General features: G+C 32.0%; 8 protein-coding genes and 1 long non-coding RNA gene across 18 annotated transcripts; 5 read left to right on the top strand and 4 right to left on the bottom strand.

The window, feature by feature from the left end:
• The first annotated feature begins 27,685 nt into the window (after positions 1-27,685).
• LOC143066272 (beclin 1-associated autophagy-related key regulator-like) lies at positions 27,686-39,346 on the top strand. Its single transcript, XM_076239265.1, has 9 exons — positions 27,686-27,894; positions 29,827-29,889; positions 30,484-30,526; positions 31,443-31,524; positions 34,429-34,663; positions 35,146-35,318; positions 36,168-36,318; positions 36,618-36,791; positions 38,076-39,346. The coding sequence occupies exons 1-9, from the start codon at positions 27,698-27,700 to the stop codon at positions 38,359-38,361; spliced, it is 1,404 nt and encodes a 467-aa protein (XP_076095380.1). The 5' UTR covers positions 27,686-27,697; the 3' UTR covers positions 38,362-39,346.
• Positions 39,347-40,032: 686 nt separating this feature from the next.
• Positions 40,033-49,703, bottom strand: LOC143066459 (uncharacterized). Its single transcript, XR_012975627.1, has 5 exons — positions 49,583-49,703; positions 47,436-47,611; positions 44,805-44,918; positions 41,692-41,850; positions 40,033-40,455 (listed from the first exon to the last, which is right to left on the bottom strand). It is a non-coding gene; the product is annotated as an uncharacterized LOC143066459 (long non-coding RNA).
• Positions 49,704-64,434: 14,731 nt separating this feature from the next.
• Positions 64,435-72,707, top strand: LOC143068213 (thioredoxin-related transmembrane protein 1-like). The gene is made up of 8 exons (XM_076242097.1): positions 64,435-64,604; positions 68,443-68,558; positions 69,056-69,101; positions 69,449-69,577; positions 69,866-69,911; positions 70,961-71,062; positions 71,358-71,450; positions 72,417-72,707. The coding sequence occupies exons 1-8, from the start codon at positions 64,477-64,479 to the stop codon at positions 72,588-72,590; spliced, it is 834 nt and encodes a 277-aa protein (XP_076098212.1). The 5' UTR covers positions 64,435-64,476; the 3' UTR covers positions 72,591-72,707.
• Positions 72,708-96,767: 24,060 nt separating this feature from the next.
• On the bottom strand, positions 96,768-121,359 carry LOC143068212 (beta-hexosaminidase-like). Its single transcript, XM_076242096.1, has 8 exons — positions 121,224-121,359; positions 110,010-110,714; positions 107,520-107,929; positions 104,754-105,488; positions 103,744-103,984; positions 103,214-103,466; positions 99,109-99,237; positions 96,768-96,907 (listed from the first exon to the last, which is right to left on the bottom strand). Exons 1-8 carry the CDS (start codon positions 121,270-121,272, stop codon positions 96,829-96,831), a joined length of 2,601 nt encoding a protein of 866 aa, XP_076098211.1. The 5' UTR covers positions 121,273-121,359; the 3' UTR covers positions 96,768-96,828.
• Positions 121,360-134,921: 13,562 nt separating this feature from the next.
• LOC143068211 (ataxin-3-like) lies at positions 134,922-142,696 on the bottom strand. Its single transcript, XM_076242095.1, has 7 exons — positions 142,615-142,696; positions 141,977-142,141; positions 141,136-141,272; positions 139,698-139,852; positions 138,877-139,101; positions 137,525-137,767; positions 134,922-136,799 (listed from the first exon to the last, which is right to left on the bottom strand). The coding sequence occupies exons 1-7, from the start codon at positions 142,636-142,638 to the stop codon at positions 136,735-136,737; spliced, it is 1,014 nt and encodes a 337-aa protein (XP_076098210.1). The 5' UTR covers positions 142,639-142,696; the 3' UTR covers positions 134,922-136,734.
• A 16,944-nt stretch (positions 142,697-159,640) lies between these two features.
• LOC143068210 (ral GTPase-activating protein subunit alpha-1-like) lies at positions 159,641-238,475 on the bottom strand. Of its 10 annotated transcripts, none has more exons than XM_076242089.1 (51): positions 238,267-238,475; positions 228,586-228,696; positions 226,253-226,302; positions 225,243-225,300; positions 224,530-224,573; positions 223,819-223,972; positions 223,531-223,652; positions 222,994-223,132; positions 222,254-222,386; positions 221,677-221,932; positions 220,887-220,958; positions 220,223-220,348; positions 213,493-213,726; positions 213,101-213,174; positions 212,429-212,540; positions 211,529-211,651; positions 210,210-210,330; positions 209,364-209,498; positions 207,966-208,142; positions 205,871-205,927; positions 204,950-205,033; positions 199,621-199,689; positions 198,387-198,497; positions 197,575-197,739; positions 196,873-197,063; positions 196,198-196,296; positions 195,615-195,770; positions 193,672-193,803; positions 192,869-192,994; positions 191,245-191,303; positions 190,471-190,579; positions 189,530-189,640; positions 188,858-188,926; positions 188,273-188,383; positions 187,541-187,753; positions 186,850-186,999; positions 186,331-186,384; positions 185,831-185,981; positions 185,425-185,591; positions 184,438-184,619; positions 181,552-181,569; positions 178,927-179,034; positions 178,681-178,752; positions 178,269-178,392; positions 177,779-177,934; positions 177,017-177,175; positions 176,502-176,629; positions 175,973-176,088; positions 175,239-175,346; positions 173,060-173,079; positions 163,583-163,719 (listed from the first exon to the last, which is right to left on the bottom strand). In XM_076242089.1, exons 1-50 carry the CDS (start codon positions 238,391-238,393, stop codon positions 173,069-173,071), a joined length of 5,934 nt encoding a protein of 1,977 aa, XP_076098204.1. In that variant the 5' UTR covers positions 238,394-238,475; the 3' UTR covers positions 163,583-163,719; positions 173,060-173,068. The 10 variants fall into 10 exon arrangements, with proteins under 10 accessions (XP_076098199.1, XP_076098200.1, XP_076098201.1 ...); XM_076242087.1 differs by lacking the exon at positions 173,060-173,079 and adding an exon at positions 174,440-174,513 and having other exon boundaries at positions 163,596-163,719; XM_076242084.1 differs by lacking the exon at positions 173,060-173,079 and having other exon boundaries at positions 159,641-163,719.
• Positions 238,476-242,789: 4,314 nt separating this feature from the next.
• On the top strand, positions 242,790-251,073 carry LOC143068209 (transmembrane protein 179B-like). The gene is made up of 5 exons (XM_076242083.1): positions 242,790-242,969; positions 246,219-246,406; positions 247,217-247,354; positions 248,279-248,372; positions 250,651-251,073. The coding sequence occupies exons 1-5, from the start codon at positions 242,871-242,873 to the stop codon at positions 250,780-250,782; spliced, it is 651 nt and encodes a 216-aa protein (XP_076098198.1). The 5' UTR covers positions 242,790-242,870; the 3' UTR covers positions 250,783-251,073.
• A 1,936-nt stretch (positions 251,074-253,009) lies between these two features.
• LOC143068208 (transmembrane protein 179B-like) lies at positions 253,010-267,561 on the top strand. Its single transcript, XM_076242081.1, has 5 exons — positions 253,010-253,312; positions 256,859-257,061; positions 261,477-261,611; positions 263,499-263,592; positions 267,316-267,561. Exons 1-5 carry the CDS (start codon positions 253,214-253,216, stop codon positions 267,448-267,450), a joined length of 666 nt encoding a protein of 221 aa, XP_076098196.1. The 5' UTR covers positions 253,010-253,213; the 3' UTR covers positions 267,451-267,561.
• A 5,347-nt stretch (positions 267,562-272,908) lies between these two features.
• LOC143068207 (transmembrane protein 179B-like) lies at positions 272,909-284,043 on the top strand. Its single transcript, XM_076242080.1, has 5 exons — positions 272,909-273,038; positions 279,698-279,900; positions 281,030-281,164; positions 281,898-281,991; positions 283,756-284,043. The coding sequence occupies exons 1-5, from the start codon at positions 272,940-272,942 to the stop codon at positions 283,888-283,890; spliced, it is 666 nt and encodes a 221-aa protein (XP_076098195.1). The 5' UTR covers positions 272,909-272,939; the 3' UTR covers positions 283,891-284,043.
• Positions 284,044-288,358: the final 4,315 nt, after the last annotated feature.

Here is a 288,358-nt window from a genome sequence, read left to right as displayed (position 1 = left end):
TTGATTATGTAATAATGCGGTATTTTGATTGGATAAGAGAAATTGTATTTTTATACAAATTTTCTTAACATTGAGATTGGGTTTTCTCTGCCATTTGTCATAAGGGATTCCAATGTGCTATGGTATTTGCTATCAACATGTTACCTTTTCTAAATGCATGCATGCATGATTAAAGGCATGCTCGTCAATTTATTAATATATATTTTTTTTTATATTGGCAAATAATCACACCTACATAAAATGTGTTAAATGAAAACTATAACTTGCTGTATACCATGACAAGAAGCTTGATGACTGTTCAATTATGTTATATTCATAGTGGTGAACGAATGTGATGGACAAGTTTGTCTTCACCACGGTACATGCCAAGATTCAGTTGGATTGTCAACATGGCGTTGTAATTGTCTTTCTGGATTTACTGGTTTACTCTGTGAAACAGGTAATTTGCGTTTTAACAGATTTATCTTCCCTTGATTTTGCGGACTAAAAGTATATATAAAGATAAAGTGCAAATATTACAATGTATTTTGAAGCATATTTTTAAAATCGATTCAATAGAATATAATGACCATTTTTTAATGGCTGACTCTTAAACTAGATAGTTGATATGACTTTTTCAACATCTGACAGAAATTCATATACTAAATATATTAGATGATATCGGCAGTTAAACCAACTAAAACTACACATGTAACTTAAGATTTGACTGCTTGAAGCTCACGGAAACATGTGGTCGTTATCTATTTTCATCTTGTATTAAGAGAAGGGTTGTTTGAAAATCTGCATCCGTGTCACTGTTCATTGAATGTACACGTCCTCTCGCATGTATATGTAGCAGTCAGGTTTGTGTCACGCGACGAAGACAACTGACTGCTAAATTATAACATATCAGCTGTGAAACAGTTATAAAAAAAAGCCAACAAAATCATAACGGCATCGTAAATGTTCCGATGGCATAACATGACCGTTACAAACATTTGAGTCGATAGCTTCCTCGTTCCTCGCAATTAACTTTAAAGACGTCAAAATAACAGAATTATAACCGTGTTCATTTGATTACATTGTGTCATTATTTCAGATGTTAATAAATGTCGTAGCTCTCCCTGTCAGCACCATGGAATTTGTTTGAATTTACCGAATGACTATCAATGTCACTGCATGGCCGGATTTACTGGACATGACTGTCAGGCCGGTCAGTATCAAACAAAAAATTCTTCATTATATAAATAAATTGAAAAGTTAATATGAAAAAAAAACATCTTATTTTTATCAGAAATTTCTTTCGCTTAGAAATGACATGTAGTTCTTGTCAATATCTTTAAATGATTTACCACCCTTTAACTTATTAGATAAGAATGCCGCGAAATGTATGAAACTGTTTTTTGGAACAGCTAGTGTAAATATATATATCGGGTAATACGACAATGACAAAAAAAAAGTATACTTTTCTATAATTTGGAAAATTAATACAATTATTCGTTTAATATACTATAATTGATATAAAACTGCTATTTTAGATTTCGATGAATGTCTGAGTGGCCCATGCAAGAATGGAGCGACGTGTAGAGACATGAATAGTTCGTATGCATGTGATTGTCAACAAGGATATGCTGGAAATAATTGTCAGATAGGTGAGTAATTTTTTTTTTTTTATAAAAAAAAGTTAGAAACAAACTTTAACATAAGATCTCAAAATAATAAGAAAACCTCGAACCCCACAACGTATAACATGTATCATGGAGCGTATCATTTTTAAATAGTAAAAAAGAACTTACGGTTATTCAAATTCTACAATTTCCCCCTCTTCCTACACATAATGATAAGGAGACGACAAGAAAAAGGCTTGTTTAAACGGTACATTTTTTTCTGCAACAAATAATATGGCTACTATTAATTTTAGTCTGAAGATAAGGCGTAAAGGATCAAAGCTGTACTTGAGAAAGATTTATGTCTTAATCTAAAAATTTTAAAATATTATGTATGCAATATTTTCTTACTGAATAGAAGTATTGGCAAAAGGACTTGTATTACCCCCTTCAGGACTTTCAGTTCTCTAGCAAAGGGGTAATAGCAGAGGTTGTAATAACTAAGACAAAAGAAGTATACCGCTATTCAAAATTCATAAAGCGAAACAGGAAAAACAAATCCGGGTTACAAACTAAATCTGATGGAAACGTATCAAATATAAGAGAACTACGAGAAAACAGAGACACACCACTTAAATGTAACACACACAGAAACGAACTATAATGTAACAATGGCCATTTTCCTAACTTAATACAGGGCATTCTATGAAAAAATGGTGGGTTGAACCTGGTTTTGTAACATGCCAAACCTCTCGCTTTAATGACAGTGTTAAATATAACATTACAATGACAACATTACACGACAGGGCTACAATAAATAAACAGAGAAATGGGACAGAGAAACAAACGAACAAATTTCTAATAATGCTTAAGTTATTATTTTTCCTGAATTTTGGCAATCAATGCCCATAAAAAGGTAAGGTCATATTCATATATGACAGCCAAGTTCGATTGTTTTTAAGATTGTCATATGGTATGTTGTAATAACGCATACTCTTGCTGTGATATTGCAGGTAGAAAAGTACTCAAAATAAAGATTATTGAAGTAAGATACTTTTGAGCTTATCCTAGAGAGAAGAATCTACCTTTTATCAGAAACTCTCAAATCTGAATATTTACACGCCAAGGATGCACAAGGACCGAAACAGTTGAGTTGGTTGACCGTTATGGAATAACCGTTTTTCAAATGATATTGGATATGTTCCTTTCGTCGTAACTACAATCCCCTTCCCTTTCATAAATGTGACCTACCGAATCAAACTATTTACCGGATTTGTTATCTCATAAGCAACACGACGGGTTCCACATGTTGATCATGATCTGCTTACCCTTCCGGAGCACCTGAAATCACCCCTAGTTTTTGGTGGAGTTCGTGTTGTTTATTCGTTGGTTTTCTATGTTATGTCATATGTACTATTGTTTGTCTGTTTGTGTTTTTAACTTTTAGTCAGTGATTTTATGAATTATTTTAAAAGTTGAGCTATTAAATGCATTGCCGTTCTACCGTTGTCGTCGTCGCACGCTCGTATAGTTGATGTATTTCCTTCGGTTTTATAGTGGAAGATATTAGCAAGCAAAATCGAGGGAATTGTGCAAATGATGATACAAGCATGAAAATTACCACAAAGCATCATTATTATATACTTGGTAAGAAATAACTGCTGGCCATTAAAAAAAATATTTTTTTCAAGATGGCCACGGCCATTTTCTAAAATGGCTGTTTTCTTTAGTTTGAAAATATTGATTTTTCTGGAAAACTTTTCTTTGAACTTCATTTAGTAAAAACCAATTACCAGGTTTGGTGGCTACCTTCCTTACATCACATATTTATTAAAAATGAATATTTGACATATCCAGTATTTGCGCATGCGCGAAAATGTAACAAAATTCTTTCAAAAACATTTGAACTATTTACTATATATTTAGTGTTTTTGGATTTCTAATGATATTATGAATTGGTTTAACAACATTTTTCAAGGTTATGATACACATGTGTTTCACACTTTTGCGCATGTGCAAACTATTTATAGACATCAAGAGCGACTTTTATGCACTACCAGGCAATTCTCAGGTATTCGATCGTTAAGGCGAAAATGTAGTTAATCTGGAGAAACATCAAATGTAACTGCAGATCAGCCACTTTTGGAAATGCCTAAGCAAATTCAGTGGGAATGGCCTGATTTGTAAGGAAAATATAAGTGTATCGTCATGTTGGGTGGATTGCACATTGGAATGGCTTGTTATAAAACTCTGAGTGATATATTGCGTGATAGGGGATAGACATGTTGTCTTACTGAAGCCAATATTGCAACACCAAGAACGGCAGATACTTTTTATGTATGTTCAAATGTACCTTGGACTAGACAGGCGCATCAGACAACTGCATGTATTTTGCTTAAAAATTGTTAATTTCAGATTATAAAAGCTAAACTCAGGATATATAATTATGTCATGACTCTATGACGTTCAATGATTTAAAAGACTGGTGTAAGGGAATAGAGTCATATCGACCACAGTTTAATTCCTTGCGTTCAATTATAAATTAAGAACTTCTTCTGATTTTGGTATTATGCTCATTTCATGAGTTAGACAGTCCATATAAAGCATGATAGCGTATTGTTTTAGGTCTTGATCGTGTAAATTATGCTCGATCGTTACCGACTCATCTCCGAGATATGACTTCCCTTCCCGAACACCACCGACAGGTGGCAATGGAATTTGAAAATGATAATTTCACTGTACGTAAGACCAGTAAATTTCTTTCTTGTAACACAATTGATCAGGCACAAAAACAGAATAATGCAATTGTGAAAGGCGATATTGGTACCATAGGATTAACCGAAGATCCCATTTAGACAAATGGATGGTAGCTAGACCAGGAGTCAGTAAACTAGAAGATTAATTTGAAAGATCTAGTGGTTTGGGTCATTCTAAAACAGACGAACGACATAATGAAGACTCTACGAAAACACAAAAAGATTTCTTTAAACATCTTTAAATGCTTTGCAAGTATGGACGAGTTTGGAAATTCATTTCTAGAAGAGTCGTCAGATTTGTAAAAAAAAATACTTCATTTAGGAAATTGTTAATTCGGAAACAGGTAAGATATGTAAATAAATTCCAAGATATTGGTCCAAACAATACGAAGATCTTTTGAAGCAAATGCTAAATGAAGGAAAACCTGCTTTTCATAACCAAATAAAAAAGAACAACTTCCTTTTTTGGCCGCAAAATGAAACTGGAAACGTCTTTGTCAAAAACAAAGCTAGAGAACCTTAAAAGTGATTGCGATATCTTTTCTAGACTTTTCAGTTCTTGTCACAGTAGACAGTTTTACTTGGAATATTTCTTTATCCATAGAAACCAAACTGCTCCTCCGTCTTTATCTCAGGATGTCACTTGAAATAGTGGTATTAAATCGCTGCAAATGGGTTTACTTGAAACATTCTGCGATTTGCTGATCCGAATTCGGACGCATTTATCGTTGGTGGGGCGGCAATGGTTAATTCCAGGTCACAAAGTTGGGCAAAAATATTTGATGATTATGCTAATGATGTCATACTGCCTTTTGTAAAATCTTGCATCGATAAGAATTCAAAAGTAGACATTGTATTTGATGTTTACTAAATGATTAATTTAAAGGCTGTGACAAGACAAAAGCAAGGTTCTTGTGTCAGATGGAAAGGTGTTGGTTCTGGTAGAACATCAAGGGTATGGAGTAGTTTTCTCTGTGAAGATGACAACAAAACGAAATTGTTCAAGTTTCTTGCTGACAAAATTGCTTCTTAAGAGACTAATACAAATGTGTATGTCACTCATGATGAAAATATTATTTGCAATTTCAATAAAGATACTTGCTATCTATCCCCTTGTAATCATGAAGAAGCAGATACACGCATGTTTGTCCATGTTCGGCATGATTATGAAAAGTGTTGTAAAATGTAATTTTAGGTAGTACTGCCACAGATGTAATAGTATCAATAATTGCAGCAATCGCAAAATTAGGTAGAACAAATTGCGGATAGGTTATGGAAGGAACAACGACTTTTGATGGCTTCCTGCACGTGACATATCAAATGCGTTTGGTCTTTGTGTGGCTGCTTTTCCTTTCGTCCATGCATTTAGTGGATGTGGCACTTTGTCGAATTGTCATGAGAAAGGCAAAAGGTCAGCTAGAAGGTTTTCCAGATGTAAAGAATGTTTTTAGGCTTAAGTATGGAGCGAGGTACGATGTGAATTGTTTGCCAGGAAGCAGCGGCTTTGTGATGCAATTCCGCCTACAAGAGGTTCTTTTCCAGAGCACATCAAAAGAGAAGTATATCAAGGAGGAGTTGCTTGGGCTCAGCCTGATTCATGTATTCGACAGGTACGTGTTCCAAGTCATGAACACTGTGGTTGGATGAAAGAAAGAATCAATGACAATTGGAAACCAAAATGGACTTCTTTGACTGCCATTGCATCCTCGTGTCAAAAAATTTTGAAAGGATTATCGCCCCTGATACCAAGGTCTCTCGTGGTGAGAACTCTCATATAAATATTGAACTTTTATGCTAAAAAAAACCAACAAAATGTCTAAAGACTGGGAAAATGAATGGGAAAGTGACATATGCAGCAGACAATCAATGCAAACCAACCCATATTACGATGATAAACACTTAAAACCGAGTCGAAATGTATCTGACTCGACAGAAAACGTAAACAATATGGCGCCAACATATGCAAAAGTAACTGCTGGTAACCTTACAATCAATACAGATACAAACGGAACAAAAACAAATGATACAAACGGTGTCAAACCTATATTTATCAAAGAAACAGACGTTTTTGGAGCCTCAAACCCACCCAAAGAACTTTGGCTCACCCACTTAGAAATATTCAGAGGAATGTCAATGTCAATAAAAAGAGAACATATAAAAGGAATTCAGAGAATAGGAAGAATGTGGAGGTTATACTTAGACGCAGAAGAAGACAGGCTTAAACTCCTAAGTGAAGGAGTAGTCCTCAGAGGAAAGACCATCCCCCTCCTTCCACATAACCCAAACAACCCCAACTATAAAAGCAATTTAAAAAAAGTTAGAGTAAAGAATGTGCCATTATCTGCAGATGATGGACAGATACAAAGAGAATTAGAGAAGAGAAATATCAAAGTTATATCCATAAACAGAGACAGATTAAGAGTAGATAATCAAATGACAGATTGTGAAACAGGAGACAGAGTGGTTTTCTGTGAGAAATTTGAGGAACAACTGCCAAAAACTATGCAATTTGGAAAATATCTTGCTAGAGTCTCACACTTTGGTCAAATAGACATAAACACTCATTTCATCTGCAGTAAATGCCTCCAACATGGCCACTTTACAAGTGACTGTCCCAATGAATGGATGTGTAGAGGCTGCAACAAGTCAGGTCACAAATTAATAAACTGTCCAACATTTTTTGAAAATATGAGACAAAAAGAAACAAAAGACCAACAAGAGAAGGAAAATCAAATAACAGAACCTGACAACATAATGCAAGAAACAACACAAAAAGAACACATAGAAGATATTACACATCAACACAATCAAGAAGTGGACAAAACAGATGGATGTACAGATCTTTCAATTCAATTAAGTGCTAATTTGGAACAGAACATAACAGTTACCACAGATGACAAACAAAATCTAACCCCAGAGAAGAAAAAAGAAAAAAAAAAGAAAAACATACCAGAAAAAAATGAAAGCCTTTCGCATAGTGCAGTCTCAAAAACCAACAATTCAGGTAAACAAACAAGTCAGAAACAATTGGACAGATTCAGATTCAATAGTTTATTAAAGTCTCACCACTTGAATAACATTATACATTCCAATATACATATAAAACATTGCGTATAACATGAAATATTGGATAACATATATAAAACATATTGTATATTAAAACTAACAGTAAAATATTATTAGCTTCAAATACATGTACTAAAACATATACAAGTGCCATTCTATTAAGAATTATGAGAGACTAATATTAAAGGATTAATTATATACAATATTTCACACAATTTTAAAACTATATATATCTAAGATTTAAAATACATCATTAGCTATATACAAATAAAAAATTTGTTCTTCTACATAAAATATTAAAGCAGGTTTTAGCAACTACCTGACATAGTTCTTCATTACTGAATAAAAATATAAATTTTTCGTCAATAGACAAGTTATAAAATTGATCGTTATGTTTCTCTGCTTCATTATATAATATATTTCGAAGGTCTGCATATAAAGGACATAACGTAATTACATGTTTCTCATCTTCAATTTCGTTATTACACATAAAACAACATCTTTCATTTATTGGCTTTTTCTCATATCGTCCTGTTTCTATTTTAAGTGGCGCAACGCCACATCTAAATTTTGCATAAGCACTTCTAAATTTAATAGACATTTTTTGTTTTAAATATAACTCTGTACAATATTGTGACTTATATAGCTTATAAGTACGAAGCTTGTTACCATTACTCTGTGACAAAATTTTCGTTTGCCATTCTACAATATATTTATTAAATAAAACATTTTCAATTTGAAGAACAATATTCTTATGCAGCACATTATCAATTGTAGTATACAAATCAAAGTTACAATCTTTAAATTTTTTCATGACTCTATTACACCAGTTTTTCTTATTATTTACAGCATTTTTATGTGACCATTTGAAAACTTTATAATTCATTCTATCATTAGTCATAGAACTACATCTTGCCCAATGCCTGAAGACACATGTCCATTGTTTTACACTAGGAGGTCTCCAGCCCATGTCCCCGTTAATTGCATCATTTGGCGTATACTTGCCAACACCCATAAAAAACCTGATAGCTCTGTTCTGGACAGCGTTGACACAAGAAAAAGAACGAGTGCCCCAAATGGATGCACCGTAGCTTATTACTGGCCAGACCAGAGTATCAAATAATGTTGTAAAGGTACTGTGCTGGAAACCACCATGTGCTTTACATTTAACAATCAATAAACTTAGAGCTCGACTTGCAGACCTTGCTACAGCTTTAGCCATCTCGTTATAATCGAGATATTCTGTCAACAGTAGACCCAAATATTGGTAACAAGATACTATTTGTACTGTATTATTATTTAACAAAAAACATTTAGATGTTTGTTGAACCGAAGGGTTCCTAAAATGGACACCTTTAGTTTTATCTAAGTTCACATTCATACAATTGGTAACACACCAATAACTTAATACATCTAATAGAGTTTGTAAATTATTTTCATTTTCAGCAATAAATACAATGTCATCAGCATATAAAAGTATACCAACTTTTTCACCATCAATGTCTACACCAATGTCTAGTGCTTTTATTACATCAATTAAACTATTAATAAAAATGTTGAACATAATAGGCGATAATACACATCCTTGTTTTAAACCTGAATTAACGCTAAACCAGTCTGTCATATTGCCATTAAGTTTAATACAACATTCTACATGTGAATATATAGCTTTCAATGTACATAAAAAATGTGTACTAATTCCTAAATCATCTAATTTTGTAAACAATAATTTTCTACTAACAGTATCATATGCTTTTTTAAAATCTATGAAAGCTGTAAATGTTGATAATTTTTTCAATTTTCTAGTTTCAATAATTGAAGTTAATGTATTAAGATGGTCAATGGTACTTCTACCTTTACGGAAGCCATTTTGCTCGTCATGAATAATATCTCTATCATCTAACCAATACACTAATCTATCATTCAGTATACTGCAATATAATTTATATGCACAAGGAGCTAAAGTTATGCCCCTATATGACAAAGGATCTCGTGGATCTGAAGTTGAAGACTTAGGAATTGGGGTTATAATACTTTTACCCCATACAGAAGGAATTTTTCCATACTTGAAACATATATTAAATAATTTATGCAAAATTAACATCAACGCATTATTTTTAAATAATTCTACTGACAATTGATCAATACCTGGCGACTTGCCATTTTTACTTTTAGCAATTGCATTTACTACTTCTTCAAACAGTATTTCCCTATCTAAAAAATCATCAGAAATATCAATATTGCCATTAGTTTCAATAGTCTGATTATTACAATTTAATAATTTATCAAAACAGTTTTTCCATTTATTTAACACAGTGTTTGTATCTGTACTAGTTGTCCCATCGTCTAGTGTCACTTCCATCGGTATAGATTTCTGTCGTTCGTTTCCAACTCCAACTTTACCAATCTTCTTCCAGAACTCTCGCGGATCCCGTTTTTGGTCATCTAGAAGCTGTTCCTGACTGTTGTACCAAAACTGACGTTTAGCTTTCTGACTGCTTTTGTCAAACAATTTCCGTTTTTCCACAAATATATGGCGCAAATCCTTCTTGCATCCGTTATGACACTTGTGCCACGCACGCTCGGCTTTACATACATCGTTCCAAAGTAGTGTTAAGTTTTCGTTCCACCAAGATTTTTTCATACGCCTCCTTTTGTTACTTTTGCCATCATATATACTAGTTTTACGTTTATTTAGCTTTAAATCCATTTCAGTTTGTACAATTTTAATAAAAACTTCATATTTGTTGTCTAAATTTAACTGGTTTAGTTCGGATTCCTCTAATTCAGTAATAAATTTGTTAAGTTTGGACATAAACAGATTTACCACTCCAAATAGAAGACAAGAAAATCTAAAAGGAAGAACACCACCAACTCCACCAAGCCAAGACAAAGAAAACAAGGCTGCAAAGACTTAATCGAAAACTTTAATTATATCTTTTATCTTAATACAAAAAAAATTTTAAAAAAATGATGTCATTGTATATAATGTATATAATCTTTTCCATACTTAGTTATCCTTTATTACAAAAGAGTGATAACACAAATGAAATCTATATGTCATACATTCAGTATCAACATAAAATCAAATGCTATCTGAAGTATTCAACAGTGATGATGATACTAGTATATTTGTATTTTATCAACAAACTTACTTGTAAGAAATGTATAAAATCAAATACATTTTCAAAAATGGGCTTTCCCATGTCTATTTTTAGTAACAATTCAAACTTTATTAACAACAGATATAATGCAACAAGATCGCAACAAAAAATATTAAAAGAAAAGAAAACAACAGTAATACTTACATTATCTGTTCTGACAAGTACCGACTGTCAAATCTTATCTAATAAACCTAAAAATAAATCAATAAAATTAAATAAAGTAATACATATTTACATAAATAAAATTTCATATTATTCGTACATGATGATACTGTTTGTAAAAAGATGTTTTCAGATGCACAAACACAAGCTACGTAATACAGCAAGGAAATCATGTAGTAAACGAATGACTTTGTGTTATAGAACTTGTTATATTACAATAACTCAATGTAAAGACTTACAGCTATATATACATTGGTTAATATGTAATTTGTTGTATACTATTTGTTACGAGAACACAACAGAGATACCAAAAGACTGTCTAACAACGTATAGGTATTCTCTGTTTTTATCATACATGTGTTACAGTTGTATGTTACCATCATTGTACGCGCATGGTTTGCATGCTTGCGCTACTGTCATGTACTCGTATTTCTTTATTGTATACATTGTATAATATGTAAACACCTTATAACATGCATAAGATCAGAAAACATCATAAAGCTTATATTTAAAGTTAGAACAAACATGCCAAACGATCACATACGGCTAGCGGAAACTTTAACTAAACTAGGCACTTTTGGGGAAAAAGCTAATATAATAAAAAATAAAAAATTGAAAGTCCCAGAAAAATATATTTATATAAACAACAACTGTTTATGTGTGAAGACAAAACAATGCCTATTTTTGTCTTCACTTTCTAAAATTAAAAGTGCACTTAAAAAAGAAAGAATGCACAAACCACCTATGATTAGAATCAAAATAATAAACAACTTTGAAATTTTAATGAATGGTACTAAAAGTAACCCAACAGTTTTAAACAACTTTACCACCAGGCTGTCACGTGTTACACCTTTAGAATTTATCAACAAAGAAAGTAGTTACGAGTCAGTCAAGCGTACTTTAAATAAAATAAATAACAAATTTAAAATCAATCAATATGATAAAAGACATCCATATATGTACGCTAAATGTTAAAGGACTCAGAGATAAAGAGAAAAGAACAAGATTTTATCAATGGATAAAAAATCAAAAAAGTCTTATAACTTTTATACAAGAGAGTCACTTTGATGAAAATCTTGAAAAAAAATTATATTCTGAAACTAGTAACGTTATCTATTTTAGTCATGGTACAACCCAAAGTAGAGGGGTAGCCATTATAATTGATAATAAGTTAGAATGTAAAGTAATTAATGAAAACAAAGACAAAGACGGTAGAATACTAATGTTAAATATAGAAATAGAAAACATAATTTATTCGCTCATTAACATATATGCACCAAACATAGAAACGGAAAGAAACAAGTTCTTTAAAAATCTCTCTGATTTCATAAGTAATTATGCAATTGGAACAGTAATACTAGGCGGCGACATGAACGATGCATTGTCAAACTTAGATAGAAAACTTACTAATGGAAAACGAAAAAATATAAAACCAGTAAACAGCTTAAAATCTTTAATTAAAACACACAATCTAATCGATATATGGAGATATTTAAATCCGAAAAAAGTACAGTTTACCTGGAAAAGACAAAACTTCAGTCAAGCAAGTCGAATTGATTACTTTTTAATTAATAAAGATTTTGTGCTCAATACAAAATCAAGCGATATAAGACCCGCATTAATAAAAAGCACAGACCACCAAGGCGTATCTCTTAAATTACAAAGCGTAACGGCCGAAAGTAAAGGTCCAGGATACTGGAAATTAAATAATTCTATTTTAGAAGAAAATGAATATTGTAAAGAAATAGAAACAATAATTGCAAAATATAAAACTATCATGCAAGACACAACTACGGATGTGCATCTTCTTTGGGACGCGATTAAACTTGATATTAAACTATTTACAATAAATTATTGCAAAAGTAGAGCTTACAATAAAAATAACGAAATAAAGCAAATGGAAAAAAAATTAACACTCTTAACTGAAAAATACCAAAAAAATGAAAATAATGATATTTTGCAAAAAATAAATCAAATTGAAAATCAGCTAGAAACACATTATGAATATAAAGCTAAGGGCGCCCAATTAAGGTCTAAACAAGATTGGGTAGAAAAAGGCGAAAAAAATACAGCTTAATTTTTAGGCCTAGAAAAAAATAAACAAACAAAAAAAACAATAATAAAACTAAAAGACGACCAAGGAAATATTGTTACAGATCAAAGTGAAATACTTCAAATTGAAAAGAAATTTTACGAAAACTATATTCAAAAGAAAACGAAAACATAGCCCAATCATGGGAATATATTAACAGTACTGAAGTAAAAAATAAATTATCAAAAAATGAAAGTCAGACGTGCGATGGATATGTTACAATAGATGAACTAACACTAGCAGTAAACAATTTAAAACCCAATAAAATCCCAGGTAAAGATGGTATCTCAACAAATTTCTATAAAAAGTTTTGGCAATCATTAGGTCCAATCCTTGTTAACATCTTTAATACAAGCTACGACAGGCAAAAGCTACCATTTTCTCAAAGACAAAGTATTCTTAATCTTATATACAAAAAGAATGATCCACTAGATCTTTCAAATTATAGGCCAATCTCCTTATTAAACTCGGACTATAAAATACTATCTTACACATTAGCTCAAAGAATAAAAAATGTACTAAATTTAATAATAAATGCAGACCAAACAGGATATATAAAAAAACGATATATTGGCTTCAATCTCAGACAAATACAAGACATCATAGATTACGCCGACAAATTTAATGTTGAAGGTGCAATTTTGTTTCTAGACTTTTCAAAAGCATTTGATACCTTAAAATGGATCTTTATGTACCAAACTCTCGAACATTTCGGCTTTAATAGTTCATTTATTAACTGGATCAAGACGTTATATTCTGATATAAATAGCTCAGTGTTCAATAATGGATGGATTTCTGCACCAATTAGTCTAAAAAGGGGGGTGCGACAAGGATGCCCCTGCTCTTCCATGATCTTCGTGATCGCAGTTGAAATTATGGCATGTAAATTAAGGAATGATTATAACATTAAAGGTTTTGAAATCAAACTTGACCATTCAAAACATAATTTGAAAATTTCCCAGTTAGCAGATGATACCACTCTTTTTCTTAAATCAAAAAATGAAATTATAGCAGCATTAAACGTTATTGAAATATTTGGCACATTTTCTGGTCTTAAATTAAATAAAAACAAAACGGAAGGCATTTGGATAGGAAAACTAAAAAATTGTAAAGATAAGGTAGATAATATAAAATTCACAGATAAACCCGTTAAAGTGTTGGGATTGTATTTCGGCACAAATAAAGCAGAATGCGCAAAACTAAATTGGGAAAATAAGTTTGAAAAAGCAAAAAAACTCATGAAATCTTGGGAAAAAAGACATCTTACGATCATCGGTAAAATTCTTATTATCAAATCACTTATCATCCCACAATTTACATACTTAGCAAGTATGACAGTCATAAATAAAATGTATAGCGACAACCTAGAAAAAGAAATTTTTAATTTCATCTGGAACGGTAAACAAGATAAATTAAAAAGGTCAACTCTCATAGCAGATTACAGTACGGGAGGACTTAATATGATAGATATCGACAGCTACTTCAACACACTTAAAATTAAATGGGTATCAAGACTAATGGAGTCAAAACATGAAAATTGGTCAATTATTCCGAGATTCTTTTTTGATAAATACGGGAAAAACTTCCTTATCTTCAAAATGAATTTAGAACTTAAAAATTTAAAACCACTTAAAATAACAACTGAACTACCAGAATTTTATCTGGATATTGTAAAATGTTGGATACGGAAAGGTGGAGGTCAAACTAAATCACCCACTAACTTTAGAGAAATACGCAAAGAAATTATATGGGGTAATAAAAACATAAAAATAAAAAATAAACCATTATTGATGCTCAATTGGATCGGAAGCAATATAATCTATATAAATGAAATAATTGACGAAAACGGTCAAATCAACGAAAAGACAATACTGCGTAAGTTAGAAATAAAACGCAACTGGATAGCCGAACTATCAATGTTAAAAGCTATTCCAAAATGTTGGATAGATCTCCTGAAAACAAATAAATCTGTTAAAACCCGCGTTAATATTAACGAAAAAATAATCAGAATGAATGAAACAGAAATAAATTTAGCAGATCTAGATAACAAAACCGTATATCAATATTTTTTAAAAAACAAAATAACTCCAAACATTGGATTAATAAAATGGCAAAAATTATTAGGCGTAAAACCATTACAAATTAAACACTCCTTATCATTTACAAACAAAGAAATATACACAAACAAACTTAAAGTATATCAATGGAAACTATTTAGCTATATATTGCCGAACACAGAAAATCTTTTTAAATGGAAAATATATAATACGTCAGAGTGTACTTTATGCAAATGCACAGACAATTATCAACATTTTTTTATCGACTGTAAATTTTTAAAAGATTTGTGGAATAAAATAACAGAAAAAATGAATATCATAAACTTCTGTAAGAAAATAAACTTAAAAGATATAGTCTTTGGATATAAAATAGGAGACCGACATTATAATGACATAAATCTTATTATAACGTTGATAGGTTTCTCAATTTACAAATCATTTTACACGTCGGAGCAAAGAACAAAATCCGCCGACATATACAATATCTTTAAAAAAGAATTTGAATTATATTTTGAAGTTAACAGATGTGTAAAAAAAAAGTAAAAGTAATTTAATTCGCAAATTTCAAAAAAATCTTTAAACTGTTAGATTATAAAATATAAAAATCGACACCTCAGCGGCCGTAAAGAAAAACCCTTAAATTACACCTATTCTTAAACTTAAATCAAAACACAATAAGGTACAGATTATGTACAAAGATAATAAATTCATATTTCTATAATAATAAACATAAAATATCTCACCTTTTGATAATAATCCAAAAGCGAAAAGATTAACACGTGAAGTATATTATCCCTCAATCACGTCAAGTTACGATTATCTGATCACATTAAGACATCTGCACGATTTTTCTAAACGAGCAATATGTGTCAGGTAGATTGATTCAATAATGAGGATGTTAAAGTAAGGGTCAAATACGGTACAAAATTACGTAATTATAAATGTGAATGATTTGCAATTATATATGCTTATATTGTATTTTTTTTTTCTATTTGTAATTGACTAACAATAAGTCAGATTATATTGTAATTAAAAAAAAAAAAAAATTTTGAAATGCGGAGCCGAAAACCGAGCTGTGTTGGTAACTGTAGATGCTACCGTTCTGGCCTTCCTTGTACGGGTTGTTGTATAGGCAACTATCAGATAATTATAAAATAAGCAACCTGTCTTTCTAACCAAACTAGGCATTTAAACTTAACAAAGAGTGTTAACACTTGTTAAGTTGATGGAAATTATAAAAATGTTTTGTACGTGTTTGCCACCATTTTGGAACCGGAAGTCACTATTTTTCTTCATTTATGTGTTGTTTCGTCGTACTTATGAACTTTTTTTAACGTTTTATCATAATTTACATTGGATTATACATCCCTTGTGAAGTTGCTTTAAAGTATAAAAATTGAAATTTTTGACTTTTTTGCCAGCATTTTGAAACCAGAAGTCACCTTTAGTTTCATTAATGTATAATTGTCTAGTCGTAATTTAGGAACTGGCATTTACTTTTTCTCAAATCTAACATTGGATTTAACATATAACACACCTTTTAAAGGATTAACGAATTATTGTCAATTTGTAATGACACCATTTCCGAAATGTGTGGTGGCCATCTTGAAAAAATGATTTTTTTTTCTGGCCAGCAGCGTATTTTTTTTTAAATATCATTTAGTCAACCTTTATACCAAATTTCATGCTTGTATCACGATTTGCACAATTATGTCCATAATATCTCCCACTATTAGTTTGTAACCCGGATTTGTTTTCTCTCATTCGATGTATGACAATTTAACAGCGGTATACTGTTGTTGCCTCTATATTGTAGTCGACAAACCAAAACCACCTACCTAGTTTTATTCAAATTTTAAATAGATGATCATTTGAATATCTTATATGAGTTTTTAAATGCGAACATTGATAGTAAAAAAATAATATCAGAATAGTAAATAGAAATAGTAAATAATGCCCCCGAGGTCATATGTTATAGGATTAGTAGTTTTACCAATACATTTGTCTTTACCAAGACGACCATTTGCAATACAAATCGAACATCGTTTACATAGTTCCACAAGTTTTTTTACCATATTTATTGACACGTGTATTGTCTAAACTAAATCTTTCAGTGGGAATTCCCTCCGCTCCCATTTCGATGTAATAAAACAAAAACTCAACACATAAGTAATGATAATCATATTTTGGCATAAATAACAATTTACAATCATACATATGTCATAAATAAATTTCTCATTTAAAGTCCATATTCTTGATAAATATTAATTTCCAAAATATATAAATGCACCAGTCACTTCCCAAACAGACATCAAATTCATCAATCTGCATTATCTGAAAAAGACTAACTTCTTCTATTTAATAAGGTATAACACATGTACAAAAATATCAAATAATACAAAAATAAAATGGGCGGGAGGGTGGGTAAATTTAACGTGTTGAACTGACCAGTAAACTTTTCGAAATGACTAGGAAATATTTATGAAAATTTACCTGAAGTGAACAGGTATTTCTGTTAACCAATCAAATGCGTATAAATTACGAACGATAAATTTTGTACAAACAGGTAACGAGTAATGTCGAAAGGTAACGAGTAATGTCGAAAGCATCCGAGATGGAATTAAGTATTTTTAATTAATTAAAAATTTACCAATTCCCTCCGCTCCCATTTCGATGTAATAAAACAAAAACTCAACACATAAGTAATGATAATCATATTTTGGCATAAATAACAATTTACAATCATACATATGTCATAAATAAATTTCTCATTTAAAGTCCATATTCTTGATAAATATTAATTTCCAAAATATATAAATGCACCAAACCAACGGCCACTATAAAGTGTACAGTATTAAAGAAAAAATTACATTATAATATAAACATACCTGATAATACATACAACAACAGTTACTTCTGGAATCCTGCAAACTAATATAGGTTTACAGGTAAACCAGATGTAGAAGTAATGGTCTAGCCCAGCTTTCTTGACCATCATCTTCTGAAAAATAAAATTAAAAACCACAAAGTATCTTGAAAAAAAATACATTTAAATACAACATTGTATAATTACAAATGATTAACTACACCTATAAAAAAGTTTCTTAAAACTGAAACACCAAAATAACTTAAGTGTAATCTATCTTTACAAAAACATTTACTTTTATAAATAGATCCTGGTTGCTGAACAAATTGCTTATAAGTTTTGACAAATAAAATATTTCTCTTTAAAGTAAGCTTAGCCAAAGCTTTATTACATTCTATTACAGTTTGTTTTGTGTCATCAAAATCTATAGGTCTTGGCAAAATTGCTGAAACTATTATCTTTAAAGAAGGAAAAACATTGCAAATAAAATCAATTAAATTATTATAATATTGAATAATCAATTTACTGGATAAACCATTCCCAACATCATTTGTGCCTACATGCAATAACAAATGTGTGTATTTTCTTAAAAGTGATTTGTTGTCTTTTACAAATTGATGAAGAGTGTATATATTAGCACCAGATATAGCATTGCATTCCAGCCAGTTAATGTTATTTACATATTTACAAGTAGAATCTGACAGCAACAAAACCTTATTTTTTGACACAATGTCTACAAAAAAATAAAATAAGATAAGATAAACAAACAATATTAATTCAGAATCTCATCAGCCATAGCTCGTGAAATAGACAATTTGTCATGTAAATCAAATTCTAAATAAACTTTATATGCGTCACTACGCCAATCCCCGTGAAATTGTATCAACTCGGAAGGAACTTTACTGTGAAAAGCCCATGTAGCCCCTCCTCTCCGAAAAGAATGAGAGGAAAATTTAGAAGAATTTAAACCACACTTTTCTAAAATGTCCCGTAGTCTTTTCTGAAAATAAGAATAACATAAAATTTTAAATCCTTTAGATTGTGGAATTAAAAAGGCGGGTTTTTCACCATCGGCTGGTATAAGAGTGCACATACGATTGTACGCGTTGTACGGACAAAGTGGAGACCCTTTTATCTTAACCAATGGTAACTCCAGTTTCCTATTACCAAATTGAATGGTTTTTGACCATTCCATTTTAACCAACAAATAATCACTAAAAACAATAACGTTATTTCTGCATAATTGTTTGTGTGGATCAAAATTCTTTGCCGAAGTTGGAACTAAATTAGACTTTCTAACCATAAGAAAAAAGGCAAACAAAAAACAGCACCAGATAGTGACATCTGACGGATTAGACAAATTTAACGTGTTGAACTGACCAGTAAACTTTTCGAAATGACTAGGAAATATTTATGAAAATTTACCTGAAGTGAACAGGTATTTCTGTTAACCAATCAAATGCGTATAAATTACGAACGATAAATTTTGTACAAACAGGTAACGAGTAATGTCGAAAGGTAACGAGTAATGTCGAAAGCATCCGAGATGGAATTAAGTATTTTTAATTAATTAAAAATTTACCAATACCTTTTCCTGTCATAAGATTGTATAACATAAAATTTTGATCGTTCGTCACTTCATTATCAATGTCTAGAATCTCCAATAAGTGTTCATCTATTTCAACAATGTCACTTAATTTTATGGTTCTTGAATTAAAATCGCCGACCAAAGCAACTTTTTCAGTATCTTTTTAAAATTTTAACAGTTCTTCTTCCACTTCGGTGAAGGCTTCATCTGATGAATATTTAGAAAATTCAGGTGGAATATATAAACAACCAAGCACAACAGAAGAGTTCAAATTATAAAGTTGTATAGGGTCTTTAAAAATTTCAACCCATAGAACAAATTCTGACTCTGATTTTCAAAAATGTTGACAATTTTTTTTTATTAATAATTATTATACCACCAGACTTTTTGTTACATTTTTTCTGTGTTTAGCTACAAAAGTATAATCGTCTGGTTAATTCAAATGGTCAAGTTCATCAGTTTTAGACTCTACAAAAATTGAGATATCATATTGTTTGATAAGCAGTTCAAAATCAGGGTTCAACAATTTCGACTTAATTCCACATACATTTAGAAAAAGTAACATTGAGTTGATTACAATTGTCAGTAGAATGACCGTTATTTTTGTCTGATGTGTTGTACTAACTTTCATTATTCGAGCGCACCGGTTGTCCAGGTATTGTGTAATTCTCTTGATGAGGATGAAATTCGTTATAGAGCTGGCCGTCGACATATAGCTTATCATAAATAAGTTTGACTTTCTTCTTCTGACGTTGAAATTCTTTAAGCTTCGGTATGAGTTGCTTACGTCGCTCGTAAATTTCTCTTGGGTACTGTTGTGATAGACTGAAAATTCATGTTTATTTTTCAATTTATCGACTGCAGCTTTTCTTACTCTTTCGTTGTCATTATAGGATGTGAAACGCGCAATCATACTTCTATGTTTTCCATCCTGTCGTCGGTTCACCGAGTCTGTGTACATTTTGAAAGGAGACATTATTTGAATCAGCAATACCCAGCTCGTAATTAAGAAAATCACGTAGTACATTTTCGGTGTTTTCTTCATACCCATGAACATTTGGAATGCCAGCAAAAATTAAATTGTATTTCATTGAGTGGGTTTTGAGTTCTAGAAGTCTTTCAGGAATTTCGTAGTTTTCCCTTTCAAGACCCATATTATTTTGTTCTAGCTGTCTGACCCTTTCTTCAATATTATGATGATTCTGTTCTTCATTTTGTAGTATTTTGGATTGTTTTTGTTGAACTGTTTTTAATGTTTTCGATTTCTGTTTTCATTGAAGAGATATTTCTTTCGAAATTTCCAATCCTGGCATCTAACACATCTAACATATCTAACTTTGCTAACCTTTGATTTAATGTCATTTCAAGTCGTTGGAAACGTTGGTTAGTGTCATTGATATTATTGAATATCATTTGTTGTGAAAGATGTGCTGGGATGTCTGATGGTAAAGGTGGAGGTAAAAAGTTTGGCACCAATGTTGGCTGTGGTGGACCGTTTGGTAAACCCGGGAGGGGGGTGCTGTGTAACATCGGCCGGCTCGGACATTGTAATGGAATATTTGGACTACATGTAAACGTTTGGACTTTAGAACTCATTTGAATATTGTTTGTGTTTTCTAGTTGATCAATATATGATCCGTGAAGTGATTCGTGTGCTTGAGTGAGAACATCTGAAATGTTTTGATTGTGTGTCGCCATTTTGGACGCGGCTTTGTTTGGTGTGGTCTAACCAGGGTTGAGTTCAATGTCGTAGCAGCTACGTAGCTGCTATCAATATTTATGTAACAACTAATATAGCTTCACGTTCAATAGTGAAAATCTAAGTAGCACTACGTAGCTGCTACGATATTGAACGCAGTCTTGTTTTCGATGAATTTTTTCCTAGTCTTGCGTTTGTTTCCCATCAAAATGACTAAATTTCAGGGCCGTAACTAGCCTCTTTAAATAATGAGGCAAAATATATTCGCCGAGCGTAGCGAGTCGAACAAATTTTGGCGAAGTGTCTGGGGCCGCTCAAGGCCCCCAGAAGCTTTGAGTAAAATAACGCAAAATCGTGCATCCTGAGCGTTCCACGGACTCTTTCTTACATTGAAACGCAAATAATCTTTAGCTATTTTTTCGACAATATTCTGGTCTCAATGCAAAAACATAGACTCATTGTAATTTAAGACTTTTAGGTTTAAGGGGCAATATTAAAAGACCGATATGTAGGATTAAGTAAAATTCGTATTTCTCATAATCATTAATACCGGGTCTGTATATCTGCTCTTGTCTTGTATTGTGCTGACTTTGATGATTTTTTTTTATGACTAGATTTTAATATATATAGTGACAGTGCAGTATTATACTTTAAGTACTAGTACTGCTTAATTCGACACTAGGGACCGTGGCATCTTGACCTTCTTTTACAGTATTAATGATTCTTTTATTATTGAGTACCCTCCAGCAACTATATAAAGATGAAGAACAGGAATAAAAATTTTGACCATTGATCAATTGTATTTTTTCTATGCATTGACTTTGTGTGCGATTAGGTCCCGTGTATGTTTACCCCATATTCCTTAATTTTCTGTCTGAACACGACTTAATGCAAGTTTAACCCTTCAATGTAAAAGGTCATATGGCAATACATTGTTGTTGTTTTTTACAAATGATTTGATACCGGGAAATCGGTGCTCTTACTTAATTTAAACCATGTCAGCTATGTATTTTGTCCACAGGCGCTTGGGTATATGATACATATATTTTTTTATTTTTTGTTGTTGTTGATCAAAATAGTCAATTTTCTATATTTATAATACATATGTATCACTTTTGTGCATGTCTCAGAGAAAATACCCAATTTTACAATCTATACTAAGAAAAATTGGGTATTTTCTCTGAGTCGTTTAAATCACTCGAAACTAGGTGAGACATGCACAATAGTGATATATATGCATTATTAATATAGAAAATTGAATATCTTAATCAACAACAAAAATATATCTGTATCATATGCCCAAGGCCTATGGTTTTATATACAAAAAAGGCAGTTTTGTATTCTTTGATATCAAGTTCAATTATCGATGCAGAAACTACAATTTTTTTCTGTGTCCAGTAGCATCGTAGAGCATATTCTTAAAATATTTCCCGCACAATATCTGGACATCGGTGGACATGCAACATTGCGCACGTTTAGAAATGAAAATCAACACTCAGACTATAGTCATAAAGTAGGAAAATAAAAGAACAAAAGACCGTGAAACCCGAGACACAGAAGTACAAACAATAGACTATCAACTCCGAAAACCAAAAGTAAAATAGAAACATGGATCACGAAAAAAATGCAGGGGCGACATCAGGGAGTGAAGAGAACTTGCTTCTTGCAAGACACTTTCCGTGAAAACAATTTGATATGAAGACAATCTTTTTTTTCCATTTTTTTTTTTTTTGCCTCATTTGCCTCAATGTAGTTACGGCACTGTAAATGTCCATTATCTGATCATATCTCTGATCGATTTGCACAACTATTATGTCAAGAACCACATTTAAATACACTAATACTACTTTTGTGTCGGAGCAAATTTTCTTACGTCGTGTTCATTCCGTCGGGTTTTTTTAACAGAAATCTTATCACGGAGTTTATTTAATGATGTAGACCCAGTGGCGGATTCAGGGGGGGGCGTAGAGGGCGTACGCCCCCCCTTTGCTCGGACTTTTTTTTTTTTTTTTTGTAAAATTATTTTATCAGACTAGACTTCGTGAACTTTGCCATTTCCCGAGTATTTAATTTTTATACGACAATTCTTTACTTAATATAAAGATATTTTTCGGTGGTATTTACTGATTGTCAAAGTCATGTGATTTGCTATGGTGGAGTTGACCAGTGCGTTGAAAAAACGGCACACGACGGTCATTTTGAAATTAAAATTACAGTAATAAACATTGCTTAGGCTGAGGATGTCATGACAATCAGGAAACCTTCAAAGCAACACAGGATTGAGCAAGAACGTATTGACTTCTATTTCACTATTCCACCAAACAGAAAGTAATAGTAAATACTCTATAGACTATTGCACCCTCAAGAAAAAGAAATTCCACAATATTATTTACCTACGAAAACATGTTTAACCCCAAATGCACCAGCTTATTTTATAAATAACAAATTGAATAAAGAACCTCTGTCACCCCGCCTCATTTTTGCGCTTGTTCCAAGTCAGGAGCCTCTAGACTTTGTAAGTCTTGTATTATTTTATTTTTAGTTTCTTGTGTACAATTTGGAAATTAGTATGGCGTTCATTATCACTGAACTATATTTGTTAAGGGAGCTACCATTTAATTTTTATGGGGGGACTAGGATGAAAAATTTCATCCTAGCCCCCCCCCCCCCCCCCCCCATAAAAATCAAATGGTAGCTCCCTAAGGGACCAGCTGAAGGACGCCTCCAGGTGCGGAAATTTCTCGCTACATTGAACACCTGTTCGTGACCTTCTGCTGTTGTTTTTTTGTGGTCGGGTTGTTGTCTCTTTGACACATTCCCCATTTCCATTCTCAATTTTAGTATAAGCTCTATAAGAATTTCAAGTCTCAGGTACGAACCATTTGATTTGAGGAGACAGTCTTAGATATTTGAGAGAGAAAAATTGACTCTGATTCTTGCCTTAAACAAAAATTCTGAACCGTATCTGGATTAAAAACAATAGTCTTGTCCAGTTTTTTGCTATTAAAAACGAAAATTTCCAACAAAATTATTTAGCATGAAATGAACATGATGAAAAAAACGGGCGTAGTTTTTTTGGGGCCGGGGTTTGCGTGTCTGACTTGAATGTCTGTTTCGCCGGACTTATATATATTGAATACTTTGTAACCTGCCTACTGGGTGTGACCTTTATGTCTCCATTTGTCGACCATCAGTCTAAATTCGTTGTCATTTCAGACACTTTCGTAATCTTTGGGGGATTTGGAACCCCTCACTTCCGTTCTCTAAGTTATGTTGGGTGAAACATATATCAATCAAACATTTTGATAAAAACTGCTTGTTTGTCTTTTTTAACTCGTGTTGGTCGTATTGTAAATTTCATCGAATGTCCATGTCCATAAAAAAATGTCCAACCCTTACACTTTTAATACAGCAACTATAAAATATACATGCCCCAAGCCAGGAACCGTTTAAATTGTGCATATTACACTTATTTTATGTTTTTAGCCGAAAAAAGGTCCCAAAAATTTTTCGCTTGTTTGTCTTTTTTAACTCGTGTTGGTCGTATTGTAAATTTCATCGAATGTCCATGTCCATAAAAAAATGTCCAACCCTTACACTTTTAATACAGCAACTATAAAATATACATGCCCCAAGCCAGGAACCGTTTAAATTGTGCATATTACACTTATTTTATGTTTTTAGCCGAAAAAAGGTCCCAAAAATTTTTCGCTTGTTTGTCTTTTTTAACTCGTGTTGGTCGTATTGTAAATTTCATCGAATGTCCATGTCCATAAAAAAATGTCCAACCCTTACACTTTTAATACAGCAACTATAAAATATACATGCCCCAAGCCAGGAACCGTTTAAATTGTGCATATTACACTTATTTTATGTTTTTAGCCGAAAAAAGGTCCCAAAAATTTTTCGCCTCGCTTCGCTCGGCGACATTTATAATCTTCGCCCCCCCTTTACAAAATCCTGGATCCGCCCCTGTAGACCTCAAAACTTTTCTGAGTCGATTTTTCGTTCATTTAGACTACTAACGTACTTCAAAGCCCATTTTACAAAAATTACACCGTACGATTTTTTGATGACAATTAAAGTCCTTAAATAAGCGACTTTTCCTTACTCGGTCACCGTACTATACCGTGTGTGTACAAACATGATCGAGACACATAATGGTTGGCACATTTAAAGCAGGATCTGATTACCCGTCCGGAGCACATGAGATCACCCGATTTTATTTTATTTTTTTTTTGGGGGGGGGGGGGAGGGGGTCGTCTTGCTCAGTCTTTAGTTTTTGTTCTGTGTACTGTTTGCTTGTCAAATGGTCTTTTTTCTTTTTTTCTTTTTTCGACTAGTCATGGCGTTTTCAGTTTATTTTCGACTTATGAGTTTGAATGTCCCTTTTGGTAACCAGAGCGTATTTTGGAAACACATCCCTAATGTTCAGTCATGTGCCTAAGGTGTCTGTCTTTTTGTAGCCACAACAGTTTTTGTTGATGTATATAAAAAATATCTCGGTACAAATGTTCAAATGAAGTTCTAGTGGTGGCGTGCAAGATTTTATAATCATCCAAAGGGAATTATAGTAACAGAAAAACACTGTTCTAACAAAACTGAATTCATAATTATTTATCTACGAGGACCCTATGGTAATAACAAAATAGACAAGTACACCAACAAAAGTTGCTTAAACATCGGTTACAATGCTCTACGAAAATTATAAAACTAGTCAGTTCCATCGGCCCAAAAATCTTTTCCAAGAGAACACTAAAATATTTCTGCCCCCGTTCCAATCTAATTAAAATCAAATATCCGCACTCGCTCATTTTTTAATGTTTCGTCGCTGCGTGGCTCCCGAACATCGACCAAGCATAAAAATATGAGCGAGTGCGGAGATTTAATTTTAATTAGATTGACTCCCGTTCTCTCACACAAATAACCAAATCAGTAACCGCAATGGATAGTAAAGTTAGAATTGATAGTAAATAGTCCATACAAGTTATGTGTATAGTATATCTATAGATATAAGAGACTGTGAAATGAGTGCAAATGAGACAACTCTCCATCCAAGTTACAATTAGTAAAAGGAAAACCATTATAGGTCAAATTACGGTCTTCAACATGGAGCCTTGGCTCACGGTGAACAGCAAGCTATAACGGACCCCATAAATGGCTAGTGTAAATGCATTCAAACGGGAAAACCAACGGTCTTATCTATATAAAAACGAGAAACACTAATGAACCACATAAAAAAAAACGACAACTACTGAACATCAGGTTCCTGGCTAAGGACAGGTACAAACAAATGTAGCGATTTTAAACGTTTTAATAGGTACCAACCTTCGCCCTTACCCGAAACAATACTGTAACATGTTCATATATATGAAATAATTGAAATTAATAGAATTCAGAAGAATAAAGGATTTGGGGAAAAGGGAGGGCTATAAAAAAAAAATAAGAAAACAGCTAGGCAGCAGATCGGAATTACATGTTTTCAAGTCTGGAGTACTTTATATTTGAAAAAAATGAATATAGTAATGTGAATTTAATCTTTTATCTCTACATGTTTAAAGGGGTACTAGCTACGAGATATATAACAAATCTAAAGTAAGATTTTTTTTGTTAAATCAATAATGAAAGTGAAATAGTGAAATAATAATTCGCTTTTAGCAGCCAAAATAGTTCAATTTTGTCAAATTAAGCAAAGAAACATTGATATTTGCTAATTCACTTGCAAGTGAATCAGTCGACCTCATTAAATCCGTATTCATGTGAACTTCAGTTTAACCCCTAGCTAGAGATTGACAACGCATGCATTGTACGTGTAGTGGTTATTTTTAAAGAAAAAGAATGTCAACAATGAAAGTGAAACTACGGTAAACCATTTGATCACTTATTCGATCCATATGAAATCATTCTTATACGGTTGAAAACAACGAGAAACATATATGTTGAATCTATAAAATTAAATCAAACAGACCTATAAAAATCCAATTGCACGTGTTGGTTTAATCTTTTCATATCTTTATTTATGTTTACATCGCTTATATGGTCATCTGAGGTCAAATCGATAGTTAATTAGATGGCGTCTGTACTAAAATTCACACGAAACGAACCTACATATTATCTACCCCATGCGCTATAAACTGTCTCTTTTGGACTTTTAATAGTTTGGATAAATGTTTTACATTGTTATAAATCAAAAATGAGAATTTGAGTCAAATCGGTGACCATGGATTTGACAGCTAGTGCCCCTTTAAAAAAAATATTTGATTATGTACAGGTTGCATGTGGCTTCTTATGATTGTCCAAATATCGAAGCTTAGAAGTATTCGAATGAAGTTGGTGACCGTGTATTTAACCCGTGACATGAATATAGGTGTACTCGAATACTTGGTTGTTGTTTTTATACGTCGGGGGGGAGGGGGAACGACCAATACTATGACTAACTGGAAAAAGCAATAAAAACATTAAAAAATATGAATGTAGAGCAAAATTTTAAATAACTTAGTTAAACATTTGATCTAAAACAACTCATGTATCATGTTCATTTTTATTCACAAGAGAACAACCAAGTGCGTACCTGTCGCTATAAATTAGCACCACCCAACTTCGGAAGGTATCGGATCACAACATACATTTATAACTAAAAAGTGAAGAAGAGCCGAATGTGATGGAATCGTCGGGCACTGAAAGTGAAAATCTGGCACCTACTGAATTTTTATGTACTTCATCAATAGAAAGTTCCACTGGACTAACTGTAGCAGTAGAACGCTGTCCTTTATGTGATGGTACAAGACGAAAATATTATTGTCAATCATGTGTGAAGCAAGGACTCTTTATTCACTCAAAAGCCACTGTGTGTCAGAGGTATAAATTTGACTATAGTGTACTTGTTGACATGTACATTTTGTATATATGTTTTCCTTTATATTAATGTACAAGATCATTACACATTCGGGTTGAAGCAAAATAGTCAAATATTTTGTTAATGTGTATGAAATATTGAATCCATTGCCATTGGTAATATCAAAGGGCAGCCCTTTATATATTCCTAAACATCAGGAAGTTACATATCACTATCAGATCGGAAGGGGTTGTGAAACAGCTTAAACTCCTAGACCCAACAAAAGCAAACGGTCCAGATGAAAAATCAACTAGAATCTTGAAAGTAATCTTCAGTATCCTGAAGTTTTGTTGTATAACTGAAGAAGAAGAAGAGGCACTAGAATCGTTGAACAGTCCTATAACATTGGAGAAGTTCCGAAAGATTGGTGACAAGCCATCTACAAAAAGGAGGACAGAAGTCAAGCAGTAAACTACCGCCCTGTATTGTTAACCACAATATGTTGTAAAGTCATGTCAAATGCTCAATATTCATAACAACATGTATTAATTTAATAATGATTCTGGTGTTTCTGTCAACCTGTTCTTCCAAAGTCAATATTTGTCTGTTTTTATGCCCCCACAACTAAAACATGGTTGGCATATTGTTTTACCCCTGTCCATCCTCCCTTTCATTCCGTTATGGATATATATATAGTTATTCCACATAACTCCTCCTAAAGTTTGGATGCTTGGAAGTTTTCACTTTGCTATCTGTTTGTACATGTACATATAACAGGCTATTATTTGAACTTGGAATTATTTTTTATTATGGAATTTGCTTGATTTCTTGTTATTGAAATTTTCAATAAATTCCACGTTTATTCTGTACTGAAATGTTCTGTGCTGCGCACAACACTTTCTATTACAAAGAAAATAGTATTTTTCAATAGAATGTACTGTGCCGCGCACAACACTATCTAACCAAAATACATTGTATGGAAAGTGTTATTAACTGCTCAAAAGATGATAATACCAAATATTACATGGAATTTATCAAAAATTTTAAACACAAGAAATTATGCAAATTCCATAATTAAAAATAATTCCAAGTTCAAATAATAGCCTGTTATATATTGAAGGTGTGCATGCGGTCATCCAGGGTTTTGATTTTTATTAATATTTGCTCTTTTGGGAGATAGTTGAACCTTTGTCATTTTTTGGAGTATTTACTTGCATAAGAGGAGCGTTTCCAGATAAATCCTCCTATAGTTTAAATGCTAGGAAGTTTTCCCTCTGCTGACTGTTTGTACATTTGTACATACAATGTATATGTAGTCAATTTTTTTTTTATTTATTGTCATTTTTTATTTATGCATAATGTAACACTTTCTTAAACACAGCCATTTCAGCCTTTATTTAAGAGAGAATATTGTCTTAAACCCTTTGGTCATATTTTAATTTTATTGAAATACAAATTATGATTTTTGGCTACAATGTTGCAGCCTTCATGGATTATTATAAAGTGTCTTCCCTTCTGCAAAATTTGATCACTATTTCAGGTGATGCTAAGGACATGCTATAGATGGCAAGTGTTACAATTTTAGAGAAAACTATGAATGAATAGGACTTTTTTTTTACTTTTGACATCCATAAGTTATAAGATTGATGTGGACCTACATGTATGCATCTTGATATAGTCCTGGAGGTAATTTTTGGAAAAGAAGCAAACCTTAGATCTGGACAAATCTGAAAATATAATACAACCATAAAATTACAATAAGGCAGCTATTTATGGATATGCTTGCATATTATCTTGTAAAGGTCTATTACAAGATGTAACAAATGGCCTTTGCGCTTTAATGTTTTCACAGGAATTATGTTTATCAGCTGACATAAACTTGATAAATTTTTATTTTCAATTAGCTTTGATTTTTAATATCTCATTATATATTAATTATTATGTATTTTTTTCAGATACACTGAATTACTATATAAACTTGATTTTACAAAGATTGAGAGAGATAAAACCCTTGAAAAGTAAGTGTTTACAACAACTTTACCTTCACCAATGGCAATACCACTGATGATACATGTATCTTTATAGTTTATACATGTTAAAAGTCTTTCTTCATTCTATTTAGAGATGTTTTCTTCATTCTATTTAGAGATGTTTAGTTATTGACAGCTGGGTTCACGCTCACTCATGTGACAGCACACTCTATTGTTGATATGAAGAATAGCAATAAAGAAGAAATCTATCTATCTTTGGGTCATCACTGTTACCATGGTTACTAAAAATGGTAACATTTGGAAAAAGTAAATTTCCTCAAATGTTACACTAAATATATACAAAACAGAACATATGAAAGTATGGCATTTATTTTTATTTTCTATCAAAAATGATGTGTGAGTTAGCAGAGCATCTGTCATACACATGATTCTGGCAGGAGTCAAAATCTCCTGCTTTCCAGACCCTCTGTTGTCCCGCCAGTTAGAAATCGAAATCTTCCGCTTTTTGAAAATTTCAACCTCGAAACTTCTAATGATGATGATGATGATCTGTAGGCATTGTCAACTTTACACATGTTTAACTAATGAATTTGTCTTTATGTGTGGATTTTCTTGTTTTAGATGTCAGGAAAAAGTAGAACCTATTCTTCAAACAGATATAAGGGTAAGTAATATATTCTAATGGATATAATGTCCACTCCTGTGTAATTATTTGCTGTATTAGCCAATGTTAATCGTAAGAACAGTTTTTTTATCCAGTGAAATGTACTCTTGAAAGATAAATAAAATAACAAATAATATAGCTATGGCACAAGCCCCTTTACAGCAGCTCTAACATCATTTTAATTGTTTGTAAATTATTCTTCTGTCTATAGGTACCAATATATTAGATATTTAATAGATTTTTAAAATCTTTTGTTTTTTGTTTATTTTTTATGAGCCTGTTTTACTGAATGCATTATGTTATACCATTGGCATTGTCTGTCCGTCCATTTTCTACAAGTTTGACAATATCTCAAAAAGTCGTTAACCAATTTGCATGAAACTTTGATGAATTGTTTATTTCTATTTTAGTGAGCTCCCTTTTGATTTTTGATAAATACTAGATTTTACATATCCGAGTTATGAGATTTTATTCATAAAAAACATTGAAAAGGGGGGTTTTCCAGTATTCTGTCAATAATTCGGAAATGCTTTGAGCAGTTTATAAAATTTTTTGAAAGTGGTGACTTATTTATATCTAACAGAAATAACATCCCTTTAGTTATGATATGGATGAAGGAGTTATTGAACTTCATTCTTATTCTAAAACATACTAGTAAATGCCAAAGAGCATGAAGAAAAAGAAAAAAAATTACACCAAACTACAAAAAGATTAAATATTTTTTACACAAAACAGCAGAAATTAAAAAATTGCAATTCCATCATCCATGTAACACTCACATTCATAAACTATGTTTAAGATGCATGTTCAATGTATGTCAGAGACTCAGAGCATCCTGTTAATTTAGATGCTCCTATAGTTTTCACATTTGCATTGTACTGGAGCATGTTAAATGTAATTTTTGCTATTCCTTCAGCTTCAAGAAATAAATGAATGTCATAGAAAGATAGACTTGCTAAAAATAGCTTTACAAACTGCCAAAGAAAAGATTGTCAAAGGTAAGATACATTACGGGTGGTAGTAATGCCTTATACCATCAGGCTTCAAATGGTACTTTTTCGGCTACCGTTAGCTTCAAATTAGTTAAAATTTTACTGTGATTCGTCAAAATATTCCTTTCCTTATTCGTCAGAGGTCTCAAATTATTACCCTACGATTCCAGAGGCGGATAAGGGTAATTCCTGCTTTTGGCGATCAACTACAAAAAAAATCCATGCAGGTGACAAAACAATCTAATTAAAAACCGATCTCTCATCGCTCCCGTTTTCTGATATGTCGCATGGGAGATCTAACGAAACCCGCTTTTAGGTCACATGTGAGTGACCTCGTAGGTGTGTCTTTTTGGACCAATGAAATTGAGTCTTCCACGATCTTGAAAGTTTATTGTAAGGTTAAGGGATGTAACTCATTTTATTTACAACGAAATCGTCAGTCAAAATAATTCATAAACTTTTTTGATTGGCTTATTAATAGGTCGTCAACTCATTTGCATATCATTATAAATACAACCTTCTGGTTCACTCACATGTGACCTCAAAGCGGGTTTCGTTAGATCTCCCACGTGACATATCAGAAAATGGGAGCGGTGAGAGATCGGTTTTTAATTAGATTGGTGACAAAATACATCTATGCATGGTAAATGCATATAAACACTAAAATTAAAAACCACATGATATATGTAAAAGAAACAAAAAGCAGAAAATATTTTATACAGAAACTCAAAAATACTTTTTGACAAATTTTAATGTCAAAATCCAATACAATGTGACAGCTGAGAACAGTATATCTAACAATATATATGTTCCTGGTCACAGTATAAATTTTCTTTATCAGTGATAAATGTTGATAATACATGTAAGATGCTTTTAAAGTGTAAACATATTACTGCAATTTTGAAGGGGTATTTTTTTCTCTATATTATATAATACCTATATCATGTGATATATAGGTGGCGTTCTTTGGGCCACTCTACCCCCTCCTGTTTGATAACTTTGAAACGGATGAGATCCCCACATCTCAACCATATAGATTCAATTATGGGACTATATAACAAATCAAATGAAAAATAGGGGAGTTCCTGGGGTCACCCCACCCCTCCTGTTTGGGAACTTTGAAACAGTCAGGATCCCCACCCCTAAACCATATCTATTCAAGTATGGGACAATATAACTAATCAAATGAAACATAGGGGGAGTCCCTGGGGTTAACCTACCCCCTCCTGTTTGGGAACTTTGAAACAGTCAAGATCCCCACCCCTATACCATACATTCAAGTATGGGACAATATAATAAATCAAATAAAATATAGGGGAAGTCCCTGTGGTCACTGTTCACCCTCCTTTTTGGTATTGATGAACATATTATTCATTTTGCACCATTCTACAACTTTGCATAAATCTTCTTGAACATCATCATGTTAATTTTCTTATTTTCCCGGATTTATGAACAGTAGTATCCTCAGCATACAAGTCTGTTTTACAATTTTTAATGCAAAGTATTTAAGTATGGGACAATATAAAAAATCAAATAAATATAAGGGGAGTCCCTAGAGTCACCCACCCCTCCTGTTTTAGAATTTGAAAACGGTTGAGATCTCAACCCCTAAACCATATATATTCATGTATGGGACAATATAACAAATCATTTACATTAACTATGGGCAGGTCAGTCAGACCTCACCATTAATCCCTGTAGTAGTGAACATTTGTCTGATTTGCGTCTCATAACAGAACACAAACTCAGTTTTCTTTCAGGGATACCAGTTTATTCATACTATTACATGTTTGTACTTAGTCAACTTGTACTACTAACAGTCAACTCAAACCAACTTTAACTACCAACTAGAACAACTGCAATCATTACGAACTTGTACCACTGCAGACTCACCATAAAAAATATACATTGATATATGCATTGCTTTTGAAACCTTGATAACATATAAATTATTTGCCTTAATAATTAATTCATTAGATAAACAATAATGTAAAATATATGAATGTTTAATGTTGAAGCAACATTGCCACAATTTTCATAATTACGTTTGCCTTGGTGTTTGGTTAACTGCCTTCAGCGCTTACAGTGCTTTGATTACTATTATTTGTCATGAAGGTACTTCCATTACAACCCTCATTAAGTATTAGTATTTTACTAATCAGAATTTTTTTTTCATACATTTGATTAATCTTGACGTAGCTATATCAGTGTAGCTTTTTGATAATAATTGAAAATGTAACTTATCCAATTCAAGATAATGTAAATTCAGAAATTATTACGTTGTTTAAATAATTGCGAAAAAATGCAACAGGGTTATCATCCGATAATTAAAACTCACATCTTGAAATTTTTTATATGAATCAAACAGGATTCTTCTGAATAAATCAAAATTTAATTCGCATTATAGTCTAAAATGACAAAATCGCAATAATTTACATTCATGGAAAATTACATGGAAATAAAAAAAAAAAAAAAAATTTTTTTTTTGATTTGTTCTGATAGTAATATGTTGATTTAGGCTTGTAAAAACATTTTCTGTTGATTCTAATGCACCTATATGCTGTGATTATACATCAGTTCATAAGGGATGTCAAATTGTCACTAGTATTGCATGTTTGAAGAGTATGGAAAAATGTCATCTATAAAATTACATTGTCATAGCTTTAGTACACTGTTATAACAACATTAAAGGCAATTAACTTCGTTGTTGTGTTAATGGACTACAGATTCAAAACAATGTTGATTTCTACAAAGTGCCTTGTAACCAGAACAAGAAAAAATGTATTTAGTATAATATGTAAGGTTATGATTAAAAATGTACAAAAAACAAATCACCAAGAACAGCATGAACATCTTCAAAGTTATATTTTTTCTAATTCCTAATTTATACATTTTTTTTTTCATTTTCAGATAAACAGCAGTTAGAAAACATGAGAAGAATCAATTCAAATAAAAGTGTCAAATCAAAAACTCATAAAGAAAAGAAAATTCTTATTCAGAAATTTATAAAACAAAAATATCAGGATATAAGTGATAAGAATGAAAATATAAAGTTCCAAGTAAATACATTGGCAGACATCCGACTGTTTCATATAGCTGTTTTACAGAAATATATTTTTTCTGTTGAAGAAGTTACCCTACCAAGGTAAGTACAAACATAGTACATGTGTACTGAATAATGGCAGTGATGACAGTAATGTTACATAGGAATTTATCATTTCAAATTAAATGTCAAATATAAATTCAAAAACATGTCAATAACATGAATTCCAAATGAGGAAATCATTTGAGTCATTAAGGTCAATAATCTATTTCTATGCACACATTGTCACTTGTAAATATGGGATAATTGACTGGAAGCACATGTAAGTGAAGAATGGAATTAAGTTAAAAATAAAGAAACAAGAAAAACACATGAATAAATTAGATGTAACCGTAACAGATTAAAGGAATGAAATAAAGAACTTGAAGAACTAGTTATAGGTACAATCACCAAACATGAATTGTAAAAACACAGAAAGGTTGATATCTATCCCACACAGCTCATGTATCTTTGATGATTGTTTGTAATCTAATTCCATAATGTTGATTATTTACAATTTCAGTCCTATTTTGTTTTCATTTCAGTGCTTTGGAAGCCAACATGGCAGTTAGTACAGTGAGTGCTATTAGAGATGCAAGTCATATGACATACATAAGTGGAAAATGGGCATATACAAATAGTCTGGAAGATGGCAATTACCGTATAATTGTACCAACTTTACCTAGTAGTGGAGATTATTCATCTTATAATTTATGGGGTAGGTTCCATACTGTTTTTCTATATCATTTAAGCTTCATGATATAGTAAACATGATAATTATGTTTCCCTTTGACAAAGGAAGACATAAAGTTTTATAGTTGTGTTTCTTCTTTTTATTCTTCTGGATTTTTTTTAAACAAAACCTTGTTTGGAAAAAGATCTGTTATTTATTTGGAGATGTACTGCAGGCTGGCGGCTTCTTAACAGTGTCTGTGTAATTACTCATGAACCTTTTAACCAAAGCTTTTCAAGTTGTAATATGTTGTTACTGATGACAAAAATTAAGGTCTAGATCAATTTTAATGATTTTCACTTTTACCGTTCAGGACTTATGGTTCTTGAAAGATTAAAAAATAGTGTTTCTAGTTGTGTCCATGCTTTAACTTGTGAACCATTCAACTAAACCTTTAAAATTTTAATATGTTGTTACTAATTACAAAATAGAGGTCAAGTTTAACATTAATGATTGTCACTTTTAGGGTTCAGGAGTTATGGTCCTAGTGATATTGAAAAATGCCAGGACACTGTCACTCAGACTTCTTTAATCAAACAAAATGATTCTCTATTATAAACATTAGAAATGTATAAAACAAATTTGAATATTCCTATTAGATTGTCAAGTGCCTTGTGTTATGAAATATCATTCTATAGATACATCTATTGGTTTCCTAATTGGTTCATTGTATTTGTAGCTATTGATACAATTTTATAATTTAGTTTTTAATGCAGTATGAAGGCCAATCAAAGTGATGTTCCACAATAATTATCCCTTTTCTACCCTTATTAGGTCACAACAAGCTTTATACATATTTTGTTTCGTAGTTCCATTTTGTCTTTTTTATTTAAGTTGCTACTAGCAGAGAAAATGGTGGAAATCCAGACAACAGTTTACAGAATCCAGGTCACACTATAAGTGGAGGTTTATCATTAACAAGTCAACTCCTAGCTGTATTATCTTACATTCTTGATGTGAATTTACCATGGAAACAAAATTACAGGCAAGTTTTGAGTCATGTTGCTTGCAGCATTTACTGATGGATTATGGTTTTCCAGATAAGTCCCTTCAAAGTTAAAGTTGGTTTTCTTTTATTATTAACCTTTTAAAGTCTTTAACCGATAAATGGTCTTTGTTTTTTCTCAGTGAATATAACATTGAAATAACTTTTAGACAACAGCAATGGCATTCAAGACACAAGGTTCCCTTACTTATTTTAAACAAATATATGTTTGGATGCATTAAAAAAAAGCATACTTTTAAAATACACACATTGTTATTTGTTATTTCTTTCATTTACAGTGTGTTTTGTGGTGGTGAAATGACAGAAAAGCATTTTAAGAATGATGTGGCAAGATTAAACCAGAATATTTTATACCTGTGTTTTTCACAAGGTGTTCAGGAATATCATCAGTTAGATACAAAGAATACTTTACAAAATATACTCTACTTATTACAGTGTCCTACCTTTGGCAGGTAAGAATAATTGAAGAGCTTAGAAAAATTATTCATTCAAACAACTTTGTCTTGTAAAACATAAAAATAAAGTAAAAGATGTAAGATTTTTTTTAGTACCTTGATGTAAAAAATCCTGACATTCGTCTATCATTTATAAGCAGGATTCCCCCTGGTGTTTTCAATTCTTTGCTTTTTGACAACAGAATAAACTTGTGGTAAAAAATGATAACTTTTTTGGAAAAACATTGGCAAAAGATTTATATTGGTTTGAATTTTTATTGCCCACCTAGGGGCATTATGTTTTTCGTTCCGTGCATCCATATGTTCATCTGTCTATCCATTTTCAGGTTAAAGTTTTTGGTCAAGGTAGTTTTGATGAAGTTGAAGTCCTCTCAACTTGAAACTTAGAACACATGTTCCCTATGATATGATCTTTCAAATTTTAATATCAAACTAGAGTTTTGATCCCAATTTCAAGGTCCACTGAACATAAAAAATGATAAGGCAAGTGAGGCATCCGTGTACTATGGATACAGTCTTGTTTAATATCTGTTAAAATTCATTCACAACTTGTTTCATTATGTGCTATTAAGTGGTGTAGGTTGACATATGTATGGTTAAGAACTTGAGACATTTTACTATTGAAGACCTAGTGTTGATTTCTTGTTGTCTGTTTTGTGTTGTTTGGGTTGCTGTCTCATTTACTTATACCCAAGATGTCCTTTATTTGTTAAGAATGGATTTAAGCAAAACAACCGTACTATATAGTGTAGTACCGTAAGCCTTTCATTACTAAGTCTCTTAATTTGAGTATTTTTGATACAATTTAATAGGCTGGCAGCAATTTTTGGGACACCTGTATATAGTTGAATCTTTTTTTACCTGTATCTCCACTGAGATCACTTAAATTATTGTTGTCAAATTTTCACAGCAAAATTTTTTTTTACCAAGATTTGATTTCCTTATTTTTAGTGCCAAACTTGTTCCAACTGTGGTCTCTGATTCTGATCCACCATTGAAATCAAGGAGATCAATATTTTCCCCTTATCTTATAAATGAACCACACTGCTGACCTTTTAGTTTTAGTGCATTTTTTAACATGCACATTAACCTTGTATTTCACTGTCAATCAAAAGAACAAATAACAGCTGCAGTTCTAGTTGTGATATCAAGTATGTCATGTTGTTGGTTAAGTTGCAAATCCTACAAATGGACATGCATTAAAGTGATTATATAAAATTACACACATCAAACTGTTTTCTATTAACCTAATTCACTTAGATAATGTTTTCTCTCTTGTAGAAGTATACCAGTATTAATAAATGAAGAACTCTTACATTCGTTTGAGGAGGTAACTGTTACAGAGGAATGTAAATCTTTAGCGAACCATGACAATGATCAGGATGGAGAATGGGAACAGGTCAACGAAGATCTAGCGGATATGGAAATACCTTCACGAGCATTTTATAGTATGACATCAGATGTTCCGTCAATGATGTACACAGGAAGACAATCAGAATCGGCCATTGGCATTGTTTCTTCTGCAGCTGCTTCAGTTTTTTCTATATTTAAGTCCAATAAGAGATAATATTTATTTGTTTTAAACAAGTCTTTTATAATGCAATGGAAAGTGTGCATGCATCCAGACCTCATCATTTTAATTTCTAATTTTCCCCCAAAAAAATTATCAGTATATATTATGAGGTGTCTGTCTTGTGTCCTTTCTTGTCTCTTTGTTTCTTGATTCCCTTGAAAAATTTGAATTATTCACAAAATCTTACTTACACAATGTATATTTGAACATCCTATTACATTTCTTCATTGGAATCATTTTTGTCTCCCCTTTATGGAATCACAGAAGCAAGACTACATTATGCTGTTTCTGGCGGCTTAAGTGTCAACAATTTATTAAATAGTTATTATGGTCGGATTATAAAGAACCACTAGTGGTAGATCAATGATATATGGTATGCAGTTGTATTAGCATTGGCACATCCAATTGCCCTGCAGATATGTTTTGCCCCCACCCCCTCCCCCAGCTTTCTCAGTCATTAATTGTTTACTTTGAACAGTTTGAATGTTAAAATTTATGATTAAATCAATTTAAGAAAAACCACTTATGAATAGTACTTGTGTTCGCAAGTCTTCTTTTCAATGGAGATCATTTTGCCCCTCCCCTGATCATTGTTCATTGTCTTTGAAACTTTTACATTGTTTAAAAGTTAAAGTGTGGGTTAAGGTCAATTGAAAAAAAGACCAAACACTTCTATTCAACATATAGACCATGTTTATATTAATATAAAGTTTAGTGTAGATGCATTACTTTAAAGCAATGTGGCATGTACTGTGAAAATATTTGTAGTTGATGGCACCAATTTTTCTTGGTTTAAACAAAAGTTGCATGTTTATGGATTTGTAATAACATGGATTTCTGGTGCCTTTTTTTTTTGTGTATCACAACCATGAGGGACAAAAAATGTTGAATAATTCATTTGTGTATCATGATTAGTGCATGTGTATTTATGACCTTGTGATTAGTGAGTCATTGCAAAATAAATGTTAATTTTCTCTAACTTACTTGTCTTTTATTACTTGCAATATTTGTCAGATTCTTAGCTCACCAGACATGTAGGGACAATTGAGCTATTACCATCACTTATATTTTAGCCTCCAATCATCAATGTCTATTAACGTATGAAAAGTATTTAGTTTGAATATTTGAGTGGAAAAAAATAATGACTGGTTTTATCCATAATGGATTATGCCCTGCTGTTTAAAATAGGTACTGTGTTCATTTGTTATGCTCTCCAAGTATGTTTAAATGGCATTATATTTTCAAATTTTCAAGCTTTTGTAGTTCCTAATTTTAAATGTATTGGTCTAAAAATAATATCCAGTAAAAAGTGCCTGAGGGTCTAAACCATTCAAGATCATGATACATGATAGGACAGATGAAACTGCAACCACTTTAATTGAACTCAACACAAGGCCCAGTTAACTAATACTGTGGATTTATAATTATTTGTTTAATTTCAATTTCCATGGATATCAATGGTAGAGGTGAACCACTATGATATGTGTTCCTGTTAGGATATATCTGTTCCTGGATATATGCAGACTTTGGCAAAACCCTGAAATCACATATCCATGAAAATGCAAGTGTTTCTCTATTCATGAAAATTGATACCCATGAAAATAAATGAATCCACAGTATATGGTTAGTAGATTAAGAATCTAATAATTGATAATAACACTCAAGAAAAACACAACTTTTATTGATGTTAATTTGCAGGTTTTATTTTTCATAAGATTGTGTTGTCTTTACTTCAAATTCAAACAAAAACCTATAGCTAAGTAAAGAAGGTTAAATGACCTGAGCTATTTACTGTTAGAAAGTAGGAAAATCACAAAAAAATAAATTTATTGAATGTGTAATCATTAAATTTCATTTGATTTAATGTAAGTTTATCTCTTCTTTGTTATGCATTTGAGTTTCAAGCATCCACAGGTGTCTGCCACTTCAACTTTAATAGCATCAATCTTCCTTTTAAGTGTACTGATGGCATCTGGAGTACTTTGAACTGGACATAAAGCATACAAGTGGTATACCTTGTAAGTTTTCACTCCCCAGACACTTCTTAGTCCAGCTTCTACTCCTGTACATGCTTTATCTCCGGTGTCACTGAAAAAAAAATTAGGATGCATGTTTGGTTTGGAGAGTAGACAACCTTGCTTTGGAATTATGTACTAGTATGTATCCATGAAAAATTAGTAGCAAATACATGTACTCCATTTTCTAAGTTAGAGTTAAACAAATGGTTTAACTATCAAATCTCTCATTTGTCACCTAATACATTCTTTTTCTATAACAGATCAATTTAGCAATGCTTTTACAAGAAAGGTTGCATTTTTAATGTGAATTTTATTTTCCCCTAATTTACCGAATGATTTTCATAGTAGTAGTAGTGTATATAAAAAATAATTTATAACCAAACAATTAGATATTCGTTTATATGTCAAACATATAACAAACTATTGGTGTCAAAAGCTGTCAGTGTGTACTGTTTTGTGTCTTCTTAATAATCAGAAAAATGAGAATTCCAATTAAACCTCAACCTCGTCTTTCTTTTGGTGATTATCACACTGATATTGTATGGTCGGTGGGGAGGGGGTTCTGGTGTTGCTTTTGAATGGGGACATATGGTTGGAAACCTCTTAAAAAATGGCTAGATCCGCCACTGATATTACGCTTACTGAATGGCAATGACCAAACCGGCACCAAACTGACAAAACAAATGATATGACAAACTTGAGTATAACTGTTCTACTAAAGATATCATTTTAACACTTTTTTTCTACATGTGTATTCCATACCTTCAATATGACAAACATCTTTAAGTTCATGTATATTTGGATGCCAACACGACAGCATCATGCATGGCTGATACAGTGATGTCTTAAAAAGACTTGAAACAATAGTTCCAATCTTTACAAAAATGAATCTAAAAATCCTGAACTATTCCGATTTTCTGACCACAAAATGCATATATTTTGTATATGAAAGTAGGTCCAAATATCGTTCGTCGCCTTTGAAACTTTACACGGTACTCACGTTGGTTACATTTAAATTGAATGTTGAGGTGGAAACCACAGAAACAAGTGCCTGTGGTGGAAACCCGGCCAATATTTCCTAAAGGTCTTGTCGAATCGTAACCGGGTTTCCAGTAAAGAGTACTCGATCCAATGAGTAATAAAATCAGAGTTAGTATGGCTCGGTAAACTCGTATAATTGCTAACTTCTACGTCGTTAGTTCTCTCAGAGACATATAATACAAATAATGAATTACATGTACATGCGAACCTGTAGTGTTCTTCGACTTAGCCTGTTTTTTTTAATAAGACTACATGTAATACTTACGGATGACATTTTTTATGTGGTATGTGTACGTGATGGAGTCCATGTAAGAGTTGACACACATCAGTACGATTGTGATGACGTTGCCACCTTACACCTTCTAAAGTCCTTAAATAGGCTTCTGCTTTCTCAGCTGATGTCCCGTTCTTCGACAAGTGATACCTGAATACACAAGTTAACATTTTAAATGTAGGAGTATTTAATTTGCATACAAAAAACATAAAGACACTTTTTGGTATAGTGCTTATTTACATAATAAAAATGATTTTTTAAGATACACTACACGGTAGCCTATCGTTAATCGAGACATTAGATAAAATTGCATATTTTTTTCTCTGTAAAACCAAGGACGTATAACTAATATACGTCCTTGGTAAAACCAAGGATTTGTACTTACTATACAAATCCTTGGTAAAACATACAGTAAAATTCAATAAAATTAACTTTTAAAAATTCAGAAACAACGGCAACATGTAGTGTAGACTTTTCCGAGTATAATTGTATTTACTCAATTCCAATAAGAATACAAGTTACAAACAAATCTAGTACTAAACGGTGAAACTGACTCAGTGTAACCGAATAATTAATTTACAACAGGACTGACATATATATTGACTTGTTAGATATACTGTCCTCATGCAGGTTACACAAAAAAATGTAACAGAGCATAGTGAAAGTATAAAATGAATTGCAAACAAATCTAACAGCCGAGAGAGAAGTGAAACTTCAAAGAGTACTATGAATTTACAAACAAATTTTACGTAGATAAATGAAAGTGCACCATGATTGACAAACAAATGTAATGTAGAAAAATGGAAGTGCACCATGAATGACAAACAAATCTAACGTAGAAACTGAAAGTGCACCATGAATGACAAACACATTTAATGTAGAAAAATGAAAGTGCACCATGAATGACAAACAAATCTAACATAGAAAAATGGAAGTGCACAATGAATGAACTGAAAGTGCACCATGAATGACAAACAAATCTAAAGTAGGAACTGAAAGTGCGCCATGAATGACAAACAAATCTAGCGTAGAAAAATGAAAGTGCGCCATGAATGACAAACAAATCAAGCGTAGAAAAATGAAAGTGCGCCATGAATGACAAACAAATCTAGCGTAGAAAAATGAAAGTGCGCCATGAATGACAAACAAATCAAGCGTAGAAAAATGAAAGTGCGCCATGAATGACAAACAAATCTAACATAGAAAAATGGAAGTGCACAATGAATGAACTGAAAGTGCACCATGAATGACAAACAAATCTAAAGTAGGAACTGAAAGTGCGCCATGAATGACAAACAAATCAAGCGTAGAAAAATGAAAGTGCGCCATGAATGACAAACAAATCTAACATAGAAAAATGAAAGTGCACAATGAATGAACTGAAAGTGCACCATGAATGACAAACAAATCTAAAGTAGGAACTGAAAGTGCGCCATGAATGACAAACAAATCTAGCGTAGAAAAATGAAAGTGCGCCATGAATGACAAACAAATCAAGCGTAGAAAAATGAAAGTGCGCCATGAATGACAAACAAATCTAGCGTAGAAAAATGAAAGTGCGCCATGAATGACAAACAAATCAAGCGTAGAAAAATGAAAGTGCGCCATGAATGACAAACAAATCTAGCGTAGAAAAATGAAAGTGCGCCATGAATGACAAACAAATCTAGGACCTTTATGGATGTAAAACTTGGGGTCAGCTACCCTACCGTGAAACTGAAATGTTGGAAATAACTCAAAGATATTTCGTCAGATTTATACTAATGATGGATAAACGTAGTCCGACTGACTCTTGTATTAGTAATGTTGGCTTGTGGTCTGTCGAAGAATATACTGATAAAATGAAACTTTTGTTTTTTGGGAGATTGTGTCGTGCAAAATCGACAACAATACATAAACGGATGTTTAATTTTCGTATGGACAAATATTAACCGGTGAGTCCAGTCAAATATCATTGACCTACGATTATATCAAAATTTTGATGAAATATGAATTTGATGTTTTTGTTGAAAACTTTGTGGTTGAAAACTTTTTTCCAGACAAGCTACTGTGGAGCAAAATTGTAAAACAGACTTAAGACATATACGAAGAAAACAAATGGAAACACTCAGTTGAACGGCGACCAGAACTTAAGCGGTACCATAAAATACATACATGTTTGACGGAGCATCGTTTGTTACGACTAGCGGTAACTTATTCATCTCTTAATTCAAAATTTATGACGCTTGTGAAATTAGGAGCCATAGCTATTCAAACAGGCAAATGCTCCTTGTGTAACTTATATAATACGGATACTTATGCATTATATACTTTGCTGTACATCTCTTTTACAAATTCGGACAGAAATGTTCTACAAAATTGTCGATATTCTTGACGTAGAAGATTCCGTTCGTTTGATGATGACGAAACTGTCGAGTCGTTACTTGGAAGTATGAATCATACCATGCAAACTTTAAATGCTGATGTATGGAGCCTCTTGATGTGCCACATAGCAGATTATATGTATAAACTATATCAGGTCTTCAATTATGATCTTTATAGTCACATATTTGATCTTAACTAATATTGTTCTTGTATTAAATTGGTGAATTATAGACGTTTTGTTTTCGACTCTATTTCATATAATTATGTAACTACCTATGGACTTTTTGTTATTTCTGTTTATATACTTTGATGTTGTTTAGAATATGTAAATATGTTAGTGTTATGTTCTTGAATCTGTTCTTATAATATAAATTGAAAAATCTTCATATATATATGGAGGAAATAAAGATAATCAATCAATCATGAATGAATGAATGAATGAACTGAAGGTGCACCATGAATGACAAAGAAATTTTAACAAAGAAAATCGAAAGTTAAGCATGAATTTTATCGGTTTGCGTATTTTTATTTTATTGATTGCTAAAATAGGATAAATTGGAAACGTTTAACACCACACATGGTCCACATTTAACAATGTCAATCAACATTCTCCCCAGAAAAAAATATGCTCCACCTGTAAATCAGTTTCCGCCGACGATATAAAAAAGCAATTTGTTTGTTCTTTCCATTACCTTGTGATGGTGAATTTTATATAAAGCTCTGTACCATTATTTGCTTACTTATGTTTAAGGTCTTTTGCAACTGTGCGTGCTTGCTCTATGTCCTTCTTAAGATGTCTCTTGAGTGGTTCTTTTAGGCTTTTTATGTACAGCTTTTCGTCTACTTCTAGATTCCTAAAGTAAGAATCAAATACTGTAATGTCACAAAGATTTTAGTTACAGTGAGTTACATCTTCGCGTATATCGAAAGAATAGGAATGTCAACAAAGTCTACTAGTATATTATTTCATCGAGTTTAGTAGTATTTTCATGAAATTTGAGAAGTTTTGGGTTGCTAAACGGTATATCTAAATTACTGATTTTCTAAAATATAAAATCGCAAACAAAAAACGAAAATACCAGTTTTTGTTATTCGTAATTATTACGAATTGAATTTGATATTACATTTTTTTTGTAATCCTTGATAACGAATTCAAGTGGTAATAACGAATTTCTAAAATCATGATAACGAATTTCCGGAACTAAGTATGACAATTTTTTTTGGTCGTATATTGGTATCACGTTATCGTCGTCGTCTTCGTCAGCGTCGTCCGAAAACAGATGGTTTCCGGATAATAACTTGAGTATAAGTAAAAAGAAATGAATAACATTTTAACACAAGGTTTATAAGCACTAAAGGAAGGTTGGGATTGATTTGAGAGGTTATGGTCCTAACTGTTAAGGAATTAGGGGCCAAAAAGGGCCCCAAATAAGCATTTTTCTAGTTCCCAGACAATAACTTGTGTGTAAATGTATGGATCTTTCTGAAATTGTACCATAAGGTTTCATACCAAAAAAGGAAGGTTGGGATATATTTTGGGAGTCATGGCCATCATTGTTTAGGAATTAGGGGCCAAAAAAGGGGCCAAAACAATACTTTTCTAAATTGCTTATTTCTTGACCAATTTCAATGGGGTTTTATTCTTGAATTCTTAGGATTCCTTAATATGCAGAATCTAAGTGTATTAGGTTTTTGGATTTAGGCCCCCGTTTTTAAATTGGTCCACATTGAGGTCCAAAGGGTCCAAAATTAAACTTTGTTTGATTTCATAAAAAAATGAATTTTAGGGGTTCTTTGATATGCCGAATCTAACCGTGTATTTAGATTTGTTATTTTTGGTCCCGTTTTCAAATTGGTCTACAATAGGGTCCATAAGGTCTAAACTGAATTAAACTTAGTTTTATTTTAACAAAAAAATAATTATTGGGGTTCTTTGATATGCTGAATATTAAAATGTATTTAGATTTTTAATTATGGGCCCAGTTTTCAAGTTAGTCCGAATCAGGGTCCAAAATTAAACTTTGTTTGATTTCAACAAAAAAATGAATGTATGGGGTTCTTTGATATGCTGAATCAAACCATGTATTCATTTTTTTTTATTTTTGGGCCCGTTATCAAATGGGTCAACATTGAGGTCACAAGGGTCCAAAATTAAACATTTATGTTTCATCAAAAATTGAATTCTTGGGGTTCTTTGATATGCTGAATCAATCCATGGCCATGTATTTAGATTTTGGATATTGAACCAAAATAGGTAATTTTTTTATTTTATTTTTTTTAAGTTCATTAGACCACATTCATTCTGTGGCAGAAACCTATGCTGTGTCAACTATTTAATCACAATACAAATTCAGAGCTGAATGTTGTATTCATACTTGCCCCAACTGTTCAGGGTTCGACCTCTGCGGTCGTATAAAGTTGCGCCCTGCGGAGCATCTGGTTAAAGTTTTCTTATCATTTTCTGATTGAACAGCTTGAATGCAAAACTGTTTGAAATATTAAGTAATATATCATATTTTGTGGTAATAATTCACTTGATGATTTATTGTTCTTTCAAATAATGAAGAAGATAAAAAAACAGTTTAGTTTAACTCTACAAATAAGTATGTAGTCTAGTCGTTATAGTTTTATGGAATGATACTCATTCTAACATTGACATTTTACTTTTAGATGTTGAATTATGCTGTTTCTGGTCATACAGAGGAAACCCTGAATCAAGCAAAGCAGTCACTGATTGGTATGATACAAGATGCAGATTTTGACAACTTACGAGATCTGACATCTAATTATACCAGGAGGCCTAGTCCAGAAAAAAAAATGAATTCTTGGGGTTCTTTGATATGCTGAATCTAACCATGTATTTAGCTTTTGGATATTGGACCATAATAGGTAAATGTTCAATTAATTTTTTTAAAGTTCTTAGACCACATTCATTCTGTGTCAGAAACCTATGCTGTGTCAAATATTTAATCACAATCCAAATTCAGAGCTGTATCAAGCTTGAATGTTGTGTCCATACTTGACCCAACTGTTCATTATTCTACCTGTGCGGTCGTATCAAGCCTCCCTGCGGAACATTTTATTGGAATACGTGGTAACTAATTAAAAATGCAATAACAAATTTTATGAATCGAAATAACGTAGAGTCCAAATTTTATTTTTGGGAGGTCCTAAATAGGCTTCCGTACTTTTGGAATACGTCATAGTCTATATCAGATAGATATTAAAAAAATAAATGCTATTACTTTTTTTCAATTTGTGTTCATTTTAAATTCCAAAACTGAAATAACATTACGTGTCACCACTGTCTGACAGTAGATAATTGTACTGAAAACGAAAATAATTTATAGATCAAAAATAAATAAACCTACTTTTTATCAGGTAATGCATATGTGGTATAATGCTGTTTGATTCTGTGTTTCACTGGATGAGGTATGTGAACAACACACACGTCTGCTGGAGCAGGTGCTGCTGCTGCCGCCGCTGCTGTTTCATTAGCCGCATCGCACCTTATCACCACAAATGCAACAAAACACAGGGAGAAGAACTGCAAAATGATAAGTCAAATTAAATTGCACCGATAGATATAGTTTGAAGAGAAGAAATGTACAGATTGATAACAAAAGAGTTAACATCTTATTAGTTATTTGAGTTGATTTGTCTAATGTAAGGGTTACTTACCTACTTAACAAAATGAGGAAAAAAATCCATGAAAATATTCCTCTTGATACTATCTTTTGATTGTAAGAAGCTTCTGTCCAAGTTTGGTAAAAATCCAGGATAGTTTATGAATCTAATAAATGTTTTAAAAATTTTAACTGCAGACTGTGTGTAATGATAACTGGAAGAAAAACTAAGCCCATTTATAGGTAAAATACGATTAAACAAGTACAAAATTTTGACAAAATTTCCTTTTAGATACTAGCTTTTGATCATTAACAAACTTCTGTCCAAGTTTGGTACAAATCTAGGAAAGTTTCGAAAGTGATTAAAATTTTAAAAACTTTAACCTCAGAGTGAATGTATTGTTTCCCGGCTGAAAAATAAAGTCCATTTATAAGTAAAATACGGGAAAAATGGATTTTTTTCTCTCACAAATTTACTTCTGGATACTATTTTATGATAATAAACAAGCTTCTGTCCAAGTTTGGTACAAGTCCAGGATAGTTTAAGAGAGTGATTAAAATTTTTAAAACTTTGACCACAGAGTGAATAAAATGTTTCCCAGCAGAAAACAACTAATAGATATAGGTAGATGTGGTGTGAGTGCATGTCAATGAGACAACTCTCCATCCAAATAACAATTTATTAAAAGTAAACCATTATAGGTCAATGTACGGCCTTCAACACGGAGCCTTGGCTTACACCGAACAATAAGCTATAAAGGGGCCCGAAATTACTAGTGTAAAACCATTCAAACGGGAAAACCAACGGTCTAATCTATATATAAAATGAGAAACGAGAAACACGTATAAATTACATAAACAAACGACAACTACTGTACATAAGATTCTTGTTGTTCGGTGTGAGCCAAGGCTCCGTGTTGAAGGCCATACATTGACCTATAATGGTTTACTTTTTTTTCATATTGTTAATTGGATGGAGAGTTGTCTCATTGGCACTCACACCACATCTTCCTATATCTATTGACTTAGGACAGATACAAACATTTGCAGCGGGATTAAACGTTTTAATGGTACCAAACCTTATCCCTTTTTCTGAAACAATAGTATAACATCACAACATAGAAAAACACACGATAAAATATCAATTGGAAGGCTTAACTCAATCAAAATACGTAAATTAACACACTATGAACAATTCACAAGTAAAATACGGAAAACAGGAATTTTATTTTTTACAAAATTTACTTCTGGATACTATCTTATGATCATAAACAAGCTTCTTTCCAAGTTTGGTAGAAATCCAGGATAGTTTAAGAAAGTTATTAAAATTTCAAAAACTTTAACCACAAAGTGAATATTTGTGGACGCCGCCGCCGACGGAATGTAGGATCGCCTTTTCGAATAAGGTCGAAGGCTCGACAAAAAGGAATCTGAGATTTCGAAATTTTACAATTGATATTACTTAGATAATGCACAACTATGTTCGTGAACCCCTGGGACATCATAGTAACGAATAAAAAAAAATGTTTTACCTGATTTTGATAAAGGCGTTATATCGCTCTTTTTTTCCCTCACTATTTTTTTTTTAAATTACTAATGCCGGTGATCATTACAAAAATGTGTAATCCAATGTTATATATAATCCGAGCGGTTCCTTTCCTCGAAACAATGAACCCATTTGTCAAACTGCGATGTTACATGTTATCTTCGGTAGCGAAGAATACAAACTGGCCCCCTCCTCTCCGCGTCCTAAATCAGTCTTGGCCAAAGAGAAGACGAAAGGATGGCAACATATTTTTTCTATAAAGGCTTATGATGCTATCCATTTTAATTTACATTATTATCCTGCTAAATTAATAAAAATAACTATAATAGTATACATTTGTACTTACAAAAATCTTCATGGTGATTTGAGAATTGTGTTGTTTTACCTACAGATTAATGCCTATTTATACAAAATACGACCACCCTTATGCAGGTTATCAGAACAGAACTGGTAAAAACTTGTCTATATCTATCATTTATTATGTTGGAAAGCTAAAGATGACTTTTATGATATGTTAGGGAGAGGTTTCTATAAACAACACAATGGTTTACTCATTAGCTAACCTGTTATTTAATGGAGCGGTATAAGCTCATTTCGCTAAGAATGATTTAGTTAAAATAAAGTCATTTTTTATTGACCTCAATTCAGAGGTTTCTCTATAGTTGCTTGATATTTTTCACGGTAGCAGCTTGAGAAGCTTTTGAGATCATAAGACGTAATGATATATTCAATATTATAATGTACATCTTGTACCTCTTGACCAGGTTCACATTACCATATATGGAAAGCTCAAATAATATTTTTATTTAATCAAATCAAGCTTTAAGAATTTTTCTCTTTTTCCGATTTATGCGTTTTATCAACGACATGTTTGTGTCAATAAGTCATAACTCAACTCTCATATTTGTATTATAATGATTTGCATACCTCATATTTACTTTGGCACCTCTCATTTCATTTGTTAATTTAGTGGGATTCGTGTTGCCCAGTCTTTAATTTTCTGTGTTGTGATTTTTATACTGTTGTTTGTTATTTCTCGGGATTTTTTTCCTTGACGTAGTCAGTTTGTTTCTAATTATAAGTTTGAATGTCCCTTAGGTATAATTCACAAAAAAAGCGCTTCGGACGCATGAAATTATTAAACGTGTTGTTTTCAATTTTTCACATCACTGGGTCGATAACTTTGCTGGTGGACTATCAGTCCCCGAGGGTGTCATCAGCTCAGTAGTCAGTACTTCAGTACTGACATGATTTAACAAACCTTTCTAAAATTGTCCGTTTATAAATTTTTAAATTATGAGGAAACTAAGGTTTCAACTATCACAGGCAAAGTTGACTTTAGATGAATTTGGCTATTTATTTTAAATATTTTTGACATATAGCTCTTCAACGGTTTCGGAACTTATACATCTTTGGATTTTAAATGTTTGGCTTTGAGCGTTCCTGATGAAGGTAAATCCAGAAAAGCGCTTCAGACGCATGAAAGTTACCTTTAGATGAATTTGGCTATTTATTTTAGGTATTATTGACATATAGCTCTTAAACGGTTTCGGAACTTATACATCTTTGGATTTTAAATGTTTGGCTTTGAGCGTTCCTGATGAAGGTAAATCCAGAAAAGCGGACGCATGAAATTATTAAACGTGTTGTTTTCAATTTTTCACCTCTCTTTAAGAATTGTTTAACAAAAAATACTCTTACTGAAATTTTCAATGATATTCAAAGACCTGGCTAGAGATATCTCTAAGAATTCTATCCCAGCGGTGATAACTGAGGTTTAATCAGAGGATTGTTTGACGTTTGCTGAACGTCCAGTGGCAAATATTTGAAGCGTGTTCAGAACGAGATTCACAATAAGTATTCAACAGTTATGTCATGTAGTTTGGGATCAATTGGAAAGATTGGCAGAACATTTCGAATGTCACTGGACAATGATGATATACATTAAGGTTGGCAGAATTAAGGACTTACAATAGGCAGCCTACGGACCACTCAGAGGTTTTTTTCAGCGTGCATCGGATTTAACGTCCCCATGCCGACCAGACGTGGCTGAGAATTGATACATTTCGCATTTTGGCAACTGTTTACTGTCGGTCGAAGAAGAACAAGGGATTATATATATTTTCAACCCTTAGGGACATAAATAAGAAGAGAAAAGTACTGAAATAACAATATGTTTTCAGGAGAGAACTTTAAATGTTATGCGTGGAAGAAAGAAAAATCGGTCTAAGTTTCTTGCGTACATACAATCGTTATTATCATGTAGTTAGTCTTCGTTCCGGCTTTAAAATAAAATGTCTCGATAAAAAATCTACAAAACAAATCTCAGCAATGGCAGCAGTAACATTAAAACAAGGTAAGACGGGGAAGTTCCATAGCATACACTAAGACCATCATTATACCCAAAGATGTGTCAAACAAAAAGGCTAATGTTACAATTTTTACATTGCTTTTTAACATTATATACTATTGACAAGTTGTTTAGTCTCATTTACTGCATACATTATCTTGTAGCTAAAAACAGACTTACCGGGAACTATTATGTTATAGCAAGTAAGGTGTACATCTGTTTTTTAGCTCACCTGATCCGTCGTAGTTGTCGTCGTCCGTCGCCCGATAACTTTTACAAAAATCTTCTCCTCTAAAACTACTTGGCAAAATTTAACCAAACTTAGCCACAATCAGTATTGGGGTATCTAGTTTAAAATATGTGTCTGACGATCCAACAAGCCAACCAACATGGTCGCCATGGCTAAAAATAGAATAAAGGGGTAAAATGCAAATTTTGCTAATATCTCTGAAACTATCATGCATTTAGAAAAAAACAGCCTCGGGGTAAAATGTTTGCAGACGAACCAAACAACCCGTTGTTGGGTTGCTGCCCCTAAATTGGTAATTTTAAGGAAATTTTGAAGTTTTTTTGTTAGTTTTCTTAAATATTATTATGTTTAGAATGGACGATCTACAAATAAGTCAACAAGACCAAAATTGTCAATTGATCCCTTAAGGAGTTATTAGCCTTTATAGTCAATTTTTTTAACCATTTTTCGGAAAGTTTTGTAATCTTTTACAAAAAAAATCTCCTCTGAAACCACTCAGACAAATTTGACCAATCTTGGCCACAACTATCATAAGGGTATTTTGTTTTAAAAAATGTGTCCGCTGACCCAGCCTGCCAACCAACATAGCCGACATGGCTAAAAATATAACGTAGGGGTAAAATGCAGTTTTTGGTTTAAATCTCTGAAACTAAAGCAAAAGTATAAGGATTGCATTATTCCATGCATCAATGTAAACAAAAATATCAGGTGAGCGACTTTTGCACCCAATCAAATCTTCATAAAACTATTATTATTAATTTTATTTAGGTGTTCTGACTGTTTAGTACTAATCCTATTAAATAGAAATTCCGAGATATGCTTTCAGGTCTACTTAAAGTATAACCTTCATTTGGTTTTAAGAAATTAACATAATCTAGTAGCCTTTTGATTAAACCTATTTATTATTTATCCCCATGGAAATATTGCTTTAGTTTTCATTGTCATTCCCTTCGAAAACATATACTAAGATATGCATTGCTTTTTCTATCTAAGTAATTAATGTTTTTCGTTGCATTTAACAGCCACCTATAACTTACAATAATGATCCCATAGACCAAAGATTGTTGACCTATAACTTGCAGAAATCGAGAAACTTTACAATTCAGAAACGTTTTAAAAAGGAACAAAAAAAAATAAACTGATTCAGTGAATAATAATTAACCTTTACAGCTGTCATCCCAATGCTAACAAGTTAAAGGTTTGGTTGGCTTGCTCGCTTTATTTGTATTATTGTTTGCTCATGCATTGTCATTTAAATTGACATTTGAAAACAATATAAAAAGGCGGCGTTCAACTTGTATGCATTATATTTAAATTTTATTGGACATTATCAAATAACCAAAACCTATATATACAGCTTTAACTCCGCCTACTTATATTATTTGCAGATGTCAATCTTACTGATTACTTTTTAACTTAATTTTTATTCGAGCGTCACTGGGCCTGATGAGTCTTTTGTAGACGAAACGCGCGTCTGACGCAAATACAAAGTTTCAATCCTGGTATCTATGATCAGTTGATTTACAATGCTTGAACAAACATTAATACAAACAAAGCAAGCAAGCCATCCAAACCTTTAACTTGCTAGCAGTAGGATAACAGCTTTAACACAAAACTACTTATGAATCAACTTCCGTTGAAGCCGGACTATGGGATATTCGTTCCGTAAACATGACTAAATAACCGGATCTTTTGTATGGGCTTATCGCCTTATGGTTGATCTCAGATGCTTTATTTCACGCGGTGATCTAATAATAAATCAACACAATGCCTAAACGAATAAACCTTCAAATAAAAAATATTTATAAATTGGATATTCTGAGAAAAGTATTTTTTTTGGTTTTTGTAGACTGAAATACAAAAAATAAACTGAAAGTTTCAGTAGATGAGGCATAATGAAAAGTATTGGTTGAAATTTTTATTCTGCTAAGTTTCTGCCTACAGTACTTCATTACTAATATTGGTTAACAAATTGTTATTTACTAAAGTTTTGGTAGAAATAGACTTTCTTGGTTTATTTGCCGATGTGAGATTTTCTCTATCTACTTCTACATTAGATTACTATGGTATTTTTGTTAAATAATATATTTTGTCCCTGTGTCAGTTTATTTAACTATACGTCTATAGGGACCATATTGATTTGTATAGAAATTCTTGGTGTCTTGGTGTAAGTTGTTCCAGTGGTTTAGAGTTAGAAGATAATTTCTAATGAGAAAAATTGATGATTTGTTGAAATTGACTTTGAATTAGCCTTATAATACAGTAATTGTGAGTACGCTCAGATCAGTACTTTGTGTCGTCTTTCTGGTAGTTTGAATGAAGTCCAGCCCTTTCAAACTGAATTTTACAGTTTTTCTTCCTACAGTGTGTTGTTACACCACTGTACCAGGCAAGTGGAGGATGGTCGCTCACAAATCATATGAAAATCTAATCGAGAAATCAAGAAAACGCCTTTTTGAATGACTACAAAGTGAAAACAACCGTTACCAGCATCTATACAAATATGTGCAATATAGCCACATTCTTCGGGTGCCTGTTTTTCACTTGTTTAGTTTGTTGATATCTGACATACGGCTAGTAGTTTGTTTTTCGGTAAACAAATTACCATAAGTCGTTGTTTTTCTCTTTTGAATAGTTCAACATTTTGTCATGCACTTACAATACAACATGGATTTTGCTTATTGTTAAAGGCCGACTGATAGTTGAGGCAATAGCTTACATGAGTCTTTTAGCGACAATTGATATGAAAAGTGACTTTTAAAATTGTACAATTTTACAATAATTCTAAAGACTACATTTCATCTATTACTTATAGAATCTAAGAAATTAACCTCATTGCGAAAACAGAACCATGAAATATTGTCAAAGTAAAGTAAGTTACATTTGACAGACTTCTTTAACACATGCTAGTCTCAGTGAAAACCAATTATACCTGCCCTATTCAAAACATTTTGAGAGGTGTTAGTTATTTCGTTAATGAACGCAATATGTCCAAGTTCTTTTTAGTATTTTACATTTTACGCAAACAACCTGTTGCTCTTCTTTATACCGGATTATCTTTTACTGTTGTTTTTTTACAAAAACAATGTCATAATCCCATTTTGTCAGATTAAATGGTAGTTTCCTAATTGAAAAGATAGGAACTCCAAAGGATATATAGTATTTAGCTGAAGGCCAGTGATTTTGAGTTTGTTGGTTTACATGTGCCGCATGTTACCTAAACCTTTTTTTTCTCTTGTTCCTCATCTTTGGGGTACGGAATATGAATTTGCTCTTTGCATATCAAATTAGCAAGGATTTCAAAGATTAAAGCTATAATAAACTATTATTAAGGTTGCTAAGACGGCATCATTGGAAACATAACTCATTATGAATATCCTATCAACTTGTGCATAAGCCATGTGAAAAATTGCTGCTGTTTGCTTAAAAGTCCAATGTAGAACTATTCATCGATATAAAGGATGAAGGACGAGCAAGAATAAATATAAAAATAAATCAAATAGTTAGATTCTGTGAAGCTTGTGGTCGATCGGGTAGAAATTTCGACACCCATTAGAAAATTGGGATATGTCCCTAGTTTATAAAGACATTCTAATAATCAACTGCCAAATTGGCTTGCAACTGCTTAATCAAACTGGATCATGGGTACAGGATTTAAATTGTGTTTTTTCATTTTTTTGCACTGAACATTTCTCATACGCAACACAAATAAGATAGTATTACTCTAGTTGTTTTGGGTTAATTTGTTCATTCTGATACAAACCCTTATTCAACTACACATAATTGAAAATCATTCATATCATCATGACCGAGTTGACTTATGAAAAAAAAATCGGCAAAAGAGGAATCATTCGATTCCCAAATATGGATAGATAGATTGGTGTTTTCCCCAATGACAATGGACGTGGGAAAACACCTATCCGATAGCCTTTAACAATATTCAGTGCAAACAATGAGACAAACAATTCAAATTTAATTTAAACAAAAAAAAGATAAATGTCCAGTGGGATATATAACACGCATATCAAAACAATATCTTGTTGATGCCCGATATGAACATCAGTATTGTCAATATGTATGCATTTGTTGGTTTTAAGAACTGAAAGAGCTTATTTTATTGTTTTGTCAACTTTAAATAAAGCTTTTGGTTTGATGAATATGAACGACTGTTACCTAACAATACCAGGTCAAGGCCTGAGTGCAAGCCGTTGTTTCGATCTGATATTTGCCATTGAGTACTTAGGGCGTAGTCTGGTTGGCTAAAGTTTAAGATAATTTTCCCTAGTAAGGGTATCTGTCTTCCTATTGAACTGGTCTACAGTTATAGTAACCTGTTGTGCAACCACTATAAAGACAAATGTTGAGGCCCAAAATTTTAACTGAACACTCTAACCTAAAAGAATGCAACGTTAGCCAACCTTTTACTATCTACATTACACCAAAGCTAAATGTTTTAAAATGATAAGGGAGCTACCATTTGATTTTTACGGGGGGGGGCTAGGATGAAAAATTTTGTCCTGCATTTTTTTTAGCTGTAATCTCTGTCCTGCCTTTTTATTTTTCACTCTAATCGGTCCTGCCTTTTTATTTTTCACTCTAATCGGTCCTGCCTTTTTTTTTTTTTTTTAGTTTATCCTGACTTTTTTTTTTTGCAAGTGTCATATCCTGCCTTTTTTTTACTCAAAACTCCTGTCCTGCCTATTTTTTTCAAATTTCATCCTAGCCCCCCCCCCCCCCCCCCCCCCCATAAAAATCAAATGGTAGCTCCCTAAGCTATCATAGTTAATGTACATTTGAAATAAAAACAAGAGTGCACACACTGAAATGTCTCGCCTTCTTTACTAATCATTGATTTTATGTTGATAGTCCTAAATGTAAAGCTTTATTACAACTGTCACATAAACTTAACATTAACCAAGAAAACCAAACATTGATCAATGAACCATGAAAATGATGTCAAGGTCAGATAAACATGATAAACCATGCCAGGCAGACATGTACAGCTAAAAATTCTTCCATACAACAAATATAGTTGACCTATAGCTTATAGTTTAAGAAAAACAGACCAAAACACAAAAACTTAACACTAAGCAATGAACTGTGAGAATGAGGTCAAGGTCAAATCAAATCTGTGCGACTGACATATGATCATAAAATGTTAACATACACCAAATATAGTTGGCCTATTGCTTATTGTATTAGAAAAATAGACCAAACTCAAAAACTTAACTTCGACCACTGACCCATGAAAATGAGGTCAAGGTCAGATGACACCTACCAGCTAGACATGTACACCTTCCAATCATTCCATACACCAAATATAATAGACCAATTGCATACAGTATAAGCAAAACAGACCAAAACACAAAAACTTAACTATAACCACTGAACCATGAAAATGAGGTCAAGGTCAGATGACACCTGCCAGTTGGACATGTACACCTTTCAGTCCTTCCATACACCGAATATACTAGACCTATTGCTTATAGTATCTGAGATATGGACTTGACCACCAAAACTTAACCTTGTTCACTGATCCATGAAATGAGGTCAAAGTCAAGTGAAAACTGTCTGACAGGCATGAGGACCTTGCAAGGTATGCACATACCAAATATAGTTATCCTACTACTTAAAATAAGAGAGAACTTAACATTACAAAAAATTTTAACTTTTTTTCAAGTAGTCACTGAACCATGAAAATGAGGTCATGGACATTGGACATGTGACTGACGGAAACTTCGTATCATGAGGCCTCCATATACAAAGTATGAAGCATCCAGGTCTTCTACCTTCTAAAATATAAAGCTTTTAAGAAGTTAGCTAACACCGCCGCCACCGTAGCCGCCGCTGCCGGATCACTATCCCTAGGTGGAGTGACAAAAATCTCAACTTGTACTCTGGAGCGTAAAAACAAGGTCAAGGTCAAAAGACAACAGTCCTTTAGAATGCTACATAAAACATCACCTACATACCAAATCATATAACTGCAAATTCAGCAAGTTTTGCAAAGGTTTTGCAACTGGTTGGTTATTGCAATAATAAGATATTTTCTGATAACTGAAACATAGATCCTTATGATGATTTTTTTTAAATCACATTTAAGTAAACTTATTTGGTTGTTCATTCTTGGTTGTAGTTGATTCAACCACAATAATGGGCAAAGGAAGATAACTCCAATTTTAACAATTACTTCTAACAATTATATCTTGATATTTTTAGAACAGATACATTATTAGAATTTGAAAAAAATTCCATTTATAAAGGGGATATCTCAAGAACGGCAAAAGTGACGCCACACAAATTCAAACTTTATCTGTGTTTTGTGGTAGGTAATTACCATTGTGTATAAGTTTCAAAACATTTGGTTGAGGCAAACTAAAGTTAGAGAATGAAAACCAATTTTGGAACGTACGGACGGATAGATGGACAAGGGTAAAACTTAAGGCCCCCTCCGCTACAGCGGGAGCATAATTATATAATTTATCATATTATTTTCATGATCAGCAATTGTATTCATGATCACTGATTTTGCTCATCAACCCGCAACTTTAAGCAAGGGAAGCCTTTCCTTCACTAGGTTTGAGAATAGACATTTATAGCTGACTAGGCGGTATGAGTTTTGCTCATTGTTGAAGGCCTTAACCAATAGTTGTTAATTTTTATGTTATTTTGGTCTCTTGTGGAGAGTTGTCTCATTGGCAATCATACCACATCTTTTTTTTATATTGTTTCATTTTGTTTGGTAATTTGTGGATACATTTTAGAAGCTTCAAGATTCTAGTGTTTACAATTATCTGAAAACAGCTGACACAATGTGAAGTATAAGTAGATGTGCATGATTTCAGTATATGTATGTTTGCAATGAAAGTTGAAGATTATGATGAGTGCAATAAATACAGGCCCAAGTTTGTACTAGACAAGAAATAAAACACCAAAACATTTTATATCATGTTGTAACAAATAATTTTCTTAATACTGTTTAAAACATCGTTTCCAATCAACTGCCATCATTTCAAATTCTTTTCTTTGTGCTCTAGTCCACTGTCCCTGTTTGTTGGCTAATTTAGCCTGATTTAAGATTTCCAAAGCTCTTCCATTAGAAAGTGTTTTTTCTCTAGGTAGCAAAGTTAATACCTGCTCTGATTTTGTAATATAAGTAATGATAACACCATCGTTTTGCAGTTTATCATGTTTTTCATGGGCAACTGCATGGCTGAGAGCCGAGGAGAACGAATCAAAATATCGATTGCATGCACTACAAGAAAACTGTGCTATTTGATTGGGTGACGGTAAATCATACGGAAAATGATTGTGGGTTTCCCAGTGTTCTTGAATATTATTTTTTTTGAGTCCACATTTCTTACACACATTAATTTTTCTTGGAATAGGAATATTGACCACATTTTCTATTTTTCCGAGACAATATTTGTCTTTATCATAATTGCTATTTTCACCATGTTTGTATTTAGCATGCAACTGTACAGTCCAGATAGAGGGCATAACAGTACAACATGTAGGGCAATACGGTAAAATGGTAGCTTTTTCTAAAGACAGTAGTATTGCATGTTCCTTTTTAACAAAGACTGGCCTCAATTCACCATCTGAAATGCTGATTTTAACAATACTTGCAGCATTGTGCTTAGTACTTTCTAAATGTTCCTCCATCAATTGATAACTTTGTTCCTTTTTCTTACTGACCATGAAATCGCAAAAATCACATTTTAAATATTCCCATAATTGATCGTTTTCATGTGATGATGACCAAGATTCCTCACCCTTAACATGTTGACTGCTTGACTTTTCTTGTTTTAAATCGGTGTTATTGTTTAAACTGTCTAACTTACGACTAACAGTTTGGTTTGTGGTGTTCTGTTGTTTATCAGAATCCGAATCATTAATCAGGATCAACGATGTCTGTAGAGAACTTTCTTTTTTAATCTTTTTATCCTTTGATTTGGATTCAGATTTATCTATCTGGTTTGTTTTAGACTTATTCATGTACTCTTCGGTTTTATCGTCAGAATGAACACAACTATTAGGTGAGTAATGAATTTCCTTGTCAAAATCAGCAGCTCCTTTAAACGAGTCTTTAACTTTAGTTTCTTCATTGTGATGTAATAACTTTGTGTATTTCGCAAGTGGAATGTCCTCATCTGCAGGACATACAATCTTTCTTTTAGGATATTCTTTTTGTTTTGATATTGATGCAGAAGGTTCCTCATGCACACTTTCTTCTTCTAAATCTTTTTCCTTTCTTTGTGATCTAGTAGAATATCTACTCTTTGATTTTGTTTTCTGTTTGTTCAGTTTGAGAGTATTTGTAGCAGTTGTCCTTTCAGTTTTATTTCTAACTTTCTTTTCTTCTTCTTTCTTTGTTCTTTTCTTTTCCACATTATGAACCTTTTTACACTTTATTGAACTTCGAGTACTCCTAATTGTTTTGTCAACATCACTATCTTTTTTTGAGTTTGGAGATTTCACTTTTTTTGTCTTTTTACGCTTACCACAAATTTTATCTGAATTTTGTATTTTCTCTGATTTAGACGATTCACTATCACTAACTAGTTTTGAAACTGACCTTACAAAATCTTTGTATGTTATAGATTTTTCTTTGCAATTCTTTGTCTTTGTACCACTTTCAGACTTTTTATCTAAGCTTGAGTCAATTTCATCATATTTTGTTTGAGAAATCTCTTGATAATCAAAGGGATTTTCTTTTGTGACACAGTCCTCAACTTCTTTTGTATACATAGTTTGTTCAGTCTCAAAACTTTCTTCAGATTTGATTTCTATGTTTAAATTTGCAATCGGCAACAGATTTGATTCTTCTGTCTGGCATTCAATTTGATCTGATTGATTCTTTTCCAAATTTCCTGGGAAGTTAATATCCAACTGACTGTACTCTGTATTAATATCAAATTGTTCAGGTGAAGGTTCTTCTTTAATGATAAATTCAGTATTTGTTGGTTTTAATGTAGAGGTTTCATTTTCATTTTCTGAAGATATGTCAATATTTGGATCATCATTAAAGTAACCAGATGAATCTTCTGGTTCCCTTCTTTCTTGTGATTTGTCTTCCAATACTTTGTCTTCGGGGTCTTTACTAACTGTGCACGTAGCTGATCTTTTCCAATTTGATCTTTTGTTTCTTTTTTCAAAAACAAAATCAGAACATTTTCTTTCAATAGATGTTAAATACTTATTTAGAGTTAAGTTTCTTCTTAAATCATTCATTAAAGACTGTCTGGTATTCCACATTTCATTGATTGGGTATCTACCACTATATCTCATCTGTTCACCTCTATCAATCCAGTTTCTAGACATTCCTTTAAAATAAATATACATAAAAGTAATCATAATTTTAAGTACACAAAATGACAACATCATAACAAAGCACAAGTTTAAAGTTTAAAAAATAATCTAAATTTTATATCATTTCCTTGCTCTATTTTTGCATGAGGGCTGATACAATAAATAAATAGGAAAAACAATCATCTTCTCAATGTTGGACTTGCCATGGCAAAAAATGACCATTACTTACATGTAAAAATCCTTTGTGAGAATTCGGAGAGGGGTTATAATAACCTATTTAGGGTATTGTAAATATGGCCAAAATTTGATATGAATTCATTGTTAAACAAGAATGTGTCCATACAATGTAGTACATGGATGCCTCACTCGCACTATCATTTTGTATGTTCAGTGGACCGTGAAATTGGGGTAAAACTTTAATTTGGCATTGATATTAGAAATATTTTATCACAGGGAACATGTATACTAAGTTTCAAGTTAATTGGACTTCAACTTCATCAAAAACAACCTTAACCAAAAACTGTAAACTGAAGGCAGAGGGACAGGCAAACAAACAAACTGCCAAAATAACAGACGAATAGACCCACAGACCAGAAAACATAATGCCCTTCTACTATGGTAAATGTACAATGTAGGAGGGGCATAAAAAAAACATTTGTTGTTTAATTTAGCAAACAATTTTGAAAAGTACATTTGTTTATTACATGTTGTATAAAAGTAAATTTGTACTTTTGATTATATCAGCAACTTTCCAAGAAAAAGAATAGCTGCACTATTCATTCCTCTTAAAAAGCATTTTCCAACAATATCCAAGGGTTAATTAAAATCCTAAATATTCAGCTGGTATTCAGAATTTTTTTTAACAATAGGTTGTAAAATTATAACCCATTTGGTGATTGGGTTCAACCTACAGTACTTTATCATTGTTTATTCTAATATATTTAGCGTAAGCTTAACAGGTCATTTACGACTCATTGTTGTCCTTGGAACCAAAAGAAAGTGACCTTATCAAATGTACCGACATTTATTTCTTTTTTTGTGTATTCAGTATGTGACATGTGTGGGTGAGGCATCATCAACTAACCGAAAAATTCCTAACAAACAATTGCAGAATAATTCACCTAATGACTTTTTCTAAGATTAGGAGTTAAACCTGGGTACCCTTATTTACTTTTATGACAACAAGGATAATTTTCATAAACATAAAGCGTTCACACTGTGACAGGATAAATTCTTATAGTACCAAGGAAAACAGTGGCCTGTTCAGCTTATCTACAAGGTAAATACACCTTATTGCTATTTGTCTGTCATTACTGGAAATCACAATTTTACAAAGGCTCCTGTCAAATTCAGAGCTCCAGATAAGAATTCACAAATTGGGGTTTTTACCCACCATTTTCTTATGTAATTGGGTGATAAAGTTTTTGAATTGCATTATCAATTTTAATTCACCCCTCAAGCAAATATCAAATTGGGTTTTTCACCACCAAGCTCCTTAATTAATGTATTGGGTTTTTTCATCAACACAATATTGAATATTTTTCCATCTTAAAATATATATGTTTCTTTCTTTGTATATGTGCTACATCACATGTAGCTGTTTAATTCACTGACGAGCAATTGTACGTTTAATTTGTGTCCCGTTTCAAACGTTCTGCCGGGCAGTTTTGTATTTTCTCACAACTTATATAAACTGTAAAAAAACGGATATGCGTATTCACTCAACTAAAATGAAAAAAAAATAGTATATAAACTAAAATTATACTTGAATGTTTTTGTTTAATTCAATTTACATAAATCTGGGTTAAGTTGTCCCTTATTAGAAATGTTTCCCAACTACATATCATGTCATAATGAGTTGGCTTCTCAATTTTTCCAACTGATTTCGTTTTTGACGAAACCCCATTATTATTATTAGTCCAAATAATTATGACGTCTGGCAAGGCTATTTTATTTTTTCTGGGACGTTATTAGCAATGTTCTCATTAAGGTACGCAAACATGTATGCCCGTGAATTCGATGGACCCTTCCTAAAAACACTAGCTGAGTCTTTTTATCATCATAGCTTTTATAAACATGTGTACCTTGTGAGCAACAGAAATTCCAACGGGGACCCATTTCAGCTACTTGAGGCAGGGCTCTATTTTTAGAAAGCGAAAGGACATTTCCAATTATAAGTATTATAAAAATAGAATTACGCGAAGACAATAAACTGATAAGGGTTAATAACGCAAACGATAGAGAATTAATAACTCATGGTTTTGGCATATAATTGGGTTTTCCTTTGAATTAATTGGGTTATTGAACCCTGCAATGGGCAATTGCATTGGGTTTTTAATTATTTGTATTGCGTGATCACGCAAATACGCAGCTTATCTGGAGCTCTGCAAATTATGAATTCACAATAGAAAATATTGGATGCCACAATAGAAAAGTAATTTGTGTATGACTTCAATACACCTTATCGCTATGTGTCCGCCATTACAGGACATCTCAGGCCAGTTCCCGTAAAATTTTGATGTCATAATACAAAATATCTGACTCCACAATAGAAAAGTGATTGTTGTAAGACATCAATAGTTCAAGCGGGACAGATTCTAGCATAAGCCAGGAATAGCGATATGGTGTATGGTTCAAGTGGCACAGATTTCCAAATAATGATAAGGTCTATACAACTCATTATTACAAGGATTTGTCTTACTATACAAATACTTAGTCAATACAATTACAAACGTGACTTATTATTTTTAAAGTGGTAATCTTGTGATATTTAGCACTGAAAATAGATACGGTTTAATATTACCTGAATTAATTTATTATATATTACCTATTAGTGTGGATAATACCCATTTATGAGGATATCCCTGAATCAGTGATAGTCATGATATCTGGTTCAGTGGTTGTCAAAATGTGACTGTGCAACATGATGGCAGTCTTTTTATTAAATGTATCTGTCTTAATCTGTTTATGAAGTATAAATGTGTCACTTTGATCCAAAAAGACTCTTTTTATAACTATTTACCTCAAATAAACTAATTAACAATAAACCTTGCAAGGGATGCAACTCAGTAATCGACAAAATAAGTCCGTTTGATCCGTATTTGCCTATTAGTATATGCAACATCCTGTAATTCACTATTCCAAATTACACCTTATTATTTTTATAAAACTCTACCAAATAGATAAATTATTGTAATTATTATTTTGAAATGATACTTTCATTTATTGGGTGAATAATATTATATGGTTCTGAGGAAGGGTCGTAGATGTCATTTTAGGCTTAGGACTTCCTGAATTTACTTCCTGTTTGAGAATTTCAATACGCACCATGAGAGCAACTGCATGTTTAAGCATTTTATTTGTGCTCCCTGTTTGTCTTGGACTTGGAAAGTCCGTAATGACAATTACTGATGAAAATTGGCAAACGGTATTAGAAGGGGAATGGATGCTGGAATTGTAAGTATGACGTACAAACAATATTATTCCTAAAACGTGTTACAGTTTCACCGGTTTGGACCACTTACTTACACTTTGCATCTGTATGTTACGTATACACACAAATGACATACGGAAGACATGAAAAGTGATTTTTTTAAGGAATAATTTTTAAGTTTTTCAAGTTGCCTATTTTTCTTTTTAATAATTATCCCTTTCAATGGTCATGTTGGTTGTTTCAATGTAAACGTGAAACATATGGAAATTTTATAAACTCAGTAGCTTTTCCCATTGGAATTGTACTCACATATTGAGTAACTGACAATTCAGTACTTTATAGATAAAGGATAATAATTTGCATGCAGTGCCAGGCCTCTACAATAACTTTTTTTTTCAAGTACATACCAAAACTTACTTGTCCGAATGAAATTGTAACTTGTCCTAAACAATCTTAAGAATAACCTTTTTTGCATTATAAGTAAATTCAAGGAACAAAATAAACTAAAACAATAGAACAGAAGTTGATTCCACAGTGTTTGATTCATACATAATGTATCTTTTGAAATACTTTAAAAAAATATGAGTCGGAACAACTGAATCTAGTTTTGTCACAGGTTCTAGTTTTCATAAATGCCAAAGTCTTATAAGACTAGGCAGATGATCAGGAACCGTCTGATAGGCCTGTCATTGTTTTTTTTAACTTGAAAAGTTTATTCAAATGCAATCAATAAACAAGAATGTGTCCATAGTACATGGATGCCCCACTCGCACTATCATTATTATGTTCAGTGGACCGTGAAATTAGGGTCAAAACTCTAATTTGACATTAAAATTGAAAGATTTTCGTACTATCGTAGGTGAGGCATACAAAAATGAAGATGAGTTATGATTGCAAATGAATGAGACAACTCTCTGCAAGAAATTTACAACTATAGCCAGTATACATTGTAGGTCACCGTATTGCAAGTATTGTGTTTTACTACATAGGATCAAATATGATTTAGTGAATTTTATTGTAAATAATTTCTTCATTCTTATTTAAAATGTATTTTTGTTGAAAAAAATACGGGTATAATTTATTTTAAAGCAACAGAATAAGGTAGAAAAATGATGTACAGATTTGTCTTGGTCCGATATGTCTGCGTTACCAAACTGTCTATTAATCATGTCTATTAAATATGTCTCGTACGGTGCCAAACTGTCTATTAAAGTTGGAGCCGAATCGTTTCGAGCTAGTGATGAACTGTCTTGTAAAGTTACATTATCTGCAAAGCCCACTGATTCGAATCAGTAAGACTGGTTTACCAGAATAGTATGTCTTTTACCTGTTAAAAAGTACCTGACAAAGAACCAGTTTTAAATATTCGATTGCAAGTAAACATGTAAAATTAAAACTTTATTTTTCTCTTCTCTTCTTGTTTTATTGATTATAATTACTTTGTTCATCAAATTTATTTTCTGCAGAATAATTTTACTTGTCCCATCGGACAAGCTTGATATAGCTTTTACTTGTCCGACCTTTTTTTGCTCTGGTACCGGACAATCGGACAAGTGTTACTGTCGAGGCCTGAGTGCTAGCAATGACAAGTATATGAAATAATAAATATTCAACATGTTCAAGTACACCTTTTATGATGGATCTACTTTAGCATCTCAACAGGAGGTTTATCATATGGATTTGAAAGTTGTTTAATGTAGACAATAAATGCTAGCACATCATGGACCAAACAAGTGTCAGCAATGGTTTGAGGAATTTATGTTTAGAATTTGTAACAAAATCTGTGATGATATCTGGGTTTTTGCAACAATTTTTTTTTTTATCAATCTTGAATTATTTCCAAAACATTTTTTTTAAATTGGATAACTCAGTTATACATGTTTAAGGTACCAATTATATCTTACAAGCCATTAGGTTACCTTTGAATATTTGTTAATTGTAGTTAGTAGAACTTAGTTATTTTGGTGGAAAGTTGTCTCATTTGAATTTAGTTTTATATGATATTTAATAGTATACAATTTGTAAATATAAATGTCTTTCCCTTTGGAAAATGAATGGTAACTTACTAGGTAAATTGTGCTCTGTTTTTGTGTGTGTGCAGAAAAGTAAACTGGAGGTAAACAGAATGTTATAAACCCTATACATGTACATTGTATATATCTAAACACAAATACATTTTTATTTACAGTAAAAGTACAAATGTAAGGGAAAATGTTGTATGAATTAAAGTATTTTCATTATTTTGTTGAATATATTCATTGATTTAAAAGCAAAAGATCTAGTAATTATTTATAATGTACTTGTAATTGATTAGAAATTAATTAAACATATACACAATATGTACATGTACGTAATTACATTATTGAATAATTGATAAAAGTAGATTATTTATTTATTTTATTTGCGTCATCATATTTCTGTTTTCAAGTTAAAACATTTGTTGGATGATTTGTATGACCAGTCAACACTTACAAATTATCTATACCTTAAATTAACAGGTCCATTGGATGACATACATGAATATACATGTAGTGTACATAAATGTACTGTCAGATTAGAAGATACATTTATTTTCATCAGATATGATCTTCTCAATCTTATAATATTTTAAGTAGACTGCATTACAATTTGCACAAACAATTTATGGAAAATAAAAATAATAAGGAACATTCTCATCTTCCCCCCAATCAGATGAAACTTGTACAAATGTCTGCTAGATGCAGTTTCTGATTCTGATCACCCAATTTTCAGATTTTTTAAAGTGAAATGTACCAAATCTTTTTATATTTTTTGACCTCAATGAAATATTTTAAGAAGGTTCAATACCACAAAAGGAACTTCGAAGGTTGAGATTGATTTTGGAGATGATGATCCCAACTTAGGAATTAGGGGCCCAAAAGAAGCATTTTTTTCTAGTTTCAGGATAATACATTTGTAACTTGTGTATAAGTATTTTAATGGCTCTGAAAAATTACCACAATATTTAATACCACATGTAGAAGGTTAAGATTCATTTTGGGGGTTATGATGCCAACAGTTTAGGTATAAAGGACCAAAAAGAGGCCAAAAACAAGCATTTTTGGAGTTTCCGGACAATAACTTGTGCTTGAGTGTATGGATCTCTCTGACATTGTACCACAAGGTTCCATATCACAAAAGGAAGACTGAGATTTAGTGTAGGAGTAATTCTTCCAAACATGCAGGAATAAGGGGCCAAAAAAGGGCCATAAAACAATCTTTTTTCTAGTTTTCAGACCATAATTTGTGTTTAAGTGAATGGATCTCTTGAAAATTGTACTACAAGTTTCCTTACTACAAAGGCTTGGATTGAGTTTGGGTGTTATTGCTCCAAGGAAGGGTTCTAAAAGTATTTTTACTGAACTAGTACACAATTTTTTTAGGGAGTTCATATTTTTTTTTCAAAATTATTCAAAGTTAAAAATTTTTAAAGAAGAAAGAAGAAACCTTCAATTGCACAGTATTGTGCAATACATTTATAAGATCTTTGACCACATTTTTTTTGTGACAGAAAAGTATATTATGTCAAAAATTTGATCACAATCCAAGTTCAGACAGTATCAAGCTAGAATATTGTGTCCAAATTTGCTCCAACTGTTCAGGGTTTGACCTCTGCTGTCAAATCAGGCTGCGCTCAGCGAAGCAATTTATTAAATTTTTCAGCAATGATTATATATTTCATGCATTGCATCTTCATGTTTACATTTAACTTGAATTAGAATACATGTACCTTTATGCTCCCCCCTAAAAAAGTAACCCCATTCAGATGTTCACTTCTTTCAAGTTCTTTGTCTGGTATTAATTACATGTATGAATATACTTTCTGTTTTTTTATTGATGCAGTATGGCTCCATGGTGTCCTGCTTGTAGACAGTTTTCTGAGACTTGGAGTAAATTAGCTGACTGGAGTCGTGATCTGGACATTAGTGTTGGAGTTGTAGATGTAACAGAAAATCCAGGTTAGATGTTAATACATTTATATGAGTTAAAGCGCCACAGCTGCTACATATGGATTTTGGAGTTATTTGGTAGGGATTAATTATAAGTGATGCAGTGTATGTATCTAATAGTCAAGTTATGCATATGTTATATAATTATGTCATAAAATTGCGAAATGAAACAGGGAATGTGTCAAAAATGGTTGTCAGTATATTTATCTTTCTTTGAAAACTACTGAGACAAAACAATTCCATGAATTGAAACCCACTTTGAATAAAATCTATCAACCAAAAGGTGCCTGCAAGTGTTAGTACATTAATCAAGACAACCTACCTTTAAGTAGCATATTTTACTTTTTTCATGAATTTATGCTTTAAATTTACTGACATTTTAACTTCTATTTTATTTGAAAAAGTGATGATAGAATTCCAGGCTGTAACCGTCATCAGTTTCCAACAGTATTTTACTATTGCAGCTAAGAACATTCTTTTATTAAACTATTATGTTTTTTTTTCAGGTTTGAGTGGCAGATTCCTTGTAGCTGCATTACCTACTATTTATCAGTAAGTGACTTTGTACATCGGGTAATTCCTGCATCTCTGTTCAGATTTTGTGAATGATAGTTACAAAGCAGTTTGCTATAGAACTTGAGTTTTAAGTTGGCTGAATTATATAAATATTTTAAAAAGGCATTTGTACAATTTTAAATCAGCTAAATGCTTGTTGAAGGATATTAAACAGTAAACACATTTTAAAATGTAAGAAAAATTTTTATAGTGAACTAAGATTAATAATTTTGAAAATGCTGTTATTTTTTTTCACATTTTTTGACATTCTCATTATGCAACACATTTTTTTGTGAACTGATTACTTTGAGAATAACTTATTGTTTTTACACTTTGAACTTCAGTATAAAAGATGGAGAATTTCGACAGTACAAAAGTGGAAGAAAAGAAGACGAACTGATGAGTTTTGTGGATGACAAAAAATGGCAAGAAGTAGAACCAGTGTCATGGTATCTGTCACCAGGGTCCTATCAGTAAGTATGGTAACAAAAACCATAGTGAAATTGTCTTCAAGGTCATGTTAGTAAATATCGAAACAGTGAGAACTTGTTGACAGCCCTAGTAGCAGTGAGAAAGTATTAAAACTATAGGTTATCATGGTAAAAGCTATTTGGTCATACTAGTCAAATCCTGGATTTAAGTCAAATCTTAGCAGTCCCTGCTATAACACTGCAAACAATTTTTTCCCCCGGTTTATTAGAGCAAAAGATGTTGTACGCGATATCTTTATTGTAAATTAAATGACTTTATATCTTTTACAGGATGGGAGCTGTTGGATTCTTTTTCAAGTTGGCTATGAAAATAAGGGTAAATATTGGTACAGATTAATGATATCTTTTTTATAACTGTTGGATATATCCTTTGTATAGAAAAATTATTTAAAAATTGTAGTGTTACTATTGCTGTTGCTTCATAGAAATGGAAAGTAACAATAGAAAAATGGAAGTTATCTTTTTTACTTTTGTTAACTTGCACTCACTATCAATTTCTTGATGAAAGTCTTAATTGAAGTATACATCTCCTAATCTGTGGCATCCTTTAGTTCAATATTAATGGGATACATGTAGTTGTCATTCACACACTTTGGGTTGTTCAGTGTGACAGTTTGACCCATGTAGTAGAATGTTATGTTCAGGTAAAATGCTATCTTGGAAGAAAATCCTTTATGAAGCAAAGTCATATAAGATAAGAAATTCTATGAGAAATGTTCTCACAATGATAATTTGCTACCTGCCCTTTACAAAATTCATGGTTTGGATGAAACATCAAAATAAATTGTACACTATTGTTACCATGTCATTATATGGTGAATGACCAGAGAAAAATATAATAAATTCTGATTTTAAGGGTTCAAGGGAGAGTTGTCATTACAAAATTTGTACCCCAAGATAATGCAAAGTTGAATTTTTGCTATGGTAACCTTCTGCCTTAAAAATCAGACCAAAAACGAAAAACATGTAGGAGGTGCATAATATGGTAAAAAATATTTATAACTTTTATTAATATCTGATTAGAGGTTTTAGAGGAAAAGCATATACAAATCATGTGTATTGTTGTGTGCAAAAACGACCATTTCAAACTAAAGTTAGACCCCAAAAAATTGATCTGAAAATATAAAATAGGAGGTGCAAAAGTACATCTGAGTCTGTCAAGCTTTTGAGAAGCATTGTGAATACAAGATCAAGAGTTGACAGCAGGACAAACAAAATACAGACCCCTCCATCACTTTATAAAGCCCCAGACAAAAAGCATGTTATATAAAATGCTTGTTATAAATTAGTGGAAATACTTCCAATTACGATCAATAATGAAAGCAAATTTTGGTTTTATAATGATGATATTGAATTTTATTTTAGTCCCTGTACACTATGATGACAGAAGAATATGGTATACCTGAGTGGGGATGTTATGTTATTTTTGCTATTGCAACCATAATGACAGGATTAATACTTGGACTAGTAAGTTATGATATATTTTAAGCTGGAAAAATACCCAGCAAATTATTTTAACAAGAATGAGCCAATGTTGGCATTTTTATTTTAAGAGGCTTATATCACGGCACAAGTGTTAAATAATTGTATAAATTTTAACATTTCAAAACGTAAAAGAGTTTCAAAGAATCTAACAAACTAAGCAGTTTAATTAATAACAACGATAGGCCTTAATCATTTGTTAATAGCATAATTGATTAAGAAACATTTCAAAATATATTTACATGTTATAATTTAATCTGTGTTTCATACTTATTTGCAGGTGATAGTATTTTTGTGTGATTTTGTATTCCCATCCAGACCGTCACCTCCATCAAATTACATGTATGACAAACGAAAGGGAGAAACTAACAAGGTATTTTATGACATTAAATAATTGACTGAACCTACAATAGTAGAGTCCGTCTGTTTGTTCGTCTGTTTTTTCGTTTCGCTTCAGGTTGAAGTTTTTGGTCAAGGTAGTTTTTGATAAAGTTGGAGTCCAATCAACTTGAAACTAAGTATACATGTTCCCTATGATATGATCTTTCTAATTTTAATGCCAAATTTGAGTTTTTACCCCGATTTCACGGTTCACTAAACATAGCAAATGATAGTGCATGTGGGGCATCCGTGTACTATGGACACATTCTTGTTTTCATCTTTTTTAAAGGCCAAACGACAAATAGATAAAAAATAAAAGAAGGAACGTTTTTTTAGTACTTTTATATATTAATTTAGCAAGGACAGAAATCAGATGAAATAAAAAATGCTATATTGCTATGTTTGAGTTATGAATAAGAAATTAATATTCTGTCACTTTTTTTTAGAGTGGTGTGAGAAACGGGGATTAATTTATTTGAGTATTAATAGGACTTCTAAGATTTGACTTAAATCCAGGATTTGACTAGTATGACCAAATAGCTTCTATTGAAAGTTAAAAAAAGGGTCATGTTGAATCTATAAAAAGGACACAAGCCAATGAAGCTACAAATCCTGGATCTATAGATTAACTAGGCTCTGATTTTATTTTAAATACTTATAACATTTTGAATGCACTTTTTTAACAACCAATAGGTGGGTGAGATATTTTCTGTTGCATTTTGAAATTTTTACAATTTATACAAGAAAATTAATCATGTTAATTTTTATAGCAAAAATGTGTAGGTTTCTGTATTAGCCCGCTTCTAGATTTTAAGTTAGATGTGATGTACAGAGACTGTCCTGACATGGATGGCACTGTCTAATTCAGATAGATAGAAATGAATTCGGCATAGGGGTTTTAAAACTATTATTTCAAGTTTTGATTTTTTTTGTTTGAATTTTTCAACTTTGATTTCAGGCTGATGATGATGATCAAGACATAATAGATGATACTAAAGATTCTCATCAAAACAATATACCTCCCAAAGAAGTGTCAGAGGAAAGTAAAAAAAGTAAAGAAGAAGATATTCCAAAAGTGGTAGACAGTCCAAAGTCACAAACTCGTAAACGAAATGTTAGAAAAGCAGATTGATTAGTGTTTTTACTGTAAATTTGTATTATTTTTATCAAGTTCTTTTAAAATGAGAGTTTTACAGCCAATGGTATATATTTATTATGTGTAATATCTTACTGTATAAGCACAACCAAATAAGTGAGTATGCTCAACATACTTATACATGACACCCTTCTGTACAACTCTTTCTCAGGAAATCACACAAAACATGTAAAAGAACAACTTTTTCACATGAATTTTTTTCAAAATTTATGTTCAAAGAGTTTTTGTTGCTTAACTTATTTATAGAACATTGCATCCAGATAGGAATGTTAATGTCTGATAAGAAATACTTCAAATCTGTTTTCAGTTAAGGACAGGTGTTATTTTTAGCAGATAAGTGTTTTAGAAGTATTGTTTTATTTTTTAATCCTTAAATGAATGCAATTTGCAATGCGATTATATTCATGTAAAAAATATTGATTTTTTTTTAACAATCAAAAAGATTTCAACATGACAACTGTTATGCAGTGTGTATTTTAGACCTCTGTTTTTAGGATTGTACAGAATGTGATGAATCAAGTATTTTATTTGTATAACTTTACTGTTCATTTTTATCCCCTGTTTAATAGGTTGATTTACTAGATAAACATGTTTTATGGTTTCATGATTGACTTTATAAAGCTATTTGTACTTAATTTGTGCTAAGTACCATTCTTTAAAGTTCTTCGCATTTCAATTAGAAAAATTAAATCCATGAAATTATGTAAGAGGATTTCAATGATTAATGTCTGATATTTTAAACCCAAGAAAGGGATAATCAATAAAAATAGGTATGAAAGAGAGGCTTTAATATTAATGACAGCTATTATTATATCAATTGATTTAAAATAATACTTAGCAGAAAAAATATCATGAACTTCTAATGTACTTCTCACTATAATTTCTATTTTTTTCAGTAAGTTATATCTATGATTTTTTGTGGAGGGGGCATTAAGTGTTACCCTTGTCCGTCCATTTATCCCAAAATTAGTTTTCATTCTCTTAACTTTAGTTTGTCTCAACCAATGTTATGAAACATATTATACACACTGTTTATTACCATTAAACACAGGTCAAGTACAAATTTGTGTGGTGTCAATTTTATTATTTTCTAGTTATGTTTCATTATAATGTTATATGCAAACAGTGGCATCATCTACGTCCTATGGACATATTCTCCATTTTAATTGTTGTTATTTTAGAATTATCTGTTTGTACAGTTAAGCATTACATCAGAGATAATTTATTTTTGTAATAAAAAAACCAAAGGTGATGTAAATAGTAAGTGTTTTCTTTAAATTATGCATTTGTGTGATTGTATGTTGTAAGGTGCTAATGTAGTATCGTAGTCAATCTAAAATTCAGCACTCAGGCAGAATATGTATTTGTTTTTTTTAATTTTTTTATTATTGCTTGATGAAGTGAATTAACCAAACTTTTATCCTTTTGAATTTTATGGCATAACATAATATGCTGTCTTGTTTTCTGAAAAAATATCTTTAAATTTGTTGAAAGTTTCAGTATTTTAATGTTTTTATCTGACATGTCCATCCACTATTCCAGTATATTTAACTTTGAGAAAGTTTCATGTGTATAAATTAGCATTTTTCAGTATCACTAGAACATAATTATTAGATATATAAGTATAAAGAGAAATAAGCATAAAGATTTGACACCTTGAGTGTCTCTGTACAAAACTACATGAATATTATAACAGCAACAAAGGCTAAGTCATATTTTGTTTCCCAAAACTGCTGGATTATGGCTGTTAGTGAGATGTACAAGTGTTATGTGAAAGAATGGATGATTTATGTAAATCATTTGTTGATATGATTCAGAAACTTTTTTATAGCATAAAAATGCATTATTGGTCTTATAAATGTTATTTTTGTTTGTGTCATAATAGGGCACTTATTAGGGCTCGTCTATAAGTTATTGTTTTTGGAATGGGAAAGCACAAATTTAAATTAAATGGCTGATGTATGTTTCTGAATGTTTTTCAATTTTTAGATGGATAATTTTTAACCTGAGCTCTTGATTGTGGTAGAAACAGTCTTTTATTTTAAGTTTATGATCACAGAACTTGTATGTATGTGTCTTTACATTTTAGTTTTATCATTAATGTTTGGAAAAAAAACTGAATAAAGATATGCTTGTTTTATAATAGTATTTTTGGAAAGATTAGAACTTGTTCTGATCTTTACTTAGACACCGGCCTCCCTAACAACAGGACAGGTTAGCTACTGTTACTAAATGTATTCACACTGAAATATAGTTCCCTATGGTTATCATGTATGTGCACATAATACACATATAAACTGAAAAAATGAGTATATTATTGGAGCAGTTCATTCAAGAATGTATGTCATTAAGGTGTGTTGATGCGCAGGCTTTTTTAAAAAACATTTTGATTAGGTAAGTGGGTATTGATTCAATACTAGTATGATTGACAACTGTCATTATCACTAAACAATCAGAGACAAGGTGGACCTTTAATTACAATGCCCCACCTCCTAAACTGCCAATCAAATTGACCACATTACATATCAACCTCAGTCTTACATAATTATACAAGTATTTGACCTCATAATTACACAAATGTGTATATTAGATGTTTGATATTTATAAGGATGATAGATTTATTTATTGCCAATTACTTTTAATCTACATTACGTAAAGTGATTCTGTAAATTATATCTGAAAGATCAATGATTAATGGATTAACAATATCTTAAAAAAATGAAATATGAATATAAATATGAACATATAAAAGGTATTCAAGTAAGGCCTATAATTTACTTGATAAATTTCCAATAATCATCTGTAATTAATCAACAATTTAGATTAGTTCACTTTTTTTTATCAGGAATTGGCTTGAAACAGTTTTAAAATTTTAAAACTCTTAATTATAACAAAACTTTGTTTATTAGTTTGTTTCCCATCTATCATTATGTCTATTTCAGTCATTTGAATTTTTATTAGACTATATATTTTTGCAATCAAGAAAGAATCCACATTTCAATAAAATAAGTTTTTTAATTGGTTTACGTTGAAAAAGTTCATTTTCAATGCCCTGTGTTGAAAAATACTTTAAAAATTGATCAAAAGGCACTCTAAAACTTTAATTTTCAATGTCATATAACCTCTTTTTTAACTTACAAAATGCCCCAAAACAACATTTTTAGATTTTTTTTGTTGACACTTTAAAGTTTTTAGCTGTTGGTGTAGATTTATGTCTTACAAATATAGTTGGTAACATTTACTAGAAGAATTTTTGATTTGCATTCTTCTGTTTTTTTGAAACATGTTCAGAACAGGCAACATAATTTCGATAAGTTATATAAACTGTAGTTTAAATAAAATTGTGCAAATTAAGAGACCCATATTATTTAATTTGAGCTCATTTTATCCTTATACTGGAAAAGCAAGTTTCCTTCTAAAGACCTGCTGTTTATGCAATTTTCAGCAATAGTACTTTAAAAATGTTTATTTTCCCCCACTATACCTTAAAATGAAATAATTCAAACTTCTCTTCTAATCTTTCCATGAGTGATTTCCATGACTTTGATTTTTACACAACTGGCTGAAGGCAAGTGTGAGCATTATCATTCTGGGCAATTATAGTTCCTAACTCTTGAGAAAATCTTCTGGTTTTCCTTTTATTAATATTCTAAAAAAATCTTTTTACCTGGCTGTTGATCATCAATATGGCTACTCTATACCATAAATATATCTTTATTGTAAAAAACAAATCATAATCATTTTCTACAAATAACAAAATATGGTTCCAATTGTTGATAAAATGGTCCTCTTATGATTTGTTGGCTGTATGTCAGCAAAAGAGCAATACATTAAAATTGTAACCAAAAATAAACATGTTCAGAAGAATAATAACTTTTAAAGGGTGTTTTTAAGTAGGGATAAGGTCAAGATTTAATGCTTCCTATCCACTTTTTCCATATTAACTAGTTTTTTTTTGGAAAATCACATCATTTGTCTCTTGTGTATCTTGAGTGTTGGAGGTTGTGGGTTTGAACCACAACCACATCAAACTAAGGACTTTAAAATTGGTATTTGCTGCTTCTCAGCTAAGCACACAGCATTAAGGAAAAAGAGCAAAGAATTACCAACTTGCGGCCAGAGTAATGTGTCTAAGTAGGGTGACATATCTTTTTGTGGAGTGTTACCTTGTGAACTAGCAAACTAAACATCTGATTCGGTATATTTGTTAAGTACAAAGCAGGGTTAATTACTATATTACATTGACATGTTCTTCATCTTGAATGTGCATTTTATTTTCTACTAAACATTAAGCATCTGTCCATCACGATCCAAATCAACATTGTTGGTCTAATAAAAAGCAGGATCCATGTTGATATCAGATTTTTAAGTATGTTTACAACCTGACATGTATATTATCTTTGCATCTAATCTTAAAAACAATGCACTGTCATTCAATAAAAACTTTTGAGTACTGGGTATGTAAAAATTTCTGTCTTCTCTAAATTCTTTATTATTTGTTGGATATTAAACTTCACTGGTTAAGTTAACAATGATTTTAAATGTTCAAGGTAGTACACAATTTCTTTAGGCTTGAAACAATGTGGAATTTGTGAAAAAAAGTATCCATGAAATTACTATTGCTCCTCAATCAAAACTAATGGTACCCAAATAAATAATTGAATCAACAGTCTGTGAAAATAGATAAACAATATGTACTTAAATCAATCACAACCTTCCTTTTGTGGTCATAAACCTTGTGTTTAAATTTCATAGATTTCTATTTACTTAAACTTCGAAAACCAATGTGTCTTTGGACGAAGACGACACATTGGTTTTTGCACTATAACTTTAGTTTAAGTATATAGAATCTATGAAATTTAAACACAAGGTTTATGACCACAAAAGGAAGGTTGGGATTGATTTTGGGAGTTTTGGTCCCAGCAGTGTAGGAATTAGGGGCCAAAAAGGGCCCAAATAAGCATTTTTCTTGGTTTTTTCTCGCAATAACTGCAGTATATCGGCCTAGCCACAATCAGATGTGCATTTTGTGTTTCACATGAAGTCAAAAATGAGTATCACCTCAGGGAAAAACTCTCTTGATATTTTGGTTCAAAAATGGTTTAAATTATGAAAAATTGCCATCGTTAGGCTAACACTGGAAGCATTTATATAATTACATGCAGTTTTTGGAAGAAATATTTAATATTTTTATTAAATAAATGGTGTTTAAAAACTGTATAATTTTCTTTAATGGTTGCCTTCAAGACATGGTCACCAGTGTCAGATTTTTGGTCAATGACAAAGACAACAAAATATGTTTAGAATTATTGAATATCAACTATTTTGATTGAAAAAAAATTGACAAGAACATGTTTAACTCACAGTTATTTCAAACAACAGTAGCTTTCTTTGATTATTAATCTTATCTGATAAAACTGTATCTAAACTTATCTATAAATAACAAAACTTCCAAAAAAACCCTTTCTTTTGGTGTATAGAACATTAAAATAACTTGATGCATATTCTTACAATAAGCAATCAAACTTAGCAATACAATTTATATGTTTTGTCTACGGACAAGACATTGAATTCATATTTAATGAAATGTATTATTAAAACCTTATTTTGATATAGCTGAAAGTGTTCTCTTGGAAAAAAAAACATACATTTTATCAGGTTTATCTATCAAATGATGCTCAACTTCGAAGAAAATGAAAACAAATACATTTTGATAATGTCTACGGACAAGACATCTTATTGATATTCAATAAAATGCTTTCAAAGATGATTGTTAAAGTTAAGATTAAAAGTTACCAATTAAATTTTAAGCTGTGTTTTTTAAATTTTAGAAAATATAAAAATGTACCCATAATTCTTTACATATCTCAATAATTTATTGATTAAGCCAAAATGAAGACACATATTTTTAACTGAAATCCATTCATCTGACTGTTTAAAACAATCAAACTATTATTAAAACTCAATTTTGACATAGTTAAATGTGTTCTCTTGAAAAAATAACATACATTTTACCTATCAAATTAGGCTGAACTCTAGGAAATTGTATACAAATATATTGTGGTAATGTCTACGGACAAGACAATTTCAGTTAAAAAAAAAAAATTGTTAGAATTAATTGTGACTATATTTATGTTGAAAATACTGAGTTTTAATTTGAATAGATAACTTTCATCACCTATAAATAAGGTTTAAGTTCCATAGCAGACAAATAATTGAATTTAATACTTGTTATGTACAAGTGTCTTGTCCGTAGACACTTCCTCATCTGCTGTTAATACTAAAAATCAAAAAATAAAGTTAGAGAGAGAGAAATACTTTTTCTTCAATTGATTGAGTTAATCTTTTAAGGTATGCAGCAACTGGAATAAACAATATTGAAGTAAAATAAGGTATGCTTTTTATGACTGATAATCTGCCACTTTTTAAAATCCACTCCTGTAAAGTAATTTTACAAAAATTGAGAACACTTAAATTACTATTTATTTATTAAAATAAGATATTTCTAAGTTTAAACAACACATAGGCCTAATTTAGACCCATACAGCCAAGTAATATTGATAAAAAGACATGTCTACGGACAAGACATGTGTCTACTGACAAGACATTCTGACATATTTTTGAAATTTTTCCTCTATTAATAGATGGTAGAAAAAAATGTAAGTAGTGTTTTCATATCTACAAAAGAACAGGAACTTAGCAATGCAACATTAATGTAATTATGCTTCCAGTTTACTAGGGAATGCATGTCTACGGACAAGACATTTTTTCACTATATTTGTATATCCAACTTTGATGGCATATATCTCCAGCTAGGGTACTGCAATTTTGATAAATGAGGTAGTTTTTGATAATGTATATACTAGAAGGGAAAACAAAACACATAATAGCATAAATTTGATTCATTTTTCTGTTTTATCACTACACTGAGCAAGCTAAAAACAAAAGTACAAAATTTCATAACGAACGCATAGTATTCAACTTTTTATCATAACTTTGTAACCACTGAAGATTTTTTGTTGCAACAACCAGTAAAAGAAAGATGAATAAATTGTCTATAACAGTGAACCAATAATGTAGTTCAAATTAAGTTCACTTATTAACTATCAATTGATAAAAACAGCGAAATTTTAAATGAAACAACATAATGTGAAATTTTGCCCATTTTCAACGTGTATTTTAGTGTTTTTTTCAAAACGGTAACACCTATACATGATATTTGATATTCATTGTGAAACCCTACATTCTGTTCTTCAGTTCAAAGATGTATTACTTATGTAAAGTTTATCTTCTTGTCTTTAGAAGCCTATAACATAGACCCAATATGAAATGCACATCTGATCTTGGCTAGGCCCTAAGTAAATAGAAATCTATGAAATTTAAACACAAGGTTTATGAACACAAAAAGAAGGTTGGGATTGATTTTTGGAGTTTTGGTCCCAACAGTTTAGGAATTAGGGGCCAAAAAGGGGCCCAAATAAGCATTTTTCTTGGTTTTCACACCATAACTTTAGTATAAGTAAATAGAAATCTATGAAATTTAAACAAAAGGTTTACAGCAATAAAAGGAAGGTTGGGATTGATTTTGGGAGTTTTGGTCCCAACAGTTTAGGAATTAGGGGCCCAAGGGTCCAAAATTAAACTTTATTTGATTTCATCAAAAATTGAATAATTGGGGTTGTTTGATATGCCGAATCTAAATATGTATGTAGATTCTTAATTTTTGGTCCAGTTTTCAAATTGGTCTATATTAAGGTCCAAAGGGTCCAAAATTAAACTTAGTTTGATTTTAACAAAAATGGAATTCTTGGGGTGCTTTGATATGCTGAATCTAAACATGTATTTCGATTTTTTATTATGGGCCCAGTTTTCAAGTTGGTCCAAATCAGGGTCCAAAATTAAACTTTGTTTGATTTCAACAAAAATTGAATTCTTGGGGTTCTTTGATATGCTGAATCGAAACATGTACTTAGATTTTTGATTATGGACCCAGTTTTCAAGTTGGTCCAAATCGGGGTCTAAAATTAAACTTTGTTTGATTTAAAAATAATTTTAACTCTGCAGTCGTATAAAGCTGCACCCTGTGGAGCATCTGGTTTTTCTTGCTAAGAAGATTTTGTACATTTGTTTATACAAAGTATAGCTCCAACTGTAATAGGTTAACAAAAAAATAACAAGAGGGCTCATGCTGAAATGTCTCACCTACTTTACTAACCATTGATATTATGTTGAAAGTCCTAAATATAAAGCTTTACTACAACTATCACATAAACTTAACATGATCCAAGAAAATGAGGTCAAGGTTATATAAACCAAATGAGAAATCCATGTACACCTTACAATCATTGAATATACTAAATATAGTTGACCTATTGCTTATAGTTTCTAAGAAACAGACTTAACCAAAAAAACTAGATATTGGCCAATGAACCATGAAAAAGAGGTCAAGGTCCGATGAACAATGTCAGGCAGACATGTACAGCTTACAATCCTTCTATACAACAACTATAGTTGACCCACTGCTTATAGTTTTAAATAAAAACAGACGAAAACACAAAAAACCTACATGACTTACATGTACATCATAAAATATTTCCATACACCAAATATAGTTGACCTATTGCATATATATGTTATTCAAGAAGAAAAAAAAACTACTCAAAAACTTAACTTTGACCACTGAACAATGCAAATGGTGTCATGCTCAGATGACACCTGCCTGTTGGACATATACACCTTACAGTCCTTCCATCCACCAAATAAACTAGTCTTTTTGCCTGTAGTATCCGAGATATGGACCACCAAAACTTAACCTTGTTCACTGATCCATTAAAGAGGTCAAGGTCAAGTGAAAACTGTCCGAAGCATGAGTACTTTGTGAGGTAGGCACATACCAAATTTAGTTATACTATTACTCATAAGAAACAAGAATGTGTCCACAGTACACTGATGCCTCAATCACGCTATCATTTTCTATGTTCAGTGAACCGTGAGATTGGGGTAAATACTCTTATTTGGCATTAAAATTAGAAAGATCATATAATAGGGAACATGTTTGCCAAGTTTCAAGTTGATCAGACTTCAACTTCATTAAAAACTTCCTTGACCAAAAACTTTAATCTGAAGCAGGACAGACGGACGAACAGACGCACAGATCAGAAAACATGATACCCCTCTACTATCGTAGGTGGGGCATACAAAAATTAATATTACAAAAAATCTGAACTTTTTTCAAGTGGTCTTTGAACCAAGAAAATGAGGTTAAGGACAATGGATATATGACGGACGGAAACTTTGTAACATAAGGCATCTATGTACAAAGTATGAAGCATCAAAGTCTTCACCATCTAAAATATAAAGCTTTAAAGAAGTTAGTTGACTCATGTAGACCTTACAATTTTGCAGTATAAGAAAATGAGTTGGATAACTATCCCTATGTTGAGGTTTCTGCGAAAAAGTTGCAGGATCAACAAAAACAAAATGTCAGTGTGTATCATTAGATCCTATAAGACTATAAGAAATTATTAGATATTACAGCAAATGACTTGAGTGTGTAGGTAAAGGAAATATCTTTGGTAAGCTTGTTTCCTAGCTGAACCATGAAATCATTTTTGTCTAGCCTGCAAATTTTGTCGCAAAAGCAAGACATAGGGATCCTACATTCCGTCATCATCATCGGCTTCCACAAATAAATAAGAATTCTGTGGTTAACGTTTTTGAAATTTTTATAACTTTCTTTAATTGTCCTGGATCTGTACCAGGCCTGAAGCTTGTTTTATGACGAAAAGCTAGTAACTAGAAGGTAACTTTTTGTAAACATTTATTTTCCTATTTCCAGTTCCAGAGTATGTGCCATCTCTTATTCCTTGTTCATTTTTCTAGTCATTTTTGTTTTGTTTTGTTATGTTTTGTACTTTGTTTTATTTTAATGACATATGTTCTAGAAAGGTAAATGGATAGGAGAGCTTGTGCCCACATACATGTAAAATTGGTTAAAACCACAAGATTTTGAGCCTGTTTCAAGTCATGCTATCTGAACCGGGAAAAAATGGATAAATTCTGAGATAATTTTATTCTTAAAAAGTATTAACGTCATCCCTCAAATTTCCTTGAAGTCTCCCTGTTGGGTCATCACTTCTCCCAATAATTTTGAAGAGTGGTGACCCCTGAGACCATGTGTGTTTATAGTTTTTTTTTCTTTGTCTGGTATTGATTTGCTGTATTGTACACACGTTTTGGTAAATCCTGTTGTTCTTTTTATGTATTCATAAAATTTAATTGTAGGTCATGTGTTGCTGGTAAATTTTTCTGTTCACCCATCTAATCTAAACACAAAAGTTATCATCGAATGACAACTACTCTTCTATAAAGAAATCAAACGATTTTGATCATGTCCTAAGTAAAGTTTTCTTTTTTTCTTATGTATTCCTTATGATATCCTGGTTTTTCAATAATTTCTTAGAACAGCATTCGTAAGAAAGCTTAAGTAAAGATTTTTATTAAATTAAAAAAAAATGCAAACATATATACATTTCAGACATTGAGAATTATAACATGAGGTACTCTTTTACCATAATAAAACACATGCCATGTATTTTTGGCAACATAGACCTGGGAAACACTCAGCTAGAAATGCCCATCATCTGTATGCATGTATTAAAGATCACTGACATGATCGTATAGCAAACACAACTATTTGAGAATTTAGGAATGAGATTCAGTTAATTATGTGAATCATGGAGGTATAAGTACTTATCATGTACAAAGCTAACAGACCAACCAAGCAGATGTGTGGAAAATAGAAAGCCTTGACTTCAGTATTTAATATAAGCAATCCATTCAACTTTTTTACGGTAACAAATGATATATTGAGAAAATGTATGTAATATCATTTTCCAGATAGTATTGTTAGTGTATTCAGTATGTAATTGTTTTAAGCAATGAAATTGTATTGAAGGTTACTATCTTTTTTAGAAGCACGTTATAACAAGAAAACTTAGACTTAAGTAAGCTACATCAACAATTACACTTTTCATGTTTTATTACCTTTTTTGAATTGTAATACATGTACTTAAACAATATATAACAAAGTATATCATTTCTTTCATAATTTGAAAGTCCTTCTAACTTTCAATATTCATATTTTGTCTTCTTGTTTTTTAAGTAGTTTATAAATGGTATGCTAAAGCATAAGTTTAACTTTCGGACCAGATGAGCTAAATATTTACATATGATATTTTTAACTTTTCATAAACAGTAATTACCAAAATAATTTCTTCAAATAAGTCAGCATTCCTTATCCACAAATGTTTCTACTGCAATGTAATGATTTCACTTGAACTAGCTATCATATTTGGCCATTTTATCAATCCTTATTCAAATATACTTACTTATTATTGTTAATTATCCCGTCTAAGAAAATCAATATTCGGCTGCTTGATTTCAACTGATATTATCAAGATGCTTGATTTCTTGATTGACAACATATTTGTTACGTTCGGAGGACATGTTTTTCAACAAACTGTCGGCATTCCAATGGGAACAAACTGTGCCCCTCTACTTGCCGACTTGTTTCTTTATTATTATGAGGCTGACTTCATGCAGGAACTTCTTAGGAAGAAAGATAAGAAGTTAGCAATATCCTTTAACTCTACTTTCCACTATATAGATGATGTTCTTTCACTAGATAATTCAAAATTTGGTGACTATGTGGAACGCATCTATCCCATCGAGCTAGAGATAAAGGATCCTACAGATACAGTTAAGTCGGCCTCATATCTTGACTTACATCTAGAAATTGACAATGAGGGTCGGTTGAAAACAAAACTTTACGACAAAAGAAATGATTTCAGCTTTCCAATTGTGAACTTTCCATTTCTAAGTAGCAACATTCCAGCAGCACCTGCACACGGGGTATATATCTCCCAATTGATACGATATTCCCGTGCTTGCATTGCCTATCATGATTTTCTTGATAGAGGGTTGCTGCTCACAAGGAAGCTATTAAACCAAGAGTTCCAAATGGTGAAATTGAAATCATCCCTTCGTAAATTTAACGGGAGCCATCAGGAGTCGGTTGACCGTTATGGAATAACCGTTTCACAAATGATATCGGATATGTTCCTTACGTCGTAACTACAATCCCCTTCCCTTTCATGAATGTGACCTACCGAATTAGACTATTTACCGGATTTGTTATCACACATGTGGAGCAGGATCTGCTTACTCTTCCGGAGCACCTGATATCACCCCTAGTTTTTTGGTGGGGTTCGTGTTGTTTATTCTTTAGTTTTCTATGTTGTGTCATGTGTGCTGTTGTTTGTTTGTCTTTTTTCATTTTTAGCCATGGCGTTGTCAATTTGTTTTAGATTTATGAGTTTGACTGTCCCTTTGGTATCTTTCGTCCCTCTTTTAAGGGAGATAACCCTTTTCAATGTCCTTGGATTGGATATGATGATCTTGTGAAGCACCAAACCATGCATTGCCCAAATCTTATCGTTCTAAAGCTTTTTATTTAGCTCATTTCAATAATTTTAAAAGCTTTAAAAAAGTATTGAATATCACAATATGTCCGTTCAAAATTGTGTTTGCAGATATGCCACAAACTATATAAAGTGAACGCAATATGTTATTTGTTGCTTATTCAATTTTTTTAATAAGGCTTTTGAAATGTATGCCAATTCAAAATTATATTTGCAGATATGAAAATACATGTATACTGTAGTGATCTCAAACTATAGATCTTTATTACAGAAAAAGTGAAAAAATATCAAACTATTCCAACGGTTATACCGTTAAGGGCATACGATACAGTTTTGATCCCGTATTTACAGTTTGATGAAAATTTCTATATAGGCTAATTTTTGCCTGATTAAATCAAATATGTAATAAAAAATATACATTCATGTGCTACTTTTTGAGTTAAATGAGGTCGAAATTTTGTATATTTGCTAAAAATTCGGATTTCTGGCCGCATTTTCCCTTTCGAAAGAAATCCATAACTTTTTTGTTTAAAAAGATAAACACAAATTGTTTTTTGTTAAATAATTTGTAATTTCTGTATTTTATAAGTATCCTAAAAATTTATGTCTTTTTTACTCAAAAATAAGTCATATTTATCAAATTGTCATGAATTGAGAAACAAACGTAATTTTTTGCCGTATATTTATCAAAATTAAAAAAAATGCACTATTTACAGTTTTATAAAATTTGGTCCACATAATCTCCCTGCAAAATGAAACAAAATGTCTTTTTAAAAAAGAGGGGTCCATGAACTCGTTTTCAAGTAAAATCAGTTTGAATGATAAAAATCAGTCGAAAACTGCATCTTTTCCCGATAAGTCACCGTTTGACGTCCCGAAAATAACATTTTACGTTAGCAACGTCATTACCTCCCCTGTAACTGTATCGTATGCCCTTAAGGTTTGCAAATGGTTGAGTTCAATTTTCACATTCACAGATCAATAAAAAAAAGTTAAGATCTGTGGTTCTATGAGAAGTGATATCTATATCCGCCCATCCATCCAATATGTCATCGAAATCTCCATTCTAGTATTTCAAATATTTTAAAACGTTTATGTTAGTAAGCGAAATGAAAATATAATTTGCATTTGTGTATGTAATCGTTCATCCTCTGTTCAATTTGTTTTAACTAATAATTGTTTTTATGTTTTATCTATTTTATGAAAAATATCAAAAAGAACTGGTATCTCAATTGTTTGTAAAACAATTGAAAGGTCTTTCCTGTAAAAGTGATGTTTTCGTAATGTACTTTGTACGACCTTTCGGTTGATATACGACAAGCATACCTTCTGAAACTTTTCGCTTTTAACACTTAATGACCTCATCCGCCTACATTTTTTAGATCGGAAGTATGATATATGTAACATAGACTAGATGAGCTTTCATTTGATATGCTACAACGCCATGTTCTAGAAAGTTTGATTTTTGCACTTAATAACCCTATCCAACTAATTTTTGGAGGTCGGGAATTTGATATTTCAAATGTACACATCGTAACCTTTCATTTGATATACAACAACCCTATCTTAAAAGAAAATTTATTTTTTGCACTCAATCCAAGCCATTTTTGGGAGACGTCAATTTGAAATTTGTAATGTACGCTTTATGTTCTTTCATTTGATATGCGACAACCTTACCATCTAAGAAATTTGAATGTTTGCACTAAATGACCATACCCGTCCCCCTGGGATGAAAAGGGGGTTTAAAATTTTCATTTTTAAGTAGAGTTTATTAAGACCTTCAATTTGATATATCAGATGACCCCATTTGACAAAGTGCCAAAAATGATGCAATATCAAATATATAAATAGAAGTTATGAAACTTACAAAGTCATTGCAAAAAAGGAAAATTTTAAATTGATTTTTTGATGGTTTTTTTTTCCATGGAATGTTTTTGGTATTTGGTCAAATATATAACTGCATTATCTCTAAAACGACAATAGATATCTCAAATCTGTTAAATGATAAATGATCTGAAGCACATCATTGTAGAAAAAAAAATTGGGACAATTCCAATGTTCATCAATGTCACAATGAATCATCAAATATATGATGCAATACCAAACTTGAGAAGCGGAAGTTGTGGAGACATGGGACTACCACCATTCAACTCCGGACCACCTGACCTTTCAAATATCACAAGGTCAAGGTCATTGTATACTGTGAAGATCAAGGTGAAATTCACCTTAAATTGAAAGTCTTGAATTACTGATCATCTTTGCAGTTTATAGTAGGTTGATATCTGTTACCTTTAAAACGATATACACACAATACTATACTTTTAAGAATCATCCCGTTGTATTTTTTGAACAGACGGTCGGACATTTTTGGGCTTATTGTAAAAGATGTAGAGCTCGTCGAGAGAAACAATTTATACGCTGTATGTATGCAGCAAAGTCTTATCGTTTTCCTAATATGTAAGCTTGAAATTGCAGCGTAATTTTTTTTTTGCACTCGGTGACCTTTGACCTTGGGTGCATATTAAGAGTCACATGAATTAAAGATTATTGGTAAAGGTTCCAAGTCTCCTTGACTTCTGGTTCTCGAAATAGAATTTTTCATAAATTATTGATAATTTCTAAAGGGAAATAACTCCTTATAAGGCTTAGTAACAATTTAATTGTTTATGTTTATAAACATTGCCATCTGTTCTTGTACATGCTACCATTTTCAAATCGATTCTATCTCTAATACTTTTAAAGAAAAATGCAAATAAAAGAAATTGCTTCCATGGGACATAACTCTCAGAGGGGATGATGAAATCTTACGCAGCCTCATATGGTAATACATCATGATGAGATCTACCTATTGTCCAGTTAGGTCATGATATCTTTAAAAACACCGAGGGGGGGAGGGGCGTGTCGAAAAGACATTAAATATCACTACAAGGAGCACTTTTGGATTTTGAAAGACTTGAGGTTTAATACTAAATGTATAAAGCAGCTTTTAATGCCTGTGTAGTTTCACAGAATGATAGCACATTATGTATACCAGTTTCTATAAATAAACAGTGATCACTTATTCGAAATTTACAAATTAGTTGTCTATATTCAAAATTTTGAGAAAGTAGGTATGGTTCAAAGTTATAGCTTTTCTTTATTTTTTTAAAAAGTTGGTGTTTGCTATTCTCTTGAAAATTTAATATTTTATCATTATATAAATTTTGATAGGAGTTTTCTAAATTTTGTTTGTATATTAGCCTATTATATTTATCCTTATTTTGGTTAACAATTTCTAAATCATTTTGACTTCTGACATGATTTACATATGAGTACCAAGAATAAATACCTGTATTATGTAAAGTTTTTGCCAAATTTAGTGTCTCTTTTAGTAAGGGGCTAGTTTCTTCCCTTAATAGTCTATCATGAAAAAGAAGAGTTTGTCTTTTTATAAAGCAATCAATAGGGTAGCTGCCAAATTTAGATCGAGCAGCTATATTACAAGAGCATTTTTTTACTCCTAAAGTTAACTTATTAAATTTATTTAGTACTTTATCAGGTGGACTTATGTCAATGAAATTAAGAGTATCTACTTTTTTATTATTTTTATCCGCTTTAATTGAAGCTTTATAAAAGGATGAGTATGCATCCATATACCATATTTCACTGTTATAAGTTAATATTGGTCTAACGAGTGAGTTAAATAAATGGTTTGACAAATTTACAGGAGTCTGTTGAATCGAATTACAATATGTTTTTATAGAATACATTACTTTCATAGATTTTTTGGCTAATTCTTGTGCTGAATGAATAAGATTTCCATTGTGACTTATGATATTACCAAGAAATTTAAACTTTTGCATTTGCTCTAATTTGTGACCATTATAATTAAAAGAATGGTTAAGATTTTTTCTATTGTTACTTGTGCTTAAAATCACAGTTTTAGTTTTTTTACAATTTACATTTAACTGCCATTTATGACAGTATTGAGACAAATGGTTTAAACTTAACTGAAGACCCTCTTCAGTTTCAGACATTATGAAAATATCATCAGCAAATAGGAGGCTTCCAATATTTGTCTGTTCTATTTTAAAGGGATCACAGTCATCTTGTTTGAAAATTTGAGGTAGATCATTTATGAAAATATTGAATAGGGTGGAACTTAAAGAATCCCCTTATCGTACCCCTCTAGTTACTTCAAACCAGTTAGTGAGTTTATCATTAATCTTAATTGAAGATTTTGTGGTTGAATACATATTTTTTATTACTTGATACATTTTACTGCCAATACCCTGAGACAAAATTTTATATAATAAAGCTGTTCTCCAAATGGAGTCAAATGCTTTACGTAAGTCAACAAAACAAATATATAATGGTTTCTGTTTTAAATTTAAATATTTATTATATGAACAATAAGCAACCCATAGATAAATAAATAAGACAGCCCTACTTTTACATATATTTGCTGTTTTTTTTTTCATTGGTATATATTTCATTGTATTGCATGAAATGGCTGATGCTTACTTTCACTTTTCTTAAAATCATTATTGAGAATGAAGAAAAAAATATGTTAGGTATATGTCACCAAGACAGCAAGAAATGTGTCTTCTGGTCAAATGTGACTCAATAAAACAAGTGTATTTTACTCTACAAACTTTGAAAAGTATTTGTTTATTTTTTTTTTCAGAGAAAAAACGCACCATCTATCTGAAGTTCAAATTGACGTTGTTGATTCAAATAATTGCAGAAATCTCTTTCCCAAATTTAACTTATCGTTAACATATTACCTTATTAAATCTTGATAAAACCTTATAAATATCTCCTTTTTAAGCAATCTTTAAATTCATTCAATTATTTTTTATTATGAAAGAACAGCAACATAATTAATGTTACTTAAATTCCTGTCAAAATTTATAGACAATGCATTTCAGTCTTCTTAATAACAAACCTCTTTTGATTATACCCTTGTTTATTGCAATCATGATTTGAAGAAAAGTGAAAGAAGCTGCACCCATTTTATGCAATACCTCAGTATCAGAATCTATGACAAACGAGACGGTTTTAATTTCGAAAATATTTATCCCCCCACCTTAGTAGCAATATACCAACTTCACCTGCATATGGGATATACATTTTCCAACTTATTTGATATTCAAGAGCTTGCAACACCTACTCAGACTTTGCGGTGAAAGGTCACCAGTATCTGAGCAGAGAGTTGATGAATGGTACTAGTATTGTTTTTTTCAAAGTTCATCGGAGGTACCAATACCTTGTTGATAAATAGTCCGTCTTAACTTCACAAATAATAAACGATGGTCTTGAAGTATAGATTCAGCGTACTGACGGTGTTTATCATCTAATCATGTGTCTGTCACGGTACGGATTCGGTCCTAGTACATTAAAATCTTTCAATCCTTTATGGGTGGACTTTACATGGAAAAAAAATCGTAAAAAAAAAAAAGAAGCAAAATGAGGTTGTTAAAGGATAAAGTTTGGTAAGGGCCATATTTGGCCCCGATTATAAAGTTCAATTTAACAAGATGAAAAATGTTTAAGTTGACTTTCAGACATGTGAGAAAGTTCAATAGAAATATTGTTGTCAAAGTTCTATTCTATAGTTGATTTTTACATACCATCATAGTTCAAGTTAAGAGATTTTGGCAAAATTTTACAAAGTCGACCAAATTTCAACCAAATATAGGACCAGGAAGCGGAAACACGGAGCACAGGCGTCGACAAACTAAATATTCATGGTAGACATGTAAAATGTCTTTATAAACATTATTTTAACAGATCTTTGTTGTCGACGTATGCGCTCTATGTTTCCTTCCAATAATCGATGGAAATTTACACATTTTCATTGACTTTATTGTGGAAAATCTAAGATATTATAAAGTACTATTTGTTAAAAAACAAGTATTTAAAAGAATATCAAGTATGTCCAAATGACTTAAAGAGAGAAAACGGACCAGTTTTGCCCTCAGTGTTAAAGGTTTTTTTTTTAAATCTCAGAAAGGTTCAAAAATATGTATAATATTTTGAATGGTAAAAAGTCAAATCCTAAACAAAAATGTGAACAAAAATGGTCATTAATTCTCAATGCAAATTTCAATTGGAAAAATATCCATGAATTGCCCTTTATATAACAAAAAATTCAAAATTGCAGTGGTTTCAATAAAGAATAATACATCGAATCTTAGGCACGAATAAACTTCTCCTTAAAATAAAAATTAAAGATACAAATATTTGTAGTTTTGGGTGCGGCGGGGTTGAAACAATAGAACATATATTCTGGACGTGTCCATATATATTTAAACTATGGGAAGACCTTAACTCCTGGATATTTGAGAAGACAGAAATAGAACTAACTTTAAATATTGATTTGGTTTTATTTGGTATTATAACAAAAACAGATAAAAATGATATAAGAAACTTAATACTTCTGTTAACACAATTCTACATTTATAGAGGCAAACTATCTATGGAACAAACCAATATAATAGCACTAAAAAATTATGTAAAAGAAAACTTATTAATAGAAAAAAATATATTCTATAAAAATAAATTACTCAGTAGGGCAGAAACTGCTGGAACCCCTGGACTCCTTTACTTTCATAAAAACAAAAAAACAAAAAAAACAAATAGACTCCACATATAATGTATATGTTGTGTACAAGTTGTAATGTTGTACAAATTATAATTTGTACAAAATTTTTGTACAAGTTATCAGTGTTTTATGACCTGCTGAACATAAATTGATGATGCAAGCACACAGTCTTTTGCTACGCATATTTCTGTCAATTTTTCACAACTTCATGATACAGTCTAATACTGAGCATTGATACAAAAACATTATGAGATCTCACAAAGATTTTGTATAGATATGAATATGGTATAAGGAACAAAATAAAATTAGAATTTAAACCATTCCGGGGCCCTCATTTCCAGTTTGAAGGCAAGGAGAATAGCACTAAATGTTAGGTTGACGTATATTTTTTTGAATTTAAAACATTACACTGGTACATTTCATAGGTTAAACCTGTATCACCTGTTGAAAGAAGGTAGGTGTCAAAATCTTATAACTTGTACAAAAACCCTGTACAAATTATAATTTGTACAAACTTACATCTTGTACACAACATATATATATTTCATATCCAAACAACCTATGTCTTAAACTCATTTTTCTGCAATGTATCAAACAGCTGTGTCTATCAAATATATTATATATCTTCTGTTTAGTGTATATAACTATTATGCATACAAGTGTATATAACTCATTATGTTCATGTGCAAATAAGAAAAAAATGAAATTTAATATAAAAAACTTTATATATATATCTTTTCAAAACCTGTGCATTTGTTATACTTGATTATTATTGTAGGTATAATACTAACAAAAACTAACAACTGTATGAATATGTTTTCTTACTAATATTAACGAGGCCGGGATAAGGTACCGGTACTTGATGTTTTAAACTAACATATGTACAGATTTCAATAAAATATGATAAATTTAAAAAAAAAAAAAAATTTAAAAAAAAAAAAGTACTATTTGTGACGTCATAAATAAAACGCAGGAACGTAAATTTTCAACAAAAGGACTTATTTCCTATCTAGTAACTGTATTAGCTATGATTCATTGTGATATTGGTCAATAAATCTTAATCTGAAATTTAAGATAAAAAAGGGGCCATTTTAGGACCTTACCGAACCTACTCCTTTGATGTATGCCTTTTTGTGCTTCTTTGTTACATTTGTTTGTTTTTATAGTGATTAAGATGATAACGCAATGTTGACTGCTATACCCCTACTTTTGACATTTTTACCGATTGTGTCTGTTTGTTTTGTCCACGAATCGTTGTCAATATGATGGAATTTGATGCGACTGTCATACAAGTGAGAGGTTTAGCTAGCTATAAAACCAGGTTCAATCTACCATTTTCTACAGAAGAAAATGCCTGTTCCAAGTTAGGAATATGACAGTTTTAATCCATTCGTTTGATGTGTTTGAGGTTTTGATTTTGTCATTTGATTAGGACTTTCCTATTTGAATTTTCCTTGGAGTTCAGTATTTTTGTGATTATACTTTTTGATAATTATCTGTAAAACAATGTACAAGTTAGAGCAATAATAATGCAATTTTCCAAATAATCAATATTTCTAAATTTCAATTGAAGGTACAAAAATACGATATGTAAATCTTACACTCAACGGAGAAGTAAAGTATGCATGAATGCAATATAAAACTAGTATCTCAATTGTTTGTAAAACAATTGAAAGGTCTTTCCTGTAAAAGTGATGTTTTCGTAATGTTCTTTGTACGACCTTTCGTTTGATATACGACAAGCATACCTTCTGAAACTTTTCGCTTTTTACACTTAATGACCTCATCCGCCTACATTTTTGAGATCGGAAGGGTGATATATGTAACACAGGGTAGATGAGCTTTCATTTGATATGCGACAACGACATGTTCTAAAAAGTTTGATTTTTGCACTTAATTACCCCATCCAACCAATTTTTGGTGGTTGGAAATTTGATATTTCAAATGTATACATCATGACCTTTCATTTGATATACAACAACCCTATCGTAAAAGAAAATTTATTTTTTGCACTCAATGACCCCATCCAACCAATTTTTTGGGGACGTCAATTTGAAATTCGAAATGTACGCTTTATGTTCTTTCATTTGATATGAGACAACCTTACCATCTGAGAAATTTGAATTTTTGCACTAAATGACCCCACCCTTCCACCTGGGATGAAAAAGAGGTTTAAAATTTTCATTTTTAAGTAGAGTTTATTAAGACCTTCAATTTGATATATCAGATGACCCCATTTGACAAAGTGCCAAAAATGATGCAATATCAACGATATAAATAGAAGTTATGAAACTTACAAAGTCAATGCAAAACATGAAAATTTCAAAATGATTTTTTGGTGTTTTTTTCAATGGAATGTTTTTGGTATTTGGTCAAACATATAACTATGTTAACCTCTTCAATTTCCTAAACATTTTAAGTGGTTAGCTGTTGTTGATTCAGAAATACATGTCGCCGCTCGCAAAATTTCAAACTGCATTATCTCTAAAACAACAATAGATATCTCAAATCTGTTCAAAGGTAAATGATCTACAGTTAAAGGACAACATTATAGAAAAAGAACTGGGACAATTTCAAAGTTCACCAAGGTCACAATTAATCATCAAATATATGATGCAATACCAAACTTGAGAACCGGAAGTCGTAGAGACATGGGACTACCACCATTCAACTCAGGACCACTTGACCTTTCAAAAATCACAAGGTCAAGGTCATAGTATAACTGTGAAGGTCAAGGTGAAATTTCATCATGACCTGACATTGACCTCAAATTGACGGTCTTGAATTACTGATCATATTTGCGGTTTATAGTAGGTTGATATCTGTTACCTTTAAAAAGATATACAAACAATACTATACTTTTAAGAATCATTCCGTTGTAACTTTTGAACAGACAGTCGGACATTTTTGGACTTATCATATAAAATGTAGAGCTCGTCGAGAGGAACATTTTATACGCTGTATGTATGCAGCAAAGTCTTATCGTTTTCCTAATATGTAAGCTTGAAATCGCAGCGTAAATTTTTTTTGCACTCAGTGACCTTTGACCTTGACTGCATATTAAAGGTCACATGAATTAAAGATTATTGGTGAAGGTCCCAAGTCTCTACGACTTCTGGTTCTCAAAATACAATTTTTCTAAAATTATGTACAATTTTTCAAGGGGAATAATCCTTATAAGGGTTAATAACAAAATGATTGTACATGTTCATTAACATTGCCATCTGTTCCTGTACATGTTGCCGTTTTCAAATCGATTCTATCTTTTATACTTTTTGAGAAAAATGCAAAGAAAATAAATTGTTTCAAGGGGATATAACTCTCATAGGGGACGATAAAATCCTATTCAGCCTCACATGGTAATACATCATGATGAGATCTACATTATGTCCAATTAAGGTCATGATATCTTTAAAACCAACGAGGGGGAGGGGGCCATGTTGAAAATACTCAATAAAAGAGAGATAACTCCTAAAGGGGATGATGAAATCCTTAACAGGGTCATTTGGTAATACATCTTGGTGAGGTCTAGCGATGGTCCATATTTGGTCTTAATAACTTCAACAGAAACAAGAGGCGGGCATGTCAAAAAAATGTTGGAAGAAAAAAAAGAAAAAGAAAAAGAAAAAAAAAAACATTAGAAAAACAATAAGGTCTTTCCTCACGTAGGGGAAAGACCTTAATTATACAAATACAGGTGAACTCAACAAAGCTAGATTGATTTATGTCTCATCATTTACAATATTGGATTCAGCCATAACCGCTTATCTAATATCTAATGTATTGTCATATTTTCCTCGAATGTGACAAACTGAATATAACTCATTACCATGTTTGCTCTTACATGAGTAACACGTTGAGTGTAATATGTGGAACCGGACTTGCTTATCATTCCAGTGTACATGGGATCAACCAATGTTTTTTGTGGGGTTCGTGTTGCACACCATGTAATTTTGTATGTTGTGTTTTGAAAACAGTTGTCTGTGTATTAATAGAGTGTGCATGACACTATCCATTTTAAATGTACATCAACCGAACAAGAATAACAAACAGTCAAATAGGACAAATACCGAACTTATGTAAAGTTCAACTCTGATCTGATAATAGAAATTCGCAATTAAGGGTTCAAACATTGGACCATGTCCATCTTTATCTATGAAAGTACGCATAATCGAGGAAATTTATCACCACGCCAATGGCCCTTTACTAAGTACTCCTTAGAAATGATAGAGAAATCCTCTTGATAAGGGAACTATGTATTGCAATTCTATGAATGTATCAAAGGAGTAGGAAAGATGTCAAGTCCAATGTCTAAATACTACATTAAGACACACGCGTACAATTTTATATTAAACAATATCGCTATTTCATATAAAAAACGTTTTTATCGATTCGCTTCTTCCAGAGACTGTAGATAATACAATTAATTATCTAATTACTAACACAATTCCATATTTAATAGTCTTGTAATTGTTAAAAATAAATCTAATACCATAATTACAAACCTGATCTTGAACTAACCAATGTTTAGAAACTTACTTGTGACGTCGCTTTTGTGGCGTTGATCCAGTCGTGTGACAGACAATGCGTGGTTCTGTTGGGCTGTTTTTATGTGCTGTTCTAGATTGTTTTACGTGTTCGTTTTTATTCTGTGGTTAGTCAGCACTTCGGTGTTGACATGAATATCAATTATATGGTCATTTTTATAAATTTCCTATTACAAAACTTTGAATTGTTCGAAAAACCAAGGATTTTCTTATCCCAAGAATATATTACCTTAGCCGTATTTGGCACAACTTTTTGCAATTTGGGTCCTCAAAGTTCTTCAACTTTTTACTTGTTTGGCTTAATAACTATTTTGATCTGAGCGTCACTGATGAGTCTTATGTAGACGAAACGCGCATCTGGCGTATTAAATTATAATCCTGGTACATTTGATAGCTATTATGTAGACGAAACGCGCGTCTGGCGTATTGAGATATAATCCTGGTACCTTTGATTCACTATTCACAGAAACAAATAGATTTATGTATACTGTTGGGACCTTCCTGTCTGTAACTTAAGAGATATATTACAATAAATGAATCCATCAAAAATTATTTATACAAGAAATTAACAAAACATAGCCGTTGTTAATGACACTGTATCAGCCGAACGGATGAAGTGCCGACGATTTTATTGGAGAAAACTGAACAATTCGACTGGTTCTCTTGCCATCAGCAGATCTGTAAATTAAAACAAATTGAAGTAAAATTGCTTGTTATCAAAATACGGAGATATAGTATGAATGACAATACGACAACCATCCACCTAAACAAAACGTGATTTAAAGCAACTAGGCTTATTATATGAGCAAACTCCATACCCAGTAATTGGTATGTTATAAAAACCCTGACATTACAAAATGCGTTGAAGCAGCATACCTTGATGCACTCTTGCTATAATGCAAGTGTGTAATGTCATAAATTCGACAAACACTTAAAAAACTGAAACTGAAAATGTTAAACTAAAAATATATTATCAAATTGTTTAAATCATTATTTCTTTGGTAAGAATTTACAGTTTGGAATAATTTCATGAGTTGTATTTATTCAGTGGTATCAATCAGATGTGTATTTCTTAAACTTAAAGTTAAGATATCAATTTTCAAACCTTCAACCACAATCTTTATGACTATGCAGTGATATAATGATGTATCTAGGCTGTACAATTCTATTATTCAGGTGGATTACACCTTCAAATTAACAGTGCCTTTTCTACGCAAAATAGACATCGTGGCTACATATGTCATTTTTATGTAAAGAAAACATCACTATGCAGAGAAACACGCTGATTCTAACAACAAATATCAAAACATGGATTGATTAAAATACTGGACTTTTTGATTGACGACACATTTACTGATGAGTCACTGATGAGTCTTATGTTGACGAAACGCGCGTCTTGCGTATTAAATTATAATCCTGGTACCTTTGATAACTATTTACTGAGTTGTTCTAATGACATTAAAAAAGAAATCAAAATACACGAATGTGTTCTAATTTCAATTTAAAAAAAAATGATGATGACTTGTAACTATATGAACAACATCTGTTTCAGATATTGATTGTTTAGTTTATATTGACACATAGCGACGACTTCCAACGAAAATCTATATGACAAGAGCGAGGATTTGAACTTTCAATTTGTCAATTTTTAATTTCTCACCATTTACTATCGTCTGCTGTTTGTACATTTGAATGAATATGTTATTTGGTGCATTTTTACACTATACAAATGGTCGAACTATAATATTGTAACGTCATTTATACGAATACAAACAAACATATACTTTGTTAATTTGGCGAAAAAGTAACAACGTTTATCAAACAGAGACACTAACCAAGTTCAAAATGTAATCAAAGGATACTGAGGCACATGCGATTCCACGTAACGACTGTAACTAATTTGCAAGGTTGCTCTAAATATTTTTGATGGGTTTAAAGGCTTTTCCAGCACTATACAGGCCCCGGGTGAAATAAATTTTGAAGAGGATGAGTATTCAATTGGTGTTCGTTTTTGAGACTTATGACAGTATCCTTTTTCAATGATATCTCGTTTTAAGGAACTCTTGCAGTTTTTGTTAATTGTCTTGAATGTTATTAAAGATTGAGATATATTGAAAACCACAAAAATGTCAAGTATTAAAAGAAAGATCTACAAATAACAGAACCAAAATTGTTTTTGTTATTTTACTTTCAGCTTATGACTAAGCTAACACTCTTTGAGACCATAGATTTATTTTTGCAACTTTAAAGTTTAACATTGTGTACTTTACGACTATCAAACAAAGAAATAATGGTATGTGTTATCTGCATTTAACACAGAGTTAACGCGGCGTTTACAGGATATGCTCGCGAGTAAATGCCGCGTTAACCTTTTCCGGACGTCATTTAATGCTAAGTCTGGTATGGTATTGTCTATTAGTTTGTGATCGAGACATTATTTGTCGAAATGCGCATCTGATGCAGAAAAATTGGTACCGTTAATGCTATTACTACCACTGGGTCGATGCCTCTGCTGGTGGACTGTTAGTCACCGAGGGTATCACCAGCCCAGTAGCCAGTAGTCCGGTACTGGCATGAAAAATACGGATTTTTTGTGTTATTAAATTTGCTGTTACAAAATGTTTAAAATGATTATAAATTAAGGAATGTATCTCCCTCATGCAAAGCTCTGATTCCTTTCACGGATTTGGCAATACTTTTTGGAACTTTTGAATTATAGCTCTACATACTTTATATAAGCTTTGGATTTTACATATTTTGACCGCGAGCATCACTGAAGAGACATTATTTGTCGAAATGCGCATCTGGTGCAGAAAAATTGGTACCGTTAATGTTATTAATAATGTAAGAATAACGATAACAGATACAGTTATACGTACTTTGTCCTTAGGAACACAGGTGATCCTGTATATGGTATCGTTCTATTATTCCACGTCTGAGAGTTGGAACTATACTCGACACTCAATCCTGGAAAAGCCGTGTTGAATTTTATCTCACCGCCGTCTAGACTGCGAACAATTACGTAGACTTAGTATACATGCAATTTATATATATATATATATATATATATATATATATATATATATATATATATATATATATATATATATATATATATATATATATATATATATATATATATATATATATATATATATATATATATATATATATATATATATAAGACAATACTTAGTTATGCACTGCCATTTAGTAGAGAACATTGTTTATTGATTCTATTGTAGTAACATTTGTAACCTGACCTTTTACAAGTTGACCGTTTTGTGTTATCTTATTTTATATTAGTTATCAACTTCTGTTCTTTTGCTAAATAGCATAATGTGTTCCAGTTCCAATTATTATAATCAAGGACGTATAACTAACATATACGTCCTTGTTATAATTAAGATGTGTTTTCAAAAAAATGAAACGTAGCTCTATTTCAGGTTTAATCCACCATTTTCTCAATATGGAAATGCCTGTTCCAAGACAGGAATATGACAGTTGTTTTCTATTCGTGTGAAATATTTTAGCTTTTAATTTTTCCATTTTCTAAGGGACTAATCGATTTGAATTCGGTATTCTTGATATTTTACTTTTTTCTTGGATTACTTTACCAAAGAGTTATGAACACTTATAGCAATACATGCATATATAATGCTGATATAGACTACTATTGCACAAAGCATTAAGTATTTTATTCTGTTATATATGAGTGTGCTACACACCTTTCACATAGAGGAGCTATCCAATCGGTTAAACTCCTTCTTGCAAAATGTTGCTGCAAAATTATACCAATCATTGTTCAAATCCCTGTTTCGTTGCACTTTATTCTATAGTATCTATGTTCCGGACCATATGAGTATTTGGACCATACGCGTATGGTCATGACCATACGCGTATGGTCATGACCATATGCGTATACTCATATGGTCCGACCGTACGCGTATGGTCGGACCATATGAGTATAATACTCGTCTGGTTATCAACGGGCCGGACCATATAGGTATTTTTTTTTTAAATTACATTATAAAAGTTTCAATAATACAAAAACTGTTTCTAATAAAACAATAATAGTTACGTGACAATGTATTATTTTTATAATTCAAATACTACGTAAAGATTAAATATTGATGCCATATTATTTTTGTTATGTTTGCGAGCGAAAAGCTGGTCTTTTTGTAGTGCGTACAGTGATACCGATGTCTCGGATCATTCCGATTTGTCTACGGTGTTTTTAAGAAGCTCTATAGATCTCTAATATCGTAACATGATTGCAATATACCAAATTCACAAGACAACTTAAATAAACTATGTTACTTTCAAGTGATTTCTTGTGTAACAGTTCATTCAGAAATTTTTGGAATTTATTATTTTAAGTCGACATATTGCCATTCACTCGTTATAACAAATCGGTAATGACCATCGGTAATGACCATCGGTAATGACCATCGGTATGCCCGCGTCACACTGTCCCGATTTTTATATACGATGGACACCCGAATGCGAAAATTGTAAGTTCGTACGAAGTTGGTCCCGATCTCGTTAAAATACAAAAAAAATGACCGAAGCAAGTACGATGAATAACGAAGTCTATACGATGGTGCCGAAATTATATACGATAGCAAAAGATGGACATACGAAGGTTAACCGAAGACGGGTATTTAACCTTCATATCTCAGCCGAAGGCTACACGATGGATTACGAAGGCTACACGATAGTTTACGATGATGGCGCGATGGCCATACGATGTCTAAAAGACGTCTTGTACAGCTTACGATGCATTTGTATTATGTTTAATTCTTATAAAACTTAGTTTATCATCCCCTCGCCTACTGCATGTAAGTTGCGTGTAGATAAAATTGTTATGGACACTCAAGAACCAAAAGCTCACAACTTGGTATGGTTTTACTCGTTAAGAATATCTTAAGCGCTATTGACTTTAAAGTTCAAAAGTCAAGGTCACAGTGGCAGTTGTAATTTCAAGGTAATATCACCCTTGTGGACACTCTAAAACCAATATGCTTCAAAAGATTTTAACCACATTTGGTATATCGTTCCTCCTTGTAATGATCTGACATTTTTTACGTTCAAGGCCAAATGTCAAGGTCATGCAGATGGACCTGTTTGTTCTCCTTGAAATAGCATAATACACAGGAAATTGGTTGCTCATTTTTTTACCTGCTGATTCTAAAGACAATATTAAAGGTATTTCCAGTTACTGATTGTTTTGTTTAATTTCTAAAAAAATAGTTTATATATCAAATATGCATATTCAATTTACCATTTTCTGCATGTGTCATATACAAATATAGTGTCCATATTTGTCCCCAATATGTTACATACGAGGGGGTGCCACGCTCGGCATTGCCTTGTTTGAACTGTAAAATGTATGCACTAGTCTGAATAATCGCCCATAATTATTCCCATGTTTACTTATCTATCTTAAAGGTAAGGTAATGGGTTCGTTGATCCCTTTTATTCAAAAAGAGCTCTTTCCAGGAGAATATCATAATAATATAGGCAAAGGAAGGATGTGGGGAAAGCAACAAATGCGGCAAAACATGACATATAGAAAACAAAATGTTTATGTAGTAAACATTCGTGGGACAACAACTCAGACGATACATAAAAAATCAGAATAATGAAGAAAAAGTTAGTTTCCTGCAGTGTTGGTGTACGAGGCGCGTTTATGATTTTCATTATGTTACTTGATATGAAAAATTGACAAAAAATAATATTTTACTTGTAAAAGTAAATCCTGAGCCTGTAATAGCTGCTCTTCTTGTTCCATTTCAATTAATAGAAACAACGCTGTCGCCTTTCTTGTTCTCATAGAAGCATATTATATAAGCTCCATATTTTGTGAACGTCTTTCTTAACTGTCGTATTAGACTGACCAGTGAATATCGCGCATGGCACTTTAAATGTATTTTAGCGCGAAAATTAACTTACATTTAGCTGGATTTATTGCCGTCGTAGTTCCATCTTGTCGCCTTCGTACTTTTATTCGATGGCAACACGACGGGATTACGAGGTCTTCAAGAAGTCGTGTTGCCATCGTAAGACCTTCGGGTAACTTCGTGATTCATTCGTGTAGACATCGTAATGTCAAAACTGCCCGATGGAAACGATGGAAACACGAATGCAATACGATGTTCAAAGATGCATTCCCGGTGACATTACGATGGTGAGGATGGTAATACGAACTCAATACGAACCCTCAACATCGGACGCACCTTCGGGGATTTTTTAACATGTTAAAAAATTTAAAACCCTTCCCGAAGATGTCCCCGAAGACTAGAAAAAGTGGCCGATGGTTCTACGATGGTTAAAGATGGCACTACGAATAGCCCGATCTGGATACGATCAGTCCCGATTTTGAACATTTCCACAATCGTGTTGCCATCGGCGTAAAAATCGGGACAGTGTGACGCGGGCAGTATAAAATGTGTTTATTATAGTTTTGACAAGTAAGTAAAATTAACTATGTGAAACTTCAAATTTCTATTTAGCTAATCTTTTTATTATAATATAATAATAAAATTACCTATATGATAGCGTCTTTTTAATGAACGGTCATACCATATGAAGAGTTTAGAAGTATTAAAAGTAAAACTGTAACGTACAGAGTGTTAATTACCCCGACCATATGAGTGTGGTCCAAATACTCATTTGGTCCGGAACATCTACAAAGGCTACATAACATTCAAGGGAGCGAAAGGGCTTTCTGCATTTTATTCTATAGTTATTCAGTAGGCTATACACTTTCCTCCTTGGGAGATATTTTGTACTTCACTTTATTATATACATGTGTGTATAGGTAAACTAGGGAGACCGATTTATATAAGAGCACTGGTCTTGATTCCTAATCCCAATGATTGAATCTTTTGTATATTTCGTAGTTTTTATGTCTTTATCCGTGTAGCTATACATATAAAGATTTCTTTAATAAAATATGTTTGCAGTAAGTAAACTACATACTTTCCTCCTGGAGGAGGGATTCTGTACTTAATTCCTATGCTATCCAATCGGTTTAACTCCTTTTTTCCTAATGTTTCAGCAAAATTATCCCAATCATTGTTCATATCCCTGTTTCGTTTTATGTTTTCAGCCACACTCTCCCATGGTGCTTTATGCCAGGCACGTTCTGCCAAGGCCAGTAATCTTGGAAAAACCATATAATAAACGTTATCCTCACTTAATATCGTTTCCGACCAAAGATGACCTTGCACTCCTATTAAAAGTGAAATAACAAGTAATCTTAAACAAATTTTGCTGGTCTACTTAATAACTTGTTTTGTTTTGTTTTGTGTTCCTAATTGATAGATTTTTTAGCTTAAATAGCAAGACACGAACCAATGATCCCTCTCCGTTAAAAATTGAATTTAGCGAGATTTTTCATAAGTTTTTTTGTTTAAATCTATGGACAAATTACAAGGATTTCGTAACATATTCAAAAATTGTTGAATATGTCGATTAGAGTATCATTGCAATATAAAAGAGATACATACCTGCTATGTTTTCTGGTTTTAGTAACGGAGGACATTTGTTGTTATTTACACCGCAGACATCAGATTTACTTAGTGGAACTCCCATTCGAGTTACATCAATGTTTTCATATAAGTTATCGGGAAGGAATCCAAATGTTTTGTAAGAGTCCGTAAATCTCGGGGCCCAATACAATCCCCTCTCCTCTGGATCAGGTTCATATGGATGGTCGAAATAAAGGTGAGTTGCATGTGACATTATAACCTACAACATACAAAAATATTGTTGTTGTTATACCTCTTTCAAAACTGAAAAAAAAAAGACAGAGGATCTGCCTGCATGATCGTAGTCATGAAAGGGTCTGGGTGAGATTTAAAGAATAGAAAAGAATAAGCAACATATGCAGAATAAAGGATTAACAATTGTTTTATGATAACAATGGACCAAATATAAAATAGAGAATATTTGGGGTGTGACATTTAAAGATTAGAAAGTAATAGACCAAAAACATAAAGCAGTTGCATGTGACATTATAACCTACAAAAATACCCTGTCACAGACTTTATGCAATTACTAAAAATGAGAGGATTTGTTATAACTCTATGAAAAGCGAAAAAGACAAGTGGGTGTTCATGTTCGTATATAAGGGTGTGAATGGGTTTACAGAATAATGGGAACAATAGGCCAAAAAAACAAAAACAAAAATGGCCCCAAATAATCTTTCAGAGAATAATAGAGCAAAAAGTATATAAAATAGCGAATAAGGAGGTGGTTAGATATAATAAAAGTAGGTTGCATTTTAATAATTTTCTAATGTTTGAATGTCGAATTTCGAATTACTATCTCAGTTCCGAAGTACGGATTGAAACTAGTAATTTGGACAGAGTCAATTTCGCAGTTTTGTAATATCGATATGATTTTTATTTGATGCAATATTTCAAGGAACGATATGGTTATAAAGTTATTTAGGAAAGCGGTAATTTAGTATCTCACTAGGTAGTCAAGATTTATGATACCTAAACTTATACATTACCTTGTAACCAGAATTGGCATAATTATACGCACGCCTGGCTTCTCCCCATTCCCAAACATTATCCCAGGCATTACTGTAAACTTGATGGTTCTGATACATGCCTCTATTAAAAGGCATGCCATTTCCCGCATTAAACCCATCCTCCCATCCAGCTATGTTTAGTCCGTGATTAAAAGTTATATTAGCAACACGTTGTGTGAACAACATTTTTAATTCGTTTCTGATTGATTCAGCATCGCCGAAAAGATGAAGTTGGTGGCATTTTGTTGAATTAACCCATGCAGTATGTGCAACCTCATCGCCCCCAAAATGATATACATTCAAGGGATGGCCAGCAGCGGAATGCATTGCTTTTAATTCAGAAACAATTTTGTCAATAAAATCGTAAGTTGACTCGATGCAAGGATTTACTGCATTGTCTTTGAAATTTTGTACCGATAAAAAATGTGATTTATTATCCGGATCTATCAATCTGTACTTCTGTGCTTGGTTAATACTTGTTGTGTTGTATTTTCGATATCTTGCCTCCATAGAAATAATAGCTGCACGTGCATGCCCTGGCATGTCTATTTCTGGAATTACTTCAATGTGGCGTTTTTTAGCGTAGCTTAAGATATCTTTGTAATCTTGAATGGAATAAAAACCTGAACCGGAAGTAGTGTTGTAAGGACCAGAACCTAACTGTGGTATCAAACAAACACCCTTCTTTTCAGCGTGACATCGTTTAGAGCCAACCTAAAAAGATAGAATACAAGATAGAATGAATATATTTAAGGCCTTTTGCTATTTTTGTGATAGAAGATACGACAGTAAATACGTAAAAGAAATTATTATCTTCTCTGATTCACCAATACATCAGATAATTCTCCATCAATTCATAATCAAACAGTTTATCATTATAGATCGAAATGGACCAAAGACCTATATGTCATTTTTAAGTCCACGAAAAAAGAGACTTTTTAGTAATTTTAGCTGCTCCTAAGATTCTCATTTTTATCAGATTGAGTAAGCATAACATTTTTTTCAGTATTGTCATATACATATAGGGGAAAATGACTCGGAAATTCTAGAAAATAGTAAGATATTTTGTTTCTGTCTTATTTTCCATAATTGTCTCTGTTGTGAATTCAATTCTTCATATAAACTTTACGGAAGCCCAGTTAGGACCTCCGAAAAATATAATTTTAACTCGAAATCACGAATTGTATACTTCGTTATAGCAGATTAAATTTGTGATAACGAATTGGTGGAAATCGTTATAACATATTTTGTAATTCGTTATCACATTTTTTTTGTAATTTGTGATAACGAATTTTAATCGTTTTAACGAAATGAATAATTGGTTATAACAGATTAGATTCGTGATAACGAATTTGTAGAATTTGTTATTACAGTTTTTTTTGTAATTTGTGATTTCGGATTAAAATTCATTATCACAGTTTTTTTTTAGGTCATCTGAACCACACGGTTAAGTGAGCTTTTCATCTCACTTTGCACCCGTCGCTGTTCATTACTTTTACAATAAATTGTCATCACGGAAACCTTTTGTCAAAAGGGAAACAAACTTGACCACAATCAATTTAGTTTTAACGCGTTTTATTTGACTCAGGACCATAACACTGCAAAACATTGTAAGCCCACAATAAAAGAGAGACGAAAGATACCAGAGGGACAGTCAAACTCATAGATTGAAAATAAACTGACAACGCCAAGGCTAAAATGAAAAGACAAACAGACAAGTAAAAGTACAGAAGACACAACACAGAAAACTAAAGACTAAGCAACACGAAACCCACCAAAAACTGGGGTCGATCTCAGGTGCTCCGGAAGGGTAACACAATTCGAACTTGATCTGAAACTTGTCATGATAAAACAATGTTCCAAATATCAAACCGATATCTTGAATATTTTAGGGAATTTTTCCAAGGACCATAACTCTGCACAAAATTGTCAGACAATAACAAAATTTGAATTTAATCTGGAACTGTTCATATTAAAACAATATACCAAATATTAATCAATATCTTCAAGCACGAAGAAATAATTGTGGAAAACGGATTTGCCGGTCTGACGGATGGACGGTAAGACAGACAGACAGACAGACAGACAGACAGACGTGGACACTTCATCGGTAAGGTACTAATAAATACAGTAGGTAGGTCGTATAACAGAGTAAGGAGAATTGCCACTGGGAAATAATAGTATATGGGAAAGGGACAAAATATTTGCCTGGAAAAAGGCCAGGTATATATCCATTAAATAGAAGTAAGACGATGTGGTATGAGTGCCAATGAGACAACTCTTCAAAAGACGTGTTGAAATGGTGCATTGGATTTAAGTCACCATTCTTACCAAACGTATGACTGCGAAGTTTCACACTCCACACAGCCAACTGGAACCCCACTTTGGCAACGATTTTACTGCTGGTGTGAAGGGGGGATGGAAGACCTTAGTGACTCTATTTCAATTCGGGGAGGGGAAGGTGGATGGATTGTCGTTTAATGAGGACCCGCTGTAGTTTCATTTTCGTAAGTAAGTCTAGTGGAATTCAGATATCAATTCAGTGAAAAACACTAAATAAATCAATGTATTTACGTTGACGTTGTCAGTTTGTTTTCGTTTTATGAGTTTGACTGTACCTTTGATATCTTTTGCCCATCTTTGATTTACTTGTATTTGAAATCGGGAATGAATCTTCACTTTATTTTATCACAGTCAATTCTGATACCATTGGTAAAGATGCAATTTGTTACGTTTATACATTACCTCAATTAACTCTGGTAGATCATTGATTTCAATTCTCCAACCTTCGTCGTCGGCCAGGTGGAGATGCAATTTGTTAAGTTTATACATTGTCATTGCGTCCATTAATTTTTCCAGAACTGTCTTTGGAATAAAATTCCTTGCAACATCAATAAACATCCCTCTGTATTGAAAACGAGGTTCGTCTCGGATCTCCATCTGCGATATACTGCGTCCATGTGACAAAAGACTCAATAGAGACTGAACACCATATAACACTCCCGCATTTGTCTTCCCATTTATGATGACGGATTTTTCTGACGGATTCACAGTTAAAGTATAGCCCTCAATTGATGGTATGGTGTTGTTAACAGACAAATATATGTTGACTCCATTTGTTGATGCTGTATTACTAATATCAAAGTTATAAACATCTGCAAAGTGACTGTGCGTTAGTAAAGCATTATTTAGATATAAAAACAAGTAAACATAGTGAACAAGTAAACCGTACAGTGACCTATAGTTGTTAATTTCTGTGTCATTTGGTGTCTTGTGGAGAGTTGTCTCATTGGCAATCATACCACATCTTCTTTTTTATATATCATATAAATTGTTCTAAATTATATACATAAGTACACAGTGATTCAGTTTCAAATTTGTATACTAGTAACAATTCGAGAGTGAATTGAGAGAAACGACCATTTAAAATAAACCACCATTTAAAATAGACAGTCAAAAGGAAAACAAAACACAAATATCTCTATATATGAAGGTACATAACAAGAAAATATAACACGCTGTTGTAATCATTGTATCATACTATTCGATTTTGTACACATTGTGTGACTGTCAATGTAATACTTTTTTCATACATTATATCAAATATAAAAATAAGGAGTTGTGGTATGATTGCCAATGAGAAACCTCTCCACAAGAGACCAAAATGACACCGAAATTAACAACTATAGGTCACTAGATGACTTCAACGGTGAGCAAAGCCCATACCGCATATAGTCACCTATGAAAGGCCTCAAAATGTCAAATATAAAACAATAAAACGAAAAACTAACGGACTAATTTTAGCATAAAATAATGAATAAAAAAAAAATTTTATACAGCAAAAAACGACAACCATTGAATAACAGGCTTCCGACTTTGGACAGTCACATACAGTGATGTAACAATACACCATAAGACCAACTATAATCAAAAGAAATCAAAGTACTAAAGAACTGAAAATCGGATAACCGCAAGTTATGTTGGATGATAAATAAATGACAGGCGAGATGTAAAAATCAGTTGAAAAGGCTTAACTCGTCACTTATCAGATAGATACAAGTTGAAATACATCTAACAAAAACACAAAGTGAACGTGGACAGACCGTACATTATATCCACTGAACAGAAAGACATATCCGAGAGTATCCGCAGTTACTGACAGCTAGTTCAAAAACAATAATAAGCATTGGAACAGAAAATCATACATCTAAGACTAAAATATAAATCAGTATACATCCAATGGATTTAGTGTAAAGACGTCATACACAATAAGAGAAATACCTGACCTTGTGCAATGCCAAGATAGAGGTATCGACAGATTGTAGCGCAATGAATGCAAAATGTAAAAATAATATTTAGTTTGACTTTCATTGACTGATACAAAATCAATATTAATATCAATAAATAAATATTCAAAGACCTTTTTTTCAGAGTTGGCTTTAGATGAATATATTTTTTTTTATGTATTTTTGACATATAGCTCTTCAACGATTTTCGGTACTTATACATCTTCGGATTTCAAATGTTTGGCTTTGACCGTTCCTGATGAAGGTAAATCCAGAAAAGCGCATCGGACGCAATAAATTATTAAACGTGTTGTTTTCCATTTTTTGAATCGTAACCTTTTAAAAAAATATTTTTTGAAGGATCGATAAGGTTACCTGGATCGTTTCTAAAATTTCGGGATCGTAAAAATCTCAGTAAAAGATGTCGATGTACTATTATAGTTGAAATAAGTACAACCAAATCTTTATATCGAATGAAGAATTAATAAAAGATTTTAAGTAATATGTAGTAACAAAATGATTTTAAAAGCCTTTTTTGATCATACAGTAACGGAATAGGATTTCATGATATTTACACATTGGGTCAGAGTATGAAATTTTGACGCGTTATATCAGTTCTTCTGGTGTTTGTCATTTTGTGGCAGGACATGATTTTGAACATATTAAATCAAGGCATGAACACGAACGCATTGTGTTTCAGTATGATGTGTTAGATATCCTGTGAAAGACAATGCTATAGTCATTGTTTCAGGGCATTATGTGTAACTGTGTTGGAGCAAGATTTAATACACATTGTGTAAGGGTATGATTTAAAACACATTGTGTAAGGGTATGATTGTGTACATCTTGTGTGAGTGCCCGAATTAAATGTTATGAACAGAAAGGAATAGTAATTGCATCAAGTCAATGATTTGACGATTGTTTTTCACATTGCCAACAAGCATCCTACCTGTTAGGAACGAAGCTTCATTGTCCAGTCCACTGTGGACTATTGTCACCTTTCCACTTATATCGAGTAGTTTGGTAGTGTCATGGTTAGACATTTCTTTTGGAGTTGGTATGACCATTTTCATCTGGACATTAGGATTTGTTACTTTATAACGTTGATAACGTGCCATAGGAGAATAAGGGTCGTATTTATCTGCTTTCATTCGCTTCCACTGTTTGGCGTTAATAAACTCCCTAACAAATCCTTCCTTAGTACTATCAATAAGACGTGCGTTTAACCCATCAGCCGTAATGTACCAGTTTGGTGCAATATCTGTTTTAGATACAGCCCAATTGGCTGCATAAAAGGTAATTTCCCTCTCTCCATTCGGTGGTAAATCGATGAATCCGGTGGTAGGTGACATTGAGAAGAGACCGCCGTTTTCATGTCTCAATTTAAGATTGACATTTGGAAGAGTATATCCCTCTGGTTTAGCATACAGACCATCCTCCGAAAGAATGTGCTTAGATTCTACAATGAAAAAACTATAGAAAAATATTTTCCAGTTAAGTCCTGACAGAGACGTCAACGCCTTATTGCTGAAAGTCACTTTGAAGAGATGCTGACTTCCATCATCAAGATTCTCGACAACATCAACTTTTATGTCCAACCCAGAAGCGATTTTATCTAAATCCAGTTGTGTTACTATCTGTGAATTTACATAACCTGCAATAGAAAACAAACAATATCAATTTATTGTGAGGAACGACTATACCTAGAGCCGTCATGTCAGCAGTTATCATTGTACTTTCATCAAAGTCAAATATGTTGTCCTGTTCTTTATAGTTCTAGGACAGCTTAGCTGAATTATGGCTGTTTGGGTGAAAGACCGACATAGTTAGTTGCACAATTTCTAACACAATTCGATATTAAGATTCTTGTAATTGTCATGAAATACATCAAATAACATAATTAGAAACCTGTGTGGTTCTATTGTGCTGTTTTTATTTGCTGTCCTAGGTTGTTTTACGTGTTCGTTTTTATTCTGTGGTTAGTCAGCACTTCGGTGATGACAAGAATATCAATCATATTGTCATTTTTATAAATTTCCAGTTAACAAAAGCATGAATTATTCTTAATACTAAGGATTTATTATCCCAGGCATGGTTCGTTATCTATTAAGCTGTTTGTGTAGTGTCCTAAATTAATTATAGTTTTTCGTTGTTATTGAATTTTTCGTTGTTATTTGAACTTTTCGAAAAGCTAAAGGATTTTCTTATCCCAGGCATAGATTACCTTAAGCTAAGTTCACACTGCCGATCAGATCAACTCGATCAAACCCGATCAAGACAAATTAAGTGATCGGGAGACTAGTCTGACTCAATCGACTGGACTGGTTGGGCTGGTCTACCTTGGTCGTCATCGATCTGACTTTCTACCCGAAAAATTTTGACATGTCAAAAATATTTGAGTAAGGATCGAGAAGCCAGTCACTCGAAAAGAGATCGAGAACACGTAGAATAGCGGTCGAATTCATCGGGAAGGGATCGTGTAGGAATCGAGTTTGGTCGGAATACAAAAATTTTACAAATCAGTACTCGATAATTTCGACCTCTACTCGACTAATGACCGATCATTTTCAGATTAACTCGACCAATGCCCGATCGCTTTCATATCATTGCGACTTCTATATTTTATTTGATTACAGACCAACTCGACCAATACCCGATCCCTTCGCGACCGCCTTCGACTTCTCTTCGATCTCCACTCGGCCATACACGAGAACAAATTGCTGCTACACAATTTTCTCAAGTGTGTGCAGATCTGATTAACTCTCATAAATTTACTTCTGCAAAAAGATATTGGCAACATTATTTTCAATTTTACAAAAATTCCTCCATGTACAGTACTAATCCGTACTTTTGCAAGGAGAGGTAAAATTTCAAAAGAGAGACAAAATATCCCAAAGGAACAATCAAATTCAAAGGTCGAAAACAAATCGACACAGCCATGGCGAAAAACAAAAACCAACGAGAGAACAAACAGCAGTCCACATAACACAACATTATAGAAAACTAAAAACATAGCAACACGTAACCCAACAAAACCTTGGATGATCTCAGTATTTCCGGGAGGGAAGAAAATCCTACATTTTTGCCCCGGTGAATTTTTCAAATATGAATGTAACTGTGCAATAAAATTCATTATTAGACTGCTGATCTTTCAAAGTGGGTTTATAAGAACATCAAGATTATATTTTACCTGTTTTATGGGCTATTTTCTGTTTGACTGCCCGTAGTTTCCGTATGTCCAAAATTGTTTTTAGGATAAAAAAAGAAAAATTGCCAATGACACAGAAATTATTAAATTCAACTATAGGTCATCTTACGGCTTAAATTTTCGTTCAAACCTTTTGACACAATTTCTCACAAAAATGACACGAAAGACAAATATTTTTGATTTGATCGCTTGATAAATATAAGTTACCAGTTTCAGAAAAGGTATCACTCCAGGGTATTGAAATTCTACTCTGGGCCAAATTTTGGGGAATCATGTGACATCTTTGCCCTCATTTTGCAATATATTTTAGCAAAAACATGCATGTTGTTGTCATACACCAAAAAGAATTATCTTTCACCATTCAACTATTGGATATCTATGAAAAAACACTGATTACATACATATGTACATATATGACACAAACAGTACGCTTTATGTATAAGAAAGAAAGGAAAAGGGGATGGTAAAATTTATGTATATTGCTATTCAACGTAAGTACTAATCCAGTGACAAATCTCAGTTTGTGGTGTCATTTTCAAGAAAAGAGCAATATAACTCCCATCATATATTAGCGTCTACTATGAGGATTTTTTCATAAACATTTGGTTCCTCTTCGTTGTAAGTGCAAGTCTTTCATACTGCCAATACAATGGTCGTCGTGTCAGCAAATGCCTCGCCTAGATTTCTCGGCGCCCGTTGCTGTCTACCGTGACATCCTAATGTGTCTTCTATTCTCTCTTCAAGCTCCGTCACAGCTATTAACCAGTCTCTCTGAGCTCTTACCACCTTGCCCACAAATGAAATTGCTTTATTTTATGTAGATATTTTGAATGTATGATTTTACTCAGGCCTTCTACTGAATTTAATCAAATAAACAGATATGTGTCCATGGGACACAGATAATGTCCAATCTGACATTAAACAAATTCGCACTTAAACTGTGTAATTGTTCTAACCATTGTGTATACGTTTCATAAAATTTGGTTTAGCCAAAATAAAATTAGAAAAACCGAAAACTGATATTTTTGGGACGTACGGACGGACAAGGGTAACACAATGCCCATCCAAAAGCGGCGGGAAATAAAACATTCGAACGTTTTTAGGTAGCAATACACAGTTAGGAAAAAAACTTAAAATTGACACTCATAATTTTTGAACACCCTCTTTCTCCTCCTGTCTAACAAAAGAAGGCTTTATATGTGTGTTATGCATGTATATACTTATAGAAAGAGAATCTTCCATAGATTTGATTTCTAATGGTCATAAGGGTGAAATATAATCCCTTTTGGGTGTAACCATGGCAACAATCTGCATTTCTTAGATACAAAAAAGGGGGGTGAACATGTCACAAAAGTCTCCAAAATTTGGTCTAAAGGAAAATTTCAATCAATTAAAGTGATACCTTTCCTGAATCCATAGGTTTATATCTATCACGTGGTCCAAAAAAAATCATATGTATTTCTGCTCGTTTTTCCATAAAGTTGAATTGAAAAGATCGAGCGCAAAATCTTTGTTGATATACTGAAATTGTGTATAACTGACCAATTCCCGACTATCCTTATGGCCCATTTACGATCCGGTCGATCTGGTCTGGTCCAGATCAGGCTGAGATTGAGTATAGTTGATTTGGTCAAGCTAGTCGAGTAAAAATCGTGTAGAGGTCGTGAATCGATCGGAATTATCGAATGTCGTTTGTTTTTGGTGCACTTCAGTGTTCTGTTGTTTCGTTGTTTCCCTCTTATAGTTGATGTGTTTCCCTCGGTTTTAGTTTGTAACCTGTTTTCTCTCAATCGATAAATGACTTTTGAACATCGGTACACTATTGTTGCCTTTACTTGCCAATATATTTATCTGCAACGAGCTATGACTTATCATCTTGTTAACAAGTCATTAGTTTTCTTCTTTTGTATTACAAAGGTAAACAAAAGCATAACACATTTATAGTGATTGTCTATTACACAGCTATCTTATAAACAAACGAAGATATGGAGTAATCGTCAATGACACAGATAATGTATGAACAAAGGGTTATTTGGAGTAATCAATAATGACACAGCAATTTTCGTATGAAAAAAGTGGGATTTGGAGTATTTCTAAAACAAAACAAAACATGACGAATGCGAACAAACGGAGACTTTGAGTCATCGTCAATGACACATCGATCTTATGAACAAAGTTAGATGTGGAATTTTTCTCAACAAACGGAAATTTATGATTGATGAGCAAAGGGGTATGTGTAGTTATCGTCAAAGTCATTGTTTACATGTAAATATCAGTGAAACCTTATTTACCAACGAAGTTAAGCAGGATTAAGATTTTCGAACTTAATGCATATGGCATTTCATTATATTGATAAGAGTTTCTAAAATTAAGTTCTATCAGTAGATTCAGTCATAACTTCAGTGATGATAGGAATCGAAACCGTATTTGGAAGGCCATATTATTTACCTCAATTTGGGATAGACTCTTCAATTTTAAAGGGACTAAAGAGGATGAACGGATCATATCAACCCCAAAAACAAATATAATACAAACCAAAACGAAAAAATATAAACAAATATGAATTGAAAACAACGTTCAAACCTACGATTGCGTTGGATACAAACCGCAATTTTATACGTAGTCATGCCAAACAAATTTCTTGGTAGAGGGGTCTTATTGCAAAACAAACAACATTTCCCAAAAGACCAAAAACAGTGAAAACGGTATATTTGAACACAACGATTTTGACTAGCAGGTCGAACAACGGTTGTTCTTAATCCATGCTGTCTGTCATTGACGATTGCCAAATGAAGGGATGACTAGATGTAACAAAATGGATCTGAATTATCACTTAAATGCCAAACAAAAAACAATAAACGTGCGGAATAGATTGTATACCGTGGACAAAAGGTGCAAAAATTAGTACACCATATCCGGATTTCGACAATTAATGTCTCTTTAGTGATTTTTGGAATCGAAACGGTATTTTGAAGGAGATGCAGTTAACATCAATTTAGAATAGAGTCTTGAATTTTGAAGAGTTGAAATAGGATGAACCAATTACTAGTATATCAAGCCGAACGCAAAAATAATGCAAGCCCAAAGGAAAAAAATATAAATAAGTCTGAAATTGAAAACAACGTTTAAACCTATGATTCCGTAGGATAAAAAACGCAATTTGTATGTGTGTGTATGTGTTCGTGGAAAAGGGGTATAAAAACAGCAAAAGCAACACTTTCCAAAGACCGAATAAGTGAAAAAGTATATTTTAACAAAATGCATGTGACTAACATATAACACATATAAATGTTGAGACATATATTTAACTGTCTTTTGATATAGTGTCAACTCTATTTTAGCTCTGATTCTGACTGAGGCTTATTTTGATATAATGACATGTATTTCATGATGTAATGTCTTACTGTTGACTTGATTGCTTCAATCATTGTACTTGATTTATATGCTCTTTATTCGCCCTTTAGTTTGGAAAATAAAATATTCTATTCTATTTTCTATTCTAAAGTATAATGATTTTGGTACAACAATAGAGATGTTCCTTTCAAATTTGGCCTATGAATGATTCAATGGGTCAGTAAATTGGTATCATTAATAATGCCAGACAGACGATCAAGACAACGGTATACCATAATCTGTTCCGTCTTAAAACACAGGCGTATAAAAATGTATACAACTGAAATATTCAATCAATTAACTCAATAATAGTTTGATAATGATGTTTGGTTGAGAGTTAAAATTACTACTATCGATAAAATTGTTAAATTAGGGTAAAGAAATTGTGAGAAAACCTAAACAAAAAATAGAATTCGTCAATTAGTTTAGTAACTTAATTCTTCAATTAATTAAGTGACTTAATACACTGACCCCTGTAATTGAGGAAGTGAACTCGAGATGATTCCAATTTCTCTCTCCCTTACATTTTTTTTTGTCAGTGATGCATAGATTATCCCTTGTTTCCTACCCTCTTCATATGGTTACTTCCCTGAAATTGAGGGGTGAACATTTCTCACTTCTATCCTTGTTTATTTTTTTTGTGAAGCAAAGAATTTTTCTATGTTACTACCCTCGTCACCTGGTTTTCTCTAAACTCCCAATTCCCTCCATCTCACTACAACTCATAACCAAGCCTCTAATTAAGAATCATGTCCACCTCAGGGGCTGATTAGTAAGGGGAAGGTACGAGGGTTGGAACCCTTTTTCTCCTGGGTTGGGAACCCCTTTAAAAATTGGCTGGATATACCCGCTCATAAATTTCATAAATTTGTATCTTTACAATACACTAAGGATCCTCTTCGTCTGGTTCCCGTCCCTGTAATTGAGAGGTGAACATTGGGCAGTTCCAACTTCCATCACCTTTACATTTTTGTGAAGCATGGAATTTCCCTCCTCACCTGGTTCCCGCCCGACTCCCAATTCCCTCTAACCTTACTCCCTCTAATTCCCAAGTCTCGATTCAAGAATCATGTCCACACAGTGGCGTATTAGGGAGGGGAAGGTCCGAGGGTTGGACCCCCACCTTCTCCCTAGTTATGAACCCCTTTTAAAAATGGCCGGATCCACCCGCACGTATATTTGTTATCATAATTGATATATATATATATATATATATGTCGCTGATCTGTAACAATAACATCTCCATGCCTTATATATATATATATATATCATGTACTGTATTACGACGCTAGATTAAAACTGACGAGGAAAGGTAACACACGGCCACCGAAAGCTTTTTTATTTTGAAGCCAAGGTGGTCGTGTGGTCTAACGCACCGGAGACAGTCCAGGCGATTTGGTGTCACGATATCTCAGTAGCATGGGTTCGAATTCCGGCGAGGGAAGAACAAAAAATTTGCGAAAGCAAATTTACAGATCTTACATTGTTGGGTTGATGTTTAGACGAGTTGTATATGTTTGTGGCATAACATCGTGGCCACAAGTTAATTGTTTTCTGTTTAGTATTAAATTTATATTAAGATCCATTTTGTTATATCTTGTGATCAATTTTATTTGGCAATCGCCAATGGCAGTCAGCAGGGTTAAAGAACATCAGTTGTTCGACCTGTTAGTCAAATGCGTCTTGTTTAAATATACTTTTTCACTTTTTTGGTCTTTTGGAAAATGTTGTTTGTGCTGTATTTAGACCCTTCTACAACGAAATTTGTTTTACATGCACACGTATAAAAATTGCGGTTTTTATCCAACGCAATCATAGGTTTGAACGTAGTTTTCAATTTAGACTCGTATATATATATATATATATAAAGTGACTGAATAAATAGTCAACGATCAATCTTACAGGGCGATGGATCATGTAATATGATTCTGTACACTACAAAATATAATATATAACAAGTCAAAAAGGATACAACATCACCATTAAATAACTATAAAATGAACAAATATTAGATATTTCGGATAACGGATATCCTTCTTCAATAATAGCACGATGTCATATGAATCATGTCAAAATATTCAAACTGAGAAACTTTTTCTAAATCTCGAAATTTATACAATTTAAGCGAACACCACAGACGCTGATACAATTTTAAAATTTCCAAACACGGCGCAAAGATTACAAAGATATGCCAAATGAAAATAGTTATTTTCGATGTGAACTGGCACAACTCCAAATTTCCAAAGGTTGTGACAGTTTAGATGTTATAACTGCATTGAGCGAAGTCCTCAAACAAAAAAAATCAAAAATGTCCTAACCGATCCAAGTTTGTATAATATTTCAAATTTGACAACGGTAGGGCAATTGCAACAGAAACTACATATTTAAGCCTTCCAAACGAATAGCAGTCTAATAATGATTAGAAAAATAAGTTTGATCTAATGAGGTAAAATAATTGAACGTGGCTACGTACTTATACATCCATCCCGAATAAGTGAAGCCCTGTAATTTAAACTGGTATTTTAAAAAGAATTTCGAACTGTAAAGCCAGTACTAAAGCCGGAGTTACTGGAAATAAGTGATGACAGGAAAATGAGGGACTCATTCTATGTTTTTTCATTTATGCCCTCTGGGGAAACTGTCCGTAACTTTAGTATCCAAAATCTTTCCCGAGCGACTCTGTCGACCTTCGACCAACCCTCGTTGTGGTCTATGATTGTGATGGTAAGGTTTCTGAGATCAGCTTGTGTGTGCCCAGGTGATCTCAAATGACGACTTATGGGTAGGTCGGGCTTGCAAGTGGAGTCACTTCGATGACCATTCATGCGTTTGTTGAATGGCTGCTCTGTCTCGACAACATACTGCATGCCACATATATATATAGATAGATAGATGCAATACTCTAAGGAGCAAATTTGAGAAAATATTAAATATTTGAATCAAATAGGAACAACAACTAAACATGCTAAAGGAAATCTTCAGTATCAAAGACAATGTCATCCGCAGCAAAGCCGTATGATGACCATGATTTAATAATTACCACTATTACAGCTAACAGTAACAGTTATCTAGACTATTGAACATAAATAAACAAATATATAAAAAGAAAGGATTATGTATGAACCCACACCTTGTTCGGGAATTACCCAGTCCCATTGGTGCATGCATTTCGTAATGCTTTACACAGTGTGACCTCCCTAACACTTTCAATTGGCCAGAATACATAATATGCAGACGAGGCAAATCGATGGTGAAGGGGTATTCAGAAAAAATACATATATCATATAATAAATCAAATGATACATTCACGGAAGTGAAGAGAAACCCTGTTTTTTTAAAGCATGCTTTTTTAATATAAATTCACTGATGGAAATTTCCTTAATGATTAAGTATCCATCGAGCTTAATCGATTCTTAAATTGAGGGTTGGTAAACTGCAATGGAAAAAATTGAGTCGTCTGCAACGGTCAAATGTTCTCCCTGGATGGAAAATTTCGAAAATTTTGGTCAAACAAATATTTCTTTTGTTTATATTGTTGTTAATTAAATATATATAAAATAATATATAAAGCAACTTAATAAATTTAAAACAAGACACCTCTGTTATATTAAAACCAAGAATCTGATATAACCTAATAATAGAACTTCCATAACAATCTTTGATAACCTTTTAAAAAAGGAAATGTGTTCCAAAATTGCAGTAAAAAAAAAATCTATTTATTTCAATCAAATTCAAATAACTTTTGTCAAAATTAAAGACATCATATATACACGCACTTTAATCAGGTTAAATAACCTCAGTGCTAGTGTGTTTTACAGGTATGAAGAAAGTTTTATTTTTCTTAAACTCGTGTATTACCTATCTAGTGAATTCAAAAGGCCTAAAGTTTAACAGGATGTTGCAATTTAGAATTTAATACTCTTTGACCCGGTGTGATCTGTTTTACATGTTTAATGAGTTTGCTCTAAGCAGGAGGTATTAATTTATGTTTCATCACTAATCATAAGAACAATTTTATTAATTTCTTTAAATTTTTATTCTTCTTTCAATTTTATATTTATCATATAAACAATATCCCAAACTATAATAATATAATATATATATTCCTAATATAAGGTTAAACAATTTAAGTGATTTTGTTGGCTGTTGTTGTCTCCTTAAAATATATAACTAGTGTATGTAACCATGAAACCTACGTTGTTTTTATTAAGAATTTTAGAAAATGTAAATTATCTTAAAAAAACCACACACATGTCAAATAAGAAGCAACTTAATAAGGTTTTATCACCCTCAGTGTTGGTGAAAAATATAGGTCAAGTACAGGTTGAGAACGGGTCAAGACTGTTTCAGACTGGTCGAGTAATAGTTCAGACTATTTGCAATGGCAAATATCAGGTCAAGTACAAATCAGTACAGTCGAGTATGGTTTAGACTGGGGTCGATTAATGTCGAGTAAAATTCAGACCAATTCAGCTTAGTCGAGTAAAAATCAGTAGAGTCGAGTACAGATATAGGCCATTTCAGACTTTTAATTGTTTGTAGTGATAGTTGGCTAACTACAGGATAAAAAAATGTTATCGCATTTAATATACTAGTAGTAAGATGTTACAGTCAAAACACATTTAAATACCTTCACGTTAATTTGTATCAGTATCTACAGAAAATAAAATGGGTATTTTGTCTATGGTACAATTCAATATATATCAAAAAATTGCATTGTAACGCTCAGGCGAGCTGATATCAAAAACAGAATTTGGAATTTATCTATCTCACGAATTAAGAAAAAAAAACTAAATGAAAGGACTTTCTGATTTGAATTTTCCTCGGAGTTCAGTATTTTTCTGATTCTAATTCTTATATGTAACTTGCATATTTCTGATCAATTACAACCGATTATATATACACATGTTTAACAAGCTTCAAACACAAAGAGCAAATATAAGGGACAATAGCGCTAACAATCCTTTACAGTTTGATATGTATGAGTTGTGGTATAATTGCTAATAAGACAACTATCCCCAAAAGTTCAAATGAAGTGAATGTAGGTTATCATAGGCACCCGTACGGCTTATAACAAGTTAAATACATACTGTATAGTCGGCTATTAAAAGCCCCGACAAAAGAAATATGATACAACATATTCAATTAAGAAAAAAAACGGCCTTTTTTATAACAGAACGATTCCGCGAATAACAAATATGACACACATGAACTAACGGCAGACACTGAACTCCTGACATGGGATATACACATTAAGAATGTGGTGGGGTTATACATGCTTGAAGGCACAAACTCTGTCATTACCTAGATAGTGGTGTAGCATCACAACTTAAGAAAAAAACTAATACTAATCTTTAGAAGTATACTACATAATAACAATTGTAACATGTAATTCAGAATTTTCATATCATGTAAACTGAGTCTTGAGGGCTTCGATTGTAATTGTAATTCCCTTTTACATATCTTTTTTTAATGAACAGAATAACAATTACTTTCCATGTTACAACATTCAACACTGTAAATAGATCCTTTATACAAAATTTGAATATACATATAACGTACCTGCCACCAAAAATATACAAACATGTACCATAAATATTTTAACTTCCATTTTTCGGTTCGTACATTAATTGAGTTTGTTTACATAAAGTAACACCGTAATTTTATAGAAAGACGAGTCCCTACAGTCCCAGACAGATAATAGTTTTACGTGATTGTGGCAAACCTTAAGCCTGACCCTAGTCTCGGTTAAACACGTATCAGTAAATATTTTTGCACTGCAGTTGACTTCTTGACAAAAAAGCAAGATATAAATCTATTTTGATTTTAACCTTCCATTGCATGATTGTAACTTCGCATTTTTTTTTAATACTTCAAGGGAGAAATATTTATAATAAATTCAAATTTACAAATATTTCTTGTTCAAAATCATGACTGGTAAATAGATTGCACCATGTAACGGACAAATTTTCCGTTGATAAAATTTATATTTCCGTTAAATTGAAAGAATACGTCTAAACCCAACTGATTAGCGTATTCCACCCGATGCAACAAGTATCATCCTTTTGATATGTAGATCTTATGTTACTGTAGTACGTTGTTCAAGAGACGATATGGTATACCATGTTCAGATAGAAACAAAGAATTAAGAAAATAATAGTACATGGGGTTATTCTATTCAAGTCAGGTAACATAGTAATGATAGAAATTTAGTATAGGGTAAAGAAGTATTTTATTCAAGAAAGTTAAAATAGCAATTTTGCATGTTAAGCATCTAATATAGACTTATCCCATTCGTATAGATTTACCTACAATGTTAGCATTCCTTGCAGGTAAGGTCACATATCAATTAGTTACCCAGTTTAAGTAAGGTTAGATTTCAATGATAAGAATTTAAAATATGGTATAGAGTTATCCTGTTGAAGTAAGGTTGGATTTCAATGAAAAGCATTTAACATATGGTATAGAGATATCTTGTTGATGTAAGGTTAGATTTCAATGATAAGCATTTAACATATGGTATAGAGATATCTTGTTGAAGTAAGGTTAGATTTCAATGATAAGCATTTAACATATGGTATAGAGTTATCTTGTGAAAGTAAGGTTACATATCAAATATAAGAATTTAACATATTGTATAGAGTTATTCTCTTAAAGTAAGGTTTCATATCAAAGATAATGATTTAAATAAAGGCAACAGTAGTATACCGCTGTTCGAAACTCATAAATCGATAGCAAAAAAACTAATCCGGGCAACAAACCAAAACCGAGGGAAACGCACCAAATTTAAGAGGAGAACAACGACACAACATTAAAATGTAACACACACAGAAACGAACTAAGCATAAGACAAAATCCGATGAGAATAACAAATATAATATCAAAACTAAAATGAATTTGGGATAGAAAAGTACCGTGACACATCTTATAGTAATGTGAATTCACACTCAAATATAAAAGAGCACAAACGACACAACGTTAAAATGTAAGACTCTCAGAAATGAACTAAAATATAACAATGACTATATTCCTGACTTGGTACAGGTCATTTTTAAAGAAAAAAATGGTGAGTTGAACCTGGTTTTGTGGCATGCCAAACCTCCCGCTTTAATGCCAATGTTAAATAAAACATTAAAATGACAACAGTACATGACAGGATTACAATACAAATAAATGGGAAAAAAATGGACAGACAAAAACACGAATAATAGCTAACAAAAGGTAGTAGGGTTAAAATTAAATACACCCGATGTGAGTTTCGTCCACACAGAACTAACCAGTAACATATGATATAGAGTTATCCTGGTAAAGGAAGGTTAGATTTCAATGATAAACATTTAACATATGGTATAGAGTTATCTTGTTGGAGCAAATTAGATTTCAATGATAAACATTAAAATTTGAACCAACCGTTTTATCAGAAAATAATACACTGGTTATATAGCAGTTTGACAAACACTAAATTTGATCATTGAGAAGCTTAATATTCCCTTAACAACACAACGTAATTAAAACGTTTAGCTGATTTTAAAGAGTTATCTCCCTGTAGTGTTAGGTACCACCTTAACATATGGTATAGAGTTATCTTGTTGAAGTAAGGTTAGATTTCAATGATAAGCCTATGACATATGGTATAGAGTTATCCTCTTAAAGTAAAGTTACATATCAAAGATAATGATTTAACATATAGTAAAGAGTTATCTTGTTTAAGTTAGGCTACATATCAAAGATAAGAATTTAACATATGGTATAGATGTATCCTGTTGATGTAAGCTTATATTTCAATGATAAGCATTTAACAATATTGTATAGAGTTATCCTCTTGAAGTAAGGTTACATATCAAGGTTAAGAACTTAACAAAAGGTTTAGATAAACTCATCATAGATACCAGGATTGACATTTTATATTAAGGCCAGACTCGCGTTTCATCTACAAAAGACTCATCAGTGACGCTAAAATGTTAAAAAGGCCAAATAAAGTACGAAGTTAAAGAGAATTGAGGACCAAAAATTCCGAAAAGTTTACCCAAATACAGCTAAGGTAATCTATTCCTGAGGTAGAAAGCCTCAGTATTTCAAAATTCAAAGTTTTGTTAACATTTATAATTGAACATATCAATAATAACTCAAGTCAACATAGAAGTGATGATTACAGGGCTAGTGATACCCTTTGAGAAATAAATCTCCACCAGCAGTGGCATCGACCCAGTGGTTGTAAATAAACTCATCATAGATACCAGGATTGAAATTCTATATTTACGCCAGACGTGTGTTTCGTCTACAAAAGACTCATCAGTGATGCTCGAATAAAAAAATGTTAAAAAGGTCAAATAAGTAAGAAGTTGAAGAGCATTGAGGACCAAAAATTCCTAAAAGTTTTGCCACATACAGCTAAGTTAACAGTTAATTTATAATTATGAACATATAAATAAAAACTCAAATCAACACAGAATTGCTGACTACTTGGCTAGTGATAGAGTTATCTTGTTGAAGTAAGGTTAGATAACAAATATAATAATTAAACATATGGTATAGATTTATCCTCTTGAAGTAAGGTTACATTTCAAAGATTAGAGTTGAACATACCGTTATGGTATAGAGTTATCCTATTGATTTTATGTTAGATTTCAATGATCTGAATTTAACATAAGGTATAGATATAAAAAAAGAACATGTGGTTTGATTGCCAATGAGACAACTCTCCACAAGACACCATATACCACAGAAATAACAACTATTCGTCACCGTAAGGCCTTCCACAATGGCCAAAGCCCACACCGCATAGTCACCTATAAAAGGCCCCGAAAGGACAATGTAAAACAATTCAAACGAGAAAACTAACGGCCTAATTTATTTATAGAAAATGAACGAAAAACCAATTTGTAACACATAAACAAACGACAACCACTGAATTATAGAGTTATTCTTTTAAAGTAAGGTTACATTTCAAAGATAAGAAATTAACATATTGTATAGAGTAATCTTGTTGAAGTAAGGTTAGATTTCAATGAAAAGAATTTAACATATGGTTTAGAGTTATCCTCTTGAAGTAAGGTTAGATATCAAAGAGAAGAATTTAACATATGGTATAGAGTAATCTTGTTGACGTAAATTAATTTAAATGATTAGAATTTAACATATGATACAGAGATGTTTCATCAGAGTAAGGTAACATTGAAATAGTACCAGGTCAGCATTTTGAGGTTATCTTATCCAATATTTTGGGGGGTTTTGACACATAGGCTAAATTTTTGACAATCATTGTCTTTGATGTACATGTATATCTTAAAAAAGAAAGAGAGGAGACACACTCTGGAAAAGTCCTCATTGTAGAAAATATCATTATTTCAGTCGGTGGTTATGTGTCAGATCCCTTAATTACATAAAATATTTGAATAAAAAATAAGGGATTATTTTTTGGGATGGTAAAGTGAAATAAGTAGACAATCAAGTTTGTTGTTAAGGTGTTAAAAGAGGGCATTGGGATGGTAAACTTAAATAGTTCATGAGTTGGACAGAAAGTTGGTATATCGAATCGTTGTATTCAATATTTCACAAGTCATTATCTATTTGAAACGCAAAAGGTAAATTTTCATTAAAAAATGTGATACGCAATTTGACGATAAACGTTTTCTTCTGATATTTTATAAACATACATAATATGTGAAATTACTACTAGTACTTAGACAAAAGATGAGTTGAACAATTAGAATACCTCTAAGCTCCTCTCCTAAAGAGTACCCCCATTCAGATGTTCACTTCTTGTCTGGTATTAATTACATGTATGTATATACTTGCTGTTTTTCTATTGATGCAGTATGGCTCCATGGTGTCCTGCTTGTAGACAGTTTTCTGAGACTTGGAGTAAATTAGCTGACTGGAGTAGTCGTGATGTGCACATTAGTGTGGGAGTGGTAGATGTAACAGAAAATCCAGGTAAGACGTTAATACATTACCTTGATATTTGTAAATATGGATTGTAACACAATGCTGGCTGCTGTTATCCAATTTTTGACTTTTTAATCTATTGTGTCTGCTTTTTTCGTTCACACATCGTTGTCAATATAATGGAATTTTATGCGACTGTCATACAAGTGAGAGGTTTAACTAGCTATCAAACCAGGTTAAATCCACAATTTTCTACATAAGATAATGGATGTACCAAGTCAGGAATATGACGGTTGTGATCCATTCGTTTGATGTGTTTGAGCTTTTGATTTTGCTGTTTGAATCGAGACTTTCCGTAGGGAAATTTCCTCGGAGTTCGGTATTTATGTGATTTTACCTTTTTCAATTAATCTAGAAAAAAAAATTAATAAGTGATACAATGTATGTTTTTAATAGTCAAATTGTGGTATGTTGTATCAGTTAATGTGTCTACCATTGAACTATTGAGAGAAAACCCAATTTGAAGATCTATAGACCAAAAGGTGTCTATCAAAGATATTTCATGAATCAACACATTTTAAACATTCTTTTAGTAAGCATATTTCTAAATTTAAAAAAAAGCTTTACTGACGTTTAAGTTCTATTCTGTCTCAAAATAACGGTAGAATTACCGGCTGTGACAGACATCTGTTGTCAACAGTATTGCTTTTGCAGCGAAAAACATTCTTTAACTAAACATTTATATTATTTTCAGGTTTGAGTGGCAAAGTCATTGCAGCTGCTGCATTACCTACCATTAATGATTAAGTGACCTTTTACTCTATCCTGTATGACCTTATACATGTGATATGGTTTTTAGTTACTTCACTACTAAGTTTTGTAATTTAATAGATTACCTTAGCTGTATTTGGCAAAACTTTTAGGAATTTTTGGTCCTCAATGCTCTAGATCTTCAACTTCGTATTTCTTTTGACCGTTTTGACATTTTTTTTATTCACTGATGAGTCTTTTGTAGACGAAACGCGCGTCTGGCGTATACATGAAATTTCTATCCTGGTATCTATGATGATTTTATTTATAAGATGCTTTAGAAAAGACAGTTTTTCTATGAAGACAAGTATAAGAATTTTTGAAAATCATCTCATTTGCGTATCTGGAGTGTTGGAGGTTGTGAGTTTGAACCACAACCACATCAAACTAAGGACTGAAAAATTGGTATTTGCTGCTTCTCAGCTAAGCACACAGCATTAAAGAAAAGATCAAAAACTTGCCAGCTTGCAGTCAGAATAATGTGTGTAAGTAGGGTGACATATCTTTTTGTGGAGTTTTACCTTGTGAACTAGCAAACTAAACATCTGACTCAGTATGTTGGTTTAGTACAAAACAGGGTTAATATTTATATTACATTAACAAGTTCTCGTCTTGTTGTGGATTTTATTTCCTGCTGAACATTGAGCAGCTGTCCATCATGATCAAAATCAACATTGTTGGTTTAAGATTTATAAGTATGTTTACTACCCGACATGTATGTTACCTTTGCATCTAGTCTTTAAAACAATCCACCATCATTCAATAAAAACTTTTGAGTAGGTAACAATTTCTGTCTTCTCTAAATTCATTATTATTTGTTGGATATTAAACTTCACTGGTTAAGTTAACAATGATTTTAAATGTTCAAGGTAGTACACAATTTCTTTAGGCTTGAAACAATGTGGAATTTGTGAAAAAAAGAAATCAAGTATCCATGAAATTACTATTGCTCCTCAATCAAAAATGGTACTCAAAAAATAATTGAATCCACAGTCTGTGAAAATAGATAAAAATATGTACTTATTTGTTTCTTTAAAGATTTGTACATTTGTTTATACAAAGTATAGCACCATCTGTAATAGATAAATGTTAAAAAAAACATGAACAAGAGGTTTCACGCTGAAATGTCTCGCCGTCTTTTCTAACCATTGATATTATTATGTTGATAGTCCTAAATATATAGACAATAATAGTGCATTGACTTGACATATCAACGATATAAGGATGAGGCTTAGAAACGGGGAAATGCGAGGTTCTGTCGAGCTTTTTCCCCGTTTCGGGCCGAATCCTTATGTATCGTTGATATGTCAAGTCAATGCACTATTATTGTCTTTATACTGCAATCTAATAAAAACTTTTCAATTGTTGTTTAATGTGTTAATGTTATCATTTGATTTAAACATTGGGAAACTTTCCCCTTTTATGAAAAGGCCTCATATCATGCAGGCGGAGAAATATACAACACGATGAAATGTTCATCGATGGTGAACGAATTTGTTTAAGAATGAGCTAAAATATCAACAATAAGCATAAAACATAATGATTTATAGTTTGCAGACCAAAAATATCAAGTGAAATATGTTTTTTTTTAATAAAAATTGCAAAAGAAATAAGTTTGAGTCGTTGTATACATTGAAAACAGGTTGAATAGGTCGTATACATAATTAATTACAATTTCGGCAATTTCTATTTAAATATTCATGAGGAAAAGTGATATCATGTCAGTGACTGTATATGACATAGAAATATACGGTCAACGCATTTTGCCTGCTCAAATAGAACGAGTGCAGTATAAAAAGCTTTACTACAAAGGGACGAAAGATACCAGAGGGACAGTCAAACTCATAAATCGAAAATAAACTGACAACGCCATGGATAAAAATGAAAAAGACAAACAGACAAACAAAAGTACACATGACATAACATAGAAAACTAAAGAACAAACAACACGAACCCCACCAAAACTAGGGGTGATCTCAGGTGTTACGGAAGGGTAAGCAAATCCTGCTCCACATGCGGCTCCCGTTGTGTTGCTAATAGACCTTTTCAAAATCTCTCGACACCGACTAATGACACCTACAGTTTACAGGTAAAATGGATGGGTCGTCTCAAAGACAAAAACCATCATGATTATCAATACGTAACATATTGGATTGGCGTTTATATACTGTCTTGACTATATAGCTTCAGAATATATATCAATCAAATAAATAAATAAATATATGTCTCTGTCATATAATATTCTTATTTTGTATGTACTTACACGACATTTCATGTTGAATTGATTAAAACAAATACAGCAACCACTCTGCATCCGGGTCCGCTTTCTCTTCAATTTTATGATTATATCGGAGTCCTTTTATACCAAATTTATTTGCTGCATGTAAATAACGATTAATTTGTTGGTGTAAAAGCTTTTATGAAATTTTCCAAAATTAATGAAAAATAATTACTGGACTGTCCGTACGTCCGTATCACACTTGTGAACACGACCAAATTGGTATTTTTAAACCGATCTTCACCTCGGTTGATGTGCATATTCAATTTCTGGAGGGATAATCACATATTGATTTTGAAGGTCTAAGTAAAATATCACCTCTATTTTTTTATTATCATCGCGGACTTTTCCGCTTCAAGATATTTTGTTCAATTTGATGTTTTTTATGATGAATTTTGAAAAAAAATATATAATTGACTTCTCGTTTAAATGTTACATCTAAGCAGTGCATTTTGTTTACATACCTGTGTATGGAATTTATAATTCAAGTTGTTAGTTAATACTACAGAGCTTGTTGACATTGCAAAATCAATATGGACAGTGCTAAGCAAGGGTTTGGAGACCGACGGCTGATGTCCCGAAAACAACATACCTTGTACCTTCGCCATAGTGTCCTTCTCCCGTTCCTGAAAATGACCTTTGGGTTTGTTACAAAAAGTTGATCAAATTTCGTTGATTTTGTTTATACACTGTCATTGCTATATTTTGTTTTGTTTTCATTGGGTAAGAATTTGTTTCTCTATATCCAATTTCCGGAACAAAGTTTTGTACCTTTTTCAAGTTTTTTCGTACTTAAGATTTTTTTTATCTCATCTATGACCACACAGAAGGGAGGTTTTGAATCAAAATAGGGAGAAATAATCCGCTGCATTTTCCGGGGGACTGTGTTCTCCTTAGAGACAAAGTTTATCCAAATCTTTTAGTTACACCATTTACAACACCTCAAATTAATCGTAAGCCATAACATTTGAGAGAAAGAGCAGAAAATTTAATCGCGTGATTGGTGAATACAGAATTCAAGTGGAATTGAACATATACAAAGTATTGAGTACATTATGGAGGCACACAAGGCCAAAACTAACAGACATTGTGGAAACATATGCCGCCCTTGTCAACAAACATAAAACATTGCTTAATTAAATATCAACTACAATTAAACAGGCTTTGTTCTTTTCATTTTTCAAATTCCACAAGGACAGCTAGAAGCTCAACGTTTAAAAAGATAAAATGTGACTTAAAGCCCATCATTTTCTGCATAATAAATTTTAAAAATCCATGTTATTTGGGCTCTGTAGGAAAGTTTTATCATTGTCAATGAAAGCAATAAAATCAATAATGATTTCATTTTTTTTTTTTAGTTTTTTGAGACGACCCCTCACATTTAACCTGTCGTAGTCGTTTTAAACTAGGTGTCGAGAGATGTTGAAAAGGTCTAAGGTTTAATTTCTAAAACTATTCCCATTATCTTATTTAAAATCATAATATTACCTTCAAAGAGAACAAATTGTACAATTTTTAGGTATTTGAAAGCACTTATAGGTCAATTTTGCTGTAAATAGCATACCTAACCTTGGTTTAGAAGCTCTCAAGCAGGGTATAAATTTCTAGCAGTACAGGCATCATTAAATTTAATTAATGCCAAATTATAATATAAAATCCTGCTAAAAATGTTTATTCGACTTATTCGCATTCAAAAATATAAAGCGATACATTCTGAGGATATCATTTAAAGCGAAATCTTTGGTTATAATGGTGAAGCTAATGGAGTACAAATTTGAGACCGCAACATGTCTAAGTGTCAAAATGTGTACATTTGGTTGCTAAGGACAGTAAACAATAAAATAAACATAAATTGCATTCCTAGCAGGTTTTTTACCTTCAGAACTAAAACAAGAACATAAAAGACTAAAGATTTGTGGTAAATTTTATCTTAAAAAGTGCTTTTCTGTGCTTTCTGATGCCATAAGGTAGCACTCCACAGTTAGAAAATAAAATTAAAAATGAGCCACAAAATGTTTTATCATCTCCTATTCCTGGATTTCTAATACATTAACCTAACTGTTTGTGTTGTACATGTGCATATGTATGTAATCAGTATATTCCATAGATTTGATTTTCAAAAGTTAAAAGAGTGAAAAATAATTCCTTTTATGTGTATCCATGGCAACATTCTGCAATTATTTACCATAAAATATTGCAAAAAGGGGGGTTGACATGTCACATATCCCCCCAAAATTTGGATCAAACTAGAATTACAATGCCTTTGAGTGATACCTTTTTAGAAACTGTTTTCATAAATCTTCCTAATGATCAAATAAAAAATGGGTGTCTTTCGCCTCATTTTTTCGTAAAATCCAATCACAAAGTTCGTGCGATAAAAAGTTGGAAAAAAACATTACAATAATTGCCGGACCAATGTATGGTAGGGACATGCAAATACGGACTGTCATACAGAAAACAGCCTATATTACATACATTACATAATCTTGATGTTCATATAAACCCAATACAAAGGCTATTTTAATACTCAGCTATCCAAAAATGAATTTTATTGCACACTAGCTCTCATTTTTGAAAAATCCACAGGGGCCAAAATGCGAAACTACACATCTAACTGTGGAGTGCTACCTTAAGGTGAAATTTTTCCCCTCCTGCCTCAATTTTTATTATATTTTCTGTGTTCTACTAGCTGTTACGATGAAAATGGTACCTTAGTTTATAAAATTGGTTCAGTAATAAAGATTTTATGAAGGTTAGCAGTTGATGTTGAAACGCGACAAAAAGTGATTTAAAAATAAATGCTGGATCATAGTGAAAAACTTCAAGTCTGTCTCATTTTTGGGGTAAATTTCTAAAACTTTTCCCATTATCTTATTTAAAATCATAAAATTACCTTCAAAGAGGACAAATTGTACAATTTTTAGGTATTTGAAAGCACTTATAGGTCAATTTTGCTGTAAATAGCATACCTAACCTTGGTTTAGAAGCTCTCAAGCAGGGTATAAATTTCTAGCAGTACAGGCATCATTAAATTTAATTAATGCCAAATTATAATATAAAATCCTGCTAAAAATGTTTATTCGACTTATTCGCATTCAAAAATATAAAGCGATACATTCTGAGGATATCATATAAAGCGAAATCTTTGGTTACAATGGCGAAGCTAATGGAGTACAAATTTGAGACCGCAACATGTCTAAGTGTCAAAATGTGTACATTTGGTTGCTAAGGACAGTAAACAATAAAATAAACATAAATTGCATTCCTAGCAGGTTTTTTACCTTCAGAACTAAAACAAGAACATAAAAGACTAAAGATTTGTGGTAAATTTTATCTTAAAAAGTGCTTTTCTGTGCTTTCTGATGTGCCATAAGGTAGCACTCCACAGTTAGAAAATAAAATTAAAAATGAGCCACAAAATGTTTTATCATCTCCTATTCCTGGATTTCTAATACATTAACCTAACTGTTTGTGTTGTACATGTGCATATGTATGTAATCAGTATATTCCATAGATTTGATTTTCAAAAGTTAAGAGTGAAAAATAATTTCTTTTATGTGTATCCATGGCAACATTCTGCAATTATTTACCATAAAATATTGCAAAAAGGGGGGTTGACATGTCACATATCCCCCCAAAATTTGGATCAAACTAGAATTTCAATGCCTTTGAGTGATACCTTTTTAGAAACTGTTTTCATAAATCTTCCTAATGATCAAATAAAAAATGGGTGTCTTTCGCCTCTTTTTTTCGTGAAATCCAATCACAAAGTTCGTGCGATAAAAAGTTGGAAAAAAACATTACAATAATTGCCGGACCAATGTATGGTAGGGACATGCAAATACGGACTGTCATACAGAAAACAGCCTATATTACATACATTACATAATCTTGATGTTCATATAAACCCAATACAAAGGCTATTTTAATACTCAGCTATCCAAAAATGAATTTTATTGCACACTAGCTCTCATTTTTGAAAAATCCACAGGGGCCAAAATGCGAAACTACACATCTAACTGTGGAGTGCTACCTAATGTGATTCCAAACCCGGTAAATAGTCTAATTCGGTAGATCATATTCATGAAAGGGAAAAGGATTGTAGTTACGACGTAAGGAACATATCCGATATCATTTGTGAAACGGTTATTCCATAACGGTCAACCAACTCGTGATGGCGTCCGTAAAATTTACGAAGTGATGATTTCAACTTCACCATTTGGAACTCTTGGTTTAATAGCTTCCTTGTGAGCAGCAACCCTTTATCAAGAAAATCATGATATGAAATGCAATCACGGGAATATTGCATCAATTGTATCAGTTGTATCCTTTATCTCTAGCTCGATGGGATAGATGCGTTAAACATAGTCACCAAATTCTGAATAATTTAGTGAAAGAACATCATCTATATAGCGGAAAGAAGAGTTAAAGGATATTGCTAACTTCTTATCTTTCTTCCTAAGAAGTTTCTGTATGAAGTCAGCCTCATAATAATAAAGAAACAAGTCGGCAAGAAAAGGGGCACAATTTATTCCCATTGGAATGCCGACAGTCTGTTGAAAAACACGTCCTCCGACGTAACAAATATGTTGTCAATCAAGAAATCAAGCATCTTGATAATATCAGTTTCAGAGAATTTTTTGTTTGAATCAGAGTGATCCTTTACAAAGTAGGATTTATCCCTCCCTAAGACAAGATACTTGTATCTACGTTGGCCATTCTTTTTTGTGAAGCAAAGCAATACCAACTCTTTCAATTTGTCTCTTAGTTTGGAATGTGGAATACTTGTGTAAAGAGTAGAAAAGTCATATGTTTTTTTAAATACTATTACAAGATGAAAGAGAGTTAGATTGTATGTACTCTAAAAGATCTTTGGAATTTTTAAGTATCCACATCTGATTCACGCCACCTCTATGATTGCTGATAAAATGGATGTTAATAATTTAGAAAGAGGTTTCGTGGAGCACTTGGAAGACCCAGCAATATACCGTTGTTTGTAAGGACACTTATGTAGTTTAGGTATCCAATACAGTGATGGAAGATCCAGTTCTTCATCTATTGTTGAAATTCCAAAGGAACATATAACAGACCTATGATTATCCAGGATTTCCTCTTTGGTAAATGTCGTGAGGGTATATGTTCAGTTTGCAAGTGAATTGTCAATATCTAATTCGTTTATCAAGCAGTTAATGTAATGAGTTTTACACACAAAAACGATGTTGTTTGGGGCTTTATCTGCGGGGACAACAACATATTTATGATGAAGGTAGGATAAGTGTTTTACAACATTTGGGTCTTTAAAGATTGACGTAGCATGGGCATTGATAGACCCATTCAGTTTCTTAATTCTGATTTGTATCAACGACCTCACTGCCTTAATCCATTTGAAGAGTGTTTACGTCTTCCTTCTCGCGCTTAGCCCATTGCCTGGCATAATCCTGGACTGAGTCCATCAAAATTGTATTTCCAATTGATGGAATTAGGCTCACGATATTTTACAACTATCACATAAACTTAACATGATCCAAGAAAATGAGGTCATGGTCATGTAAACCAAATGAGAAATACATGTACACCTTACAATCATTCAATACACTATATATAGTTGACCTATTGCTTCAATACACTATATATAGTAGACCTATTGCTTATAGTTTCTAAGAAACGGACTTAACCCAAGAAAACTAAACATTTACCAATGAACCATGAAAAAGTGGTCAGGGTCAGATGAACCATGTCAGGCAGACATATACAGCTTACAATCCTTCCATACAACAAATATACTTGATCTATTGCTTATTGATCATAGTTTTAAGAAAAACTGACAAAACACAAAAACTTCACATTGAGCAATGAAATGTGAAAATGAGGTCAAGGTCAGATGACAACTGCCAGTTGGACATGTACATCTTACAATCCTTCAATCCACCAAATATACTAGTCATTTTGCCTATAGTATCTGAGTTATGGACTTGATCACCAAAACTTAACCTTGTTCACTGATCCATGAAATGAGGTTGAGGTCAAGGGAAAACTGTCCGTACTGACATATTACAGACAGATCAATGTTGTGCTGTATGATTTAACCGCCAAATCAGATAAAAACACATAACCTAGAAACTCCACCTATTGGCAGACAATTCAGAAGAAAATAATTTCATTCTTAATTCTTAAATTCAACTGATTGAAATTATATATCCTATTAGACTATAAGACAGATCAAGTACAACATCTATGATATATTGACATCTAGATTAGATGGACTGAACAGAAAAACACAAAGCTAAAGTTAAGATTTTTATTAAATTAAAAAAAAAATATGCAAACATATATACATTTCAGACATTGAGAATTATAACATGAGGTACTCTTTTACCATTGTAAAACATATATGCCATGTATGTTTGGCAACATAGAACCAGTTGTTACGCTCAGCTTAGAATGCCCTTCATCTGTATGCATGTATCAAAGATTGCTATAGAGATATTAAAGCAAAAACAAAAATAATTTGAGAATTAAGAAATGAGATTCAGTTAATTATGTGAATCATGGAGGTATACGGTAAGTTTCTTTTGTGTATGAAGCTAACAGACCAACCAAGTAAACGTGAAAAATAGAAAATCTTACCTTTCTTAACATTTAATCTAAGCAATAAGCAACACATGAAATATTGAGAAAATTGTATATCATCTTCCAGAAAATGTTGTTAATTTATTCATCATGTAGTTGTTATAATCAATGAAATTGTTATGACAGTTACTTTCAAGAAAAACTTAATACTGAAAGAAAGATACCTCAACACTTGTACAATTCATGTTTTATTATCTTTGTTTGAACTGTAATACTAAAACAAAATATAACAAATCCAAGCATATCATTTCCTTCATAACTGTTTTCAAACCTCAATGCCCATCAATGCATTCATATGTAAATTCCTTTCAAGTAATTGAATTCTATTTTTTCAAATGTTATGGAAAGTCCTTCAAACTAACCATTCTGATTTGTCATTTCCATTTTAGATACAGGAGTCAATTTAATCCTTTACATGTATAAATGATAAATTAAAGAATAAGTTTAACTTTCAGACCAGATAAGCTAACAATTTACATAATATCATTTTAGCTTTTCATATATGATACGTTTACCAAAGTAATATCTTTAGAATTCACTATCCTCAAATATTTCTTTTGCATTGTTATGACTTTTTAACATTTCCTAATGCCTTGAAATAGTTTCCATCAGATCTGGCCATTTTGTAAAAATGATTTAGTCATCCTTAGTCAAATGATCTTACTGTAATATTATTGTTGAGCACCAAAGAAATTCAAACTATTTGGGATGCTGGATTTCAATAACAAAGCTTAAGGGAGGTAACTCTTTAAGTACAATTTCGCATATTGGAAATTATGATCTTGAAATTAATGAAGCATGCAAAATCACATTGTTCTAAAAATCTAAGAATTGGTAAAAAGCTACTTATTTCGCTCATTTGCATTTTTATTAAATATTTAAAAAAAAAAAATTTTAGTATTACAGTATGTCATTCAAAATCATGTTTGCAGATATGACAAAAAATATATAGAGTGATCTCCAACCTTATTCCTTTTTTTGAGGAACAAATTTTGATAAATTATCTGACTATACCAACAGTTAAGGTTTGAAAATGGCAGAGTTCAATTACACATTCAAAGTTCAATAAAGAATTTAAAATATATGGTTCAATGAGAAGTAATATGTCCATCCCTCCATCAATCCAGCATATTATCACAATTTCAAACCAGAAACTCAATGATTTATATAAATGTTGACATAAGTAAGCAAAATGAAAATATAATTTGCTTTAGTGTATGAAATCTTTCATCCTCTGTTTACCATCAACTAGCTACATACATTACTATCAACTAATATTTGTTTCAATATTTTAACTATTTTGTTTTTATGACAAATATCGAAAAGAAATATCACTACAAGGAGCACTTTTGGATTTTGAAAGACTTGAGGTTTAATACTAAATGTATAAAGCAGCTTTTAATGCCTGTGTAGTTTCACAGAATGATGGCACAGTAGATCTTTTTCTGCTAAACACATCTGTGTGTGTCATCCAAGTCCTTCCATAGACATTGCAATAGCTTGTTTTAACATATCCTCATCATTTCCCTCATCTGAAAAATAGATTTGTATAACTCTTAATTCATAACTATTATTCCTGTTGTAGTTTTCTTCTTACTCATTTAAAGTTTACTTACAAATCATAGGTTTATTCAAATGATTGAAATGATACATGTTTATCTGCTACACAATAAACATCAATCCACACGTGCATTAAATGAAACAGCACTGATTTTATAACTATACTGTTTTTTCATTGATAATTATTCCATTGTATTGTATGAAATAGCTACAGCTTACATTGACATTTCTTCAAATCATTATTGAGTATAAACAAATAGAGATGAAAGGTATATGTCAATAAGACAGCAACACATGTGTATGTTGTGTTGTACAAACGTTATTCAATATAATGAGGGTATTTTGCTTTACAAAGTTTTAAAAGTGTTTGTTTGATCTATTTTTGAGAGAAAACCAGAACATCAATCTTAAGTTCAAATTTAAGTTTTGGCTTCAAACACAATCAGCAGTTCCTGTGTCATCATTCCAAAATTTATCTTTTCTTTTACATTTTTCCTCAAAAAATATTCATAATACCTTACAACTGTCTGTATCTTGCAGTCATCATAAAAATAAATGTTGAACTGACAGTACTTATAAAATTTTAAATGATTTATTGAAAAATCTCCAGTGTTTTGTTTCAGTTCAACCTATCATGTACCGGTATTCCTTTGAACCTTTTTTAATACTAGTATATAATCATATAATCCCTGCTTACCACTAGTTTCTGGACCATTAACTTTTTGTTCCTTTTGAAGTACATCACATCCATTGCATTTTTCACTGTCAGTCTGATTGGCATCAGGTTTATCTGAAGATGAGCTTTCAAGCTTTGATAAAAAAGCAAGTCTCTTTGATCTTATTTCTTCATGAGATGGAGTAACTATGGGTTTATCTTCTGTTTCTTTGGCACCAGTACTATTTGAACTACTATTTGGCAATGTTTCATCATAAAAATATCCTAAAATGCAAAAAAAAATTATTTTTATTATATAAACACAAATTTTTCTAAAACAAACATAAGCACATTTGATTTTTCACTAAGATGAAGAAAGTGATGTAATACATTCTATAGATTTGGAATTGAATTTCATTATTCTGTTACACGTGTTGGCACTCAACCCAACAATAAATCAAAGCAATAAAGCAACTCATTAATATCTAGATAAAATTGAGAATAGAAATGGGGAATGTGTCAAAGGAGACAACAACCCGACCATAGAACAGACAACAGCAGAAGGTCACTAACAGGTCACCAACAGGTCTTCAATGCAGAGAGAAATTCCCGCACCCGGAGGCGTCCTTCAGCTGGCCCCTAAACAAATATGTATACTAGTTCAGTGATAATGAACGCCATACTAAACTCCAAATTGTACACAAGAAACTAAAATTAAAAATAATACAAGACTAACAAAGGCCAGAGGCTCCTGACATGGGACAGGCGCAAAAATGCGGCAGGGTTAAACATGTTTATGAGATCTCAACCCTCCTCCTTTACCTCTAGCCAATGTAGAAAAGTAAACGCATAACAATACGAACATTAAAATTCAGTTCAAGAGTAGTCCTAGTCTGATGTCAGAAGATGTAACCAAAGAAAATAAACAAAATGACAATAATACATAAATAACAACAAACTACTAGCAGTTAACTAACATGCCAGCTCCAGACTTCAATTAAACTGATTTAAAGAATATGTATTCTATTTTTTCCTAACAATATTTAATGTTCACTTTTTCTATTCTTTGTTTGATAAGTTCCTCTGTGTGTTAATGGGGGATTTGCTTCTTGAAATCAACATTAATTAATAAAGCCACTGCAATTATGACATAACTATTTGATAAAAAATATGTTCTGTCACTTTAATTAGGGTATTTAGTTACAATAGAAAAATATATGACTATACAGTATAGGGTTTGCTCATTGTTGAAAGTTCTACAGTTACCTTAAGTTTTAAATCAATGTTATTTGGTCTTATGGAGAGTTGTCTCATTGGCAATCATACAACATCTTCATATTTTTATATAGTATGAAAATACAGAAAATTATAAAAAAAAAAGAACTTTATTTTACCTTCCATGCTTTTTTTCAGCGTTTCCTGTAAAATTTTATCATCTGCATCAATATCTTGCTTGCTAGCCTCAAGGGCTTGTTTAACATCAGAATCTGTAACTTTCTTTTTAATGTTTTTCTCATTAATAAGTTTGGGTTTTATTGGTTGGTTTGCTGGAATAACTTTTAATAAAGAATCAGCTTCACATTCAGGTAAATTTCCAGTTATTATAAATATTGAATAACCTGTAATCAAAGGTTAAAAAAGATTTTTATTCAACAAAATTCAATTCATATTACATAAAAACAAAACTCATATATGCCCTCTCGCGCTATCATACCTCCATGTTCTGTGAACCATAAAATTGCAGTCAAAACATAATTTTGCATAAATTTTAAAAGCTACAATTTTTACACTGCTCTCTTTGCTCACTGAAGTTTTAATTAGAATGATACAAAATCAATATATTTTCAGGTTAAAGTTTTTTGGTAAAGGTATTTCACCATGATTGATCATTAGTAGTTTAACGTCTATATAAAAAAGAAGATGTGGTATGATTGCCAATGAGACAACTGTCCTCAAGAGACCAAAATGACACAGACATTAACAACTATAGGTCACCATACGGCCTTTAACAATGAGCAAGGCCCAGTGTACCATGAAGTTGTGACCACATTTCCTTGAAACTTAGTACACATGTTCCTTTAAATGAGACTTTTGAAATACATTGTCAATGAATTGATATATGTTATTACAATAATAAAAAAAAAATTGTACCAAAGAATTATAAATCATTCTTTATATTTTTAAATCTTTGCCTTCACTTTAAAAAGCTACTTACCTTCTTGTTGTAGTTGTGTTAAGAATAATGATAAATAAGTATCTGATATAAGTTCTGGGCCTGTAAGTAGTGAGTTTAAATTAAACCATTGATAACCAAGTTTTCTTATTGCTAACCAGTGTTCTCGAAAATTGCATATGTAAGCATTCATTTCTCTGCAAAAAAAAAATAAATATAAAAATATTATTAGTATCAATCTGTCTGATGATGAAAGCTTATTTTATCCTATTCACAATTTATCATGATTTATAGAAAAAAATTATTACAAATAGTGTAGGACACCACAGCAAACTGTTTCAATAATTTACTAGTCTACACATATAAAGAATAAGACAACAATATGCTAGCAACATTAGCTGAATTAATACTAGTACAATATGTACTAAGACATAATCTTTCAATCAGTTTAATTGAGGTCTGGAGCTGGCATGTCAGTTAACTGCTAGTAGTCTGTTGTTATTTTTGTATTATTGTCATTTTATTTATTTTCTTTTGTTACATCTTCTGACATCGGACTGGGACTTCTCTTGAACTGAATTTTAATGTGCGTATTGTTATGCATTTACTTTTCTACATTGGCTAGAGGTATAGGGGGAGGGTTGAGATCTCATAAACATGTTTAACCCTGCCGCAATTTTGCGCCTGTCCCAAGTCAGGAGCCTCTGGCCTTTGTTAGTCTTGTATGGTTTTTAATTTTAGTTTCTTGTGTATAATTCAGAGTTTAGTATGACGTCCATTATCACTGTACTAGTATACATATTTTTTATGGGGCCAGCTGAAGGACGCCTATGGGTGCGGGAGTTTCTCGCTACATTGAAGACCAATTGGTGGCCTTTGGTTGTTGTCACTTTGACAGATTCCCCATTTCCTTTCTCAATTTTATGATCAGACTTGTACATTATTCTTCAAAAATATCAATAAAATGTTTTCTTTACGACCTGACTGGAGATTAGTTAGCATCGTTGAAAATGTAGTTTTTCCTTGTCATTTACTAAAAAATGTCAATATAATTTCATTCATTTGCATTTAAGTCTGTTTATATTTATAATTAAGGTGATGGTATTTCAAGTGTTTTATCATAACTTTTAGTGGGACTCATGTTGCTCAGTCTCTAGTTTCTATGGTGAGTTTTATGTTCTGTTGTTTGTCTGTTTGCCTTTTTATTTTCTAGTGAAAGTTTTTATCTTTTTATGTGCATGTTGTAATTTTATGTAATGAATTGATACACCAAATATCAAATTGCTTTGCTTGACCTTTGACATTGAAATCAACAAGATTCTCCCTTTCCAATTTGGATAATATACAAAATGTATACATATTTCATAAATGTTACTCAGATTAATATGTAGATATATGCAATACATACTATATTGTATCCTTCTTTTCTGAAAGCTATCTGCCAACCTTAGATTCTTAACATCATATTATAATTACTCACACAGGGTTAGTCCTAGCTGTTGCAGCAATAGGATCTTGTGAATTATAGGGTAACAGATGTAAACCCCATACTGACAGTCCTTTTTCTATTACTTGTATTGAAAAAAATCCACTGTCATCAAAATTATTGGATGGTTGCTGAAAATTAGATTTAAAACTTTATCTTGAGTACCGGTATACTTCATGTACATGTACATGTATTTTGTATAATTAATCATCATACATGTACATGTACATGTAGTATTATAATACATGTACATGTTATAACATTTCTTATCAATTTTCCAGAAATAACAAATTATTTAAGATTTATACAACTCCTTGTTTATAGAAATGAAATAATACATGACACAAGGCTTGCTAAATGTATATATATATCCAAATTGTTCACGTTGATGGTAAACAGGGAGTGACATACATTTGTACATGTACCATACATGTAGATGATGTTTTATTTATTTCCAGACATTTTAAGGTATCTGCACAGTTATGCAATATCACAAATAACATGACATTCTCTCTAACTATGATCACACTCTCAGTCTGTCTCATTCTGCAAACACATCTATATCCTTGGCCTATTCAAATTTTACAAGTTATAACAAAATCTCCATAATTCCCCATTTTTATTAAGCTATATGATTCTTAAGAACATTTCCGCACTTTCTAGACTTCCAGTAAAGTCAATGAGAATAAACATGGTGAAGTACATGTACATGTATATCATGTACAGTATATTAAACAAAGCGAAAAATGTGTAAGCATATTCTTCAAATAAACTTGATGCACAGAAACAAAAAGAATGAATTTAGTGTGGTAAATACAATATATCATTATTTTACCTCCATAAATCTTTTATATTCTTCAGTTTGTATGCCACCTACTGCCATTTGTTCTCTTTCTGATTCATCTAACTGCTGAGCAATTTCTGCTAAATCTACTGGACTGAAGTACTGTCCTTGTATTAAGGCATTTAGACAGTGTTGTGCACACAGGGAACCCTCTTGCTAAAATTAAAGCATAGGTAACCTATGATTGATCATTACATAATATCGTATACTTACAATTGCAATTTAAGTTTCTGATTGTAATACATTGTATCAAATTTAATAGAAACCCAACAAAAGAGTTACCCCTCTTTGATGATGAAAATTTCATTTAAGTTCTAACACACTTTAAGATTTTCCTAAAATTGTGACAGTCAAGCGTCAACGAAATAAAAGTACACTGACCAAATATAATTGCTTAAGGTCACTTGAAGATACAGTTAAACTGTAGTATGGCATCAAATCGGGTTTAAATATGTTATTGATGGTGATTTTGTCAGTGATGCTGATAGTGATAGACAAAAATGTCACGACTGCGGTCAAAGGACGGTTTAGTTGACCACTCAGACTACCGAATCCTGATGCAAGCAAGTCTGTTTTATGAAATATATCGAGAAAATGTATAAAGTTGTCACTGTAAAGACAACTTTTACCTGTTCATGAAAAATTGTGTCCATTTCAGTGCAGGTGATGAATTTTATTAGGGGAGGTAACTGTTGTCAAATGGTACATCTAACTACCTACCATTTTTTAAAATAGTTAGAAGAATGCAACGGTCTCCTTTCTTATTATATGAAATCAGTTTGATTTCCAATGAAAATTAAGGGGAAAGATATGATTTATATAAGGCACTGGCTATGGTTACATGGAAATGTAACAATAATAAAAATATTATTGTTACATTGGAGACTAATTGCCGGAATGCAAAGTTGGGTGAGGAACCGATTAATTACAAATGTAACAATAATTACTGAGGCTACGGTTACATAACGTTATTGTTACATGAAAAACAGCAATGTACGCTAGATTGATTAAACTTAAATCTTCTATAGTTGTATTGCTTCATTCTTTTATATGTACTAAACAATACTTGTAATTTAATACTGATAAATAATAAAATATTATTATTCAACAAATGGTGTACAACTTGAATATTTTTACTACGTATTAATGGTTTTGATGTTCTTAAAGATACTACTCAAGATTAGGAGTGTGACTGTCAAAGGCGAAAAATATAGTTCAATGGTTTCACTTTTTTAAAGTATTTAACTGCACACCTACTCTTATTACTGTCATTATACTTTAGACCAATTTTGTTTATGGTGAAAAAAGTAAAACTTGGGATGCGTTTTAAACGAAACTGAAACAATATCAAGACATACATTTCATACAGCTTTATAACTTGACGCAAATTGATAATCAAAAGCAAAGTTTGCTAACTGTAACTTAAATACTAAGAAATGTTGTATGTACACGTATCCGTGGAGGACGTATACATTTCGTTCATCAAAAATGTGTCGGACTTTAAAAACAACTTACTGGATTTGTAGAAATTGCCATTGTAAATAAAAAATCAAATAAATTGTATGTTATAAATGTATGTAATAAATGTCCTCAACTTTTATTATTTAGTACATATTACTAATTCCATCGTACATTGCTTTTTTCATGTAACAATAACGCAATGTAACCGTAGCCTCACTAATTATTGTTTCATTCGTAATTAAACAGGTCCTTACCCAACCATGCATTCCGGCATTTAGTCTCCAATGTAACAATAATATTTTTATTATTGTTACATTTCCATGTAACCGTAGCCAGTGCCTTTATATAATGATAAACATTTCGTTAGAGTAGAGCCAGTTAGATGTTGAAGGTTCAAATATGGCGTCAGTGTCCGGTTTTAGACCCAAATGGGCTAATACTCCGCTTTAATGCGCCTCCGATTGAGGAACACAAAAAACTGTGTGTAAACAAAAAATCTCTTTGTAGTGATATTGAACATATTTCTATGTTAACACATGACTGAGCTTAACCATTTGTGTTGATTTGGAAAGAAGAGGACCATAGAATAAATGTGTGAAAAATATAGAGTTATTTAATGTATTCTTCAAAGTACTTGTATTACATTTTCAAAGAACTTATTGTGTGAAGAAGGGGATATTTTTACCACGATGAGTCGCATCGCGATAGGATTTTTGGGGTATGCTTATTTACGGGAAAAATGAATCACACTTCTTACCCCTTCAAGGGGAGGGTAGGAGGGGTCCTGATCCCGAAATCCCGGGCTTAAATACTAGAAATCCCGAGGTCCCGATATCATTAAATAAATTTAAATCCCGACATCACGAAATTCGAGAAAAGAATTCCCTGATCCCGAAAAGGTCAATCCCGAAATCCCGAGCTTATAAACATCCGAACCCGGAGTCCCGATAAAGGTCCTATCCCCCTCCTTCAACCACACATGTGAAAATGTCTCAGCTTCGAAACGAGCCATCATACATATCCAAGTTTGCGATACGGAATGAGCTACAGAAGAAAACGTTACCATTACCGCCTATAGAGAAACAATTGCGCATATTGCCCCAAATATGGTTTCGGCGCTCGCGTCGGCAGGCCCAGCTTTGGCGTCGGCGTCCAACGCTAAAGATAAATTCTAATTGTAGCTTGCTCGGTATGCCGTCTGGACGATATTTTGAAAGTGACAGTGTTTGCTACAAGTTGAACCTTTTACGGATGTTTCAACACTGAACTTTTTGGTTCATGAATATACTACGAGGTTTATATCCATTTGCTAGTAGATTTTTTTTTTTGTTAAATTTTTGTTGTTGATTTAACTTTACATAAAATTTGTATAGTCACCTATCTGTAATCGCTGTTAACGTTAACTTGAACTTTACATGCATGCAACTGATGTGTGAAAAGGTAACCTAGTTCTCGTGAATGCAAAGTTACTCGACTTCAGAACCGGGTCTTAGTATCCAAAGAGGTTGACTATAGGATGAACTTTCAATATAAGTTAATAACACGTAAAATTTAGATTAGAGTGGTGTGTGATCGGCTGCCAGATATGATCTGATATGATCCCATTAGGTCATGCGAATATTTAGACAATAATTTAAGGTAGCTAATGCATGTCATGTATCCTTGAACTTGTTTTTATGTTATCTTTAACACAACTTTGCTTAAAGCATGCGAACATGATAGAACATATGAACGTCGACCAGTTTCTGGTCACCTTGCATTCCTTTCACTTGTTCTGATATATATCCCAGGGGCGGATCCAGAGTTTTGGAAAGGGGGCGGAAGTGTCAAAGCTCGCAGAATGGAGCGAGGCGAAAAAATTTTGGGACCTTTTTGGGCTAAAAAAACATAAAATAAGTGTCAGTATATGTACTATTTAAACGGTTTGCTGGCGTGGGACATGTATTTTTTTTTATAGTTGCTGTAAAGTGTAAGGGTTGGAAATTTTTGATGATGTATTCTCCCTATTAATTGTCTATCATATAATGATAAGCATGGATCCAAAGCTATGTACTGATATATTTGATGTGGGATTTGTCAGTAAAAAATAGACATGGAAATTCTCGCCTGTTTGTTGTAAGTTAAGTTGTCATAACCTCACAGATTTCTTCTTGTAAACAAGATATACGCCGGGCTATTCGATGAAATTTACAATACGGCCGACACGAGTTAAAAGGACAAACATGCAGTTTTTATCCAAATGTTTGGTTGATATGTTTCACTCAACAAAACTAAGGAAAGTGAGAGGTTCCAAATCAACCAAAGGCTACGAAAGAGTCTGAAATGACAACGAATTTATGAATAACGGTCGACAAATGGAGACATAAAGGCCACACCCAGCAGGCAGGTTACAGTCTGGTCTTGAAAAAAGTATTCAATATATAAGTCCGGCGAAACAGACATTCAGGTCAGACGTGCAAACCTCGGCCACAAAAAAAATACGCCCGTTTTTATTCATCATGTTCATTTAATGTTAAATAATTTTGTTGGCTAATAGCAAAAAAAGTGGACAAGACTGTTGTTTCAATCCAGATACGGCCAGAACTGAGTTTTGCTTAAGGCAAGAATCAGAGTCAAATTTTTTTTCTCTCAAATATCTCTGACTGACACCTCAAATTAAATGGTTTGTACCTGAGACTTAATTGAAAGCTCTCTAGAGCTTATAAATACTGACTGGGGATCATTATTCAATTTGTTATTTATAAAATAGGTTGGGGCATTTGGGGTTAAACATGTTTTCGTAGGTAAATAATATGGTGGAACATTTTCTCATGAGAGTGTAGTAGTCTATAGAGTATTTACTATTACTTTCTGTTTGGTGGAATAGTGAAATAGAGGTAAATACGTTCTTGCTCAATCCTGTGTCGCTATGAAGGTTTCATGATTTTCATGACATCCTCAGCCTAAGCAATGTGTTACTGTAATTTGAATTTCAAAATGACCGAGTGACATTTTTTCAATGCACTGGTCACCTCCACCATAGCAAATCACATGACTTTGACAATCAGTTAATATCAGCTAAAATATCTTTATAAGTAAAGAATTGTCGTATTTATAAAAATTAAATACACGGGAAATGGCAAAGTTCACGAAGTCTAGTCTGATTAATCATTTTACAAAAAAAAAAAAAAAAAAAAAAAAGTCCGAGCAAAAGGGGGGGGCGTACTCCCTCTACTCCCCCCTCTGAATCCGCCACTGTATCCTTAATTGTTGCTGTCATGAAATTATGACAACCCATGTGTATCTATTTTTTTTTGCTCTCGACACAACACATTAATTCTTTATAAAATGAACAATATATATATGCCTGTCCCAAGTCAGGAGCCTGTAATTCAGTGGTTGTCGTTTGTTTATGTGTTACATATTTGTTTTTCGTTCATTTTTTTTTATATAGAGGCTGTTAGTTTTCTCGTTTGCATTGTTTTACATTGTCATTTCGGGGTCTTTTATAGCTGACTATGCGGTATGGGCTATGCTCATTGTTGAAGGCCGTACGGTGACCTATAGTTGTTAATTTCTGTGTCATTTTGATCTCTTGTGGAGAGTTGTCTCATTGGCAATCATACCACATCTCCTTTCTTATTAATAAAAAAAGAAAAAAAAAACTATTGCAGCAAATATGAATAAAGATGGATGAAGGGTATACGTCAATACAACAGCAACTAACACCACTGACAGAAATAACAAGACATAATATTTCAAACTCTGAGTCTATCGATTTGTGAATAAATCTGTAATTAGGGAGCCTGCATTCTTTGCGGCCTACACTGGCTGGGACGGATCGAAGATTTTTGAAAGGGGTACTTGATTCAAGAGCACTGAAGATATACTACTGAGCGGAGCTTGTCGAAAAATTCTTTGGACGACTTTATGCTAAAAAATATATGTTTTCCGGTCATAGGGGGGAGGGAGGGTGTCAGCCCTCTACTTGAAGACACAGGGGCTTACAGCACAAATATAGATTACTCCTACAACTGAAAACTTCATAACGGAATATATTTACGGCAACTGAAGAACAAATGTCGAGTATAAAGTATGAAACAACTGTCATGACAGGGTTTAAGAAGAAAAGCAATGAAAGGAATGCATGACAATATTCTACCTACGCATGCAGGATCTATGTATATATATGGAGCTCTTTTCTTAAGAAGTTCCGGTAAACATAGATTACGTACTAAGAAGAACATTAAAATCAGGTAAAATGTTTTATTCTAAAAATAAACTGGGGTTTTAACATTATTATATGAAAACTTTTATATTGATAACAATTGTATGATAAAATCATATAAACAGCCAATAAAAAAATTTAAGTACACATTGAATACAATAACGAGAAAGATATAATAACATGGATTAACTCAAACAAAAATAAAAATAAGTAAGGATTTATACTAAGGTTTCTGCACAGTTTTATAACATCACACTTATTACTTTGAGTATTGAATATAATTTCAGCCTGTAAAATTGGTTCATTCTACCGACCACAAAAAAATGAAATCATGGCTCGAAACTGTTAAAATCATGTAACAAACGTAAAATCACAAGTGAAAACTCTTTAAAGTTAATATAAAATGTATTTTAAAATTACCGTTTTTCGTGTAGATATATAGTTTGTAAACGTATACAGTCTATTGTATAATTTGAACTACTCCTACAGTTTTTACCACGATGAAAGAATAAGGAGATGTGATGTGTTGATTTAAACAACTATAATGTCCGTCACAGTATGGTCTTCAATAATGAGCGAAACCAATATCGGATTGTAAGCTATAAAAGGATGATCACTTGACATATCTTTTTTTCTCCCCTTTGAACAGCAGCATAGCAAGCCAATCCTTTAAAAGGACGATTATTTGGCATATTCTTTGTTTTTCCACCGTGAACGACAGCATAACGTAATCTTCTCTATATCAAAATACGTTAGGTGTGCTGCTCTGTAATTCTTTCCACAAAGAAGTATTAGTTGGTATTGCGTCGAAAGCATTAATAATATCATCTCCCTTTCCTGTTTTGCTCATCACAAAAATCTTAGTGTCCTTGTACGTTCTTTGGTCTGTTGCAGAAAATCTTTTTTCTAAATGTTTTTCTTTGTGACTTTCCATTCTCTTGCGACGAACTATCACCAGTATTAAAATACAAATACATGCTAACACCGATCCACATGCAACACCCGCATACAGCACAATATCACGAGCAACTTTTTCATCCATGATAGTAACTGTTAACTTTTTCGCGTTAGTATTACGCACTGAGTTAGCCTGGGTACTTGAGATATCTGGTTTCATTTTGGAGTCCGTACTTAACAGTAAAGATGACAGACTATCAAATTCTTTCCTCGAAGAAGTTTTTATTTCTTCACTTTGTCTGGTAACTTTTGACCCGTGTTCTGTTGTTGGTTGCGCGCTAAAATATTCCGCTTGTGAATTGTCATGAACTGTAGTTGACTCAGTTGTAACTTTATTGTCAAAGTCCAGAGACGTTGAATATGGCAGTGTTGATTCTTGTGGCACCGTTGTAGATGGAACTTCTGCTACCGTATCGTTTTGGTTATGAGATCTTTGTTGTAAAATTTTCCGATTCATCTCGTCAAGCTGTTTCATCGCATCCCAAAAGTTGAGTCCATCACTTGCGCTGGTTGACAATACAAACTGAAATTTAAAATTAAAGTAAATATAGTAATTTTTACAAAACGACAAACACATCCACACATATAGTATATTAGGTCACTTAAAAAGTAAAAACACAAAAATACCGAACTCCGAGGAAATTTCAAAAAGGAAAGTCCCAAATCAAATGGCAAAATCAAAAGTTCAAACACATCAAACGAATGGATAACAACTGTCATATTCCTTACTTGGTACAGTCATTTTCTTATGTATAAAATGGTGGATTGAACCTGGTAAAACGGTGTTAAGAGTATGCGAACATTGAGTGGACGTATTATAGATTAGAATTTCTTAAAGATTAGCATATATGTTACTAAATGTCGTTTTCGAAATACCCATACAAAAATGCAAGTATCTTTTTTTCTTCATTTTTTATCACGTATTAATAAAATTGAGAAAGGAAATGGTGAATATGTCAAAGCGACAACCACCCGACCATAGAGCAAACAACAGCCGAACATGTTAAAATGTCCGTTTTATTTAATTGATATAATGCCTGTTTAATACTTACAAGTAACAAAATTGGCAAAAATGAAAATTTAACTATAAACGTGTACATCATTCCTCTGTAATAACAAAACTGTAATAAGTCGAAGTTCTCATTGTAAATAAGAAATTGAATGACGTCAAAAGGTAAATCCTTGTAAAAAAACAACTAAAAATAATTTTGGCTAATATACAAGCCAATCCATGAAAGCCAAAGTGTACAGGTAATTTCCTTGTCGTAGGTATAAACATTGTTTTCGATGAATTATTTTATCCCACCTGGATTGTGACAAATTCTTCGGAAAATACTGTTTGAAACTGAAAGAAATTTATTTATAGAAAGTTCTTACTTACAAAACAATAAACTCGACGTTGATAATTTCAGAACAAAAATATAGGTTCCAATTCCCTTTGGGCAAAATTGACCTTTGGTGGATTTGGCTATTTCATTTACTGGTGTCCTTGTTCTGTTCATTATACGCTTTATATCAATCACGTGTTCAGGTAATTATACATCTTTAGATTTAATATTTTTGGACATTGATTGTGCCTTCCTTCCCGGTAAATCCAGAAAAAAATCGCATAGGGTATTCAAAATTTAGAAAGTGTTATTTTCATTTTTTAATAATAAAGATTATACTTCCTGACATATTACAAATAAACCAACAGCCTTAAAATAGCCGGCTTCCAAAAAATGAAGTTTTTTAAATCTACATATAGATACATTAATAATTCTAAAGAGCGAAAATAGCATTTAAAAGTTCAAAAAAGAACAAGCTGTTAAATTGGATGTTTAAAACGGTTTCAGAAAATCAGTTGAAGCAAGGATTTGTATAGTAGCTATTGCTAGGACTACTATACAAATCCTTGGTTGAAGCAACATTTTCCATACTAAAAAATATACATAAATACTTATAGCATAGCATTTAACTCGATCATGTATGTTAAATGTGTAATTGAACATCGAATTATGAGTGGAACTTTGGAATTTCACGAAAGGCGTTACACATAAAAAAAGGCCATTAATGTCACTTTGGTGGGAAGGAGCATCCAGATACCGTTTGTCTTTTTCTTTGTTAGGTGTGGCGTTGTCAATTTATTTTCGATCTATGAGTTTGATTGTCCCTCTGGTATCTTTCCCCCTCTTTTATAAAAAGAAACATATTTATATATAACAAGTATCTTTCAGTTTTAGTCTTGTATTTACAAATCCGGGACGGATATCATTGTTGCTCCCTCTTTTATAGATGTCTTTGAATTTTCTAAATAAGACAAATACAATGATATAGTCAAATAAAATGGTATAGTCAAATAAAATGATATATTCAAATAAAATGGTATAGTCGAATAAAATTCACAAGGGTCAGCTTTAAGTTCAACAATGAATTACATATTTTTTTTTATCTTACTAGTATGTGTACTTTCTCAGAAACAGACTAAACAAAACAAAACTAACCAATAACACTAAAGCATGTAAATGGCCTAATCTGCCGATAATATACATATAAGACTTATAATTATTAAAAACCCCACATATAAATATATATGAACCATATAGTGTTGACATTCCACGTGAAGTTTATAAAGTTTAACAAAGAAATCAAAATCTCTACCTTGAATTGAATCCTCAATCCTCAATGGTGCAGAGGTGCTTTATTATGCAATAGACTCATTGAAATATCTACTCTATGCTCGTAAAAGGGGGAAAACCCACCAGACTATGATGTTTTACTTTTTACTTTAAAAGCAGAAACACATTTCAAGTGTTAGCAGTTATGATAAAGGAATATATAACAAACTGTTAAAAATACTGAACTTTCATATGAACCAACTGTTAAACTGCTCCTATGCATTGACAAAGTTAATCAGTTAAAATTACCATTCATAAGGCACCTCAGTAATTGAAGATTCTCAAATTTGTTTAACACCTTATTGAAAATTTTATTTTATGCACATATTTAGAGCAATTTCAATTTTTGCGATTGGCATGGCATTTCTGTATTGGGAAATAATAAAAAAGTGAAATACGAGCACTTTGTTTTCGGTATGAAGACCATTCGTGTTCATACGAACTGTGACTGAAAGATACTAGGAGGCCTTCAATGAATACTAAAAACTGACAACTATGACATTTAAGACCTTTACATTTACTTTGAACTAAAATTATCGCCGGTTTATTTACATAGTTAACACACAATTGGTGCATGTAGTCTGTTGTGTCATATAGTTTTCCCTGTAGTCTCATATTGTATATTTTCTGAAGTCCAATATAGTAGGAATATAGTTTCTATGGTTTTAGAAAAATAACAAAATCACAAAAATACCGAAGGAGGTTGTTTAATATTTTGTTTTTGGCAAGTGGTATGCAAATATACTCCTTTTTACATGTCTAGTGTTAGTGAGCAAAACATTCCAGGCTTACTAAATATTTTGGGATATATTTTATTGACCTATAGATATCCCAATGACCAAAGTTTCATTATGCATGCTGAGACTCGCATGCTTTTTATTTAGTAAATAAGATGTTTAGTGATCACATCAACCTGTATTTTTACAGCTGTAAATTCAGGTAAAAAAAATTCTGTGTTGGAACGAAGTGCTCAATATTTAGTTCAAGTAAAACTCTCCAATGCGCCAGCCGGGAAATGTGGAGCGAGGGGTTTCCACAGAGGAGATAAGACGATACGTCTCATCTGCAGTCCGTGTGCTATTAGAGTAGCAGGGGTCTATCAAACTGGCACAGGAATGAATTTGATAACATTTTCCCCCACATACTTTAAGATGATTGAATTTTAGTAATGACCCAGTGATAAAATTCCAAAACTCATAAAAGCCTTCAAGAGGAGTTAGTATATTAAGTCTCTGAAAAAAACATCATCATTATAGGCATCGTCTTTCACCATCTTCTGAAGGAGAATGTTACATTTGCTTGATGAGTTTTGAATCATTAGTTTACCATCAATGATTCAAAATTCATCAAGCTATTGTAACATTTTTTAAATTTTATAGTTATGCTTTGCCATGTGACAATAGCTTGTGATACATGATCAAATAGTTTTTGGCTGGAACGACAACCGAAACAAATAATTATAATACATCTGACACCATGTTAATCAGAAAAGTGGCCATTGACTAGAAGAGATAGGAAAAAGTTTAAACGCATCAGATATATCATATTTACATAGCCTCGAATTTCTCCCTAAATTTCAAATTATATCTATCGCACCATCAATCTTGACATAGGACATTGAACAATCATTTCTATCAACTAAATCATTTTTGCTTTCTTGTCATCATCATTTTAAGGGGAAGACAAATTTACATTAAAGGGAAACTTCGCAAAAAAATCAAAAATTGATATTATGTTCATTCTGTATAAAAATGCTCAAATTCATAGATGTTAAAGTTTTATTCCGCTAGATAAGCAATCACCATCGATTTTAAATTTAGAGTATCAATTCTCTGCGATCCGCCATTTTGTCTTCTTTCCCGATTAATAAAAACGATATGTCTATAAACCACAAAGAAACAAAACTACAGTAACCGATGTAGTCGTAATTGCGTGTCGATATCTTGTCAATCGTACGGTTGTTTTATCCGACTAACTAACTTGATACGAAAAATATTCTTACTTTTTTTAAATTACCATGGTCTGTTGTTTTTAAACTGTTGATATTGGAATTAGGTGAAAAGTCAAAGTTGAAATCATAAATAAGTGTTCCGTGAAAATTGTTTTCGAAAATCTAATTTGTTCATAATTCTTTAAAGTAATAAACAAATATATTTTGATCTTCCCTCATCTGATCACCAGCATGGCTAAAGGTATTACTTCCAAAGGTATTGTGAGGGGTGTGAGGTGACACGTCCAGGTATTCAAGCGATTTCCTGTCGGGCTTGCAAGTTCATGCATCGTTTCACTTCTGCAGGTATTGATCAGTGTACACGGCTGATAACTTATAACTTATAACTTTCCATTTTGAACTATCAGATGAATAATATACAACTCTGTCTTACTTGTCATTACTAAACTCATACGCTTGTTTATAAATAACATTTCTGGTGTAAAGAATATAATTCATAAACATATAAATAATATCCAAAAAATAAGATTTGATGAAATTAAAATCTATTTAAATATTTTTTCCAAGGGTGAATTTGGGAAAATGTAATATATAGTCATTGTCAATAGTGAAGGACAGATTGGAACAGACCAGAAATATTGATTTAAAAAAATGTACGCACTTGCCGACGATTCGTTTATACGACTGGATAGAAAGTTACGGAACTATAGCGCAATTTAAAATATATACATGTATACATTGAACATAAGAAAAAACATATATTTTGAATAAATAGGGGTAAAATTGTTGTAAATAGACTAGTCCACGTATGCCAACAGTATGTAATCATCGAATGTCGATACCAGAAGAAGAAGAGAACCAATTTGATTTAAATACAGGTCGATGTATAACTTTTGCTTTGGTTCATTGAAGCTGTGGACCTAGTAAAATCACAGATTTATATTTCAATAAGATTGTTCTCGAACAAAGGAAGTAATTCGTCATCACAATTGTTATATATGCCACTGGACGAACACTAATTATCCCCAGGGAATGTGAATATTTTGCTGGGAAACTTTTGAGTATCAAAGTTTCAAATTAATTTCGGGATTTATTTTCTTTCTTGGTATTCAATAACAGAAAAAAGAATAAATTACTTCTTCGCTAAATAGGGGTATTCTTGTCAGATAAAAGACTTTTAGTTATATTTAAAAAATAGGGAAATATGACATTAAATTGGTTCTGTCTTTTTTTAAACATCGTTAAAAAGATGTGTGTCTAAGGTGAACGCCACAAGAACCCTGTAATACTAGTACGAGAGTATAGCATGTAAACATTCCTTCTCAATAATATGGTTGTATTGGAAATCTTTTCATACAGATTGACAACTCATTGTCCGATATGCATGTAATATTTGCCACATGACGCCCATAGTTCTTTCTACCATCATCATCTTATTCTGTGATATTGCTGTAAACATCGATGCACCCAAACAAAATGGGAGTAATGGACCTTCAGAGCTTCTCCGTGTTATACACTTGTGAAATATATAGACGAAATTTCTGTATTGAAATGAATCTACATCTCACAAACAGGATTTTCAAATAACGATTGTGAGTAATCACCTTACAAACCAATATAAACGTATGGCAAGATATAACCATGAAGGAATTTAGTTTTTGTCAGACGCAAGAACTCATCACTATATATATCATAAACGTATACGTATATATATGCATACAGTTTCAAATATTAAGAACAAGCGGTCGATGTCGATAGTCTGTTTTCTAACTGTTCAGAGTTAGACATGCCACTTGTTCATTCTTGGAAGCCTTCATATTCCCCGTCTAACGATGGGAACTCTTTCTGATTGTGTTGACTATAAATGCTTGTATGGTAATTCTGTCGTTTATCTGTACAAGCGGTTGCATTTCCTCTCCTTTCCCAACAAACAAACGAACGAAACGCCACTAGTCTGATTTCTCTGGAGCTCATCCTCAATGGCTCTTATACGTCAGGAAACTTACATGTATACTAATAATGATTGTTTCAAGAACAACGATGTATGGACGAACTATTATAAATTCGTCAATATCAGTTATGCATGACTAAAATATAACTTTTATTACAACTACTGTATTACTTATTTGGATTAATGACGGCTATCATGTTCAACATTGCACAAATATTATCATAGAATTTAAAAAAAAATCCTCAAAAATCCTCAAAAGAAATAATGCCTTAGCTTAGATAATTGATATTCTTTTCACAAAAAGTTCGTGTAAATGATTGTCAAATGAATTTAATTATGTAAGAATAAAATGTTACAAAGAAACTAAAAAATAATCATGCATGTTGTATGTTGTATTTTTTTGTCAATTAAAAACTTGAAAATTGCAATAGTTTTATTAGCATTTAAACACAGCCAGATTTGAATACAAGTTAAGAAATTCCGGTAAAGTCAATGATATCAAACAGATGTACAATGGTATATCAAATTGGGTAATATTGCATTTAGTTTTTATAAAAGATTAAAACTACTATTTTTTGCTTCATATTTGAATCTTTACGCCAATTGCCGCTAAGAAAGTAATCAAAAATTGTTTCCTTTTATTTTTATACACTTTCGGAATTACGAATCTGAATTTTATTTTCAATTAATTTACACAATTTAATTATTGTATCTTTATGCTCATCGTGTATTAAATCTTAGTGTATTAACATCGTGACAGCATACTCTTTCTAATCCTTTCTGTTTATCCTTTCCAAATAACAACATTTATACCTGTGTACGCTTGAACTCACACCTGCGGCTAAATAGCTACAAGGTAAACGAATTGACCTCAAGCCGAGAAATATACAGTGACCTTTACAAAATAATATACACACTCTGCTCACACATTAGTTGCATTGAAATGATTATCAAAACAATAACGGTAAATAGAACTGAAATATTTCAGTTCAATATCAGTAAAAATGTTCAATAAATATTTTATGAAAAAAATCTCAACAATAATTAATTAAATTTATTCAAAAACATTTACTAGAGATAATTTTATAGGAGTTTAATTCAATCAATACAAAACGGTATATGCATATTCATTTTCGTTCATTCTTATATTGTGGTTAATAACTTCGACCATTCGTCAGCTGTGCGCTTTTAATTACGTATATTGTCGATAAGCTATAAGAGTTAAACAGATTTTATTTTTTCCCAGAATTCAATAAATCGGGCTAATACGTCACGACCCACTCGAGAATTCAACCAAAAAAGTTACAAATACTTGATTTTCTCCGTTATTAGAAGGAGTATAAATTTAAAACTTTGCAAATGTGTTTTTTATGTTAAGATGAACATAATTAGATGATAAGTAAAAAATCGCGGAATTTCCCTTTAATCTTTTTTTTTTAAAGTATTTCCCCTCTGCTACTGAAAAAGGGGAGTGTTTAAAGACCCATATATGTATCCGCTTAATAGCAATAATGTCATCCTGACATTCGTCACGCATAGCTGGAGTGACAAAAACTTTATTGAATTCCCGAAAGGACAACCTTCTGTACAGGCCTAACTGAAACATTTAATTATATTCAATTAGCCAAAATATTATCGGGTTAGGGGCATTCATATTTTGGTATTAACATAGATACCAAGCTAATATCGTTACCAAAAATTATCTGTTAGTTGAAAAAAAAAACAATGTCCTCATAGGAAAAAGAATCTGAACCACAGGCACTTGTCTCAGAAATTATTTCCCTCAATATACCTTAATATATAACAATGTTATATTAAGGTATATAAGATTGTTTTTGGAGACAAGTGCCTGTGATCTGAACGTACTCCTTGGGATACAGGATGAAAAGATGATGCTTGAGAATAAAATTGCTGTACAGTGGAAGATATGCACCCAAAACCACATCCAATGATACATTTGCAGCGGGTCTAACAAGCATCCTACATATAGATTTTAAAACCTTTTGAATTGTACTTTCAATAAGAATAGATTTGACCAATCTAAAAACAAGAGGCTCTCAAGAGCCTGTGTCGCTCACCTGACTCTACTTGGGTTTTTAAAATCATATAAAAGATAAATTTTGGTTTAATATTGCATTCCATTCTGAGGTTTTCTAAAAGAAGACATTTGTATGTATTTCCCATAGGGTCCTATGTTAAGCTAAGTCCACCGCAGATGGCATCTTGGATGATGAATTAGCTACAAAGTAACAAAACTTGGTCAGCATCACATAAGGAACATTCATGCTATGTTTGGTTTCATTCCATTGAGTGGTTCTCTTAAAGAAGAAATTTGTATGTATTTCCCGTAGGGTCCTATGTTTAACTAAGCCCCCCTCCCCACTGGTGGCCATCTTGGATGTTGGATCGGCGACAAAGTAACAACACTTGGTCAGCATCTCATAAGGAAAATTCATGCTATATTTGGTTTCATTCCATTCAGTGGTTCTCTAAAAGAAAACATTTGCATGTATTTCCCATAGGGGTCTATGTTAAACTAAGTCCCTCCACTGGTGGCCATCTTGGATAATTGGATCATCTACAAAGTAACAACACTAGGTCATCGACTCATGAGGAACATTCATGCTATGCTTGGTTTCATTCCATTCAGTGGTTTCTCTAAATGAAGTCATTTGTATGCCTTTCCAATGGGGCCTATGTTAAACTAAGTCCCACCACTGGCGGCCATCTTGGATGTTGGATCGGCGACAAAGTATAAACAACACTTGGTCAGCACCTCATAAGGAACATTCATGCTATGTTCGGTTTCATTCCATTCATTGGTTCTCTTAAAGAAGACATTTGTATGTATTTCCAATAAGGTCCTATGTTAAACTAAATCCGTCGCTGGCGGCCATCTTGGATGATGGATCGGCTACAAAGTAACTACACTTGGTCAGCATCTTATAAGGACACCAAGTGATGAGAAAAGCTCACCTAGCCCTTCGGGGAGCTAAAAAGTAATCACAAAAATACTGAACTCCGAGGAAAATTCAAAAGCTCAAACACATCAAAGGAATGAATAACAACTGTTGTATTCCTGACATGTTACAGACATTATTATACCTTACATATATTTTAAACAATTCTATTGGGTGAAACGTTATCACGTGACATGGAATAATTCAGTTGTTTTTCATTCAATTGCAAGGAAGGACGAATAACCCTAAAAATTTGCACCAACGGTGAATAACCCTATTATTCACCGGTGAATAACCTTTTCAGTTTGTTGATTTGTACTTGAGAGTTACCTCCCATGAAAATGACGTCACAGACGTAAATAAACAAAATGGCAGCGTTCACGTTACACTGGAAGCCCACCGAGAGAAATGGAAATAAGGCAGTGGACATGAAAAGAGTGCCAGCAGCCGATGAAGTTTCTTATAAACGGTCCTTTTCAGGGCCATCAATATTATACAAAAAGATTCTACCTTTGTTGTACATTCGAGAAATTCTAGAACACAAAGCCGTTAAAGGTATTTTCAGCTTGTGTGTTTGTGTTGACTGTTGTGTAAATTCCAAAGAAGCATTCAAAAGACCTTTACAATGTTAGTTTGGTATAATAAAACAATTGTGGCCCCTTAGAGTCGATGAATATCCAAAATTGTCAACCCTTAAAAGTTATTTCACTTCGGGCTGCGCCCTCAATGAAATAACCTTCTCGTGTTGACAATTTTGGATATTCACCTCTTCAACGGGCCATAATTGTATATTATACACTTAACATGCATTAAAAGTAATTATTACACACTTATTCAGATCAGTTACTTTGTATAAGGCATTGTTAATTAGGCAGTTATTTTTTTTTTTTTTTTTTATATCTGGGCCTTTTAATAATTTATAGACGCATATTCAGTATGTGTTTTTCTCATTGTTGAAGGACGTAGTTGCCTAAAATTGCTTTCATCTATTTTATTTGGAAATCATACCACATCTCCTAATTCTTATTCAGTAGTTCAAAGGAGAAAATAATGTGTGAAACAGTCACAGAGGAATGACAATCTGTGATACCAATTATAGCTCAGACTGGCCATCCAAAATTAGGAATGCATACAAAAGTTTTTCTAGGGGCCTCATTGGCCGAGTGGTCCAAGTAGTTACTACTGTTATCACTAGCCAGTCAACAATGAGCTTGTGGGTTCGAACGACGCTCATGCGGGTGCACCTGACTCCAATCTTAATTGACCAGGATTGTAAGTTTTCATATCGAGGTCAGTGGGGTTTTTTCCGGGCACTACGGCTCCCTCCACTAATAAAAACAAAATAGCCTAAATGCGGTGCTTAAAAGTGGCGTTCAAATACAAAAAAAATCTAAATCAAATCATAAGTTTTTCTAAGGTTATACGTTGGAATCATCCACTGGTATAATTTAATGTAAAACTATTATCTAGCATTTGTATATTTCAAGTCAAATAAGAAAAGAAAAAAATCGTTTACTTTGTTTCTTTACTTTTATTACCATCGATAAAAATGATATGAGTCAATACAAAGTTGTGTTTGATATGATATAACAATTACATGGTTATTTTAATACAACAAACAGTATAAGGATTTGCAGTAGTTATTTGACTAAATTCTACACTTAACATGCATTAAAAGTACTAGTTAGAACTCAAAATTACCAGAAAACCAAAGTGATAATGTGTTATTTTTAAGGATGAACTGTATACATAGAATGTCCATCCAAATTGACTTCATATACACACTTTCAGCAGCCCGAGTTTATTGTATGATATTGCTTTATAAAACATATGATAAAACAATTAATTCAAGAACTAAAAAAAGTCAGGAAAAATAAAACACTGTTCGACTTTAAATATGATTACCATCGACTGTTTAAAAAACCTTTTGAATTAAAAAAAAATGAAGTTTAAAAGTTTGGAGACCTCAATTATGTCAATTGATTAGCGTGCAAAAAACACTGAAAATCAATGAAAAAGATGAAAGACCTGTTCAAAATAACAATGAGCCAAATCTGAACTCATACAATGTATGAAGTTTCCAAATGATTGTATGGACTTCACAATATCAATTTTGGAGAAAAGTTTTACCAATCAGATAAAAGTCCAATTGGGGCTATATTTCCTTATCTGCTTTATCTGAAAACTTTGCTTCCTGATATTTCTTTTTGTAGGTTAAGGTAGTACAACAATCTTTTGTTATCTATTTGTCCTCCTTTATTTTTTTTATACTTTACTACTAAAGGTAACAATGGATTCTGGACCAATACTGTGAGGCAAATTATAATTCTTTGTGTATACTATTTTTACAATGTATTTTGGTCCCATCTAAAATATTAGAAAAAAATTAGCAAACGGTAACTGTTACACCATAAATTTATTTCTCTTTCACAAAAATCACAATTTATATATGTGTAATAAAGGATAAGAACTGAGAAGAATATAAACATGTAAATGATAACATCACAACAGTACATATTAAGATGATTCTATATAAGTATGCCAATAATGGCAGTGATACCAATAATATGGCACAAAGTCTAGTATTGCACGTTCATTTATGTTTTTTAATATTAAATGAGTATATACTAACCAGGCCTATAACCTGCCTAAACAAACTCATTTGATTTAGATACAAGTATATGCATTATAACATACATAACTTAAAATTATTATCAAGCATCCTTTCAATTTAACTCAGCTGAACATAAAAGGGGTAATAAACAACCAAATAAAAATGCTTGATAGAATTTCTATGGTCTGCATGCCATAGTACTTGAAAATAGTGAGGTTTATCGAAATTATAATTCAACTAACTGTTTGCTGTCAATGTTACATACACAAGGCTATAAGTAAGTAGTTGTAATTATTATTTTTAATGATGACTTGTCTTTTATATCTCTTCTTAATTGAACAATTAACTTTTCTTATTCCGAATACAATAAAAATAGATATCATACATTATAAGTAGCTACAATAAATGCACTTTTAAATTCCCTGAGAACATTAAATACTGTAAACAGAAAGAGAATACTAACAGTGTTTTAACTTAAACAAGTACTAAGAAAGCAATTAAGTAATTGGCAATTATAAATCTCTTTTGATTCAGATATATGTGACAGAACATGCATTACAAAAAATAAAAAAATTACAAGCATCATTTTTAAGGTGCTTTTCTGAAATTGGTTTTTGACAACAGCCAAGAATGACAGTTCATTATTGCAAATGTTGTTTTTATTAATGAGGACATATACCGTAAGTTCCATTTAATTAAGTCTTTATAGAGATGTAAGTAAAACCCTAACACCTCTATCCATTTTAAATTTATCTGGTCTACCTTAACAGAAACTCACAGTTTAATTGCAACCAATTTGATACTTTAAAAATCACAGTATCATAGAAAAATTAACTATTTATTTTACCATTTTGACTTTTGGTTTATGGTATTAAAAGGTGCTAAATGTTAAAATTTATAAAATAATACACAATATTTGATATCACAGCCTAGCTTTAACTATGATAACTAACAGACTACGCCTACAGTGGATTCATTTAATATCATGGGTGCCAATTTTTGTGGATTTAGGAAAACTTGCATTTCTTGGATATTTAGTTTTATCGTTTTTCCAAAGTCTGCATACAATCTAATAGAAAATGTGTCATTCTTTTAACATTTAAGTTTGTGGTTCAAGGGTACCTCCGATATCCACAAAAATTGGTATTCAGCAAATAATAATGAATCCAAAGTATCATTAGTATTAACAGGACTATATATAAATATTAAATCCCTTTAATAAATAAATATAAATGAACACTTCAACATATAATACAAAACCACAAGTTAATATTTAAACCTTAAGGTGACTTCTCCTTTGAATTAAATAGAGGAATGAGAAAGACTTTTCAAAGAGAAAGTTTTCAGGAAGATTTCCGCCCTTTCTTTTAGAATAACTTGTAACTCCACCTGTGATCTTTACTTGCATGCCCACAACAAGTGCAAGACAACAGATATTAGTAATGGTAAGTGCTGCTGCTTTTTGGCCCTAGCATGCAGAACTGTGGGATAAGATCAAACAGTAGTCAGCGAAAAGTGAGAATACAGTCTGGATGGGATGGCATACAAAACTGAATATCTGGCTCAGTGTGTTGGTCTAGTACAAAGCAAGATTTATAAATTTATCACAGTAAACACCATACTAATATGTTCTCATCCTTAAATATTCATGTAAAATTTGCTGCTAGGTGTTATATTCTCACTCACTCACATATCAGGACAGATAAAAATATAAGGATTTCTTTAACACAAATTTAAAACCATGTGTATCATTATTAATAGCCTTTGTTCTGAAATCTTTACAAACAGCTTTTTTTCTGAAATTCATTACAAATCTCTCTTTTTTTTCTGAAATTCATTACTAATAGCTCTTTTTTTCTGAAATCATTGCAAATTGCTTTTTCTGCTGTCATCATTACAAATATCTCTTTTTTCTGATTTCATTACAAAAGCTCTTTTTTCTGTAATTCATAACAAAAAGCTCTGTTTTTCATGAAATTCTTTACTAATAGCTCTTTATTTATGAAATCATTACAAAAAGCTCAATTTTCTGAAATCAATAAAAATAGCTCTTTTTCCGAATTCATTAAAAATAGCTCTTTGTTCAGAATTCATTAAAAATATCTCTTTTTTCAGAATTCATAAAAATATCTCTTTTATCTCTTTTATTTCTGAAATTCATAACTAAAACTTTTTTTCTTTCTGATATTCATTACAAATAGCCCTTTTTGTATCCTGATGAAGTTTATATAATAGTATGATACCTATCAAAGTGTTACAATTATCACCTTCAATGTAGCTCTATTCCTAAAAATCAAAGGGTGATCACCTTAATATGAGATTTTAAACCATCCACCATCACTTAAACAAATTTTTCATACACACTTAACATTAAAATTCTTCAATATATGCCTTAATTTTAGAAGAAAATCTCCATGTACATTTGACAGATGTTGATATTTCTTCACATACCATTTTATAAGTTTCATATTACAATGGAATTCTTTCAAACATTTGATCGGGCATATCTCTGTTAACAATTCATAACCTTTCAAAAATATCTGGTCAATATCATAAACACTAAAAATTGTAAGAGGCAACACATTTTTTTTCATTTTCTCATTATTTTTTTCTGATACCATCAAATAAAGTTTAATTGTAGTTCCAAATGTTTGGAACAAAGGTGGTTGAGATTTTGGTAAAATTTTACTTGAAGGATAAGCCTAATGTAAGATAACTGACTGTAAAATGTATTTGGAGAGATTCTAAACAAAATAGCTTGCATTGTTAAACTGTAAACAACCCTTTAAATAAATATTTCATACAGTATACAGTGTCAATTTGAATCTGCTAGAGATGACTTGCATTACTGTTTTAAAAGTGGACTAGAAGGAGGAGTTACAGAAGTAGATTTTCCTGTTTTTCTTGAACGTAATGACAGTCTTCTGGCTGTTCTTTTTATAGGACCTTCTTCATTAGCAGTATCAGTGCTACTACCTGAAAAGATAAAGTTTCAAATAGATGACATGCAATTCTTATACATTAGTGAGATATGCCACTTAAACATTTACACAGCATGGAAGGACGGAGATTCAAATATGATCTGTAATATAAGAAGAGGCTGTCAGAGTGACAACAAACCGGATTTTCCTGCAGAGGTTGAACCCTGACCAGTTGAGCAAGTATAGATCACATTGAGGATTAAAACAGCCTTAATAAGTGTTTGAATATATGACACAGCATAGGTTTGTGACCAAAAATGAATGTGGTCAAAGAACTGAAAAATTGGAAATTGGAAATTTACCTATTATTGTCCAATATCCAATATCTAAGTTCACATGTTAAATCAGCAGATCAAAAGACCCCAATAATTCAATATTTGATGAAATACTTATTAATTAAACATTTCTGTTCAAAGGGAAATAACTAAAAATAAACAAGAGACCAAATGACATAGAAATTAATAATTTGTTCAAAGGGAAATAACACAAATTCATATAATAAAAATCAATTTTGCTACTGAAAGGTCTACCACTCAACTAGGAGAAGAGCAAAATCAAGAAAATTGAACTTGATCTATATTCACAGGGAACTACACATCTTAATTTGAAAAGATTTCATTTTAATGAATGGACACTGTTTGACAGCTGCCTGCCTACAAGCCATACATCCCAAAATCAATAACTGTTTTTCTTTTGAAAATTGAGTTAAAATTCAGATGCTTTTTCAACCATTGTCTTGAAAGAATCTGACAACAATCTCTTCTAGATTCTGAATTTAAAATTATTACATCAGCCAATGAAATTTAAGCCTTCAAATTTTTGAAGGTGTGCACAACAAAACCAAAGGACCCAAAATTTCTTTAAATTATATACAGGGGATTTATATTGCAATCAGATTAAATTTTCAAAGGAAAAGATTTTACAGAAAAAATATTCATATTGACTTAGTTGTCAAACTTCCTAAAAATATCACTGAGGTTTAAAGGAGGATGGGGATGGGGTAAACCGTCAATCTATTCTAAATGACACCTAACTGGTTTATAATACTGTGTAGATTTCAAAGGTTATTAAAAGTAGCATGATAATACATTTTGTAACTTCTAATTAAAATAATAAATGGAATTGAATTATCTAAACAATTACCAAGAGTTTTAAATTATGTACAATAAAAGTGAATTCATGAGTCTAATAATTAATTAAGCATATGTTTTATACAAGGAACTAATGCATACTTCACAAAATTAGTCAAGTATCAATTGATCTACAGAAAAATTATTTAAACACTTACAATCATCAGCATTGCAACAGAATATAATCAATTACTTTCAAATAGAGAGGATAGAAGCTTAATTTTTGGAAATGCTGCCATATTGTTTACTGATTTTTATCTGACATAAAAACATTTCATTTAATGGACTTCATTACATTCTTTGAAATCTTTCAGTAGCACATTCACTGTTTTTATTGGGGGCTGAAAAGTGTATTACTGTATTATTTTTCTATTAAAAAATGTATCTTGAAAGTCTGCTGAACACTGCCAGATGGACATGTGTACCTTTCTATAATTAGATACACTAAAAATTGCTTATAGAATCTTTGATACTGAAGACCATACAAAAAATTGCAGCTATTTCATATAACAAATATAGTTGTCCTATCACTCATAATAAGATTGAAATTCACAAAACGTTTTTTCTCTTACAGCAGTCACTGAACCTTGAAAATTAGGTTAAGGACAATGGACATATGCCAAACAGTAAAAAATTCCTAACATAAGACATCTGTATATATACATGATATGAAGTATACCTTCAAAAAAACAGGTTTAAGATTTCCTTTGAAATGAAGTCAATGCAATTCAATTTAATTGTGTTGCTTCATGTATAATAAAAAGCTGTCATGAGTGCATGATACTCCTGTCACTTAAAAAAAAAAAGAAGTTCCATAACAACTCAATGTCATATAAAAAATTAAATAAATAACAAGGATGTGTCCATAGTACACAGATGCCCCATGTGCACTATCATTTTCTATGTTCAATGGACCGTGAAAATGGGGAAAAATCTCTAATTTGGCAATAGAAAGATCATATCATAAGTAACATGTATACTAAGTTTCAAGTTGATTGGATGTCAACTTCATCAAACTAGAGGCTCTAAAGAGCCTGTGTCGCTCACCTGTACTTACTGATGCTTTGGAAATCATGTAAAATAAGGTTAAAATCATAATTTATAGTATAAGATATCATTAGATACTATAATAATATCTAAGATAATAGCAAACAAGATGCTCCGCAGGGCGCAGCTTAATACAACCGCAGAGGTCGAACCCTGAACGGTTTGGGCTAGTATGGACACAACATTCAAGCTGGATACAGCTCTGAATTTGGATTGTGATTAAATAGTTGACACAGCATAGGTTTCTGACACAGAATGAATGTGGTCTAATGAACTTAAAATTTTTTTTTTGCTTTTGAGCAATTCACTATGTCGTTGAATATTAATCCTCTCAAAAAAAAATATTTGAAGAAACTCAGACTTAATTTCTGAAATCTGAAATGAGAAAAATTGAATCCCCCCTTTTTTTCACCTCATTCTTGGAATAGGGGAAAGGGGAGCAACCCAACAACCTGTTGTCCGATTCATCTGAAAATTTTAGAGCAGATAGATGTTGACTTCATAAACAATTTTAATCCACTCAGATTTGCTCTAAATGCTTTAGTTTCAGATTTATAAGCCAAAATCTACATTATACCCCTATGTTCTATTTTTAGCCATGGCAGTCATCTTGTTTGGTTGGCCGGGTCACCGGACACATTTTTTAAACTAGATACCCCAATGATGATTGTGGCCAAGTCTGGTTAAATTTGGCCCAGTAGTTTCAGAGGAGACGATTTTTGTAAAAGTTAATGATTATGGACGATGACGAGGGATGACGGACGCAAAGTGATGAGAAAAGATCACTTGGCCTGTTGGGCCAGGTGAGCTAAAAATACCTCAACCAAACACTTAAACCTGAGAGGGACAGAAGGATGGACAAAACAACGAAAAGACACACTGATCAGAAAACATAATGCCCATAAAAAACTAAAGAGAGGTTATTTTAATAGATATAAACAAGTCACCAGTCATCAAGAAAACTGCTCAAATTATTTGGAAGTTATGTCTGAAAACTGGAAAATCCCCCTTTTTTAATGAAAAAAAACCTCATAATTGAAACAAAAAATCAAAAATTTATAAAAAAAAAAAAAAATTGAAAGGGAGCTCACATTAATAGATATAAATAATTCACCAAAGTTTATTGCAAATTGATAAAAGTGCTTTTGATTTAATGTGGAGGATTCAGACTTAAAACACACAAACTTAACTGAGGGCAGATCAACAAACAAACAAATAAATTAACAAAATAGTATAAATCCACTCCACATGTTTAGGACAGAGGATAAACATTATTGTACATTTCAACAGTGTAAAAAAACAACACTATAAAACACTAATAGACTTGCAGCAAAAAGTGATCAAAGTATTTCTTTAGAATTTATCCACATTTTGGAATTTTTATAATAAAAATGGGACAACTGAGAAATATTCTAATCTAAATTAATTAAGAATCCTATGGACAAACCTTTGATAATTTTTTTCAAATTTTTCAGCACAAATAGATTTCATACCTAAAGAAATATATTTGCTTAACTCCTTAATATTTTATACTTGTACAAAGTTACATTAACAGAAATGAAATTAACACAAAAGCTCATACAACATTGAGCTAAAATTTACAACATCAAGAACAAAATTCAACAAATGTATGTTAATTATTGGTGAATTAGTAAAATTTGTATTAAAGATTATTTCACCAAGCTTTCATGCAGAAATGAAATAATTCCCCATGCAACGTTGCCATTGCCAATCAATCAACCTAATAAAAAGTTCCATTCACCAGTAATGTCATAACTTCACAAATGCTGAATTTTCTATAAAAAAAGTTAAAAAGAACAAATATCACAACAAGAAACCATCTGATGCTTTATTCACTTTCTTCATATGCAAAATCCTTTCTTAAACATTGTGTAACTTCACTAAGTTTGATAAAGTTAAAGAAGACTATTTTTCTTATTATTACATTTATCTTTGATCAGTATTCATTTTACAATAGTTTATAATTAAGATATTGGATGTTAGGGTAGGAAAAATGTTTTTGAAATTAATAGATAATTTTAATTCATTAAATTATAATGAATGAGAAAAGATATTGGTTAAAAAGAAACAGTAAATGAATGTTTAATAAATAGAATTGGATGTCAACTTCATCAAACTAGAGGCTCTAAAGAGCCTGTGTCGCTCACCTGTACTTACTGATGCTTTGGAAATCATGTAAAATAAGGTTAAAATCATAATTTATAGTATAAGATATCATTAGATACTATAATAATATCTAAGATAATAGCAAACAAGATGCTCCGCAGGGCGCAGCTTAATACAACCGCAGAGGTCGAACCCTGAACGGTTTGGGCTAGTATGGACACAACATTCAAGCTGGATACAGCTCTGAATTTGGATTGTGATTAAATAGTTGACACAGCATAGGTTTCTGACACAGAATGAATGTGGTCTAATGAACTTAAAATTTTTTTTTTGCTTTTGAGCAATTCACTATGTCGTTGAATATTAATCCTCTCAAAAAAAAATATTTGAAGAAACTCAGACTTAATTTCTGAAATCTGAAATGAGAAAAATTGAATCCCCCCTTTTTTTCACCTCATTCTTGGAATAGGGGAAAGGGGAGCAACCCAACAACCTGTTGTCCGATTCATCTGAAAATTTTAGAGCAGATAGATGTTGACTTCATAAACAATTTTAATCCACTCAGATTTGCTCTAAATGCTTTAGTTTCAGATTTATAAGCCAAAATCTACATTATACCCCTATGTTCTATTTTTAGCCATGGCAGTCATCTTGTTTGGTTGGCCGGGTCACCGGACACATTTTTTAAACTAGATACCCCAATGATGATTGTGGCCAAGTCTGGTTAAATTTGGCCCAGTAGTTTCAGAGGAGACGATTTTTGTAAAAGTTAATGATTATGGACGATGACGAGGGATGACGGACGCAAAGTGATGAGAAAAGATCACTTGGCCTGTTGGGCCAGGTGAGCTAAAAATACCTCAACCAAACACTTAAACCTGAGAGGGACAGAAGGATGGACAAAACAACGAAAAGACACACTGATCAGAAAACATAATGCCCATAAAAAACTAAAGAGAGGTTATTTTAATAGATATAAACAAGTCACCAGTCATCAAGAAAACTGCTCAAATTATTTGGAAGTTATGTCTGAAAACTGGAAAATCCCCCTTTTTTAATGAAAAAAAACCTCATAATTGAAACAAAAAATCAAAAATTTATAAAAAAAAAAAAAAATTGAAAGGGAGCTCACATTAATAGATATAAATAATTCACCAAAGTTTATTGCAAATTGATAAAAGTGCTTTTGATTTAATGTGGAGGATTCAGACTTAAAACACACAAACTTAACTGAGGGCAGATCAACAAACAAACAAATAAATTAACAAAATAGTATAAATCCACTCCACATGTTTAGGACAGAGGATAAACATTATTGTACATTTCAACAGTGTAAAAAAACAACACTATAAAACACTAATAGACTTGCAGCAAAAAGTGATCAAAGTATTTCTTTAGAATTTATCCACATTTTGGAATTTTTATAATAAAAATGGGACAACTGAGAAATATTCTAATCTAAATTAATTAAGAATCCTATGGACAAACCTTTGATAATTTTTTTCAAATTTTTCAGCACAAATAGATTTCATACCTAAAGAAATATATTTGCTTAACTCCTTAATATTTTATACTTGTACAAAGTTACATTAACAGAAATGAAATTAACACAAAAGCTCATACAACATTGAGCTAAAATTTACAACATCAAGAACAAAATTCAACAAATGTATGTTAATTATTGGTGAATTAGTAAAATTTGTATTAAAGATTATTTCACCAAGCTTTCATGCAGAAATGAAATAATTCCCCATGCAACGTTGCCATTGCCAATCAATCAACCTAATAAAAAGTTCCATTCACCAGTAATGTCATAACTTCACAAATGCTGAATTTTCTATAAAAAAAGTTAAAAAGAACAAATATCACAACAAGAAACCATCTGATGCTTTATTCACTTTCTTCATATGCAAAATCCTTTCTTAAACATTGTGTAACTTCACTAAGTTTGATAAAGTTAAAGAAGACTATTTTTCTTATTATTACATTTATCTTTGATCAGTATTCATTTTACAATAGTTTATAATTAAGATATTGGATGTTAGGGTAGGAAAAATGTTTTTGAAATTAATAGATAATTTTAATTCATTAAATTATAATGAATGAGAAAAGATATTGGTTAAAAAGAAACAGTAAATGAATGTTTAATAAATAGAATTGGATGTCAACTTCATCAAACTAGAGGCTCTAAAGAGCCTGTGTCGCTCACCTGTACTTACTGATGCTTTGGAAATCATGTAAAATAAGGTTAAAATCATAATTTATAGTATAAGATATCATTAGATACTATAATAATATCTAAGATAATAGCAAACAAGATGCTCCGCAGGGCGCAGCTTAATACAACCGCAGAGGTCGAACCCTGAACGGTTTGGGCTAGTATGGACACAACATTCAAGCTGGATACAGCTCTGAATTTGGATTGTGATTAAATAGTTGACACAGCATAGGTTTCTGACACAGAATGAATGTGGTCTAATGAACTTAAAATTTTTTTTTTGCTTTTGAGCAATTCACTATGTCGTTGAATATTAATCCTCTCAAAAAAAAATATTTGAAGAAACTCAGACTTAATTTCTGAAATCTGAAATGAGAAAAATTGAATCCCCCCTTTTTTTCACCTCATTCTTGGAATAGGGGAAAGGGGAGCAACCCAACAACCTGTTGTCCGATTCATCTGAAAATTTTAGAGCAGATAGATGTTGACTTCATAAACAATTTTAATCCACTCAGATTTGCTCTAAATGCTTTAGTTTCAGATTTATAAGCCAAAATCTACATTATACCCCTATGTTCTATTTTTAGCCATGGCAGTCATCTTGTTTGGTTGGCCGGGTCACCGGACACATTTTTTAAACTAGATACCCCAATGATGATTGTGGCCAAGTCTGGTTAAATTTGGCCCAGTAGTTTCAGAGGAGACGATTTTTGTAAAAGTTAATGATTATGGACGATGACGAGGGATGACGGACGCAAAGTGATGAGAAAAGATCACTTGGCCTGTTGGGCCAGGTGAGCTAAAAATACCTCAACCAAACACTTAAACCTGAGAGGGACAGAAGGATGGACAAAACAACGAAAAGACACACTGATCAGAAAACATAATGCCCATAAAAAACTAAAGAGAGGTTATTTTAATAGATATAAACAAGTCACCAGTCATCAAGAAAACTGCTCAAATTATTTGGAAGTTATGTCTGAAAACTGGAAAATCCCCCTTTTTTAATGAAAAAAAACCTCATAATTGAAACAAAAAATCAAAAATTTATAAAAAAAAAAAAAAATTGAAAGGGAGCTCACATTAATAGATATAAATAATTCACCAAAGTTTATTGCAAATTGATAAAAGTGCTTTTGATTTAATGTGGAGGATTCAGACTTAAAACACACAAACTTAACTGAGGGCAGATCAACAAACAAACAAATAAATTAACAAAATAGTATAAATCCACTCCACATGTTTAGGACAGAGGATAAACATTATTGTACATTTCAACAGTGTAAAAAAACAACACTATAAAACACTAATAGACTTGCAGCAAAAAGTGATCAAAGTATTTCTTTAGAATTTATCCACATTTTGGAATTTTTATAATAAAAATGGGACAACTGAGAAATATTCTAATCTAAATTAATTAAGAATCCTATGGACAAACCTTTGATAATTTTTTTCAAATTTTTCAGCACAAATAGATTTCATACCTAAAGAAATATATTTGCTTAACTCCTTAATATTTTATACTTGTACAAAGTTACATTAACAGAAATGAAATTAACACAAAAGCTCATACAACATTGAGCTAAAATTTACAACATCAAGAACAAAATTCAACAAATGTATGTTAATTATTGGTGAATTAGTAAAATTTGTATTAAAGATTATTTCACCAAGCTTTCATGCAGAAATGAAATAATTCCCCATGCAACGTTGCCATTGCCAATCAATCAACCTAATAAAAAGTTCCATTCACCAGTAATGTCATAACTTCACAAATGCTGAATTTTCTATAAAAAAAGTTAAAAAGAACAAATATCACAACAAGAAACCATCTGATGCTTTATTCACTTTCTTCATATGCAAAATCCTTTCTTAAACATTGTGTAACTTCACTAAGTTTGATAAAGTTAAAGAAGACTATTTTTCTTATTATTACATTTATCTTTGATCAGTATTCATTTTACAATAGTTTATAATTAAGATATTGGATGTTAGGGTAGGAAAAATGTTTTTGAAATTAATAGATAATTTTAATTCATTAAATTATAATGAATGAGAAAAGATATTGGTTAAAAAGAAACAGTAAATGAATGTTTAATAAATAGAATTCACAAGTTGAATTAAATGATGTGGGATCTTTTTAACAAAGATCAAGTGTCAAAAGAAATGTTGCCCTGCAACAGACTTTCTATTGACCTCTTACAAATATTTTTATTGGGTTCCTTTATATCGACAAGTGGTGTACACTCCAAACAGGTGACCTCAAGTTTATGGCTCAATTTTTAAAAATCCCATAGACAATTGCAAGCTCAGCAAGGGTCCTAGGATTGCCTGTATCTAATAGAAAGATTTCAATATTCAGAGAATACACTAAATAGTAAAATGATTTGAAAGAGGTGAAACGAGAATTATCAAAAGTAGACAATTCAATAATGATAATTTCTCTTGAAATGGGTATGTTAAGATTAGCTAGTTTCTAAGGGAGTCCCTTATTCAAATATATATCTTCTTATAATGTTAAATAAAATTAGTTGAGTGTTTAAACAGAAAGAATTAATCTATTTTTTTTTTTATTATTATGTTATAACATAAATGTATTTAGTGTAACAGCCTAAATTTTCAGGAGAAATAGATTTTCATTCTCAATTTTAAAAAATATACCCGTTTTAATCTGGATTTTCCTTGGACAGAAAACACAGAGGCTATTATTAAATGCCCACTGTTCACATATCTCATCATGCTAAGTGACATTATAGAAACTTAATATGATTGTGAATAAAGCATTCAGATAACAGAAACATACAAAGACTTACCACATCTCTTCAGTTATATACTAATAGAAAATTACAAAAGATGGTTAGCTATACCATATAACCATAAGCCAAAAACGCCAGATTTACTACTGCTGTTAATTTTACATTGAAGTCTAATGCATATATAATTGTCGACTGGGTAAAAAAGCAATCAAATTGAACGTATAATCAGCCTGCTAAAAAAGCTCAAATGTGCTACTGAAAATGTTTTTTCTTCATAAATAATGAACTTAAATGCTCAAGAATTCAATTGCAATCAATCCAATAAATATTAATACATGAATCATATAATTGCAAATAAAATAGTTCCCACCTCAAATAAGCATACAGAATATTATAATATTGACACTGCAGGTAGCTTAAAGATATTTTGAACAGAAAATTAACAAGAAACAGAATAATACAAAAACTACAATAAGATGAAATAAAATTTGAAAAACTGAACTAAATAAGAAAAAAAAAAAGACACTGCAATTTCATAAAATAAATCCTGAGTGCTGCTATTTAAAATTTCTAAAAAAAAAGTAGGTCACATCACTAATTTCATATCTGTATTATGTCAGAAGTAAAAAATAAATAAACTAAAATCACTATTTAAGTTTATATTTTCTGTAAACCATGATTGAGTGAATACTTTTGATGGAATAATCTTAGAACTATAATTTTGTTATTGAAAATTTGTCTATTTTGCATTGTAAATTATGACAACTTTAGATTAATTGCAAATTAAACTATTTATCTTCTTCAACTCTTATAACCTACAGGCCTCATTTGTTCATTTTTCTTATTGCTGCAGATAAGAAATACAAAACAATAATGCCATATTTTCAAGGAATATAGTTCATCAATGTAGGTTTCAAATCAATTCAATGTACCTTGAAAATTATTTCAACAGTACATGTATTAAAGTTATACCCCCAAAACTTGATGACTAAAGGTACTATCAAAGACCAAAATAAAGTCTTTTTAGCTGTGTTTATGAAGAAATATTTAAAAGAATTACAGAAAACAATCTAGAGTAAAATACAATCATCTACTGAAGGGAATCTGACCACATGTTCATGCTACAATAAAACCTACCTCCCGATCATCATCCAATATGTTTGTGTGTTCAAATGGAGAAAAGTTGAGAAAAAAAATATAATTTAATTTTTAAATAATTTTCTTTTAGAAATACTCTTAATTTAAGGTTTGACCTTTTCAACTTCACTATTCAATTTATCTATTTCAATCATGTTAGTTGTAAAACTGAAGCTTATCTAAAAGTGCAGATGCAACAGAATTTTTGAATACCATATTTGCACAGTAAGCGTTGCTATATATTACCCTATCACTGATCATGCATTCATTTTCATTCCTTAATCATCATTCCATGTTTACCTGCTATTAGAATGATCAGCCAAAGTCAACAGATTTTTGGCGACGCAAACCACCTCGATTATTTTTCCCAGGAGCTGTGTGATAATGAACAGTATGATATAAAACAGTACAACTATTGAAGTACTTTGTTATCTTTAATACACAATGTAAATAGGATCTTCCCTTATAAACAGTACAACTATTGAAGTACTTTGTTATCTTTTATACACAATGTAAATATTCCCTTATAATATATATTGTGCAAGACACTTGATTGTGAATTAGCTTCTAAAAGGGTAGGGAATGTTTACTGATGAATTATTTTGGTTTCTTCATAATGGAAGACTTTAACAATACACAATATATAGGTGCTTTTTACACATGAAAGAATTAGAATGAACTTTTGAAAGTCTACATGGTTAGTAAGGTTCTCATTATAAAGCATTCTTTATTATTTGTTCAAACTTTCTAGTTAATATTTCTGCTGTTATACTATATTGAAAATATAGTTTATTTTAGTATAAAGACATTACAAGTATCATTTTGAATTTAATTCTAATTATCTACTGCTCTTAAAAAGGTTAACAGTATTATTAAAAAGCCCCTGAGTATTTTCATTTTCATAACCATAATGGGAACATCTTCCATTTCTTAGCTAGGAAAAATATGTGTTAATTGTTAAAATAATAACAACAACAAAAAAACTGCCAAGCTGAACCACACAGTCTTTCATGCTTAAAATTCCATAGGTGGGAACAAAGCTAAAAGAAAATCAAACTGTCACGTCCTTTATCCCAAATAGCAGACTGTACTTTCCTACCTCGACTTTGTCTAGCACTAGAGGGAGACATTTGATCAGGACTTGTAAATGTCTGTTCTAATGAACTGGAACTTGCACTCTGTGGCAAGTCTGTAGTTTGGTCACATACTGAAATCAAAAACCAGAAATTCAACATTTCATTAATACATATAATTTCTATACCTTTTTCATTAATAACCAATAAAAGTATAGTACTGTAAGGCAAAGTCCACTGTTTCTTTCCGTTCTTGTTATTTTGTAAGAAAAATTAATTCATGTTTGTGTCCTCTATGTGGAAATATGTTCATTTCATTTTAATAAATCAAAAATAGTAGCAGCAGCTGTAATTAGATAAGGCTTTATATGGTCAGTGACTGTATACTGTATATAACAATAATTTGTATAGTTTATACATTTTGATGCTCAAATGAATGATGATGAATGGCTGCTTAACATCCAGCAGCAAATTAGAATGCATATTCAGGACAAGAACATGGTAATGGGTTATGTAAATTAATACTGATTTGCACTAGACCGACACACTGAACTAGCTTTTTAATGTGCTAGTTCACAATGTAACAGTTCAAGGGAAGACATGTCACCTCACCCACACATATTATTCTGACTTAAATCTGACCAGTCTTTACTCCTAAATGTAATGCTTAGTGGAGAAGCAGCAAATACCAATTTGAAAGCCTCTGGTTGGACCTGGCTGCTCGAATGGAACAAATGCAGTAAAATTAATGTAAACTTACTTGTAGAATTAGCTGGGAGAACTGGAGCAAACACACTTGCTGAGAAATCTTCAAACATTGTCATGTCTATGTGGTTTTGTACTAATGTGTCGAAACCTTTGGCACGTTCCTCATAACTGATGTCATTAAGAAAAACAGTAATACAAAGATTCAGTGGTAGTATAGTAAGAACACATTTTTTTATAAACTTTCTCTATATAATGCCTTCTTATCATTATTTGCTCTACTCATAATATACACATAATTAAAATTATGTGTATGACTTCAAATGAAGAAGTGTTTCCTTTGTCCTCCTTAAATGATACATGAAGAAATGGCAAAAGTCTAATTTCTGGAAGGGAAACCTCAAAAAAAAAATTCCTCAAATAAAAAATATAAATAACAGATAGCAAGTACACATCGTGACAGTAAAAGAAATCTATAAAAGTTTGAATTTTCATCCAGCCATGGTCAAGGAGTTCCAAATTGACAAGCCTACATTTATGTGTCGTCAGAGGTGGACACAATAATAAAAATAAACAAAGGATACAATGAGTGATACAAGGACATTTGAGCCCTTTTAATACGACTGGCATTTATTGCAGCAGCCCTGACTAGACCGGGTAGGATTTTACGATCCACTATTGCACCATTAAATAGAGGTCCAAAATATGGAATCTACAAAATATAAAAATAATTATCAAATTAATCAAGAGGCAATTCAAATATTGTAGTGCTGCAAATTATAAGTAACTAACACGTCCCCACCACCAATTTTAAGTAATAGTTAGGGTCAATTATGATGGCATTAAATGACAATGAACATCACATTGTAAATAAGATCATACATATTGTAGAATTTAAAAAGTTTGGTAGCAATCCTTATCAGGTTAATTCAGAATTTTTTTTATAGACTTGTGTAAGATTTTCAAATTTTGGAACTAGTTATTTTAAGGAATTTAAATTAAATAAAGTAAAGAATAGCTTATATAGAAAGGACAATGAAGACAAAAGTTCTTACCAATGTACACAGATTTTTTTAAAAGTGTAAGGTGTACAACATACCTCTGCCTTTCTGATGATCTGTATTCTGTACAAACCATTAGGTAAAGGATAAATGACTATTATAACATCACCAAACTCTGTAGGTATAATACCTCGCCTATAATCACGGAAATGTTCTGACCAAACAATGTGTACTTCATCATTTCCTAAATGTTTGATCTACAATAATAAAATATAAACTGGTTATACAGATATCCTCTGAGGGATCTCATCAACAATTGTTGACACAGATGATGTTGAAAGAACTCCTTAAGTATTGCTTCTACAACTATCATTACAGGCGAGAAAAAACATTTACACATTGATATGCATTACATTTTGTACCTGCTTTGCAGCAAAATCAAAAACAAATTAAATAATTTGCCATGCTGCTGCCTGTATATAAGAGTGGATACAGGTTTGAAAATTCTTAACTAAATTTGTCCGAAACATCAGTAGGGTCTAGCAGACCAATGTGGTTATTTCAGTGGATGATGACAAACAATTCATACCAATTCTCATCCAATTGTACAAATACAGCAAATTCCATTTTCTATATGGTTAAACCTAAACTGTCACTTGAAAAATAAAAATAAAATAAGAGCTGTATAGAGCCTATAGATACTAAAACATAATATCTATTTGTTGAAGTCACCCCTTAATTATGGAGTTATAAATTAAAAGTATGGATGGACAGATAAACAGACTAACAAAAGGACTAACAATCACTATATACCCCAATTAAGTAAACATTTGAGTAACCTAAGTGAAACAAACACATACCTTTGTATGAATTGCTTCATCTGAGCCGGAGGGCATTCTTGTAGATACATGATATATACACTCATACAAAGATGTAGCAAAATAGGGAGCAGTATCTCCTGTAGATTTGTTCTGATGTAAACCTCCAAGGAATCCCTGATGAGTTTCTAAGTCAATCTGAAAACACAATATAGGTCCTTACTGTTGTATTATTTGTTAATAATTTCATCAAATAAATTACAAGCATCCAGATAAATAGATGAAGACTTCTGATACATATATTATTATTGTATGAGTGGTAGAGATAGCTTTTTTGAGCATTTATAGAGAACTAACCTTAAATCTTTGTAAATTTCAAATTCAACAATACATCTTTGAAGCTATCTTGAGAAGGCTTATAAGTCTACAATTTGGAATTTTCTTTTTTTTTTAAATATATTTTCTACAGTACAAAATACAATATCTCTAAACTCAAAATTATTCAATGAAGAAACCTTGACCTCCTACATACCTCCCATCCTAATCCTGATATAAAGTCTTCATAAGCTTTACTCCCTCCAGTATTGTTTAGAATTGAGTTTTTATCTTCCTGTCCTTCTGCTACATATATCACAGCAAACTTGTGGGTTTCTCGACTGAAATATATATTTTTCCTATTCAATGAATACCTATAATGGTAGGTTACAAAACATATCCTTTCCTTAATTGTCAGTTCAAAAGAGCAAATGTGATTTATTTTGGAACTGTTAGTATGCTTTCTTTTTAAACACTCATACACATGCATCTTACATTATGTTATGGACATGTATTCAAACAGTGATAAAAGCTGATTTTTCCAAATGGTACTTCTATAGTACTAGAGTAAATATCATAATTTGAATAATATCCCTGTTTAAAAACTACAGTTATGTTTTTAAACTTACCACTTTTGATTATCTAAATACTTTAGCTGTCTAAGCATACTGTCTGATTTCTTCAGAAGATCAAAACTGCATCTAAAAAAAAAATATAATAATAATTTTCCTACAGATTCTATCAATATGCAACTATATCAAACCTTGACATTGGCTCTCATTTAGCTGATTACTGAATACAAAATTCCTAATGTTTTGCAAACAAGATCAATTGTAATTGAAGCTTAATATAACTTGCAGTAAAATAAAAATTACCTTTTCTCCCATGCTAACAGCCCCATTTGATTAAGAAGCATTCTACAAATTTGAAATGGTGATACAGGATCCTGGACCTCTAATGGCATCTGTGGCTGAGCTATCAAACTGAAATATACCAAACAAAACTTGGAAAAAGGCCCTTTCCCGCCGGTTAAAATTTCTATATTATAACATGCAAGGTAATATGATATAATGTTAATCATCAGATAAAAGTTGCTATACACATGTACCATTCTTAGAGAAATGAAGTAAAATATTCAAATACAGTTGAGAATACTTTGTTTCAATATGTAAATCCATGCATTGATATTTGGTTTTTGAAAATGGAATCTATGTATGCATGAAGACATCTCTATTTCAGAAGATATTTTGATAGATATAGCATGAGACAACTTGACTTTCATTTCAAACATTCAATTTCTTGGAAGAGCATTTTATAAAAGGGACATCTATTAGACTGTATGTTATCTTATTTTCATTATATGCTTGCATTTTAATTACTTAGCATATTATGAAATTATCTATTCTACACATTGAATGTCAAGAATAAATTTAGGTCTACAAAACATTGACCGAAATGATCTTGATCAGGTGATTCTGAGTTTTAAACAATCTGATGGAAATTTAAACTGAAAATAAGTTGTTCTTATCAATTAAATTAAAATAATAATTTCAGAGTAAGTAATTTTCATTTTAAGAGATCTTTTAAAGTTAGTGATTATTAATCAAAATCAAACTGACTATTATATCTAAACTGCAAAGATAATGATTTCTTATTGACCAACTTATTTTACACTTCAGGTCAGTTTTTTTAGTGATACTTTAACTAGAATTTAGTTGGTAGGGGGGGAGAGCTCAATAACAAACAATTACTGTAAATTCATGAATTATTGTGAGTTTTTATTAATGCGAATAATGAAACTGGGTGAGTATAACAATAAAAAGAACTTGTATTCTGATATTTGATGCAAATCACAATAGTTAATATCTCATTTTATGTCTATCCTTCAAAAATTGCAATAATAAAAGCATGCAACAATGTCTGCAATTACGGTAGTCTTAGAAAATACCATTTCTACATCCCCTTTTGAAACTTTGTTGAAATAGGATAAAAAATATAACACTAAATATAAACTTAAAGAGTAAATAGAATGTGTCAAGTCTTATACCCATATCCTGATTTGATATCATCAATGTGTTATTATTTGAACCCATATCCTGATTTGATATCATCAATGTGTTATTATTTGAACCCATATCCTGATCTGATATAATCCATGGGTTATTATTTGAACCCCTATCCTGATTTGATATCATTAATGTGCTATTATTTTTCAACAATCGCCACATAACCATTATAATTTATTCTTCAAATATTCATACTTGTAATTAACTATTAGTTTTAGATTATATTAAAACATTATGTAAAATGTAAAGGATGGAAAGCAAGAAAAAGAAGATTTTTAAAACATATATTTGTGTTTGTCTGTTTAAATTTTCAAATTGAGAGGTTGTAAGAGATTAGTCAATGATAAGGCAGTATTAGTTGATGATAAAGTTACCATAACATAAATTAAAAACTTGTCCATAAACACACTGCATGTTGCCCTCCTAATGTCTTTTGAATAATGTTGTTGTTAGGTTGCTGTCCTATTGACTTATACCCTACATCTTTTATTTATTTCAAATCCACATACTGAGATAATTATCTCTTCTGTTCATTTGTGGGGCTCAGTGGAGGAGTTGTCCAAGAAGTTGTTAATCTACTAGTCGGCAAAAACTGAGTTTGTGAATTGAAACCCCAATTTCTACATGGTGTGTTGGACTTTGATCTTTAAAAAAATAATAAGAATTGCAAGTTTTCCTGTTGAAGATTGGTGGTTCTCTCCAGGCACTCCCATTTCCGGCACAGAAAAAATAGCGGCCATGAAATAACCAAGAATGGTGAAATTGGAATAAAAACACCACTAAACAATCTATCAATTAATTTCTGATACTGGCTGGTTAATGAGGACTGAATTTTCTGTATGAACACACTGATCAGTATAACTTTTTTAAATCTTAAAATCTTTGAAATCTGAAATTTGTCAAATATAATTGTCATGTATGTCATGCATTATGTTTGTTTTTAAAATCAGAACCCAAAACTATGATCTAAAAAAAAATCCTACAAAAAATGGATTTATAAAGTATGATTTATTTACCAGTGTAAAAAAAAATGTGAACAATTTTACCATTTCCGCTACTGAAAACAAAATATCTAAAATACCAAGAGACAACAACAGATTTAATTTTAGTCATACTTTATAAACAACTTCAAAAACATTTTGTTTAAATTATATGTAGAGAAACTATTTCAACTAAATGATCATATATTAAAACCAAATACACATTTACAATACAATATCAAATTAGAGGAATATAAAATAAGTGTTTTCCGTTTAACCTACTGCTTCATAAAATCTCCAATAATTATGTGCATGCAGTGTTTTACAGAGAAGATGAGAGAGAGTTAGAAGTGAAGATAAATAATATGTACTGAAACTATAAAGTATAAAACACACAGCAAACTTGTTTTATGTAAGCTATAAACCAGAGTAAATATAGCCATCTACAACTTACTTCACATTCTCCACATGTCTGATGCCAAAAAATAATAGTATACTTAGCATTTTGAGAATTAATTACAAAACAAATTTTGTTTAACAAATAGCCTGTATTCAATTCTTAACAGCCTAAACATATCATATTTCACAGCTATACAAAAGTTGGAAATAGAAAATATATGTTTAATACATGAACAGGGTTTAATCTAGGATTTTGAGGGCTTTAGTCACTTTTGAATGCTATTAAATTCAACCTATTTTTGTCTAACAGAAAGGGACCAAGGATGTTTATTACATGTACTAGCTTCATCTTTACATTTGTCAGATTTTAAAGGACTTATAGGCATAATTGGCAGTTATTGTATGATTTGACTGTATTGGCCCTTATTATGAAAGCTTCTGACATGGGATCCGGAAATTTAGTTCACAATTTCTCTTAAGTTTGTTCCGGGGGACATTCCTAATCAACAAAAGTTGGATTCCATTTTTTAAAACAAGAAATCACAGCAGAAATTAACTTGCAATGATTATCTCACTGCATAATCATTATCCTGATTAAAAGTCAAAATCGATATTTGGATATCAATTCTATTAGTTGGAACTGTATAAAATCCATTTTGTAACGATTATTATGACTGTAAGGAGGTTGTAAACAAATAAAGAATAGTAAACAGATCATGTTTTCTACTTTCAGTTTTAAAATGAAATGAAAATAAGAAGTGACATGTGGATAATAAATTCAAAACGAGTCCAGATTCATCAGGTAATTATAATTTTTTATATTCAAATTCCTTAAGTAAGAGGTATATATATTTGTCTCTCATTTAATTGATACTAAATTATTTCGTATTTTACATTTTTGTTGTCTATGACAACGGATGTCAAATTGTGATCGTTTGAGAAATATTGAAATTCAAATGCGAACTGTCCGTGGGGATATAATATTGATCAAATGACGAAACTATACTCCTGGATGTTGAAATGCAGACTGACTGCTTTTCCTGGGGAAAATAATTATGATTGTCAATTATGAGGTTCATAAATAATTAACGGATTAGTGAACCATCGGATGGCTATAAGTGGATGAGTTCGGCGTTTTGCATTGGGCCGATCTGCATTTCATTTGCGCTGATTTTTTCTTTCATTTGCGCCGATTTTTGTTTTCATTTGCGCCGATTTTTTACAGGTTAATTACAGGTGAATAGATATAAGAAGATGTGGTATGAGTGCAAATGAGACAACTCTCCATCCAAGTCATGTTTTTTTTTATATTTATCATTATAGACCTCTTCCGTCATCCAGTTGTACACTATATTTACACTTTAAAATCAAGAAGTAAAAACCTTAGATAAAAACACTCTGGTTTATACTAAAATGACTTTTTAAAATCTATTTACAGCATTCAAATCCATAAAAACGGAAGACATTAAAATCATAAATCTGTTCTTGCTGAGTATTTATAGGCAACATATCTAATATGTTCCTTTCATGTGATTTCGTGTCTTCTATATTTGTTGTAATTGTCAATTTTATAACGTAATCCATCTTTTCTTTGTCTTGCTAACGTACTTATGTGTGTGGCCGTCGATGGTTAAAAAAATTGACTCCTCGGCTCGTGGCAGTGTGCAATAATTACAGCAAAGTTCAGAACAATATGAATCAAAATTAACTAAAACCTATGTTTATAAACAGATTTTACCAATATACCTGCACGGTATAGTACATGTACAAGTATTAACTTACCTGTTAATCCAATTAGGAGCAAATATAAAATCGGCGCAAATGAAAAAATGAAATCGGCGCAAATGAAAGAATTAAAATTTAAAAAATCGGCACAAATGTCATACGCCCGATGAGTTGTAATCGCAACTTGTAACACCTGCTGTAAATGTTAACTACCTGGGGGTCATAAACTTGTCAAAAACATAAGGACAGGTAAATTTATAGTATTTTAATGCATAATATTTTTACACTTTCACAATTTAAGTGACGATACTGATTTGAAATACTTTTTTCAATGCGAAAACCGTTTCGTAAATTACCAATTATATGCATAACTGTATTACCCCCCTTTTTGAGGCACAGGAATAAAAATTGTAACACAATAGATTATCTGTAATGTCTGATATTAGTATCATATGATAAGACAGATATATATCAGTGAAGGGTAATAAATTCAAAAACTGTTAGTTCATTTGGATATTGAGAGGAAGTTTAATTGAAGTTTTACAAAATTCTATCAGAAAATTTGTATCTAATGATCACATGATCAATAATATTAAACATTCCTAGAGAGAAAAGATGTAGTCATATGGTTTTAAAAATTGAATATCATATAAAGATTGTAAGTTAAAGAATACTTATACATGCTTTATAAGTTTTACCTTAAACCTTTGCATGCATTTTGATATCAAAACATTGCCCAAATTTAGCACTTATTGACACAAAAAAACAACTACAGTTCCATAGAACTGAAATGACCACATAATTCGTAGTTACCGTAACCATGCATGCTTTTTGTAATCAGATTGGAGTATTGCAACTTGCAGCCATGTGAGAAGACAGAAGTTGAGGCCATATCATGTCTTCTGCTGTAATATTTCTATACCCAATTATGACAAAATTTAATTTTTGTGTCAATGAGTTTCAGTCAACTGTTTATGGAAACAAAATTCTTATCATAGTTAATATGACAAAGTCCAAATTTGATTAAAGCAAATACCATTATTTACGTAAATTCCAGAACTCCTGAAATTCAATTCTACTTTCGCCTTAGTTACTGCACTTAAATATAAAATTCTTTTCAAAATGGAGTTTACAGTTTTAGTATTTGCTATCCTTATTTTCTAAAACAATTCATAGACATGCAAAGATCCTCCAAGCAATTTATATCCCTAATTACCTTTGACTATTTTTATGTTTCTGGTAATAATCCAGCTCTCCATCTTTCTGATCTATCACCATATCTGTAACAACATTTTCAGCATCTTCACTTAACCCTTCAGGTATAGGTGCTTCAACATTCAATGGTAAACCAGGTTCCAAGATACACTCAGGGCTTGTATAGCCAATATAACCTAGGAGCTGTAATAAGAAAGTATCATAGATAAAAAAAAAAGTCATATCATCTCAGATATGATCAATGTAATCTAGAAGTTGTAAAAGAATTTTAGATTATTATTGGTCATCTTAACAAGATCGGTTTTCTGGCTTAGGCTATGATAATCTGTTTATCACTATTTTACCTATGACCACATTGTTAATTTGATTGGCAATGGCAAAAGCACCCTTAGTTTCTAGCGATAATTTTTCATATCACTCCACTGTGCTGAAAAAGGAAATTATCAGTCAGTAAGATCAAAGGAAAATCTTGTAAAATAGCGTTAATATCTGTTATATTTTTTAAGTGTTCATGGATGTCAATATTACATAGTTGTTTTCTAAATTACATGTATGTTTACTAACTGAACACAATGCAAGAAAACTGGCAATAATTTCTCAAAACAGTTCATTTTATGCTTTAAATCCAAATGCATTTTCAAGGAATTTCACTGTCAGTATTTTCAAAGGATTATGTGTCCTTAACATTGGATTCTGTAGACCTGGTCAACATCAATCTGTGTGAACAGATAAATAAAGTCTTTTTGAGATACCCAAATACTTTTTGATGTATAAAATATATAGAAGTGAATCAGTTCAGAATAAAGTAAGAAATAAATAAGATTTAGTTCAATTTTAATTATACAAAAGAAAAACTGAAGACAATATTTTTTATTAAAAAGACCATGTCTGAAAGGGTTCTAATAAAAAACATGCTCTAACAAATGCCAAGTGACTGTTTCACTGAAGTTCTCATATGAATTTATTATTCTAAAAGTTATTTATTTACATCATTTAAATTGTCATATTCCACTTCATTATCTGTCTGGTGATAAGGAATCTGTGAAGGAGATCTATGAACAGTACTAGGGAGTATTGATGGTGGTATTTCTTCTTCCTGTATCAAAAGTGGCTCCCTCTCAATTTCTGTACAAATATCAAGCAAAGCTTTGGCATCTGCAAACGATACCAAAATATTCAAACCTAATGTATACAACTAATTATGTTCTACCAGTAAATCAATGTCTATAATTTTTAATATTCATAAAGCTGAAGTACAAAGTAATTGTAATATGATATAAAGTGTATTCATTTTGTTTTTGTATAGGCTTAGTACTCAGTCAAAATTACAAATATATTTGCAGTTCACATATTAAAGTGGTGTTGCCAATTTAGTAGTATTTAAATGTACTTACTGTTCAGAGATGATCCTTTGTTACACCATGGTGGAGCATAAAGTACAGAACTATCCCATGAGTATTTTCCAGTAAGGTCTCTCAATATGACACGACAAACAGTTCTAGCAGTGGTCAATCCTGCTGTTACTCCACCCCCTGGAGCATTTGTCTAAAACAAAAAATGCACCTTTTTTTTTGCTCAGCATACTTAAAGTCATAATTCAAAGTACAATACAGCCAACTGTTTTTAAGCATGACAAAATTCTGAAAAAGTACATTTTGACATTAAAAAACCAACAAAATCATCTTTAAAATATTTATTTTATAAAGTTATAGAAAATCACTGAAATAACATATCTCTTTTTTTTGTCAATAAAATTTTGAAGATCATCCAAAGAAGGGCTTCATTGACCAACAACATATATTTAATCAAAAAGTCACCATTTTGAATGACTGCGACCCTTTAACATCATTAGTATTTACACATAATGAGAGTTCCAACATATGATTTTACTCACCAATGCAGAAAGCTCTATGAATGAAATCAAAGTTCTTTTGTTCAAAATGAAAAACTGAAATTATAAAGTAAAACTTAATAACTATTCTGTTTCATATAAATATCACTTGAATGTGCTAGGTTAACAAAAATAATACATAAGTTATTTGTTACACATGCATCTCATAGGGATCGTCATTGTTAATATTTGTTACATCCTGCTTATTTTTTCATTCAGTTCAAATTGTTGTTTCTTTAACTAGTATTAAGAGACAGCTTACTCAATGTAAGAGTTCCTACTTGAAAAATCTCAAGTGTAGTACCATATTTTACTGAACAACTTAAAACTTTATGGTCACTACATTAAAATATCAATTCAGTTTGTAATAACTGATATCAGAGAATAAGGATGTGAATAAATCATATATTAATTGAAATACAATTGGAAAATGTTATTGTGTTAACACAGACAGCTCAGGAAGAAAAAACATATCCTTTAAATTTCAAACAATTAAACAGATTCTAACCCTATGATACTGACCTGTAAGTTTGGTGAGAAGAAGAGATCTGACTTGAGGTCATCACAGGTCATGTCTTCCCAGTCATGGAACTCCTGTATAGAACTGTTTATTCTGGAGGCTCCTGATCCCATTGGGAAATGGCACAAATGGTTGACTAGATGATTTATAAGCTGTACAAAAGATAAATCAGATCTGAATATTTGCTGATACATTTGTATTTTTTGCATTTAATATAAATTTGGAAGACTTGGCAGGCATTCTTGAACATTATAGGGATGTCTCAATTACTGCATGATTTTGTCCCTTGGGCCTGTATGGCGAAATAGAAAAAAGCAATCAATTTGAGATGACTAATTTCATAATATAGCGATAATCATTTAAACACTGTAAATTATTTCTAGCAGCCCAAGTTAACCAGCATACAATCCACACTGTTTAACTGTGTAAATTGGTTTTAGAAGCCAATTTGAGTGTATAGCAGCTTTTGTGAGAGAATGTATAATACACATTGTTTTATTGTGTAATTAAGTGTCAGGAGTCAAATTGACTGTTTATCATTTTAGCGATGTACACAGACTGTATATCTTAGTTTTTAGCAAGAGTTAAAAAATATAAAATACATTTTTAAGCAGAACGTAATACAAAATAACTACTATGTTAGTAATTTACATATATAATTGCTTTGGAAGCAATTATGTCTGTATGACTTACAGTTTTAGCGGCCAGTTTGACTGTATCATGAGATTCTGGTTTAGGACTATCTGATGACCGACTAGACATCTTATCTGGACTAGGTCTTCTGGTAAAATTAGATGTCAGATCTCGTAAGTTGTCAAAATCTGCATCTTGTATCATACCAATCAGTGACTGCTTTACTTGATTCAGTGTTTCCTCAGTATGACCAGAAACAGCATAATTCAACATCTAAAAGTAAAATTATAAATGTTAGAATCAGTATCATTCCATAAAACTATAATAATTACATGCTTAATTGTATAAAGGTAAAAATAAACTTTTTTAAAAAATTATTTTAAAGAACAACGAATCATGAAATTTAACCACAAACTAAGATATATTATTTATTATTTCAGCCAGTTTAATTTCAAACTGTTTAATCAGAAAAGTAAAAAATAAAAATAAAAAATTCTATTTTTAATAGTGAAGAACCAAAAGGTACTGTCTAGTCAACAACAAGTCTTTTATTTTTCAAACAGTTTTTGCATTCAAATTGTTAAATTATAAACAAAAGAAAAAAATCAACCAATACAAATAAATTCTAACTAATAACAGGTATAACTTGAAATAAAAATTTGTCATCTGACATATCTTGTCAGTATTTTCTTTCTCCTGCATCTTACTACTATTAAATAAAATATTTCATATACAAAAATGACAAAGGGAATGGTGTATAAATGTGAAGGCTAAGAATATGATTGTCAGTACCTGAAAGACTTTATATATACATCCTTTATCAGAATCTGTTGTTTCTAGAAGTGAATTAATAGGCATGTGCATACACCAATCCACAACACAGAACATCATAGAAATGATAAGCTGTAATACAAACAAATATATATGATTAAGAAAATTAGAGAAATGATAACCTGTTATATAAAGAACTATAAAAATAGTCAAAATCATTAAAATAAACATATTACTAGTTGTATTTTTATTAATTTTTTTTAGGTATGCTCTTGGTATTCTGTTGTAAGGAACTCAAATTAATGGTTACCAAGATTTTCACATTCTCCATATTTAAAAGTCTTTAGAATGAACATGTTGTGCTAAGTATATCCCCATTTATATTTTGAAGTATGGGAAAACAAGAAGTAGGTGTCAGACTGACCTAATTCATCATTTTTGAACTACTGACCAAATATGAAATAATTCTATTTGGTAGTAGCTAAGAAATTTGACAGAAATATTTGTTGGAATAACAAACAGACTATATATTAAAATGCAATACTAAATCATAAGTAACAGTATTCAATTAGTTTTTAATTCTAAATTTATAGTAAAGGACCCTACCTTCTTTTCCTCATCTGAATTTGAAATTCCTGAAACAGGTATTAACGTTGATACTGTAGCCATCACAACCTAAATGAAAATAAGTGTCATAATAAATATATATTTCAAGGTCAATACTGCATTTATATTACAAAAAAAACGTCTGAAGCTTGCACAAAAAATAGGTATTTCTATTATAACAAGAATGTACAAGCTGAAATGTATAGAATACTGAGATTGAATTTTATGTTGAAAATCCTTCTTTACATATCATGTGAACTTTTCATTATGAATAATCCATAAAAATAAGGTCAAGGTTAGCTAAGATGATCCCTATCTGTGGGAAATGTGCACATAACAAGCATCCTATACGCTTAATACTTTTACTTATAGAATCTGTGAAATAGACCTCATCACCATGAAAAGAGGCCACAGTCTGACAGATAAACCCTGTCAGACAGACATGTACATCTAGCAATCATGCTATACTTTAAATATAGTTTATAAAGAATTGGAAAGTACTGCCAGCTTCAAAACATATTTTATTAAGCATTAGAAGGATAATACATCAGATGATTTTTTTTATACAATTTCTTTTAAATCATTAACAAAGTGGCAAAAACAGATCTCGTCATAACACCAACTTATTTAGATCTTTGAGTGAAATGACGCAATAATTTCTGCTAATCCTACCTCAATAATTCTCTTTGGTAATTCTGGATGATAATCAAGTAATACTTTTATATGGTCCACTAACATTGCTAACATATCTGTAGCAACTCTAGCAACACTTCTGTTCACACACTGTAAATACAAATAACTCTTTTAGTAAATGATAAAAGAGGGATGAAAGATACCAGAGGGACAGTCAAACTCATAAATCAAAAATAAACTGACAACGCCATGGCTAAAAATGAAAAAAGACAAACAGACGAGCAATAGTACACATGACACAACATAGAAAACTAAAGAATAAGCAACACAAACCCCACCAAAAACTAGGGGTGATCTCAGGTGCTCCGGAAGGGTAAGCAGATCCTGCTCCACATGTGGCACCCGTCGTGTTGCTTATGTGATAACAAATCCGGTAAATAGTCTAATTCGGTAGGTCACATTCATGAAAGGATAACTTATATACCAAATAGATTTCCTTTATCTCATTTTTTCCCTCGTGGAAAGTTGTTTCATGGGTAAACATACCACATCTTTATATTAACATTCATATTTATAAATGCATTCACGTTTTTTTTTAGATTCTTTCATTTTATTTTAGATGTTAGTTGCATTGAATTGCAATGTTTATGCTATTTTCAATACTAAATGTATAGCAAGGCTAAGATACTGATGACATAAATTGTTAAAAAAATCAAGCTCAATATTATCACAAATAGGATTTATTTTGTAAGCATGTACCATTGCAGGTATTTGTTCCACACCAAGTTATTTATGGACACACTACTAATACATAAAATGTAAGTATAAAATTTGTCATTCAAATTTGCCATTATCTGCAAGATAAATAAAATCATCCAACTCTGCCAATATTTTTGTGGAAGAAACATCAGAATTTGCACATTTTTATGTAGCAAACTGAAACTACAGTCTATTTCGTAAAGATACTAAAGGGAACTTACCCTTAGATTGCCAAAGATGACAATAAAGGCCTCATTAAGTTTAGGGTGTAATGTACCATGACTTAATTCTTCATACAGAAATATACCAATACCACTAACTGCTACGGATCTTTTAGGAAAAAAAATATAACACTGTCAATTCAACATTTTCATAAAAAAATTCTGCTCATTTTAGTGTTTTTCAATAGTCTCATTCACACAAACAAAACGAAAAACAAAATTATTTTTTTCAAGCTTTATGCCATGATTTGATAGAAATATTCTTCCTTGCCCTTAAAAGGAATATCAAATGTTCTATTTTCCTGAATTTGTGTAAACTATCAACATGTGACCATTTCTTTAAAAAAATTAACAAAACTAAAAGGCATAAACTATTCGATGATTTTTTAAAAATAACAGACAGGAACCTGCAATTCAGTGGTTGTCGTTTGTTTATGTGTTACATATTTGTTTTTCCTTCATTTTTTTATATAGATAAGGTCGTTTGTTTTCTCGTTTGAATTGTTTTACTTTGTCATTTCAGGGCCTTTTATAGCTGACTATGCAGTGTGGGCTTTGCTCATTGTTGAAGGCTGTACGGTGACCTATAGTTATTAATTTCTGTCATTTTGGTCTCTTGTGGACGGTTGTCTCATTGGCAATCATACCACATCTTCTTTTTTATATTAAGTGATGGAAAATCTATCAAGTAAAGGAAATAGCTTTAACTTCAGTTTATCTAGCTAAAAGTGTGTACTTAATGAATAATTATCATCTAGAGAAAAGAATATTTACCTAGCATATCCACTTTGTTCTTTCTTTCCAGCTCTTAGAAGATGAATCATTATCTGTTCCTACAGAAAAAACAAGAATGTGTCCACAGTACACGGATGCCCCACTCACACTATCATTTTCTATGTTTAAAGGACTGTGAAATTGGAATAAATTCTCTAATTTGGCATTTAAATTAGAATGATCTTATCAAAGGGAACATGTATACTAAGTTTCAAGTTGATTGGACTTCTACTTTATCAAAAACTACCTTGACCAAAAACTTTAACCTGAAATTTGCACTATCATTTTCTATGTTCAGTGAACCGTAAAATTGGGGTCAAAACTCTAATTTGGCATTTAAATTAGAAAGATCATATCATAGGGCACATGTATACTAAGTTTCAAGTTGATTGGACTTCAACTTCATCAAAAACTACCTTGACCAAAAACTTTAACCTGAAGCCAAAAACTTTAACCTGAAATTTGCACTATCATTTTCTATGTTCAGTGAACCGTAAAATTGGGGTCAAAACTCTAATTTGGCATTTAAATTAGAAAGATCATATCATAGGGCACATGTATACTAAGTTTCAAGTTGATTGGACTTCAACTTCATCAAAAACTACCTTGACCAAAAACTTTAACCTGAAGCCAAAAACTTTAACCTGAAATTTGCACTATCATTTTCTATGTTCAGTGAACCGTAAAATTGGGGTCAAAACTCTAATTTGGCATTTAAATTAGAAAGATCATATCATAGGGCACATGTATACTAAGTTTCAAGTTGATTGGACTTCAACTTCATCAAAAACTACCTTGACCAAAAACTTTAACCTGAAGCCAAAAACTTTAACCTGAAATTTGCACTATCATTTTCTACAAGTGAACCGTAAAATTGGGGTCAAAACTCTAATTTGGCATTTAAATTAGAAAGATCATATCATACAGAACATGTGTACTAAGTTTCAAGTTGATTAGACTTCAACTTCATCAAAAACTACCTCGACCAAAAACTTTAACCTGAAGCGGGACAGACGGACGAACGAACGGACGAACGAACGGACGAACGAACGGACGAACGGACGCACAGACCAGAAAACATAATGCCCATAAATGGGGCATAAAAAACAAACATTACAGTACCAGTAATAAGCATCAAAGCCCTGATTGCACGAAAAGCACTACTTGGGCATATAAAAAATATTGCCAGAATATAATCGACTATTTAAAGTTATTAGAATTTAGTGAAATGGTTCTGTAGAAAGCCTTGCAAAAAAGATATCCTTCTGGGTAAGAAAATTGCCTTAAATATGTCTGTTAAACAAGCTCAATAACTCTTGATCGACAAACCAGAAATTTTTTAATCATTTCTTTATACAATTATGTAAAGTTTTCAATAAACAGATCTGAGCATACTAAAGTTATAATACAACATCTGAAAAATTAACACAGATCTAATGATTAGTAAAATTGAGCAGACTATAACTAGCACCATCAAGAAAGTTTGATGGTCATCATCTTATGGTACATGAGATTTAACTTTAATGTACACCTTACCCTTGAGTGTGAAGAGTAGGTCACACTAAAAAAGTCCAACTGTATATACATTGTAAGTTATCAAGTAAAAATTACTCGACAGTAGTACCTTAAAATCTTTTGACTGTAACTTTTTCAACATAAGATAATTGGAGTCTATCACTTGAAATTCTGTGAAGTGATTAGGAAAACAAGTCAGACCTCCTAATATTGATACAGCTTCAGGTCTTGGACACTGCAATACAATTAGTTTGTCATTATGCATGTACATGAATATACCATATATTGTATTGTGCTTTATCTATCTAAAGTTATTGTTTATCTGATAAAAGAGACTCTGATGCAAGAAATATGGTTTAATACTATGTTCTCTTCTACTGCAAATGATATCAACAGCATTTGCTATATTCCTGTCCTTAAGTTTTAAAATTGTAAAATCTTGATAGCTGTCAAATTCCTGTTCATTATGGGTTTCCCCTGACCTTGAGGCGACTAGTTTGAACTTTAAATGTTGTTATTCTTTTCTTTTTCTTTTTTGTGAATATAGTCTGCTTTGTGCTAATTATGTAAAATTTTAACATCCTAGCAAGTCTGCAAGAAGACATAACAACCTACTTATGAACATTATTCTATCTTTGCTACAATCAGTCAATGCTCTTTATCTTCAATGTTGTGTGTGAGTATAGAATACAAATTGTTAAATCTTTTGTTTTAACATAGACCGGGATCAAACCCAAATTTCCTATGGTAGAGGCAAGAATGATTCCATGAGATAATCCATACACTTATTGATACTAAGCTGATCAACTTATACTGACTTCTATCAATCTTTTCTTTTTTTTCAACCAGGAACTATTTCTGACCTCAGAACATGGAAATTGATGATTAGTAATAACTTTATAGTATACATACAGAATTGATATCAACAGCTGATATAACAGCTCCAGCTGCTTGTATGAAGTCCAATACCAATAATGATGATCCCGTTACTGACATCGACAGAAACTTGACGCCACAGTATTTAACTAACACATTGATAATATCCTACAAATACAGAAAATAGGTTACTCATTAAATTATTACAATGTTGGTGAACATCAATAAGACAACAAAAAAAACACACCAAAAAAAAAATAACTGAAAGAATCGTATAGGCCAATTAAATAACTTGATCACACATATTAAGAAATAAGCCCCTTACAAAGTTCATAGATTCAACATTTAACTTAGTAAATTGGATGAAATATGACAAATAACTAATTCTAGGGTCATTTTGACCCCAAATCATCACTATCTTAAGCCCTGGTCACAACGAACCGACGACACATCTATACAGCGCCACGACATGAAATTTGTTCAAATGCAGGTCATCGCACGATATTTTGAGCACCTTTTTTGCTCTACAATTTTTTATCGTGTCACTGTCTTGTGGCTGTCGTGAAAGTGTCTTACAATTGTCGTGCGACTGTCGTGTGATAAACACATTGTCGTGGGTATCAATATAATGCATTTTAATCAAACAATCATCGCACGGCTGTCGTACAACAATCTTACAACTGTCGCAGGATTGTCTCACGAATAACAAATATCGTACGATGATCGTATAACATTGATTGTCTGTCGTACGCAGTGGTACATTCGTCATGCAACATATTTTCGTTGTATTTAGAAAAATACAGTTCAGCAGAAATGAATGTTTGGAAAAACATGCCGTCTACCCTTTAAACAGGATGGCTATTTCATTAGAACGATTATACTTGGCCCTGCTAAATAGGCGCCTTGGCGGATTACAACAAGAGCAAAATATAGTCCTGTTAGCGTTTATTCGAGCCTGTGAACAGTATAGGAACCAGCGAAACGCCCGATGTTGGTGGGTTAGGCCATGAATCGAATGGCCCCTGATGTGTGGGCAGTATAGTACACTGATAAACGAGTTATAGTGGGAATCTGCCGGTGATTTCGTTGGATTCATGCGGATAGAGCCTGGCATGTTTCAAGACCTTTTGTTGAAAGTTGCATCACAGTGGCACAACAGTCGTACGACAGTGGCATGACAGTGACACAACATTAACTTGTGCTTTCCATGACATGAAAACCTGAAAAATAGCCCCAAACAACTCATGATTGTCGTACGATTTTCGCATGACTGTCACACGATCGTCTTGCGACAAACCCACGACAGTACAATTACAATTCTTTTTTTCTGTCTTGTACCCATCGTGGACATGTCGTAGCTGATGTGACCACTTGAAATATTTATCTGACATTTTGCACAACAGCGCAACAACATCTATTTTATAGATATTCCACGACAAAAAATTGTATGATCTGTTGTGATAGCACCATTCCCTAAATTCAATTAACTCTCCTTAAACATCTTGAACTAGGATTATCTTCCTAAATGTACATCTTCAACAGAGTAAAGCTTTATCACTATCAGTATTACAGTAAGAAAGAGATGTGCTTACGAAAGACTATTACATACTGAAGCAATCATGCTCAACTATCTCCCCTTTAATATTTTGGAAAGGAATCATATTCATTGATGAATATCCTCAGATAGTGTTTGTAGGGTTTTACATCTTTGTAAAGTTTCTTCAATATCTGTCTAGCTATTTAGCAGTAGTTGTGATTAGGAGAGATTATTACAAACATAGACATAGATAGCTTGGACATACAACAGCGTTTCAGGACTTTTCGGGACTGTGGGATGTCAAAAGGTATCACACATAGCATAAAAAACTTGGAAATTGCTTACCATTACTTTTTTTTTATCTCAAAATCCTAAAATATCCTGTATGAAGTAGACAATTCATATCTTTTTATTCCTAATTTAGTTTACTCCATATAAATACCTGATCATTTGACACTAATCCTCTGTGTAATAAGAGATAGAACTGAGACGCCATCTCTGAAGGAACAGGCACATCATGTCTTTGAACTATCATCTGACACAACAGTTGGTAGGCTAACAACTTTCCTCTCTTGTATTTATTGGACAAGGATAGACACTGTAAACATAAAATCAAATTAATCATTATTGTTATTTAAAATGAAAACTTTTATTGAAAGTACTGTTTTTAAGCTCTATTAAGGTTGGTTTTGTCTACAATAACTTGTGTAGGTGATATAGGATTTGTAATTCTTTCTTCCCAAAAGGAATGATGGCCTAGCAGTGTAAGTAGTTGTCAAATCTTTGTAGTCAATCACCAATTTAGTAAGATTCATATCTGGATCCTGGGATAAGCAAAATCATTGTAACCATATCTTATTAAGTTTGTCAATTAGATGCATTTGTCCAGTGGTCTACTCTGATTTCCTCAACTTATATACTGTGATTTATTTATTTACTTGTTTATCATAATCAGTTTTTATGGATTGATTAAAACATGGTTCAATACTACAGCAACTACATTCAAGTCTATTATATTATATTACCTCAAAAAGCCATGGTGCAAAATAAAAGAGCGGTGGTATATATTCTGATGGCAATGGTGATGACAAATTGTCTAATGATACACCTGCATTCTCTTTCATCTGTAAAAATAGATAAAATACAAATATCAAAACAAAATTCTATGTACAGGATTTGTGATTAAATAAATTTTAAATTGAGTTAATATTAAATCTATCTTAATTCTTTGCATAATTGTTGAATCTTGTTTTTTTTCTTAATGTCAAAGCCACCTACATAAATCTGTTTTAAAAGTTTATATATAAAAAAGATGTGGTATGATTGCCAATGAGACAACATTCCACAAAAGACCAAAATGACACAGTCATTAACAACTATAGGTCACCGTACGGCCTTCAACAATGAGCAAAGCCCATATCGCATAGTCAGCTATAAAAGGCCCTGATAAGACAATGTAAAACAATTCAAACGAGAAAACTAACGGCCTTATTTATGTAAAAAAATGAACGAAAAACAAATATGTAACACATAAACAACCGACAACCACTGAATATACAGGCTCCTGACTATATAGCTATTTTTCTTATACACTATCCTTCAATTTCTTTTTGTTTAGGGCTTTGCTTAGATGCTACAGTTGTTCATATTTCTTTCTGAAATTTTCTTGTCTCACCTACATGAAAGGATCTGTTATTTACCTTATTCATTGTTTCAATCAATAAACTCAGTTCTTCGAATACAAGTGCATGGTTTTCTGCATCTTCTACTTTATTGATTCCTCCTAAAGTTCCTAGCATGCGTCTCCACAACCCTACAGCGACATCTGGTGTCCAGCCTGTTACTAAGCCTCCAGCTAACACCCCTTTCATATCCTCTAAAGATTCAGACACTACAATGATAAAATATACAAATAAGGTTTTACTTATTCAAACCACATAAAAAGTATTTTGCTGCATTATAGCCTTCTTGCATTGAAGTAAAGCAAACACTATTCAATCAATCAATTAAAAACTTTTCTTTATACTCTATGAAATGTTAATCAAAGAATTAGGAGGCCTACCAATATAATCTTATTCTGCAGTAACATTTTATTTACATTTAATAAAACCATTTACATACCTTCAAGTAGATAGGGAAAACTTAATTTCCTTGCTGCTAAATTGGAACACACCTGTTATATACCCTTACTTACAAAATATCTATCTCTGAATCCATTCCCATAAAAAATACTTGTTACAAAATAGAAGAATCCAGCTGAGGCCCAACTCCAGGTGTGAGATTATCTCGCTGCATTAAAGAACCATTTGTGGCCTTTAGGTGTTATCTGCTCTTTGGTCAGGTTGTTGTCTCTTTGACATATTCCCCAATTTCATTATCAATTAGATTTATTTTGTTGATACCTGTAGCTAGATGAGATTCGTCTGAGGCAACAACCATTTCTATATGAAGACTATCCCTGTCTGCTGATGGACTGTCTTTGTGAAGTGTTTGGTTCTCTACATTTAATTCACATATGGGTGAAGGAGTTCTAGAATTCACAGATCCAGGTGATGGAGATCGTGAATCTAAAAAAAAATTATGGTATTAAAGTTTCTTAACAAACCACAACCTTTATTGTCAGTACACGTATAATTAGCAATGGGTTAGAATATGACCACCCAATACTAACTATTTCAACAACATTATTTCATAATAAAGCTTGGATATAATATCATGTATTTTTTGTTAATTTCAATCAGCTATGAACTTGTTCTAAGGATCAGTCCTATGAAAATTAACCTGAAACCTTCTATCAGATAAATTTACATATAGAATAAAGTTAAAACGGGTCTCAAAATTTGAATAGAGAATACAAATTGTCTTGGTTTTTCCTACGTATTCTTTATACAATTAAAACAATTTACATGGTAGTGCAGGTCAACATTTTTTTAATGTGAGACTGTTGAACTATTTGTGTATCATGTCAAATTGTTATTCTAGATATATAATATCAGGGCTAATTTCTCAATATTATAGTGACAGCCATTTTAATACATAGAAAAACTTGTCTAATAATATTAACATGGCCTACTGCTGTGTATGCAATACCAGGATACAATGTGAGCAAACTATATAGAATGTACCAAAGGAAATATTAAAATTTAACAAGTACAACTTATAACAAAGATTATAACTATCTTGACTGCATTGTAAAAATTTGTTTATAACCTACATCTTTTATCAAAGTTGATATCTTGACTGTCGTCTAGTAGTTTATCTGCATCCTCCAATGAAGACATAGTAATGGAGGCCACCTCCTGGTCTTCTGTTCCAATCGAGCCCGCTGTCAATAGATAATGAATCAATTACAAAGATTTGCTATAAAGTATTTCTTTTGAGTAATTTAAACTGTAATATACTCATTAAAAGGTCAAGTTATATTAAAACTTTATTTTCAAGTTTCATTTCAGATGGATTTTGTTTTGCAATCGAAGAAAAATGTCCCCATTCCCTTTATTTTTTATATGACAACAAAGAATATAGATATGAGTCGGAGAAACATGTTACCAGGAAATTATTTCCATATGATTTATCCTTTTAATGTACCAGAAAAGGATTAAATCTATAATATGAAAATGATTTGCATATACTATTGAAAAGAATTAGGTAAAATAATACAATTACATGTACATGTCAGGTCAAAATCTGAAAATTTAAGTTGACAATGGTATCTTTATATAAAACACATTCCAATATAATCCATTTAAAATATAAAAGAAATCTAAAATAATTAAAAAGCTAATCAATAACTGTTACACCTGCATTTAATCAAAATTTCCTTCATAGACCTGGCATCTGCATTTGCTTTGTATTAAAATCAGCCAAATTGAAAATTCAGATATCACTTTTTCGTTAATTTCTTAAATAATAGTATCCCTACTCACATATACTATTAAATATCTTCATCATTTATAATGCATTTAAAAACATGTTAAGTAGCTTATGGGAGATCTGTTTAAACCATTTTAGTATATTAATAACATATGACCTTGAAAACTTTTTACATGAAAAATATTAGTGTATAATGTTGTATTTAAATTGATATACCTAGACAATGTATACATTGTGTTATATAAACATGAACAATATATATTATCATAACTTACTTACAGTAATAGTTGTAAATATTGTTTTCACAGGCTAAATTAGCATCAATTTTAGGTTAAACATTGAGAAAGGAAAAAGTTCAATGAATTATTACAAATTTAAAACAGATTAAAACGAAAGAATTATAAATTGTGAATTATAATACTTCAATACAGGAAAGATGTAACAGGAAGACCAATATAGAAATGTATAAAATATATCATCAGCCAAGATTAAGATTTCATATGCTTAAAGGATCAACTGGAAGAAAATGTCATGCCTTTCAAAAACGAAGAACAAAAAGAAATTTTCATAGTTACCCCTCTTCTTTCCAAAGAATGAAAGAAATACATCTTCCATACTCCAAGATTTTCCATAATTATGGGTAACTTTAAAATAATTTTTAAAGTGAAGTATCAGTACCAATAATGAATAAATTTTGAGAAGGAATGCTTCAGTTGTTATCTGAAATAAAGAATTAAATCCAACCTACCCTGTATGCTCGTCCCCGACAGTAAAACTCACCTCTAAGTCTCCTGATAAGTTTTTTCCACATTTAAAACTGATGACCATTCTATTGAAATCATTAACTACACTTTTACGTGAATGTGACAAAATTGACCCTAAGTAGCCAGATCTATCAACAAACACTCAAACACTTAAATGACCTTCAGCTATATATATGTAAGTTTACGACTTTTAATTTTATCAATAATGCACATACTACATATAAGGGTTTTTACAAGTATTTTTAACTTGAGTATATTGACAATTTCCTTGTATCAGGTGGCAAATAACTGAGGGTCTACACCTGGTAAGATCAATCTTCATAATGTATTGTTATCTTAAGACAGTATCTAAAAAGTCTTTATTTCTAATAATGGTGCAAAATATTAACTTATGCTTATGGAAGTTTAAAAAAAAAGCTTGGTACTTCAGCTGGTGAAAAGTTTTTGAACTACAGAAAAGCCCTTTCAAATTACAAACGAGAAAGTTAGAATGGGGAATTTTTCACTCCCATCCTAAACTGTGTCTAACCCATTAAAACTGTTGAAATCTTCCTCAACAAAAAGCTACAGGGTAGAATAAATACAATGGAAAAGTTACTCAATAGTTTGGCCCACAACAACATTCATTACATATTTTATGTATATTTCATTATTTAGCATAGTCAAAATTTGTGGTTCATTTTATTACCTTAACATAGACAACAATATTATCTAGACAATTTTTACAAAATACAAAGTTGATCAGTGCATGGTCGGACACTTTTCAAATTACAAAACGATATACAAATTATCCAAACCATGATCATAATAATGTCATATCATTGTGTGAAAATTGTATTTTTCTCTTTATTGTTATGAAATGATGTTGCTTTTTACAGTGACTTGACTGTTAGTGTTGCTCTCCACCAATTGCAACTTTTTCAAAATTCTGACCAAATTGCAATTTGTTTTTTATAAAATCGAATTGTTCAACTGGTCAGAAATTTGAACTAACTTCTGTAGAAAACCACAGCCAAGTCATGAAAGTCCAAGGTGATAACATCAAACATTCTTACAATCCTATAAGACTTTAACTCCACTTTAATGATGTTGTGACATAATCAGTCTATCAGTGTGTATAGGTATATTATAGTCATTTCCATGCTGAAGGAACTGTTAATATTTTGAATTGCTATAAAAATTTCCAAACTAAGCTTTCATATAGTTTTCCTTTCTAAACGTATTCTATATGCATAAGATTCAGACATTATTTGAATTAAAACATTTCATACTCAGTAAAATCTGTGTAAAATTCAATATGTTTGTAGGAAGTTTTCATGGGGAGATAATATTTTTTTCTTTCAAAAAGTCTTTATTCAAAAGAATAATATTTTAGGTTATCTCCCCATGGAAACTTATCAACAGCATATTGTTATTTCACACATATTTTACTGACTATATGATTTTTATTTTAAATGATATCTGATTTTTATGAATATAGAACACTTTTAGAAAGAAAAACTATATGAAAGCTTAGTTTGGACATTTTTATAGCAATTCAAAATAATAACAGTTCCTTCAGCATGGAAATGACTATAATATACTTATACAAACTGATAGGCTAATTTTGTCACTTCCGACCATGCCAGGGCTGAAAAGCCAGTCAAGGTCGTTAAACACTTCCATATATATATATTTTGTCACAACATCATTAACATGGGGTAAAAGTCTTATAGGATTGTAAGTATGTTTTATTTTATCACCTTGCACTTTCACATATTGACTGAACACTTTGTTCAATATTCTGACCAGTTAAACAATTTGGTTAAACAAAACAAATTGCAATTTGGTCAGAATTTAGAATAAGTTGCAATTGGTGGAGAGCAACACTAACAGTCAAGTCACAGTAATGAAACTTTTATAATTTAATAACTGAAAATTTATTTGGATTTTGTGACTAATAATCTTCCATTTTTTTTGGTTTGGTTTGCATTTCTTATTTGTATGAAACATGTAAATTAGAAAGTCAAATAGTTAGAAATGCTAAATAAACAAAAATACACCTGTCACATAATCTCTTTTAAAAAGAGGAAACACTACAAATAAAATACCTACACTTAATAAAAGTAATAGAGATTCCTTAATTCAAAGATCTGTGTGATATCTATATAAATTTATAACTTACCTAAAGTTTAGACTTTCTTCCTCATACGAAAATCTATGAGTTCTAGATTTTATGTTATTTTGTTTTGTTTTATAAAATGTTTAATAATAGAATCCATTAATAAGTCTTTATATTTTTATGTTTTCTTTGTTCTATTTTTTGTTTGTTATAATAACTTCTTTGTTGCAACTTTGATGCAAACAAATATTACTTTAATTGATTTTCAAGTGGTTTAATACAGACAGGGTTTATATTTTTAAACATCAAAAAACTTATCAGATAAAATACTTATAGTGTTAAAAGTTTGGGAAAATATAATGCAACATTTATTTGTTTTAGCTTTAGATTTCATAGGGATTTGATTACTTTATGATTACCAATTTAGACATTAATTCCATTTTTTAATTTTCATATATCTCCCTCGTTTCCTTTAGATAGTCTCCCTTGATAGCTTTACATATACTTCTGTAGTATCAATTAAAATGTGGTTCTAATTTTAAGCTTGAAACAACATAGGCACTGATATCTCTCCCAATGCACTTAGCTGACTTAGTTACATAACTGATCACTTAGAAAAGAAGATACTTTAAACTTTTAAAGTTACAGAAATAATTTTGCACTTACAATAAATTAAACTTTAAATATTAAAATAGAAATTATGTAATATATAATATGTTGTAAGAATTCAAATCTATTGTAAAGCTATTATTTTTTAATAGTAAAACTAAAATTACGGATTCATATATTTTACTTTTTCTTATAACTTTAAAATTTGGCTTAATCATTCACATATGCCATGCAAAAAAAATCAGAATGATAAAAATAAGTCAGGAAAGTAGCTCATAAAAATACAGGGTTTCAAAATGATATAACTATACATGTATCTATTGTTAGTAAAAAGTTGTTACTGATCATTTGTCCATAAAGAAAACACTGGAGCAAGTATTTTTTTTATAATTTCATTAAAAGCAGTTAAACTATATGAAATCATAAATTATAGAAATAGAAACAAGAAGATGTGGTAGAGGTGCAAATACACCTTATTGCTATTTGTGCGCCATCACAAATGTCCCATACAAATTTTGAAGTCGTAATAGAAAATATCTGACGCCACAATGGAAAAGTGAATGTTGTATAACATCAAAGGAGGGGGAAGGACCACTTAAGAAATTAAAACATAAGAATTACTTTAATTAGGAATCACAGATAAATCGGCATATGCTTGAATAGAAAATATCCACTCTGTCAAAAAGACTTGTATGTTATGGTCAATGATATTGTGTTTTAGATTTCTTCAAGTGAAACATTTACTTATCAGCAAGAAACCCAAAATAAGATTTTTTTAGAGGCATCTCTAATGAGCAGTAAGTGTTAAATCCATTAAAACTACACTTCCCTAGTTATTTATAGTCCATAACATCATGATAGAATCTAACTAGATTTTGTCAAGTGGTACTTTAGTCCAGACAGCAAAAAAATAAAATAAAAAATGTCCCCATTTCAAAGATAATTAATTGATTTATTCTTGAATGTTAAATGCCAAGACAATTGAACTTGATCTGTATTTTATGGATACAACATTTAGTTAAAATCTTAAGATTCTGAAAAGTGGCGCTATAATTTTCAACTTAAAACCAAATTGAAGCAAAAATGTGTCCAAAGTACACGGATGCCCCACTCGCATTATCATTTTACATGTTCAATGGACCGTGAAATTGGGTAAAAAATCTAATTTGGCCTTAAAAGTAAAAAGATCAACCAAAAGGGAACATGTGTACTAAGTTTCAAGTTGATGGGACTTCAGCTTCATCAAAAACTACCTTGACCAAAAACTTTAACCTGAAACTCGCACTTTTAATTTCTATGTTCAGTGGACCATGAAAATGGGGTCAAAAGTTTAATTTTGTTTTAAAATAAGAAAGATCATATCAAAAGGAACATGTGTACTAAGTTTCAAGTTGATTGGACATCAGCTTCATCAAAAACTACCTTGACCAAAAACTTTAACCTGAAGTGGGACGAACGGACGGACAGACAAACAGATGGACAAACCGACGGACAGAAGGAAGGACAGACCAGAAAACATAATGCCCCTCTACTATCGTAGATGGGGCATAAAAATCTAAATATTTACAGATAATTGAAGGGTATTACTCTTGATTAGTAATTGCAAAAGCTGTTAAAATGGAACCTGGCATTTATTTTATTGAACATTTCAAATAAATGGGGAATATTACCGTGTCCCTGTTTGTGTATCATATGAAGTTATAAAGTTATAATGGGACATAACTGACGAAAGGTAAAGTTACACTACCTAAATTTCTACTGCATCCAAGTTTTGGGGTAATAAGTATTGTATAAAAGTTTCACATTTGGTTGAAGTAAACTTAAGTTAAACAACAGAAACGAAAAATTCAGCTATTTGTCCATTTATAAAGGGGCATAACTCTCGAAAGGTTGAAGTGATATTACAAAAATTCAAATTTGATCTGTCCTTTGTGGTAATAAGCATTTTGTATAAGATTCACAACACTTGGTTGAGGCAAACTTAAGTTGAAAAATTCAACAATTTTTCCCATTTGTACAGGGGCATAGTTCTAGAACTGTTAAAGTGACCCCACAACAATTCAAATTTGATCTGTGTTTTGTGGTAATAAGCATATTGAATAAGTTTCACAACATTAGGTTGTGTCAAACTACAGTTAAAGAAAGGAATTCAACTTTGGGACAGACGGATGTAACCAGGTTGGTATTATCAAATTTATTGTAAAATTTATATTTATTATTTAATTTGCATTGTTTTTTCCTACACTGATTATCCTTATCCTTATAAAAACACTGCAGATTCAATCAAATTACCTTTAAAACATGTTAGCCTATTTTTTTTCTAAATACATACAGCAACATAACATTATCACCTACAAATCTCCAGAAGATTTCTATATGGACATTAAAATTAGTAATATAGGGATTAGAAAATATGTGCATTGAACATACCCGCTGAAACATTACCAGGTGGAGATTGAATAATAGTAATGTCACATGCTGAATCCAAAATGAATGATGTTTCAGCAAATACCCCTGGTAGAAAATATTGAAAATAAACTTAATTCAAACAAATCAAAATAACAAACCAAAATGTTGAAAATATGTATTAAACAGCACTTGTTTGTGAAAATAATAAAAAAAATTAGTATGAAAATAAAATTGCAGCCAAATATTAGCTAGTTCTATACATGCTTTTTTTTTTTATCTTAAAAAAAACATGCACTATTTTGTTGGGTGTTGTTGAAATTCTGGGTGGAACTGGTGAAAAACATCAAAATCTTTATGAAGCTAAACTTATTTATCCTAAGGTTCTATAGAAAAAGATGAAAGAAAATGTGTGAAATAATAGATCATTTGGGGGCAAAGTTCAATAACTCAGGACACCTGCAGCTTCCTGAAAATAATTATATAAAGTGTTGAAATGGGCCACAGCAAATTGTTTCCTTTTTATGAATTTTGATACAACCTATTGATTGAACTATGAATGGACAATGTTATCCCATAATACAGGTGATATCTTTTAAGTCTGGATTTTCCATAAACTCTTAGTGTATTTATTTTTGTATTATTTGGGCTAATAAATTTACAGTATCTTCTTTATACTAAATCACTTGTGTGCGGCTTTCTCTGGAAAGAAATGTTTACTTATTTTTTTTCTTTTAAAAAGATGCATTGCTTATTCAAGCGTGCTCAATACACATCCTGTAGCTGTTATAAACTAAAAGCACACCCTAGTGACATATCCTATATTTCACTATGACTGTTAACAGCATATCCAATTATTTAACAGCAATATAATACAATGTTACATCTCAATGTTAAGTAATGACTAATTTAAAGTGCAAATTAATGAAAAAAAACTATATTTACCATTGTCTGCATCATTGCTTTTGTCTTCATCTTTTGGTGAAGTAAGTGTTGCGCTTCCTGAAACGTAAACAAGACTTACATGTTATAAAATGTTCAAAATCTATCAACTTCTGGTATATCTATTTAATTCTTTAATTTGATGGATTCTGTTTTATAGTTGTTTACTTTTATTTTTTACATGCTTAAATATTTTCAGACATTCTTTTTTTTTACCAAAGTCCATGCAGATTTATCATTTTGTTTATGGAAACACCCAATAAACAGCTGTACTATGAGCACATGTTATGGCAGTAGCAGTTTCACAGAATAAAATTCAATGGTTTGTTTAAAGAAAAAGAAACATAACATAAAATCTAAAATCAATAAAAATCAAAATCAAACGTCAATAGATGTAAACAATTCAACAAAGTTTCATGAAAACTGCTCAAAGTATTTTTGAGATGTTGTTCGAAAACTGGAAATCACCCCTTTTTAATGAAGAGAACCCCACAACTCAAAGAGGTAAAATCTAAAATTTATAAAAATCTAGAGGGAGCTCATGTCAACAAATATAAACAAGTCACCCATGTTTTTTACAAATTGGTGAAAGCGGTTTTGAGTTATTGTCCAGTAAACAGCTGTGCCATGAGCGCATGCTATGCCCGTCTTATTTTCTAAGAATGAAGTTCAATTACTTCTCAATGTCACATGAGAAATTTATGAAAATCTAATGGGAGCTTACATCAATAAATATTAATAATTCACCAAAAATTCATGAGAATTGCTGAAAGCATTTTGGAGTTTTTGTCTGAAAACTGGGAAAGTCCCCTTTTTTTTAATAAATAAAACCCCATAACTCAGAAAAGTAAAATATAAAATTTATAAAATTCTAAATGGATCTATAGATATAAAGAATTCAACAAAATTTTTATACATATTGGTTTAAGCATTTTTGAGTTGTTGTCTGACATGTTGACGACAGATGGACTGATGGATGGACAAGGGTACACCATAATATGTCCCTGAAAAGGGTTTATAAAAATGCATTACAATGATAGTATTATTACTTCTATATGAAGTAATGACTTTCAAGGTATTAACTCAAGTGTATTACTTACATGAAGTCAGAATATCATTGAAATCAGAGGGAAAGATAATATATTTGTCAGACTACCTGCCCAGTACTTTTCACTAACAACTAGAGACTACTAAAAGCCTTATCTTCTCTCTATTATGGAAATAATTCCTACCAGCAGCCAATTTATAATTGAAAATATATTGACTTTTATGATTTATTTTGTCGAGTAGTTTAAGTTGTATTAACGTTTATGAATATTGCAAGTTTCTGTGTATCTATAACAGTTTTCAAAATAATTGAATAAATCATGATTTAGAGGCAATAACTCTTGAACATTAGATTATTGATGGTTTAAACCACAGTGGCATTTTTTCATAAATCTTATTTTGCTGATTATAGTTGCTGTGGTGCATTGTACTGTTTCTGCCTGAATATCTATCAAAGATTTCAAAATTGGTCAAAAACCTAATAAGTAGATCATATCAGTTGTAAGAAAATATGGATACTTGAAATAGGATTACTGCCTTACAACTCAAAAACAGCACAATTTATTCAAATAACCCATTAGAAATGCAATAAACAATGTATCCTCTTCATTTAAAAAAAATATATTGTCAAATGGTATTCTAAAACATTCACTATGTCATGCACAAGCAACACCTTAAGAACCACACACTTACAAAGGGTCAAATTAATCCAAAGGAAACTGCATAATTTGTTTCACATACATTATTCAGTAACAAAATGTTCTAAGTTGGAAAAAAAGGAATGTAAGTCAAGTAACAAATTTTGAATAAAGTACCAAAAAAATGTATTATGTCCCCTTACTATCAATTTTTGGAAGCTGTGCATTATCAACCATATATAATTATAGTTAATATCACTTAATTTACATCTGAACATAATAAGTCTGATCAAACCCTTCAATTTATTTACCATTGAATATCCTCTTATTGTCTGTTTGATTACATATTTTTCATGGAATCTAAGGCCACCAAATATTACCATTTACCAAAAAGCTTCAAAAAGTGACCTTACCCTTCAATTGTTCTAAAAATTCTGCTGGGTCATGAAAAAAGTTTTCTGTAGTTTTTGAGTGGACGTACAGGGCTGTATCTGAGGCATTTGAAGGTGTTCTAGAGTGAGTAGGTGAGGCTACATTGCTGCTGGATCTTTGTTTTCCTAAATCAGGCCGGGATCTGCTTCCTCCTGCTCCTACAAACAATCACATTCAGCACTACATATCAATGTTAACATTCAACAGAACATATCAATGTTAACATTCAACACAACACGTCAAAGTTAGTGACTATCCTACTACATGCTTATCACATCAACTATCTATAACACACAAATATCAAAACAGTGTTGTGATGTACATTATTGTACACAGGAATATGCAGGTTGTAAAAATAATAATCATTTGATTAGTTGATTGGACTTTAACTTCATAAAAAACTACATTGACCAAAAACTTTAACCTGAAGACAGACAGACTGACAAACAGATGAAAAAATGCACGGACAAACAGACAAATGATCGAAGCACAGACCGAAAAACATAATGCCGTTAAGTGGGGCATGAAAAGCTACAATTTGGGATTTACCAAAAACAGGTAAATTATATATGCTAACAGGAATATGTCTTGTTTTATATTAAACTTAAATAATTGCTGAAACTGTTGATGTATCTTTGAAACCTACCACAAAAATCAATTAAAATGAGGTCAAGGTCAGTTGACTCTGATATACAGAGATATACTGGTTATGATCATTCCAAAGACCAAATATAGTTAAACCTTGATGAGGGTGATCACTTATACATGAATTAAGGTCATGGCTCATGTCAGTACTTTCAGTACACATTTGTCATTGAAACACCAAATCCAGTATTTGGATTGGTTTTAAATAAGATAATTGTACTTAAAAATGTAATAATGACCACAAAGCCAGGCTGACAGATATGAAGACCATGCATACATCCCATATACCAAATGATGTTATTTCTCATAGTAAGTGAGAAATTCATATGTATACAGGTTTTTATGCAATAGCTGAATAATGACAATGAGGTACCTAAAGGATAACTAACATATTACACATGGAAATTTCAGAACATAAGGTTTATGTATGGAAGGTATAAAGCATCCAGGTATCACCCTTCTCCAATATAAAGCTTAAAACTGATCTCTATCCTTGTTGATATAAGCTCTCACTAAAATACTTTCAGAGTGTTTGAAACCAAGAATTAATTACTTCTTGTATCTATGCATATGTTAACATGCATTAGAAACATTGAACTGATAAGAAATACAATATGTGACACTAATATTATCTAACACAATGTTTCAAACTCATTCACATACACTGGGTGGCATAACTACACCTACAGATCACAATCGATTGCATGGAAAGGTTCATTCAAAAATATACATACCATCACTTTTATTTAGTTTGCCTCTTTCAAATGTTGACCCATGTATACTAGAAGATGAATGGGTTTCTGTTGGTAAATCACTTTTACTCCATGCTTTAGAAAAGCTCTTGTCGTTAACTTTACTTTTAGGTATATCTTTAAGTAAAATATATTTTAATTATAATATCTACAGGAGAAAGTTTAATATCATACTAAAAGCATTCACCACATCACAGATATATGGTTGTTCTATAACAACATACCCCATACATACAATGTAGGTACAAGAGAAAGCCCATCAGAATGTCATCTATAGGTGGAGAATTTTGTGAAGTGAAAAACTAAGAAAAACTCAAAAATAGTCTCTAAAGTTGTCTACTCATTTTCAACTTCTCTGGGTATCGAGTATGTTTTAATAGAACAGCCTTTACATATTTAAAGATGAAGTCTTCAAAATTTCAACTTTTTTTTTTATATATATATATGCACTAAAAATGTTCATACTATAATCACTGAAAATTACTTAAATCAAAGTTTATCAAAGTTCAAATCATTACAGTAAGTCATACTATTCCCTAACATTATATTATAAATATATTTTGAAGACAATAATTTCACTTTAGCATAAAAACGATTATATTGATATACTTTTATTAATATTGAATGCCAATTCTAATACAAGACACATATTCTTGTGAAAATTATTGATCCTTACATTGACTCACACATGTTTATGCACAGTGTCAGATAAGATACAAAGTCCTGATCATTTTATCTGATGTAAGGGTAAACAATTTGTATTCATATTTAAATATTTTATATTTGTTCTACTTTTGGAAAAGTAACCATAGTAAGACAGATGTGTACCTTGACTTCTGCCACGCCTTCTTTTTTCCTTTTGTTCACTCAATCTTTGTAAAGGTAAATCCAGTAAATCTAAATTGTAAACTTGTTTTGCCAACATACGGGTCAGAGTTTCCATAGTTTTCTGAAAAAAATAAATACATGCAGTAGTATAATTTTTCATCTGTCATCAATAAATGAAACAACAAGAATGTGTCCAAAGTACACGGATGCCCCACTCGCACTATCATTTTCCATGTTCAATGGACCGTGAAAATGGGTAAAAAATATAATTAGGCATAAAAAATTAAAAAGATCATATCATAGGGAACATTTGTACTAAGTTTCAAGTTGATTGGACTTCAACTTCATCAAAAACTTTAACCTGAAACTCGCACTTTCATTTTCTATGTTCAGTGGACCGTGAAATAGGGGTCAAAAGTTTAATTTGTCTTTAAAATTAGAAAGATTATATCATAAGGAACATATGTACTAAGTTTTAAGTTGATTGGACTTCAGCTTCATCAAAAACTACCTTGACCAAAAACTTTAACCTGAAGCGGGACAGACGGACGGACGCACAGACCAGAAAACATAATGCCCCTCTACTATCGTAGGTGGGGCATAAAAATCAGAAAATAAAATACTGAAAGTGCAATCTGTGAATTCTTTCAATCTAAGTGCTAAAAGTGAAAGGTAAATAGTACATGCATGTAAAATTGATGCTGTATGTATCTGAATATTGCAGTAAAATGAAATAAGAATGTGTCAGAGGATATGAATGCCCCAATTTTCTAAGTAAATATAAGTTTTATAGCATTTGGTAGAGGCAAAGTTAAGTTAAAAGTGTGAAAACAGCAAATTTACCAACTTTTCCATTTATAATTGGACATAACTCAAGACAGGAGTGAGAGTCAACACCCAAAAATCAACTTCATTTGTGTTTGGTAGTAATAAGCATTGTATATAAGTTTGAAAACATTTGGTTGTGGCAAAGTAAATTAAGAGTGCATTAACAACAAATTAGACCACATTTCATTACAAAGGGACAAACTCAAGAACAGTGAAAGTGAAATCGCCAAAATTCAAACTTTATCTATGTTCGTGGCAATAAGCATTATGTATAAGTTTCAGAACATTTGCTGGAGAAAATCTTAAGCAAAAGAACTAAAACCAAAGGAACAGACAGACAATGGTAATCCTTAATTAACTGTGCTACTCGGCAGGGGCATAAAAAAACACTGTACCCAGTTGGGGATTTTTTAAAAGGCAGCATGAAACAATAATCCTTATTTAAATGGTCACCCACTAGTACTGTAGTAAAACAATAATTATATTCATACCGCCCATTCTGTTATTAGTTCAGGCCATGAAGTCAGTGACGACAGGACAGCTAAGAACTTATCCCACAATTCTACACTAATAAAAACATTCAGGTTTGCCTTGATCCAGGTTACTATCAAAGTCTGTAATAAAAAATCAGTTCTATTTTTACAACTGCTTTTTTCTGTTTATTCAATAACTTATACATGCAAAAACAAAATTGTTTGACCCCTCGGCCAGCATTAACTTAATCTTGTCATAATGCTGAGGCAAAATCAAATTTATCTTGGTGTTTTGACTGTTCAAAAGAAAAACTCAAAATCCTTCTCAACAGTCTTTCACCGTAAGTAAAACAAACATTAAACACATGTCTAAAAAAAATGTGTTAAGCATTTATTGGTACAATTGATGCAACAATAGCCAGTTACTATCTTAATAAAATACATGAAAAGAATATGTATTTAGGTACACACTGTGTTGCAAATTTTAGCTAAATTGAAACTGATATTGTCTTTTAGGTTTAATAATATACTTTAAATAATTTGAGGAGGTTGTCTGTTGATAATTTAACAATCGCATAAAATGTAAAAACTATTGAATTAACAATCAATTTGCTCAAATCAATCATGTTAAGAACACATTAATCGATTAATACATGAAAAGATAATGCATTTAAATAGCAGAAATAATATCTCAAAAAAATATCCTTTTATGGTAAAAATGTGAGAATAATGAGTAAACATATTCACAGAATTTCAAAGTTCAACCATATTTACAAAACAATTTCATCTATTAACATGTGTTGAAATTACATTCCTTATGGGAAATACAATAGGTCAGAAATATATAACATGCCTGGAGTTTTGGAATTATATTGGGATTGGTAATAAAAATGTGTATCACTCTGTATTAAACATCACCTGAAATATTGCTTGTGCCAGTTTTCCTCCTAGTGACTTTTCCTTTTCTTTAGGCACTGTGGTATCAAGCACCCCAGATGTAATGGACAGAAGAACTTGCAACATCTGTTCCCTAAAAAAACAAAAACATTTTAAACTTTTAATGATGCATATAATAATTGCCAATAACTATGAATTTCTTCGTTATGTTGAACAAGTACCACTGATATATAAAAAAGACTGTCCTGTAGACATGAGATCAATAATTATATACTTAGACTGAGGAAAGCACAGGATATGCTTTTGATAGAAAACAACCAATACAATTACTTTTAAGAGAAAAGACCTTTACTGGAAAGCATTAAAATCTGATATACATTAGTGATCAGGATTCAAATGACTCTTTAGAAAACAAATACATGTATTGTGATTGCTTCTTAAATTTGTTGGTGTAATGGCTATGACAAAGTGACATTATACCTACTAATCCACTTCCTCTCTCTTTTTTCTACTAACAGTGGCAGTCATATTTAGTTGAGGTCATTAATCATAATTCTCAAAGGGAATATAAATGTATCTTTCTTCAATCAATTGATAGTGATCACACACAAAAATCAATTGAACCTTTACCAAATTAACAGCTAACATAACATTTATGTAATATGTTGAGAATCATATAGATCAAGTATTTACCAGGTTCTCTGTTCCATCTTAACGTTCATTACAAGGAATCTATAAATATTCAGCACCTTTTTGCAGAGATCAACCTGTTGATAAAAAAAAAAGGATTTATAAATTCATTTCAAAATTTTTCTGGATAAAACAAAACTATACAGATATTTTGTATAAAATTGGAAGTTAGGAAAATAATTGATGACAATAGGTATGTCTGAAATCTGAAATGATAATATCATCTTTTGTCATATTTGCTTCTTTATACCGTTGAAAAACATTATATTCTATAAGTATGCTCACCTAACTTAAAATGTTTTGATCAGATAACTGTCTTGTACTTTCCACACACTTTTAAAATAGACTGAATTAGTATAATGTTGGATGTATAGTCATTGTAAAAGCATATTTACCTGTTCCACCAACATTTCTGAATCTTCTGTTTGTAGAAGGAAGACATTAGCAGCATTAGTTATAAAGATCTGTAATACTTTCTGTACACCAGCTTGTATATCACAGTGTGTATGATCCTCTGCCAAATCATCTATTGCACCAAGATAGGAAGGATTACGTATACACACACCAGTTTTGTCTAATCTCTCTGATGAAGATGGCATGATTCTTCCAGAATTCATTAACGTTGATTCCTGTCATTAATTATAATAACAATATACATTAGTTAGGAGAAAAAATATGTATGGAACCATCTCAATAGTTTTTCCTGCAGCTTTTAAGAAGTCAATATGAAATTAAAATGATTAAAGGTATTATCTATATTACAGGGAATACAAAGGACAAGGTTCACTTATGGCACAATATGGCCTAAAATATCAACTTTATCATACAACACCAAAGAGGTCACAATTTGATTCGCAAATGGGTCTATTTCAAAAGACTTAATGCTAAATAAATCAGTTCTTTTCATAAAAGTACATAATATTCTCTTAAGTAGGCCCATTTTGGACATTTTGTTAAAATATGGTGATATTGTGCAATTTTTATACCTAAAAGCTTTAGGAAAACATTGGCCCCACCTACGATCCAAAATATTTTGAAGTCTAAAGATTCCAATTTTGATATGGAATTCATCAATATAAAGACTTTTTGGATCGTGGATGGGGGCCAAGGTTTATTATTCCAAAAACAATTAAAATTGTGGAAAAAATTGACCAAAATTGACCAAAAATACAACTAATGAATATTTCAGGGGTCATAGCTTCATAAATTTTAAAGGAAGGTGCCAATAAGATATATTTTTGTATTGATAGTATTGTCACAAGTATTTCTATGCAAAATTTGTAATTTATTGGCCCGATTTTAAAAATGTCAAAAATCTAGGGACAATCTTAACCCTTCTCCTTTACACTTGAAGTCAAAATAACATCATTAAAATATGGTCTTTACGTAGAAATCAATGAAACTCTATATGATGTTCATTTCATATTTAAAGAAATGCAGAGTTTACTGATGATTGTATAAACATGCCTGTTGAAAACAGACCCAAGGTGCCATTAGTTTGGTACATTGGCCATGCATCGTCTTGCTCCATGACATGTAAGTTATGTAGTATTAAGGGACAAATCATGCAACTTCATTTATTAAAACCTGAATGTCAGATATTGTGCCCAAGCCTTAAAACTATTCAATTATTGGTTAAGAAGGAAAAGCAGGAGAAAAAAAAATATACTGTGAGTGAACTTTAAAAGAATAACCCCAACCTTACTAGAGATTATTGCCACATACTGCATTATCTGAGTAAATTCTATTTCACATTTAACATGTGGTGTACAGTTGGAAGGCAAACGCCTGAATCTGACAGATAGAGGTCAATTTGTCGACAAAAAAGGAACCCGTATGTAAAATGTTTACGCCCACAAACAGCGCCACCTATATTTTTTTCTGCGGCATCTTTGAGAACGATGTCCCATTCTGTAGTAAATTAAAACATTAAATTAACTAAAACATAGAAAAGTAAGTGTAAAACACAAATTGAAAGATATATTTGCAGATGACTGTTTATGCATGATACGCTGGCAATGTGCGCAATGTCCTTTAATCCAAGACTGAAAATTAGTTTGTTTCCTACGTCAAGATGGCGGATTTCAATGTTTACATTTTTTCACCTATTTATAATCTGACACAAATTCGTATCCAATCATTTATTAGCAATTTTATTATTGATCTTTGAAGATCATCCAATTAAATTTGCCGTTAGAAAGAGGCTACACGTTACCAGCCGTCGTAACAAAGTAGCCATGTGTTTTGTGGGGATACCTTGGGAATGTTGTGTATTCAATAGTTACGGTAAAAATCAATGTTATCTTCCTTATATTTCCATGCATACACAATTTATAACAGCAAATCCATTCTTAACAGACCCCATAAGGTAAACGGACATATTTAACTGTCTGCTTGAGCAAAAATTCGTGTAAATAAGTCTGATGGGTCGTTTTGAATTCAAGCACAGCAGACAAACACGTGGTAGATTGTTTATGTTTGAAAGTGTGTTTACCTGAATTGCACGTTGATGTTACTATATACTTACCAATAACCTTTTGATGTTACTATATACTTACCAATAACCTTTATCGTGTTATACTTTCAAGAGTTATATAATACATCTTACCCAAGAAATACGTCTAGGTAGGTGCAGGGACTTCCTTTACTTGGTCCTTAACTAGTGAGGGTGTAATGATACATTACAGCATTTTTTGCATTTGATATATTTCATGTACATGTACATTTTATGTACACAAAGAACAATAAAGTAAATGAACGTACATGGGTTTAATTCCCACCCTAGGTATACATTTTGACTCTCATAACAGGTTGGAACAAATAGAACAGATAGCAATTGACAATAATGTAATACTAAAATGCTAATTGGTGGGGTTGAATCATCACCATCATTTTTTCTAGTATACAGCAGCTCCTCTAAGGATTAGTAAGGGCATACTTTACTAAAAGTCCAGTGGCTATAAGTCCTGTCTTTTTTGCCTCTGATATTTACTTATTTAAATTATAATTTCTAATGTTCTCTTGTGCATGTAGTAAGGGAAAAGCTATTGTTACTCTTATTTTCCTCATTTGCCTTAAAACAATGGAATGTATTGATTGTTGATGTATGTAAAGTGACTTGTAATTTAACTGTCACTGCTAACAGAGACTTGGACTCTGGTGATAAGTTTCCAGAATGTTATCTCATTGGCAACTATACCATAAATGTCAGTTTCCCCTTTATAAGTTTTAAGAAAAGAATTTAATGATAATATAATAATAAGTTGTAAAAAAATTGAAAAGTTAAGCACAAGTGCCAAATCTAATTGGCTTTTCATTCAAGAAAACCTAGAGGCATTGAAAAGTGTTGAAAAATAAATGTTTTGAACTCAGAAAACTATCAATATATAGAGTACAGATATTGTTTTAATTGGGCCTTTGGGAATATTTGCCTGTTAATTGAAGATATAATTGTTATATGCCTTTTCAAATATATGTGTGGCTCTGATCTGGCTGTGGTTTAAAATCTAAGAATGGAGTTGGTTATCTCCATATTTATCTGATTTATATCAACATCATTGTTCCATTATATATACATATATATAAATCATTGTAATACATGTATATTACTTTGCTCTTCATATGCCCTTTAATTGGAATAAAATATCTTGTCTTATACCACATTTCTTTATTTTAGTACTGACAGGTTAACTTTTAAAAGCATTTAAAGTAAGTGAGTTGATGACAAGCTTAGTCAATGATTGTAAATCCAGATAATATCATGAGTTTTTTTTTTATATAGTAAATAATGTTATTAAACTGGTTATCTCAATTAAAAGAACTGACATTCCGCTTTGAATTTATTTCTGATATCAGAATAATAAATTTCTTTTTGTTGTCCTTTTTCAAAAAATTCTGAACATACTGTATTTAAGTCAGTTTTGTTTTTGTCTGAGACTACTATAACATGGGAGGTGACCACAATCTCTATGTTATACATTGAAGTAGTCTCAGGTTTTTGTAATCCAATTGACTATGCATTTTAGAGCAGGTAAATGTGAATTTGGATTAAATTTGAAGTTGATTCAGTATATCTAATGACATAATACCACTATTTTATTTCAACAAAGCATTTTCAAATTTTATTTTATACTGGTCAGCTTAGGTTATTATCCAATCAATAATTTAATTGAAAGGACAGTTGGTTGCAGGAATTCAAATATAAGAAAGAAGAAGAAATATAAAGCAAAACTTGAAATATTACATATAATAGGATTTATGATAACTGCAGGATATCAGATTGCAATACAGCTTTTGTTCAGTTATCTTTGTGTTGATTATTATGTTTTAAATCCCTTTCTTGTTCTTTGGATGTTCAGATTTTTTTCTCTTGATTAAGGCAAGCAACAGAACTTGTACAACTTATGTAGTTTCTTATCTCAGGGTGAATCCAGAAATTTTTAAACATAAGTGGTGGTATTCTCAACCAAGGATAAAAAGGAGGGTTCCAACTATATGCATGATCCCATTCAAATGCATTAATCTTCCATAAAAAGAGGAGGTTCCAATCACCAGACTCCCTGAGATCTGCAATTCTATCTTAAAGCAGCTATAATAAAACAAAAATTGTGCATGTACTTCTGGCCACTGCAGATTGGTTTTATTTTCAATCTATGATCATCTATGGTAATGGTCACAATTTTGAAGACTATATTTCCTTTTTTTCCCATATTTTTGTTTAAATGTAATCTTCTGCTTCTGCTTCTATTGTAACACAGGTTCTTCTGACAAATGACTTATAAACCCATCTTGTATCCTTCTATCTACCAAAAGGGTGTTTGAGAATATATATATATACAATAAGTTCAAGTTTCAGAGAAAAGGTCAGTCTGTTATAAAATGTAGGTAATTGTCTTCTTTGGAAGTGTTCAAAAACCTGTAAGAGCTTGAAAAAAATGTCATATTCAACCTTTCCATGACTATTTTAATGTTACAACAGTAGAGGAGCATGGAATATTGAAAGGTATTCAAGAACTCTTCGAAATAGATCTGCAATCATTAATTTTACTCAAATTTACTGTTGTGAACTTGCAATATCCTACGATGCGCGTACCGAGTTATCTCCCTTTAATCTCCGCTTCGCCACGAATAAACTGACACAATTGCGTATCCGGGGTTTTTGTGATCTGATATTGTTATATTAGGAGCAAAAAACGGTTTTACTTCATATTTTATACCCCTCAACACGTTACCAAACCTATTTAAGGATTTATTAAGGATTTTCCGTGGACCTACGCAAATTTTCAGAAAAAAAGTTTCACTTCAGTCGTGAATTTATAACATTTTAACAATACTTTTTTATTATAATTATATAAAATAAGAAAGCATATTCAATCTAGAATTGAACACTTTGGTTTTTATTAATGTACGAGTACAAATAAGACGATACGAGTCCAAAAACCATGAGATATGCACGTTTACCAAAAAATCGTAAACTCTGACCTTTTATCACGTGACCAATGTCTTGAACTTAGACGCCATTAAATCGTTTGCCGTTCAACTGGTAGAGTTTCCATTTTAGACACTTTTCACTTTTATAGTAATTGGAAATATCACAAATCAAAGGAAATTTAAGGTCTCCTTGCACTAGCTTCAAAAGAAGTTGTGATAGATATGGATCATGATAAATATATGCATTGATAAACAATATCAACCAATTACAGAGATATATTTATTAATAGTATCAGAAGCATATGTCTGTGTTTGTTTATATTCAACACGTGTTGATGAGCACATGGTTGCATACCTGGTTTGTTATTGTATGATTTGATTGGCTATTGTATGTCGCAATGCAGGTATCCTACCCATATACATGAGGGTAGGATCGTGATTCTAGTGCAGAATCTTATTACAAATAATAGATATTTTTATAACCAGTTAATCAACGTTCTGCCTTTCCGAGTAGCATACCTTTCTTTTCGTTATACATATTGCCCCACCTCACCCCACCCATTTGATAGATTTTAGTTAGACATGATAATTTGTAATAGTGATGTATTTATTGTGTTTTGTAGATTGTCGTAGATTTTGATATGTTGTTGGATTGAGTTTTGATACAGACTTTGTATTGATGAAATTTGTGTGATTTTCTGAGATAAGTTATTAGTAGATGAACATTTGAAAGAATATTGAAATATGATTATATGAAATATGATTATATGAAATGGTTTTGATGTTTGAAAAAAAATTTAAAAAATAAAGTATTAAAGTGTGCTACTCACAAGGAGAGTTCATTCATATAGTATACATGTGTTGAGTTTTATTGAATAAATAATTTATGTTCGGTTAAGCTTTGGCGATTTAGAACATAATATAACTTAAATTAAATTAATAAAATCAGTCTTCACACTGAACTGCTTAATCTACAGGCCCGCAGCTCAATTTTTGAAAATTTTTAGTTAGATTCTGTTGGCCTGTAGGTCTAATTTTTACAGGCCCGAGAGCAATTTTACCAGCCTGGGCTGCAACTCGTCGTGAAGACAGAACTTTATTTGACATTTATGCTTCAAATTATATTTTCCAATGATTTTCTATGCATTTCATGCAAGTTTTTATGACTGTTTTCATCTTTGTGCAATAAATTATCATCTCAAAAGAAAATGATCAAACTAGAAAAATAAATCTAGTGATTCTGTCTTTGCAAAAACAGACAATGTATCATGCTATCAAGCTGTGACCTTTTAACATGAACTTCAACATTGATGTTTTTGCTTATTTTGTTATTATGATTTTGATAGTTATCTTTAAAAGTCTAACATTGTTTTCCCTTCCATGCTGTTTTGTAACCTAACAAGGAGTTTGCAAACATGCACTTTTCAAAATACGAAGATTACATATTATCTTGAATTGCTATCAACCATTTGATACCATTTCAAAAGGAAATGGATTTTATCAAAGCGTTTTCATGTTAATGACTGGACACATTTCAACAGCTGTCCACCGGCCTGTCCTATTCCCCAAATCAATAATCCATTTTTCTTTCGAAAATCTTGTTAAAAATTATAGCAAACAATTCTAAATATCTGCTTTGCGAAAGAATACAGCTGCTGAGTAGTCCTACAATAAAATATATCATTGAATACCTACATCTGATGAAGCATCCTCCTCTAAGATATCAGAGAGAGTTGAAGGTATTTCTGGTGTTTCTCTATTATGACTTCCATGCTCCATATCACAAGGCTCTTGCATAAAAATTGGTTTACAATCAGCATGCTGTTTAACAGACAAAGTTGTTAGTATAAAACATGCAGATGTCTATATCAAAGTTATCATGCATATACATGAAATGTATTATCAGAACTATTTCTGTATATCAGCCACAATAAGTAATTTGCACATGCAATTTAAATATAGTGAAAAGAGACATAATTATTTATCCATATATTGCCAGTGTTATTAAGTTCAAATCAGCTAATCTCCCTTTTGTAGCATAGACAGTTCATATTCAAATAAGGGAAACCACCCATAAATCTGATGAGATAAGAAACAGTTGGATAATAGTTTTTTTTACAAGAAAATTTTTTCTAAACTTCAAGAGGTAAGTTGGAAGAAAAGTTCAAATTTGAATATATTTTTTTTTATTGTAAACTAGTACTTGTATACCCTTGATATATAAATCTGTTTGTACTTTATGATGTAAATATTATAGGTCATAATTCATAATTTAACCTCTCTGTATCATAGTTCAAGAAAATATTTTTTTTTAAATCAACCTAACCAACCAAGCATTATAAAAAAAAAAAAAGCCTACCTGGAACCAATCTTTGTACACACCAATTACAGTTTTAATAGCTTTAGCCTGTTTGAATGTAAACAACAATGCCTGAAAAGATTAAAATGTCATAATTATAGGGATTATTTTTGACTAAAATTTACATTGTAAGGTTTTTGTTTATCAAGAAATAGACCAATAAGAAAAAGTATTCATGATGCAGCAACAGGCTAACTCAGAAATGGACATTTATATCCATTTCTTAATGGCGAAAATCTAAATGGATATTCACCCATCCACCATACAATCCCAAATCAAAAAAACATTACTGTTTTAAAAACCAGCTAATAATAGGAGCTAGCAAGAAACAAACTCAGAATGACCTTACTTTACAATAATATCGTCAACAAACTTTATCAAATACCATGAAACAAAATTGTCTAAAATATTTATAACATGTGTCCCATATATAATAATTTCACACAATAACTTGATCTTAAATTAAAATACCTTAGTGAGCGCGCTCACATACCCCACATCCCCACCTTGTCATTGGAGAAATAAAATAAGTGTAAGAAAAAAAAATTGAATCAAAATTTCCTGTCAATATGCACATCTACATAGTATGTCTCTATTATCTACACAGTTTCATGAAATTCTGTTGTGTGGTTTGAGAGGAGTTGCGATGACAAAAGGTTGCAGTAGTATATTGATCAAATAAGTTCAAAGGGTGTAACTCCTGGAAAAAAAATTGAATCGTAATTTCCTGTTGATATGCACACCCGTTGTGTGGGGTATAATAATATGATATAATATTGGAAATACTTGCTTGTCTAAAAGATTCATGTATAACATTAACATTTTCTCGGGTTGAAAATAAGACACTTCTAACAATATCATTTTCGTTTTCAAATTCTTCGTAACAAAGGCTCGAGTTTGTAGAATCATGTTCAGAGCCATGAGATGTTGTTGACAGGGTACTTGTATTGCTGCCGGGCATTCTCTCTGCTGTATTATTCCTAAACTCAACTTGTTCCTTTGATGGATCAACATCAGTGGAATCTGTTGTTTCCTGTTCAGGTTCCCTAAAAATATTAAATAGCCAAAAAATTTGATGCTGGTTTCTTCTTTTAGTTCAGAGGTTCACTCACGGTTCAGAAACAATGCGAAAGTAAAAAGAAAAAAGAAAAAATCTTAAAAATATTCGAACCTAAGTATTTGTGGCATAACTTTTTTTCAGGTAGGCTGCTTATAAGGTGGTTAATAGGTAAGAAACATCAAACAATCTATATTTTATTTTTGATCTAAAGACTACTCTTTAACAAATGACAACAAATAGTATTTTCTATATCAAAATTCTTAAGACGTTATTTCTGATATGCATGACAGCTGTAAGTATGTAATACCTTGTTTCATCTTCTTGTTTTCGGTTTATCATGAAATGTGCCAACCATTTAATATAAGAATATCTACATTCTGCCACATTATTGGGCAAGTCTTTACTCTTCATGTCTTCCATCTTTCTGACGCTAGGTAAATCTATAATTCATATATAAGGTACAAAGAAATTAAGACGATGCTTTATATACATGATAACTCTTCAATCTTATCTTTGTCATTAAAAATTCAATGTTATCAAAATGTCATTAAAAATTCAATTTTATCAAAATTAAATGCAGCATATTATCACACAAGAAATTCATTTGTATGTGTGCATGACATTTTAAGTATATATTTTTGTTTACAAACTTTTATAATTTACAAAAAAAAAAACTCTTATAATTTAATTTTGGATGTATGAAATCTTCTGATTAGTTGAAGGTTTTTTGTCTTCCAGCTCATTGGCAATAATTTTGTCGGTTGACCATGAGTCATCAACCTTTTTTTCTTGATTTACTCCTTTAAAAGAGGGAAAATTATAAGAAGTTACTGTAACATTTTTTTCTGTCTTTTTGTGCAACAACCTAAATCTTTAAATACATGCACTACATTTTTTATGTTATTTCTCCATAGATAGCCATTCCTTAAGTAATATGATAAGCTGTTTATAATTATATTAGTGCAATAAACCGATAAGATATTTTTCATTTACCATAGTTCCTTATCTCACTTCCTATTCATTAGATATTTGATCAATAATATTTACCTAGTTCTGGCCTGTAAACACTACTATTTTTATCAAAATCTGGTAACAACCATTTTAGGTAAGAACTCTTAAATTTATAAAACAGAAAAACAAATCCAGTCTCTTTCATTCTGTCATTCAGCCATACAATTTTTGACACCTGAAAGGATATACAGTATAACATTAAATCATCAATGAAATATTCTGAATTATTTCAATTGAAATTTTTGGTAAGATCTGTTATGATGTCCAAAATTTAAGTCAGTGTGTTACAAAAAAGTTATTTTATCATAATTATATAATTACTTGCATGTTTTCCTAATGGTGTATACAATATGCAAACAGTTACCTTTTTTGAACATTTCAAAGGTTTGCTTTATTAAAGTAAATACATGAATCAGATTTATTGTTCCTAGCATATCCTTCCTACTTGAAAGCCTGAGACTTCTTTATAGTCAAATTTTTGTTCACATTTATGAGATGTTGAATAAACAGAATATTTTCAAATTCTTATCTAAATAATCTGATATAATACTTTTTAATTTTTCTATAGCCTACCTCTGACACTAAGTAATATATGAGACAGTCAAAGAAATGTTTTGTAACATTATCTGGAAGTTTCTCTCCACTGCTAGGTAGAATTGGTGTAATTTCATCAGGAGATATCATCCCACCAAAACCTAATAATTATATTTTTCATTAAAAAATCAGTTTATATATAACATGTCCAACAATATTTAAAAGTTTAGCTAAATTTAATACAACTAAACTTCTTCAAACTGAAAAAAAAATCTTTTTACTTAACAATATAATTGAAAAAGGCTTGTCTTAATAAAGTTTTCTTACTGTCTGCAGTTGATTTGCTCTGGAGAGCTGTTTGATCTATACCATCACCCAAACCAGGAACCAGTTGTAGAAAAATATCATGACATTCCTCTGAAGCACTCTCCTGTAATATCTGGTACCAAATAATGAACAATCTCATTCCTTCTTTTCTTGTCTAAAATTAAAAACAAAGACACCCTAAGAGAACATCCAAAACAATATTGGTACTATAAATTAAATTATGGCAATAAACTGTTTTTTTATTTTCTGCTTTGCCTAAGTAAAAACTATATTTTACTGTTATCTATTAAGTGTAATTAGAGATGCGCAAAAGCAATAGACCACTTTTCAATTATGGGTGCCTTTATGACATTATTTATTAGATAAAGGGGATTGCATGTATCCCTGCATGTTCAACAATCATAACGAGTCTTAATAAACGTTATTGTGAAGGATAAACTAGAAATAATGTTTGTTCAGTCTGTACTTAAATCACAATTCCCTTATGACAGCAGTGGTGACTGTCAATTATAAGAATTTAATTTGCCTAATAATTTGTGCTATATAGCATCATAGTTTTCCAACCACTCGCTCAACATGGGAACGGAAGTGAAACAGTATATTTCATCTTTTTTTTATAAATGAATCTAAACAATGCAAGAAATAGCTCAGGGCAAATATTAAATAAAACTATAAATAAGTTAATAATTTTTCAAAGAAACTCATATTTACCTTTATACCATTTCCAGGATGAAGCAGTTTCTTCATTATTCGACCTTAAAAAAATTACAAATACATTTATTCATCACTTACTTGGCAGTATTGTGTATCTTAAACTTGTGTATTTCTCATTGCATTAATTTAAAGTTGTGGTCTGCAAAGTGATCAACATTTTTCTTTTAATAAATCCAAAGAAAGGATTTGTAAGATTTGTAAGGGTTCCATGGAACTCAGTGTCTCACCTACTTTTGCTGTTAATCGCAGACTCAACAAAAAGAGGGAAAACATAATAGTAGCATTCCTCTTGATACACTATGTACTTTCTTTTGATTGAAAGAAGCTTCTGTCCAAGTTTGATTAAAATCCAGAATAGTTTATGAATCTTATGAATGTTTTAAAAACATAACTGCAGACTGTATGTAATGGTACCTGGCAGAAAAAACATTTATAAGTTAAATATGGAAAAAAAAAAAAAAAAAAAATTCTCACAAAATTTACTTCAGGATACTATCTTGTGATCATAAATAAGCTTCTATCCAAGTTTGGTAGAAATCCAGAATAGTTTAAGAAAGTTATTAAAATTTCAAAAACTTTAACCACAGAGAGAATATTTGTTGACGCTGCCACTGCAGACAACACCGACAGAATGTAGGATCACTTTGTCTCACTTTTTCGACAAAAATGATAAAAATTGTACAGATGACTTCCCATGTTGATGTACTCACCAATACTGTGAAACATCCATCTTCTTTGAATTAACTCTGGTAACAACAACAGTATTTTCTAAAAAGTTAAAATTGCACATCTATAAGATAGGTTATATGGATGTACTTTAAAGTGAAATTGAATTAGATCTAAAAAAAATAAATAATTCAAATGTTTTAAAAAACTGTATAAAATAGTAAAACAGTTTTTTTCATTTACTGTTTACATTTACAAAAATTAAAATTCACCAATGTATTTGAAAGTTGAGCTGGTATTAAACAAGAAGCTTAAGCTCAAGTATTTATATTTGATTTCTTAATTTTCTCAATTGTTTTGCATTTAACTGGGGTGTATGAATCACATCTTTACTTATTGTACTCTCCTTGGGATCTTAATAAAGCCCAATTGTTTTCTAAGATTCTTTCAATAGTCATTCTATTTAATAGGGTTCTCACTTAGGTGAGTCCATGAGTTCTAGAATCATTTTCTAAATTTTTTAAAGATGCATCAAGATAGTAAAATGTTGTATCAAACATGTGGGATGAGCACTTAATTATGTCATTATTTGATAACAAAATGTTCGAAATAATCTAAATTTGGTGTAATTCCCATGCCTTATTTTATAATGGGTACTTAATTAATAAATTATAAAGCAATAAAATTCCATCTTCTTACTGTTGAACTCGCCATGACCAAAAATGACAAGCCCTTAAACTCGCCTTTAAAAATCAGTGAGAACTCTAATAAAAAAGAGGAACAAGAACTTATTTTTTCCCCTCCACAACAAAAAAGATTTATGTAAGAGGACAAAAATTGTTCAATCTATTCAGATTAAAGTAAAAAAAAAAACAAAAAAAAAAATGTTTACTCTTAAACATTAATTAGTTACCATAAACTTCTCTTCAACAGAGTTTTTTTTGTAAGATTTAGTAAATGAAATTTAAATCCACATCTTGCAATCTTCTGGGTATTTGAGATGTACAATATATGTGTATTAGTATTTTCTATGACATTTGGGTTCAAACAATACCTCAAATATATTAAGAATTCCTTCCAATTCTTCTCTGTGTGCTTTATTAGCTGCAAGGAGAGAATATTGTTTGTATACATTGAGTTTCCACTCTTGTAAAAGAGAAAATATGTTATTCTTATTATACAGTTTAATAGTAGGTTAATTTTATCTTAAAGACAACTTATCTAAGTTGTCTATTTTATTTCTTTAAAACCTTAATTTTCTTGTTGGTGTTTTTTTTTCACATTTTTTTTTATGAATACAATAAAACTAAACAAACTACATGCATAATACATATACCAGTATAAACAGACAATAACTGTTAAGTGTCTTTAAATGTCAGCTGTTTTTGTATGAGACTAAGAAACAAGTGTAATGTTACCATACAATAAAGCTGCAGTGTTCTCCCCAGGCCGTTTTAGCATCGCGGTACCGCGACGCTATATTTTTTCACCGTGATGCTGTAATTATTCCCGCGACGCTATAATTATTTTAAAGATGCTATTTTACTTGTCCTCAATTTTGAACTTTCATCTATTATCGATTATGGTCATAAAAATTATATCACCTTTAATTGTAATCCCTTTAAGTCGGACACTAAAGGCAATTAGAGATTAAATAGCTAGGTGTTAATTGCCCTCAGGGTGATAACTGGGTGGATGCGAATATCCCAAGCTGACACTTGTGACATGACTAAAACCATGTGTCTGCAATCACCAATTTCGACATGGAAAATGCATTAACAAAACAATTCGAAATCTACGTTTTGTATTACGAAATTTCAAAGATTGAAACGATTTTTTTTTTTTTTTTAAAAAGGTTGTTTATTTGTGCATCTCTCCAAAAATTACTTTCTTTCTCTTCCGGTAATACGAGAGCGAGAATTTTGGTTAAGAGCTAAACTAAGTTTAATACTTCTTTAAAAAGTTGTCATAATTGGCTTAAGTTTATGTTTAATCCATTTAATGCATTAAAAGCGTCTTATTCATGCACAATCTTTCGTCAAACAATGTTTATTCTCGGACTCATTTTCGTAATTTTTTCTACGGCCGCCATTGCACATTTTTGTGTAAACTGCGGATCGTAACCGGACCAGATATTACAAAAATCCACATTTTCACGATAATGACAACAGAGTGACAGTAGACAGAAAAAATATACCAAGAGAGAAAACTACGCATTAACAGACTATTTGTTAGATAACTTTGTTAAAAATACATATCATTTTGACGTAAAGATAAGAAACAACTGGGACTAATTCATTGAGTGCCATGAAACAATGAATTTCATAAACATGATAAAAAAAAGTTTATAAATTGATTTTTTTTCGCTACTTTTGCTACTTTATCTTTACTTGATATAATATAAAAAATAGTTAATTTTGTGTACTAGATTTTTAGTTTTGTATATAAACAGGTTGATCTATAATGAACCATTCATTCATTTGACTTATTGTTGGGTAACTGAAACCACATATTTATTTTTATTTGGCACAAGAGGAAAAAAATAATTCTGTAACTATAAATGAATAAAGAAAACATAAACTGAAACAACTGTTTATGTGGTTATAGTTTAATTGTATTCTCAGTTATGAATTGAACAATCTAAACTAAAACATATAAAGGAAATAGAGTACATGTCGATGATGTATCAACGCGACGCGACAAACGACATTAAAAAAAATACAGTTATTTTTTTTACGCAAAATGTGATGCTATTCAAAATTTCTGGAGAGAACACTGAGCTGATATATAAAAACACTAAACATTTTATGGTCCTTATCCTGCAATTAATATTTTGTACATTTTTTTTCTCTCTCTTTTTTTTAATGAAATTGACATGACTTGAATGCTGACTGCAATTGAATGGGATGTAAACAGTAATTTGATATGAACGTTCATATGCAGAAAGAGCAAGCTACCAGGCGACTATAAACATCTAGAATAGGTTTATTGCTTGGTGTTATCTGAACTATCTGTATCAGAATATTTTCCTGAAAAAGGCCTCACAAATCATATAAAACAAACTAATTTTCAGGCTATATATTAAGTCAAAAAGTTTTTCTTGAAGACTGCTAGAGACTCTGGCCTTTGTAAGTCATGTATCATTTTTAATTTAAGTTTCTTGTGTATACTTTGGAGTTTAGTATGACGTCCATTATCACTGAACTAGTATACATATTTGTTTAGGGGCCAGCTGAAGGATGCCTTTGGGGGCGGGAATTTCTCCCTGCATTGAAGACCTATTGGTTACCTTCAGACTCTGCTGTTGTTTGTTCTATGGTCGGGTTGTTTTCTCTGTGACACATTCCCCATTTCCATTCTCAATTTTATACCATAACTTAATCATACCTCTCTGCTTTAAATCTGCTTCTACTGTAGCAAAATTATCGTTGAATATGTAATATATGTGGGAGTAATTGGATTCAAAGAATGCTTTAGCCTCAACAACTTCATAATTATCTGTAAAAGAAAATAAATATGTATCATAAAATGAATTTTACATGGGGTCTCTTTCTGAGAAAAGTAAAATGTTAGACTAATGAATTCAATTTAGATGTTGAATAGGGACAGAAATTTTTCCTTGCAACAGGCCACCTTTTTTGTATTGACCCCTCATATAAATGTTACAGAAAATGGATCTTAAACATGTTAAACATGCAGAGAGAGTGGCAAATTCCCTACACCATAACCAAGTGTTACTACATACATGTACATTACATGCCACAAAGTCAAACTGACTCCCCACTTGTTCTGTAGCAGGGGTTTAACAACCCGATCAGGAAAATACATTCAAATGTTAACTTTAGTTCACTTAACTTTATTTGTACAATTTGATGTCAATCAAACCAGTTAGGCATAATCATTATACATAGTTATCACATCCAATCAAACTTAATTACATGTAGCATGATAAGTAAAGTAAATATATACTGTACAGGATTATCAAAAATCTTATATGAAACAGGCATTACTGTACATGTTGTCAGGGGACGAAGTCTATTTCAATTTTTTTTTAATTCACTCCTATTTTAATGTTCAAATAGAAAATGGAAATACTGTAATGTTTCCTATGTTGGTCCTGTTCTTAGTAATGTTAGTTGTGACATCATTTTTGACATGACATCATTTTCAATGTAAACAGAGAAACGCTATCATCAGGTAATGGTTTTTTTTTCATATAAAAGAATAATTAACATTTTTTTTATTATTGTGCTCCATCCTAGGTTTTTCTAGACTTATAAATACTTGTTTTACCCAAAGTGTCAGAACACTTGAAACCTGAGGAAAGAAAGAGATTTCTGTGCAAATGCGGGAAAATTAAAGTTTAAAAATAAATAGTTAACAATATCGAGTTCATCGACATCAGAATGGCCAATTTTTTAAGCATGCACATGAAAAAATTATTAAGCATGAAAACAAGAAAAAAGTCCAACAGGACACAGGAAATTACATATGCTTTTATGAAGGATTCTCACTAAAGAATCAGCTGGATACAGGATCGATATCAGACCCGCTCATTAATAAGATTAAAGTCTTGAAGTCCCCAATTACAGTAGAAAAAAACAAGAATGTGTCCAAAGTACATGGATGCCCCACTCGCACTATCCTTTTCCATGTTCCATGGACCGTGAAATTGGGTAATAATCTAATTTGGTATTAAAATTAGAAAGATTATACTATAGGGAACATATGTACTAAGTTTCAAGTTGATTGGACTTCAATTTTATCAAAAACTACCTTGACCAAAAACTTTAACCTGAAACTCCCACTTTCATTTTCTATGTTCAGTGGACCGTGATATTGGGGTCAAAAGTCTAATTTGGCTTTAAAATTAGAAAGATCATATCATAAGTTGATAAGTAACAAGTCTACTAAGTTTCAAGTTGATTGGACTTCAGCTTCATCAAAAACTACCTTGACCAAAAACTTAAACCTGAACCGACGGACACACAGACGGACGAACGAACGCACAGACGGACGCACAGACGAACGGAGCCACAGACCAGAAAACATAATGCCCCTCTACTATCGTAGGTGGGGCATAAAAATCAGGAAAATTTCCTGAATTTTTCATTCTACTAATGAACTCAAAATCGTTAACTATTTTTTTCAGACTTTTTTTGGCGCAGAAATCTACTTCCTTTTCTGGTCTTGTTTGCATGAGACTTTGAATAAAATATATATATTTATCAGTCTATTAAAATATAGGATTGGAACTCAATACCAATTCATTTTTAATAATTGTTTGATATGAAAAAACGTAACCCGATGAAAGCGTTTCTTTGTTTACATTGAATATGATGTCATAACTTTAATAAAGTCACAACTAAATCACTTACAACAGAACCAAAATCGGAACAAAACGTTACGCTATTTCCGTTTCTTTAAAATAATTCATAGAGACTTCCTCCCCATTCACAGGTAATGCCTGCCTCATATTATTTATATTTCTACTGTAATTGGGGACTTCATCCTCATATAAATGAGATTGACAGAGATGGCCAAAATATGGTGTGGATATTAGCTCAATGGAAAGAGAGAAAGAAGACTTTTTGTTAAGAGACTTAAATGTGACAGCACAGGGATAAATAGTCAATGCATTCTGGGTTGGCAAAGTATAACCCACCCGGGTTTTCCCGGGCTGGGCAATACTCCAAGAAATGGGTAAATGAGAGTCAACATCTTCCTAGGTTTATAGCTTTAATAATAAGGATGACTGATACAGTACCTGAAATGAATACACAGTATATTAGTAAATGATTAGTTATCTCCTCCCCCGGGGACAAGTTTTTTTTTTATAGGAAAAAAAAAAAACTTAAACAATTAAAGTCAAGTCTATTAGAAAATAGATCTTCAGGAATGTTCTGTTAAAGTCATCTGGAAGCGAACAAGATTAAACGTATGGTGTCCTTTCACAATTTTAAACGGATTGTGTCCTTTTACAATTTTAAACATATGGTGTCCTTTCACAATTTTAAATGTATGGTGTCCTTTCACAATTTTAAACGTATGGTGTCCTCTCACAATTTGAAACATATGGTGTCCTTTCACAATTTTAAATGTATGGTGTCCTTTCACAATTTTAAACTCAAAGTCTCTAGATTCACTTATCAATGTCTTTGCATATATATATTTCATTAATCAGTTCCTGATTCATCAACGTTATGTTCTGTTGTGTTGCGGCGGCTCGGTCTTTGTGGTGTCAATAGTTCCTTTTCTCCAGCTTTATTATGTGGCTGAAGACGGGATAGAGCACGTGGTATTCTAGACGTTGAAGGTACATCTGGTTCAGGGGTCTGGTGGAATGACTGGTCCAAATCTATTTGTGAAGGCTGTTGAATTGTCTGAGTCTGCGTCGCCTGTTTTTGAGTGGAGACTATCTACCCATCAGTATGGGAATGGCATCACGAATGGGTCGTCCAAACAGAATCAATGCTGGTGATGCTTTTGTCTCTGGGTCAATAGAATTTCTGTACATTAGTAAGGCTCTCTGGAATTTGTCAACATCCAGAGATCCAACAGCAGTAATGTTGTCCACCAGCATGCGTTTTACTGTTTTTACCGCTATCTCAGCCCTGCAGTTAGCGTGGGGGTTTGCAACTGATGACAGTCTATGACGAACTCCCCATGCCTTTAAAAACTCTTGAGTCTTCCCTGCTGTGAACTGTGGACCTCCATCAGACGTCAACTCTTCTGGGATTCCAAATGTCACGAACGTCTCACGAAGTCTCTTGACAAGTCCTTCTGCACCTGATTCAGACTTATATACCATTGGCCAGTTTGAATACCTGTCAACAATAACTACATAGTCATTACTGTTATATGTGAAGTAGTCACTGCAAATCATCTGGAATGGATAATCTGGAGGTGTTATGTCAGATGGTGGCTGCATAGGGTTTGACTTAGCCATCTGATGGCAGTGAACACACTGGTCTCTCACCCGGGCAATATCTACTGTGATCTCAGGCCAATATACAGAGTCCATGGCCCTCGCACGCATAGCGCTGACTCCTTGGTGGGCTGCGTGTAAAGCATTGAGTACTGGTTTGCGAAGAGCTGGAGGTATAACAATTCGTTGGCCCATAAGAACTACACCATCCACGGTGCATAAACTGGATGCAAAGCGATGGTAAGGACGCAAGTCTGTTGGTAGCTCCTTGTAGTCTTCTGGGAACCCTGCTTCCAGCTGCCTGATTAGATTTACAAATGTAGGGTCTGATGCAGTGGCCTCACGAACCATGTTCCAAGTAACAACTGTAATAACAGCATTCAAGGCACAAGTGGCAGCAGCGACTGTGGAGGCGTCATTAGCTGTATCATTATCCTCTGTATGTAGACATAGACTGGTAAGTGTATCATGATAATGAGTAGTCATGTTAACTAGGGAATCAAGTTCAGGTGCTTCACCAGGTAAGTTCAGACGATCTGGTGGTCCAACAGGATACCGTGACGCTGCATCTGGCCCAAGGTTCTTTCTGCCTGGTACATGAAGAATTGTGAATCTGTACCCTAAAGTTTTCTCTTTGAGGTTGAGAAGTCGTCTGTTGTCGATGTCTGTGAGTGATCGATCGTTCAGAATCTGTAGTAGTGGCTTGTGGTCAGTTGCAACAAGAAGGTCTTTGCAACCAAGAACATAGTAGCGTGTTTGGTGAAGTGCATACACAACAGCCAAGGCCTCACCTTCAATAGGAGCATATCTACTTTCTGCTGGATGTGTGAATCTGCTGCCAACTAGACATAGTTTCCAACCGTCATTACAGCAGGTAGGGGTTTTACTTGAGCACTGACAGTACTTCTGCATCAAAAAGAATCCAATTCCGTCAACAGACCAGTCGGTAGCTAGGCATGTCATGCGAGCAGGGTCAAAAAGCCGAACACCTTCCTTCATCTCCTGAATAATGATCTCTTTTGACTTGTGAAATACTTCATCTAATTCATTTGTCCAGCAGAATGTGGTGGATGGTTTCAATAGAGCACGAAAAGGTTTCATTTGTCTTGCCATGGCAAATGCATATGCTCCTTGGTTTATTAGCCCAAACCAAGCTCTTGCACCAGTAATGTCAGTTGGTGTTGGGAAGTTGCTAATTGCATCTAGGAACTTAGTACTTGGTCGTATGTTTGTTGGGGTGATTGTAAGTCCTGCAAAATTGACAGTGTCTTGAGCAAATTGAAACTTCTTTGGGTTTAATGTAATGCCGTTACGAGCACACAGGTCGAGCCATTCACATGCCTGGAAAAATGCTGCTTCAATGGAGTTCGCCCACATACATGTGTCATCCACACATTTAACCTTGTCGTTGAAGTTTGAAATTATAGCATCAAATCGTTGATTGTAAGCGTCACCGCTGGCCATAAATCCCTGTGGAGCAACCTTGTACCTGTAGCGCCCCCATGGTGTGATGAATGTTGTGAAATGGCGATCTTCTTCACGAATAGGCACTGAGTGGTACCCATTCCAAGCGTCTGTCACTGTTTTTTTCATACCTTGAGGGACGCGGTCAGCTAGATGAAAAGGACTTGGGACATGATGTGTTTGCCGAACAGAATGTCGATTTTGTGGTTGTAGGTCTACTGTCCGCCTTGGAGTGCCATCAGCCTTGCTGGTTACAACCATTCTTGAGCACCAAGTTGTAGGTGTGTTTTGACTTACTTGTTCCAGTACACCAATGCGAACATCCCTCTCAAGATCAGCATAAACTTTATCCTGCCAATGGATAGGAACAAGTGCTGGTTTGTGGACGGCTACCGGTGTGGCATTAGGATCAACATGGAGTTGAAGAGGCTCACAATTCATAAGTGGTAGAGGTTGATGTTCACATACATTAAATGTTGTAGCACCATAGTAATCAAGAAGCCACTCTTTTAGTGACTCTACATGTTCCTCTGTGGCCTTCAGACCGGGTGGTAAAGATGTGGGAACAGGTGGTGGTGAAGGTCGACGCCTAGGACAAGAGCAGGTTACATCTTCAGAGTTTTCCATAGATGCAGCAATGTTTGGAGATGTGACTGTTGATACATTAGGAAAGTTAGTGTGAATAATTCCCAGAGATATGAGTGCTTCTCTGCAAATGAAAGCTTTTTCCATGGTATCAGAGACGTAACACAATAAACGTGTTGACATGGCACTGCTAGTAGTGTCTTTTGTTGTAACACTTACTGCGACTGCTCCAATTACACCGAGGTCTTCCTTTATAGCTCCACGCATCACAAGTTTTACTGGAATGAGATCCTTTTCTGTTATTCCAAGACTGTTTGCAGATTGTAAAGGTATGATTGAACTCTGGCATCCTGTATCAGCCACCATGGACATAGTGATTGTCTTAAGCTGAGAGGTGTCTTGAATGGGATGTCCAAACGATGAATGGTCCTCAGGTAGGGGTGTCATGTTCACCAGGAGCATTGGATGTGGTTTTGAGGGTCTAGCCACCCAGTGTCCATCAAATATGTGATGTTCAAGACGTGATACTTGGCTTGTCTGTTCAGATGTAGTGCACAGCTGCTCAAAGATATAACCAACTTGTTCTTGTTCTTGGTCTTTGGTTATTTTCCCTTGATTGGGCGGGTTCCTGTGGCCCTTACCTTGAGTGCAGATTCTAGAAGATGCATCACGGTGGCCCCATACGCCGCAGGTAGTGCACTTGCTGCATGATTTGGTGTAATGACCTTTGACTGTACATTTAGAACATGTGAATGTCCAAGCTTCGCAGTATCTAGACCTGGCCTTGCGATCATTCCTCTGTCCATGAGCAGGACCACCACAAGCCCAACATTTGGCTCCAGCTGCTTGTGGTCGCTTCTGAGTATTACATGTGGCACTCATAGCACTAGCTGAATCTCCTACTGCACTCCTTGTGACTTTACCCTGCTCTTTCTGAGCAATAAATGATACAGTCTCTTCTAATGTTCTATCTGTCTTGGAGTCACCTAGCAGGTCAGACATAATTTCTGGGTCTGCAATACCTCTTACTAAATTGTCTTTTATTATCTCATCACTATAGTCAAATATATGGTTGCAACCTAATTCTTTACACGTTGCTTTATACTGGCACAGTGATGCTTGGCCTCTGAGACTGGCCAAAAAAGTTCTGATATTTGAACCAGGTGATTGAGTCATCCTGTTCAATTTTATGCGTTGGACAAGTGTGCTTTCTTCTTTGACAGCCAGCCTTTTGATTGCCTTTAAAAGATCTGTCTCTAGCATACTAGCAACATCACCTTGAAGGTCACGCATAATATCTGTACGCAGATTAGTGTCACAGCAGTAGAAAAGGGCTGTAGGCAAGACATTGTCTGTGATCGCCATCCCTGTTTTATACATCTTCCACTGTCTGGTGAATGCAGACCATTGATCTGGATCACATCCTGTGGCTATAGATGGTGGGTCTAATTTTAACTTGTGAGTTGACGGTTGAGCCAGAGGTGCGTGGACGGTTCTGTCATGAATCTGTAGAGCAGTGGTTAGAGCAGCAGCAAATGCTTCATCCAGGTCCTGAGATTTCCAATTACAGCCGTCTATAGGGCACTGTAGAACTGGCATTGTGAATTCACTGTGGTTAAGCTGTTAGTTGTGTATCAGTCGAATATCAAACTACTAAACAGTGTTACAAACAAAGACCACAGACCACTGGCACTGGCACTAGGCCCTTCTTGATTGGTAGTTTGATATTCGCATGATATAGGTACTGTATCAGTCATAAATGAGAGTCAACATCTTCCTAGGTTTATAGCTTTAATAATAAGGATGACTGATACAGTACCTGAAATGAATACACAGTATATTAGTAAATGATTAGTTAATGGGTAATAGTGGGCATTACTGGGCAATATGATTTTTTAAGCTTATTTTAACACAATATAGTAAAGACTTGTTGTAGTTTCATAGTATAACAGCTAAATATATACTTTTTATACAGATAATCATTGACCATGTTGACAGTCATTTTTAGAAAATTCAATTTCATTCTCTTCTCTATTAATTTTATATGTAGGCAGAATACAAACTTTGAAAAATGCATTTTATTGCAGTGTTTAAGTGAATTGTTAATTTTAATTGTTATACATTTATATTGCTAAATAAACACCCTACAGGGTCATGCCATTAACACTTATAAAATTGAAAGGACTGATTATTGTTACATAAACAAATCTGTGTTCTAAACTGAATAATTACTTATTAATTAATGACAGTACATATACATTATTTAAATGTGATGTTTCTTTAATACATGTAATTGTTAATTCTTAATAGGAGCTATATTCATTTGAAAAAAATGATTTATTTGCTTTCTATTTACAGTTTGCCAATCTAGACAAATGCTAAACAAACAAAATAGAGTATAAATATCTTATTAAATGTATTGCATTTGTGTTTATCACTGAATCCTCTTTAAAATTCAGACAAATATTTTATATTACCCAGTATTGCCCACTAAAACCCGGGTTCTCCCAGTTTTTCCCACTGGGCTGGGCAATACTCATAAAACCCGGGTTTTTGCCAACCCTGAATGCATTGCATGTCCTTATTAGTGCAGTTTGTTCTAGAGTATGAATGATCATTTATGCATACATAAATAATGTATATATATACATTGAAATGAAAAGTATTGGAAACTATTTCAGTGTGTACAGACATTTGTGGGTTACTGGGTTACACCATGATTGATGAGGCTGAGTCCGTTCACCCTGATAACTGTTTGCATAGGGTCCATTCACCCCAATTTTTATTTTTTTTTTAATTGTTGTCCATTCACATAATTTTAAGTATTTGAACAAAATTTGTCAAAGTTTGTTGAAAATTTGACAGAATATTTATATTGCTGCAATCAATTTATCATTTTCCCTTCAATTTACAGAGTAGAATACTGCAATACAATGTATTTCTCTTTATTGATTATGATATTTGTTAACAAAATAATTGTATTCAGTCAATCATGAATGTATGCAGTATAACTGAGACTAGTCTCAGAGTATAATAAATGAACTTTTAAATCTGTTTAATGATTTACAGTTCGTACATCATTGTTTTTATTAATTTCAAGCTGAATATTTTATCAAAACAAAACTTGATTTTTATTTATAATCCATCAAAAGACAAGTATCACAATAATCAGTGATCCGAATTATTTTGTCATTGATCAATTTAAAATGATCCTAAACAAGCCATGAACTTTTAAATATTTCCCTGTTTCCATAAATTTCAAGAATATATACCATAGAAATATCTGAATAAGTTTAATCAACTTCAATGCACTGAATATTAATATTTTAGTAGAGTTGTAACCGGAGAGCACGAATTTCATTACAAAATTGCTTGTCTCCACCGGGACTCGAACCCGGGACCTCTGTGTTACAAGGCAGCGCGCTAACCGACTGAGCTAAAGAAGTACTTCCTTAGCTCAACCGCTTACGGCTGACTAAGTATCTACCAAATGTTCTAAGGGAAGCAATCCCGTCACACTTCCCCCACCTCAAGAGTCGTCATACCATTATGACTCTCACACAAACATACCCTAGCTAGAATTCCTTTCTAACTATCGTGGGTTTTTTAGTTGGGCGCCAATGTAACCGGAGAGCACGAATTTCATTACAAAATTGCTTGTCTCCACCGGGACTCGAACCCGGGACCTCTGTGTTACAAGGCAGCGCGCTAACCGACTGAGCTAAAGAAGTACTTCCTTAGCTCAACCGCTTACGGCTGACTAAGTATCTACCAAATGTTCTAAGGGAAGCAATCCCGTCACAGAGTTAACGGAATCTATGGGCGAACGTACCTAGGGCGAACGAACTCAGGGCGAACATGTTATTAGGACGAATGGTCCGATACCAGGCTGAGGACTGAGGAGATGATTTGCCTACAAATTACAAATATACGTCAATAGTTCCAACATTAGAAGACTTTAGTGTAACAATTAAACAAATATGACCATAGTTATACAATGAAAATAATATCCATCACATTTGATAAAGAATTTTGAAAAGGAGAAGGCGGATAACCATCACGGATTCAAGGGTTTATATTTATTTCCGCACCTATCACAAGCCGAAGGTGTTTCAGCCTGGTAATACTGTCTTTCTTGTGGTCAGAAACTTTCTGTGCTGATTTTTTAATATCCCCATGAGTTGTTTTGGTTCTAAACATAGCCAAAGCCGAAGACATTAATCTTATAGCATCAAAATGCTACATTTTTTGTAGGAAAACAGTATTTCGTCTGCAATCCTCTGAAAATGGCGATCGGACGATGCGCAGACGCGAATCTTTATTCAGTTTCCGGAAACGGGTTTCTCTAATCACCAATTTTATCATTATTTCCATTGAGCAAAAATGACCGAAATTAGCTAACGGGCTAATACTGTCTTTCTTAATTATTATGATTATTAGAGGTGATCCTTTTTCTGGTTGATAATTTTTCATTTTGCTCAAAACAAAAATTTAATCTGTCTAAAATGAGATATAGCGAATTTATATAAAAAAAAGTAAACAAGGTCTCACAAAAACAGCTGGGACAGATAAGGGACGACATCAAAAGTTCAATGAAGGATAAAAAACTTAATTCACATAGTTTTTTCACTGACCCCATAACCCCCTCTCAACTTAATTTGGGAAAAATTGATTGACCAATAGGGATATATGTAAAATCGATTTCAGATTAACAAAACTTGCAGCAATGTTGACCCGCCCCACCCCCAAACTATTTGATTTAAGTTTTTTATCCTACATCGATCTTTTGATGTTGTCCCTAACAGTAAAAAACAATCGGTCAATTTTACCAAAAAACAGATAAAAACTAATTAGTGACAAGTCACTGACAACTTAAAGCACACATTTTTTTCTAAATAACAGTTAACAAAAGTATGAAAATACATTGATAGGAAAAAAATGCCCCCTGTCGGCAATGAACTTAAAAAAAAATCTGTTCATTCGAAACTCATGGACCAATTATTCAAATCATTGTAAGACACTTAATATAGATGTTCTGGTCCGAGAAGACAACATATTTGAAATGAAATTGTTACTCGAAAAGAGCATCTTTCAGTTTCGTTGCTGAACTTATGATTAAATGGGCACTAGCTGTCAAATTCTTGATCATTCATGTTCACCGATTTGACTCAAATTCTCATATTCGACTTACACTAATTAAAAAAAGTCTAATATAAACAATTATTTAACGATGCATTTACTCGAGATTTTTGTCAGCATCTTGTGTTTATTTTAGTCTAGACGTCATCTTAGTTAACCACCGAGATGACCTTCCGTAGGCCGCTGCCGACGTTTATATAACCTGTTGTAAACATAAATATAAAAAGATAATGGACTCCTGATTTTCTATTAAAACTTGAGTTTACCTGTATAAAAATTAGTTTTTGAAGAAGAAGAAAAAAAAGCACTTGCAAGTGAATAATCCATTAGCAATGTTTCTTTGGTTTTTTTTTTTTTACAAAACTGAAACAAATAGGCTTCTAACAGCTATTTTTTATTTCACGAATTCACTTTCATTAATGATTGAACCATAAAAATGTTTTACTCTATCTCGTAGCTAGTGCCCCTCACACTGAGACAAATCAAATCAAATGTAAATGGTATTGTCCAAATCATGGTCCATCCACAGTGTGGATTTACACGCCTAAAAATATATATTGATTATATTAAGAAACACACATGATACATTATACAGTATTTTTTTTTATCATTTTCTACATTTGAATATGCCTGTATCAAGTTAGGAATATGACAGTTGTTATCCATTCGTTTTTGGTGTGTTTTGTCGTTTGATTTTGCCATGTGATTAGGGACTTTCCGATTTAATTTTCCTCGGAGTTCAGTATTTTTGTGATTTTACTTTTTGCCATATATTAAATAGAAGTAAATAAGATACAGAATAAGTACAATTGGATTGATATGTCCAGTGATGCAGCTCGGGTTCCGTGAAATCATCATCATTATCAATGATGATCTAACTTACGTAACGTATTGTACAAAAATGAAATAATCAAATAAAACGTAGATACTGTAAAATCGGTTGCTCAACAGCAAAAGTCTCATAAGATCAGTATATAAGAACCTGTATTATGGTTTTCTTAGAGTCTTGTGCAGATAAACAACCTTATTTACTTTATAGCATTTATATGCCCATCAGAGGGAAATACAAAGGGACGATGCTTCTGGATACACTGTTGCAATATGACATTTTCTTCAGGTATCAGAAGCAGAAGAACAAACAACAATTAGACTATAGAATATATATAATAGCTGTCAGAAGCATGCATTCACGGCTGTCATTTGTTTTTGGCCAATATGTTAATCTATCAGAGTTTTAAATTGTGACAGTTGGTTGTGCTCTAGTTTTATGCTGACACGATAACAGGGCCGTAGCTAGCCTCTTCTAATCGTGAGGCAAAATATATTCACTGAGCGGAGCGAGGCAATTTTTTTTTGGATAGGGTCTGGGGCGCTTTCTGACATTGAAACGCAATTAAGTTTTAGCTATTTTTTCTCCACAAAATTCTGGTCTCAAAGCAAAAACAGATTCATTATAATTTAAGACTTTTACGTTTTATGGACAACATTAAAAGACCGATATGTCGAATAAAGCAAAAATTGTAATTCTCATAATCATTAATACCGGATCTGCATGTCGACTGTCTGTTCTAGTCTTGTATTGTGCTTAGACTTTGGTTATTTTTTTATGACTAGATTTAAATATAGTGACATTGCAGTATTATACTTTAAGTACTAGTACTGCTTAAGGATGTACTTAGGTGAGGTTAGGTGAAAATTAATAAATTAAGAAGTTAAAATTGATACTATAAGCTGGTAGAGCATCAATTAAGGATAAAAATAAGCTAAAAATATTGATAGGTCATGGACCTCCTTTTCCAGATATTTGAGATTTAAAATATGGCGGGAAAAGGCTGACTCGGACTTTTACCTTATATTTGCATTGGTATTATAAGGTCTAAAAACAAAAGAAAGAAAATTAAGAATCTTCTAAAATTTTGGCAAATGACCTTTCATGAGCTATTAAGTCTTATATGTAAAAATAAATGGGTGTTATTGGGCAAAATATTTTACATTGTATTGTATGGAAAAACACCAAGGAGTCCGAACATTTGATACAAATTCCAAAACCTCACCTTAGTACATCCTTCAGTCGACACTAGGGATCTTGGTATTAATGATTCTTTTATTGTTGAAGAACACTCCAGCAACTTTGACCATTGGTCATTAGTATTTTTTCTATGCATTGACTTTGTGTGTGATAGGTTTCGTGAACATTTACTCCATATTCCTTTATTTTCTGTTAAAGGGTCTGAACATGACTTAATGCAAGTTTAACCCTTCAATGTTCAAGGTCATATGGCAATACATTATTGTTGTTTTTTTTAAATGATTTGATATCGGAAAATTGGTGACCTTACTTTAATTTAATCCATGTCAGCTATCTAGTTTTATCTGTAAAAAAAGCCAGTTTTGTATTCTTTGATATCAAGTTCAATTCTCCATTCAGAAACGACCATTTTTTTCTGTGTCTTGTAGCATCGTCTATTCTTAAAATATTCTCTCGCACAATATCTGGGCATCGATGGGCATGCAACATTGCCAAAACCACACGTTTACAAATGAAAATCAACACTCAGACTATAGTCATAAAGTAGGACAATAAATGAACAAAAGACAAACACGGGACACAGAAGTACAAACAATAGACCATCAACTTTGAAAACTAAAAGTAAAATAGAAACATGGACCACGAAAAACATGCAGGGGCGACATCAGAGAGTGAAGAGAACTTGCTTCGTGCTAGACACTTTCCGTGAAAACAATTTGATATTACAATTTGATATTAAGACAATCTTTTGTTTCAGTTTTTTTTCTTTTTTTTTTCTTTTAATTTCTAACATGAGGCATTTGCCTCATTTGCCTCAATGTAGTTACGGCCCTGCGATATCGGTTTTGTTTGGTGAATTAGATCATGTGCAGTAATTAAAACCAACCTTATTTTTTGAAAAAAAAGTTCTGGTATTGGTGTTGAATGATATGTAGGATGTTACAGTATTATTAGAAAATGTGACATCAGTCAAACGACACACACAAACAAAGAACATCTTGATAATAACCTTGAGCATAAAGATAAGAAGATGTGGTATGATTGCCAATGAAGCAACAGTGCTCATGATCCACATGAAAACAAATGACGGACGTATAGATGTAAACAACTATAGACCAACATCCAATCTTCAACAACAGACATGTGTCTTTACAATGTGTTGTTTTTGTCGACTGGTTTCTGTCCCTTTAAACGCATACCACACGTCTCATTTAATAACAACTAGATAAACTACAAAGATTCAAACAACCACAGATTTACATATTCAAATTTTATCAAAACACTGCTTCCCTAGACGGGCAAAGTTCAATTTTTAAATATCCATTTAACCCTATTATACCCCGGTTCACAATACATTATATATTTTTTTTTATCAAAAGTTGACATTTAACCTTAATGATAAAAGATTATAACAAGACCAAGATACAGTTAATGAACTGACAAGTCATAAACATTATATATAGATCTGCATACAATATCTCGATTATACCACGTTTATACAGGGATATAGATGAAAAGATCTTCTCGATGGAACCAATTGATCCACGTTTGCTTGCACAAACTATACTGTATTTTCTTTTATTTGTCTGTGGTTTCATTATAAGTATACCGTTAGGAGTATCGCAGGTAAGTAATCGAAAAGAAATAATTCGTATATTGTATTGCTCCTTTTGGAGTGAACGTGATTCCCTCAGTTTCTGTTTGTTACCTAGATTTGTATGTTTCCATTCGATTTAGAATTTTTGAACGTTCATAATTATAGATTATTGTTGGCAGGGGCGTAGCTGCCGTTAGGCACTTTAGGCACGTGCCTACACATAATTTTTTCACAAATAATTTTTTTTTTTTTTATTAAAAAAAATAATAAACAACGTTATGTGTACATGAACTCCAGTGAAGTTGTCACAACTCTAATTATCGAATGTCATGTGTAATCTAGTCTCTCGTCCTTAGTGAATGGAATATTGGATAGAATTGAATTTTTTTATGTGTGTACCTTATATAGAAACTATAAACTAGAACTTTGGTTCAGATCATTTCAATTCTATCAACAAAAACTTGAATGAACCTCAACTTAGACACATGAATTTTTAGTAAGTCAAGTTGTTGTTAGTTTTCAACTAGCTTTCCACTTTGTCTTCACCCGACTTGCCAATGTTGGTTGTCCGTTTGGCTGTGCAGGATGTATAAATACGTAGTCACGTCTGGTCAAAATGGGGAAATTTAATATTATGCCTAGTTGTAGAGAGAATGCCACTTTTTGAGGAATTCGTAGTTGGTCTACTGAAAGGCAAAGTTTCTGCTCCTATCCATTAACCCCTCGTTTTCCAATGCATGGCATTTTCAAATTTCCAGACCTTCGTCATGTACAACACCTATTACAGGACTAAGCTCCCTGTTGTGTTTATTGTAAATAATCAATTTTTTTTTGTTCTAAACTTGCATAAATATTTTACACTGGATGTTTAAAAACCAATCTATCAAATAGCTTCCAGCAGTTTTGAGTACCCTCAGATCTACGTGTAATGACCACAATTATTCAAATTCCTAAGCAGGTAGGGAATTTACAGTAGAGCGGGATATAAAGAAATACGAATTTCTTGATTTTTTTAAAGTTAGTATGAACAGAACAGAACTTTTGCATTAGGTATCGACTATGTGGGTATGTGTTTGTGTGGCTAGGGTGAAAAAGATTGATGGTTGATGTCTTTCTAGCCAAAAGGATAGTGTTATTATAAGGGCTGCTTCATTTGTTCTAGGTCGGGCTATGCCTGGTTCGCCCTGACCGGGTTAAATATGGCTGAAAATAAAACGAGTGGAACCGGCTGATTTAAAGATGGCGACAGAAGTTCAAATTTATATTTTTTTGCTTACTAAGCTAGGGAATATAAAAAATTAATCTGTTAACAATAAATATATATTTTTAAAATGCAATCTTTTCTTCTGAGATCTTATTCACCATAAAAAGGTTTCTCCGAGATAATTTTATAAATTTGAAAATAGAATATAGCATGGCAATTATCATCGACATAGTGGACCAATGCAGTATCATATATACTAGTCTGATTGAAAAAAAAATCAATCTGCACCTTTCAAATTCCGACAATTTATCTAAAATTGCGCTTCCCGCCATACTTTTATGACCGGCTGATTGCTTGCCGGTGAGTGAATACCGGCGAGGGCGGTGTATGCCTATTTGCGCCGGCGGCTGATTTTACAGCCAATGATGCTATTGTGCCTATACCGAAAGCGTCGACCGGGCTATCACGGGTTAAGCCGCTGTGGCAAATGAAGTACAACCACTAGTTTTTACGTGCACGTGCCTATCTTTTGAATGAAGGATCGTCAATATGTACTATCAATTATGTTAAACGTACATATCGATTATAACGATATAGATTTGAAAATACCAAACAGGGTGTACTGCAGTTGCGGATCCAGCCATTTTAAAAAGGGGGGTCCCAACACAGAGTAAAGGGGGGGTCCAACTATATGCTCCCATTCAAATGCATTGATCGGCCAAAAAAAGGGGGTCCCAACTCCCGGACCCCCTGGATCCGCCACTGTACTGCTTAATTAATGGGATACGCGGATCTATGCTGGGCAGTACATATTGTAAATATTTTCTTTTAATATTTGATTTTCCAATTGTACTGCGTTATTTAATTCAGATGCTATGGTAAATTATTCTTAATTCTTCAAACTTTTCATCATGTATATTATAATTATCATGATTAAATAACCAGAAAATTTAATATTTTTGTGTATAAAATTTTGCAGCCAAAACGCTGAAATCCGTTTTCCGTCGGGGCTTCGCCCCCATGAACCCCCTACCAGGGCTCTGCCCTGGACCTGATGGGGGCCTTGAACGGCCCCCAGACCCCTTGCCGATTTGTGCCTACAGTTGAATGAATACCTAGCTACGCCCCTGGTTGATCATCTTAACGAGATTGATATACTCGGCTTGAGCCGGCCGAATGGCGAAAGTGAGAAAAGAAATCGACGTGAGAAATATAGATTCCTACACTGCAACAAGTGTATTACGATATTTCTCCACTCGAGACAGTTAAATTTTATTATTTAAAGCGCGAGGCTTGCCGAGCTCTTTAAATAACTAAAATTTAACTGTCGAGAGTGGAGAAATATCGTAATACACGAGTTATAGTGTAGGAATCTGTTTCTCTAATGATTTTTATCCTTCTTTTTCAAAGATTTTCAGAAATTTGTGTTCTTCATATGCGACGTCATCAGGCATGGTCGCCTTTTTTCATGACGTCACAATAGAAAAATTCAGAGGAAAACAAAACATTTAGACGTCATAATCAAATTTCGACCAATTATTTGCCGAGAACAGATTTTTCACTAGTGAGGAGAAATATTTTTCTCACACCGGTCAGGAAATGTGAAAATAGCACAAAAATTAGAGAAAAGAAATTACCTATTACGACGTTGTTAACTTCATTGACAACGGGCACGTGCTACCTTAGTATCAAGCGATAATTTTTCATATCACTCTACTGTGCTGAGAAAGGAATTTATCAGGCAGCAAGATCGAGGGAACATTTCGTTAAAAAGCGATAAATTACTGCATTGCCTGAATTTAAACTAGTTTCAGAAACTTTATTATTTCGACCGCTGCAGTGGACAAACATAATGTGTATAGAAAGGACATTCAATAGAAAATAGTACAATAAAAGGACTAAGCTTTTAAATCACGGTTTACAAAAACACAAGCAGAAACAAAACAAAACAAACACACAATGTGCAATACTCAAATATCTTTATCGGAAATATTTCAAGTGATTTTATATATTATTTTAGATTTGAAAATTTGAAAATAAATACGTTAGACCATATATATGTTCCCCTTTTCAGATTCAGTTCGACAATTCATGTTTGTTGTATGCACGTTTTAAGGATGGCGTTCTGCAGAAGGTATCTAGTTCAAACAACTGTAATTTCCCTTTGTACATGAGTGTGGTCGGCTGTATACTGTACGGATTGGCAATTGGTAGTTATTATGTGTATGCATTACTTCCATCGAGAAGAAGCCAAACAACAGGGTAAAGTTTAACTAAGTAAAATATAGAAATATTTGACCGAAAATAAAAAAAAAGAATATATTTCAAGTTCAACGATGTTGACACAATCAAGACAAAGTATTTGAAAAAATGCCATTGACACACAACAGACGACCATAATACATGTTTGAGTCTAGGCTCCGTGTTGAAGACCGTATATTGACCTATAATGGTTTACTTTTATAAATTTGACTTGGATGGAGAATTTTCTCATTGGCACTCATACCACATTTTCCTATATCTAAATATGATACTTCTGAGCACACAATTTGAATTGAGAGACCATGCAGAGTAAAGCATCATTCTCTGGACCACAGTCACTTGATTCTGAAAACAAATATCCTATATACCTTTTTATTAAGGTATATTTGAAATTTGTTTTCAGAGAAGAGTGCCTGTGATCTTGAGAGGCAAACACATATTTGACAGAATAAACTAGTTAAGCGAGTACCCAATCTCGAACCCATTATGTGCTCGAGTTAAAAACATATGAAATTATAAAAACATATGAAATTATAAAAACATATGAAATTATAAAAAACATATTAAATATAAATATATGTGTTTCTATAATCATAAGTGAAGTAAAAGGTTGATGTTGATAAACATCTTTCCTTCCACGCTATGACTTGACATTCTGTGTTCACCTAATTGTGTCATTTCAAAAAAAAAAAATTCAGAAACTCCTCAGTTTTTTTTAAAATATGGTTAAGCATGTATATTTTCTGTAGCCATTTTGTCAGTGTATCAACTGTTGTTTAAGTTACTAATCGCTTTTATTTTTTGTTTCAGAGCAAACATGTGGGTTTTGCCATTTGTGTTAACAAATGCCGTAATGGCCTTGACGTCATTTATAGCTGCATGTATGATTTCAGTTGGATTTAAAAAGTTTTGCAATGGACTATTGGAAAATCATGCATTTTATACACAGTAAGAATAGTGGTCTATTGTTATTGTCGATTTCTTTTAATGTTTTGCCTTTTTGTTGCATTTAAAAGAGTATCAACTCTTTGCGTGGTAGTGTGGGAGGTCGAAGGTTGAACCTCGGCCATGCAAAACAAAAAAAATAATAAACGTAAAATTGGTATTTCTTGCTGATCCACTATAGTACGCGACATTAATGTGTTAAAGGAAAAGAATAAACGGCTTAGAGTCGGAATAATGTGTCCTGATAAATTTACATGTCTTACTAAGGACTTTAGGGAACTAGAGCGTTGAAAATCCGTCTCAGCAAGTAAGCCTAGTACAAAGCAAGGTTCATATTCGTACCGCTCTTACATGTTCTTGTCATGTGTACGAATTTAATGAGTCACTGGACATTAACAACCATCAATCCTTCCGCCCATCAATTTATTGTGAAGGGTGGTAAATAAAAGCTATCTACTGTATAAAAGAACGAATCTATATATTATTGCTAATATCCAAGATATTTGATCATTGATTCCTAATAACGTTTCTCTTCCTTTGTTTTTTTTTGACAAAAAATTGAATCGTTATAATAAAAAATAACAGCTTTTCCGTAGCGTTCTATATAGTACACAAAATGAAATGTCGGCGATACCGAATGATAACCGTTGTCATTTGTAACGTGCTTGTTTAAAAATAAGCGAAAAGAAACTGAAGAAGACCAGTACAGAGGCCGAAACGTCTTAGAATATGGTTTATAACAATAATATATTTTTAGATCCGAAAGCACTTTGACACACATTTCCCCCTATTGTTCCTTATTTACTAGTAATTGGTTATTACCTAATCTCAAAGAGTACATTTTAAAACATGTGTTTCGTTAGGCGGAATTACTTTTATTTCATTTGTGTATATCATAAATAACGTTCAAATGCTTTACCTTTTTAGTTGTGCAGATGCAGAAGGGAGTGAGTGGCATAATGTAAATACTGGCAAACATTTTCATCCTGGACATTACTATCGAATGATGAATATTTCCCAAGTAAGTTAAATATCCAAAAATTCCTCTAATAAACATTGAAGATTATGATACTAAAAGGTAATTGGAATTTTTAGAAAAATTAAGAAAGCGGAGAGTAACTTAAACCGGTAGTTACATGGCAATTTTGTTGCAAGTCCGACTCGCTGCTTTCGTATGACTCATTTGTAGTATAGAAATAAGGAGGTGTCGTTTAATTTTCAAGATGACAACAATCATCCACAAAAGCAAAAGGATATAATTTAAACACAGTTCGATGATACCAGGAATGATTTATATGATAAGCTATGAAAATTTAGGATATAATATTATGTGAAACGATTCAATAACATGATTTAAACGAAAAACGAGTTTGTCAGACAACGAACAACAGCCAGCAAAACCACTGAAATCATAGTTGATTGAAAGCCATTTAACTAAAAGATGATCTTTTCTAGTATTAATGCCACACTTTGACGCAGTAATTGTAAAGGCATCATAAATGAGCTGTGTAATTCAAAAATATTTCGTTGACTGTTGTTTGTCTTTACGTCTTCATTCCCTTTTGCGCACGTTATTTTCAGTCTGTTAACTTACGGTTATCTTTACCTTTTAAGCATGATCCAGAGGTGGATTAAGAGGTGGACCAGCTCCCCCCTTTGTATGAAAAACGTGGTTGATTATATAAGGAATCACTGAAGCATGACTGGAGCGGACCCTTCTTTTGCAGTCAGATCCTCCTTTTCCCCCTTTAATGAAAATTTCTGGATCCGCCAATGTGATCTTACTTTATTGTAGGTCACCATTCAGTTTACTTTTCGCTTCGATTTATCTAATTGTTGGTTGCTTTACGCCCTTATTGATCCTCAATGCTCTTCAACTTTGTTCTTTATTTGGCCTTTTTAACATTTTTTTTCGAGCGTAACTGACGAGTCTTTCGTAGACGAAACGCGCATCTGGCACAAATATGAAATTTCAATCCTGGGATCTATGATGAGTTAATTACTAATTTTAAAGAACTGAAATTATTCAACAGCCATCAAGATGACAGAAAAACATGGACCCAAAAAGTATATAACATTCATTTTACTTACTTAAGGTGGTATGGGAGTCTAAAATAAAAATGATAGAATTTGTTCATACTTTGCCAAAACGTTGTATCTATTGATACATGTTGAAAAATATAATAAAAATGTTAGGTCACCGCGCATTTTCTCAAGCTACAGGACGGGACAAAATGACACATTTTGTATGGATTATACAGGAAAAAACACCATATTGTGATTAAACTAAACAAAATGATAGAATTGTTAAATACTTCAGGAAAAGATAGCTTTCAGACACTGCTTTGAGAATATGAAAAGAAAAGATAGTGTTACCGTGCGTTTTTTCCGGCTAAAATACAAAACAGGAAAATTCCATACAGAATCCTTAGAAAATGCACTTTTTTTAGAGTTACCTCCCCTTAAAATGCCAATTTAAAAAAAAGATAAAAACAACCAAAAATAATTAACATTTGCAAAATTATCAATATTTAGAAGTTATATTCTTATAAATTGGTACTTTTAAATGAAAATGTACATTAAACATCTGCTATCCTGCATCAAATTTTGCTAACTTGATGGAAAATCTGGACCTTTGATTCTCTGTTTTTTACAATCCAAGATGGAGGAAGACACCCATACCACCTTAATATTTAAAAAGATTAAAATCAGCGACACATGTTACTAACACCAGCTGAGTAGTTAACTGAAATATGGATGGTGGCACGATTTCATTGCACAATAATACGCGTTTGTTAAAAAAGCTCATCATAGATACCAGGATTAAAAGTGTATATTTACGCCAGACGCGCGTTTCGTCTTCAAAAGACTCATGAGTGACACTCTACTCAAAAAATCTTAAAACGGTCAAATAAAGTACAAAGTTGAAGAGCATTGAGGACCAAAAATTCCTAAAAGTTTTCCCAAATACAGCTAAGGTAATCTATTCCCGAGGTAGAAAAGCCTTAGTATTTAAAAAAATCTATGTTTTGTTAACCGTTAAAATATAATTATGAACATATCAATGATAACTCAAGTCAACACAGAAGTGCTGACTACTGGGCTAGTGATACCCTCGGGGATTTAAAACTCCACCAGCAGTGGCATCGACCCAGTGGTTGTAAAAAAACTCATTATAGATACCAGGATTAAAAGTAAATATTTACGCCAGACGCGCGTTTCATTTACAAAAGATCAATATTGTTCTTTATACATTTTAGAATTCGATGATATTTGATATATATTTTGTCACTTTGTAGATTGCATGTTGGATAGCATTTTTGCTATGGGTAGCGCAATTAGCCCTAGGATTTCTGAGATTTTTCAGAAATCGAAAATTACAACCCCAGGGAACTCGATCAGCACCACCAGCTATATCTTCCATCTCCTAATCACCAACAGTGAATTGCCGGCAATGGATTCTACCTCTACCATGTCTACTACGATGACGACTTTATGGATATTCATAATTCTATCTAACAGTATATGTGTCGTGTACAAGTTGCAATTTTGTACAAGTTATAACATGTACAAAAATTTTGTACATGTTATAATTTGTACAATGCAAAAATACAAGTTATAACATGTACAAAAGTACCTCATACATGTTACAACATGTACAAAATATTGCTTAAAAGTGGTTTTAACTTGTACAAAATTTGAAAATAAAAAATATGTTTCTATTATAACATTAATTTTTTTTTCTACCTTTGCATTTCACCTTTAATAATATTTCATCGTATTTTTGATATTGTCCATTTATGTTAGTTTGATACCTTTTTGATATAGTTTATGACCAGTTAAATAGTTTTGATAATTACTTAATACTTTTAAAAGGCTTTTGAAATACACATTTAGTTAATAAACCGGCATTAAGCGGTATTCTCTGACCTGGTTTTCAAACAGAAAAAGACTTACAAGCTATGTTTGAAGTCAGTTCTGTATTCAATAATACAGATAGTGAAAACCCTTTTACCAAGACAGTCTGAGGACTTTATACCGACACTGAAACTGACAAAACAATGTTAAAGACTGATATTATTACTGGCACAAATACTGAAACTGATGTTGAATTGAATGGTCATGATTTAGCTGACAAGAATGAACAAACCATTGGGTTAGAAACAAAAATAATGGTACTTGAATTAATTTAAGTGATGTTAACGTGGCTAATGAAACAAGTTTGAGCTTGACCACTGTGTATCATCGCCACCGGGAATTGGGTACTGAAACGAATTGCTTCTGAAACGATTTACTGATATATAAAGCTTTACTTTTTTAAACCAACAAGTAGCAAATTAATACAAAATTTTGTGTTATACTCCAAAACAATGCACTTAGTACCAGAAAATTTCGAGGTCAATCATCCTCCGTCCCACCGTGCTACTGTTCACATATTTACAGTACGACAACTTGTTTTCCATCTGTATGTCAACTTGATAGTTTTATTATATGTTGATGACGTCCTTTTCAAGACTTATAACATTATTTCTTAGAAAGGACCACATTTACATATAATAAAACTAACAAGTTTAAATAATTTAATTATAAATCAAATATAAATATAACTCGCCTAACAGCATTACAGATCATGGTACACGTATCATACACAATATTTTGAAGGTTTCAATCATATCCCCTTGTCTTCTCCTGTATGATAGTGTAGGTAAGCCTAGTTTTTAAAGTATCTCTGAGTCTTTGAGACCTGGTAGGTGTTTTGTTACCCTTCTTTTGACTCTTTTTATTTTATCAATATCGTTTTTCTTGTATGGAGACCATATACTGAACTAGCATAGTGCAAATCAGTTCTGACCATGGTTTTATAATTTATACAATGGTATGAATGTCTCAGTACCCAAGTTGGCCTTGTTCACTTTTTCGCTCTTTAACCTTTGCTATTGTATGATTTAGTAGACTGTGATTGTAGAGTGGTCAGTGTTATTTGATTTCTGACATATTTTCATGTATTTACATTTTTCAGGGTGAAAATTCAGTAGCCATTTGTCAGTTTTTTTCTTTTGCTTTTGATTATTGTTCTTTATTATTTAATAAATTTCAACCTTGCTTGTATATTCTGCTTTATTATAATTTTCAAATTTTGTACAGGTTAAAACCATTTTTAAGCAATATTTTGTACATGTTATAACATGTACGAGGTACTTTTGTACATGTTATAACTTGTATTTTAGCATTGTACAGGTTATAACTTTACAATATTTTTGTACATGTTATAACCTGTACAAAATTGCAACTTGTACACGACATATGCATAGTTTATGAATCATTCACATGAAAGTGAATAATTCGACCTAACTTAATCCGTATTCATGTGAATTTCAATTTAATCCCTTAGCTGGAGATGGGTAACGCATGTATTCAGTTTAAACAGTATTTTATTCAAATAAATTGAATTTGGATTGGACAACAGGCAAAGCCTTTGTAAGCCCTCTCCATGAAATGACACATATATTCAACTATTAAAAGGAATAGAATGTAAACATTGGAAGTTAAACAAAAATGAACCATTAAATTGACAGAAAATAATTCATATACAGATGAAAAAGATGATAAACAAACCTTTTAACCTTCAGTATGTTTTTTTATCGTCCAATAATAGAAAAATCCATTATTTTCATTATTATATGGTTCATAACAGGTTCTTAAATTTTAGTATGGAAAAATACTTAAAGATCATTTCTTTAGACATTGATTATGCATGGTCTTTTGTATTTGTTTACAGAAGGGTAAAAAACTAAAATTAACATGTTGTATTTTTAAATGTAAACCTTATTGTATGTGTAGTTTATTTAGTTCCTGCTTATAATGGCTGTTGTTGATCTACAGTTGCTTGTACAAACTATACTTTATTTTTGTATATTTATATGTGGATTTGCTATATCTATTCCAGTCGGTGTTACCACGGTAGGTATTTGCCAAACGTGAAGTCATGTATAATTTCGTGTTATAATCAATACTATCATATTCACATCGAGATTCTTATGTGTTCATATTTCCCCAATTATTTTTCTTCGTTGTATGTTTATTTATGAATACATACTGTAATGCAATTTAACAAACGAATTATTATTATTGCGAAAATTTTGTTTTGTATTTTGGACACTGTTTAAAAAGTAAAGTCACAAAAATACTGAACTCCGAGGAAAATTTAATCAAATGGCAAACTCAATGGATAAAACACATCAAACGAATGGACAACAACTGTCATATTCCTGACTTGGTACAGGCATTTTCTTATGAAGAAAAGCTAGCTAAACCTCTCACTTGTAGGACAATCGCAGAAAATTCCGTTATATTGATAACGATGTGTGAACAAAACAAACAGACATAATTGGTAAAAATATCATAAATATGGGTACAACAGTCAACATTGTTTTATTATCTTAATCACTATAATACAAACAAATATATAAACAAATCTTTATCATGGCACAATAACACAATGGCGGGATGTATAAGTACAGAGCCACGTCATTTGTAACAAAGAAACACAAAAAAACATACAGACAAAGCACATCAGCAAAAACGAAAGACAAGAATACCAAAATTATCATAGAGCATTTACACAATGACGGATATATAAGATAAGAGCCACGTCATATATACAAAGAAACACAAAAAGGCATGTAGGCAAAGCATATTAGCAAAAATATAAGACAAGAATAAAAAAAATAATCATAGAACAATAACGCAATGACGGGATGTATTAAGTTAAACGTGATATTCATAAAGACATATAAAAGAATGCTTTAAAACGCTATCAAGATGACAAACAACGTCAGTACACAGAATATATACTTCAAGACCATCGTGTATTAGTTGTGAAGATGATAACGAATATTTATCAACAAGGTCTTGGTACCTTCCTATGAACTTTTATAGAAAAGGGAAGATATGTTCTTTGCCATACCTCTTGTTCAAATTTCTGATCAGACACTTGTGACGTTTTCCAAAGTCTGAGTAGTTGTTGCATGCTCTTGAATACCGAATAAGTTGGGAAATGTATATCCCAGATACAGGTGAAGTTTGTATAGTGCTACCAAGGCGGAGGAAATTAATAATTTCAAAATTGGAACCCAATCGGAAAAGTTCAGATTGTTAATGGAAAAACACCATCAATAAATCTAAATGAGAAAATTAAATGACCTGGCTTCTTTGATCTTCTTGTTTTTCACAAGTGTCTGAAGGAGCTCCGATTCATATGAAAATACGAAAAGGTCAGCATGCAAGCAGGGGCCATTCGTTCCTATAAAAATGTCAAAAAGGGAGACGAACTCATAATTCGAAAATACACTGACAACGCCAGAGTTAAAAATTAATAAAAAAACAAACAGACATAAAACAAAAGATAGAAAACCAATCACTGAGCAATACGAACCCCACTACAAACAGAGGGCGATATCAGGTACTCCGGAAGGGTAAGCAGATCATGCTCCACATAAAATACAACGAAAGATAAAGGCAAATATCAATGCAAGTCTTATCATTGAGGCGGCTAACTAGAACGAAAAGATTTTAAGGAAAAAAAATCTACTTCTTTAAAATTTGATAGCTTTGATACATATTTATAAAAAAAGTTAAACACTATATATATATATTGTATATTGATCAGTCGAAACCATATTATCTGGTCTGTCTTTTTGCCAGGTCGTCAAATATTCGTACGGTGTTTCTGCCAAATCACTATGAAAGACCAATGACGTTTTTTTTTAAATTTTACAAGGCGTCAACATTTTTGCATATTCTGTCTTCTAAATAATAAAATTAAAACTTTCTGTATGCAAATATGAAAAAAGTTTTAGAACGGAGACTTTTAGTTAATTGTTAAACGCATTTTGATTTTTTTTTGGTTAATATCAAGCGGGTCAATATGATGTTAAACTAAAAATATAAATAATATATTTGTAAGATATGTTCGTAGGTCTCAGTTTTTTAAGTTGCCAACACTTCGAATAGTGTACTTCAATTATTCCAAATTAAACCTATACAGCATGTACTTTCCTTGGTTATTTCTATGTCCTTAGTGGTCACATTGCTCTTTAATTGCGTTGGTTCTTAAATACATCATCAGCTTTCAACTATTCGGCTTTGATTGTTCCTGATGAAAGAAAAACATCCTGATGAAAGTAAATCATCCTGATGAAAGTAAATCATACTGATTAAAGTAAATCAAGAAAAAACTCTTAAGACACATGTAATTATTTTACATGCTGTTTTCATTTTTTCCCCATTCCCTTAGCAAAGAAGTAACTATACTTGAATAAATGCAATTAAGAACTGAATTCTTCTTTTTTCGATTTGTTTTTGATTGTCAAAAGACTCCTAGGGAAATTCAAAACGGAAAGTCCATAAGCAAATGGCAAAATCAAAAGCTCAAACTCATCAATCGATTGGATAACAACTGTCATATTTCTGACTTGATACAGGGATTTTCTTATGTAGAAAATGGTGGATTAAACCTGCTTTTATAGCGTTATACTGCATAAACTCATAATAGATACCAGGATTAAAATTTTGTACGCTAAACCTGCGTATCGTCTATGTTATTTGGAAATAATAAAAAAAAAATGTAATTTTTGTCTGCAAATCAAATAAAAGTACGGTGAGTTATGTAAGTATTAAGTTACTAGTATCTAATATTCTACTTTTGATTTTTGTCTTCATTTTTTACGAACAAATAATGACGTTTAATAAAACCAGTAACATTTTTTTAATGTATTCACAAAAGACATTAAATCATTTAAGCGGGAAAAACACAACATAAATATATATATATATATATAAATAACTGGACACGGACGGACATCATGTTACTTCACGTGCGTACGTCCCATAGCATCAATTGTCAATTGATGCCATGTAAATAAGTGACGTTATCCAATCAAAATGAACGTTACAAACGTTGTTGTATTAGAATGAGTATTTACAGATCAATCCATCAAATAGTTATTGCACCGGCACCATTCTATTTATCTAAAGAATTCGGTATTTTTTAAGTTTATATATTTTAGTGGAATCCCGGTATAAACAGTACGACTGAACATGCTTTGTTTTTTATGACATAGATATAAATAATCGATAAAGAAAACATAATTCAGATTCTCAGTAGAAAATACAACTACTCGAACTATTTATAGTATAATATAAAACATTATTCATGACTCTAAGGGAGGGGTTTAGGGGGGAAAGGGAGTATCCATGAGACTCGACGAACTTATACGAGCGACTATTCCATTGTAATTCAAACGGAACAAGTAAACTTCAGAAAAAAATCTATTTTTTTTTCCAAATTCTTACTTGGTTCAGTTTCCACATTTACAGTCGTAATTGTGTCATGATACAAATCAAACCGTCCGGATGTCCCCGTGGAATGTAAATATGACTCTATTAGTACTGTTTAAAAGACATTTTTAGTTTTGTTGCATTCTCACCGAAAACTTTTTCTTTCAGAATAGTTTTGAAGGAATGTGCATACTATATGCAGACTTCGAGAAAGGTGATGGTAACTATAAATTTATGATGACGTCAAGCAGCAAGGTGAATTGTAATTTCCCCGTCTATATGAGTGTGTTTGCATGCATATTTTATGGACTGGCACTCGGTAGTTATAACGCATATGCAGTTCGAAAATCTACAGCAAACCAAAATATTGGGTATGTACTAACTGTATTAGTTATTCAGACGTGACTCGAGATTATAAAAAAAATTATCTCAATTTGTATATGCAAAGTAGGACAACTATCTGAGTTTATAAAGCGAATTTAAGGAAATATAGGTAACCGTGGTGACTGTCTTCAACAATTAAGAAATACCCATACCGTATACGTAGTCACCTATAGGTTGCACTTCTGTAAATGTCGACATGCAATTTCCTATAGGAACTCCTTTTACGGATAACACTGTACCACTTTTATTATGAAGTTTTGAAAAAATATATATCCTAAAATGGAAAGTTCATAAGCACTACTATATTTTTAAAGGTCAAAGTATAGGGCTGTGCGACATATTTTCGATGTTATATGCCCCAAACTTCTAAGAGTTTAAACTTACACTTAAATTCACTTTTTAGCAATATCAGTTGATATCTTGTCATCAGAACAACCAGAACTAGACACAAATTGTGAACTACTATGGGCAAAAGTAGATATAATTGGAGTCAAATCTATCTACATTGGGGCTTATCATAAACCACTAACTTTGACTAAAACACTAACCAAACTAAGCAAATCATGACAGAGAATACCAACACAAAGTAATATCTGGCAACTTGGAGATTTCAACCTCCCTAAATATGACTGGGTTGAACAAGAACTGAAACCAAACTAAATTTACAAATACATATAACAACATTTTTGATATCATGAATGACCATAATCTTGAACAGGTTGTACTTATACCAAAAAGAAATGAAAACACACTAGACTTGTTTTACCTAAACCAGTCTTCACTCGTACAAAACATAAAAACACTACCAAGTCTCGGGACATCAGACCATGACATTGTCTTCACGAAATGAACATCACAATGGGTAGAAAATGAAGACACCAAGAAAATTAAGTCAATACAAAAAAGCAGACTTGGACAAAATACGCACAGAAGTAAAAAAAAAATCCAAGATGAATCCTTTTTCTAACACTAACTAATAACACCGCAGAAGAAAAGTGGACACTGATCAAAAATAAAATATATTCCTTGGCTAACACCAGAAATTAAGAGACTAATAAGAAAAAGAGACAGAATACATAAGAAAATAAAGGCAACGAAAACGGAGAATAAATCAGATACTATCAAAAAGCACAGATCCTTAAAACACCAAGTACCATAGTAAACCAAGCAAGAAATTTTGGTCATTCATAAAAAAACAGAAAAGTGAAAAGATGTGTGTATCACCACTAAAGGTAAATGGTATTACAAAAACAAATCACTCAAGATTAGGCTGAACACTAAACCACCAGTTTCACTCAGCATTTACCAAACTTAAACCTTTGAAACTATCTCACATTTGTGAACTAGAATCATTAAAATCAACAACACACAAATTTGAAATGAAGCAAATAAATATCACCCAAGAAGGCATATCTAAATTACTTAAAAAATCAAACCCATCTAAAGCAATTGGTCCAGACAAAATATCACCTCATTTTCTAAAAGAAGTTCATCTAGAAATCTCACCTATACTATACAAACGACTGGAGAGAGGCCATGGTTATACCAGTTTTAAAAAAGGAGCAAAATCTAAACCTGAAAATTACATGCCCATCTCTCTAAAATGCATTCTTAGTAAATCATTAGACCACATAATCGTATCATCCATAATAAAACATCTAGAAAATCATGATTTACAATACCCACTGCAGCATGGTTTTAGAAAAAAGTTAGCTGCGAAACACAGCTTTTAACATTCACACAACAAATACTTGATTATATGGCAAAGGATAAACAAACTGACGGAGTTGTCATGGACTTTTCAAAAGCGTTTGATAAAATGGACCATCAAAGACTTATCCTAAAACTGAAACGCATGGCAATAAATAGCAAAACATCAGATTGGATAGAGGCATGGTTATCACATAGATCTCAAAAAGTGGTAGTTGACAGTCACAAATCAAATAGCTGTCCCGTACTGTCAGGCGTTCCTCAAGGCTCTCTGTTCTACGCCCATGTCTGTTCTTAATTTAAATAAATGACATGTCAGACAACCTCAAAAGTAATGTTCGCCTCTTTGCAGATGACACTGTTGTATATTTAACAATATCATCACTAACTGACTGTCACACCCTTCAATCAGACCTACATACATTGGAACAATGGGAACAAGAATGGCTTATGTCCTTTAACCAAGACAAATGTGAAATCATCCACATAACACGAAAACATAAATCAATTATTTATAAATACACACTACATGATCATATTTTAAAATCCACAGACAAAGCAAAATATCTTGGCATTTCTATCACTAAACTATCTGACATGGAACTCTCATATAAATAACATCACAAATAAAGCAAATGCATCACTGATATTTATTAAAAGAAACGTCAAAACCAACAGCATAAAAACAAGAGAACTCGCTTATAAAACATATGTCAGACCAAAAATAGAATACTGTAGTGTCGTCTGGGACCCCTGGCAGAACCAACAAATACATAAAATTGAAATGATTCAATACAGCTACCAAAGTAGTGTAACAGCCATGCTTGAACATCTAAGCTTGCCAACACTACAGTTACCATGCTATATAAAATTCAACATCAATAAGTTTCCATACCAGTCAATAAATACTTAATACCATCAAAAGAACAAAGTCATACAGCCGTTCTCTCCCACAAATTATCATTTAAATAATTTTTTTCCCAAAACAAAAAGGTTGTGGAATTCCTTACCATACCAAGTAGCCCAGACTTAGAAGCATTTAAGTCTGGTGCAAAACCACATACGTATTAATAAATCGTGTCATGTTTTAATTATATACCAAAAATTCAAAAAAAATATTTTTAAAGTATTGTAAATATGTTTTGATTTTAAATTTGTTTCCCTAGTATGTGCCTTCTTGTAATCTTCAACATATTGAAGTTAAGAAATATTATGTAGATGTAGATAAAAATTCTGTACTACTCCTTTCTTGACTTTTTTTTTCTCGATTTGACCGCTATGCATATGTATATTAACTGGTAACATTCACAAGTTATGTCTCTAATAGACGAAATATAGATATCATATCTAGGAACCAGTACGTAAACAAAATTAATTACATATGAATATTATATATCTCCCTATACGAGGCTTGGTTCGTGAAACAGCTGTATTTACAAAGTGCAACCTATAAAAAACCCAGGCACGACAAAAAAGTATCTATTTATCTATTTTATTGGGGAAAAAATTCAAAATAATTTTATATCTGTACCTGTGTGACGTTGACATTCTGACGTCAAACGCGCAATTCTACGTCAGAGTTAATGTTTACCTAACCATTCGGTCCCAGTACTTAAAACCTTTCAACTGTTTAAGGGTGGATTTAACGCACATAAATAGAGTTCAAAAATAAGAAAATAAAATCAATGAATGAGGTTGTTTAATTTGATATATGCCCTTTTTGTGCTTCTTTGTTAAATATTTGTTTGTTATTATAAATTAAGATTCTTGTGGTACTTGTACATCCTGTTATTATGTTATTGTTTATGATGGTTTTGTATTCTTGTCTTTCATTTTTGCTGATGTGCTTTGTCTGTATGCCCTTTGATGTTACTTCGATACATATAGCGTGGCTCTGTATTTAAACTTTCGTTATTGTGCCATTGTAAAACATGTTTGTATGCTTGCCTTTCATTTTTGCTATGTGCTTTGTCTATATGATTTTTAATGTTTTTCTGATACATAAATGACGTAACTCTGTACTTATACATCACGTCATTGTGTTATTGTACTATGGTGAATTTGTGTATTCTTGTCATTAATATTTGATTATATACTTAATTATATGCCATTTTGTGCTTCTTTGCTACATATTTATTGTTTTGGGATTAAGATTATAACACAATGATGATTACTGTTCCCCTATTTTTGACATTTTGACCTATTATATCTGAGTGTTTGTTTTGTTCACACATCGTTGTCAAGATAATGGAATTTGATGCGACTGTCATACAAGTGAGGGTTTATCTAACTATAAAACCAGGTTTTATCCACCATTTTCTACATAAGGAAATGTTTGTATCAAGTCAGGAATAAAACAGTTGTAATCCTTTCGTTTGATGTGTATGAGGTTTTGATTTTGCCATTTGATAAGGGACTTTCCGTTTTGAATTTTCCGTTTTTTTTTTGTAATTTGACTTTTTATTGTTGAAATTTGAAAAAAAAAGTTTTGTCCTGCGTTCGAGAATGTTTAGATAGCCGGAACATCATATTGTAAAATCAATGTTATTCTATTCGACTATACATTGGGTCATTTAATCTGATGACATTTGACTGAAAAATGTCGATGTTACCCTTCAGAAGCCGTGAAGCTTCTGAATGTGTAAAATCTAGCAATACATTAACATACACTTTTTTCTTCTTTGTTTTGTAGGTCAGAAATGTGGGTTATGCCATCTATGTTGATAAATTCTGCTATTTCCGTGATGGTATTGATCAGTGCATGCATGATAAGTGTTGGTTATAAATTATTCTGTGATAAGCTGGAAGAATACTCTAATATAAAGACGTAGGTTCATGTCTTCTCATTTTATTTATTTAAAAATTGAAATGAAAAATATTTTGCTAGAGATACTTTTAAATGTTTTTCCTGTTTAGCGTACTAAATTATAATCCTGGTACCTTTGATAACTATTTACACCACTGGGTCGATGCCACTGCTGGTGGACGTTTCGTCCCCAAGGGTATCACCAGCCCAGTAGTCAACACTTCGGTGTTGACATGAATATCAATAATGTGGTCATTTTTTTTTATAAATTTCCTGTTAACAAAAGTTTAAATTTTTCGAAAAACAAAGGATTTTCTTATTCCAGGCATAGATTTCCTTAGCCGTATTTGGCACAACGTTTTGGAATTTTGGATCCTCAATGCTCTTCAACTTTGTAATTGTTTGGCTTTATAAATATTTTGATATGAGAGTCACTGATGAGTCGTATGTAGACGAAACGCACGTCTGGCGTACTAAATTATAATCCTGGTACCTTTGATAACTATTAGCATATATAATGGAGTACTAGAATGTTGTTCAAAACTCATCAAATATATGAGTCTTTTAATGAGGAACGTCATATTGGCATTTTCTCTCTTAAAATTATACCAAATAAGACTTTGACATCCAAAATCTAGAGATAAACAGACAGTCAATCTTCCAAACAATTCAACATATTATAAATAGTAAATAATGTATACTGTGGATTCATTTATTTTCGTGGGTACCAATTTTCGTGGTTTGAGGAAAACTTGCATATTCGTGGATATTTAATTTCGTGGTTTTGACAAAGTATGGATATATTCCTTTAGAAAATTTGCAATTCGTTGAATATTTAAATTCGTGGTTTCCAGGTACCCACGATATCCACGAAAATTGGTATACAACGAATAATAATGAATCCACAGTAGATATGAAAGTATCAATGATATTTCGTGTTAAAATAATGGATGAATAAATATATAATGTCGTTGGTCCGTGAATTTGTTTTAAATGAAAAACCGATAATTTACCAGAGATAAGAATATGAAGAATTAAAAAGGGGGAAATAAATTAAAAATCGAATACATAACAAGTAAAGAAGATGGGATAAGCATTGCTCAGGTAAGGAATAAGGAATAAGGAATAATTATCGAATAGGTAACGAATAAGGAATAATTAACGAATAGGTAACGAAAGGAATAAGTAACGAATAGGTAACGAATAAGGAATAAGTAACGAATATGGAATAAGGAATAATGACTCAATACCCAACTTGACCACTCTCGGGAAATAAACGTCCACATACAGTAGTATTTATCCAGTGGTTGTAAAACTCGTCAAAGATGCCAGGCTTGTACCTTGGCGCGACAGATGTGCGTTTGGTCTACACAAATCAAATTGTATTTCCCAATACATACCAGAAACGACTTTTCGAATTTAGAAAATATCATAGCTTTAAAATATATGTACTTTGTCGGAAAAATAAAATTTGATTTCTACCAGCTTTAGAAATAGGACGAAAAGGGAGGTTCGCAGACGTTTTCACCTGTTACGTAGCGAGTACACATATCATTTCTATTTCTGACAGTGTACATATGTTGTTTATATCTTGCAATTTACACCCAACACTTAATTTTTGTAAATCCAAACAGTTGTATCTAAGTTATCGACGTACTTTGAATGCCGACCGCAAAAAAGAATCCCAAAATAAACTGTCACATAAAAAACCATCACATCATCGTTTGTCCGATATGGGAGCAGTTTAAAAAGCATACTTTAATTAATTTGTGTAGCTGTTATTTAAACAATAGTTGTCTAACTGCAGGAAGTATTTTCTTGTATACTATTTTTATCAAGAGTATCACGAAAGTGCTTCGATTTTAAATACTGATACAAACGCTATTACTATTGATTTCATATTTGAAGGTGTGGTGATGGAAAAATCATTCAGTTTACTGACAAAAAAACTTCAACAAAATTTACACCTGGAAACTATGCTAGACTACTGACTGTTGCACAGGTGAGTACTTGGCTGCAAGGTAAACTATTATAGTATTTCATTCGATATACAAATAAATAAATGTGGGCATTGTATATTTTACTGTCAATAACAAAAATATACATTAGAGTCCAAATGACACTTTTAGGTCGATATACGACTTTCAGCAATGAGCAGAACCCACACTCCGACATGACACAATGTAAAAAAATTAAAAATTAAATCAGACGTCTTGATTTATAATTAAACAATAAAAGTAATACAAATATGAGAGACAACAACAAATTAAAGGATGCTTACATGGGACAGGTTCATATAGAATGTAACAAAGTTAAATATGTTTGTGAGATCTCAATCCTGCTCCTTAGACTTAGACAGTGATGTAACATCCCAACATAAGAACAAACTGGTAAAGATCCATTAGTGTAAATGCAAAGATATACTCATTAGGTTTTGAAAAATATGATGGTATTGTTTCCCCTCAGTAGATATGTTACAGTGAATTTGTATAATCAGTGATTATGTAGAATCCCTGAAATTTTTAGGGATTATGTAGAATCACTAATTTGTTTATGGATTATATATAATCACTAAATTTATAGGGATTATGTATAATCACTAGAAAAAACGTCAGGGATTCTACATAAAATCTGAAATGAAGAAATAGTTTTATTTATAAAGAAAATGAATAAAAGTAAAATACTTTATTCTATGAAATAAAAAAAAACCCACATCATTATAAAGTAACATAAATTGTAAAATGTGAAGTACAATATATCAAAATGATAACCCCAATTTTTTAAAATGTTAGACTCACTGTATTCAAATGTGAAACACAATATATATTAAAGTAATATGCTTCACATCTGTTTTACCACAATATCCACATTTTACAAACCTTTTCATTCACATATCGAATCCGATTTGAACGACACGCCCAAGCGAAATAAAGTGGTAAGTAAAAACATCAGACAGTAACCCCCCCCCCAAAAAAAAAAAAATAAATAATATGATAATTTGCATTCCTGAACTGGTCCGAACAAGAAAGATACCATGTTTTGTGGCCAGGCGATATCCTTTTTCAGACTTGTTAAACAATTGCCGTTATGTTTTTTGGGTTTCCCTTTCCTTTTTTACCCTGTGAATTGCCATGAGAATATTACACCAAATGTAAGCTTCCTCTAAAATTTTGTTCTACTTGTCAATCCTAAGCTCTGCTTATTTTTTTATACATTTAGATGTCTAAGTTCTCACAGTCTGAATTTCTTGTTCATTTGAACAAAAAAAACCAACACAAAACAGATGTTCCATAATCTTGTTCGCCATTTGCTTTACATGTATCACAAATAACATGCTTTGTGGATTTACAAATAGAGCATGAATATCCATTTGACGTTGGCTATTACAGTTGGAAACCAGGTTGAAATAGAACAAAAGAATCGAAGCTCTTTGTCAGAGAAGGCGATAAATGTTTACTGTATTGTTTACTATAGTGACAAAAATTTTAAAAGTTAATAGAAACAAACAAAATTTCATTTTTTTTCTCAATTACGAGGTGTTTTATTTTAAAAACACTATTTGCATAAATTTTCAATTTATCTAGTACATAGTTAAGCAGAACAATTAGATATCAAGTCCACGACATGGGTATCTTTCAAGTTGGATGAAGAAAATGCATAACCTCCGATTTTCATGAAAAAAATTACCTAGGACGGAAAACATATCAATCTATTAGTTCAATAATTTTCCTGTCTGCCCTTCCATTATGTGACTGAAGAAAAAATTCCAAAAAATGGGTAACAATTGTATCGAAAAGAGAAAATCGAGTGCACCTTTTTATGTTAGGGCGTGTTTGAGTTGAGTATTTTGTCTTGATATCGTCCAAAGTAAGAATATTTCATACATCGTCTCGCTTCAGATTCTACCATTTTTTTATATTAAAGCTACAGGTTGACTTTATAACACAAAAAAATCACAGTTCACTAAAAGATGAAATATATGGGTCAAGTGAAATACCTATCTAATGAGTCACAAAAACAGAGAAGATGTGTTCGAATAGCTATTTTTTTTACTGAAAGTACTTGACGACAGTCTTTCAAGTTGGATGATGAAAATGCATATCTTCTAAAAATTCTACTTTTTTGTGTGTGATTACTAGGGTTTATAGTCTTCATACACTAAAAAAATCTAGTTTGCCCTTCCACGAAGTATTTAATTAGAATTTTTTTAAATGTTTATGAATTTTCGAAAATTCCACCTGACAACCGATCAGACAATAGTTTTAAGTTGAATCAATGCAGACAAGATTATTAACTGATGCTCATTAGCTAGTTGATACATTTGTCTTTTAAAATACAACTGGCATATAAGGATCGTAATGGTGCAATGTGGATAAATTTATCAGTTTCCAAGAGCAATATTGGTAGCGCGTCATCCCTACAATGGCTTCAATTTCTACGATTGTGAAAATGAACTGGCGTAATGGGGAGATAATTTTGACGCAGTAGACTCCTAACTGATTAATAAACAAACAATACATGTAAAGCTATCGCTACCCTGTGTAAGTTTTATCTTTTCGATCATTCTCTGTCATGGTTTAAAAGCAAAATGATTTCATCTGGCAAGAAACATGAAAGAAAAAATATATAATTTGTCTATATTATTTTTTTTTATCAAACAAAGGATCATTAAATTATTCATAATCCCTGAAATCATATTAGGGAATTTGTAGAATAATTATAAAAATGTTCAGTGATTATGTAAAATCACTGGTCATTTTCAGGGATTATATATAATTACTAACAATTTTAGTGATTCTACATATTCCCTGAAAAATCAGGGATTCTACATAATCCCTGATTATACAAATTCACTGTAACAGATATACTCAGTAGGTTTAGAACGCTGCCTTGTGTCAAAGAGGTATTCTGTTTGAGTCCCCAAGGAGACAATGCAATTTATTTTTGATACGAATCATGTTCATCATTTACACAACAGTAGCTTTCCGATGTTCAAATCTCATAAATCGATTAAGAAAAAACATATCAAGGTTTGAAAAGAAGAATTATTTGAACTTAAAAAAAGCAATACCGGATGTGTCGGCAAGTGCTTCGACAGTGTAGGCATTTCCTGATATGCACGCGAAAGAGTAAAATAACAACAATACCGAACCTTGAGGAGAATTCTAAACAAAAAGTCCCTAAGCAAATGGCAAAATCAAAAGTTCAAACACACCAAACAAATGTACAACAACTGTCCTATTCCCGACTTAGTACAATCATTTTCTAATGTAGAAAATGGTGGATCAACACTTAGTTAAAATATGTCCGTCAGACTATAACCGGTGTTCTGTAATCTAAATATCTAAGACATGTAGTCCCCTGTTAATGAAGTTCGTATACTTATAGTGTGAACATGCACAAGCTTAACGTAATAATTGAGTAGACGCCATAAACTTGGACAGAGAGTATGTTGCTGCTGAGAAATGACAATTAGAACGATCATATGATCATGTTTGTAATAGATTCTAATCTGAAGACCTCCGTATCTGTACAAACGGAATAATATGTATTAACCCGGCATTAACAACAACATTGAAATTTCGTTTTCGGTATTGTAGTTAAAGTTTACACAACTTTGTGAGAGAACTTTTCCTCAGAAACGTTTTTGTTAATTTCTACCTTCATCATCATGTCGCATTGATTGTTCCGGAGAAAAAGTTATCAGCTCGTTATTATATTTCAGATTGCTTGTTGGACTGCTTGTTTACTCTTTCTGTTGCAAGTTGCTCTTGGAATATTGCGTTTTCATAGAAACAGACGACTTCGCCAATCGTCAACTGATAGGGAAAGGATTGCGAATGTGGAACCAACTGCTTAAATGTTAGATGTTAAACAGAAAATAAGATCTTACTATTTCTTTGCATGTCCATATATTTTCCTATTATCATGATTATTGTAGATGTACGATAAACTTATTTTTTGGAATTAAGCTATGTTTTGCAAATTTGTTGGCTTTGCAGATAGCTACAAACTTGGACACATGGTTAAGTTTTCAGTTGAAACTAGAACACACCCGTGATATCGCGGGTCCGTGACTGAATTAAAGTATATAACTATGCGCAAGCCTTATATGATATTAGTATTGTCATCTGATAAAGTCATGCCGATTATAAGATACGCAGTTTTCTCTGCTTTCAAATCTTTCTGTTTGAATCCGTCGAACTGGAACTTATCAATTATTGGTAGTATTAATTAGTTGGAAAACAAAAGGTCCTGGAATGGAATATTTTTTAATCAACACCATTGTCCTATATTAGTTATAAAATTGAATTCTTTGATTCGCTGTTTTACGTCATGCCCGCTAACAAATTGAAAACTGTACCTATACGCCTTATTTTAGTCCAGATTTTTAGTATTCGTATTGTTATCTTAGAAAGTTTTACTGATTAAAATGATACAATAGGTTACAATTTGACAATCTAGTAGTGTCAACCCTGTGAATATGACCCGTGTATATAGCATATTAATCCTGAATACACCGTTTGGTGGTGCGCCTGTCAGATGCGGAACGTACAAATAAGGTAATAGGTAACAGGTGAATATACCATTGGTATCGGTATCAGACTCAACCCGGAACTTCTTAATTATTGGCAATATTAATTACGTGGAAAACAAAAGGGCCTGGAGTGGTGTAATTTTTAATCTACACCATTGTACTATATTAGTTATATATAAAGTTGAATTCTTTGATTCGTCGTTTTTACGTGATGACGGCTGACAAATAGGACCTCGTAATTTTAGTATTATAGATATTTTCCTAGTTTTGTCTAACAAAAATTTCATCAATAATAATGTTGTACGCCAGACACTGTTTAAAAGCAACCAATTAGATACGCTCGAATAAAAATGTTTACAATGACAAATGAAATACGAAGTTGAAGAGCATTGAATAAAATAAATTTTGATTTTTTTTCCCCAAATACCTCAAGGGTAAACTATTCCTGGAAAAGAAAACCTTTTGTATTTTAACCAATTAAAGACAATAACAATCAAAACCAAGGAGTAAACAAAGACTCACAAAACCAAAGGACATTTACATCAACAGTTATAAATAATTATTAAGAAAAACACGAACTCCACTAAAAACCGGGAGTGAAATCAGGTGCTCCGGAAGGGTAAGCATTTCCTGCACCGTATACGGCACCCGTCGTGTTATTTCCTTGTTCAGTTCGGTAATGATGGAAGGTTAATATGACTGAGGAAGACTATCAGATATGATTTCTGACACACTTTTGTCATAACGGCCAATCAGCTCATGATTGCTACCGTAAAAATTTCTTGAGTGATGAGCTTAATTTGATTGATTCATAGCTCTTGAAGTTTTTGTCATATAACCACTTCAATGATAGTTCATGTCACCCTAAAAATGCTGCTATCTTGGATTTTGATACATTTAAGAATAAATATTCACCAGCAGGGGGCATCGACTCATCACTGACTCTCGGATAAAAAAATGTTTAAAAGGCCAAATAGAGTACACAGTTGAAGAGCATTGAGGACCAACAATTCCTAAAAGTTTTGCCAAGTACAGTTAAGGTAATCTATTCCTAATGTGTTGCAATTCGAAATTGACATATTTGACCTAGATACGACAACAGTTCATGCTGCCTGTTCAAAACTCCTCCCTCTGAAAAATCACATTGCCAGTTGTTTACTTGGTTACAAACAAAGAAGGGAGGTTCATTGAATAGCCTACATAAATGTTCTACACTTATACACATCGGACATAGAAATTACCTTCATTGTCCTAATCAGAATCGAAATAATTGATGCAAGCTATACTTTATTGTAGTTTTAACATGGGCATGCATTATATTTGTGTTATTTTAGCCCTCACTATCGCTCGGGTAACTAATCACGAATATATTGCCTACCCATGTTAAAACTACAATAAAGTATAGCTTGCATCAATTATTTCTTAAAATAACGTACGGAATCATAGAGGATTGTTCGAAAGCTGGCCTAAATAGCCTGTGTAATCTATCCCGTGGTAGAAAATCCGTTGCCGATGTTTTGAATAGATCGAAGTTTCGAAAAGTTTTGATAATTATAAATTTAACAATATCAATGATAGAAGTCAAGTTCAAATAATTTACGCAAAGAGTTGATATCTGATTTAAGAGAGGCGAAAGCTGCTAAAGGAATATTCAAACTCACGAGTCGAAAATAAACTGAAAATACAATAAAGAAAACGAAAAACAACGAAAAGACAAACAACAGTACACAAAGTAAAATAACAAAAAATACCGATCTCCTAGGAGAATCCACATCAGAAAGTCTCTACTCAAGTAGCTAAATCAAAAGCTGAAATACATCAAACGAATGGATAACAACTGTCCTGACTTGGTACAGGCATTTAATGATGTAATGTTTGGATAAAACATGGTTTTACAGCAAGCTAAACATCTTACTCGTATGCCAGTCGCATAGAATTCCATTACATTGACAAGAAGCTGTGAACAAAACAAATAAAGGCAACAGTAGTATACCGCTGTTCAAAATTCATAAATCGATAGAGAAAAAACAAATCCGGGTTACAAACTAAAACTGAGGGAAACGTATCAAATATAAGAGAATTACGACACAACAACGAAATGTAACACACACAGAAACTATAATGTAACAATGGCCATTTTCCTGACTTGGTACAGGGCATAACAAACAGACATAATAGTTAAATATGTCACCAATAGTAATCATTGTGTTATTAACTTAATAACTATAAAAACAAAGAAAGACATAAAGGCAAATAGACAAAGCACATAGAAAGATTTTTTTTTATTATAAAATTTTGACACAGGAAGGGTATTTATGCAAATTGTTTATTTCTTTCACACAACACAAATCACTCATTTTATGAAGTAATCTATATAAAATGAGTGACGGATTTGTGTTGTGTGACAGAAATGAAAATATTTTGTATATTTTGCGAAGATCTTTTGAAATATTGTATCATACTTTTTTTTTGTCGAACCCGAATAAAATGATATATCATTTTTGGAATAATCTATTCTACCCTATCTAGCAAGAGAGCCCAAATTGCATCACTTTTGACATTTGGCGTCCGTCGTCCGTCGTCGTCGGCGTTAACTTTTTACATTTTGAACTTCTTCTACAGAACCGCTGAATGGAATGAAACTAAACATGGCACGAATATTTCTTATGAGGTGTTGACCAAGTGTTGTTAGTTTGTTGCAGATCCATCATCCAAGATGGCCGCCAACAGGGGAATAAGTTTAACATAGGACCCTATGGGGAATACATACCAATAACTTCTTTTAGAGAACCACTGAATGGAATGAAACCAAACGATAACACGAATATTCCCTATGAGATGCTGACTATGTGTTGTTATTTTGTAGCCGATCCATCATCCAAGACGGCCGCCAGCGGCGGACTTAGTTTAACATAGAACCTAACGGGAAATACAAACAAATGTCTTCTTTCAGAGAACCACTGAATGGAATGAAATCAAACATAGCATGTATGTTCCTTATGAGATGCTGACAAAGTGTTGTTACCTTGTCGCCGATCCAACATCCAAGATGGCCGCCAGTGGGGTGACTTGGTTTAACAAAGGACCCTACGCGAAATGCATACAAATGACTTCTGGTATATATCTCCCAATTGATACAATATTCCCGTGCTTGCATTTCCTATCATGATTTTCTTGATAGAGGGTTGCTGCTCACAAGGGAGCTATTAAACCAAGAGTTCCAAATAGTGAAGTTGAAATCATCCCTTCGTAAATTTTACGGACGCCATCACGAGTTGGTCGACCGTTATGGAATAACCGTTTCACAAATGATATTGGATATGTTTCTTACGTCGTAACTACAATCACCTTCCCTTTCATGAATGTGACATACCGAATTAGACTATTTACCGGATTTTTTATCACATAAGCAACACGAAGGGCGCCACATGTGGAGCAGCATCTGCTTACCCTTCCGGAGCACCGGAGATCACTCCTAGTTTTTGGTGGGATTAGTGTTGCTTATTCTTTGGTTTTCTATGTTGTGTCATGTGTACTATTGTTTGTCTGTTTGTCTTTTTTTCATTTTAGCCATGGTGTTGTCAGTTTATTTTCGATTTATGAGTTTGACTGTCCCTCTGGTATCTTTCGTCCCTCTTCTATTAGAGAACCACTGAATGGAATGATATCAAACATAACATGAATGCTCCTTATGAGGTGTTGTCCAAGTGTTGTTACTTTGTAGCCAATCCATCATCCAAGATGGCCACCAAAGGGGGACTTAGTTTAACATAAGAACCTCTGGGAAATATATACAAATGTCTTCTTTTAGAGAACCACTGAATGGAATGAAACCAAACATAGCATGAATGTTCCAAATGAGATGCTGATCAAGTGTTGTTACTTTGTAGAGGATCCATCATCCAAGGTGGCCGCCAGCGGGGGGCTTAGTTTAACTTGAGGCACTATGGGAAATGCATACAAAAGTCTTCTTCTAGAGAACCACTGAATTGAATGAAACCAAACATATAGTAAATGTTCCTTTCCTAATGAGGTGCTGACCAAGTGTTGGTACTTTGTAGCCAAATTTGATTTTTTTATATGATTTCAAAAACACAAGTAGAGTCGGGTGAGCGATACAGCCTCTAGTTTTTAACCTACGTATATTCAGATCCCAACAAAGTTTCCATATTGTATTCATTATGTAGATGTATTCTAATTTTTTATATAGTTCCACAAATTTAATTTTTGAAATTATATCGAATCATAGAAAAATGGGTTTAAACGGACCTCCAAACAATCCATGATATTGCAATGAGGAGTGCATAATGTCAAATCATAAAAATGCAAATTGTTTAGTCTAAGAAAATTTGTAAGATATCTGGTGCTATATTTCTTGATATAAGCAACCTTGGTACTTGGTGCAATTTGGGTATTGTGATGTCATACTTAGTATGTTATTACTTTTTTTCGAATTGTTCAGAAAACTTAGTGAAATATTTGTCCTGGTTAGACGCGTCCAGTTTACGATGACGTAATAAGTAAAAGACTGCTCTTTCTGTGAATACCTCCGTAAGGAAATTAAAAAAAAGACGAGATACGCATTGCACAACGCTTGTCATTAGTTGCAGTGTTACTAAAGGATAATCTTACATGTAGCTACAAATATTTATTTATATATAGTATGCATTTTCAAACAATTTTAATCAAGGCCAGCTGAAAAGCAAGGCCCGTTTTATCAGCAATATTTATCGGAAAGAAAGCCGTACGCAACTTTCAAGTTTTTATTTTTTACGCAACGTCATGTGTGGTTTTCCAAGTTCCGGTATATAATGGCTGTTGTTGATTTACAGCTGCTTGTACAAACTTTACTTTATTTTTGTATATTTCTATCTGGATTTGCAATATCTATTCCTGTTGGAGTGAATACGGTAGGTAAATTTTTCATTGTTTTTTTCATAATTGTGAATTATGATTGATGAAATCATATTTATACCACACATATATGGGATATGTGTTTCATTCTGCTTTCCTTTTTACTACTTCCATTTACTTTGATGTTCAGCAGTTTGTTTATTATGGAATATTGTAAAAAGTGAAGGTATATTGTCGAGGATTTAGTGTTTTATGTTGTGTGTTGTTCTTTTACATGTATCGGTTGTTTTGACCACTGTATGTTTACATTTGTTCTATGTTAAGATGTGTTTTCAGTAGGCCAGTCTTGCATTGTCCCTCCAAACTTTGTTGATTCTGACAGTCTAAAATCTTCACTTTATTATATTATATCAGAAATCGGAATAGAAAAGACATGTGAATAAAACGCGATACAAAGCATGTCATTGAGACCACAAAAAAAAAAATCTAATGAAAAATATATCAACTTTTTAAAAATTCTATAACTTTAATTAATAGTTATAGAAATGTAAAAACTTTCATACATAGATTTGAGTATAAATTGCCATTGATCTCAAACTTTCCGGATATTTTTAGACTACATCCTAGTACGTGTAATTAATTTTTTTAACAATTTACAATTTACCTGTGTAATTAACAGGTCGGGAACACTACCTTATATGACAATGCATATATTAGCATATTTATGTTCTCGTGTTTGAATTACCCGATATATAGCCATAAATATGTTTGGTGATGAGACGGAGATTTCATGTATTCGTCCATCAGAGAGCAACAAAACAACAGTGATAAACACGATTACCCATAAGACAAACTTAGTTTAGTAGATTGCGTCTTGGATGGAAAGAGATTTCATTTGGGACTCATACCTTATATTCTTCTTTCTATATATAATTATATATAAAGCACGTTTTTAGAAAACTTGAAAGGTAATATAGCATCCAATCTGATCCACAGGGTTTAGATAATTGGATGATTGGATGCTATATTACCTTTCAAGTTTTCTAAAAGCGTGCTTTATATATAATTATTTCATTGAGTGTGTAATGAAAGGTGTAATCCTTGGTTAGTTTGCCTGTTAGCTGAACCGTTATGTCGTTATTATGTATGGTATACTATCCTTCTTTCGAATTAGTCTAGACTTACAGACATGTTAATTATTTTTGGAGTGTTAAAAATTCTTTAGAGGTTTTAGATAAAATACATGCTTTTGATGGTCCTTATAATTCTGTTGACAGTTATGATTTTTCTACTCTGTACACTATACTTCCACACAATCTTATAAAGAAAAAGTTTTTGTATTTGATAAAATGGTCTTTCAAAAAATCTCAATGTAATATTTATTTACTGTAACTCGTTTAAAGCATTTTTCTGTAACGAAAAGGGAAAGTATGCTAGATACACTTACTGGAAATGTGAGGATATGATTGAAGCTTTAAATTTTCTGCCAGATAACATTTATGTACGTTTCGGCAATAAAGTGTATCGTCAGGTAGTAGGTATTCCTATGGGCACTAACTGTGCCCCTTTAATAGCAGATTTATTTCTATATTGCTCTGAATCTCAGTTCATGACCAAACTCAGGAAAGACCCATCATTGTTATATTTGGTTGATACATTCAAAAATACCTACCGTTATCTGGATGATATTTTTTCGTTGAATAATCCATATAAAATTGAGTTTTCTAAATATACTTCCGAAATTTACCCCAAAGAACTTACTTAAACTAAATCTAACATAAACAACAGCAGTTGTCCTTTTCTAGATAAAGACATTTCAATTTCAAACGGGAAACTTCATACTAAAATTTACGACAAAAGAGACGATTTTTCATTTCCTATTGTTAATTTTCCTTTTTTAGACGGCGATGTGTCTTTGGCTCCATTATACGGTGTTTATATATCCCAACTCTTTCAGTTTTCCCGTGTGTGTTCTGATGTCATAGATTTTAACGAACGTAATCAATGCATCACTGGGAAATTGTTGTGTCAGGGATTTCGATACCATAAAGGAGTAGGTTCAGTAAGACACCTTTTTGGCCCCAAAATATAGCAGTTTTACAAAATTGTTAAAATGTAAACCTTTAGTTATTTATTGGACAGTCGAATGCTTCTACTACATAAATATGGGCTGCTTTTGACTATACAATGCACATATATCCGTTACTAGCACCATTAAGTCATGCTAAATTACTGAAATCCTCATAATTCTAGCATTTTAGTTAAATTTTAGACGGTTTTCGTGTAAAACAAAAGTGGCCGCATTCGTGTTCATCCTTAATATTGAAATGTAAGTTATATTTTATGATAATACATAACATATATAAAGGTTGAGGATGAACACGGATGCGGCCACTTTCATTTTTACCAAAAACCATCTGAAAAGTGACATTTTTCGGCATATTAGGTAGATTTTTCATATTTGAGCTTGAATCGGATCGTTTTTAATGACTAAATCTGTTAAAATCTTTCACATAAACTAATTAATTCAAATAAAATAGACACTTAAGTGTTTAAAAAGTGGTCAAAATCTTTCGTCAGATGAACCTGAAATTTGAGGCCAAAATCGGTCCTTACCGGACCTACTCCTTTCTTAAAACTATTACTAACTTTTCATAGATAGAAATATTTGATTAGTAAATTTGGCTGTACCTGTAGAAAACTTATTAAAAATGGTATTTCACATCCTAAATTTTATGGTAATATTGTACTTAAAGCAAGGAAATCACTATGTGATCCGTGTAAACTTATCGAACCTTTAAACAAACTTATAAGTAAGGGTTATCGTACCAATATTGTAATTAGATCTCTGAATATAGTTTACATTGGCACTAATATCAATTTTGTCATTAGCAAATAAAAACATAACTAAATTGTGTCTTCTTTTGAGGCGGGATGTATAGAGACACAGACACGTTGATTTTTGTCTCTGTAGAAGTCGCTCCTCGTTATCCTACTGCCTGTCGATACATTTAGTTTTGGCATTGCAAAAGTCATGTCTTCTCTGTCTGACTGTTCATGACGTTAAAATGCTAAATCCCTGGGATGTGTTTTAGTTTTAGTCTCTGATGCATGATTTTTTATAACTAATTGTTTTTGGCTTTCAACTAGCTGTCAGTAACTGCGAGTACTCTCAAATCGTATTTTCTTGTTTATTCGACCTGTTGATACTGTTTATAATGCCTTTTTGTTATTTTATATTTATATGGAACTTGTCTTATACCAGCTTTGATTATTTGGAATATCTTCTAATTTTCACTTACTACATTTGTATAAACTTCAAGATTTACCTGTATTATCAAAACCGTTTTTTTTTCAAATGTGATAATTTTCGTAGGGTTAAATATTTCGCAGTGGTGTCTTGCCATGGCTTTGTTTGGACTTATTTGTTTGCTTTTTGGCCTTGAATGTTTATCCCTAATATTTTATTAACTGTGCATTTACATTCAGATATCGCACATCGAATTTATTCGGTCATAGTGTATTAATTTACGTTTTTTGATTAAGTTTAGCCTGCCAATTGATATTTCATCGTGTGTTTTTCTATGTTGTGATCTTATGCTATTGTTTCAGAAAAAAGGGAGAAGGTTTGGTACCATTAACACGTTTAATCCCGCTGCAAATGTTGCACCTGTCCTAAGTTAGGAATCTGATGTACAGTAGTTGTCGTTTGTTTATGTAATTCATACATGTTTCTCGTTTCTCGATTTTTTATATAGATTAGACCGTTGGTTTTCCCGTTTGAATGGTTTCACACTAGCAATTTTGGGGCCCTTTATAGCTTGTTGTTCGGCGTGAGCCAAGGCTCCGTGTTGAAGGCCGTACATTGACTTATAATGGTTTACCTTTTTTAAAATTGTTATTTGGATGGAGAGTTGTCTCATTGGCACTCACACCACATCTTCCTATATCTATGTAAATTGGCTATAATCGGACTTGTCTACTCTTAAAGGATGGTAGTTTATCTAACCTGCAATCGGCTGTAAACTAATTGAAAAATTATGTCTTCGCCACTCGAATATCAAGCACAATTCCTACCCACATTTATAACACTTATTTAACATACTGAATATTATGATGTTCTTACTTATACATCCAGTACAGATAGACGTGTTTCTGTGCCAGTTTTTCTTGTTTTTCGAGGCAGAAATGTTTTAAATGACATTATACATATTTGAAGAGCTCAAAACATTTACGTTCATAAGAGTGGTCACTTCATCTGAAATTTCACTGTTTCACGCCGTGAAATTAGTACACAGGTACAGTGCATAACAATGGAACAAACCTTTTCAACTACTATTAAAAAGCGAAAAAGAAAGTCGAATTGTGAAGCCCGTAAACAATACATTTTTAATCTGAGCATGCAAATTGAAGATTATGTTATATATATTTCATCGAAATAACATCTGGTAAACAAATTTAATAATACAGTTAGGTATTTGGATGATATTTTGGCTCTCAATAATGACGACTTCAGTATGTATATTAAAGAAACTTATCCTGTTGAATTTACTTTAAATAAAGCTTATACTAACAATGACCACTGCCCTTTCCTCGATCTTGATATCTATAGCACTAACGGAAAGCTGAATACTAAAATTTATGATAAAAGAGATGATTTTATATTTCCTATCGTTAATTATCCATTTTTAGAGGGTGACGTTCTCTTGTCACCATCTTACGGTGTTTATATATCTCAACTTGTACGATTCGCTCGTGTATGTAACAATGTTTTAGATTTTAACGAGAAATTTATGTATTACTGAAAAATTATTACACCAGGGTTTTCGATATCACAAACTTGTCAAAACATTTACTAAATTTTATCATCGGTATAAGGACATCATTCGTAAATATAGCTCAACATGCTGACTTCTTATACGTTCAGGTATTTCACATCCATTTTTTTATGGAAATATTCTTTATAAAGCATAAAGCTGTCAGTATTCACCTCAAAAACAAACAAAAGCTTTGAATATAAGTGATATAGTTACGATACTGTTGTCAGGTCATTAAAGATTGCATATTTTGGCGTGAATATTGATTCACTTAAAGGGTCTTTGCATCGGAACTAAACACATCTATTCAAAAACCAGTTGTTGGCATGACACGGGTTATGTTCTTCTCATATATGTTATGATGGAATGATACTTAACCCCTAACGGGAAGTATTGTGCCTGATGTTCATATGATGAAATCATAATCTTTCAGTCAGTTTAATTAAAGTCTGGAGCTGGCATGTCAGTTAACTGCTAGTAGTCTGTTGTTATTTATGTATTATTGTCATTTTGTTTATTTTATTTGGTTACATCTTCTGACATCAGACTCGGACTTCTCTTGAACTGAATTTTAATGTGCGTATTGTTATGAGTTTACTTTTCTACATTCGCTAGAGGTATAGATGGAGGGTTGAGATCTTACAAACATGTTTAACCCCGCCGCATTTTTGCGCCTGTCCCAAGTCAGGAGCCTCTGGCCTTTGTTAGTCTTGTATTATTTTAATTTTAGTTTCTTATATCAAATATTAAATCTAATATCACTGAACTAGTATATATTTGTTTAGGGGCCAGATGAAGGACGGCTCCGGGTGCAGGAATTTCTCGCTACATTGAAGACCTGTTGGTGACCTTCTGCTGTTGTTTTTTCTATGGTCGGTTTGTTGTCTCTTTGGCACATTCCCCATTTCCATTCTCAATTTTATTCAATAAACATATTCGCAGAACAAACACATTCATTTTGAGAATCCCAGACACTATATTAGTTTTCACTTTTTCCACTAATTCCACGCGTTTAAACGAAACGCGCGTCTGGCGTATTTACTAAATTTAGTCCTGGTATCTATGATGAGTTTATTTTCAAGTGATAGTAAACTCGTAGTAGTAGCCCACAATGCGTTGTTGTTCATTGAGTCGATTGGTCAGTTTTTCAAGGCCATCATTGGCCTTGTGTTTAGGAAATTACTATGCAAATATATTCTGACGTCAGGAAATTTAGAGTTCTCGACCTGTTTAATTTAGATATACATTGTTTTAATAAATTGCTCAGTTAGTAGGTAAGGCTTGATAAAAAGGCAGATGTCAAACCCTGAACATTTGAGGCAATTATGAACATTACAGTCAAGCTTGATATAGTTATCAATTTAGATTTTTACTAAATATTTTACAAACTACAGGTTTTTGACAAATTATGAACATGGTCAAAGAGCTGAAAATGTTGTGAAAAATTGGACTTATTGCTATTATGGACCAATATCAAATTTTTAATAGATGATTGGAATCAACATATCAAAAAACCACCATTATTTATTTTTTGAAGAAATCAAACAAAGATTTATTTTAACCTTTGGACCTCAATGGCGACACATTTGATAATGGGACACATATACACGGTAAGATTCAACAAAGCATTTATATGTTAAAACCGTTAGTGGCCAATCAAATCGGAAAAAAATAGTTTAATCTGCACGGTCGAGATGATCCTTTAAACCGAACTCCTACGCTGTTCGGTACGAGTAGAATCAGTCAACCGAGCCTTGCAGATTAAATGAAATATACCGATTTGCTTCTTCAATAACTCGATTGTATATGTCATTGTTAGTCTTTTTAAAAGCTGTTACGGGAAAGACTGCGCGATTTAAACTTTTTAGTTTTGTTCCATTGTCGTTTTTTCCTTACAGATAAAGTTTGATGGAATGTGCATTCTCTATGCAGTCTTTAAAAAAGGGGATGGCATCTCTAAATTTAGGATGCAGTCAAGCAGTAGAGCAAATTGTAATTTTCCCGTCTATACCAGCGTGTTTGCATGCATATTTTATGGACTAGGATTCGGATGTTATAACGCATATGCAGTTTGGAAATCAAGAGCAAACCAAAGTATCGGGTATGAAGTGACCACTTTTTTTAATCGGGCGTCTTGATTTATTTTAATCATTTACGCTAAATCCTAAATATTTGAATGCCAGGGAAGTGTTATGAAATATATAAAATAATAAGGAAGCATAGAACCTTTTTTCCTCAATGATTTCTTAATTTTTCATGTCAGATAGTCACACATGTTAGTGAGATTTCATGTGAGTCGAAGGAAACAGTAGCTGTGAGGAGTTGTACTTAATTTTCAATATATTTCGTGATGTCACATTCTCCTTCTTTCATGCATTACTACTACGACTATTCGTCTCTACACTGTTGAATTAGGCATTCGTAAAATATGTTTGCAACTCTTCAATTATTAATGTATATTAATAGAATTAATTTTAATTATTAAGCATTTTCGATTTTATTATATATTTCACTTCAAATAAATCATTTGTCCATAGTAAAGCAATGCCCCTCATTTTCACAATTATAGTAACGTTAGTAAAACTGCAACATACTTTTAGCAAGTTCCAAATTTTAAAAACGTTCAGTATGGTCACTAGATCTTATGTGTGTCTCTTATCCTCCTCCTCCCCTTTCATTCCAGAAAAAAAATCTTTCCACTCTTCTGTCGTAGTCACAGAAACAATTAAGCACCTATTTCAATTCCTTTTCCCTAGTATTCAGCTAAATACGTGAGACAAATTCTTTTCTATTTTTTAAGTGACTTCAACTTTTGTGATTTCTTTAGGTCCCCGTCTCTCAATTCAGAGATTTTCAACAATCATTGTGCAAATTTTCTTTTAATAAAAACCTGAGATACAAAAATATCAACAAACAACAATAACGTTTAACGGTAAACAGACGATCGGGTCTTCAATAATAGACAGCCCAATACAAAAAATGTAATTCGTCGATATCTACATCGAACATCGTATAAAACCACTTTTTTAATAAATTTAACAGAAAATAAAAAAGGCCATGAACAAAACAAATCCCTTGAATGGTTAAACATATATAGTTTATGAAAAGAAAACCATTGACGATGATCTAAGTTTGGACGGGCAAATGATTTCTATTACAGGATTAACTAGATTTTTATTTTTATCCCAATTACGCAATACAATGATAGTCTGTGGACTTTTTTTTTGCAGGTCAGCAATGTGGGTCATGCCATTTATACTGATAAATTCGACACTATTTGTGATGTTATTGATCAACGCTTGCATGATAAGTGTTGGTTATAAGGTATTCTGTGATCAATTAAAAGAATACTCGGGTATTTTCAGGTAAGTGTATATCATCTCATTTCATTCACGTAAAATTGCAACGAAAATAATGTTCTTGGACTCAATGAATACAAACCCGGAATATTGACATTTTTTCAAACATGCGAAAGTGCTATATTAATAGAATCTGCTTGAACGTCAGTATAGTATATTTAGATATATTTTAAAAGAGGGGCGAAAGATACCAGAGGGACAGTCAAACTCATAGATCGAAAATAAACTGACAAAGCCATGGCTAAAAATGAAAAAAGACAAACAGACAAACAATAGTACACAAGACACAACAAAGAAAACTAAAGACTAAGCAACACGAACCCCACCAAAAACTGGAGGTTAGAGATCCAACTTAACCAAATGATTGACAACTAAGAAGACAGGCATATAAACAAGAGGCGAGCTTATACTATTTTGGTTTTATTTACAATAATTCAGATCATTGTAGTTTCTGGTTCAATATTTCATGTTATTTTTACTAAACTTGCTGTTGAATTGAGCATCAAATGTAACTATTTAAAAAAAATGTTGCTATTGTTATTAATAGGATGAGCTGAATGTATCATCTTCTGAAAACTTAAAACTTTTGTCAGTATAGTTAATTATACTTAAATTTCCGGACAAAATTCATAAAAAATATTTTCTTACAATTTTCAATAAAAGGAACATGAAAGTGTATTGACTGATAATAATGCTACTAATATTAGCACTACACTCACTTCTTTTTATATGTATGAAGCTGTGGTGATGGAAAAAACATAAAATGGATAAATATGGCTACTTCAGACACATTTACTACAGGAGACTATGCTAGACTACTGACTGTTGCACAGGTAAGTACAGAGACGAGTGATATGAATTTTATAGGCAAAGCTTGAACCGATCTTCTATTGAAAGTATTACATTTATGCAGTCTGTTCAAATTAATTGCTTATCTATACATTATATCCTGCCACGTTATCTTGATGTCCTTTTTAACCGGATTTTTGTGACAAAAATGTCGGTTATTGATTTGGGGATGTACGGCGGCGGGCGGGCGGCCGGGCGGGCGGGCGGGCGGCAATCAAATGTTGTCCGTGCATTAACTCATGAACCGTTCAACCAAAGCTTTTAAAATTTTAACATGTTATTCCTGACAACTATACGAAGGTCAAGTTCAATAATGGCGATTTTGACTTTACCGTTCAGGAGTTATGGTTCTTGAAAGATTGAAAAATGGAGTTGTCCTTGCATTTACGCATGAACTGTTCTACCAAAGCTTCCCAAATTTTAATATGTTGTTACTAATGAAAGAATGGAGGTCAAGTTCAATAATGACGAATTTGACTTTTACCGTTCAGGAGTTATGGTTCTTGAAAGATTGAAAAATGGAGTTTCCAGTCGTGTCCGTGCATTTATGCATGAACTGTTCTACCAAAGCTTCCGAAATTTTAATATGCTGTTACTGATGACAAAATGGAGGTCAAGTTTAATAATGACGATTTTGACTTTTACCGTTCAGGAGTTATGGTTCTTGAAAGATTGAAAAATGGTTTTTCCCGTCATGTCCGTGCATTTTCTCATGAACCATTCAACGAAAGCTTTTGAAATTTTAATATGTTGTTACTGATGACAAAATAGAGGTCAAGTTCAATAATGACAATTTTGACTTTTACCGTTCAGGAGTTATGGTTCTTGAAAGATCGTAAAATGGCGTTTCCATTCAGGTTGTTGCATTTACTCATGAACCATTCAATCTAAGCTTTTCAAATTTTAATATGTTGATACTGATGACAAAATGGAGGTCAAATTTGATATTGACGATTTTCACTTTCACCATTCATCAGTAATGGTTCTTGTGATATTGCCAGGACACAAATAAATGTTAATAAATCCGGTTTGCTGTCGTTGTGACAGCCTCTTGTTTATTGTACCATCATGTCTTTTCAGTGTTTTTGTCATTCCGTTGTCTTCCTCTTGTAGTTGATTTATTCAGTTTTTTTAATTGTGACACGAATTTGTGTTCTCTTGTTAAATATTTCACTTAGAACAGCGGTATACTACTGTTGCTTTTATTTATTGTCGGCTTAATTATGACAGTTTTTGTTAAATTTCTTTGCCATGTTAAACTTTTTAGTATTATTTATCGATAGGACTCTTCTTATGTGTCGGTCTTCATTACTGTATAAAACTTCCAGTGATGTGAAGGATTTTTAACAGGTTGAAAGTCTAAATGTCGCACTACTATGTAAGAACAGCGTTAAAGGTGTTTTATACACTATATCACTTATTTTCCATTTATACAGATGTTTGAGCTTCTTTCATCCAAGTTATGTTAAAATGCCTTAGACTATATAAAACCAGGTCGATCTCAAGTTGCAAGTCGCACAGATTCTTCGTTTCTGTCATTTCAAAATGACACAGCAGTAGCTATATGTAGTTTATCTGAATGTATCACAAGCTCATTGTTGTCTTACAGATTGCATGTTGAACTGCTTGTATACCCTCCTGTTACAAGTTGCACTGATAATATTCCGCCCACTAATTTCAAAATGACTTACCAGTAGTATGTGCATTGTTTTTATCTGATTAATTAAAATCGCATTATTATCTTTCAGATTGCCTGTTGGACTGCTTGTTTACTCTTCCTGTTGCAAGTTGCTGTAGGAATATTGCGTTTCTATAGAAACAGACGACTTCGTCAATCGCCATCCGATAGAGAAAGAATTGGACAATCTGAACCAACCGCTTAATGGTTTTAGATTAAAACATTGATTTACGACATTACCTGCTGGTATTGAGTATACTATTAAACTGTACAATTAATTGATGACTTGGTTGTATTACTACATGTAAATAATTTTTTCAGTTGTACCATCGTTCCTAAAATTTAAAATTGGTAGAATTAAGTGTTGTTTTGTTTTGGTGTTTTAAATCCAAAATAAGCACATTTTTTTTTTATCGTAAACAATGCTTGACTGTCCTATGTGCACGTTCCCATATAACTACCCCATATGCATAGCCAATATTTGATACATCATAAAAAGAAAAGCTGTAGCTTTTTAAACCTGAATTTATAACCATATTTAGGAAGAGTATTTTGTTAAAAACGTTGTCAGTTCGATAATTTTATGAATTCTTTTTTATGACTGTACGAATCCAGTTTGGACCTAGTGTTCAAAATGGTGCAGATGAAATTATCACTTCTTATGTTTACTAAAGCCATCACAAGTTGGTTGAACGAAATGGAATATCTTAATCACAGATAATAGCGACTATGTTCCGTATGTAGTAACTAAAACACGGTTAAAGTTGGAAATTCCAAGATTTAAGTTGGAAATTCCAAGATTAAAGTTGATAATTCCAAGATTAGTGTTGATAATTCAAAGATTTTTTTTGGTAGGGGTGTGCTATGTTTGTCTAAAACAATGTACCCATTTTTATATGATATTAACTAATATATGGTAACTATATTTATATATTAAAATTGTGACCCGCCATGACATTTCAAGGCTTATGGAGGTAGAACGTCATTGTTAGAAAAATTATAAAATATGATAAATATCGAGATTAAATGAAATACGTATTTCTGAAGAAGAGATAAACACTTTCCTTAGCTTCTTTTTTGCGGACGCCGATCTATACATCATATATAAGTTTTGAAGAAGTTTTACTTTATCGTTTGAAGTGAAAAATATTTGAATCTACATTTTAAATTGATACAAACAAAAATTCTCTGCTCTATAGATTTTCTTTCATAAATGGAGTCTGAAATATATCCATAACAAATAGATATAGGAAGATGTGGTGTGAGTGCCAATGAGACAACTCCCCATCCAAATAACAATTTTAAAAAAGTAAACCATTATAGGTCAATGTACGGCCTTCAACACGGAGCCTTGGCTCACACCGAACTACAAGCTACAAAGGGCCCCAAAATTACTAGTGTAAAACCATTCAAACGGGAAAACCAACTGTCTAATCTATATAAAATAAAAAAACGAGAAACGAGAAACACGTATAAATTACATAAACAAACGACAACTACTGTACATCAGATTCCTGGCTTAGGACAGGTGCAAACATTTGCAGCGGGATTAAACGTTTTAATGGATCCAAACCTTCTCCCTTTTTCTGAAACAATAGCATAACATCACAACATAGAAAAACACACGATAAAATATCAATTGGCAGACTTAACTCAATCAAAAAACGTACATTAAATGCACAGTATCAAATGCATATAAGAGAACACCTACTTATAAACTGTTACGCGTCGCATACTATGATTAGATACATGCATAATAAATCTGAATTGAAAGAAGGAATTATTAAAGCTTACTTTGACAAATTTTAAACTAACTTCATTTCAACAAGTTTAAATTACATGTTCTAAAATAGAGCTACAAAAAAAAAATTCTCTGCTCTATAGATTTTCTTTCATCTATTGTCGAAATGTGCATCTTTTGCCGTTAATGTTATCAAAATGCTGCTATGCGTAGTTAGCAACCTCAATACATGTATATATTTTTCTACGGTTTATATGTCATTAAACACATCTTTTATATAGGTTAAAATCTAGACAAGAGTAGTTCACAAGAAAATGTCAACAAAATCAATTAATTTGCAGCAAAAATTAACATTATGAATTAGTCATCAGGCAATTCAAACGAACCTTGTTCAGATGAAAACAGACAAAAAGAATAAATCGAGAAGACTACAATTATGTTGAAAAAGAAAGATAATCTAAATTAAATACCGTAAAACATAACATAAACTTTTATCGAGTAACCAGTTTTGATAAAAATGTTAATACCTCTTTATAAATGTCATGTGTCCGAAACAGGTTTCTACAGATGTCTTATTTAGGAAATTTCACCTTAAAAATTGAAAGACCGTTTGTAAATATCTAAAAACCCTATGAGAAAAATGACCATTACCATGACCGTATATGAATATTTTTATTAGTTTTATTGCATTCCCAGATACTATTTTCTCTTTCAGATTAATTTTGATGGGATATGCATTCTATATGCAGACTTTAAGAAAGGGGGTGCTAACTCTAAATTGATGATGCGGTCAAGCAGTAGAGAAAACTGTAATTTCCTCGTCTACATTAGTGTGTTTGCATGCATATTTTATACACTAATACTCGGTTGTTACAACGCTTATGCAGCTCGAAAATCAAGAACAAACCAAAATATTTGGTATGTAGTGACCACTTATTTATTAGTGCGTCTTGACATATTTTAATCAGTAATGACCAATCATTAACATTTGAAAACCTTGGAAGTAAAATAAATCATTCCAATGGACAACCGGTTTACTTTCTATTGTATCCTAAAGATATCTAATAAACTTAATAAGATACTTAATATAGTTTATCAGATATTTTGTAGAGTTTATATGATATCTTTTTTGTTTATAAGATATCTGATATGATTTATAAGATATTTTATAAACTATATAAGATAGCGTGTATACTATATGAGATTTCTTTAAAAACAATAATATATCTTATATAAATATATCTTCATATATTTCATAAACTTACGAAGATATCTTATATACTTTATATACCATTGTTATTGAAGATGACTATTAAGTTCACTATTATCACAGATAAGTAACAGCATCCAAAACAACCAAAATGTCAACGAAGCATGGCTGATGTTCAAGAAACACCTATTTGCCAGCCTTGATAAAAACATACCATCATAAATAGTCAAGTCCAACAACAGACTACCATGGATAACACAAAAGATCAAAAAAGATGCTTAAGAAAAAACAAAACTTGTATAACCAGGCCAAAAGAACAAAATCATGGACAAACTACCGCCATTTCCAAAAAACATGCAAAAGGGAAATTAGGAAAGCAGAAAACAATTATATTAACGACGCTATAATTGAAGGAATGAACAAGAACAACACAAAACCCTTCTGGAAGTATGTTATGTCAAGGAAACAGGACAACATAGGGGTTGCACCACTAAAGAAACATGGACAGCTCATAAACGACAGTAAGGAGAAGGCGCAAATTCTACTGGAGCAATTTGCGTCCGTCTTCACAAAAGGAACAACTCAAACACTACCCAAAACAAACATCAGGGTAAAAGACTCCATACATCAAATTACCATCGGATCAGAAGGAGTAAAAAAGCTGCTACAGAAAGTCAACCCATCCAAAGCATCAGGGCCTGACAACATACCAAACAGAGTACTAAAACAATGCGCCGAACATCTGGCACCAATAATAACACTCATATTCCAGCTCTCACTAGACAGTGGTACACTACCAGAGGATTGGAGAAATGCAAACATCTCTAGCATATTCAAGAAAGGAGACCGACATGCGGCCGAAAACTACAGGCCGGTCTCATTGACATCAGTACCATGTAAACTACTCGAGCACATCATTTGCCGTCATATACTTAAACATCTGGAAAAGCATAATGTATTAACATCACTAAACCACGGCTTTAGATCTGGATACTCCTGTGAGACCCAACTTGCCATTACAATCCATGATATGCTACAATCCTACGATAAAGGAAACCAAGTAGATATTGCGATTCTGGATTTTTCAAAAGCGTTTGACCGTGACAGTACCTCATGATAGACTCTTGCACAAAGTAAACCAATATGGAATTAGAGGAAATATCCACAAATGGCTAACTTCATTCCTAACCGAAAGAAAAATGCGAGTCCAACTTGATGGAGAAAACTCAAGAAATGCTTCAGTTGAATCCGGAGTCCCCCAAGGAACGGTACTAGGACCCATCCTCTTCCTGTGTCACATAAATGATCTCCCAGAGGCAGTAAACTCATCAGTCCGACTATTTGCAGACGACTGTCTGCTGTACCGAGAAATCAAAAACCAAAATGACCATAACAAACTACAAGAGGATCTGAAATCACTAGAAAAATGGGCCGACGACTGGGGTATGCGCTTCAACGCCAAAAAATGTTATATGCTTAGTCTGAAAAGTAAAAGTCAGCGATTTTACAACCTTAACAACCACACGCTTGAACAAGTGTCATCCAACCCATACCTATGACTCCAAATACAAGAAGATCTTAAATGGAAAGAACAAATAACAAATACATGTAACAAAGCCAGTTCTACCCTAGGCTTCCTTAGAAGGAACCTACAACACTGTCCTATGGAATGCCGTAAAACAGCATATATAGCTCTCATACGATCAATTATGGAGTATGGAT

This window comes from Mytilus galloprovincialis, chromosome 3 (assembly GCF_965363235.1).
Source record: "Mytilus galloprovincialis chromosome 3, xbMytGall1.hap1.1, whole genome shotgun sequence".
Classification (NCBI taxonomy): domain Eukaryota; kingdom Metazoa; phylum Mollusca; class Bivalvia; order Mytilida; family Mytilidae; genus Mytilus; species Mytilus galloprovincialis.
The sequence above is the reverse complement of the archived record's forward strand: the minus strand, read 5'-3'. Positions and strand labels throughout refer to the sequence as shown.

What these genes read in the sequence shown, in the direction of transcription:
- LOC143068210 (XM_076242084.1), bottom strand. Translation starts at nt 238,393, where the DNA reads ATGTCTTCGGCTTTGGCTATGTTTAGAACCAAAACAACTCATGGGGAT. An exon ending in GAACAAAGTGGATATGCTAG is followed by an intron (nt 190,580 to 191,244) that starts GTAAATATTCTT and finishes TTTTCCTAAAAG; the next exon opens with ATCCGTAGCAGTTAGTGGTA. An exon ending in ATGTCCTTGTATCACTCATT is followed by an intron (nt 176,089 to 176,501) that starts GTATCCTTTGTT and finishes TAATGACATCAG; the next exon opens with TTATGAGGAACGTGCCAAAG.
- LOC143068209 (XM_076242083.1), top strand. Translation starts at nt 242,871, where the DNA reads ATGGAACCAATTGATCCACGTTTGCTTGCACAAACTATACTGTATTTT. An exon ending in AGAAGAAGCCAAACAACAGG is followed by an intron (nt 246,407 to 247,216) that starts GTAAAGTTTAAC and finishes TTTTTGTTTCAG; the next exon opens with AGCAAACATGTGGGTTTTGC. An exon ending in AATCATGCATTTTATACACA is followed by an intron (nt 247,355 to 248,278) that starts GTAAGAATAGTG and finishes TTACCTTTTTAG; the next exon opens with TTGTGCAGATGCAGAAGGGA.
- LOC143068208 (XM_076242081.1), top strand. Translation starts at nt 253,214, where the DNA reads ATGGCTGTTGTTGATCTACAGTTGCTTGTACAAACTATACTTTATTTT. An exon ending in TTCCAGTCGGTGTTACCACG is followed by an intron (nt 253,313 to 256,858) that starts GTAGGTATTTGC and finishes TTTTTCTTTCAG; the next exon opens with AATAGTTTTGAAGGAATGTG. An exon ending in GACTACTGACTGTTGCACAG is followed by an intron (nt 263,593 to 267,315) that starts GTGAGTACTTGG and finishes ATTATATTTCAG; the next exon opens with ATTGCTTGTTGGACTGCTTG.
- LOC143068207 (XM_076242080.1), top strand. Translation starts at nt 272,940, where the DNA reads ATGGCTGTTGTTGATTTACAGCTGCTTGTACAAACTTTACTTTATTTT. An exon ending in AGAGCAAACCAAAGTATCGG is followed by an intron (nt 279,901 to 281,029) that starts GTATGAAGTGAC and finishes TTTTTTTTGCAG; the next exon opens with GTCAGCAATGTGGGTCATGC. An exon ending in GACTACTGACTGTTGCACAG is followed by an intron (nt 281,992 to 283,755) that starts GTAAGTACAGAG and finishes ATTATCTTTCAG; the next exon opens with ATTGCCTGTTGGACTGCTTG.
- LOC143068212 (XM_076242096.1), bottom strand. Translation starts at nt 121,272, where the DNA reads ATGGAAGTTAAAATATTTATGGTACATGTTTGTATATTTTTGGTGGCA. An exon ending in TTGTATATTTTTGGTGGCAG is followed by an intron (nt 110,715 to 121,223) that starts GTACGTTATATG and finishes TTTCTATTGCAG; the next exon opens with GTTATGTAAATTCACAGATA. An exon ending in ATCTACCAGAGTTAATTGAG is followed by an intron (nt 105,489 to 107,519) that starts GTAATGTATAAA and finishes CTATCTTTTTAG; the next exon opens with GTTGGCTCTAAACGATGTCA.
- LOC143068213 (XM_076242097.1), top strand. Translation starts at nt 64,477, where the DNA reads ATGAGAGCAACTGCATGTTTAAGCATTTTATTTGTGCTCCCTGTTTGT. An exon ending in AGATGTAACAGAAAATCCAG is followed by an intron (nt 68,559 to 69,055) that starts GTTAGATGTTAA and finishes TTTTTTTTTCAG; the next exon opens with GTTTGAGTGGCAGATTCCTT. An exon ending in GAAAGGGAGAAACTAACAAG is followed by an intron (nt 71,451 to 72,416) that starts GTATTTTATGAC and finishes CTTTGATTTCAG; the next exon opens with GCTGATGATGATGATCAAGA.
- LOC143066272 (XM_076239265.1), top strand. Translation starts at nt 27,698, where the DNA reads ATGGAATCGTCGGGCACTGAAAGTGAAAATCTGGCACCTACTGAATTT. An exon ending in GAAGAAGTTACCCTACCAAG is followed by an intron (nt 34,664 to 35,145) that starts GTAAGTACAAAC and finishes TTTTCATTTCAG; the next exon opens with TGCTTTGGAAGCCAACATGG. An exon ending in CCATGGAAACAAAATTACAG is followed by an intron (nt 36,319 to 36,617) that starts GCAAGTTTTGAG and finishes TTTCATTTACAG; the next exon opens with TGTGTTTTGTGGTGGTGAAA.
- LOC143068211 (XM_076242095.1), bottom strand. Translation starts at nt 142,638, where the DNA reads ATGGACACAATTTTTCATGAACAG. An exon ending in ACACAATTTTTCATGAACAG is followed by an intron (nt 142,142 to 142,614) that starts GTAAAAGTTGTC and finishes CTTTAATTTTAG; the next exon opens with CAAGAGGGTTCCCTGTGTGC. An exon ending in AACACAACTACAACAAGAAG is followed by an intron (nt 139,102 to 139,697) that starts GTAAGTAGCTTT and finishes CTTTGATTACAG; the next exon opens with GTTATTCAATATTTATAATA.